The following is a 288358-nucleotide window of genomic DNA, read 5'->3' as shown; positions in this document are numbered from 1 at the left end:
CCCTACCTACTACACTTCAGATACCCTGGTCATTAGTGGTAGAAGGAGCTTTACTCTCCACTCCCCTCATGGCCTTTTCTCATGCTGTCACCTTTGTATCCAAGGCCTTTCCTCATCTCTCTTCTCCTAACATATATCTGTTCTTCATTCTGCAAATCTCAGTTCTCAACTCAACTTTTAATTTTCTTAGGGAAAGTTTTTTTAATGGCAGACTGGAAAAACTTCTACAATATACTTTTTTAGTTCACAATATTATCATTTGGCACTTGTCACAGTAAATAATTGTAAGCTTATACAATTACATGATCAACATTGGTCTAATAAGGAAACCCATCAGAGAATGACTATATCTACAGTTGGTCCTTCATATTCCTGGGTTCCACATTCATGTATTCAACCAACCTCAAAAATATATTTTTAAATGGCACCTATACTGAACATGTACAGTCTTTTTCTCTTGTCATTTTCCTCTAAATGACACACTATAACAAATATATACATAGCATTTATATTGTACTAAGTATTATAAGTAATCTAGAGATGATTTAAGGTACATGGAAAAATGTGCATAGGTTTTATGCAAATACTATACCATTTTATAGCAGGGACTTGAGCATTTGTGGATTTTGTTATCTATGGGAGGTTTTGGAACCAATTCCTACCGACACCAAGAGACAACTTCAGTTAACCATTACTTTTCTATTTGATATTTTGGTGGCTTAGAGTTTTTTGCTATTATTCTTGAAAATTTATACAATGAGAATATACAACTCTTACATTGCAGATAAGAAAAAATTTATTTTAAAAATAAATATTTGCTGATCAAAGAGTTCAATGACAATATTTGTTTTTCAAAAACAAAAGAAAACACACTGTCATTATCAAAAACATCCAATTTTGGAATACCAGTTGATGGCAAGGTACCATCTCTAGAGATTTGTGAATTAATTGGTCTGTAATGAGATTTGGGCATTGAAATGTTTTAAGGTTCCCCAGGTGATTCTGATGTGCAGTCAAGTTTGAAAAACCACTGCAGAAGATGCTTATCAATGCCCTTTTCACAAGTTGAGTACTACCACAATTAATGTACCAATGGATATAAATACGGATGACGTGGCTCTCCAAAACAAAGACTATGTCAGCTAACAGCTTTATGCAGCACTTGGCAAAAAAGCATGTAATCACAGGCTCATAGTGATTAATAAATCTAAGTGGAGAATCATTTGAGTGAAATGATTCAAGAAACGTTCTTTCTCCCTACTAATTTGGAATGCGACTTACATATGAAAGAGTCATTGCACAGATGTCAGCCCAAGCAGCAGTGTTGCCCTCCAGTGAAGAAGCTAGCCACCTCCATAACCAGTGAATCAGGACAGCAGACACTATTATCATGCCACAAGGTCAAAAATCCCACCTCTGCACTCAGTATGACTGGGTTTCAATCTTAGCTCTGCCACTTGCTATTTTGCATCTTGATCGAGTCTCTTAACTTTTCTATGCCTCAGTCTGTATTGTTAATACTAGAAAAATGATGAATATATAATAAGATATATAATAGTAACTATTTGAAAAGTTTGGTTTGAAGGTTAATTGAAATAATGCACCTAAAGCATTGAGCCTAGGTACCTGGCCCATAGTAAACACTGAATACATATCAGCTGTTACTACTTTCTCAAGTTAAAGCTGGAAATTCCTACTGAAGGATGGAAACTTACACATTCTGTTGTTTTAAAGCTTATTTTCAAGTAAAAGAAAATCAAAACTAAAATTGTGGAATTAGCCTAGAATGAAATAATACCAAGAAGTGAACTAAAGAATACCACTAAAGCTGTATTCCTTTTTCTAAATCCTGATACCAATGAAGAAAAAAAGACTACAATTGGTGAAATAGAGTTTGACAATAAAATAATCCTAAACATAAAAGCAAAAAAGAAAAATTAGTAGATATAGTAGCAAAAATTAATAAATTAGATAATAGAAAATTAGATAAATAATAAATAAATTCAAGACCTAGCTTTCAAAAAACAAAAATACAATAGAAAAAATCTTAGGTAACCTAATAAAAAAGTGGAGAGGTGGAGAAATCACAAATTTAAGATTTGGATGAAGACTTATTTACTTCATGTTTACATTTACCTTTTCATTTATTTTGAATTTTATATTCTAGGCCTGGTTTGAACTAGTAGTATGTGATCACATTTGGTAAGAATTACATTGACTTTGTTTCCTTTTTTTGACATATTAAAGAAATGTTTAATTACAAAATTAAGTTTACATATAATCTAAAAATTTTCAAATGTATTGCATTATATAGCATAAAAGTACAATGAGTAAAATGATTCACTAGTAATTTCATTACACGTAATTTTAATAAAATTAAAAATGCTTTTCTCTCACTACGATGCACAATATACTCTGAGCACCTACCGCATGCAACACTCAATATGAAAAGTAAACTGATGAGCCTCTCCACTTAGATTTTCATCATAAATCTTACATTTTAATGCCTATACTCTTCCATATAAAAAAATCATAATTAATGCCCATCTAATAAAAAAGAATCTCTCATATATCTGACACAGCAACAATTTATCACAATTTATATGATAAATTGGAATGTAGATACAATTGGAATGAAGATAAAGGATGAAGTAATTTAAGTGTTGAATTTTATCATTATTTACTTTTCAAATAATTATAATTATAATTTTTTTCATGAAAAAATATACGTTGAGTGTAATTATAACTCTCCAAAGAATGTTCTACTCCTTTTAAAGTTATTTATAAATAATCTAATAGGCCAGGTGTTAGATTATTTACAAATAATCTAACAGGCTCACGCCTGTAATCCAAGCACTTTGGAGGCCAAGGCAGGCGGATCACCTGAGGTCGAGAGTTCAAGACCAGCTTGACCAATATGGTGAAACCCCATTTTTAAAAAAAATAAAAATAAACGTAACAACTTATAGAATTTTTTTATACTCAATACTCTGTTTTAGTGTAATGTCTAAAGTGTCAGTGCCTTTGTTATTTCTACAGTTAATTCTCTGATATTTACATAGACTCAATTTTGGATTAAATATTTTTCATACTTATTGCATCTACAAAAACATATTTCAATATAAACTGGTATTTTCTAAGCTGTAGTTTTGAAAAAAAAAGTTTTTACAAGTTCATTACATTTGCAGGATTTTTCTCCAGTATAAATTTCCTGATGTTGAACAAAGTTCGAGCAACTGCTTCAGGGTTTTTCTCTAGTACAAAATGTGTACAATAAGATTTGTGATACAAGTAAAGGTACTACAACCCTCCTATGCTCCTTATATTTGTTATGCTTGTCTTCAGAATAAACATGCTTCTTCACTTTAATGGGTTATATCTTCTAAAAGATCTTTAGTCAGTAATTGTATTTATAATGCTTTTATTAAGTATGACTTCTCTGATGTTGAGTAAGATGTAAACAGATATCAATGACTTTTTCACATTCTTTCTGTTTGTATAATCTTTCTCAAGTAAAAAACCTTCCTGTGCAATAAGAAGTGAGTATTAGTTTTGTCACATTCTTTACACTTAAAAGGTTTCTCTAGTCTAAATTATCTTGCCTACAACAAGTGTAACCACCATTGGACAGCTTTGTCAAATTCTTCACATTTTAAGTGTTTCTCGATCGGATGGTTTCTTTTATGTTTAATAGTCCATTAGTGGTTTAGAACAAGCTGCAGTGACTCTTGGCATTTAGGAATCCCCAGAAGATAATTGAGCTGGACAGAAATTTTTGGCACTTTGGGAACTAGCTGCCAAAACATCCAGTGAATCATAAACGGCAATATTTTTCTATCAGATTATGGTTTAGATTAATAAATTCATCTTTTGGTGTCTGTTACTGAGGAAATTTCAGTGACACACTGTAAGTAGAAGCATGAAATTTCTAGAGAGGCCTGATACACTAAAAGCCGCAGGGAGAAATGTAGTTGAAAGGCAATACCATTCAGGACATAGGCATAAGCAAGGACTTCATGACTAAAACATCAAAAGCACTGGCAACAAAAGCCAAAATAGACAAATGGGATCTAATTAAACTTAAGAGCTTCTGCACAGCAAAAGAAACCATCATTAGAATGAACTGGAAACCAACAGAATGGGAAAAAATTGTTGCAAGTTATCCATTTGACAAAGGGCTAATAACCAGAATCTACAAAGAACTAAAACAAATATACAAGAAAAAAAAAACTAACAACCCCATCAAAAAGTGGGCAAAAGATATGAACAGACACTTTTCAAAAGAATACGTTTATGTGGCCAAAAAACATATGAAAAAATGCTCATCATCACTGGTCATTAAAGAAATGCAAATCAAAACCACATTGAGATACCATCTCATGCCAGTTAGAATAGTGATCATTAAAAAATCTGGAGACAACAGATGCTAAAGAGGATGTGGAGAAATAGGAACACTTTTACACTGTTGGTGGGAGTGTAAACTAGTTCAACCATTGTGGAAAACAGTGTGGCAATTCCTCAAGGATCTAAAAGTAGAAGTGCCATTTGGCTCAGCAATCCCATTACTGGGTATATACCCAAAGGATTATAAATCTATTGTAAAGACACATGCACATGTATGTTCATTGCGGCACTGTTTACAATAGCAAAGACTTGGAACCAACCCAAATGTCCACCAAAGATAGACTGGATAAAAAAAATGTGGCACATATATACCATGGAATACTGTGCAGCCATAATAAAGGATGAGTTCATGTCCTTTGCAGGGACATGGATGAATCTGGAAACCATCATTCTCAGCAAACTGACACAAGAACAGAAAATCAAATACCACATATTCTCACTCATAAGTGGGTGTTGAACAATGAGAACACATGGACACAGGGAGGGGAACATTACACACTGGGGTCTGTTGGGAGGTGGGGGCTAGGAGAGATAGCAGGGCATGGGGAGATTGGGGAGGGATAACAGGAGAAATACCTAATGTAGGTGATGGGGGGCTGGAAGCAACAAATCACCATGACATGTGTGTTCCTATGTAATAATCATGCAAGATTTGCATGTATACCCCAGTACTTAATGTAAAAATAAGAAAGAAAGAAAAAAAGAAAGAAGAAAGAAAGAGAGAGAAAGGAAGGAAGGAAGGAAGGAAGGAAGGAAGGAAGGAAGGCAGGCAGGCAGGCAGGCAGACATCTTTACTGCAGTGGCAAAGCAATGGAAAGGCTGAAGTTCAAATTGCAATGGGCTAAAAATAACAACACTTAAGTTAAACTACCAGAGCTGGTGCCTAGACAGAAACTTTGGAGAACAGAATTTTTTTTTTTTAGTTGAAAGTCACTAGTACTAATGTTCCTTTGAAATCAGGAAAACTTCTCCATTCTCTTAAGGAACAAAGTCCAGAGTTTGTATGATAAACTAGTACCTCAATGGAGTCCAGAACTCGGCAGGAGAAAGTAAGGATGTCTTCCAAGTCCTCCTCTGCAGATTTGTATCACAGTCGTCAGTTTTCAGAACTTATCAGTCAAGTAATAGCCGTGCAATCCAGACTCAACTTCAAGCAAACTGTGTTCAGGGAACCTAAGTCTTTTGTCTAAAATGTTTCCTAAAGCAGAAATCACTGGAATGTGGCAGTTTATTTTTAATTATCTATTTCATTAGAAATTACAATTTACATACTTTATGAGAACCAATTAATGACTTACGTTTCAGAATTTTGTTACTCATTGTTTGCACTTAAAATCCCTATTTATAACCTTTATTCTCTCGGAAATAAGGGTTCATACATCCCTCCATACATTTCCCCATCCTTCACCCAACCTCTCATAAGCACACACATGCACACGCTTTATGTCTAGGAGTCAGTGATTGTGCTCATAAACCATCTCTCTGGAAGAGAAAACAATCCTGATTTGTACTATTTTCCAATTTCCATGGTGTAAATATTCCCACAGTGGCTGATTTCAAGCTAACAACCAACTTTAACCACTGACTTATAAAATTCCTGAATATTTAAAATCAGCTCTTTAAGTCATTTCTATTGTCTATAATACATCTCTGCTGGGACCGTACTGCCTCTGTATTCTCCTCCCTGATCTACAGCAAGCACTTAGTGGTTAGGAAATTTATCAGTTGAAACACACACACACACACACACACACACACACACACACACAGTCTGAAACACAGATATGGACAACAATACCATGCTGGTCAACTAGATTAATTCCACTGGAATGATATTGTTTGGTGATTAGGGATAAAATAGATTCAAATGATAAATCTCTTATTTTACCATGAGAAATCTTATGTTTGAGGACATTTATGGCTGCCTGCTCCAACAAGATGAGGAACAGCAAGGAGGTATTAGCAGAGCAGTGCTGCCACACCTAATTGACAAACCAGCGTTAATCTATGAGAGCTTAGATGCTACAAGCTTGCTGCGACCATCAATATCTAAAGAAAGAAGATAAGAAATAGACTACATGAGCGCTGCAGAAAATTGTTATGTAACTCCGGAAAAGAGATCAAATGCGAGAGAGAAACGACCTAGAGCAAGCTATGATCATAACAGATGTTGTAAGTAGTCCAGACACTAGTGTCTGAGGACACATCAGCAAAACCTAGTCTGTGGATGGTAATTAAATGCATAGCAGTTTTCAAAATCAAGTGCCATGGATGCAGAGGACCCTAGTTCACTTAAGGCACTAGGTGCATTGTTTGTTTTCTCTAAGTTTTCTTATTTTTTGTACTATCTTTTTTTTTCATGCTGGATGCTTTCCCTAAATGTCTGATTAACCTTGTCTGTCCATTCTCTCTTAAGAGGGAGGCATTAAAAAAATGCATTGTATGGGAGTCTAAGTCTCTTTGTAGGTCATTAAGAACTTGCTTTATGTAACTGGGTGCTCCTGTATTGGGTGCCTATATATTTAGGATAGTTAGCTTTTCTTGTTGCATTGATCCCTTCACTATTATGTAATGCCCTTCCTTGTCTCTTTTGATCTTTGTTGGTTTAAAGCCTGTTTTATCAGAGACTAGGATTGCAATCCACTGTCAATATTAGACACATCAATAAGACAGAAAATTAACAAGGATATTCAGGACTTGAACTCAGATCTGGGCCAAGCAGACATAACAGACATGTACAGAACTTTCCACCCCAAATCCACAGAATATACATTCTTCTCATCATTGGTCATTAGACAAAAGTAAATCAAAACCACATTGAGATACCATCTCAAGCCAGTTAGAATGTAGGTCATTAAAAAATCAGGAGACAACAGATGCTGCAGAGGATGTGGAGAAATAGAAACACTTTCACACTGTTGGTGGGAGTGTAAATTAGTTCAACCATTGTGGAAGACAGTGTGGCAATTTCTCAAGGATCTAGAAGTAGAAATACCATTTGGCCCCGCAATCCCATGACTGGATATATATACCCAAAGGCTTATAAATTGATCTGTTATAAAGACACATGCACATGTATATTCATTGTGGCACTGTTCACAATAGCAAAGACTTGGAACCAACCCAAATGCCCAAGAGAAATAGACTGGATAAAGAAACTGTGGCATGGAATACTATGCAGCCATGAAAAAGATTACTTCATGTCCTTTACAGGGACATGGATGAAGCTGGAAACCATCATTCTCAGGAAACTGACACAAGAACAGAAAACCAAACACCACACGTTCTCACTCATAAGTTGGGGTTGAACAATGAGAACACATGGACATAGGTAGGGGACCATCACACACCAGGGCCTGTCGGGAGGTGGGTGGCCTACGGAAGGGATAGCAGCAGGTAAGAGTTTGGGGTGGGATAACATTAGGAGAAATACCTTATGTAGATGATGGGGGGATGAATACAGCAAACCACCATGGCACGTGTATACTTATGTAACAAACCTGAACGTTCTGCCCCAGAATTTAAAGTATAATAAAACAAACAAAAATGCATTGTACATATAAGAATGCTCATAGTAGCACTATTTGTAATAACCAGAAATTGAAAACTATCCAAATGCTCTTCACCAGTTGGATATATGAATAGTATATTCACAAAGTGGCATTCTACAATGACTCTCAAAGTATAGCAAGTCTGTGAGGGCTCCTCAAGAATGTTTTGAAGATCCATGATGGCAAGCTATTCTGTAACCATACAAAAATGTCTTTTATCTTTTTCACTGTATTTCTCTCACAAGTGTACAGTGTATGTTTACAGAGCCTTTATGGTGTGTTACCATAACACATCATATACAGAAGCAGGTTTGAAAATACAGCTGGCTTCTATTAAACCAGATATTAAAGAGATTTGCAAAAAAAAAACCATTAATCTTACTTTTTTGTTTTGGAAACATAGTTATTTTTCAAATAAACATGTTAAGTTATATAATTTAGATTATTATTGATATTTTAAATGTGTAAATAAAAAATATTTTAAAATTTTCCCTGTTTCAAATATAGTAAATATCGATAGTATAATCCTCAGAAACAAAAGTTCCTTGAAGTCCTTAATAATTTTTAAGCATCTAAAGAGGTGCTCACTCCAGAACATTTGAGAACCACCAGCATATTATACAGCCATGAGACCGAACTAACTACAACAACATGCAGTGATGTGATCCAAGCTCACAAACAATCTGAAAAAAGCTACAACACAAAAGAATAAGATACGAGTCTATGTATATAAGAGTGAAAAACTGGAAATAGGGAAATAATGGTATTAGCAGTCAAAATTGCAGACATCCTTGAACCAGAAGGAAGCATAAGGAGTTCTTTGAGGTGCTGGAAATCTTCTGTTCTTAGATTTGGGGGCGGAATGTGTCTGTGAAAAGTTATTGAACTGTTACACTTGCCATTTGTGCACTTTCTGACTTTATGTTAAAATTCAAAAACAAATTTAATGCCAAGGCTTCATGATTCAGGACAATGGCATGTTGCTTAAAACCACGATTTTCCTTGCAGTTTATTCATTTATTCTCTTAGTCAGTCAGTCAGTCTATGTTTACTGAATAATATGTGTCAGATACCATGCTAGGCATTGAAGTTAAAAATAATAAACGAATATAAGCTTATTGCCCTGGAAAAGCTGACAGTCTAGAAACAGAAGGAAAAAAAGAACAAAATATTAAAATAAACACAATTGTTTGATACAAATACATGGTGGCTTCGTTATATTCCCATTTTGGAGCATTCCTCATTTTCTATTTCTTTTATAAAGCCTCCCATAATTAATACTCTCCACAGAGAGTTCTCAGAACCCCTTAATTTTTCATAGGAGTAAATCTCGTCACCTCAACTAAATTGTAAGCTTTGTACAGGCACTGACCATACTTTGCATTTATTTTCTATGCCTTGCAATACCAGATACCCCAAAATCATAAACTCGCATTTGTATATTTTCATAGATGTTATCTCATCTGATCCTCACATCAGCCCTGTGGTGTATACAGAGTCAATATTATTACAACTAGTCTTTACCTTTGTTTTATAACCAGAAACTAAAGTCTAAAAATGGTTAGGGAACTGACCAAGGTCTTGTGAACAAGAACACGACGCATGTCTTTGAACTCCGAATCCCATACTCTCTTCATTGTACAATAACTCTACAACTTTTTATTGATTTATCAACTGCATATAAAAAATTCAATTGTCCTTAACAGAGCACAGATGAAATTGTTATTCCTGCAGACCCTAAAATGTCTAGAATAAGAGCATGTCCTTGTCCTAAGTGCCTATTTCCACAATCTTAGCCAGCATGCAGGACCCAAAAGATGTAAAGCATATCACTGTCTTACATCTCCGTTTCTAACTGTAGAGGCCTAATTTCTGATTCCATCTGGCTACTTAGGGCCATTTATTGTTTCCATTTTATCTCCTTAATGATAATTTAAAGACATAGAACCTTTAAGGCTTAATTTAAGACATTGTTTCCAATTATCTACCATGACAGAAACCCTTTTAAAAACATCCTTGCCAAGAAATGTGAAATAACAATTTATTCCTCATCCTGTCCTCTCTCCACTGTCATGTACGGAAAACACATGCCACCACTAACCAGTTTCACATGGGATTGTTAGGCATTCTGAAAGTCAACGGTAACGTTAACACAATGTGTCTACCTCAAAGGGATGTTTATAATTTTCTGCTAGCTTCTGGATGAGTCTGGCCACTTGTTCCAGTTCAATAGAAGATTTTGCAGGGATTTTCATTCTGAATTTCAACTTATCATGTTGTCATGATTAGAGGAAGTTATGCCCCCAGGTACCTGTCCTGTGCCCTGCCAGCTTCAAGAGCTCCAACTGGAGGATGGTAACTACAAGAGCAGACTGTGTGCTGCAGTATTAAAATAGACTTTCGGTGGAAAAAAGAAAAATCTGTGACCATTAAAGAGCATTTGTAACCTGAATATCCAGATCATTAGTTTGCAAGTACATGCAACTATATACAAGCACAGGATGAGGTATAATGTGTTTGGCACAAAAAGAGATTCTCATTTGGTATTTATTGAAGAGATGAATTATTTTGATGTGTATTCTACATCTTAAGTGTCTTACTTAAGTGTCTTTCTTACCTATTAGAGTGTAAGCTCCTTGAAGGCAGGTACTGTGGCTTATTTTTGTCCTTATATCTGGAGCTTAACACAGTCAGGCATATAGTAGATACTCAATATGCATTTGTGGAATTAATGAATAAATTTGGTTCATGTTAGCATCATTATTTAAATCTTGCCAACCCTGTCTTAATATTTATGAACTAATTTTAGGTCTTTGCAGAAACATGGTATACACATCTATAAAGCCATCCAGGCTGCCCCTCCCTTCTTCTGTTACTCAAGCTCAGGCACTGCTGCTTTATTGACATAATTGTTGTCTCTGCTTCTGCAAAAGTGTAGCTCTTGGCCCCCACTGCCACAGTGATAATAGGGTTGAGTATTTGCTGATATATCCACTTTTATAGCCAGCTCATCCAGGAATCTACACCCGTAATTCTCAATAGCACTTCAGAAGTGTTGCTCTAAGGAAAGCATCTCACCTTCACTGAGCACTGACTACATCTCCTCAAGTCACCACAACCAAAGCTCAGCATTTTATGAAAGATTGGTACTGCCTTCACCACCACTGTTCCTCATAAGATGCAAATCTCTGACCCTTTGTTTGGACACAAGAACTCTTGATAACTGAGAGCAGTTCTCTTCTTCCATATTGCACTCTGTGTGAAATGAATCTGACCACAGAGTTTGAAATCCAAAATGTTATAGAGTTCCAATGAGTATATGATCCATTTCCCCCCTGGGCATTTTCTCCCTGGCTGAACTGGGGTTAAGTAACAGCTTCATGCTCCCTACCCAGAATCAATACAGCTCTCCAGATTCAAAGTCCTGTTGCTAAGACTCTCTCCTCAGGGTAGACTTCTTGCCCCTTAGGATGACTGGTCCTTCAATTTTCATCCTGAAGGCTGCTTTTCTATTATCTTTGTAACTCCCAACACAACTGATCAGGCATGTCTGTTCTCTGAGTCCCTCTTCAAAATCCCTTGCCCATGAGCTTCTTAGAAGCCCCTCATGGAAATCAATGCATTCACATAGATACGTGCCTAAGGAGGAGGAAAAGGGAATGTTATTCCTCCCTTTAGACAAAACTAATCAAATCTCAGCTCCAGCATATCTCGAGCTCTATAAAAATATGTAACGCCTAATTCTGGAATTTTAACTGAAGATTCTACAGATGTAGAATTCTTCTTTTCTCCAGCTAAGACAAAGAGAGAAAACAAATGAGATGGAGACTCCTCTATTCCTCCCAGAGAGAATATTCCACAACATGGCTCTGCTGCATCCGAGAGTTAAGCCTAACTATTGAGAACACAATATACTCTTATAAAAGGATTGAGTGGTCCACTTGTCAGATTCACAGTCTAGGTGAGTCACGCATACTCAAAGAAAGAAGCATTTGCAGCCATGGTTTCAAAAGGGGCACTTGGGGAAGAAAAATAATCTGTCCTGCCTTGACCAATTAGGAATCAGACAAGTTACACTTAAGACTGAGTCTCCCTATGGGAATTCTAAGTATCAATAGACAGTCTGCAAAATTATTGTTTAGCAGGTGGTTTTCTTTTTTTTTTTTTAATTTTTTATTGGATTATAGGTTTTGGGGTACATGAGCAGAGCATGCAAGACAGTTGCGTAGGTACACACATGGCAGTGTGCTTTGCTTTTCTTCTCCCCTTCACGCACATTTGGCATTTCTCCCCAGGCTATCCCTCCCCACCTACCCCTCCCACTGGCCCTCCCCTTTTCCCCCCAATAGACCCCAGTGTTTAGTACTCCCCTTTCTGTGTCCATGTGTTCTCATTTTTCAGCACCCACCTATGAGTGAGAATATGCGGTGTTTCATTTTCTGTTCTTGTGTCAGTTTGCTGAGGATGATGTTTTCCAGATTCATCCATGTCCCTACAAACGACACGAACTCATCATTTCTGATTGCTGCATAATATTCCATGGTGTATATGTGCCACATTTTTCCAATCCAGTCTATTATCAATGGGCATTTGGGTTGATTCCAGGTCTTTGCTATTGTAAACAGTGCTGCAATGAACATTCGTGTACATGTGTCCTTATAGTAGAACGATTTATAGTCTTTTGGATATATACCCAGTAATGGGATTGCTGGGTCAAATGGAATTTCTATTTCTAAGGCCTTGAGGAATCGCCACACTGTCTTCCACAATGGTTGAACTAATTTACACTCCCACCAACAGTGTAAAAGTGTTCCTTTTTCTCCACATCCTCTCCAGCATCTGTTGTCTCCAGATTTTTTAATGATCGCCATTCTAACTGGCGTGAGATGGTATCTCAATGTGGTTTTGATTTGCATCTCTCTGATGACCAGTGACGATGAGCATTTTTTCATATGATTGTTGGCCTCATATATGTCTTCTTTCGTAAAGTATCTGTTCATATCCTTTGCCCACTTTTGAATGGGCTTGTTTGTTTTTTTCCTGTAAATCTGCTTGAGTTGTTTGTAAATTCTGGATATCAGCCCTTTGTCAGATGGGTAGACTGCAAAAATTTTTTCCCATTCTGTTGGTTGCCGATCCACTCTAGTGACTGTTTCTTTTGCCGTGCAGAAGCTGTGGAGTTTCATTAGGTCCCATTTGTCTATTTTGGCTTTTGTTGCCAATGCTCTTGGTGTTTTGTTCATGAAGTCCTTGCCTACTCCTATGTCCTGGATAGTTTTGCCTAGATTTCCTTCTAGGGTTTTTATGGTGCCAGGTCTTATGTTTAAGTCTTTAATCCATCTGGAGTTAATTTTAGTGTAAGGTGTCAGGAAGGGGTCCAGTTTCTGCTTTCTGCACATGGCTAGCCAGTTTTCCCAACACCATTTGTTAAACATGGAATCCTTGCCCCATTGCTTGTTTTTGTCAGGTTTATCAAAGATTGTATAGTTGTATGTATGTTGTGTTGCCTCCGGTGCCTCTGTTTTGTTCCATTGGTCTATATCTCTGTTTTGGTACCAGTACCATGCTGTTTTGATTACTGTAGCCTTGTAGTATAGTTTGAAATCCGGTAGTGTGATGCCCCCCGCTGTGTTCTTTTTGCTTAGAATTGACTTGGCTATGCGGGCTCTCTTTTGGTTCCATATGAAGTTCATGGTGGTTTTTTCCAGTTCTGTGAAGAAAGTCAATGGTAGCTTGATGGGGATAGCGTTGATTCTGTAAATTACTTTGGGCAGTATAGCCATTTTCACGATATTAATTCTTCCTAACCATGAACATGGAATGTTTCTCCATCTGTTTGTGTCCTCTCTGATTTCGTTGAGCAGTGGTTTGTAGTTCTCCTTGAAGAGGTCCCTTACGTTCCTTGTGAGTTGTATTCCAAGGTATTTTATTCTTTTTGTAGCAATTGCGAATGGCAGTTCGCTCTTGATTTGGCTTTCTTTAAGTCTGTTATTGGTGTAGACGAATGCTTGTGATTTTTGCACATTGATTTTATATCCTGAGACTTTGCTGAAATTGTTTATCAGTTTCAGGAGTTTTTGGGCTGAGGCGATGGGGTCTTCTAGGTATACTATCATGTCGTCGGCAAATAGAGACAATTTGGCTTCCACCTTTCCTATTTGAATACCCTTTATTTCTTTTTCTTACCTGATTGCTCTGGCTAGAACTTCCAGTACTATATTGAATAGGAGTGGTGAGAGAGGGCATCCTTGTCTAGTACCAGATTTCAAAGGGAATGCTTCCAGTTTTTGCCCATTCAGTATGATATTGGCTGTTGGTTTGTCATAAATAGCTTTTATTACTTTGAGATACGTTCCATCGATACCGAGTTTATTGAGGGTTTTTAGCATAAAGGGCTGTTGAATTTTGTCAAATGCCTTCTCTGCATCAATTGAGATAATCATGTGGTTTTTGTTTTTGGTTCTGTTTATGTGGTGAATTACGTTGATAGACTTGCGTATGTTGAACCAGCCTTGCATCCCTGGGATGAATCCTACTTGATCATGATGAATAAGTTTTTTCATTTGCTGTTGCAATCGGCTTGCCAATACTTTATTGAAGATTTTTGCATCTATGTTCATCATGGATATTGGCCTGAAGTTTTCTTTTCTCGTTGGGTCTCTGCCGGGTTTTGGTATCAGGATGATGTTGGTCTCATAAAATGATTTGGGAAGGATTCCCTCTTTTTGGATTGTTTGAAATAGTTTTAGAAGGAATGGTACCAGCTCCTCCTTGTGTGTCTGGTAGAATTCGGCTGTGAACCCATCTGGACCTGGGCTTTTTTTGTGAGGTAGGCTCTTAATTGCTGCCTCAACTTCAGACCTTGTTATTGGTCTATTCATAGTTTCAGCTTCCTCCTGGTTTAGGCTTGGGAGGACACAGGAGTCCAGGAATTTATCCATTTCTTCCAGGTTTACTAGTTTATGTGCATAGAGTTGTTTGTAATATTCTCTGATGATGGTTTGAATTTCTGTGGAATCTGTGGTGATTTCCCCTTTATCATTTTTTATTGCATCTATTTGGTTGTTCTCTCTTTTATTTTTAATCAATCTGGCTAGTGGTCTATTTTGTTGATCTTTTCAAAAAACCAGCTCTTGGATTTATTGATTTTTTGAAGGGTTTTTCGTGTCTCAATCTCCTTCAGCTCAGCTCTGATCTTAGTAATTTCTTGTCTTCTGCTGGGTTTTGAGTTTTTTTGATCTTGCTCCTCTAGCTCTTTCAATTTTGACGATAGGGTGTCAATTTTGGATCTCTCCATTCTCCTCATATGGGCACTTATTGCTATATACTTTCCTCTAGAGACTGCTTTAAATGTGTCCCAGAGGTTCTGGCACGTTGTGTCTTCATTCTCATTGGTTTCGAAGAACTTCTTTATTTCTGCCTTCATTTCGTTGTTTACCCAGTCAACATTCAAGAGCCAGTTGTTCAGTTTCCATGAAGCTGTGCGGTTCTGGGTCGGTTTCTGAATTCTGAGTTCTAACTTGATTGCACTATGGTCTGAGAGGCTGTTTGTTATGATTTCAGTTGTTTTGCATTTGTTGAGCAGTGCTTTACTTCCAATTATGTGGTCAATTTTAGAGTAGGTGTGATGTGGTGCTGAGAAGAATGTGCATTCTGTGGATTTGGGGTGGAGAGTTCTGTAAATGTCCACCAGGTTTGCTTGCTCCAGGTCTGAGTTCAAGCCCTGGGTATCCTTGTTGATTTTCTGTCTGGTTGATCTGTCTAGTATTGACAGTGGAGTGTTAAAGTCTCCCACTATTATTGTGTGGGAGTCTAAGTCCTTTTGTAAGTCATTAAGAACTTGCCTTATGTATCTGGGTGCTCCTGTGTTGGGTCCATATATGTTTAGGATCGTTAGCTCTTCTTGTTGTATCGATCCTTTTACCATTATGTAATGGCCTTCTTTGTCTCTTTTGATCTTTGTTGCTTTAAAGTCTATTTTATCAGAGATGAGAATTGCAACTCCTGCTTTTTTTTGCTTTCCATTAGCTTGGTAAATCTTCCTCCATCCCTTTATTTTGAGCCTTTGTGTATCCTTGCATGTGAGATGGGTTTCCTGGATACAGCACACTGATGGGTTTTGGATTTTTATCCAATTTGCCAGTCTGTGTCTTTTGATTGGTGCATTTAGTCCATTTACATTTAGGGTTAATATTGTTATGTGTGAATTTGATACTGCCATTTTGATTCTAAGTGGCTGTTTTGCCTGTTAGTTGTTGTAGATTCTTCATTATGTTGAAGCTCTTTAGCATTCAGTGTGATTTTGGAATGGCTGGTACTGATTGATCCTTTCTATGTGTAGTGCCTCTTTTAGGAGCTCTTGTAAAGCAGGCCTGGTGGTGACAAAATCTCTGAGTACTTGCTTGTTCACAAAGGATTTTATTCTTCCTTCACTTCTGAAGCTCAGTTTGGCTGGATATGAAATTCTGGGTTGAAAGTTCTTTTCTTTAAGAATGTTGAATATTGGCCCCCACTCTCTTCTGGCTTGTAGTGTTTCTGCCGAGAGATCTGCTGTGAGTCTGATGGGCTTCCCTTTGTGGGTGACCTGACCTTTCTCTCTGGCTGCCCTTAGTATTCTCACCTTTATTTCAACCCTGTTGAATCTGACGATTATGTGCCTTGGGGTTGCTCTTCTTGCGGAATATCTTTGTGGTGTTCTCTGTATTTCCTGCAATTGAGTGTTGGCTTGTCTTGCTAGGTGGGGGAAATTTTCCTGGATGATGTCCTTAAGAGTATTTTCCAGCTGGGATTCATTCTCTTCGTCCCCTTCTGGTACACCTATCAAACGTAGGTTAGGTCTTTTCACATAGTCCCACATTTCTTGGAGACTTTGTTCATTCCTTTTTGCGCTTTTTTCTCTGATCTTGGTTTCTCGTTTTATTTCATTGAGTTGGTCTTCGACTTCAGATATTCTTTCTTCTGCTTGGTCAATTTGGCTATTGAAACTTGCGTTTGCTTCGCGAAGTTCTCGTATTGTGTTTTTCAGCTCCTTTAATTCATTCATATTCCTCTCTAAGGTATCCATTCTTGTTATCATTTCCTCGAATCTTTTTTCAAATCTTTTTTCAAGGTTCTTAGTTTCTTTGCATTGATTTAATACATGATCTTTTAGCTCACAAAAGTTTCTCATTATCCATCTTCTGAAGTCTAATTCCGTCATTTCGTCACAGTCATTCTCCGTCCAGCTTTGTTCCCTTGCTGGTGAGGAGTTTTGGTCCTTTCTAGGAGGCGATGTGTTCTGGTTTCGGGTGTTTTCCTCCTTTTTTCGCTGGTTTCTTCCCATCTTTGTGGATTTGTCCGCTGGTCGTCTGCGTAGTTGCTGACTTTTCGTTTGGGTCTCTGAGTGGACACCCAGAATGTTGATGATGAAGTATTTCTGTTGCTTGGTTTTCCTTCTACCAGTCTAGCCCCTTCGCTGTACGACTGTTGAGGTCCGCTCCAGACCCTGCTTGTCTGGGGTGCACCTCTAGTAGCCGTGGCACAGCGAGGGATGCTACCAGTTTCTTTTTCTGCTCTCTTTGTCCCAGGATGATGCCTGCCTAATGTCAGTCTTTTGGATATAGAGGGGTCAGGGAGCTGCTTGAGGAGACAGTTTGTACTTTATAGGGGTTTAATTGCTGAGCTGTGCACTCTGTTGTTCATTCAGGGCTGTTAGGCTGCTATGTTTGATTCTGCTGCAACACAGCTCATTAAACAACCCTTTTTTTTTCTCAAATGCTCTGTGTTGAGGGGTTTGGGCTTTATTTTTGGATGTCCCATCAGGTGTCCTGCCCAGCTCAAAGGCAGACTAGCCACTGTTTGGCTGCCGAGGCTCCGCCCTGCTGTTGTGTGATTCGCGCTGTTCCTGCGGGCTCTGCTGTGGTCTCCGCCACACCCTGCGGCGGAGTCTCTTCGTTGTAGCGTGTTGCCTCAGCAGCGGCAGGCTGCGTCAGCAGTGGGCGTGTATATCAGTTGGGGCGGGTTGCCTCCGTAGTGGTGGACGCCCCTCCCCCACAGAGCGTCTCGGACCGTCTGCCCGGGATAGATTGAAATCGCGGTTTTGTTCGTCCCACTGGGTATCCCAAACGATCTGTCCCTGCAATCCCCTGGGCTGGGCTACTGTGCAAGTCTCGTTCAGTCTCAAGTCCAGCGCTCTCAAGTCTCAGGTTGCCGGCTCAACAAGGCACCCGGACAAGCGCGCCCTGTGGGGATTGCTGGGTAGGGCCGGCCGCCGCCACCCCGGCTGCCGGCTTCGCCAGGCAGACCTACTGCCTGGCGTCCCGTGTCTTTTTATACTTGGGAGTTTCCCCGTTCTGTGGGCAACAAAGATCAGTCTGGAAATGCAGCACTGACTCACCGTTTGCGAATTCAACGCGGGCTCCAATCCTGGGTTGTTCTCACAGCGCCATCTTGAGTCCCTCCAGCAGGTGGTTTTCTAATTACCACATATGTTATTTGGGAAGTGGGATATTGGAGGATATAAATAACATCCTCTCTGTTTCATGCATTACATAATACAGTATATGTGGACGGGAGCTACAAGTACTAAGTAAAGCAATTAGGTGGGAGACTCATGCAATAATGTGCCCATGATGTGACTCACACATATTACACCATCTACCATTCCACTCCATTGACATACCACCAGCCTTGTTTCACCCAGAAAGATTTTGTGTATCAACCAATCATATACGTTAGGGACAAGCTAAGAACTAGGGTGCCACCGAAATTCTGATATGACTTGGGTAGCATTAGAAATGGAGAAATTCTTCTTCAGAAGGACAATCCTTTTGTACGTGAAATTCAGTGACCTATTGGCCTTTAGGATTGGGATAACCCAAGCTCTGGTTAACCACATTTAGTTATCAATAATAATAAAAAAAAAAAAAGTTAACTGCCAGTATCTGCTCTAATTTTAACATCCAAGTTACAGGTGCCACCACATTTATAATCCATGCTACATCAATCAGGAATTTGCTAATAGCTTCCCTATGTACAGAATGTTTCAGAGTTAGTATGTTCCTTTGGAAGATATCTTAAAAATAATCTGAAGGGGATTATATTGAAGTTCATATAATAAAAATAAAATACTATAGGGAGTCTGAAGGAGAGATGACCAAAAAAAAAAAAAAAATCCACAAACAGGTGGAAAAACATTCCATGCTCATGGTTAGGAAGATTTAATATTGGGAAAATGGACATACTTCCCAAAGTAATTTAGAGATTAAACACTATCCCCATCAAGCTACCTATGACCCTCTTCACAGAACTGAAAAAACGACCTTAAACTTCATATGGAACCAAAAGAGAGCCCATATAGCCAAGTGAATTCTAAGCAAAAAGAACAACGCTGGAGGCATCAAACTACCTGACTTCAAACTACAGTAATCAAAACAGTATGATACTGGTACGAGCCACCACGGCTGCCCTAATTTTTGTTTTCAACTATAAAATATATTTTTATAAACTCAAGAGGAAAATAATAGTACATTCGGTTTACCCAGTATTGGCCCTATTTAATTAATTAATTAATTTTTAGATGGAATTTTGCTCTTGTTGCCCAAGCTGGAGTGCAACTGCAAGATCTTAGCTCACCACAACCTCTACCTCCCAGGTTCAAGTCATTCTCCTGCCTTAGCCTCCCGAGTAGTTGGGATTACAGGTGAGCATCACCACGTCCAGCTAATTTTATTTTTGAGAAATACATTATTAGGTGATTCTGTCATTGAGTGAACATCACAGAGTATATTATTGGTGTACCTGAGCGAGTCAAGGAATGCACCACACTCTGAGATTGAATTATGAATCCTTTATAATGCCAGCAACCAAGAGGTGGCCAATGCCCAAAATTCTCTTGGCACCTAAGAAAACGTTAGGTGGTCTTTTATACCCTAGTTTTAAAAGGGAGGGGAAACCTAGCTGAAACAAATTTTTCACAAAAGCAGAGTAAGCAAAATGTTAAAAGATAAATGAGTACATGAGAAATAAAACAGTGCCAGGTGCCAAGGGTAAAGCTGTCATGAAAGACATACAGCTTATAGATAATGGATGCTCGACAGCACCTGCATTCCCAGGCTCTGCTGGTACCACTTAACTTGGCCTCTTATCAACAAATGCATTCCTGGAGATGCCCAGTGTCAGCCTACCCCAGCTACATACTATAGTTACATACTTAATGGTGGGAAAATAACTAAAATGAAGGAGCTAAGATGGAGTCTGTCCAGCTCAAGGAGCTAACATAAGCCTGAACAGCTTTTAGTCTGAGAGAGAGTTAGTTTTATCTGGCAAAAAGCAGGTTATCACACTATTCTTACACAAACCTAGATGATACAATCTACTACACAACTAGACGGTAAGGTATAGCCTATGGCCCCTAGGCTACAAACCTAGGCTACGGCATGTTACTGTACTAAATACTGCAGGCAATTGTAACACAATGGTAAGTATTTGTATATCTAAATATATCCGAACACAGAAAAGACACAGTAAAAATACCATATTATAGAACCAGTGTCATATACGTGGCTTATTGTTGAGCAATATGTTACATGGTACATGATTGTATTTGTATTCCCACGTTCATAACATCACTATTCAATAGACAAAGAGGTATGAGCAGTCCAAATGTCTATCAATAGATAAATGAATACGCAAAATGTGGTATATACATGCAGTGGAGTAGTTTTCAGCCTTAAAAAAGACACAAATTGGCCGGGCGCGGTGGCTCAAGCCTGTAATCCCAGCACTTTGGGAGGCCGAGGCGGGTGGATCACGAGGTCAGGAGATCAAGACCATCTTGGTCAACATGGTGGAACCCCGTCTCTACTAAAAATACAAAAAATTAGCTGGGCATGGTGGCACGTGCCTGTAATCCCAGCTACTCAGGAGGCTGAGGCAGGAGAATTGCCTGAACCCAGGAGGCGGAGGTTGCGGTGAGCCGAGATCGCGCCATTGCACTCCAGCCTGGGTAAAAAGAGCGAAACTCCATCTCAAAAAAAAAAAAAAAGACACAAATTTTGTCACATGGTACAACATGAATGAACCTTGAAGGTATCCATGTTGCTAAGCAACTATCATTTACTAAGTGAAATAAGCCAGACCAAAAATGCAAATATTGTATAATTCTACTATTAGGAGGTATCTAAAATAGTCAAATTCATAGAAACAGAAAATAGAATGGTGGTTACCAGGGTTTGAGGGGAGAAGAAAAAGAGAAGTTGTTTAATCAATATAGAGTTTCAGATTTGCAAGATAAAGTTCTGGAGATCTGTATCGCAACAGTGTGAGTATACTTCACACTACTGAATTATACACTTTAAAATAGATGCCAAATAATTTTATTAAATAAATAATATGTACACCTTAAAAGAAGAAAAAAGATAAGTAGAATGCTCTCTAAACAAGCATTGATCACCAAAGATCCACACTGAATTGCTATGTGCCTGAAGGTTAGAAAGGGCTGGACTGCCCCCATATGATTTGTTGTGCTTGAGTGCTTAAGAGCCCTTAGTTTTGCCTCAGGCCAGCCCTTAGCCTCGTTTTAGGGCTTTTGGGAAACGCCAGCAGAATTCTGAGAGGGGGCATTTATACATTCACAGTTTATCCATCCATTCAGCAAACATTTCCTGAGGCTCATGCTAGCCTTTGTGTGAAGCCCTGGGGATAAATAAAGAAGGTAAGGTCCAGACTTTAAGGAGCCCTCAGATCAAAGGCTCATTGAAAGGTGCCAGAGCCACATTCCCAGCTGAGATATGATTGCTCACCTGAACAACTGATGGACAAAATAAAAGCAACACCACAAAGCTAAAGTGACAGAAACCTAGAAATCTGGTAGTTCAGTCCTTCTCTGCTGTCTTCTCCACTCCAATCCCAAGTCAAAATAAGCAAAAGTTGCTATATCTACATGCAAATCTGAGATACCGCAGGTTTGGTTTCAGACCACTGCAATAAAACAAATGACACAAAAGCAAGTCATACAAATGTTTTGGTTTCCCAGTCAATATAAAAGTTACTTTTACACTATACTGTAGTCTAGTAAGTGTGCAGTAGTATTATGACTGAAAAAAACAATGTACATATCTTAACTAAAATACTTTATTGCTAAAAAATGGTAATACTGTAGTCTAGTAAGTGTGCAGTAGTATTATGACTGAAAAAAACAATGTACATATCTTAATTAAAATACTTTATTGCTAAAAAATGGTAACAATCATCTAAGCCTTCAGTGAGTTGAAAGGCTTTTTGCTGATGGAGGGTCTTACCTTGAGAATGATGATTGCTGACTGATCAGGTTGATGGTTGCTGAGGCTGAAGGGGCTGTGGCAATTTCTTAAAATAAGAAAATAATAAAGTTTGCCATATCAATTAACTCTTCCTATCACACAAAAAAAATTATGTAGCATGTATTGCTGTTAGATAGCATTTTACCCACAGTAGAACTTCTTTCAGAATTGAAATCAATCCTCTCCAACCCTGACGCAGCTTTACAACTAAGTTTATATAATATTTCACATTACTTGTTGTTATTTAAACAATGTTCACAGTATCTTCACCAAGACTAGTTTCCATCTCAAGAAACCACTTTCTTTGTTCATCCATAAGAACCAACTTCTCATTTGTGAAAGTTCTATTGAGATTAAAATAGTCATATCATCAGCCTTCCGCTTCTATTTCTAGTTCTCTTGTTATTTCTATTACTTCTGCAGTTATTTTTTCCACTTTCACTGAAGTCTTGAACCCCACAAAATCATCCATGAGGTGTGAAATCAACTTCTTCCAATCTCCTGTTACTGTTAACATTTTTACTTCGTTCCATGAATTATGAATATTCTTAATGGCATCTAGAATGGGGAATTCTTTTCAGAAGATTTTCAATTAATTTTGCCTGGATCCATCAGAGAATCTATGTATCTATGACAGGTATAGCTTTACAAAATATGTTTCTTAAATAATAAGACTTGAATGTTGAAATTACTTATTGATCCAGGTGCTGTAGAATGGAAGTTGTGTTAACAAGCATGAAAACAACATTAATTTCCTTGTACATCTCCATCAGAGCTTTTGGGTCACTATGTGCATTGTCAATGGGCAGTCATATTTTTAAAGGTATCTGCAAGTCTCTATGGTTGCCTTAAAATATTCAGTAAACCATGATGTAAATAGCTGTCTGTCATACAGACTTTATGATTTCATTTATACAGCACAGGCCAAGTAGATTTAGCATAATTCTAAGGACCCTAGGGTTCTTGGAATGATAGATTTAGCATAATTCTAAGGGCCCTAGTGTTCTTGGAATGATATATGGGCGTTGGCTTCAACTTATTATCACCAGCTGCATTAGCCCCTAGCAAGAGAATCAACTTGTCCTTAGACACTTTGAAACCAGACATTGATTTCTCCTCATTGGCCATGAAAGTCCTACATGGCACCTTCCTCCAATATAAAGCTGGTTTTTTTGTCTCTATTGAAAATCTGTTGTTGAATCTAGACACCTTCATATATAGACCTTCTGAGTGACTTGTTGCACTTTCTACACCAGAAAATTCTGCTTCATCTTATGATTTTATGATATGGAGAAAACTTCTTTCTTTAAACCTCACAAACCAAACTCTACTAGCTTAAAACTTTTCTTCTTCAGCTCCCTTACCTCTCTCAGCTTACATAGAATTAAAGAGAGTTAGGGTCTTTCTCTGGATTAGGCTTTTGCTTAAGTAAATATTATCTCCAGTTTGCTCTTCTCTTCAGAACATGAAACCTCTCTCCATATTGGCAATAAAGCTGTTTCGCTTTCTAATCATTTGTGTTCTTACTGGAGTAGCACTTTTGATACCCTTAAAGAAACTTCCCTTGCATTCCCAATTGGCTATTTGGCATAAGAGGCCTAGAATTTGGTCTGTCTTATCTTCTGACCTGACTTCCTCAGTAAGCTTAATTATTTATAGTTTTTGACATAAAGTAAGAGATGTGCAAGTCTTCCTTTCACTTGAACACATAGAAGCCATTGTAGGGTTATTAATTGGCCCAATTTTAATATTTAGTATTTCAGGGAATAAGGAAGCCCAAAAAGAGGGGAGAGATGGTGGAACAGCCTGCTGATACAACAGTCAGAACACACAACATTTATTGATGTGCCGTCTTCTATGGGCACTATTTGTGTTGCCCAAAAAGAATTACAATAGTAACATCAAAAATAACTAATCATAGATCACTGTAACAGATATAAGAGTGTTTAAAAAGTCTGAAATATTGCTAAAATGACCACAAGGTGACACAGAAACACAAAGTAGGCATATGCTGTTGGAAAAACAGTGCTGATAAACTAGCTTGTCCCAGGATTGCCACAGACTTTAATTTGCACAAAGCCTAGTATCTGCAAAGTACAATAAAGCAAAGCACAAGAAAATGAGGTATGCCTGTATATACTCCTCAATAAACGTAAAAGTTCATGAGCAATAATTCCCCATGGAGATAGAGGACCACAGGAGATGGCTTCAGAGTTCTGAACAGCTGCTTCACTAAACAGCTGCCTGTAAAACTACTACAACTGAGACAAATAGACCTGCTAAAAGTTCTTTCCATGGAAGTGGGTGCGTTGCCTCCATCCTACTGTTCACTTTGCAGTTTGTCTCTATATAGATAACCACATCCACCCTCACAAGCCATTTTCCATCAGTACATCAATACTCATAAAAGTGATGGAAACCTGTAACTGGTAGATTCACAGGATCAGTTAGCTCTGTGAAGCAAAATTACTAGAAACCACCATTTAAAAAGTAGTGTAGAATCAACTTTGCTGCTGTCTAACCAGAATGTGCAAATCACTAAAAATTTCTAGATCACACTTGCCTCTTCTATAAAATGAGAATTTTTATACATTGACCTCTGCCATTCTTAGATTCCATGTAAAGTCCAAAAAAAATTATCCAGGGAATTACCTGGTTAAACCAGTGATTCAAAGGTTATGTCTGTTCTCAAAATGTGGCCCATGCACCAGCAACATCAGCATCACTTAGGAGTTTACCAACAATACATTTACCCTAGACTCATGAATCAGAGTTGCTGGAGATGGGAGCCAAGGAATCCATGTTTCAACAAGCTCTCTAGGTGATTCTCATGCACATTGAAGTCTGAAAAGCATCGCTCTAAAGCATGATGGTAGCACAATTATAAAACACCTGCTTGGGTTGTAAATCCCATGAGTTGCCGCATTGCAAATATACAATGTATTTTCTTTCTAAAGGACCCCAGATAGAATTGGAAACTTCCACCTTTTTATTTGTGATGCTATTTCATGTGCAGACGTATGTCACAGAATTTGCCTTATTTTGAAGAATATGCTAATGTCTGTCTCTAGAAGACTTAGTTCTTTGAAGGAAAGGACTAAATCTTTTTCAACTCTGTGGGTGATTTGTTGGAAATGGATACATGGATGGATGAATGGATAGATGGCAGATGAATATCTGTTTGGATGACAAAGTGTTTAAAAATCCAGAAATCTTTGTTTGAGTAAAAGGAAGGGTTAATATCAGGCAGCAAGAAACTGTAAATTTGGGTTTCAGCAATATAAATATTGCTGTATTGGGGCCTAAATAAATTTTCTATTTATTCTTGCTATTCCTGTACTTGGGCCTAAACAAATTTTTTCCAGCTAAAAATTACACTGGTGAGAGTACCCTGAGATCTGCTCCTGAATCACCCAGACCCCTTGAAACAGGATGGAGGCATCACGCTGACTTCCAGTTCTCTCATGTGAAAGAGGCAGATAACACTACCTGCCCTGTTCCTGTCTCACAGGGACACTGAGTATATTAACTAATAATGACTATGAATTTCTTTTGAGGTTCTAGGAGAAGATTGCTATATAGATACAGAAAATATTAATTAAAAGATCAAACATTTGGCAGTATTTTAAATAAACTTAATCAGCTTTGCCAAGGTGAGGTAGGAAGAAAATGAGCTGGCTGTCTTCTTCTTAAATAGAAATCAAAAATCATCCACATTTTGTGTCTGCTTGTTCTGTGAAAGACTTTGTGTGTGCATCTCATAGAAACCTTTCCTTTAAATTGTGAAAGGAAATGCAACACTGAAAACCTGGGAGGGATAGAAGATGAGAAATTCAAACATACAACTAAATTATCAGAATGAGATGCTTTTTTCTGGCATGATATGGTAGGGAAGAAAAATAAAGTCAAATGTTCCCTTCTATATTTTTATGACCATTTTCAAAGACATAAAAATCAACCTATGCTTATCTGTGATTCATCTTCTTCACCTTTAAAACTGGCAAACTAAGCTCATCTTCCAAAGATGTTGGGAAGATAATATGACATGGCATAAAGAATTGCTCTGGTGGCAAAGGAGGGTTTTTTTTGTTTTTTTTGTTTTTTTTTTTTTTGCCAAATGACATCTTTGGTTTTTATGTTGCACTTGTTGGTATTTTGCTGTCATGGAAAACTCCTCAGCATGAATGGTTAAACCTTCTACATATAGAACATATATATTACAATTTACTGACAGTTCTTAAAAACATATTCTTAATTAATCTACCCACTAATGCTTTCACGTGGACATAATCATTCCTATTTTATAGGTAAGAAGAGTGAATGTCAGAGAGATTTAGTGAAGAGCTCAAGGTCATGGTTAATAAGCAGCAGAACTAAAATTTCCCCCAGGATTTCTGACTGAGTTTCCAAGTCAACTGCTCACTCTACTAGTGTAAGGGAGGAAAGGAGAGAGAAATACAGTCTAAGGATGAAAGTGTGTTTTCTGTTTGTTCGTTTTGCTTTGTTTTTGAAACAGAATCTTGCTCTGTCACCAGGCTGGAGTACAGTGGCGTGATCACAGCTCTCTGCCCTTCAACTCCCTGTTCGAAGGAATTCTGCTTCAGCCTCTTGAGTAACTGGGAATACAGGTGCCTGCCACCACACCGACTAATTTTTGCATTTTTAGTAGAGACAGGGTTTCACCATGTTGGCCAGGGTGGTCTCAATCTCATGACCTCGTGATCCACCCACCTCAGCCTCCCAAAGTGCTGGGATTACAGGCATGAGCCACCGCACCCAGCTGAAAGTATGTTTTAACAAATGAAAAACTCAACCGGTGTAATTTACTATATTAATAGACTAAAAATCAAACAAACATATGACCATCCCAATATACGTAAAAAAGCACATGACAAAAACCCAACATCCATTGCTGATAACAATGTTTAGCATACTGGCAATGGAGCAGACTTCCACAGCCTGATAAGGAACATTCACAGAAAAATCCAACATCATACCTAACTGTGAAGACAAAAGGCCTTTCTTCTAATATCAGGAACAAGGCAAGGATGTCTATTTTCATATTCAATGTTGTACTGGCTATCCTAACATGAGTGCAACTAGGCAATAAAAATAAATAGGCACAATTTAAATACGTGAAGCTTATTGTGTGCCAATTATACCTCTAAAAGCTGTTAAAAATAAATACAGACCATTCACAGTATGCAGCTACGCCATTGACAGTTGTCAGACAACTTTAAGGCAAAGTAATAGACAGCATATATAACCACTCTGGGTCACTTTCGATTTCTTGTGAACATGGTCTGGTTCCCTAAATAATTTGGTGGACAGAAGTAGGTGATTTCCAGAGCTGACAAGATTTGCTAATGGATACTGTTGAAACAGATTTATACATTATTTAAGTTAGAGACTCTGTCTGACTACATGACAAGATGAGAAAAATCAGTCTACTTGTTCTGAATCCCGTAGGTAAACCTCCATCATGTGAGAAGTAGCCACTGGATAATAGAAAGACCATAGGGATCCGAATCAGATCTGGACTTGAATCTCAGCTCTGCTACCTACGATCTCAGGCAAGATAATGGAACTCAATTCTTTTATTTCCATAGAGTGAGGATAATAATGACACTTGCCTGGTAGGCTTTTGATGATTAAATAAGATAGCAGACACTCAACAGTCAATATGTCATTTTCCTTCCTCCCCCATACACTCCAGTAAGATCTATCTTCTTCCTATTCTCCAGGCCAGCCAGGCTTATTTCTTTCTCATCTGCTTGTGACCATGGGTTATTCATCCAGGGTACATGCACCTGACTTTAATGGAATACAATACACAGATAACCAGATTTATGCATCAGCTCAATTAGGGAATAGTTATTCATGTTAGCAAATTGGTGCTCACATTACCAGTAAATTGGTCACCAGTTTCCCCCAAGATCTGCAAAATCCTCAAAGTATTTAAAGTGCCACTTGACTTGCAAACTTTCATTTACATATGAAAGTAAGTCTAATCAAGATCTAATTTTCCAGGAATTTCTCTATTTTTTCAGCCAGAATGAAAGCAAATTTGTCCTCTCATCTGTTGGGGCAAACTAATAATTTGATATTCAAAATGTCACTGAAAATAAACTCCACTGTGAGACTCATTTATGCCCTGAATGCTAAAAATCTGGTCTAACAGAAGCAAATAGTTTTCTTTCACATTGAATTAAAATCAGAGAGAGACAGAGATACAGAAAGACAGTGGCACAAAAAGACAAAAACCTTATAGGTTGGAGAAAAAAGTCTGACTTGGTTAAAAATTTCATTTTCATCTTGACTATTAACAAATATATTTAATTTTGTAGGATTTCAATATGAGGGGAAACATGATATAATTTTTTTCTCTAAAGCATTTCTTAAATTTAGTTTTCATGGAAATGAAACCTCTGGTTTGATTTTGACTCTGTAAAGCAATATTTGAATACATATTTTTGAGTCTTAAAAGTTTACTAAAATATAGTGATAAGATAGTGGCACAGTTTTTTTTTTTTTTTTGCATTCTGCATCTCATTTGTTTTATATTTGGTTTTAAAATGCTGTAATGGAAAAAAAAGTACATAAAAGCAATGAAGCTAAAAATCTATTCATGTCTTATATAAGCACTGATAACCCATTAAATTTGAGCAGCAAAGTCTAAAGTAGTACTCTTAGATACAGGCTGAGAACCCCCTGCATCAAAATTTTCTTTTCTTTCTTTTTTTTTTTTTTTTGAGACGGAGTTTCGCTCTTGTTACCCACGCTGGAGTGTAATGGCGCGATCTCGGCTCACCGCAACCTCCGCCTCCTGGGTTCAAGCAATTCTCCCACCTCAGCCTCCTGAGTAGCTGGGATTACAGGCACGTGCGACCATGCCCAGCTAATTTTTTGTATTTTTAGTAGAGACGGGGTTTCACCATGTTGACCAGGATGGTCTCGATCTCTTGACTTCGTGATCCACCCGCCTCGGCCTCCCAAAGTGCTGGGATTACAGGCTTGAGCCACCGCGCCTGGCCAAAATTTTCTGTTTCTATGCCAATTTTTGGACTTACTCCAGAGCTCCTGATAGTAGCTCTTAAGAACTGAGATTTTTAATTTTTTTTTTTTTTTGGTAGATACCTTATGTGACTTTTCACAATGAAAATTTGAAAACACCTGGGCTTTAAATTGGAATGGAGGCCAGTAAGTAGGTAGGAAAGAGAAAGAAAAGAATTGAAAGAAAAGTTCCTATCACTGGGCAAAATAAAAATTAGCATGAAGTCACGTGAAGGATCCTTTACCACAACCCTGAGAACTACTATACTAAGCCCATTTTAAAGAGCTTCTCAAGTGGGCTTTAAAAAACGCTCCAGAGCCTGCTGAAAAATACAGTTCTTAAACACTATGCTGTTGCATTACTGTCTCTGCGCAGCAGGTGTATGTTGTTTAGTGTCCTTCTATAGAGCAGTCCATGACACTGGGGAGAATGAGCAGCATCATTCGGTAAGCCTTGGGCATCTTGGTATCCAGAGCTCCCTAAATGAAATGGGCAGGGCTGGGAAAAAAGACAGCAATACTAGACATTGACAGGAAGCCATGCAAGGATTAGTTTGGATGGAGAATTGCTAGAAAAGACCATACCCAATATGAAAGGTAGGTTCCCATGCCCTATGGTGCCTGCTTTTTCTTATTCATGAGTGAGCCTTTGTTCATAACTATGAATGTCACTGCAATTGACCCTGTATGAAGAAAGGACAGACTGACATGAAGATAAGAAGATTCTCACCACCGGGTATCCCACTGTTTATTGCCAGCTAACAAATGTTTACTTAATTTTCCAGGATTAATTAATTAATTTATTTAAAGACAGAGTCTTGCTCTGTCACCCAGGCTGGAGTGCACTGGCACTATCTTGGCTCACTGCAACCTCTGCCTCCTGGGTTCCAGAGATTTTCCTGCCTCAGCCTCCCAGGTAGTTAGAATTACAGGCATGTGCCAGCATGCTGGGTTAAGTTTTGTATATTTTGTAGAGACAGGTTTTACCATGTTGTTCAGGCCAGTCTCAAACTCCTGACCTCAAGTGATCCACCCATCTCGGCCTCCTGAAGTGCTGGGATTACAGGCATGAGCCACCATGCCTGGCTTCAAATCTCCAGAATATAAAAGGGCTTTCCTGCTGTTCCTGTTGTACCTTCCACCCTGCCCACTCAGCCCTAGGATGCTGCAGGATGAGGCCTCTCTCCTGAGAACAGCTTCCTGCTCAGTTGATGAATAGTCAGGCAAAGCTGAAGCAGCAGCACCTCCACAGACAGTGGTTTCCAGACTGATAAACACGTATTGCCTTGTAACTCATTTCTCTTCTTCCTATTTGAAAGAGTGAAGATGTAATGCAGGCATTTTTTTAAGGCTATTTGCATGCTTGGTGCTTGCTGTGTGTAGGCAGGACTAATAACCATGAGCTTGTTTGGAGAGGGCTCTCCTTGTGCAGGTTAGGGCAGAAGAAACAACTCAAGTAATCCCTGAATATGTGAGGAGATTAGGATGTGGATGAGCTCCATAGATTAAGATCTCCTCTCCTGGGAACTAGGAAACTTATTGAAAGTAGAAATACCAAAATCCAGAGATGCTCTTCTCTTTTGCAGAGGTCTTTTGTCTTTCCTGATTTAACTTCTGCCACCAAGTGAGAGGCTGGGGCAGAGGACAGAAGTTGAACATTCACTGCTATCTTCAGGCTACTATGGCTCCCTAAAGCTGACAGTAAAAAGGAAATTGTCCAAAAGAGATATGGCAGCAACCTAAGAGAAACAGCTCCTAAACCTGTCTGAAGGCCTTAAACCCCACTTCCAATACCCCTTCTAAACAAGTAAAAACCATCCCAAGCTTCCATCTCCTCTGCCTCCTTTATTCTTCCTTCTCCTTTTCATCCTTCTTTTCCTTTTTCTATTCCTTCCTCAGAGTCCAAGTGGCAGATGATCATTTTCAGGCCCTAGCACAATAGACAGACACTTAGTCCCTTTCCACACTCTCTCCACCCTGACCCCTCAACTGCATTGGCTTTTTTCATAATCTTCTGAACATCTGAAGGAAAAATATCAATCAGGACTGTGCCTACACATAATTTTTTAATAACATTCTTCTTGTACAATATTCAGAAAATGTCTACATCTAGGACTCAAGGGAGGTTAACATATTTTAATGGAAACCGGATTAATTGCTGTATTAGTCAAGATTCTCCAGATAAACAGAACCAATAGAATGTATATACAGAAAGAAAATAATTTATTATAAACAATTGGCTCTTATAATTATGGAGACTTGCAAGTCCCAAGATCTGCAAGGTAAGTCAGACCCTGGAACCCAGAAGAGCTAATGTTGTAGATCTAGTCTGAATCCAAAGGCCTAAGAACTAAGAGATCTGTTTGCTTAATTTCAGCCCCAGGAAGAGCTGATATTTCAGTTCAAGTAGAAAAAAGCCAATGTCCCAATTCAAAAGAACTTTGTCATGAGGAATTCTCTCTTACTCAGTAGAGGGTCCGCTCTTTTGTTCTATTGGGTCCTTCAACTGACTACATGAGGCCCATCCACATTAGCGATGAGTAATCAGCTTTACTTGATGGACTAATTTAAATCTTAATCTCATCCAAAAGCACACCCAGAATAATAATTACTTAAATAATAATATTTGACCAAATGTCTGGGTACCCCATGACCCAGTCAAGTTGATACATAAAATTAACCTACCCAATTTCCCAACAGTTGTATTTTCATAAATCTGACTCATAAAATATTGTAACTGGACCATTGTCCACTTAAAAATAAGATCCAAGTAGATCTTATTTTTTATCAGCATGACATCCTTTTTCAGGAGCTAATTTTACTGGAGATTTAAGAAAAATAGTTGCCTGACACACCACTAATCTAGAGGTCATATCCAGAGTGACATCATTTTATGAGAGATGACTGCTGGTAAAATGGTATAAGTTTCCCAGCCATCACATAAATGGGAATGATGGGCCTATTTACTTTATGAAGATATTTTCAATGAGGGTTTTTTAATTAGAATATCTTTCATACCTCCAGAGAGTCCAGCAGACTCCAAAGGTAAGGAATGGTATGATGAGCAAATTCAGTCTATTTAATTCTTCTTTTCCATGACTTCTAATTGGTTACGTTAAACTAAGAATAAACTACACCCCAGCTCAGGGTTATGATTAGTTCCACAGATTGCTTTGCAGATGAAAGTCCTCAGAACTCTTCTATTAGTAGTCCTCTATGAAGGATATTGATCTTCATGAGAATACTGCTTGCATCCTGATTCATGCAAAACTTATGGCTTTTATTTTTGTCTGTACCTTTGAATACTAAGGTAATCAACCCTCACCATACAAAAAAGGACTAATATACCTAATTTCTTAAACCATTACCTCCTCCAGGTAAACCCTATTGAGAGCTTCTAGCCTTTATGCAAACCTCAAAAAAAATTAGGTATACTTCTAATGACTGAAAAGTGTACGTGGATTTAAACCTTAAGGTGAGCATAGGGATTTGCTCAAGTGTTTTCCTGACTTTCTCTTGGCTCTGGAAAGGTTTGGATCACTACAATTTTGCCTGAGTGTACATGGAAGACACTAATACACTGAGGACAAAAAGGAATCTCAGCCAGTGATGGCAAAAGGGTCATCATCACACAAGCATGAAGGTTTCAGGACAACCCTCCCTACCTACCAAACACTATACCATTTATTTATTCCAATCAATCCAGAAAAGGAGGAAGGCAGTGAAATTGCTTAAAGGCAACTCCAAGAGCTAAACTTAAACTCAAGGGACATGTGAAGGCCTAGAATTTATTACAATTGCATAATAAAGTGGCACAATTGATTTACTTAAACATTACCTCACTGGCAATAACAAATATTCTGATATTAAAAACATTAACCTGAACAATGGCAATAAGTTCCCTTCAGAGAGACATGTGGTCTCTTTATACCATCAGTAAAACCATGCCATCCGCTGTCTAATGTAATAACATACACCCAGACACCCCCATCATACACTTAAACTACTTTTGGAGGATATGAGAAGATTGTTTTCAAACAATAAGTCGATAAGATTTCACTCTGAGAATCATCAACATCCAGGAACAGCAGCTCAATCCTTTTAATTCAAGTCCCAGATATTTATAGAGCAAGAAAAAGACTCATCACTTAGGTAGAGAGAGCCACTTTCAGTTACTTCTTTTTTTTTTTCCTTCTTAAATCTCTTTTAAATGGAAAGCAGCCATCCTTTGGCTATAGATAAGTAGATAGATGAGAGATAGATAGATAGATAGATAGATGACAGATAATTATTTATTTTTTAATTTAATTAGAAACATAAAAGATTTAAAAGTCAACATGCTTTAAATGCCATTTTGTTATTGTGTATCAGGTAAGAAAAAGCAGAATACAGATCTCTGCAGAATAATGCAGAGAGTGGCTTCAAGCCATGTGTGAGGTGGAAGTATGTTGTGAGAGAGAAGAGGTCATGAGAAGAGGAACCACCATAAACTAACTGGCCAGCTAGAGCCTGTCTATGCATGTGTGGAAGGGGAAGGCAGGAACAGAGCAGAAGTAATAGGAGAAAGACAAGAGAAGGAGCTAGAAAACTGAAAAAGAAAGATAAACACACTAGGGAAAACAAGACAGTAGATGCAACATAGAGAAAAAAGTAAGTCCAAAAATGGTAAAGTGAGGATTATTACCCAAGCACCTCTGACAATAAGAACTTACTGAAAAAGTTGAATTAATGAGATTAAATATTTCTTCAAATCAATCAAAATATGCAACTGACTCTGGTTTCTTGGCAGAAATCAATGTGGTTTTAAAAGATTATATCCTTCTTTGGATTATATCCTCTTCTAGCAATGTTGAGCTATTTTTTTTTTAATTATCATCAATAAAACACAAACTAAAAGTCACATTGACAACGAAACAAGTAAAAAACCTTAGGTTGAAAACCATTCAATATGTCTGTTATAATGATTTATACTATGCTTAAACAATGTTTAGAGAAACAAAATCTAAATAAGACTGAGATTTTACAAGTAAGTGCTTTCAACAGAACATGTTACGGAAAAGAGAAACATATGTTCTCAGCTCGAAGAGTTTTTATGTGAATTAAATGTAAACCCAGGAAAAAGATGAGATGTTCTAAGATTTAATAAAGGCATCTCGGATCCTCCAGCAATAAGTAGACCATCTCAAAAATTACTTCCAAAACTCTGTTCTTTAATGGATATGGAATATTTATTTACTTCCGCTTAATTGTTTTAATAAAAAGTTTTTTGTTTGTTTTTTTGGAACTGCTCATGTTCTACTCATAATGTGACTCTGCTATACTATGACATCTGGTGGTCACATACCTAAATTGAATGTTCTGTATTTTGGAGAAATGAATGTTATTCCACAAACTTAAATAATATAATAGTAAAAGAAGTAATAGAAAATACCATTATCAAAGTCCTAAAAATAAATGTTTGCATAATTGATCTCACTAAAAGAAGGCTTTTTTAATGTCCCATTTTGCTAGGCCCAGTTCAGAAGCAATCTGAAATCTGATACAATGTTATGAAGAACTTCATGTCAGTTGATCAAACACTCAAAAGGTGGTGCTGGCTGAGGCCCTGAGAGTCAGAAAGGAAATTGTATACTTGGAATATGTTTCTCATATATGACTCATTCTATGTGGCCAGTATCATTCTGATACCAAAACTTGCCAGATACATAATTAAAAACTTTAGGCCTATATCCTTGATAAACATAGATGCAAAAATCCTCAACAAAATACTAGTAAACCAAATCCAGCGGCAATACGTCAGAAAGCTAGGTCACCATGATCAAGTAGGTTTTATCCGGATGCAAAGTTGGTTCAACATACACAAATCAATAACTGTGATTCATTGCATAAATAGGACTAGCAAAAAAACCACATGATCCTCTCAATACATGCAGAAAAGACTTTTGATGAGACTCAATGTCTTTCATATTTAAAACCATCAACAAACTAGGCATTGGAGGACCATACCTCAAAATAATAAGAGACAATCTATGACAAACTCACAGCCAACATACTGAATGGGCAAAACCTGGAAGCGTTCTTCTTGGGAACTGGAACAAGACAAGGAAGGATGCCTGTTCTCACTGTTGTTATTCAGTATAGTACTAGAAGTCCCAGCCTCAGCAGTCAGGCAAGAGGAAGAAACAAAAGGCATCTAAATAGGAAGAGAGGAAGTCAAACTATCTTTGAATGCAGATGATATTATTCTATACCTGGAAAACCTCTTCATCTCTGCTTATAAGCTCTTAGATCCAATAAACAACTTCAGAAAAGTTTCAGGATACAAAATCAATGTAGAAAAGTCAATAGCGTTTCTTTACACAAACAAACTCTGAGCGCCAAACCAAGAGCATAATCCCATTCCCTATAGCCAGAAAAATAATAAAATACCAAAGAATACGGGTAACAAGAGACACAAAAAAATTTTTACGATGAGAATTATAAACAGTCCTCTGATTGTGAAATCAGAGATGACACAAACAAATGGAAAGACATTCCATGCTTATGGATAGGAAGAATCAGGGTTGTTAAAATGCCCATATGGCTCAAAGCTATTTATAGATTCGGTGCTATTCCTATCAAACATCAATGACATTTTTCACAGAATTAGAAAAAACTATTTAAGAATTTATATGGAACCAAAAAAAGAGCCAAAATAACAAATGCAATCCTAAGGAAAAAGAGCAAAGCTGGAGACATCACATTATCCCACTTCAAACTGTACTATAAGGCTACAATAACCAAAACAGCATGGCACTGGTACAAGAACAGACACATAGACTAATGGAACAGAAAATAGAGAGCCTAGAAATAATGCTGCACACCTACAACCATCTGATCTTTGACAAAGCCAGCAAAAACAAGCAATGGGGGAAGAACTCCCTATTCAATAAATAATACTGGGATAACTGGCTAGCCATATACAGAAGACTGAAACAGGACTCCTTCTTTATATCACATACAAATAAAGAGTTAAATGTAAAATCCAAAACTATAAAAACCCAGAAAGACAACATAGGCAATACCATTCTGTAAATAGAAACTGGTAAAGATTTTATGACAAAAAAACAACTTCAACAAAATTAAAAATTGACAAATGGTACTTTAAAGATATTCTGCAGAACAAAAGAAACTATCAATAGAGGAAGGAGATTACCTACAGAATGACTGAAAATATTTGCAAACTGTGTGTCCAACAAGGTTTAAAATCCAGAATCTATAAGGTACTCAAATTAACAAGCAAAAAGCAAACAATTCCATTAAAAAGTTGGTAAAGGACATGGATACTTTTGCAAAGAAGACAGACACGTGGCCAATAGGCATATGAAAAAATACTCAACATAGCTAATCATTAGAGAAATGCAAATCAAAATCTCAATGAAATGCCATCTCACACCATTCAGGAGGTCTATCATTAGAGTCAAAAAATAACAGATACTGGTAAGATTGTGGATAAAAGGGAACACTTACACACTGCTGGTGAGAACGTAAATTAGTTCAACCATTGCGGAAAGCAGTTTGGCAATTTCTCAAAGAACTTAAAACAGAACTAAATTTGACCCAGCAATTGCATCACTAGGTTTATGCCAAAAGGAATATTAATTATTCTACTATAAAGACAGATGCATGCATATGTTCATTTACTACTCACAATAGCAAAGACATGGAATTAGTCTAAATGCCCATCAATGGCAGACTGAATAAAGAAAATGTGGTACATATACACGATGATATATTATGCAACCATTAAAAAGAATGAGCTCATGTTCTTTGCAGCAATGGATGGAACTTGAGGGCATTTTCCTAAGCAAACCAATGCAGTAATATAAAATCAAGTACTGTATGCTCTAACTTATAAGTGGGAGCTAAACATTGACAGAATCTACTTGTGGTTGAAAAGTAGGAGGAGGATGAGAATCAAAAAACTACCTATCAAGTACTATACTTATCACCTGGGTGATATAGATTATTTCATCTATACAACAAATCCCCATGACACACTATTTAGCTATTTAACAAACCTGTACATGTGCTTTTTTAAACCTAAAGCAAAAGTTTAAAAAGTTAAAAAAATAAACAGGCAAATAAATAAATGCTGAATATATGAATGATGAAGAGGCTCAGGGTGGTTAAATAAGTTTCCCAAAGTTACGTATCAATATTTAGTAAATGTCAAGGGTCAGGATTTCTATCCATTCTGTCTTCTCTAAAACCTATATGTTCCCACTGATACCACAGTGACTGGTAGGCAAGCTTTAATAGTTTAACTGACTCTTCATGTGGAACCCTTTATTATTTAGTTAACTTACTTTGGCATGGAAATCTCTTTCTTGAGCTGCAGGAAGCCCAGCTGCAGGATATATTTTCCACACAGTGCTAGAGTCCTTGGAATACTTTGAGATACAAATGTCCTCCTAAACTCCTAAAGAAGAAAAAGAAAAGCTTCAGTAGAAAAATACCTGTATCTTTTCCCCATTCTCCCAGGAGTCTGATAAAATTTTTATCCATTTATATTCCTTTGCTGCAAAGCAAATTACCATATTTAGCTTCCTGATGAGATTTTTCTCTAATTATGATTTTGTGCCTTATAACCTATCACTAACATCTACCGATATTTTCTATACTGAGAGATTTAATTCACATCCTCACCCTTGCTTCTGTATTAATCCACGCTTGAGGAATGAATTCTAGAGTTAATTTTCTTCAGATGCATTGCAGCCCTTGGTCTAACTTTAACCCAGCATATGCCAGACCTCTGAATTGTGTTCAGTTTAATTCCTAAATGTTACAATCTATGTTCAGCCTTCAGTCTTCCACCCAGTTCTCTTCTTTTTCTATCCATGTAATGTACCATACACCCATCATGTTTTACCCAGTATTTATGGGTATTGAGGACATGTAATTTAACAAACAAACTTGTATGAATCTCTTCCTTACATAAGTTTTTCAGGGTAATCACGGGCCTAGATTAAAATAATTTTTACCAGCCATGGACTACCTACCTCTAGACATGCGAATATAAACTCATGATCAAGCTATTACTACAGCCAGTCCTGACTGACGGGGTGAGGAGACAAAAGGAATAGCAGCTGGAGCACATTACAGGTTGTTTGTAACAATATATAGGGTCATCAGGACAAGGTTCTAAAGGGAAATAAAACATGTAAAGGGAGAAGATAGTCATTAGAAAAAAACCATCTTGACTGTGTTTATACCGAGTCCTTCAAAAGCCTGATGACTATTGACCACAGTAGGGATTAAACATAAGCTGCACAGCAACAAGCAACTCTCTGAGCAACTCTCCCTATAGGATAGATTTCTTATTTCTCTACAGAAAAGTGTTCCTTGCTGCCATTTTTCTATTTTATTAGGTACAACTTATCTCACAACTCTCAAATTAATTTTGAACCATTTATCATGTTTATGTTTCAGAAATATTTTTCATTGACAAGCAAATAGAGGGTGATAAAAACGGCTGGATTCATTTCAGTCCAAGAGCAAATGGATTCTCATTTATTTTCAGTACTAAATCAAAACATGACTGAGTTTGGTTTCTACTTTTAAATAAATTATACTGATTTTAACTACACTGCATTTATAAAAGTGCCTGTGAAGAGATGGCCAATCCTTAACAAAAACCCAAGCCATGGAAGTTCACTGATTTCTTACCATCTCTCCTAGGTCCTGGGGCAGAAAGTGCCTCTTCTGTGTCACCAGAAGATACAATTCCCTAAACTCCATGACCACCCATGGGATCATCGGTTTAGTCTGTTGCTGTGGAAATCATATCCTAAGACATGTCAGGGGCCAAATCATGGGACCAGGATGAGACAAGAGAGGCACTCAACTCAGGCTCAAAATTTAAGGGGGGGTAAAAAAATAGGTTGTCAAGATAAGTCATATTTTATGTCATATTTTTGAAAAAGCAATGATCCAAAATCCATGATGAAGAAAATATCAAAGTTTTTAATACAAACAGAATCTGACCCTAAATGTTCATGACATTTTACTCATCTCACCCTAATATCAGAAGGTCTCCATTGGCTCAGATGTAGTCCTTCCTGATATTTGGTTGACAATTGCAAAATAAAAGCACAGAGAAAAAAGGCAATAACCATCGAGACATAACCTTGGGAAGGATACTGACTATAGTATCCTTCCCAAAGGATACTAGGGCCTTAGATACATCGTGTTTTCCCCAGAAAATCAGTGCCTTCCTCCTCCCATGATCCCATCTCCAGAAACATGTTGATGTTTATCTGGCCTCTGCATGTTAAAGCATAGCCTAGAGGATTTCCACACCACCATGCCTTCAGACAGGACATCCTTGCTCCAGCTCCACTGGCATTGATGTGTCCCTATAGCTTCTGAGCCTTCATGATGCCCAGAGGTCCCCTCTGAACCCAGACTTTTCTCAGGTCCCACTTTGTCTTGTGCCCAAGCCCTTCTAGTTCTAACACAGCATGGTTTTAAAAATTTGATGTCAGTAGGCAACAGTGACATATTTTTCTATTTTTTAACATTTAGAAAAACCTAACACCATGGTTCTTTTTTTCTGTTTTCATTAAGGTAACCCAAGAACATGACTTCCCATTAACACTTGTCTCATTCTTCTCTAAGGTGTGGCTAGAACCACCCAAGCTGAATAGGATTCTTTGTGAGACCTTTATTAGTGCAAATAGCACAGTAGGTAAAAATGGAACTCCATACCCAGGTCTTGTTTTAAATATAATTGCCATATGTACTTATAAGTCATACATTATGCTTATAGGCAATCCTGCTAGCAACATTGCTGGATTCAGGAAGGTGTCCGACTTGAGGCTTTAACTAGAGAAAATAATTTCTTCCTCCAATTCTGTCCCAACAGAGTACTATGTTTTGAAAATAAAAACAATCCATGTGGATTACACAGCAGTTGTTGCTACAAAAGCAAATGTTTTACAAACTTCCAGACCATATTTGAAGGTGGTCTTCCTTATCTCCTGATGGTTGCTCTAAGTAATATAACTGGACAATCACTCATGCCGTTTGATTTAGGAAAAAACTAATCCTTGAAATCCAAAAAGATTTCTGAAGTTTCCTTTTTTAGAGATTAGACACTATAATTTTTCATAAATTTATGTTGCAATGGGCCTCAATTTGTGGTTTTCCTCTAGCAGCTTTTTATATGAGTTTCTTTTCTGAGGCCAATCATTGAACATTACATCATATTTATAAGGATTCTGAACATTTGCTTCATACCAAAAATGGTTATGTTATAGGTTTTTTTTAACTTTTTGTGGGACAGATACACTGTCTCTCCACTTCTCCTATTTCAACCCTTTTCTTGCTTTTGAAAAATTGTACCAAATAGAGATAGGAAGTACATCTAATTTAGCTTATTCCTTCTTTTTTTCCTTATCATTTAGCATTTTTGTTCTTTACTGCAGTACCTTAGAGGGAGGCTGGCTCTGCATACACTGTGGAACCTCAGAGGGAGGCTGGCTCTGCATATACTGCAGTACCTTAGAGGGAGGCTGGCTCTGCATACACTGTGGAACCTCAGAGGGAGGCTGGCTCTGCATACACTGTGGAACCTCAGAGGGAGGCTGGCTCTGCATACACTGTGGAACCTCAAAGGAAAGCTGGCTCTCTATATATTGCAGAACCTTAGACTGGGGTGGGAGGGTCTGGATAAACTATGGAACCTCAGAGAGAGGGTGACTCTGAATATACTGTAGAATCTCAGAGGGAAAGGGGTTCTGTACATACTGTGGGACCTCAGGTTCTGTGTATACTGTGGAAATTCAGAAGGAGGTGGCTCTGTATATACTACAAGGACCATTTACTAGTACAGGAGGAGGGGAAAGCATGCCTTGAAGCTGACTAATAGATGCCTTCTTTGCCTTTCCACCAAGCAACGCTTGAGAAGCTGGTTGTTGACAGTAATAATGTTCATCACATTATGCTACAACCTTTAACTGTACTGAAGGAAATTGGTTGTCTGAGGTCACAAGTACAAACGAGACAAAATAATCTTTTATTTTGTATGGGGTTTTAATATTTTTTTTGCCCCAGGCATAACAGCCACTCAGAAACCTGCCTCATTATCCATGCTTTCTTCTGCCTTCTGCATCCTGTTTTACTCATCTCTCCATCTTCCTCCATCCTAATTTCTTAACTCAGTTAAAATAGACAGTAAGAGAAAAGGCTAGCACTCTCAGGAGCTAAGTGAGAAGTGGTGGTGGGAATAAGAATGGCTGAGGTAGAAATAGTCCTGTGATTTTTCTCCTCTGATTCAGGTGCTGGTGTTTTAGACAGACAGGTTCTCTTGTTTTCTACAACAGTTTCAGCAAGAAGTCTGAATACAGAACCTGAAAAACCTGCTTCTGAAAACAGACCTGAGATTATAATTATCTGGAACTCCAGGCTCAGTGAATATGCTCGTTGCTGCTACACAGCCACTCACTCAAGGGTTAGCTTAGGTAAACACCTGCCTGCATTTGGCTGCCGTTAGCCTGGCCCAGACTGATAGACTCAGTTAGCATGAGACTATCCTCACAGGCGGGTGTCTGCTCTCACTGTGACCCAACTCAGAGATCAAATACTCTCCTGGAGTCAGCTTTTTATTCTGTCTCTCACTCAGCTTTAGGATCCTTAGAAATATCAAAGAGTATTCCCACAGCGCATGATAAAGAAGGCCAGGCTGACCCTCTAATTGAGCTGGCAGGACCACAGGAGTGTGGAAGTTATGATTCCTTTGAAATGTGTGCTAGCCTGTGTGGTGCAGCAGGGGTCCCAGCAGCACTCCATCACAGGCTTCGCTTTTGCCAGTTTCATTCTAGAATTTCTGCTCCAAAAGAAAGACATGAATAAACTCATTCATTTCATCAAAGATAACATACAGAAGGGCATATAACTAACATATTTCTAATGTGGGAAAATATGCATTTATAGGCATTTTCTGGGTTTCTCTACCCTTTAAAAAAAGCAGCTTAATCTACTCATTACATGATTGTGCTCTCCATTAGCTACAGCCTGGTGCTAATCAGGTTGAAGACTTCATTGCCACAAGGGCCCGTGCTAATCAGGTTGAAGACTTCATTGCCACAAGGGCCCATTGGTTTTATCTCCTTCCAAGGCTTCACTACTCACAAATTCCAAAAAACTTGGAAATGCCTGTGTAAGGAACATGGTTGTGCTTTGGTCAAGGAGTAGACCAAGATAAACATCCAGAGTGACTCAGTGAGTTTCGAGTACAGGCATTTAACTCCACTTGTTGTCATAGCCATGTCATAACTCCACTTGTTATCATAGACATTACATAGAGAAGCTCACTGCCGTAGCCATAACATAAGGAAAGCTCATCACTTGGCTCTATGCCACTATTGTCTGTAAAAGGTGTAATTGCCCTGTTGACACTGTGCAGGAGTGCTGGCTCTCAAAGTAAGAGAGAGAGCCAAAGCTGTCCATCTGCAAAGACAGACACAGGACACAGCTTGGCTCACTTGTGCCCAGAGAGTGAAAGAGTTAAGCTGCTGGCCCTGAAGGCAGGGAGAGCTGGCGGCACAGCTGCATGTGAGACCCACTTGCTCCAGCAGCCGAGACAGAGTGGACAGTGTGAGAAAGCTGTTGATGAGAGCTACTGCTAAATAAAATAATCTTGCATCTCCCTGTGGCCCCTGCAAGTGTTCTTTGTGCTCATCCACCCACTCCCTCAAACCTCAGCATGGGCTGGAACCTGGTCCTGGGCACGACACTTGGCAGTCATGAACCCGACAGTCTGCCATTGTCACATGAAGTACAAGAAGATGGATTTGAACCGGCCTTTCATGGTATCCATATTACCTTAACATACAAGGGACAACATTGTTTTCTTGTTGTTATTGCTGCTGTTATATCACAACATCACCTGATACTCTGGGATGGCCAAGAGAGGCAGCAGCCACAAGTAGAATGCATGGACCCAGAAGTCCTCAGTCCATTTCTCTCCTTCCAGTTCCTAGGTGTGTGACTGGGTAAGTCACTCTCCTTCAGCTTCTTCATCTGTTAAATAAGGATGATAAAATTAATCCTTGTACCACTTTCTACACAAGATTGTTTTGAAATTCACAACAGATCATGCACACAAAAGTGCTTTAAAAACTATAAGGTCTTTTAAAAATTAGTTATTGTCATTCACCATTTTGAATTATAATCTCCCATTGTTCATGGGTAGAAATCATCAGGGCACAGCTGGAGATAGTACATGATTCTTCAAATTTAAAATGAGGACCATAGAGTCATTGACTTGGAGTAGAGAGAAGATGGTCTTTCATGTTACATAGAACCATACTAGGACTGGATTCCAAGAGCCCACTCCCTCCCAAAGCAGGTGAACCAGGTCTGGAAAAAGAAATGGGCCCTCATCAATGAAGTCTGAAGTAGGAAAAGAACTGATGTATGGGGAATCCATTATTACCAGTAGAGGATTGGACCTAATTTAATAAGCACCTACTGAATTTGTGGCACAGAGGTATAAAGGAACTACTGGTCCAGGACAGACAGAAGTTGGGTGGAACATCTCTGAGTGGGAAGATCTTTCTTCCATCAGCAAATATTTGTCACAGCAGTTCCAATGATTTCTTCGAGTAACCCAGGCTGTCATCACTAAGTCTCATTTTTCCCATTACTAGAGATAATTATTGCCCTGAAATACAGTATTTCTTTGAAAAAAACATCTAATTACTGAAACTTTGGGGTTCTGAGTAACCTTAGCTAGTTCCCCAAACTGGCGATAGATGATACATTGCCCAAGTCCCACCAGCACCTCATAGCTTCCACCGCAGGCTGCAAGATAGAGAGCAAGCTCAGAGCAATGTGTTTAGACAACATGGGTCGTTTCCACAAGTGGACCTTGGGAAGCAGAGGTAAGTAAGGACCCCTGCGGACTTCTGACTTTGGCTTAGAATAGTTTTATTTTGTGGGCCTTTGGTCCATGGTGCTAATTAAGGGTGTCCGTAAGGGATACTCAATTTGCTGTGCTTCATTAAGTATCTACTTACAACCTTACAAATAATAATTTTCAACTCTTTTACTAAGATATTTGAAAAACAAAGCCATTAATCTGCTTCTCTCTGGGTAATTTCAAAGCACTTATCTCCATAGTACCCAAGAATTCAGACAAAGACAAATCTAATAACAAAGGAGAAGAAAATATACTTGGTGTCGTCTACAAAAAACAAAACAGAAACAAACAAACAGCAGGAAAATCTGAATACACACACACATTATTTGAGTACCTTTCTGTCTGCCGGATATAACACTGAGATATGAAGAGCCAAGCTTTTTAGAATGCTAAGGCTTTCTTCCCCTAGTTTTGGTTGTTTAAAAGAGATTCCTCTACTCCACTGAAAACGTTTGCTAACTGAATTACTTCAGTCTGTTGTTGATCAGACTGAAGTTTACACAGGTTGGAGAATTTATCTTCCCTACAGCTTCCCAATGGAACATTTGTAATTAGTCAGGTGCAAACATTTTGTTGCTAGGACAGAGCCCCTATTTGTGTGTGTGTGTCTCTTTCTCCCTAGACCCAATTCCAACCACGTTACGAAGAGAGACAATATACTATTATTAAATGTATTTGAGAAAATATAATCTCATGAATATTTCAGTTTGACTATGAAATCAAAATTGTGTTATCTGTGCTCTTCAGTGCTCACAACATAAGACATCTCACATATTTGACATTATCACAAAATAAGGTGTTTCAAATAAATGAATTTTCTAGGTAACCAAAACTTATCTATTAGAGTCTTACAATGTGTTTTATTTGAACGATTTTACTTGAAAATGTTTCTAAAATGCTTTGAATTATTTGCTATGGCTCAAGCAGGGGTTACTTGTTATAAATGTCCCACTTTATTTTTTGCTTGATGCTCCAGGTTCAGCACTGTGAACATCCTGTCGCCCTTCAGTGTTGTAATATAGATGTTCTGCTTCCCAGTATGAGTGGAGAGGGCCACCTGCCCACATGCAAAGTGACCCCAGTCACTGAGACGTTAATTCGTAGTTCTTGAGTCTGCCTTTTCTCATTTCTTTGCATTCTTTATCATAATATGATCATCTATTGTGGCCTCTTACTGAATCTTATATGTTTGCCCTTCCTAATATATTGTTTCTAATATACTATGGCTGGGACGCCATACTCCTACACTTGTTAAAATTTTGTATGGAGTGAGAATATACTGTTAAGATCAGAGAGACTATATACATAAAGCACATCAACTTAATATATGGGTATTGAGATATCTAGTTGGTTCCTATCAGCTTTTTAAAATATAGAAAAAGTGACCAGTAGAAAGGGGAAGTGTTCTAGTATTTAGACATGTGAGATGGCTTTGAGTTATATTTGTTCATGGTATATATATAGATAGATTTTTTTTTTTTTTTTTTTTGAGACAGAGTTTGGCTCTTGTTACCCAGGCTGGAGCAATGGCGTGATCTCGGCTCACTGCAACCTCCACCTCATAAGTTCAGGCAATTCTCCTGCCTCAGCCTCCTGAGTAGCTGGGATTACAGGCATGTGCGACCATGCCCAGCTAATTTTTGTATTTTTAGTAGAGACGGGATTTCACCATGTTGACCAGGATGGTCTCGATCTCTTGACCTCGTGATCCACCCGCCTTGGCTTCCCAAAGTGCTGAGATTATAGGCGTGAGCCACCGTGCCCGGCTCATGGCATATTTTTAAAGAAAAACAGTTCACCAGCTGCATTGTAATTATGAGTGTCATCCAGATCTTGGAAGGGATTTTCACATCAGAAAAGTTATCTGAACATTATTAACTTGTCAATATACAGGATCTTGGTTGTGATCATTTGGCCATTGATACATTAGTTTGGCTACTGTTAGCTCCTACAACCACAGGCCCTGGTTAGAGATGTCTTGTTAATGCCATGGGCCTTGCAGTTGCCACAATGTTCAAAGGAGAGTGTGGTTGTGACTATGTCAAGCTCTCCGGTCTTCATGATCTAGATGGGATGGCCACATGCTCTGCAGAGGCAGAAGAAGGAGAGGGACTGAAGACCTGGGAGTCTGACGTAGGACTGTCACTGCCAGTGTCATCTCAGAAAAGTGGAAACTGCCCTGAAAGAGGTCAGAAGTAGCTAATTTCAAAGCCATTAGAATGGTATTTCTGAACTCTTTGTTAAATAGATGTTTCTAAAAACAGATCTTGCCATTTCTCCCAAAAATCTGATACCACAGGAAGCTAAAAATTGGGGTACCTTAGTATAGTCAAAGGATTCTCACAGACAACCTGAAACAAAAGAAAGAAACATTCCTGGCTTAGCTCCTCCACCTCCCTTTCCTAAATAGTTAAGGAGCTCAGTACCCCCCAAAAGAAATACAGTTAAGTTTGTTTTATCTCTGATACTTGGAAAGGGCTGTAGTAAAAATTTGCAGTTAAGTCAATTTTCTTCACATTTTTAAGTGAAACCTTTAAAAGATACCAGCAAAAGAAATTGTTCTTAGTCTGTTATGAATTAAGTTTCAAACGTTGGAAAGAATGGCTGAACCACGCCCCTGCTCTCTTATAGAAATTATCTGGCCGATTCCACTCAATCTATTCTGTCATTTGACCCCGAGCTTTCATTCTGTCATATTTCTATAAATCAGAAACAAGTTGAAGTTCAGAAGAGGACTGTGGTAGATCTGAGCCAACCGGGTTATATTTAAAACATGGCCTAGGAGACACAAAATATTCCTTTGATTATATATAGTTCTTTTTTAACTTCTAGGGTACATGTGCAGAACGTGCAGGCTTGTTACATAGGTATATGCGTGTCATGGTGGTTTGCTGCACCCATCAACCCGTCATCTACATTAGGTATTTCTCCTAATGCTATCCCTCCCCTAGCTCCCCACCCCCAACAGGCCCCAGTGTGACATTCCCCTCCCTGTGTACATGTGTTCTCATTGTTCAACTCCCACTTATGAGTGGCATCATGTGCTGTTTATTTTCTGATTATATATATGGTTCTTAACTCTGACCTAAAAAAAGACTCACTCTTTAAAATAAGTCACTGCTACAGCAAAGAAGGCATCTCCTGTGGGGAGAGTTGATTTAGTCAATCAACAAACAAACATTGAGCACCTAATGCCTACAAAGACAGTGCCAGAATTTGGGACTACAATGGGAAACAAAAAAATCCAAATTGGGCAATTACAGATCTTGAAAGCCAGTGAGGTGGACAAGCATTAATAAAAACTTATGCAAATTAATTATTTAAATATCATTATAGAAACTGCCATAATGGAAAAGTTCAAGGAATTCTCTAACTGGCTCTCACAACCAAACCTGGGAGTCAGCAAAGGCTTTCTTGAGGATGAAACATTTAAACTGAGCCTTGAGGCTGAAGAAGCATTAACTAGATGAAGACGGGAAGATGAGTATGTCGGTCAGAGAGAAGGGCAAATACAGAGCCCTAGAGTTCTGTTAGTTCAGAGAAATCATATGAATATGAGTAGGCATGTTCGAATCTGCATGATCCTTAAGTACTCTTGCTTGTGAGTCTGCAGGCTTCTCCTCCACCCCAATGCCATCAAGCCCTGGGAGTCTTCTTATATCACCACAGCTACTCAGATCCCTCCTGCCCCTAAAACATTTATTATATTCTTTACTTAGTACTAGGCACTTTCTGTCTTTATTTTTAAAAAGTGTATCTTACTTATATTAGTCAGCTCAGGCTGCCGTAAGAAAATATCATAGACCAGATGACTTAAACAGCAGAAACTTCTTTCTCATAGTTTTAAAGTCTGGGAAGTCCAAGAGCAAGATGTTGGCAAGGAAGGTTTCGTTCTGAGGCCTCTTCTATTAGCTTATATGCAGCCACGGTCTTCCTATATGCTCGCATGACCTTTTTCTTTGTGCAGGTTGATTCCTGGAGGAGGTGGGCAGAACAAGCTGGTGTCTCTTCCCATAAGGCCACTAATCCCATCCTAAGGGCCCCATCTCATGACCTCATCCAACCTTAATTAGCTGACAACATTCTTGTCTCCAAACACCATTACACTGGGAATTAGAAGTTTAACTTATGAATTTTAGGGGAATACAAATATTCAGTCTATAACATTTTTCTTTGCATATATATATCTTGCCTCCACAACTATACTGTCAGCAAGAGAGGTTAGTGGAATCATTTTACATGTCCCTAAATCCTCAAGGCCTCTTATACATTTCAAATGCCCATATTAAACTGCATATGTGACAGTTAACTAGTTGCCAATGAATTATCTATGACCCTATGAAATTAATGAAACATATAGATCCATTTAAACACACTGAGTCTTATTTAAGTGACCCATGTGAAGGTTATTCTACATGTCAAATTATTCAATACTTGACTAGCGATATTAGATATTAACATTTTTCCTTTAGTTTTCTGACTGTGTGTGCTGGCTGTGTGTGTATGTGTGTGTGTGTGTGTGTGTGTGTGTTTTGGGGGTACATTTTTTTCTACCTGATTTTTAGCAGATTTTTACTAGCATATTCGATTCCTTGCTGAAATACTTATTTCCATACCTAGTTACATTTAGGATGATCAAGAAGAAGAACTACTATATGAAGGCATGCTGAAGACATATAGTTAGATAAAAATAAAACACAGAGAACAGTAATAATTCCAAGTTTGTAGTGTATGTGTATGTGTCAGTAGATCAGAGTGATTAAGAATAGGAGCCAAATACAAATCCAGTTGCTTATATTTAAATATAAACTTCACTATTCACTAAATATGTGACTTTGGACAAATTACCTAACCTTTCTTATCTGTATGATTGGCATAATAATGATACCTACCCTCATAAGAGTGTTCTGAAAATTTATTGAGTTAATGTTTGTAAAAATACATAGAATAGTGTCTGACACATTGAAAATTCACATATTTTTCATAAATGAAATAAAATAAATTGAATTAAAATGAATATAATAAAATGAAGTTAAAACATGCCATATTAAAGGTATCATATAAAATAGATGTGCAAATGTGTTAATAGAGGTGACCTATGATGATAAAGTTATTTGATTATTACTTTCTTTTGGGAGATAGGGGTCTGTATTTCCAAATTTTCTGTAATAAACACATCATACTTTTAAAACAAAAATAAAAAAATAAACATTAGATAAATATGTGGAAATATATGTACGTGTATATATATATATATATATATACATAAAAACATATAGTAAATTGTTTACTATGTAAAAGTCAGTGTTCTCTTCTGAAAAACTTCAGTAATAATTATCTTACAAGGAGAGTGTTAGGATTAAATAGGTAATCCATACAAAGAGCTCAATCTATGCAGAAGCATAGTTACCCACCTTTCTCTACCTTGACTAATATGGATTACAGCGAGGGGCTCTCTTGACATCTGACTTCAGGTTAGGTTTGGCCGCAGCAGAGCCCTAGCATGAGGTCACAAGAAGAGAATGAGATTGTGGCTTCTCCTAGACACCTTCATTTGAGATCACTCTGCAGGGTGGCCACATCCTTCTAACTAAGGTCAAACTCTATCAAAGTAGCCTCTGCTCGGAACTGACTCCTGCAGGTTTTGATAATAGCTCCTTTTCTCCCCCTTCACTCTAGGGTGATAATGGCCCCACTCTTATTAACTAGAGGTATCAGCCAATTGCTTCTGTTCCCCAAACTTCACCCACATTTATGAGTATCCTTTTATTAGAGCTTCTCATGAACTATTCTAATGGAACTTGTTATCTGTTTCCTGCTGGGACTGCATGATACAGGACTGACATCATCTGACACTGGGTGACTGCTCAGTAATTACAAGGTGGGTATTACCATATGGGTGAGAAAACAAGTGCAAAGGCTGAATCCCAGGACTAAATTCTCATGATCTGCTAGTAGTGCAAGTTATTTGTCCTTCAAAGAACCTGATGCCTTATTTCAGGGAATAGAGTATGTGTATACTACCCATAGAGTGCTTACTATGAGCTAGGCAATGGTCTATTCTGGTTTTGTCCTTCCCTCATGTTGAGTACCCTCTTGGGAACCAGAGGTCTTAGAGAGTCTATTGTTCTGGAAAAAGTTTGCCCTTACAAAGCAGCTTGGAGGCTGGCGACAGTAGCTCTGATTGACTGAAATCTGAGTGCAGGCTATCAACACACCTCTTCAGTTCTGGTCACCAAATTGTGTGAGGATTTCTCTCTACCAGCAACCAATTTTCCAGCAGACATCAACTAGTGTCCTATAATTAAATTTGATTTTGACATTATATACCTGGAGTTTGGATCAGATCCCACAGGGTAAGGATTCAGTACAATAAGACTGACCTCCCCACATTAGACACCAATCACAAGTAATAGGTTATCATCTATACTTCTTACTAGCTATAAGTCAGGGTTCCCACTATCCCCTTCTTGGGTTTATTTAATATGCTGGGTTGGTTCATAGAACTTAGGGCTACATTTAACATTTGTCAGTTTATATATAAAGAATATCACAAAGGATACTGACCAACAGCCAAATGAAGAGATGGGTAGGACAAGGTATTGGTGCAGAGGGTTGCAGGAAAAGAACTACCCTGCTCTCACTTGGTACACCTCCAAGTGTCTCCAGCAACCCTGAAATTCTTCAAGTCCTGGAGACTATTTTGTGGAGGCTTCACTATGTAGGCATGATTGATTACATTGTTGGCCACTGGTGACCGATTCAACATTCAACCCCTTCCCTCTCCCCAGAGGCTGAAGAATAGGACTAGAAGATTTAACACTCTAATCACATAATTTGTTTCCCTGGCAACCAGCCTTCATCCCAAGGGTATTCAGATGTCCACCAAGAGTCACTAAATAAAACAAAACATACTTTCATCAACTGAAAAATTTCAAGAGATTTACAAACTGTGTCAGAGGCTCATATTACTCAGGAAATTATAAAAGTGTTAGGAGCTCTGTGTCAAAAACTGGGTGTGGGGGCGGGTGGTGGTGGGAGGGTCGAAGACCAAATACAACAAAAGATTATCCTAGTGCCCCTATTTATAAGAGTGTCAAGAGTTGGGGGAGAAACCCAAATAAATATAATTTCTTATGATGTCACATTATCAGACCAGCTTATGAAGTATATGGTTTAGAGATGAGCAAACTGAGATTCTGCAATGTTAATTAACCAGGTTAATTAGAACTAAGTAGTGTCTGGCCCCAAAATTTGTCCTAACATATATATAAGCAGCTCCTAGAGCACAGGTCACACAGTCATCAAGGGCTTCAACCTTTAGAGCACTTGCAGAAACTTCTAATGATAATAGGGGCAACTGAAGCCCATTAGCAGCAACTGGGAGGCGTACCCCTGATCAGGAAAGAGAAGGCCATTGGAAGAACATTTTGATGTGAGTTTTTGTGGCATAAAAATATCTGATAACTATAAGGCATTTTTTCTTTCATCATGCAGAGTGACTGAAGCTACCATTTTCTGATGCAGAAGGGTGATAGTTCTCCATTGTTCCCTAAGCCTGGTTGTTTCCACTTTTTAGCCTAGAGAGTCGGTTTCATGCCTTTAGATTATTAGCGTTCCAGGGCAGGGCTGGAGGTCTTTGTTTGATCTAATCCTATCTATGGTTGATCTGCTTGTGCATTCATGGTGTTCTGAATAAATAAGCCATGCTCATTATTAATACGACATATGAACAATGTGCAGGGTAGTCTTCTTGCCCATATGTCTTAGCCAAGACTCCCTTCAGATATGCACTAGAATTTTATGAACTGGGCCATTCCCAAATAAAGAGGTAGGTGCTATAACCATGGGAGAGGCAATTGGTTTAGTGATTCGGAACACAAATTCAAAGCCTAATTGCCTGAGTTAATATCCAATGCTGTCACTTTACCACCTTGTGCCTCATCTGCAACATGAGGATAATTGCATTATCTCTTCACAGACTGATTCTAACAATTGAAAGAGTGAATTAACAAAGTTCTTAAAAGGGTGCATGACACATATGTACACTACTAAGAATATTATTGTATTTGACCAGGAACCAAGAGTATTTCTGAAATCTTGATTTCAGAGACAGGGAGTGTCACAAAGCAGAGACACAGGGAGTAGGTTAACTGACTGTCTTGTAGACTTTGAAGTAAAAAGAACCTAAAAGGAGTAAAATATCATGGCTTCTCAGATGATTCAATCATTAAATATTTTGGAGTACCAAATATATGTCAGGCACTATTTATTAGGCATTAGAGATACAGCAGTGGAGTAAATCAGGCAACAGAGGGATGATATATTCTAGTGGAGGAAGAGTGTCAACAACCGTATTAATAATATATTGGCTACATTCAGTCAAGGTACTGCTGCAGTCACTGCGGTTGAGACATACAGACCTATCTTATAGGAAATCTCAGTCTCTTCAGTTACACAAAAAGGTGACATTTACTTAAGGCCAGATGAGTGCTGTTGAAAACGGAGATGAAAAGGCTGAGAAGGAGCCTTCTGTAAGGCCAGGTGTTCACAGGGGCAGGACCTAGTGGGGTCAACCTGCTTCAGGGTATAGGCCTTAATTTTGCAGAGTAAGAATCTCAGCTTGGTTTGGTGGCCAGCACTGATCAGAATGTGGGAACCTGACTCCCATTCACCTTACTACATTCACCCCATTTTTTTTTACCTTACTCTCTTGTGAATTGTAACCATATTCACAAGAGAGTAAGGTAAAAACATCAGGATATCAAAATGTTTACAAGGGTATATTCTTTTCTAATGAGAAAACCCCATTGATCCATATGGGAAAGCATCTTGCTATGATCTCAACGTGTCTGAGAGGATGAGGGAGGAAGAGAGGAGCTTGAATTCATAATCAGATGAGAATTTAATAAGGTAAGACAAAAGAAAAATGAGTTAGTCACAGGCCAAAGGAGTTAACTAGTCTCAGATGAGATTTCTGACCATTCCCTTCAAGAGCCTGCTGCTTCCTTATATTTTCCACATTCAAATGCTCCCTTCCTGGCCTGAGCTGGATGTACTTTTTGCTAATTTTAACTCCTTCCTATGTTTGCTCCATGCATACCTCTCCTTTTTTTAAGAAAAGATTCTTCTGTAACAGACTAAGCAGTTTTTGCCTGATTTCTATATTATTTCCCTTTTCCCCTCCAGACTTCCTGTGATCTTGTCTGACAAGGTAATACCTGCTGATAGTTAATACTACATTTTGGGTAATCTTTATGCGTTCAACATTCAGAAGCGGCTCTGAAAATACCATATAGCCTCCTGTGGACTTCTTCTACTAGGGAGTTGGAAGAAATACTGACCTGGGGCAGCCCTAGAAAACCTGACTAAGGGCCTCAATTGAATGGGATCTAGAGGAAGGCAGGCTTATGCACTTGACGTGAGTAAAGAGGGTCTTTTATGCAAGAAGAAGGCACTGAGCAAAGGATGAGGGAGGAAGAGCATGGAGAACTGGATGAAGCAAATTTCTAGCATAGAGAGGATCTAGCAGAGAACATGATTCAAGATGAGAAAGAAATGGATAGGACCACAATATGGAGCGCCTTGAAGTCCAAGCCACAGAGTCAGGAATCTATTATAGAAGCAGAAGGGATATACTGAATATTGTTGAACAGGAAGGTGACATATGCAAAGCAAAGTTTTTGAAAAATTAATTTGGTAATAAGGTGAACAGGACAGTGAAGGGTTGTATTTGGAGGAAGACATAACAACAAAGTACTCTTTGGGCTTGGATAAAGGAGTCATTACTTAAGCCTTATATATTCATCACCTTAAGGGAGGTGGCAATAATAACATTGAAGGAAACCACCCCCAATTATTCATTTACCTAGAAATTTAAAGTTAATGAACATTGACCAGTGACAAAATGAGCCAGAACCTTCTTTCATCTTATTCTCAACAGTCTTTCTATAAAGCCTGTTTCCTGGCTCCTTCAAATGTTCCTGAACATGTATCAATTATTTTCCTTCCATCTAAATCTACATGGAATAGGCAGAACATGGTATCTGGAAGAAAAAGGGTTGAGTGAAGAATCTATCAGCAGCCTGAAGAGTGTTGGACACTATATTAGTCAGGGTTCTCTAGAATGACAGAACTCTCTAAAGGAGAGTTTATTAAGTATTAACTCACATGATCACAAGGTCCCACAATAGCCATATGCAGGCTGAGGATCAAGGAAAGCCAGTCCAAGTTCCAAAACTAAAGAACTTGGAGTCCGATATTTGAGGACAGGAAGCATCCAGCAAGGGAGAAAGATGTAGGCTGGGAGGCTAGACCAGTCTCTCTTTTACATTGTTCTGCCTGCTTAGATTCTAGCCATGCTGGCAGCTGATTAGATTGTGCCCACTCAGATTGAGGGTTGGTCTGCCTTTCCCAGCACACTGACTCAAATATTAATCTCCTTTGGCAACAACCTCACAGACACACCCAGGATCAATACTTTGTATCCTTCAGTCCAATCAAGTTGACACTCAGTATTAACCATCACAAGTCCAACCATTGTCAAATTTAACCATACACATCTCCTGAGATCATACATAATCTTTATTCCTGAAGGGTCTGTGTCATTTGTAGTCCTTCCTGGATTGGGCTATTTTAGTTTCCCATTGACCTTAATCACAGGGATTGCCTGTATTCCATGCATACTCTTACCTCTGCTATGGAGTAGAAGATTGTTTTTATCTTGATAATCCAGGTCAATCACACCAGCCAGCGATGAAACTCCCTTCTTAGCCTGTTGACTTACATGTAGGAGGAGCCAAAAGTGTCCAAGAGGGATTCTTAACTTCCGGTTTAATTGAATTTTTCTCATGTCTCCAGGTAGCATCATTCCTCCCTCTAGGCCAGTAGAATGTAATGTTACAGGAACAGGAAGCAAAAATTTTGCTAGTGGATCACTAGGGGTGACAGTGAGTGGTGCCACTTCCACTTCCACCCCTGGATTCCTAGACCTGTGAATCCTGGCTATGGAAGAAACAGTACCATATATTGGATGCTGATACAGAGCACACATGGCCTTCTGGAAAACTTTGCCCCAGCCCTGCAAAGTATTGTCACCTAGTTGGTATTGTGATTATGACTTCAAAAGGCCATTCCACCATTCTATCAGTCCAACTGCTTCAAGATGATGGGGGATGTGGTAAGACCAGTGAATTCCATGAGTATGAGCCCACTGCCGCACTTCTTTAGCCACAAAGTGAGTGCCTTACTCAGAGCCACTGCTGTGTGGAATAACATGATGGTGGATAAGGCATTCTGTGAGTCCACAAACCCATATCCAGAATAAGTGTCTATTCTAGTGAGGACAAACCTCTGCCCTTATATTGGAAAAGTTCCAATATAATCAACCTGCCACCAGGAAACTGGATGATCAACCTGAGGAATGGTACCATATCAAGGGCTCAGTGTTGGTCTCTGCTGCTGGCAAATTGGGCACTCAGCAGTGGCTATAACCAGGTCTGTCTTGATGAATGGAAGTCTATATTGCTGAGCCCATGTATAACCTCCATCTCTGCCACATGGCCACTTTGTTCATGGTCCCATTGGGCAATGACGGGGTGGCTGTGGAAAGAGGCTGAATGATGTCCACAGAATGGGTCATCCTATCCACCTAATTATTAAAACCTTCTTCTGCTGAGGTCTCCTGTTGGTGAGAATTCACATGGAATACAAATATCTTAACAGTTTTTGACCACTCACAGAGGTGCATCGACATACCTCTTTCCCAAATTTCTTTGTCACGAATTTTCTGATCACGCTTCTTCCAAGTCCCTGACCATCTAGCCAAGCCATTGGCTATAGCCCATGAATTAGTGTATAATCCCACATCTGGTCATTTCTCTTTCCATGCAAAGCACACAACCAGGTGCACTGCTCAAAGTTCTGCCTACTGAGAAATTTTCCTTCACTGCTATGCTTCAGGAATGTTCTAGAAAGGGGCTATAGTGCTGCAGCTGTCCACTTTCGGATGGTGCCAGCATATCACACAGAATCATCTGTGAATCAGGCCCTTGTCTTCTCTTCCTCTGTCAGCTGATCATAGAGAACTCCCCCTGAGGCCATCGGCACAGGCTGGGAGAGAGAATGCAGGGTGGCAGGAGTGGAGACCATGGGCATTTGAGCCACTTCCTCATGTAACTTACTTATGCCTTCAGGACCTGTTTGAGCCTGATCACATATATGCCACTTCCATTTGATGATGGAATGCTGCTGTGCATGACCAACTTTATAGCTAGATGGATCAGAAAGCACCCAGTTCATTGAAGGCAGTTCAGGTCACATGGTGACTTGATGACCCAAAGTCAAATGGTCAGTTTCCACCAAAGCCCAGTAACAGGCCAAAAGCTGTTTCTCAAAAGGAGAGTATTTATCTGCAGAAGTTGGCAGGGCCTTGCTCCAAAATCCTAGAGGCCTCCACTGTGGTTCACCTGTGAGGGCCTGCCAAAAGTTCTGAAGAGAATCCCTATCTGCCACTGACACCTCAAGCACCATTGGATCTGCTGGGTTAAGTGGCCCAAGTGGCAGAGCAGCTTGCACAGCAGCCTGGACCTGTTGCAGAGCCTTCTTCTGTCTTCAGCCCCACTCAAAACTGGCAGTTTTTCAGGTCACTCAATAAATGGGCCAGAGTAACATACCCAGATAAAGAGTGTGTTGCCTCCAAACTCCAAATAGGCCTACTAGGCATCGTGCCTCTTTCTTGGTTGTAGGAGGGGCCAAATATAGCAACTTATCCTTCACCTTAGAAGGAATTTCTCGACAGATGCCATACCACTGGACCCCTAGAAATTTTGCTGAGGTAGAAGATCCCTGAATTTTAGTCAAATTTATTTCCCATCCTCTGGCACACAAATGTCTCACCAATAAGTCCAATGTGTTTGTTACTTCTTGCTCACTGGATCCAGTCAGCATAACATCATCAGTGTAATGGACCAGTGTGATATCTTGCAGAAATGAAAAATCATCAAGATCTCTCCAAATAAGATTATGACACAAAGCTGGAAAGTCGATATACTCCTGAGGTAGGACAGTAAAAGTATATTGCTGGCCTTGCCAGCTGAAGGCAAATTCCTTCTGGTGAGACTTATGGATGGGAATAGAGAAAAAGCGTTTGCCAAGTCAATGGCTACACACCAGGTACAAAGAGATGTGTTAATTTGCTCAAGTAATGAAACCACACCTGGTATGGTAGCTGCAATTGGAGTCACCACTTGGTTAAGCTTACAATAATCCACTGTCATTCTCCACAATCTATCTATCTTGCGCACGGGCCAAATGGGAGAGTTAAAGGGGCATGTGATGGGAATCACCACCCCTGCATCTTTCAAGTTCTTAATGGTTGCACTAATCTCTGCAATCCCTCCAGGGATATATCATTTGTGGTTTACTATTTTTCTAGATAGAGGCAGCTTTAATGGCTTCCATTTGACCTTTCCCACCATAATATCCCTCACCCTACCAGTCGGGAAGCCAATATGGAAATTCTGCCAGCTGCTAAATATGTCTATGCCAATATTGCATTCTGGCATTGGGGAAATGACCACAGGATGTGTCTGGGGACCCACCAGATCCACTGTAAGTTGTACCTGAGATAAAATCCATTAATGACCTCACCTCCATAAGATCCTATTTTACCTAGAGGACTACAATGACGTTTTGGGTACCCTGGAATCAATGTCAGCTCGGAGCCACTGTTCAGTAGCTCCCCAAAATCCCTGATTATTTCCCTTTCACCAGTGCACAGTTACCCTGGTGAAGGCTAGAGGTATCCTTGGGAAAGGATGGGCAAAAGATTCCCTGTATAAATTGTCAGTAATATAGTGGGGTCCTTCCTCAAGGGGACCCAGCCTCCCCTTCATTCAAGGGATTCTGAGTCTGTAAATTGACTCAAGTCTGGAAATTGATTGAGGGGCCATGATACTCTGTATTTATCATTCAAATTATTTTTTTGCCCACTTGACCTAGAAGTTTTCTCCTTCTATAAATTAAGTAGGAATGCAGTAGGTTTCTTATCAATTTCACTTCTAGGAATAACTTGATTAATTAGGCAATGCCAGAGCTCTACACAAGTGAGCCTATTCTGATTGCCGCTTTGCCTCTGCTTTCCATTTTGGTAGCTATGCCCACCTTGCCTTTGACAGCTGAGTGCTACAACTTGGCCCCTGCCACCTTGAGATCCAATTATTCTCATTGTATTTAAATTTTGTAGTTGAGTTACTGTGGCTCCCATTGTTAAATCTGACATATAGAGAAGAGCAATTACAGGGCACTTCAAAACAGGTGCTGCCCTCACAAATCTATTTTGTAAGGTATTGGTCAAGGGTATATCTTCTGGACCCTCCTAGCTGAGATGAGTAGGTCTAAAGTGACTAATCCACTCCAACATTCCAATCTCCCTAAGCCTTTGGATTTCCTTCTTTACATTAAACACAGGGAGATCAGGTACTTCCAGCTTGCTCACAGTAGGCCATCTTTTAACCCCTATTTCAGCTAACCAAGCAAATAAACTATTAGAACCTTTTATCTCCCCTAGCTGCAACATTAAACACAGAGTCCCTACTTAGCAGGCCCAAATCAATTAATTCAGCCTGGTCCAACTCTATGTTCTTTCCACCATTATCCCACACCCTTAATATCCATCCCTCTACCTGTTCTCCAAATTGTTGTTTATATAAATTAGAAAACTCAAACAGTTCCTTTCTAGTGCAGTAAACTTCCTCCTGGGTCATACTCTCAGCCTCACCACTAGGGGCCCACTGGGATTTTAGTCCAATTATAGGTCTAGAACCAAACATGAATGTTGGGGATGGCTCCTGAGGAGAATCAACATTATTTTACCTGGAAACTGCCTCAGGGGAGGCCTTTACTGTTGCCTCAGGCAGCACAGGGTTTATCTCCTCAGACAAAGGTGGAAAGGCTGGGTCAGCTTGGGTCAAAGGGGATGTTACCGCTACTGGGGATGGGGAAGCTGTTTCTTCTGGCAAAAAAGTTCATCAGAATTTACAAACTCAGTGTCTCCAGCTTCATCATGGTCCTTTCACACATCTGAATTCCAAGTTTCAGGGTCCCATTCTTTTCTAATCAATGCCTTCATTTTAACAGTAGACACCTGGTGAGGCTGTACAGGCATCTTTCATTGCAGGTCAGCCATTTGCATGATAAGAGCTTGTATCTGTTTTTCCACAATTTCAGTTCTTCCTCTACAAGAGATAACTTTCTCACTCAGGGCAATCTTAGCAGATTTGAGGTTCAGTATCTGCTTCTGAAGCTGGGAGACAGAATCCCTGAGTTCATCATGTTCTTTCTTCACTTTGTCCACTGAATTTAGGAGCAACCAATCAGCTTCATTATGTTCCTTGGTTCTCCACATATAGTCAAAGGTATTATGTACAGAGTCACTAAACTCCTTGCCTCTCAGAAGTGGTGAATCAGGAGTGTCAAGTGCATTTATTCTGCATAACTCTCTAAACAGTTCACTCCAAGGTCTATCAGTGTTCTCCATAATATTAGAAGTAGAGTCCTTAGCATTTTGGAGTCTAATCATATTAAGCAGCCAATTCTAGAAACCCATAAACCAACAAAAGAACTCCATTCTCAATATTCTCTTCCCCTAGAGCCATTCTTTGTGCCAAAATCTATATTAGTCAAGGTTCTTTAGAGAGACAGAACTAGTGGAATATATATATATGTATATATATTATGTATTTTATATATAATATATAATAAACCTCCCTTTATATATAATATATATTGTATATAATATCTATTATATATTTTATATATAACTTATATATAATATATATTATATATGTTATATATAAAGGGAAGTTTATTAGGTATTAACTCACATGACAACAAAGTCCCACAATAGGCCATCTGCAGGCTGAGGAGCAAGGAGAGCAAGTCCGAATTCCAAAACTGAAGAACTAGGAGTCCAGTGTTTGAGGGCAGGAAGCATCCAGCAAGGGAGAAAGATGTAGTCTGGGAGGTTAGGCCAATCTCTCTTTTTACATTTTTCTGCCTGCTTATATTCGAACCACCCAGGCAACTGATTAGACTGTGCCCACTTAGATTAAGGGTGAGTCTGCTTTTCCCATCCCACTGACTTAAATGTTAATCTCCTTTGGCAACACCCTCACAGACATACCCAGGAACAATACTTTGTATCCTTCAATCCAATCAAGTTGACACTGGATCTCACCATCACAGACACTTTTTTGCTGAACTAACATACCAAAGCTTATCAGCATCAGGGCATAAGCCATAGTCAGTAACATTAATACAGTCATCAAGCTTAGGATCCCATTATGACTTTCCACATCAGTAAAATAAGAGACTTGAACTAAAGGGCCTTAAGGTCAATTTCCAGTATCTATAGAGTTTCTATATTATAGAAATTCAGGCGATGCCTGCAGACTGGGTTGATAAACATACATTGATTTGTCTATCTATTGAACAAATATGTGTTGAGTGTCTACTACATACCAGGCATTTGTTGAGCTTTGGGAATATACAAGAAAGACATTGTTCCTACCTTCATAGCGTTTATAGTCTATTGGGTGAGGCAGATTATGTAAAAAGAGGCAAATCTACAAAGGAAACAGACAACATGTGGTCATAGAGAGGCGGAGAGAGGGGTATTTAATTTATATAAGTAGTCATTAAATATCTGTTGGAGAAGGTAACATCATGCCTAAAGGATGAGAAGGAGGCAGCAAAACAAAGTGCAAGAGGAAAAAAAGCTTTTTGGGCAGCAGAAACAGCACTATTACAGACTAAAATGAGAATGTATGACACAGAATACAAAGGAGCAGAAAGAGATAATAATGTCACGTTTACTAGACACTCTCTACATGTCCTAAACATTCACATTTGTGATCTCTTTTAGGCCTCACAATTTTCATATATCTAGGTGATACTGTTATTCTCATTTTATAGAATGGAAAAAAGAAACAGAAGTAAAAGTTAAGTTCTTCTTTCATTGTCATAAAGACAGTAAATAGCGAAGCTGGAATTGATTCTCTGGAAGTCTGACTGTCATGCCCACACTCCTAATTATTATGCTTAGAGTATTTAAGAAATTGAAAAATAGCCATGTGGCTGGAGTACAGGGACCCAGAATAATGGCAAGAGATAAAGTTGGAGAGGAGGTAGGGGCCAGATTAAAAAAAAAATACTGAAGGACTATGATAAGCAATTTTATTTAATCTGATGTGTAATGGGAAGCACAGGAAAGTTTTAAGTAGGAGAGCGACAAGATACAATTTCCATTTTAAAAGACCACTGTGAATACTGGGTATAGACGGAAAAGAGCCTGGCCTTGGACGTTTAGTATGATCATCATCTGGGAGCTTGTTAGAAATGTAAACTCACAGGCCCCAAACCAGGTATACTGAATCAGAATCTTCATTTTATTAAGGACCATGTGTAAATATATGTCCACTAAAACTTGAAAAGCACTGGAGATACATTTGAGTCACTCGGAGGATACTTTCTATAAGCTCCGTTTCAAATCAATTGAATCAAAATTTGTGGAGATTGGTACCCAGACATCTGTAGATTATTCAGTGTGAATCTGGGTTGAGAACTATTGGATTAGAGGAAACAAAAGGAAGAAGGACATGACTTGCTCCTCCTTGCCTTCCACCATGATTGTAAGGCCTCCCCAGCCTTGTGGAGCTGAAGTCCAATTAAACCTCTTTCTTTTTTAAACTGCCCCGTCTCAGCATGAAAATGGACTAATACAGTATCGTTTTGCTGCATTCTCCAGAGGGGAAACATGCTGTGTTTTTGCATGGCAGAAGAGATGGAAGAGTGAAAGGGCCAGGCAGGTCTTTTGAAGCCACTTTTATAAGAAAGATTAATCTCATTCACAAGAGCAAAGCCTTCACAGCCTAATCATCTCCCCAAAGCCCTACTTCTTAATACCAGCATCTTGGGGTCAAAGGTTCCAACATTAATTTGGGAGGGACACATATGTTCAAACCATAGCAGGAAGGTTCCAATCACCAAGTAAAAATAGGTCCAGCGGAGAGTGGTGCTACAATCAGGCATCTGACTATAATCTCGGGCAAAGCAGAACAGGTCTCTGAGAACCAAGTCAGAGTGCAGAAGATTTGAGCCAAGCTGACTTACTAAGATCAGAAAGTAAATAATTAAGAAGGCAAGAGGGAAGCCCATCATGTCAGGGTCAGGTTCTAGAAGAGAAAAGGCCAGAGAAACAAAGATCTATCCACACAAAGATTAACTGAAGATCTTAATCACAGCTATTTTCTCCACCTCTCTTGAATCATGTAATAATTCAAGATACATTGTAATGTCACCCATTCCTCAGTTAGGATCCAGATCAATCACAAAGTCACAATAAGCTTGGGAATTATCCAAAAGATTTATTCACCTACTACCCTCCAGGCAGTGGTCTAAATACTGAAAATAGTGAACAAGAGAGACATCTCTGGTGCCTGCCTTTCTGATCTTACATTGGCGGTGGGGAGAGACAATGGGGGGTGTCCAGGGGAGAGGAATAGAAAATAAGCAAACAAATACAAAAGATGATGTCAAGTTGTAACAGTATTGCATATCAAAGAGACCAGAGTAAGGGGACAGAGTGGGATGGGCCTACCCATTTTCCTGGGGTAGCAACATTTAAGCAGAGATTTTAATAAAGGGAGAAGTAGGATACATCAACAACCAGATCTATTTTTAAAGAACTTACCTACATAGAACAATCCTATACAGCTTGTTTTGGAAATGCCAGTTTGTTCATTGAGCAAGCCGTCTTACAAATTGATAATTATCTGTAATAAATAACTAAGGACCAGACTCTAAGAGATTATAACAAGCCCTCTAGGGTAGTGACTTGAAGCCCTTTTAGGTATGTCTGGGGCAGGGTGAGGCCAGTGATTCTGTGAGTACCAGGAAGGATGAAGGAGCTGTCTGAGCCATCCATCAGCTTAGTCTAGACAGTGCTGAGTTATGGGGTATGGGGGTGCTAAAGGCCCAAGCTCACTCCTACTCTCATAAACCTCTTTTCTTTCCTTCCTCTTTAATGTATTATTACACCATTTCTCCCAGTGGGTTCTCAGAACCACAACGCTGTTACAGCACTGTAATAGTAATTCTCTAAGCAACAGCTTCTTACCAAACCTCTACCTCCAAAATAACCTAACCAGACTGAGGAAAGATGTGACTCAGCTTCTACTGAAGAGTCAATCTTGAACCAGGCACAGTGGCTCATGGCTGTCATTTCAGCACTTTGGGAGACAGAGCGGGGAGGATCACTTGAGTCCAGGAGTTTGAGAGCAGCCTGGGCAACAAAGTGATAAACTTTTTAAAAAATTAGCCAAGGCAAGGTGGCATGTGCCTGTAATCATAGTTACTCGGGAGGCTGAGGCAGGAGGATCATGCAGAGGACGCAGTGAGATATGATCATGTCACTGCCCTCCATCCTGGGTAACAGAGTGAGGTCATCTCAAAAAAATTTTAAAAAGAGGGTAAGATTTTTATGTCTATTTGTACCATTGTGAAGTTTCCTCTGTCTGGAGACCAAGACTTGAAGATATAAAGGTGAGGTTTTTTCCTCCCAAAAAACCACTATGTCTATGCTGAGTGCAACACATTTACTACAAATTTTCTATTTCAGCCAATAGATATTTGTCATAATATGACATACTGTACATTTCCTTATAGCATATCAAGACCAACTGAAAAAATATATTACTTCAATTAGATGTGTCAAACCATCTGCCACAAGAAAATTTGAAGTGCCCTTTCTGCCACCTGATGGAACATAGTTGTTTTATTCAGAAAGTGGCTGGAACATTGGCAAAGGCTCAATTCTTTATGGAGGAGGCATTGCTGTTAAAAGACACAAAAACTAAAACCTCACTCAAAATAAAAGGGAAGGCCTGCTGAAGGCAATGTGAGAGATAACACAACAGATACCCTTCTTAAATGAGTTTAGTTTACAGTAGACTGCAGATCCCAGGTCGACTTAATATGAATGAATCTTGACATGATCCTTGGAACTTGGAAACTCTGCAGCTGCTTTGACACAACACCTGCATATTTTGGGTGTGGCTGACATGCAGCTTCTACAAGCCTTCTCATTAAAGGTTGACATCCAAATCACCACGTTTGTGCAATAACAACCCATTGTAAATTTGGGATGGAAGTGCATAATACTATAAGAGGAACATAACATGCTAGCAATTCCTCTGGATTTCTTTCCTCCCTTCAGGACTACCAACAAGTAGAGAGGTAAACACCAAATGTCTTATTTTAGAAAGTCAGTAGTGAGGAGTGAACAATATTAATGTAATCTCAAGAAAAGAATGGATACCTTGACTTTCTTAAAACAGGAATGCTATTACTAATACTTTAACACCACTATATTTGATGTTTTAAAATACCCCATGTGGAGTGGATCTAACCGAGGCTTGTGATTCATTTACCCTACCCTGCCAACCATCTCTGAACCCTTACCTCAAAGACAGGTTTTCCTAATCTGGACACTGTTGACATCTTGCACCTGATAATTCCTTGCTGTCGGGGGTGGGAGGTGGGGGAGTGGGGGTGTGCTGTTGTCCTGTGCATTGGAGGATGTTAGGTAGCATCCCTGGCCTCTGCTTACTAGATAACCAGCAGCCCCTTCCCAGCCATGAAGATAAAAAAATGTCTCCAAACATTTCCAAGTGTCCCCTGGGGTGGAAAGGCAAAATGGCACCCAAATGAGGACAATTCCTTTAAGAGTTTTGGGGAATAGTGATGCCAAGTTTCCCTATGGCAAGTCACATGACAGTTTTCAACCAATTGTAGTCTGTTGGCACCTTCAAGATGACAGCTGTCTCTAGTACTAAGAAGGAGTACCAATTGTTTCTTCATGCTGGTGAACTTGCCAATGAGACCCAATTCTTGGACATAAGTGAATATGTGAATATGACATTACTAAAATCCCTTTTTCTAGCAGTCATGATAGAGATTAAACTGTCCAAGATGATGTGGTATCTTGTGGTCCTCTCAGCCAACCCATGGCAGAGCAGATCAAGAACTCATAGTCTTCATTTCTCATTGTCTAGCCAAACACAACAAAAGCAAAGCATTATCCACCCAGATGACAGGAGATAGTGGCTCAGATTTCAGTATAACTCGTACACGAGGGGCAGGTCAGGAAGCCGTGAGGTCCATGAAATATGTGGGTTATGAATACTGTGAAACTCAAGGTAGTAAGTGTAAGATTTATTTATTGCTGAGGTTAAATGAGGAAACTGAGGCAAGTCTAAGAAACTGAGAAGTTAATTTATTCAGCCCCCAGGCAAGCTTCAGTGGTCCAAGGGGAGTAGGGGCCAGAGAAGTCGTGCCCGGCTGTTTAGGGCATGGGGATTTATGGGGAGGGAGGTAATTGATTGGCTACTGGGGAAATAAAGAGAAGGCATTTCTATTGGCTGTTGAGGAGCAGGAAGTACATTGAGTTAAAGTAGGAAGTACATGAAACTAGTTGCTACTGGTAGGTGGGTGGGACCTTGGGTACGCTGGCTTGCTGGGGGCGTACAGGGCAGGCTGTTGCTGGGCAGGGTATGGTGGGGCTTCTTTAAAAAATTTTTCTGCAGGGTTTTTTAACAGCGGGCTGGAGGTTGGATGCATAATTTAGAGCTGAGTGTGGGCTTGGGCATGGTATGCAGAGGCAAGTGCAGGGAAGCTATGTGGGGAAGCCAGATAATGAGCTTGGGTGATGACGCAGTTATCAGGCGCGGAGAGTGATGAATGTGTCCATTTGACTCCCAGCAAGGCAACAAGCCTTACAGTAAGAAGTTCACATGATGAAATGACATTATAAACTGATACGTGAAAAAATACTTTATGCCTTTAATTGAGAAGTAAATATATCAGAAATAATATAATTAGGTAGATACAGTAGCACTGACATTTGACAATCTCTTTCTTTTTATTGTGCATGTGCACGCACACACACACACAGAGTTACTCCATGGCTTATTTTAACCTAGGATTTTGCTTCTACTTTACCCTATAAAGAAGACAGTCCCAGGTCCTACATTACCAGTATTTGTTATCTAAAAGTTATCATTTTTAATTATGCATAAAAATTATTTAAGACACTTTAAAATCCCAAGAAATATTTTCTAAAATTCTGTTTCATTTTTTGTGAAGTATAAAACATATTCCTTTAGTGGACAGGGATACCCTTCTTACATGCTTATTGGATGCTCCATAGATCTTGATTCTTTCAACCCCAGAGCATAATAGTGCTAGATAATAATAGCATCAAGATTTTGCATTTTTATGGTGCTGTTCCATATAGCACTTACAACTTTCCCAGACATCATCTCAATTAATCTTCAGAAATTCAACAGTCCTGAACTGACAGTTGAAGAAACTGAAACTGATTTTTTTTCAGAAGCATCTAGGAAGAGGAGGAGACAGAAACATTAAACACTGCTCCTCTGGTTTTCATCAAAAAATAGCTTCGACCACCTGTGTTTGTTGGATATAAAAGAGACATTGGTTGCTGAAACTGCTCAATGCCATAAATTTAGATGTTTAGATCTGAATTGTGGAAGATGAAATGTTTAAGGAAGAAATAGTAACAAACTGTAATGTGGCATTCTACACTGGCTCTTTGAGAAGGTAAAGTGTTTGGTGTGCCATATTCTTTAAGAATAGCAGTACCAGTGGTCAGTGACAGCTGGCAAATAGATACAGTCCCAAAGTATACCACATAATATGTGTTCCCCCGCCTCCTATGCCACAAATTTACTCAAGTGAAATTGGGCTAACAGAAACACCAAGAGTAGCCTGTAATTAAAGAAAAATCGTAAAGAGAAGATACTACATTTGGCTAGAGAAGGAGGAAGTTTCCATTATTGTAGCTTGGTGATGACAGGAGGGCTTATGGGCACATTTTATCATGGAATCTTAGATGCATTTTTGACACCAACTGACAGTGCTACCTTCTTTTCTCCTTCCAAGCAAACTGCCTTTCTAAGCCATTACTTTTTAGCAACAAGCCCAGATCAGCCCTCAGGCTTATCACCCCAGCACCTTCCAAACTACTGGATTTAGGGCAAGTGCTCTTACCTTGGGATGGTATTGACAGTGTGAGTAAAATAAGAAAGAAAAAGTGGCATGAGTAACCTGAGCTCATGGTCTCACACCCTCTCTCAGGAACCAATTTACTCTTAGATATGTTTAAATGTTCAGTGGTTTATGTAAAAAAGTTGAAGCTAATAATAGAAGTCAGTCTCCCTAAGGTGATATGAAGTGCTTACAACAGAACACTTTTGACTTAGCCAGATGATCAGCAGACAGTTATGAAGAACAGTAGCCAGGTGATGGGCACTGAATAACTTAAAACTGAATAGATTTAGGAATTAAAACCATTGAGGGTTTATCAGCCACTCCCACGTATTAACGTGTGGTCCTGCCAAAGAGTCTGGTCAATGCTTGCGGTCCTTCTGCAGTCACTGTGTACCAATTGTCTCTCCACATTGTTCTCATTATCTCTTATTGTAACAATGAGAATCCAAATGTTCCCAGAGCCTCAAGTTACTTCCAGATACTAAAGAAAGAATATTACCTCTTTTAAGTCTTTAGGGGGTCAGTAAGGGCACAGCAATGGTAACATGCTAAATGGCACCTAGAAGCCAGAAAAAGAAAAAAAATCTGCCTCTTTCAGAGCTTAGCACAAAACCATGAGTTCAGTGCAGGTGACAAGAAAGGCCAGTAATAACCATGCCACATAAAATAGTGACATAAAGCATTATCCTTATTTAAACATTGAGTTACAATGAAAAATAATCCTAGTGTTGGTGGGCCTCTCCTTGGCTGCAGCTAATTTTAATTTCGTAGCATTTTTGCAGCAGATAGTCAAGCTGGAACTTTGTGTTTTTTGTATTTAAATTCCATGGCTCTTGCTAAGTAATAAAGGCTTAGGCCTTATAAGACAGTGTCTCTTGAATCTGGTAACTCCTGAAAACACATTTTAAAGATTCCAAGACCTTCAAGAGAAGCCAGCCAAGAAAAGTAAGGTTACTAGAATTTGGAGAGTATTTAGAGACTACAGAAGCATATCATTGGTGTAGGAACCAGCTTCCTTTCAGTGAAAAGTTCCTAAAGAGCTGAAACAACACACCTGCCCTTGCAGTAGGGTTACTTGCCTTTCCTGGCTAGTCCAATTTATTTGTCAGTGCTGTGGGAATCCCAGCATCTACACAAACCCAGATTGTATGATGGAAGCCACTGTGTTCAAATTTTTTTTTATTATTCCCAATTCTTTCAACATAGCAGATGGTATTCCAAACTTGTCTAGAAAATGCCTTTAAAGACTTTCTGTTTATTATAGTGATTTTTTTAAACCCTTATAGTTTGGGTTATAAACTATCACTAAAATGCTTGAGTATTCATCAGTGAATCAACACCACATCAGCCCAGAATAGAGATATATGTTCTTTTTCTCTCCAACTTGATGCTTATATACCAGCTGAAAAAATTCAAATAACAGGATGGGAACTTTCAGATTTTTAATTAAGCTTCTGACTATACTGTTAATATAAAGGATGTATTCTCATTATTTTTTAATAAATAAGAAGACATAAAGGACTTTTGTTCCAGCATGAATAGTGTCCTCTGACTTTGGTAAGTGGATTTATTTACATTATTGCAGCAGTGTAAACTTGTATTTTTTTCTGAGACCATATCACATTTCAGATTAATACACTCACCTATCATATGTACACAGAATAATCTCTGTGGCAACCTTCACTCTTGTTAATTTTTTAGGATTGTCATTTTAAATGTAAATGATCTGGTTGTTTAATTGAATATACAACAGGTCAAAATAGGCAACTCATTAAAATGTGCATAACATTGTGCTCTGATGTTTCTAGAAATGAAAGAATATTCAATAAAAGCCCAAATTTTCATTATCATGTAGCTTTGTGCTACTGTTCCTCACAGCTTTAACCTCTGTACCCATGCCAAAAAAAAACCAGCCAGAATAAAACAAATACTTTAAAAGCTGATCCCATCATCAAGGTAGTTTCCATTCCTTTTATCTTACATTATTGTCGCTGCTAAAATGGAGTTCTAGAGAGATTTACACTGCCAAAGCTACTGCTTTGTAGATTCTAAGAGTTATCAGATTATTTGAAGAATGCTTGACAAATTTGATGGAGGAAAAAAACACTCTGTGGAACATATTATACACTTTAAATCCAATCATCCATGTGACAATTTATTCCAAAAAGTTGTAATAATGTAAGTGTTATATATCTCACATACACATAAATAAAAATTAACAACACATGCATGGGATCCATTGCTCAGCTGTGGTAAAGTGCACATCATAACCACCAACACCCATGCTTGTTACTAACACCATTCAGGCCATTGGGAAATGCTTCTTCTCACATCCTTTCCCTGTCCTAGAAATGAATGGCCACTACGTCCAAACACCGTGAAGGTTTTGGGCTACATTCCTTTTACACTGAAGATGAATGCAGCTATGAAATCAGAGGAGAATTTAGGCAGCAGATGAACTAAGATAAAAAGAAGAAAAAAAGACTTATTTATCAAATCCTTCCACTCAAATAGCATGGATACAGTATTCTAGCATGCTAAAGTGTCATTTCCCAGTAATGCTGGACAACATTTTTCTTATTCTTTCTTTGTTTTCCAACTTGCAATTTTGAGGACATTCATGAATTAGTACAATTTTCACAACAGTTACACTTGGCTGAGAAATATATAAAAATATTAAAGGTTTATGTTTCTCTTAAATGTGTACATCTAGGAATAACATCAAGGAGCATGATACCTTTTACTAATATTGCCAACTAGTTGAAAGATGAATGATATAACTACAAGTAGTTTTATAATAATATTCAATAAAATTAAATTGCATTTTAAAATGTATTTAAATTTTAGCTCGATTTCAATAACTTTATTTAAAATGTAATATACATGATTATAATTTATATTTTTATTTTAAATGTAGTTGATAATTATGAATATTAAGTTACATAAAGCTATGTAAAAATAATTTTACATAAATTTTTAAATTTGTCAATATGAAGGTAAAATTTTAAGGTAGTTGATTCATAACTTGTAAATGCTCAAGCCACACAAATGTTAGGGGTGAGCCTTTTCTTTGCTTTCAGTCAAGAATTCCCGATTTTGCATTCAGCTCTACCATATCTGGATGGCCTCTCACCAGGATCCTCTCTCGATACTGTACTTCTAGAGCTTTCTTGGATTATCAGAGGGTGATACAGATGGACCAGAGGGATAAAGCATCTCCAGTATTCACCCAGGTTTTTATTTTGTGCATTCTCATCTGATACTCTTAGACAAACAAGGAAAGGATCTCAAGGCTTTAAGGAAATAAAGGCTATCAAATGCTCATCAGAATGATTGGAAAACCCTCCCAAATCTATACCTGGATATGCATCCAAATACAAGGAATTTTCTTCTTACCCTTAATCTTATCATTTTATAACCAATTCTAAAAATACAAAAGATTTATTCACCTTAAGTATATAATGCATATACTGTGAGTAATGCAAAAGTTTCTGATCAGTGAGTTATTCCCTCAAAACAAGAAAAGAAACAGAACAAGTACTCCCATGTAATCACTCAGTGAAAGTTTCTGAAACATTACTTCTTAACACTCTTCATTGTAATTTCAGATGTTTGCTTTTATGCTCTAAGTTTGAAAACTTAGCTCTTTGAACTTTATTTAGAAGAAACTGTTCTTTGTATCATGATTTTAGGAATGCCCAGGATCTAGCTAATGAAGGAGGAGACTATTTCATCAATCTGTGCTCTCAAGTCTGCAACAATCCATCTCTCAAGATGTTTAATACATGTGTAAGCTACTATTAATAATTTGTCATGATTAGGGAAAAAATTGTGTAGTTCTTTGACTGTCAGGTTGTTACCCTAATGAAAAGCTGTCAAGACGATTTTATTTTACTCTGAAATGTCTCCATCAATTAACTGTATCTGATTGCTAGAAAATGAACCTTCATTTGCCTTTCAGATATGCTCTTCCCGCAATGGAGTGCAAAGTAAAATATGTTATCAAATATTTTACTGTTTAAAGTTGATTTGTTGGATTTTTTCTATCCTGTATAAATAAAATCTAATATCCTAATCAGGAAGATCTATTAAGTATTTTCCTGGGATTAAAAAATATATCTATTAGAACGTACCAAATGAATTCTTAATCATATAGCAGGTACAAGTCTTACTTAGGATTTTTGATACTCATAAAACTGTATGATCACATAAAGCTGTAAAATAATTGACCCAACGAAGTCACATCCACTGTTATCATCATTGCTAGAAGTGACACCTATACAAAATCTCCTTGAGGATGTTGGAATGGCAGGTTCCTCAGGAAAGAGAGCTGTAAGGTCATACTAATCTTTCCATGCATGAAGCAGGTTCAGTTAACAGAAGAGAGAAGACTATACAAGCATTTTCATAACCCCAAGAGAATAGGTTAAGCAGGTAATAATATCTTTGGAACTCTGATCTTCACCCCAGTTCTGTTCCCCAGTCTCCTTCTACTGGAGCTCTATTCCCTCATACAAACCAGGACAAATCGGGGTGATGGAGCAGAGAATAATGACTGATAAGATTCTAGAAGATTCTAGCCAAAGTTGAGTTTACAATTACTCCAATTGTGTTTAAGAAAAACACACAGACATCATGTTATACTGTTGATCTTTTCTACAATTCAACAAAACCTTGTATTAAATAGATTTTATGCACTTCTTTCTGAACTACTTGATTGTAAGCTTCTCATGACAGGAGTAATATTCAATACATAATTGCCTCCCCCAGATATCTAACACAGTAGTAGATATTCATTAATTCTTGGTTAATTGAGATAATAAATGATCAGCCTTCTGTTTCTGAAGAAATATTTGGCCAGTTATTCAACTAGGAATAACCATAAAAGACTGAAGAAAATATCTTTAAGCCTTTTTATTTGCACTGAAAACCTTGAAAAATTGTAGGGATTTTTCAGGCCAAATTCTACCTGCCGGAGAAAACTCATAAAAATGTACTAGAATCACTTTGGCCCTGAGAGCATTTTTTGAACTTTATAAACTTGAACTTCAGTTTCCATGACCGCACTGGTATTGGAACAGAAAACCAAGCTCAGAGCCTGCCAAACGGGGAGTTTAATGGGAGAGCCTCCCTGTCATAAAGTTCTACTTTCAGTTTAAGTTCAAACCAGAGGTAAATTGCTTCTTCTCCCAACATGAGAGCACTTCAAGACAATTTGCTTTTGTGCTGAGCAGAGAAGAAAAAAATGTCACTAGGAAGTCATAAACAATAGCTGGCCATTACGCAGATTTGTAAACTAAATTTAAATTCGTTAGAGGTCTGTAACAAATGTACCATACAGATAGAAACATTGATGGTGGGAGATGCTGGGGGGAAGAGGGGAGATGTATAAACTTTCTTACATTTTGCCTACTTTGCTGTAAACCTAAAACTGCTCTAAATAATAAAATCTATTATTTAAAAATATAATAAGTATTATTGGGAATCCACAAACACTTGAAACTAATAATTTTGTTTTACATTTCAACTTTTATGTTAGATACAGAGGGTAGCTGCACAGGTTTGTTACATGGATATATTACGTGATGCTGAGGTTTGGAGTATGGATCCTGTCACCCAGGTAGTGAGCATAGCACCCAACAGGTAGTCTTTCTGCCCATGCCCCCCAGCCTTCCAGCCCTTCTAATAGCCTGCAGTGTCTATTGCCCACTTTTTTAATGGGGTTATTTGTTTTTTTGCTTGTTGACTTGTTTAAATTTCTTACGGACTCCAGATTCTTATGGACTATGGATTCTTATTAGATCCTTATTGGATGGATAGTTTGTGAATATTTTCTTCCATTCTGTAGGTAGTCTGTTTACTCTGTTGATCTTTAATCTCATTCGTTTGTTTGTTTTACTGCACAGAAAGTTTCTAGTTTAATCGGATCCCACTTGTCGCTTTTTGTTTTTGTTGCAGTTGCTTCTGGAGACTTAGCCAAAAATTCTTTGTCAAGGCCAATATTGAGAAGGGTATTTTCTAGTTTTCTTCTAGGATTTTTTAAAAATAATTTGAGACCTTACATTTAAATCTTTAATCCACCTTGGGTTAATTTTTACATATATATGGTGAAAGGTAAGGATCCAGTTTCAACCTGACAAACCCACAACCCACATCATATTGAATGGGCTAAAGCTGGAACCATTACCCTTGAGAGTTCGAACATGACAAGGATGCTCACCTTTACCACTCTTCTTCAACATAGTACTTGAAGTCCTGGATAGAGCAAGCAGGAAAGATAAACAAATAAAAGGCATACAAATAGAAAAAAAGAAGTCAAACTCTCTTGACTGATGATGTGATCCTATGCCTAGAAAACCCTAAAGGCTCCTGGAACTGATAAACAACTTCAGTAAAGTTTTAGGATGCAAAAAAATCAATGTATAAAAATCAGTAGTATTTCCATACATCAATAATGTCCAGGCTGAGAGTCAAATCAAGAACACAGTCCTATTTACAATAGCCACAAAGAGAATGAAATACCTAGGAATACAGATAACCAAGGAATGAAACTTCTCTACAAGAACACACTGCTGAAAGAAATCAAAGATCACACAAATAAAACAAAATTCCACTCCTGTGGATTAACAGAATTAATATCATTAAAATGGCCAAACTGCCCAAAGCAACTTGCAGATTTCAACACAATCCCTATCAGACTACCAAAGTCATTCTTCACAGAATTATAAAAACCTATTCTATATTCACATGGAACCAAAAATGAGCCTGAATAACCAAAGTAATCTTAAGGGGAAGAAAAAAGCCAGAGGCATCATAATATGAAAGTTCAAACTATATTTTAAAGAAGTAACTATGATCAAAACAGCATGGTACCAGTACAAAAATATCCACATAGATCAATAGAACAAAACAGAAAACTCAGAAATAAAGCTGCATACCTACTAACATCTGATCTTCAACAAAACTGACAAAAGCAAGCAATAGAAGAAGGACTACCTATTCAATAAGCATTGCTGGAATAATTGGCTAACCCTAAGGAGAATTTCATTTAAAAGTGTTCCAGGCTCTTAAGGCTCCATGCTTTCCAAGCAAATGTAAGTCTACTCCAAAGAAATGCTCCTTTACCGTAGGTGTCAAGAATTCCCACAAATACCTTTGTAAGAATAATGCACATAGTTAAAAAAGAAAAATACCCAAGGAAACAAGGCTTCATGAATAAAATCTGGCAAAAATAAAGTGCTTAAAATTTCAAAAATTAAAATAAGACTCAGTATTGAAGACAGATCAAATAAAAGCTTGAAAGTATTTTCAGAGAATATGAGATATAAAATATAATACAAAAGAACTGAACAACAATAAAATAGCACTTTTAGAAATGATAAATGTCATTAAAATAGAAAACTCAGCAAATGGATTTATCAGCAAATTGATACAGCTTAATAAAGACATTGTAAACTTAAAAACGGGCCAAAGGAATGCTTCAAAAAGCAGCATAGAAACAGGCAATGGAAAGTATGAATAAGCACCTGAGAAAGCATAACATACTTGTAACTGGAGTTCCAGGAAGAGGAGAAAAAGAAGGGACTGGGGCAACATTTAAAGAGATAATGGCTGATATTTTCTACAACTGATGAAAAACATTGATTCCTGCATTCAGAAATCATAAAGAATTCCAAGAAGGATAAATAGAAACCCGTATCTAGTCACATCATAGAAAAATTACCCAACAACAAAGATCATGAGGAGATTTAAGGCGACCAGAGGAAAAAAGTAAATTATCCTCAAAGGAGCAACATTTAGATTAAGAAAGCATTGGAGATGAAAGATTTCTTCAATTTGCTGAATGAAAATAGTGCCAACCAAGATAAGAGAGAAATAAATTCATTTTTCAGATAAAAAAGTTTGCCACCAACAGATCTTCACAAAAGGAAATTTTAAAGGAAGAAGTAAAGTGATCACAAATAGATCTGTGATGTAGGAATAATAAAGTCATATCTTCCAATTAAAGCATGATGAGAATTAAGAATTTACCTTTGAATTAAGCAATATGATAGCTATTCATGACTTTGATTTTTAAACTTTAAGGTCTTTGTGGGTATAAAATCCTGGAGCAAAAGAAAGAATGAAAAGAAATTGGAGACAAGTATGGATCACCCATTCAAAGAGTTTGGATCTAAAGGTTCGAGCGGTGGATATCTTTTGAGGGCAATGTCTGTAAGCGAGCAGGGTAGATTGAGAGAGATTGGAGGGTTTGGCCTAGCTAGGAATTCAGGGTAAATTAATCTGTTCATTGTAACAAAAAAGAATGCAGAATACATAGGTCCAGATACAACGAGGTGAGTAGATGCAGTGGTGGGAGTCTGTAGAAGAGCTCTCTGACTCTTTTTTTTTTTTTTTTTTTTTTGGTAAAATAATAAGTAAGGTCATAGCCAAAGAGTAAATGTGATAAAGAAGGTATAGGAGGTTGGGAAAAATAAAATATAGTCCTATGAAAAGTGGAAGAATGAATAGGCCAGGGAAACAGTAGATTGCCTGTCTACATTAAAGGTATAGTTGAAGCTCCACGGTCAATAATTTAAAATAAGACCATGTTGTTTTTCATTTTTTCAGCCACATCTACCTACACATAAGCAGGCATTAAAGAGGGAGACAATTGTTTTTAACCACACAGGTGGCTAGGCCAAGCAAGCTCAATGAGGCAGAAGAGAGCACGAGATTTAACAATACGCGTAAAAGAATCATTACAGTAATTAAGACTGAGCATGTTAAGCCAGGCCCTCTGAGAAGCAGACACCAAGATGGGATTAAACATGCAAAGATTTCTTTTTAGGGAAAATACCTACATGAGAGAAAATGAAGAGCCTCAGAAAAGCCGGCAGATGTGAAACCTTGTGCAAAGGAGAGGGAAGGTTGGTTTGCTGTGCAGACCTAAGAATCCTAAAGAAGCTCAGTGAAGCCTTTGGCCTCCAGCCACAGTGAGGGATCCCGTTCAAAGAAGAATCCAGTGTCTCCTGTGAACAGTCCTGTGTCTGCAACCCTGCTGCACTCAGCCATTGAGAGTGAGATGCTTGCAGGAAACACAGGCTGGCCACAAACATAGCCATGGATTTCAAAGCTCAGAAACTGGGTCCCCTAATCACTCCCTGTGGATGGAGGTCTGAGAGGCTCAGTCTGCAAGGCTCATTCTCACAGCCACCACAGTAGGCAAGGAAGGAAATGAAAATGAAAATGGTGTGAGATACAGTGTAAAGACTGGACTCATAAATACAAGAATGAAAAAAAGTTACAAATAACACATGTATTATGATTCCATTTACAGAGTCCAAAAATGGCCATATGTATGTATAGCTTAAGTTTGCATATGTAGGTGTTAAAACTAAGTACAAGCAAAGAAACAACTAGGTAACCTGTAGGGAGGAGGGGAACATGTTGAGAAAGGGCTCTCAGAAGGCATCTTCTAATTAACTGGTCAATGTTAGGTTCCTTAGATTACTTGGGTGATTGCTGTATAATTGCTCTTTAAAATCACTATATATATTGGCCAGGCATGGTGGCTCATGCCTATAACCCCAGCACTTCGGAAGGCTGAGACAGGTGGATCACCTGAGGTCAGGAGTTTGAGACCAGCCCAGGCAGCAAAGTAAAACTCCATCTCTACTAAAAATGCAAAACTTAGCCAGGTATGGTGGTGCACCCCTGTAATCCCAGCTACTTGGGAGCCTGAGGTGGGAGAATCACTTGAACTCAGCTGCAGTGAGCAGAGATCACTCCAGCCTGGGTGATAGAGCAAGATTCTATCTCAAATAAAAATAACAGTAAAATTATTATATATGGTTTATACACTCCTTTGTGATTTCAACACTTTAATAATAAAAAAGGATACTGAATGAATGAATAAACAAATGATCAATGGCTGCTGATTGGTAATTGCCTTTTCCACAAGAAAAGGACTTCATATGACGGCTGCTTACTTTTGGGGAAAATTAGTTCAACCAGTCCCCTACCCCTTATTTGAATTTCCAGGACTCTTGTGTATCGTAAAAGAACAAAAATTTTCCTTTTAAAGTATAACAATAGCCATTCCTGGAAACCCATTCAATAGCATTTTAAGCAGTCATTTGTTCCATTTTAGAAGCGTTTTATCTTTAAAGTCTCTTCTAAAGCTTTGGATTTTGTTTGCTTTTTGTTCCTAAGCCAGGCAATCTGCATAACAACTGTATTTCTTTTGAAACTTCCATGTAATTGCAGGAAATGGTCTGCCTGCCCACTATTTGTGGTATGTTATTGGTCCAGCTGAGGATTAGCCAAATGAGGTGATAGTTTTAATTATTTTAGCTGTATTTAATTCCTACTCCTTTCTCAAGCTTATGAACAGGCTTTGGATCTAAACATGCCTATCGTCAAATTCTACCTTTGTCATTTACTAATTGTATAGATTTGAGTAAGTCCGTTCACTTCTCTAAGTATCAGTTTCTTCAACTTTGTAGGGTTGATAAAAAGATATGAAACAAGACAGGTAGGACATCTCTCATCAATATCTGATACATAATAGTGATGCAGGAGTTTTCTTGGTCACTTTGCAAGCCAGGGACCTCTGGCCAGCAAAGCCCCTGCCCACTCGGCCTGCCCAGGGTGTGCCTGGCTTATCAGATGGCCTACCCACATGGCCCACCGAGGTTGTGCCTGGCTTATCACCAGCTCAGCCTGTGGCTAAGCCGGGCATGTCCTGGCCTGCCTGTATTACAGTATTCTGCAGTTTCTGAGTTGTTGTCTCATACCCAAGAACAATAAGGCTATGCCAACCCTTGAATGGTGATGAGGGCAGAGAATTGTATTGAGAAACAAAACAGATCTCAGTGGAGAGGGAACAGGAAGGTGGTCTCTCACCTGAAGTTGGGTTATTTCTCTCCAGTGTGGCTGGGTCTGGGGCTTTAATGAGCTCAGAATAGGGTGTGTATGTTGATTGGTTTCTGAGCATGCAAAAAAGTTAAAACAAAGGCATCACTCAAAGGTGGGCATGACACTGTAAAAATCTAATTAGAGAAGGGTAGGTATATTTAAAATAGGTGAAGGGTAGGGATCAATTAGAGGAAAGCACACCAAACAGGAAGACAGGTTCTCAATCCAGCCCATAGATTTACATGGAACTTGTAGCTAGATTTTAAATTGTCTTCAGCTTGAAGATGGGGTTTCACTGGGATCCACCCCTGTCTTCCTAGGCATTTGGCTGCCTCCTGCCACCGTCAATAGTTATTCACTAATGGAAATAATCCTGCCTATATCTGAGTAATTCAAAGAGATGAAGAATATGAAAATGGGAGTAAGAGGAAAAGTCTAGGAGGGAGAATAGAATACACTTTTTTTCCTACAAATGCTTTTTCCAAAATGTAGATAGCAGCTAGATAAATAACCAGTTTTTGTAGGTGACAGTGATTTATCTGTGACCATAAACATATCAAAGCTAAGATAGGACTGCCGTGGTCCCCAGGGGCTGACCCTTAGGCCAGTCATCTTGCAACCAAGTCTCAGTGCCTCCGAAAACATCTAATTATATTCTAGAGCCCTCCTGAAGAATGGAGGTGTTTATCTCAGTATCTGGCACCTGCTACTGTATCTGGCACTGCAGGCTTTAAAGATACCTCCGCATCCCCCCTGAAGACTTCCTTGGCTCATTTAGCCTAATTTTCTCCAGACTCGAGAGCACATCAGGTTCCTCAAGAACCCCAAGTTCTTCCCAAGTGAGGTTTTTAATGCCATAGTTCTGTTAGCTGCTAGGAGTTCCTCGTTTTTGATGTTACGTTAGTCCGTTATTCCTCACACACCCATGGAGTTACAAAGTGATTCTGGCCCTTTCTTCCCTGCATCAATTTAACCTCAGAGTTAGTCAAAGTTTATAATGGAATGAACAGGGTGTGACATTATCACTCATGGTATAGTAGGTCTCACTGCAAGATTGTGCTCATAATTTTTCCTTGCTCTTCATTTTCTCTGTTTTATTTTTAATATCTGATTTTTATATTTTTCTAGGAGAAACAGGACCATGAATTATGTCACAATTTATATAGTTGCTTATATGTCCTATCATTTTGTGTGTTCTTCAGCAGCTTTATTCCAAACCCTCTCCTGACACCCTGCATCTATGTTCCATCTTCTCATGATGTCATGTTTGCCCTGCTATCTTCAAGGAGTTGGCATATTGTGATATAGTTAGGTATGAACAGGGCAATATTTCTTTTCTGTAATCAGAATATTCTGCTTACCTAGAATAGGAGCTAGTAATGCTCTCTGGGGGTGTAAAACCAATCGTTTCCATTTGAGAGAGAAGCTAGGAGTGTGGAACACTCAGATTTCAGTGAGGTCAAATAGGTAAAAAGAACTTTATCACTGAAGATATTTTAATGTAGTCTAAGCTTTGATTTTTTTAAAGTCAAATATTTTAGTAGTTTAACACAAAAGGAATTCAACTTTTTTTACTCACACATACACAAAAGGTATTCCTAGATAGTAATACTGTCCTCTGCATCAAAATTTGGATGCTATGCCTTGAAGTACTATGACCTAAGAACCAAAAAACAGGTTACCTACTGAAGGTTACTCTTCACACCCTGAAGAAAATGATGAAACAGAAACCGGATATTTGCAATAGAAACTTCTCTCTCAGAAAAGGGAGAGTGGGAGGCAGAGATTTCTGTAATCCACAGCATTGATGTCATGAACCCTGCCTTAGAGGACTAGAGTATAAGTGTTGGCATGGGGTGTATTGTTTCATTTTTTTAGCCTGCCTCCTGTTTATACAGGTTTAGAAGGTTTGAAAGCTTTTTTTTTTTTTTTTTTTTGAGACTTACTCTGTCGCCCACCACCCAGGCTGGAATGCAGTGGCACGATCTCGGATCACTGCAACCTCCACCTCCTGGGTTCAAGCGATTCTCCTGCTTCAGCCTCTCAAGTAGCTGGTACTACAGGTGCACACCACCATGGCCAGCTAATTTTTGTATTTTTAGTAGAGAGAGGGTTTCACCATGTTGGTCAGGCTGGTCTCAAACTCCTGACCTCAGGTGATCCACCTACCTCGGCCTCCCAAAGTGCTGGGATTACAGACGTGAGCCACTGAGCCTGACCTGAAGGTTTTTTTGAGACTTGAATACTCAGTGACATTTTCAGGTCATGCTGTTTGTTTCATTGTCAAATTAATTCCCTCAAAATCTTATTAACTCTCTTATTCATTTATCAGTAATTTTACTTTTCCATGTATCAGTAACCATACGTACCCAAAGTGCTTTCCTAGATACAGTTGTACTTGACTTAATTTTCAAGTTTGATTTATTTTTTTCACATCCTCACCTCATTGTTCCTTGTGAATGAATGAACACACGTTTGTAGAATCTTCTGTACAAGTAAGAAACTTCTTTCAGTACTTACTGGGCAGAATGCAAAGGGGTAAAAGACATGACCTCAGATATTAGGAAGAAATGTGGGTAGGGTGGGAGAATATATATGCATAAAAAAGACAAAGAACAATTCAGGGTATTGTTTCAGTACTAAATGAGTGGTATAAATAATGTTTTATTAAGGTTCGGAAGAGGAAATGATGGCCAAAGTGGTGAGAGGTGTGTGTGTGTGTGTGTGTGTGTGTGTGTGTGTGTGTGTGTGTTGCTATTGAGAATAGAGCTGCAGTAAACATAAAAGTGCAGGTATCTTTAATACAATGACTTCTTTTTCTTTGGGTAGATAGCCAGTAGTGGGATTGCTGGATCACACTGGAATTCTATCTTTGGTTCTTTGAAAAATCTCTGCACTGTTTTCTGTAGACATTGTATTAATGTACATTCCCACTGAAAGTGTATAAGCATTCTGTTTTTTGTAGATCTTTGCCACCATCTGCTGTTTTTTCACTTTTTAATAACAGCCATTCTGATTGCTAGAGGATGACATCTCATTGTCATTTTAATTTGCATTTCTCTGATGATTAGTGATGTTGAGCACTTTTTTCATATGTTTGTTGGCCATTTGTATATCTTCTTTTGAAAAATGTCTGTTCATTACATTTGCCCACTTTTCAATGGGGTTTTGTAGTGCTGGTGCTGGTGGTGGTTGACTTCCATATACATTCTGGTTATTAACCCCTTGTTGGATGCTGATACAGCTTGGCTGTGTCCCCATCCAATCTCATCTTGAATTATAGTTCCCATAATCCCCACATGTCATGAGAGGGACGAAGTGAAGGTAGTTGAACCTTCCACTTCTGGTAAATGGCAGTTTCTTCCATACTATTCTTGTGATACTGAGTAAGTTCTCATGAGATCTAATAGATTATAAGGGGCTTCCCCCTTCACTTGGCTCTCATTTTTCTTCCCAGGTATTCCTCTAGGATTTATAGAGTTTCAAGTTTTAAATTTGAGTCTTTAAGCCATGTTGAGTTAGTTTTTGTATGTTGTGAGATATTGGGGTCCAGTTTCATTCTTCTGCATATGTCAGCATTATTTATTTAATGTGGTGTTCTTTCCCCGTGTATATGTTTGTTGACTTTGTCAAAGATCAGTTGGTTGTAGATATGTGAAATTTTTTCTGGGTTCTCTAATCTGTTTCATTGATCCATATATCTCTTTTTATGCTAGTACTATGCTGTTTTGATTACTACAGCCTTGTATAATTTGAAGTAAGATAATGTGATTCCTCCAGGTTTATTCTTTTGTTTTATTTTGGCTGTTCAAGCTCATTTTTGGTGTCATATGAATGTTAGGATTGTTTTCTCTATGTGCAGAAGCATGTTGGTCATTTGAAAGAAATCATGTTGAATCTGTTTATTATTTTTGGCAGTATGGTCATATTAATGATATTAATTCTTACAATCCATGAGCATGGGATTTATTTCCATTTTTGTGTTGCCCCCTTATTTTCTTCATCAGTGTTTTGTAATTCTCCTTGTAAAGATCATTCCCCTCCTATGTTAAATGTATTCCTAGGTTTTTTTCTGTAGCTATTGTAAATGGAATCAAGTTTTTGATTTGGTTCTTAGCTTGATCATTATTGGTGCATAGAAATGCCATTTATTTTAGTATGTTGATTTGGTATCCTGAAATTTTACTGAAGTTACTCAGAAAATCTAAGAATCTTTTGGAGTAGTATTTAAGGTTTTATAGGTATAAGATGATATCATCAGTGAACAGGGATAATGTGACTTCCTCTTTTCCAATTTAGATGCCTTTCATTTATTTCTCTTGCCTGATTGCTCTAACTAGGACTTCCAGTACTATGTTAAATTGAACTGTTGAAAGTTAGCATTCTTGTCTTGTTTCAGTCCTTAGGGGAATGTTTTCACCTTTTGCTCATTCAGTATTAATATGGCTTTGATATTTGTCCCCTCCAAATCTCATGTTGAAATGTGATTCCTAATATTGGAGGTGAGGCCAATGGGGAGGTATTGTATTATGAGTGCTGATACCTCATAATACACTTAGATGGCACTTACCAAGTGCCATCCCCTTGGTAAGAAGTAAGTTCTCACTTGTTTAAAAGAGCATGGCAACAAACTTCCCCATTTACAAAGTTTTGTTTAACAGGATACAAAGATTTTAGTTGGATTGTTTGTTTCTTTAAGAAGACTGAAACTAAGACTGTAATCTCTTCTGGGTTTGAAACTTTCTGCTGAGAAGTCTGCTGTTAGTCTGATGGTATTTCTTTTATTGGTGATTAAATGTTTCTCTCTTGTTACTTTTTAGGATTTTTTTTCCTTCATGTTGACTTTGGATAGTCTGATGACTATATGCCTTGGTTAAGTTCTTCTTCCAGTATATCTTCTGGAGATTCCCTGAGCTTCTTATATCTAGATGTCTAGATCTCTAGCAGGATCAGAGAAGTTTTCCTGCATTACATTCTCAAATAGATTTCTCATACTTTTCACCTTTTCTTTTTCTCCCTCTGGGATACCTATAACTCATAGGTTTGGATGCTTTGCATAATGCCATATTTCTCAAAAGCTTTGGTCATTAAAAAAAATCTTCATTTTTGTCTGACTGGGTTAATTCAAAAGACCTGCCTTCTCACTCTAAAATTCTTTCTTCTGCTTGGTCTAGCGTACTGTTAAGGCTTTCAAGTGTATTTTATAATTCCTTCCATGATATTTTCTTTTAATTCTAGAAGTTCTGGTTGACTTTTTAAAGCACATATCTCTTCTTCATATCTGGAGTTGTTTTCCTGATTTTTTTTGCATTGGTTTTCAACTTTCTCTTTCAAAGCTGATGCAGAAAGGTCTTTGCAAGGGAATAAAGGGGCAACTCAGGCTTCTATTCTAGGGAAGTGGGTGTGCAAAATGCCTGGAAATATGCCCAGGTGTGGAGCAGAGGGAGCACCACGGCACCAAGTTCTTTGCAAAGGAAAAGAGATGCACTCCGCTCCAGGTGAGGAGGAGTAGGGTCTACCTCCCTCTTGCACCTCAAAGGTGGTGGGGCACTGTCTCCTGAATGAAGAAGGAGCAATCTGAGGCACCCAGAAATGACAGAGACAGACCAGTCTCAAGTTACAAAGCTCTTCCTGGTCAGAGATTACACCACTCAGGAGAACATGCAGCTTCAGTAATTCTCCTCGTACTCAACTTCAGTGATGGGAGAGAACCCAATTCTAGTGCCTGCTTTTGCGGCTACACTTGACTCTCAATTTAGATTTTGGGGATTTTTCCCACACTCCAGAGCAAATGCTCTAATCTCTGGCTGGAGACTAAACTGCTTGTGACAGACACCATTAACAGATCACCAAGCCATGACTGACTGCATGAGTCCAGATTAAAAATGATATCTTCCTCTCAGTCCTGGGTCTGGGATTATGATTGCAGTTTTTCCCGGTGGCTTTTCCTATTATTGTCTCCCAGCCTTTCCCCAAGTTAGCTCCAGCACTTCAGTGACCCAAGGTGCACCCTCATGGCCTGAGTTGCATGGATCCCTAGTGGAAAACTGAATCAGAGATATGTTATCTGCCTCTCATGTACTGGGGCTTCACTCACTTTTAACAGCAAATGCTGTCACATAGCCTGCTTTCCCACTTTCTTTTTCCCAGAAAATGTAAAAACTCATCATTTTTATGGCTGCATAGTATTCCATAGTGTATATGTGCCACATTTTCCCTGTCCAGTCTATCATCAATGGGCATTTGGGTTGGTTCCAAGTCTTTTCTATTGTAAACATTGCAGCAAAATAGACAGACCACTAGCCAGATTAATAAAAAAGAAAAGAGAGAAGAATCAAATAGATGCAATAAAAAACAATAAAGGGGATATTGCCACTGATTCCACAGAAATACAAACTACCATCGGAGATTACTACAAACAACTCTATACACATAAACCAGTAAACTTGAAAAAAATGGACAAATTCCTGGACACTTGTACACTCCCAAGCCTAAACCAGAAAGAAGCTGAAACCCTGAATAGACCAATAACAAGTGCTGAAGTTGAGGCAGCAAGTAATAGCCTACCAACCAAAAAAAGCCCAGGTCCAGATGAGTTCACAGCCAAAATCTACCAGACATACAAAGAGGAGCTGGTACTACTCCTTCTGAAACTATTCCAAACAATACAAAAAGAGGGAATCCTTCCCAAATCATTTTATGAGACCAACGTCATCCTGATACAAAAACCTGGCAGAGACACAACAAAAAAAGAAAATTTTAGGCCAATATCTGTGATGAATGTAGATGCAAAAATCTTCAGTAAAATACTGGCAAACTGACTGCAACAGCACATCAAAAAGTTTATCCATCATGATCAAGTAGACTTCATCCCAGGAATGCAAGGCTGGTTCATTGTACACAAGTCAAAAAAAAATCCACCACATAAACAGAACCAAAGACAAAAACCACATGATCATCTCAATAGATGCAGAGAAGTCCTTTGACAAAATTCAACAGCTCTTTATGCTAAAAACTCTCAATAACATAGGTATCGATGGAGCATTTCTCAAAATAATAAATGCTATTTATGACAAACCCACAGCCAATATCATACTGAATGGGCAAAAACTGGAAGCACTCCCTTTGAAATCTGGCACTAGACAAGGATGCCCTCACTCACCACTCCTATTCAATATAGTATTGGAAGTTCTAGCCAGAGCAATCAGACAAGAAAAATATAGGGTATTCAATTAGGAAAGGAGGAAGTCATATTGTCTCTATTTGCAGATGACATGATTGTATATTTAGAATACCCCATCGTCTCAGCCCAAAATCTCCTGAAACTGATAAGCAACTTCAGCAAAGTCTCAGGATACAAAATCAATGTACAGAAATCACAAGCATTCTTATACACCAATAGAGAGCCAAATCAAGAGCGAACTCCCATTTACAATTGCTACAAAGAGAATAAAATGCCTAGGAATACAACTAACAAAGGATGTGAAGGACCTCTAAAAGGAGAACTACAAACCACTGCTCAAGGAAATAAGAGAGGACACAAACAGATGGAAAAACATTCCATGCTCATGGTTATGAAGAATTAATATTGTAAAAATGGCCATACTGCCCAAAGTAATTTATAGATTCAACACTATCCCCATCAAGGTACCTATGACCCTCTTCACAGAATTGGAAAAAAAACTACTTTAAACTTCATATGGAACCAAAAGAGAGCTCGCATAACCAAGACAATTCTAAGCAAAAAGAATACATGGACACTGGGAGGGGAGCATCACACACTGGGGTCTGTTGTGGGTGCTAGAGGAGGGACAGCAGGGGTGGGGAGTTAGGGAGGGATAACATGGGGAGAAATGCCAGATAGAGGTGACAGGGGGATGGTGTCAGCAAACCACATTGCCATGTATGTACCTATGCAATAATCTTGCATGATCTGCACATGTACCCAAGAACCTAAAGTACAAAAAAAAAAAAAAAAAAAAGAACTGTATATCCTCATGATATTTGAGCTCTGTTTCCTTTACACCATGCTATCATTCTGCTCCCATCTACACTCTTTCCCTTTCAGTGCTGCAAAGAGAATTGTTACTTTCTGGAACAGTGGTAGTAATAAGTTTAATCACGGCTCCTTCTACCGGTCTTACAGATGTCAACAAGTTTGTGCAATATCACAGATTGCATGGCTTTTTGTTTATTTCTCTAGAATCCTTCCTATCTAAAATCTGAACTGTCACTTCTTAACAAAATACAGGTTAAAATGGAATATCACTGGAAAATTCTACTGCTTTCCTGTTGGACATAGCTAAATATGAGTCTGTATTAGGAAAATGGTCAAATTATCTGATAAACTATTCTGCTTGCAATGTTAACCAATTAATTAAGATCAGTCACCCAATTGTGGACTTCCCATTGTTTGTGTTGGGCAGTACAGTTATAAGGTATCTAAAACAAAAACAAAGCTTAGAAAACAGTTATTTTCCAATCTGTGTGAGACTCAATTCTTGTGCATGATCACACGCATTGCCTATTGTGTTAGGAATTCAATGAAGAAATTGATAAAGCAATCTGGGCTAAGAAGAACGGGCTGCTCACAAAAGGTGGGGTCTACCTGGATCTTAAAGTAAAGCAGATTACAGGTAACTGAGGAGGAAGAATGCAGTGAAAATGCATGAGAATTTATATCAAAACAGGAGCAAATATAGAGTATCTATAGGTAGCACACAGGAACTCCACTTTAATTATTACAGGAGCAGTGTGCAAGGAACAGTGAGAAAGAAATCATAGATAGGGTGAGAGACTCGACACAGTAGTCAACACTGAATAACATTCAAGGAGGCGACTGAGTATGCAAATCTAAAAATAACCAAAGAGACTATAAAAACACAAATTTTAAATTTAAAAACACATTAAAAATTAAAAATATATTAAAAACCAAATAGCCATTAGGTTTCCATCCCTTTTAGTAATAGCTTTTCCTATTAAAAACACTGTATTCCATTTTATAATAACCATGCCCTGACACACACATACAAATAAATGTATTTGCTATTACAGATCTCAGCAATGCCTGTCTGAAAGAACCTACATTCCTGTACAAATTTTGATTACTTCCCACATGTTGGAAAACAAGATCCAGGGATTTACTCTGAGAGCCTTTAAGAGACTTTAAAATTCTCTTCAATTCCTGCATAACATCTTGTGCCATATGGTAGACTGGGAAAACCTTTGCCTCACTTCAAGACAATTTACAGCAGATTTGCAGACCTGTTTCTGAAAAAAGTTTTCTTGTTTGATTTTAAAGACATAATTTCTGTTCAAATTGTTACCAATCTGCTGTCTCACTCATTGGTATGAATCAATAGTCATGGCCGTAGCTTCTGCAGTTTATGCTGGATATCCTCCTTCAAGTTTCTCCAAGTCTGACCAGGGTCATGTGTATGTAAATCCATTATGAAAGGAGTCAGCTTCTGCAGGCTACACATGTGCTCAGGTTGGAAGCAGAGACACAGGCAAGGGTTCTAGTTTATCGGCATGGCATCCATTTTGTCTTCCCTTTTTCCAGCTTCACATTCAGTTTTTCTTTCCAGCTGCCTGACCAACTGGCCTACAGAGACAATAGACCACAACCAAACATAGAGGTAACAGCCTTCCACAGACTTCTTTCCCAACTCCTACAAATATGTAAGTTCCAATTCCTATGAAATTCTTTATCTCTCATAGTGGTTCTGCGTCAGTGAATAAAGATCTAGTTGAAACAAAATTGCTTTACCTTCAAACTTTCAACATCCATATATTTTGGGTAGTTCTCTTGTAAACCTTATAACTTGGGTTTTATGTATTCATTCAGAAAATCTTTTAATTTGATTATGTTTTCATACTTAATGTTATTTTGGGGACATTTGGCTTTAAATATACCACATTATTTATTTATTTTCTATTTGTTCCACATGTTCTACTTTACTTTTTACTCTCTTTTTAATATTCTTCTGAATTAATCTAGTATTTCCATTGTTGATTTTACATTCTTTCATTATTTTATTTTTTATACTCATTAATCTTTAATTTACTCAAGTTTAATGTAAGAAATAGATTCACATTTCCTGTTGTTAATGGTGTATTTGGTTTTAAATATGACATTTTAAGATTTAATTTCTATTTGTTACAAGGTTTCATATAACTTTCTCTATTATTTTTTAAATGAATCAATTTTATTATTCCATTTTTTCTCTTTTAGCTTGTTATCCATTATTTCACTCTTCTCTTTGTGTGCTAGAAATTAAAACATGCATACCATCATTTGTGCTATTGTTATATTTCCAATGCACATTTAAAATCCCATAAAGTGTTATTATTTAGATTATTCCATATATTTACTCTATTACTTTTCATATCTATTCACATTTCTGTGTTTTCCTTCTGCCTCACATACTCCTTTTAATATTCGAATACAGGTCTTCTGGTGATAAATACTCTAATATTTTTGTCTCCCTAGTGATAAGTTTAGTTTGTCTTATTTTACAATTTTCTTTCCAACTTTTATATGTTTGGGGGTATATATACAGGTTTGTTACATAAGTAAAATCATGTGTTGTAGGAGAGTGGTGTACAGATTATTTTGTCATTCAGGTAATGAGCATAGTGCCCAATAGGTGGTTTGTCCATCCTCACCCCCTTTCCAACCTCCATCCTCAAGTAGGCCTTGGTGTCTTTTGTTTCTATCTTTGCATCAATGTGCACTCGGTGTTTATCTCTCACTTATACGTGATAACATGCAGCAATTGATTTTCTGTTACTGTGTAAATTGGCTTAGGATAATGGCCTACAGTTCCATCCATGCCATTACAAAAGATATAATTTCATTATTTTTAATGATTGCATACTATTTCATGGTATATATATTTCACATTTTCTTTATCCAGTCTACCATTGATGGGCATGTGTATTAATACCATGTCTTCGCCATTATGAATAGTGTTGTGGTGAGCACACATATGCGTGTGTTTTGTGATAGAATGATTTATATTCTTTTGAGCACATACCCAGTAATGGGACTGCTAGGTCAAATTGTAGCTCTGTTTTAAGTTCTTTGAGAAATCTCCAGACTGCTTTCTACAGTGGCTGAACTAATTTACATTTCTATCAGCAATGTATATGTATTCTATTTTCTCCCCAATCTCTGAGCATTGGTTATTTTTGACTTTTCAGCAGTAGCCATCCTGACTGCATGAGATGGTATCTCACTGTGGTTTTGATTTGTACTTCTCTAATAATCAGTGATGTTGAACATTTTTTCATAAACTTGTTCATGTGTATGTGTTCTTTTGAGAAGAGTCTTTTTATATTCTTTGCCTAGTTTTAAAATGTTGTTTTCTGCTTGGTGATGTAAGTAACTTACAGATTTTGTACATTAGACCTTTGCTGGATGCATAATTTAACTACATTTTCTACTGTTCTATAGGTTGTCTGTTTACTCTGTTGATAGTTTTTTTTTTCTTTGCAGAAGCTCTTTAATTAGGTCCCACTTACCAGTTTTTTATTTTATTGCTATTGTTTTTGGAGTCTTTGTCATGAAATCTTCGCCAGGGCTGATTTCCAGAATGCTATTTTCTAGGTTTTCTTCTACAGTTTTAATAGTTTGGGGTTTTAAATTTAAGTATTTAGTCCATCATGAGTTGATTTTTGTGTATGGTGAAAGGAAGATGTCCAAATTCCATCTTCTGCATATGGCTAGCCAATTTTCCTGGCACCATTTTTTAAATAGACAGTCATTTCCCCATTGCTTGTTATTAGTGGCTTTGTCAAAGATAAGATGATTGTAGATGTGTGGCTTTATTTCTGGGTTCTTTAACCTGTTTCATTGGTCTACATGTCTTTTTCTTTTCTTTTTTTTTGGTACCAGCACCATGCTGTTTTGGTTACTGGTACAAAATAGTGTTGGAATATAGTTTGAAGTCAGGTAGTGTGATGCCTTCAGTTTTGTTCCTTTTGCTTAGGATTGCTTTAGCTATTTGGGGGCTCTTTTTGTTCAATATAAATTTTATAATAGTTTTTTATAATTCTGTAAAACAATGTCATCGTTAGTTTCATAGGAATACCATTGAATCTGTAAATTGCTTTGGACAGAATGGTCATTTATACAATTTTGATTCTTCCTATTCATGAGCATGGACAATTTTCCATTTGTTTATGTCCTCTAATTTCTTTGAGCAGGATTTTTAAATTCTTGTTGTAGATATCCTTTATTCCCTGGTTAGCTGTATTCCTTGGTATTTTATTCCTTATGTGCCTATTGCAAATGGGATTGTATTCTTGATTTCATTCTTGGCTTGAATGTTATTGGTGTTTAGAAACACTACTGATTTTTGCACCTTGATTTTGTATCCTGAAGCTTTGCTGAAGTTGTTTTTAGGATCTAGGCGCCTTTGGGCAGAGACCATGGGGTTTCCTGGATATAGAATAATATTATAAGTGAAGAGAGATTGTTTGACTTTCTCTTTTCCTATTTGAATGCCATTTATTTCTTTCCCTTGCCAAATTGCTTGGGCAATCGAAGCGCTTTCTGAGATCTTTTTTAAGAGGAATTTTCTTTTTCTTTTTGTATCTATTGGGTATTCTGAAGTATAGTCTTCTGGAGAACTATAGTTGACCCTTGACCAACACGGAGACTAGGGATGCCATCCCCCTCACTCAACAAAAAATTTGCATATAACTTTGACTCCTCCAATACTTAACTACTAATAGCTTACTGTTGACTGGAAGCCTTATCAATAACATAATCAGTCTAGTAATACATATTTTATATATTATGTGTATGACATACTGCATTCTTAGAATGAAGTAAGCTAGAGAAAAGAAAATGTTATTCAGAAAATCACAAGGGACATAAAATATACTTACTACTCATTAAGTGAAAGTGGATCATCAAATGGGTTTTCATTCTCATGGTCTTCACATTGAGTATGCTGAACAAGAGGAGGGTCTTTTGGGTCTTACCATCTCAGGAGTGGCAGAGGTGAAGTAGAGAGGAGGAAGGAGAGGCAGGCACATTTGGTGGAACTTAATGGAAATTCATCATAATTTCTTTTTGCTTCTTTCATTTCTCTAAAAATATTTCTATACAGTACCAATGCTGCTTCCACTACTTGCATTAGTTTCATTGCCTGTATCATAGAAGGATCCATGTCATTAAAGAAGTCAAAAGCAGTTTTGAATAATCGGAATCCTTCTGCCAAATTGTCTGTCAGTTTGTTTTCTGGCACTGCTTCTGTCTTCCTTTTCGTAGTTTGGCATGGTTTAGAAGCACTCATTTTTATTAAGTTATATTCTGTTAATTCATCTGCTGTGGTGGCTATTACCACTTGAATTTCTCTAAGATTCACATAATCTTGAAATCCCTCACCCCCTACCTTTTTTTTTTTTTTTTTGCCATGTCTGCAATCTCTTTCATGATTTTCTTGGTTAGCTCTGTTATAAATTTGTGAAGCCATGCACATATTGATAAAGTTTTCTTCAGCAGGAATGTATTATTATGAGCTTGATGGCTTTCATGGGTTTTTATATAACAAGGATGGCATATTCAATGGTGTAATCTTTTTATACTTATGTAACATTCTAATTATTAGGTTTCTCTGTTAATAGCATTGACAATCTTCCATAATGTAGCATGTGTAATGAGCCTTAAAGTTTCCTATGACCCTCTTTCTAGAGGATGAATTAGAGCTATTGTGTTTGGAGGCAAGCGGACCAGTTTGACACCTTCAGTATTAAACTCACAGGGTTCTGGATGAGCAGAGGTATGGTCCAATATCAAAAGAACTTGAAAAGGCAGTTCCTTACTGGCAAGTTCCTTTACTTCCTGACTTCAAGGACAAAACATTGATAAAATCAGTCCAGAAAAGGGGTTCCTACTGTCTAGGTCTTCTTGTTGTCTAATCAGAAGATTGGAAGCAGGTTTTTTTCTTTTCCCTTTGTTGACCTAAAGGAAGAAACTGTTACACAAAATATAATTTCAAATTTGAACTACAATGAGAAGAGCTTCCCATAAGACTCACACCCAAGGAACCTTGGATATGTGCTCCATGTAGCCTTTGTTATAGTAAATTTTTAAAAGCAAACAAGGGGGACAAGGAGTGGGATAATACAAAGTTGTTTGTCAGGAATTCTTCATGGGTTCATAAAAATAACATTTATTAGTGATTGTTATACATTGTTGAACCACAGGGTATGATTTATGGTATCCAGTATGTGAAATTGTTAATTTATAGCTATTTGTGGCATCAGTCAGTCTAGAGTCCACATAGCAAGCAGCTTCAAGTGATGATTACTTAGCTCAAGGGGGAAGTTGGACACAACTGCTGTCTCATTCTTATGCCTCTCTGGGCCTGATAATTTAGAGGAGATTAATATTCCTCAGATAAAATGTTTATTATCTTTTTCACCTTCAAGGTTCATGGATTAGCAGTTTTATAGGTAAGGGCAGTCCTGATCATAAACCTGACCAAACTTGCATAAAACAGTAGAATTAGCCTTTCCCTTCTTCCTTTAAGTTCCGGTGCTCGCTTCTCTTCCTTACTAATAAATTTCTTTTGTGGATTTTCTGGAATAGGCACTTTTGTCTACATTAAGAACTTGGTCAGGCAGATAGCCTTTCTCCTTAATGATCTTCTTAATGGCATTTAAGAACTCATCTGCTGCCTGTTTGTCAGCAGAAGCTCCTCGTGTTATCTTGACATTTTAAAAGCCAACCCTCTTTCTAAAATTATCAAACCATCCTTTGCTCATATTAAATTTTCCAGCTTTAGATCCTTCATCTTCTTTTTGCTTTAAGTTGTCACATATAATGACTTTGCTTTTTCTCAAATCATATTGGAGTTTATAGGTAGGCTTTTCTTATAATGCAACCCTGCACCCATACAAAAGCGGCATTTTCAATACAAGATAAATAGGCACTTCACAAAAAAGAGCAAGGTTTTTATGCCTACTAGCCTAGCTGCAGCAACAGCTTCACGAATTTCCCTCCTTTTTATTTTAACTTTTTTACATTGGTCCTTATACTGGATTCATTTATCTTGAAATGGTGGGCAACCATAGCTTTAGACCCTGATCTATGGTACATATCAAGTGACCCAAACTTTTCTTGCAATGCCTTGACTGTTCTCTGCTTCTTAGAAGCACTTCCAGCATCACTAGTGGCACTTTGTTTGAGTCCCATGGTATTATTTAAGGTTTATGGTTTTGCATGAAACACAACGAAAAAGCCCACAAAAATCATGAGAGATCACTTTTTACTTTGATAAAACAAATTTACTGGAGAGACAAACTACGCACATGAAGATGATTAGTATGGCACGGCATTTTAAATGATACTTAAACACTTACCACAGGAGCTCACTGCGATTGCAAAAGAAACATATTATAAACATATTGTAGTGGCACTACAAACATATTATAGTGGCACAGTATTACTATAGTTAGTTTTATGCAGCTATCACTACCGTATCTTTATATTTATTTACATTTCTCTAGACTACAAATGACACTGTGTATAGTGTCTGTGTGCATACGTTTTGATAAATTTTATCTTTTTATGTTATTTGTGTATCTTTTTATGTTGTTTGTGTGTTATTCTATTTGTGTATATCTTATGGTAGTAAAGGATGAAATAGACTAGCATCTACATAATTTTATATTCATAACATACCTAACTTTATTTTTCTAAGCTACTTGGTGCATCTGCAAGTTATTTCCAATTGCTGTAAATCTCCAAAATATTTTCAATGTATTTATTGAAAAAATATCTGTGCATAAGTGGATCCATACAGTTCAAACCTATGTTGTTCAAAGGTCAGCTGCAACTGGAATTCTAATGTCTTTAGTAGGATCCTTTTTCCTTGCCTGACTCTGATTCCTAACTGTTGTTTCTCCAACTTATAAGACAACTGAATCTCATCTAAGCTTCTCAGACTCTTAACTGTTACTTCGTGTATACTTTTCCAGTGTTAAGCCCTGTAACTTAGCAAAAGCCTCAAAGGGCAATGCCATGGAATGTTAAGCTTAAGAATAGAAGACTAATCTCATTTTGCTTATTACTCCAGAAAATTTCAGCTTCTCTTTGATGTCCTCAAATGTGTGTGTGTGTGTGTGTGTGTGTGTGTGTGTGTGTGGCAGTGGTGGTGGAGATGGTGGAACAGGGGTGGGGGTATTTTATCCAGCCTTCCTGATAGATTTCTATTGCCAGATTTATCTATGTCAATCTATGCCATCATTCCTGTACATAGAGAATTTCCAGCTTGCTTCCTAAAAGAGTGATTTTTCTCATTTGCCACCAAAAATACTTATTATCTGCTTCATGAAAGTAGATGGATCTGGATATGCACAAAATTACTAATGGGGCAAGGCTTATTTTTCTTCACTCCTCATTACAAGGCCAGAAAAAGCTCTCTATCTCAGTATTTCTTCACTTTTAAATCAACAGGTGTCCTGGTAATAAATGAGAATTGATGAAAAATCACTGTGAGATTTTATATTTGTCTGTAATGGCCTAATTAAGCAGCATTTTAAACTGTCATTTAATGCCACTAGTTTATGATTTCATATGCGCACTTGGTCAGGAAGAGGATAGATCACTGAAAACCACAGATAATCCAGCATCTCTTCTGGGTCACTAGTTTCAGGCTGTCTCTCCAAACTGTTTTTTTTTCATAACCAAAAGTTTTACTGAATATATTATAATATATTCATGTTCCAGGGGATATACAAACACATACAAGAATTCCCAAAGACAAATGGGAGGGAAAAGTAACAAAAGCAGGGACTGTAAAAAACCTACAAATGAAACATTATCACTAGTGTAAATAAGACTTTTTCAAGTGGCAACTATGGGCCAGGAACTTAAGATATATCTTTAATCCTTTCAGAAGCCTTGTGAGGAAGGTATTATATCCATATACATATTAGGAAACCTACCCAGTGAGGTAAAGAAACTTGAATAGAGACATCTAGCTAGTGGGTGGCATTCCTAGGTAAACCAAGTAAAGAATTTCCTATCATTAGTAGGAAGATTATAACCATTTCATTTTATTCGCTTTGAAAAAAAAGTCAAGAAGAACATCTATCAAGGTTTTGAGCGGATTAAAAAGGCACCCTTTCAACACTGATTTTTGAACTTTATTTGTAGTTGAAATTTTTATTGAGATTTCAGTTTCACATGAAGTTGTGAGAAGTAACAACAGAGAGGTCCCAGGTACTCTTTATCCATTTTCCTCTGATGGGATCATCTTACAAAATTACATTACAATATCACAACTAGGTTAATGAGAATATACTGATCTTATTCATTTTGCTTGGGCTCATTTGTGCTTTACTTGTGTGTGCCTGCATGTGCATGTGTAAGATTTAGCTTTATTCACTTGTATTACATGTGTAGGTTCACATATTCATCATTACAGTTGAGATATAGAACAGTTTCATCACCAGAAGCATCTCTCCTGTGACTCTGTTATAACCACACAAACCTCTCCTCTCCCTCCCAGGTCCCTAACCCCTGGCAACATTTGATATGTTCTCTGTTCTTAAAATTTTACCATTTAAAAAATGTTACCATTTAAAAAATGTTACCATTTAAAAAATGTTACATAAGTGAAATCATATTGTATATAGCCTTTTAAAACACAGGCTTTTATTTTTTTTTAACTCAGTGTAATTTCTTGGAAATTCATCCTAGTTGTTGCATATGTCGATAGTTTGTTCCTTTTAATTGCTGTGTAGTATTCTGTTTAAGGATTTCCCACAGTTTGGTTAACCAATCGCCAAGGACATTTGGGCTGCTCCCAGTTTTTTACTTTTGTGAATAAAACTGCTGTTGATATTCTTTTTATTTATTTATTTATTTATTTTCTTTTTTATTGCATTTTAGGTTTCGGGGTACATGTGCAGAACGTGCAAAATAGTTGCATAGGTACACACATGGCAGTGTGTTTTGCTGCCTTCCTGCCCCTCACCCACGTTTGGCATTTCTCCACAGGCTATCCCTCCCCAGCCCCCCCCCACTGTCCCTCCCCATTCCCCTCAATAGACCCCGATGTGTAGTACTCCCTTCCCTGTGTCCATGTGTTCTCATTTTTCCTCACCCGCCTATGAGTGAGAATATGTGGTATTTCATTTTCTGTTCTTGTGTCAGTTTGCTGAGAATGATGTTCTCCAGTTTCATACATGTCCCTACAAAGGACACAAACTCATCATTTTTGATGGCTTCATAATATTCCATGGTGTATATGTGCCACATTTTCCCTGTCCAGTCTATCATCGATGGGCATTTGGGTTGGTTCCAGGTGTTTGCTATTGTAAACAGTGCTGCAATGAACATTCGTGTGCATGTGTCCTTATAGTAGAACGATTTATAGTCCTCTGGATATATACCCAGTATATACCCAGTAATGGGACTGCTGGGTCAAATGGAATTTCTATTTCTAAGGCCTTGAGGAATCGCCACACTGTCTTCCACAATGGTTGAACTAATTTACACTCCCACCAACAGTGTAAAAGTGTTCCTATTTCTACACATCCTCTCCAGCATCTGTTGTCTCCAGATTTTTTAATGATTGCCATTCTAAGTGGCGTGAGATGGTATCTCAGTGTGGTTTTGATTTGCATCTCTCTAATGACCAGTGATGATGTGCATTTTTTCCTATGTTTGTTGGCCTCTTGTATGTCTTCTTTTGTAAAGTGTCTGCTCATATCCTTTGCCCATTTTTGAATGGGCTTGTTTTTTCTTGTAAATCTGTTTTAGTTCTTTGTAAATTCTGGATATCAGCCCTTTGTCAGATGGGTAAACTGCAAAGATTTTTTCCCATTCTGTTGGTTGCCGATTCACTTTAGTGACTGTTTCTTTTGCCGTGCAGAAGCTGTGGAGTTTCATTGGGTCCCATTTGTTTATTTTGGCTTTTGTTGCCAATGCTTTTGGTGTTTTGGTCATGAAGTCCTTCCCTACTCCTATGTCCTGAATGGTCTTGCCCAGATTTTCTTCTAGGATTTTTATGGTGCCAGGTCTTATGTTTAAGTCTTTAATCCATCTGGAGTTAATTTTAGTGTAAGGTGTCAGGAAGGGGTCCAGTTTCTGCTTTCTGCACATGGCTAGCCAGTTTTCCCAACACCATTTATTAAACAGGGAATCCTTTCCCCATTGCTTGTTTTTGTCAGGTTTATCAAAGATTGTATGGTTGTAGATATGTTGTGTTGCCTCCAATGCCTCTGTTCTGTTCCATTGGTCTATATCTCTGTTTTGCTACCAGTACCATGCTGTTTTTATTACTGTAGCCTTGTAGTATAGTTTGAAGTCTGGTAGTGTGATGCCTCCTGCTGTGTTCTTTTTGCTTAGAATTGACTTGGCTATGCGGGCTCTCTTTTGGTTCCATATGAAGTTCATGGTGGATTTTTCCAGTTCTGTGAAGAAAGTCAACGGTAACTTGATTGGGATAGCGTTGATTCTGTAAATTACCTTGGGCAGTATAGCCATTTTCAGGATATTGATTCTTCCTAACCATGAACATGGAATGTTTCTCCCTCTGTTTGTGTCCTCTCTTATTTCGTTGAGCAGTGGTATGTAGTTTTCCTTGAAGAGGTCCCTTACGTTTTTTGTAAGTTGTATTCCTAGGTATTTTATTGTTTTTGTAGCAATTGTGAATAGCAGTTCATTCTTGATTTGGCTCTCTTTAAGTCTGTTATTGGTGTATAGGAATGCTAGTGATTTTTGCTTTTATAGGTTTTAAAGTCAACCTAAGTTCATGCCCAACAGTGCATTCATTGAGCCATACAGTAAACTACCTGTTTAGTTTTATAAGAAACTGCCAAACCGTTTCCCAGATTGGCTATATCGTTTTACATTCCCCCAGCAATGTATGAGAGATTTAGTGTGTCCATATCCTTACCAGCATTTGGTGTTGTCTCTGTTTTTATTTTAGTTATCCTGTCAGGTGTGTGGTAGTATCTTAGTATGGCTTTAAGTTGCATTTAAGAAAACAACATAGCTACTAATGTTGTTTTCTTCATGCTTTTTATACTTATTTTCATTCTCCTGGGGTTCGCTTTATTAGTGATTAAAAAATAAAAATGAACTTGATTTTAAAAAAAGTCCATTCTCATATTCTCTCTTCAATTGAGGCTGTAGTTCCTCTTGACTAAATTTCTAATCACTACCCCAGGGAACCATCAGTAAGTTTTCTTATTCAAAACTGTAATTATCATAAATATGCTATTATGAATATTACATGTATACCTTTCCTTTGAAAACCATTTTAATATGACAAATTTCAAACATAAAGTAAAGTGAACAGTATAATGAACTTTCATGTACCAGCTTTATTCCCCAAATTTTGCCAATATTATTTCATCAATTTTTCCTATAATTATCATTATCATCATTATTTGACAGAGTATTTTTAAGCAAATCCTCATGTTATATCATTTCACCCACAAATTAATACTTTTCTTGACAAGGTCAAGTCATGAGATTCTCTAGATTAAGGGACACAAGTTGGTTGTGAAGCAAAGCTTCAAATTACTTTCTATTTTTATTATTAAAATTAGTGTTTGCAAACTATGACCTATTTGGTGGAAGTTCTTAGATTGTTTTAGTAGTTTTTAAAAACATAATGGCTTTTTTTTTTTTTTTTTTTTGAGAGTGAGTCTCACTCTGTCACCAGGCTGGAACGCAGTAGCACGATCTTGGCTCACTGCAACCTTCGCCTGCTAGGTTCAAGCGATTCTCCTGCCTCAGCCTCCTAAGTAGCTGGGACTTTAGGTGCGCACCACCACACCCAGCTAATTTTTGTATTTTTAGTAGAGACTGGGTTTCACCACGTTGGCCAGAATGGTCTTGATTTCTTGACTTTGTGATCCGCCTGCCTTGGCTTCAAAGTGCTGGGATTACAGGCATGAGCCACTGTGCCCGGTCCATAATTGCACTTTTCCTGGACTAGATTTTTAGGTTGTATACATATTGGTAGATATGTATAAAATGAAATGCTTTTAAATGAAATGCTATATTTATAAAATTATATTAAATATAAATGAAACTTTATATGTATAAAATTATATGCTTGATAAAATGAGAAAAAATGCTTATTAATTGGATAGTGATATGAGATAAACAAATGGATGTATTCCATGTACAGAACAGTTTTTTAAATGATTTTATGTTTTTGTTTTTCCCTTCTAACAATATAAAGTACTTTTATGTTTATGCCAGAGTTAACTTTTATAAACATGTTCGGCTTTAGAAAAAGCTCAGATGTCCTTGGAACATTTCTGCTTCTCCATATAATAGACGACAATGAGGTCATTTCACAATTGCTTCTTCTCTGAAAAACACAGCTGGCTCAGTTTGGTTAGCAGCATTCTCATGGCTGCATTTCCTGAGTCACCAGAGTATTTCAATTGACCCCTTCAGAACAGATTGTATCTATGTAATATCCTTCCACTATAAAACATCTATAATCAAATGACTACAATAGCCACTGAGTAGTATGGCTTTCACCCTGGGCCAGGATCATTCTATTTCACATCCTTTTAATAACTCTTATTATTTCACTGAAACTTTAAAGTTCAGATTTTCTCAAATCAAGCATAAGTGATGTTTGATTTTTGTCCTCTAACCACTTCTCACCAGAGTTCTGCATTGTGGCTGAATTCTTTTTATAATTTTTCACAGATGATAAATAACTTAATCTCCATATTGGTTCGAGGGGTTTTTGTTGGTTGGTTTTTATTGTCAAGAGTCACTTTAGCTTCTTTTACACATTCTTACACATTTTATTGAACAACCTGTGCCAAATGTAAGGATGTGCTGAACAGAGGCAAGAAATATTAGTATAAATTTAAAATAACCTCTCATGGCACTCAGACTTTTTCTTCATAAAAAAACACTCAACACAATCATAAGTTAACTCTTAAGTAAGATTATGTGATTAAGAGCCATTCTCTCCCCTAGACTCTAAGCTCCACCAAGATGAAACCATATGCTTTCTTATTGTCATATCCCTAGCCTCTAGTACACTGCTGGCTCATAGCAGGTAATTACGCCTGTTAGCAACTTGCTGACTGACTCCAAATCCACCCTTCATTGCTTTGTCCAAGATAATACAGATGAAGCCTGCAAATAGGACTTCTTTGCCAACTGGCACTATGTTAAGCTCTGTCAATAGAAGGTGCTAGAGAGACACTGGAGGAGGAAGAGCTTTATTCTCCTAGTTCTGTTGTGCTTCTCTTGCCAGGGTCCTGCAGGACACATAGCTTCTCCAGTACCCAGCAATCACAGCACAACTGGCTTTTCCCATTTCTCACTCAGTATGTGGCAGCCAATGGAGCCCGGCAGCCAGCAACATCTCCCAGCATTCCCTCAGGTGTCTATGCAGTGGGAAATGCCCCAGATGAGACACTTCCTTGTGAACAGCTTCCCTGTTTCGTGGCACCAGAAGAAGCATGGCACCACTCCTGTGGACAGCTTTCTGTTGCACCTCAGAGGCAGATTTCGAGAAAGTTCTGTTGGCATAGCATCACATTGACTTATCTGCCAGTGAGCCACAGCCATGCACTTTTGAACAAGGTCTGGATCTGAGCCCTGGAGGCCTGTTCCTTGGATGTTCTACTTCAACCCGAAGTGTAGTTGTTGCTCTTTATAGCTGTTATTCTCATGTTGCTTAGAATTCGAGTTACTTCTTACTAGCCAATCGCAGATTACCCCAAATTCCTGTTGTAGTTAACAATTCTTTATTTTAAACTTTCCCTGTTCAACTCACCATGTACTTACTTTCTGTCTTCTGATTGGACTCTAAATGATAGAGTGATCAATAAATATATCTTAAAAGTGAAAAGAAAGGAGGGGAGAAAGAGATAGTGACAGAGAGAGAGCTTAACTATCCTTGGTGTCCCTGGGCTAGTTGTGCTTGTGTGCTCTTATTATTTGGAGTTAGAAATTTTTCAAAAAGACACACTTAGAAATTTGTCTAAATATGATCCTGTGGCACTGAATTATTCTATACCCTTTCTTTCTTCTTTCCTTTTGGACCTGGACATTCTTTAGTTATATACAATAGTTTCCTAAATTCTTGTTAAATCACTCTTTTAACTTCTTTTTTTTTTTTGAGACGAATTCTTGCTCTTGTTGCAAGGCTGGAGTGCAGTGGTGTGATCTCAGCTCACTGCAACCTCTGCCTCCCAGGTTCAAGTGATTCTCCAGCCTCAGCATCCTGAGTAGCTGGAATTACAGGTGCATTCCACCATGCCCAGCTAATTTTGTACTTTTAGTAGAGATGGGGTTTCACCATGTTGGCCAGGATGGTCTCTATCTCTTGACCTCGTGATCTGCCCACCTTGGCCTCCCAAAGTGCTGGGATTACAGGTGTGAGCCACTGTACCGCCTTAACTTAAATATTCCATGGCATTTTATTGTTTCCCCAGAGTTGTATTCTTTTTAATTATTTGTCTTCCTGGGCTTTCTCCAATTTGATCATATTTATCCTAAATGGCATTGTTCAACAATCACATATGGAGTTTCATACTACTGACTTAATAGAAGTACCTCTTCAGAAGCATTGGGCTTCTATACTTTATGTAGTTGAGTATCTATAATATGTTAAATATCTCTAATGACAATATTAAAATTTTTCTTTCTTTCTTTTTTTTTTTTTTTTTTTTTGAGATAGAGTCTCACTTCATCACCCATGCTGGAATGCGGTGGTGCAATCTCAGTTCACTGGGGCCTTGACCTCCTGGGCTCAAGCAATCTTCCCAGCTCAACCTCCCAAGTAGCTGGGACTACAGGTGTGTGTGTGACCATGCCCAGCTAATTTTTTGTATTTTGGGTAGTGATGGGGGTTTTACCATGTCTTGCCCAAGCTGGTTTCAAACTCATGAGCTCAAGCTATCCACCCTCCTTGGCCTCCCAAAGTACTAGGATTACAGGCATGAGCCACTGCACTTGCCCCAATATCTAAAATTTTTCACAGATAAACTTTCTTTTTTTTTTTTGGAGACGGAGTTTTGCTCTTGTTGCCCAGGTTTGAGTGCAGTGGCATGATCTTGGCTCATTGCAATGTCTGCCTCCCACGTTCAAGCAATTCTCCTGCCTCAGCCTCCCAAGTAGCTAGGATTACAGGCATGAACCATGCCCAGCTAATTTTGTGTTTTTAGTAGAGATGGGGTTTCACCACGTTGGTCAGGCTGGTCTCGAACTCCTGACTTCAGGTGATCCACTAGCCTCAGCCTCCCAAAGTGCTGGGATTACAGGCAAAACTTTTGTATGTGTATGGAAAAGATGGGAGTGAGGGGAAAAGGTTAGGAGGACACAGAGACATATCTGGAAGGCAAATCATGGTGGAAACTTTCCATAATGAATACTTGGATTGCTGGGGGAACCACTTATTTACATAGACACTAATATAATTACCAACTCTTTCTTATTTGTGAAGGAGGTCCTTAAGGATCATTTCCTATGCAATCAGTGCTGTATGTAATTGAAAATAATGTTTCTTTAAAATATTCTTAAATCAGACATTATGCCAATTCAGAAAGGTCTGAAAGGACCCCCTGCAATTCACTGATTTTAGCTAAGATGAACAATTTTCCACATTTTATCGCCTCTGAAATGGAGATGTATCTCCCAATTGGTAGCACACTACAATTGTCTTGGCGCCCTCAGCCTCTGGTTGCCCTACTGTTCCATAGGCGGAGCTGAGGCAGGCACCAGCTCCCCACATCTCCACCTTTCTCCTCACCTTATTGCCACCCTGACCCTGTCCCTTTGACCACTTGACCTCTATTGTCACAGAGAAACTCCTGGATTGCAAAGGCACAGACTTCAAGACTGGTCAATTTTCTTTGGTCATTAACTGCCTGCAATGCTTATGGGCTGCACAAGCCATCGATTAATGACTCTTGTTTGCCTTAAACAGGCAGGAAATAATTGGTGAACTCACCTGGGACTGAGAAGTATAAAAAAATCTTAGTATGTACACAATAAAATTTCTAAGTGATAAGAAAGTAAACAAAATCGTAGTGCATTTTTAAATTGATGCTGTCTTAACATTCAAATAAAATACAGTAACACTTAAATGTTTTAAATGTTTCATATAATGGGTGTGTCTTGCTAGGCCTTAATGCCTCCTCACTCCAACCCCAACTGCAACCCACACCACAGGCTCCAATGCCATGACCAGTTTTCTTCTTTTCCATGGACCCTGTCTTTCTTGTTGGAGAAAACTACTAGATTTCACTGAGCATTCTTCTATATCACCAGTAACATTTATTTTCAGGATGCCAATATTGAGATGGAGCAGGGACCCCACTTTGAGGCCTGATGGGCCCCCAAGCATGGAAATAAAAGAAAACCTGGAGTCCCTTCAAGGAAAATTCCAGGCACCTAGCTATCCTTGAGAAATGGCTAGTGCCTTATGAGCGACCTGTTAAGCAATGAGCCATGATTGTGCCACTGCACTCCAGCCTGGATGACAGAGTGAGACACCATTGCAAAAAAGAATTATAAAAGTTATGATTTCACTGTGGTTATAGGTGAAGCAAGTGACAGCCAAAGAAGTGAGAGCAACAAAATATTTGGTTCCCTATAAAAACTCAAGAGGACATCTTAACTTACGACTCTGAGTTGTTTTTCAGAAACCCAGATCCCCAACAAATGGAAAATGCTCTTTGCTGGCACACATACCACAGATAATGGGGAACTGAGGACTGAACTCTGACCAATGTTCTTCATTCTAAATTTCTTCCTGAGGGGCCTGGAGGAAGTCATGCCCACAGGCCAGAGCTTAAGATTTTTTTTTCCTACTGGTCCCAAGTTTTTAAGCAAAGCTTAAGCAATTGCAAATCAGAAAATCTTTGAATCCATCTACGACCTATGAGCCATTTCAAGATGTCCTGTCCTTTCTAGGCTACACCAATGTGCAGCCTCCATGTATTAACTTAAGGCTTCACAAGTAACCTCTGTCGTCTTGTCTTTAAAACCTCTGACATGTAAGCCATTGAGAAGTCTTAAGCATGAGCTGCCTAATTCTCCTTACTTGCTGCACGGCAATAAATGCCTCATTTTTTCCTGCTGCATATACTCACATCAGTTTTTGGCTTTGCTGTGCCAAGCAGGTGACCCAAGTTCAGTTTGGTAACAATCTTAGCTTTATCTCTGGGGCTCAACTGAATTAGTCTGAAGTACACTTCTGACTTTGAACATAGGTAAAGGTTAATTGCAAGGAAACAATTTTAGAATGCATTCAGCCACAAAGATAAAGCAAAGCCTGTCAGTCCCTCTGGCTGATGTCAGGTGAGCATGCTTACCTACACAGAACATTTCATGTAAGCAAATCCGGTAATTACAAGTCTTCCACAGGGACATTTTGCCTGGTGGGTGGCACCATCCTTTTTACTTGACAACTACCCATTTCCTTATAAACTGGGTTGTGTATAAGAGCTGTGAGGTCAGAGGGAACAAAATTTGAATATTTGTTCCATTAAGATTAGAGAATTTGGACTCTATTTAATAGCTTACCAAAGAGCCACACATCTAGTTCTATTCAGGGGATTTAATTCACATCTCATTAACTACCTTGGCAAAATCCAACATTAGCCCTGAAAAGCTAATTTGATTAAAGAACTGACAGACATTACTTCTTTCCAACTAATCAAGTTAATTTTAATGGAGATAATAATGTCTCCCTGGCAGGTTATTATGAGAATCAAATAAGCTAGCTAGCATATTTTGGGTGCTTTATAAATTATGAAGTGTTAAGCATGTGATCATTGCAGGTTTATTCCTCTGTCATGCCCTCCAGATTCCACCTCTTGTTTATTTCTCTTTCTTTTCTTACCGCTTCCCAAGAGGTCTTACCTAATTACTTAGCTGAGGGAACTCCTCTAAGTCTGGTGTACTATGACCCATGTTTTCAACCAGTAAATTTATTATATAAATATTAACAGAGCAATTACAGAAACAATTTGGAGAGTTGAGTACTCCAACCCCAAGAACGCAAAATGGGAGAAGCTACCCTCTAAACCCCATATCAAGACAGAGGGTCTTCCAAGAGAATACCAAGGTTTTATATGTCAGCTTCTGGAACTGTCTGCTTTCCTCTTAAAAACTTTAAAGGGCAAGAGATAGAATACTCGTTGCTAATGAGTGAGACAAAAACAAAAAAAATGGCTGTGTTGGACATCTGGGATGTGGTAGTTTGTCAGCAGAAATAGGAGTATTTCCAACATACACACTGTGGGCCATGCAACAAGAGCCAGGGGAGAGTTGCCTGAGGCCCTTTCCAAAAGGGCTATCCAGAGTGGCCCCCCCATGAGGGGATCATAATGACCACAGACACATTTGGTTCCCATAGACAAAGGAGTAACCAATTAGTTATCAGGAGTGGTGTAGGCATCATGCTCATGGAAGCTGCTGTGTAATCCACAAAAGGTGTTTGGATGATTTTATACAGATGTGTCGAACTGTATGGAGGCAGGATCTTCAAATATATCACATAGATGCACTCTGATCACATACACTTATTGGTATTTATACTTAAATCCACTTTGATATTCAGTATTGTCTCCAGTGGGAAGGCAGTGTAGACATTACATAAAAGGACAGAACAATGAACAATTCTGTCTCCAATGAGAGACAACATTTTTAAAAGATGTCAGTTTTACATTCAGATATTTTGATTACATCTTAGAGAACCACAGTGGAAAACAGTGTATTTTCCCCCATTTTAAAGATGGAGAATCTAAAAATAAGTTTAAGAAACTCAAGACATTTCTCAAAAGAGGACATTTATGCAGCCAACAAACATGAAAAAAGCTCATCATCACTGGTCATTAGAGAAATGCAAATCAAAACCACATTGAGATACTGTCTAACACCAGTTAGAATGGCGATCATTAAAAAATCAGGATGCTAGAGAGGATGTAGAGAAATAGGAATGCTTTTACACTGTTGGTGGGAGTGTAGATTATAATGTTCAACCATTGTGAAGACAGTGTGGCAATTCCTCAAAGATCTAGAAATAGAAATACCATTTAACCCAACAATCCCATTACTGGGTATATACCCAAACAGTTATAAATCATTCTATTATAAAGACACATGCACATGTATGTTTATTGCAGTACTGCTCACAATGGCAAAGTCTTGGAACCAACCCAAATGCCCATCAATGATAGAGTGAATAAAGAAACTGCAGCACATATACACCATTGAATACTATGCAGCCATGAAAAGGGATGAGTTCAAGTCCTTTGCAAGGACATGGATAAAGCCGGAAACATCATTCTCGGCAAACTAACACAAGAACAAAAAACCAAACACCACATGTTCTCACTCATAAGTGGGTGTTGAACAATGAGAACACACAGACACAAGGAGGGAAACATCACACACCGGGGCCTGTGGGGGATTGGGAGGTTAGGGGAGGGATAGTAGGGGGTGAGGGGCTGAGGAGGGATATAGCATTAGGAGAAATACCTAATGTACATGACAGGGTGATGGATGTAGCAAACTACCATGGCACATGTATACCTATGTAACAAACCTGCACGTTCTGTACATGTACCCCCAGAACTTAAAGTATACTAACACTACTACTACTTCTACTAATAAAAGAAACTCAAGATCACACTCCAAGAAAAGGGAGAGAGTTTGTGCCAAAGAAACCCACCTATTGATTAAATCTTTGCTTATTTCCATTGGAATAACATCCCAAACTTGTGCTGAATATACTGAGATTGGAAGAGAATGAATCTCTACCCATAACCTCCCTACTCACTGGCAACACGCAGAAATGCTCTTGTGTTCTCTGGGCCCAGGTACAAGCAGTTTTCTCATATTCTGTATAACTTCCGTAGGCGACCAGGTCCCTCTCAGAACTCAAGAATATGGTCTGCATGCCTGTAATCCCAGTTCTACAGGAGACTGAGGCAGGAGGAATGCTTGAGGCCAGGCGTTCCAGAAAAGCCTGGGCAGCAGTGGCACTCGGTTTCTACAAAAAATAGTCAGTGGTGGTAGTGCAGACCTGTAGTCCCAGATACTCAGGAAGCTAAAGTGGAAGAATCACTTGAGCCCAGGAGGCTGAGGCTGCAGTGAGCCGTGATTGTGCCACTGCACTCCCGCCTGTGTGACAGAGTGATACACTGTTGCAAAAAAGAATTACAAAAGTGGTATGATTTCACTGTTGTTAGAGGTGACAAAAACTGTGCTCAAGCAAACAGGAAGATTTATGAACTCTGTCCAGGCATGGCTGGAGGGAAGCTGGCCATAGGCACATCCAGAACCACTGATCCAAATACCACTGGAATGCCCCACCAACACACTTCCTATACAACTCCATGTTTTTGTGTATCAGCTTCTTTCCAGCTGGAGCTCAGCTAGGTGTGTACATGTGTATAGTGGAGAGATGGGGTATTGGTGACAGATTCACATTCTTATGGCTCATAGCCCTAGAGGAGTAAGAAAGTAGACTTCCCATCTGCTTTTAAATGTTGGAGAAGTAGACTGGTACATCCTGGGTCATATGCATAACCCTGGGTATAACCACTGTCCGCAGAGGAGAGCTACCAGAAGTAGCAAATCCTGGGGATGCGCCCACACCTCTGTAACCAGAGGAGCAGCAACACAGATGCTGAGAAGACTAGCACTACAGCCACTTCAAAACGGAAATCAACTCAGCACTAGGCAACTAATGCGTACAGTAAAGGAAAATGCTACACAAAAGTGAACAAGTTCGCACATGAAGCCTTGGATATACAGCTTTTATAAACATAACAGGCTCTGACAAGGAGCAAGTTATGAAGCTCAACATTCATTTCATCTTTCTAGAAGAACAATATCTTTTCTCTGGTAAGATTTAAAAAAGCAACAAGTTGAAGAGAAGTGGTGATATGTGCTGACTTTATTGCTGGCTATCCAGCCAATCTGTTGCATTATTCCCACGTTTAGCAATGCCATCCCCAAGTGAAATAAAAGGACAGTCACATGGATCTATATCACTTTGGAATATTTATTGTATTTCTTAATGCATTTATTCACATGTATAGCACTCTTTAATCAAGAATATAGTCATCTACTTAGAATCACATTATCTTAAAGATGCATACTGGGATGACAAGCAAGTTTGAAGATACAATATCAACAATTCTAATCATATCAATGTGTTACTCTCATGGACATTGCACATTCTAAGAAGGGTAATTTATTCTCCCCAGTACTGGAAAGGTATGCATTTAACCATGTGGCCAGCCAGAAAGGCTATTTTATATGGAGTGTGTTACTTATAAAAAGCCTGTCCTTTCTCTAATATTGTATATTACACAATTGTAGCTACATCTGAAGAGAAGCGAGTTTCAATAATCGCTATCACCTAGAAACATGAATAAGTTCCTATATTTAGGACCAGAGGAATGATATATTGCACTGTACTATGCCTACCTCTCTCCAGAGGCCAACTGTCTCACCTGTTCTTCAGGGTACCTCGAATTCTTACCCATCTGTTGTTATCCGGGATGCTTCTGAAGTGATTCCCATGCGCTCCTGTCTGGTATTGAGGATACTTCTAAGGAAGATTCTTTCAACCTAATCTACCCAACATGTTTATTCCCTGACACTAAAAATTCACTGACTAAGTCCGAGACTTGTCCATCATTATTTTCCCTAGTTGGATTAGTCTGAATTAAAGGCACTTTGTTAAAGGAAGAAGCCTTGGCAGAAGAAAAACCATTGCTCTGTAGAAGTGTCATTCAATATTTAAAATCTTCTCTGAACCAAAACGAGAGCCTGAAAGTAAAGTACCTTTTATATTTTAACTCTGCTCTCATTGCTACTAACGATTCATGGTAAATTACCCCACATAGCCCTTCTTGGCTTGTGAGGCAGTACAGTACAAGTAGCCCACTGGGCCTCAAAGATCAGTACAAGTAGCTCACTGGGCCTCAGAAATATTCTCAAGGATGCTTGAGGATACAAAGGAATATTGGACTGTTTTAAAATGAGAAAATTGAGAAGATCAGTTAGGTTTCTAGCCCTCTTCCTATAACAAGCCTTAGTCTTTGCAAAGCACAGATAGATGATTCATTTGAAACGGTTACTTTTCCCTGCACTCCGCCACAAGATGATATTATTCCTGCTTGCCTTCTTGGGCATCTGTTTAGCTACAAAGCAATATGGGAGGAAGGAGGATGCTCTAGGGAGACAAGATGTAATTACAAAATCAGAAGACCCAAAAGAAAAGTCAGAGGAGGTTGAAGAAAAAACAGTCATGAAAGAAGATAATATATATGTGATTGTGTGATTAAAATCACACATTATCTTTCTTTCAGGACTATTAATAGTTAAGAGGAAAAGCACATCAATTTCTAGGGCCTGTCTTGGGGAAAGGGTCATATTTTTAGCATACATACCATATTCAGTGAAGACGCATTCAATATAATTACCAATTATAAAGACAATCTTCTCAGCACTTAACAAATGAGGTAATTATTAATGCTCCTTTTTCTTTTTATTAAAATGTCACAGCATGCCTAGAGAACAGTTTATATGGCTGCATAAAGGCTGAAACTCTAGAAGAAAACTAATCAAAAACCAGTTGTTAAATACACAATTATAATTATTGATGTCCTTTCAATTAAATCCTATGTTTTTAAAATGAAAAACATGCAGCCTGGTACAAATATCCACATTTCAATTTGCGATCTGCTGCATTGGCATGAGTTTCGGTGAAACCTGGTAAAAGAGGGAAAAAAATCAAATTATGAAAAATGGGATGATATAAATCTCTCTCCTTTGAATTTCCAAATTCCAATCATGAAGGCAACAAGCAGCCTTTCCATGGACATTCCCTGGATTTTCCATATGATTTTCCACTCTGAAACACTGAGACAGAACTGTTCTGTTTACATTTTGGGTACTTCATAGTTCTCAACCTTCTTGTATTAGCTCCTAAGTTAAGGATGAAGGAGGCTGGCAACAAGGAGCTGGTGGAAGAGGAGCAGAGGGAAACAAAGTATCCCAATAACCAAGCCCCTGTCAGATGGATCACTGATCCAAACTGATGCCTCTGAGACCTCACTTAAGACACAGCACAAACCCCAAATCTCCAAAACCTCCAAATAGATTCAACCAATTCACAATTTTGTTGAAAGATGCTGTATGTAATTTTTGGATTACCTAGATACATATTACTGAAGAGATGTATGGTCTATGATAAATCTTACCAGAAATTTCATAATCAGAAGAGAAATAATACAAAGGCAACAAGAGGATTCCAAGTTATTAAAATATGAAAGTAATAGCATTAAAACAATTATATGTTGATAATAATTATATTCAGTGTACAAAACAGCAAATGCTTTTCTGCACATCTGCAAGCAGAGAAAAGTAAAAATGAGTCTATATTTAAGGTAGAGCTGGTTGCAGTGGTCAACTTTAACTGTGACAGATTTTTCAAAGTGTGGTACCAGGTTCAGATTCCTTAATTCAATATGGCAAATATTGATTAGGTTCTAGTTAGTAAGAGTCCCCATGGAAAGCACAGCAGGAAATACCAAAATTTGGGTCTTTTTTTTTTTTTCTTTAATTCTCAAGGATGTGGCAAGTGAAATGAGCACAATTCGCATTTTACCTTCCATTATAAACAATATTTTCTTAAATTGATAAATGAACAAATGAATGAATAAACAGATAATTATGTAGGCTTCAAAGAACTAGAAGGAAAGTTCCTAGTAGAGGTTAAATCAGTATTAAAAACTGAAAGAACAGGCAATTACTTGGCTTCGATGAGGTTAAATATTTTTAGCTCATTTGTAAATAATTTCTGCTTTAGATCTTCACAATTATCTCTTTATAGTATCAAGAGTGAATGTCCTGTCTTCCATTTTTCTACTAAAATATTAAATCAGAATGACAAATATGTCTAATAAAAGAATAAATAAGAATAAACAAGAATAAATAAGTTCAGCATGGCTTGGTACATAGCTTAGGATAAATGAGAGTTCATTATGACTTATTTCTAAGAGCAGACATATAGATAAAATAAACAGAATAAGCAGACAAAAGTAACATCATATATATGCACAGATCTTCAACTCTACTAAGAATAACATTTAGTATTTAGATAATTATGTCTCACAGTTCATTTTTTTAAAACAACAGAGCATCTGCAGAAATAATTTAGTGAAAGTTTTTTTTACTACATATCATTTCCCATAGTTGCTCCATATAACTTCCTTTAAGAAAAGCTGGACACCTTAATTTTTTAAAGTAAACATCTGATTCTTTTTCTTGTCATGTCAGCCCTATTTTGAGCTCTTAATGTCATTTACATTCTCAATGTGAAAAATGACATCAAAAAATAAGATAAAGTGACTTTGCCTGCTTTGTATTGAAAAACATATACTAAACCACCATTTCTCATTCTGTTTCCCAAGTCTCATCAACATTTTAAATTCATGCAAGACAAAGGAACTTATCCTGCCATGTGATCTACAGGCTAAGCACAGGATAACATGATTTAGGTATAGAAGGTAAGCCAATGATTTGTCTTTCTAGTGCATTAATATCCCAAAAGTATATTGTTTAACTCTGGTAGAATGCCAGTTCATAGTAGATACTGAGAGTATAAATTTATTTAACTTGGCAAGGAATATCTGCAGCTGGCTTCTTTCAGATTCCACTGCAAACATATCAATAAGCAATGCTTTTACTAGTTTTGGGGGGTTTTTTGTTTAGGTGTATTCCTGCCTGAAGAATAAGGCCAAGGCTCTTGGGAATAAGAACTATAAATTAGTTCTATTTTACTCACATTTTACAGTTCAGTATGGAACATACATTGGCTGTATGACTTGTGAGGCCTGGAAGTTTTTTCTACCACATAATGTTTAAATATGGATTACATTTTTAATTTTTTACGTTAAACATATGGTTTTTAAAAAACACTTATTTTACATAGCTTAAGCATTCATCAGAAAATAACCCAAACAACCAATTGAAAGCCAATACTTTCAATAGTAAAAACTGCAATTACTTTTCCATCAATCCAATACTTTGGCCCATCAAGTAACTGCCATACAGAATGCTGTAAGTATAGACAAAAATAAATTTGAGATACTCATTAGCTTGTCACAGTTTTAATATGACATCATTTTGACTCTTTAAATATTTGGGAGATAGACTTCTGTCAAAATCTGAGGACAATGGGAGGAAAATTAGCCAAAGGACTCCTTAAGTTTTGAAAATGTTGGGCCCCAGAACTATATAAGACAGAAGACTATATCGAACTTAAAACTTCCATGCACCAAAGAAAACAGTGAGAAGGCAACCTATGGAATGGAAGACAATATTCACAAGTCATATCTGATAAGAAATTAGCATCCAGAATATATGAATAACTTTGACAATGTCACCAGAGAAATGCAAATCAAAACCACAATGAGATATCACTTCACCTCATGTAAAACAGGGCAATCATTGTGAAAAACAGTATGGCAGTTCCACAAAAAATTAAAAAGAATTATCATATGATCCAGCAATTCCAATCTTGGGGTATATATCTAAAAAATTTCAAAGCAGAATCTCAAAGAGATAGTTGCACATCCATGTTCTTTGCAGCACTATTCACAATAGCCAAAAGGTAGAAGCAACCCAAATGTCTACCAACAGATGAGTGGGTGAAGAAAGTGTGGTATATATGCACAATGAAATATCATAGAGCCTTAAAAAGAAGAAAATCCTGTCATACCTGCTACAATACAGATGAATCGTGAGTATATTACGCTAAGCAAAATAAGCCAGTCACAAAAGGGCAAAATACTGTATGATTCCCTCATATGAGGTATCTAGAAAAATAGTGGTTGCCAAAGTCTGTGGAATTAGTCTTTAATGAGTAGAGTTTCAGAGCTGCAAGTTAAAAAAGTCCTAGAGATCTGTTGTACCACAATGTGAATACACTTAATATTAGTCAATTGTACACTTAAACATGGTTAAGATAGTAAAGATTTTTAAGGCTTTTATCACATTTATTTAAAGATAGGAAAGTATTACCAAACAGCATCACAATCAAGCATTTGTAGAGCATGAACATATGTACATGGCTCTACCAATAGTGCTAGGGACAGGGAAGCATTTATTCCCCATTTCTCATATTCCATTCCATACCGAAGGACATCTATCTATTTGTGTAACTACCTTGGCCTCCGGTGTGTACCTTAGTGATGTAATTAAATGATGGTTTGGGCAGAGGAACTGTAACATGTGAAACTCAGCCTGATTCCTCTTCTTCATTGAGGTTTTCACCTAGAAAGCAATGCTCTATTTTGCTCTCAGCCATGTGGATGGAAGCACAGCAATGAAGGCTCCCCTCTTGTAGGAGGCCTGGGTTTCTCTGGTGCTGCCTATACTTAGGAGCCAAAGCCTCTGTATTTGTGGGTCTCATACCTGGGAAGCCTGTTGTGGCTGTACACCTAGGCCACATCCCTCACTCCAGCCTATATAATAGCAATGCTTTTACCTCTACCTGTCAAACTCCTTTCTCTCAAGGGATTCAGCACTCAATTCCCTAAGAAACAGCAAAGTCCTTATCTTCATAGCAACCACTTTTTGAGGGAGAGTAATCATATGATTGGCCTCTCTAGTTGTGAACAGCTCCTGACTAGAATCTTATTTTGGGTGTGTGCCGAAAGTTCCAGAAATATAGCAATATTTGCATTTCTACAACAAAATTTCCACAGCCTCTACTGAAGTTCCAGACATATATCACCTTAAAGATACTTCCCTCTAATTGAAAACACCAACTCTCAATTAATACAAAATCAGGAACACAACTGTGACAGTCATTACAGATTTTTTTAAAGAAGCTGTTTCATGTGATAGCTAGAGATCATATTTTTTCCATTTTCCAAGATGTGTAGCTGAACATTAACATATTTCTTTCTCATTATAAATATATTTCATTTTAATTAGATTGGTTCTTAAAAGGGTACGAGAATTATATCCCTTTCTGATACAGTTTGGCTGTGTCCCCACACAAATCTCATCTTGATTTGTAGCTCCCATAATCCTCATTTGTCGTGGGAGGGCCCTGGTGGGAGATAATTGAATCATGGGGGCAGGTTTTTCCCCTGCTGTTCTCATGATAGTGAATAAGTCTCTGATCTGATGGTTTTATAAAGGGCAGTTCCCTTGCACACACTCTCTTGACTGCTGTCATGTTAAGATGTGCCTTTGCTCCTCCTTTGCCTTCCACTGTGATTGTGAGGCCTCCCCAGCCATATGGACCTGTGAGTCCATTAAACCTCTTTTTCTCTATAAATTGCCCAGTCTTGGGTTGTCTTTATTAGCAGCATGAGAATCGTCTAATACACTTTCCTTCATTTCTTCAGAGATATTTTAGTTTTACTTTTGGTTAACTTCAAATAGACTGAGCCATGTTTTCAGTGCCATTAGCTAGGTGATTGATTTATGAATAAACACTTATATTAAACAGCAATAATTTATATTTCCATATTTTTCTGTTTTAAAAAGGGATTCAGAGGTTTCTTAAATAGACAATCTCCTGATGTATTTATCTACTTTGTAAGTCTGAGGGTTTTATGTACTTATCTTCAAATACAGGGCACATCTATTTTGTGATGATTAACCTGGTGATGTCAGAGACCCAACAGTTTAAGATCTTCAACAGATGAAATACGGCATATAATTTAGAGAAAGTCATAGATGGGTCTAAAAATAAGGAAGTATCATTTCTCCATATATGGCTGACATTTTTCAGCTAATCAAGTTCAACCACAGTTGACATATAACCAAAGAATAGAGTGTTACAAGGGTTTTCATGTAAAGTAGCTTAGAGCTGAAGCTTGACCTTGTTTCTATCAGCTCCTGATGGTTCGTCCCCCTCCTAGGTTCTGAGTCCTGAGCCAAATCTTGGCCCATGAGTCAGAGCACAACTCTTTTCCCACCTGCTTTCATCTAGAGACCTCCTTCCTTCTACTCCTGTTCACTGCAAAGGTAAACTCCAAAAATGATCACAAATTAATGGTTCATGTCCTGTGAACACTGATTAATAAAGCCTATAAAATAGGACAAGTGGCTCAATTTGTTCACATAAATACTTACTGTAAAATCACACCCAGTACTCTTCTGTATGTCATCCACTGTCAGGCCTTCCCAGAGCTCAATCAGAGTCAGCCCTTTCTTCTTGTCCACATCAAACACAGCCTGTCAGAGTGGGAATAAAAAGGACAATGACAAATTTCATCACAATAATTATTAGATGGCACAAAACAGAAATAACCTCTCAAGTTCTATAAAGGAAAGACAAGACCCATGAAAAAAGAAAAATCAGCAGTGAGTGAAAAAATGTCAACTGTAACTATGATATTTTGGTGAGAATAAATGCCAACTCTCTAATCAGCAATCAGTTGTGGAACAGTGTTGATGCCAGAAAATGAGTGTTGACCATGGCATTTGTTACTATTGCAACCAGCTTTTAAAAACTACCTTCCTTTTGTTAAGTCTAACACTTTTGGCCAAATGTCAATTAGTGATTAATAATGATTTGAACAAAGAAAAGGAATGAAAAAAGAGGGAGAAAGGAAATATTTGGAACGTGAAAGCACATGAATGATGGGAAAAAGTTTATAAATGCTATTGGGTAAAGAATTACAGTAAACAGAATAAGGTGCTCTGCAGTGTCTAAGAGTAATTAGAAGAAGATAGCTATCCTGGCCCTGAAAGACATGCAGGTAAGTGTTAAAATATTCTGTTTAAGTCCTATGAAAACATATAGTCTCAAAAAGAGTGGATGGGAATCTCCCCCCTTTGCTATGCAAATCTATGAAGATGCTTGTATTTATGACAAGCATCAGAAAGCCAATCTCACCTGAAACATTCCATCATTCTGGTCCATAACACCAGGTGTTGGTAGTGCCAACTGGCATAGCTTGACCTCAGCAGACAGACCCAACCTGTTGTATCTGATTTAGAACACATGCTTTCACACTTAGAAATATAATAACTTGAGTGGAAGTGACCTAGAGGTCACTTAACATAATCTTCCACCCAAAAATTCTTCAAAACATTCTTCTCAGGTAATCAATGGGGCTCTGCTTAGATACTTGCAGTGGCAGGAAGCTCACTTATTTCAAGGCAGATTGCCTATTGAGGGGAAGCTCAAACCATAAGAGCTAAAACTGCTTCTCCTATGGCTTTAACTCCATACTACAGTTATTCTCCAGCATATTAACCACTGTTCCCTCTTTCAGTTCTCATGGTTAGTTTCATCTTTCTCAGACTTAAATGTTATGCATCCCAGAGCTTCCCTCTCCTCTAGAGTTAACCTAAATTCAACTATTATTTGGAGGCTTAGAATCTTTCTTTTTCTTTTCTTTTCTTTTTTTTTTAAGACAGAATCTTGCTGTGTTGCCCAGGCTGGAGTACAATAGCCCAGTCTCTGCTCACTGCAACCTCCGCCTCCCAGGTTCAAGTGATTCTCCTGCCTCAGCTTTCCAAGTTAGTTGGGATTACATGCCCAGTTAATTTTTGCATTTTTAGTAGAGACAGGGTTTCACTATGTTGGTCAGGCTGGTCTCAAACTCCTGACCTCAGTTGATCCACCTGCCTCGGCCTCTCAAAGTGCAGTAATTACAGGTGTGAGCCACCACGACTGGCCGATTTTTCAACTAGCTTAGAAGTCAAATCTTGAGTTGTCATTTTTGAACACTCTCCTAACTAGGAGAGTAATATCAAGAAACAGCAATATGTAGAGAAAAGAACCCTGGTTTTTGAGCTGAATGAGAATTCCACTCTGCTGCACAACAGTTATGCAGCCTTTGGTAAACCTGTCTTTGCATCTGTAGACATATATGATAAAAATATACTTCCCAAGATTGTGATACAGGACAAATGTAAGAAAACATATTCTGAGCACCATCCCTGAGACAGTGGGGCCAGCATACAATCATGCTTTCATTTTTTACTCCTTAGTTGCGAAACATCTCACTTGTATGTGAACCCAGATCAAAGCCCTGAAATGATTATTGACTCCAGTTGATTAATATTTTTCCCCAGAAACAAAATATCACTGGGATCAGTGATAATTGCATTCTTGGTTTGTCTGGTGAATTCAGATAACCTGGTTGATGTTACTGGAAAAGAAAGTTGAAATATAAGATGAAATAGTTCAGTAAACTTTCCTTTTGCTTGAACATTTTATGTTCCAAAAACGTTTTTTTTTTTGGCAGAAATGTGTGTTTCAAGAGGGAAAAAAAAAGGATAATTTAGGGATGTTTGGATATTCATTTGCTTGCTTCATTCCAAAATGACAATTAATTTTTATTTAAATGAACACTTTCTTTGCAGAAAATGTGTCTGGAGCATTATTGATACGATTTGCTTTTTCTTGCATTCTGAACAACTGTCAATTTATAAAAATAGAACAAATAAGAAAAAAAGAGCATCTGGATTATGTTATTAAGAACAGGCATGGAAATGATTTAGAAGATAACTGTGGTATCATAAATTTAAGGCTTCAGTAATCACAGAGAATAAATCTATGACAAATTGACTTACTGCTTTAAAAAAAACCTTGTTAACATTTATCATATCTTAATTAGATAGATTAGAAAGCAAAGTATCTAGAATTTAAAAAAGGAAACTTACTTTTGAAATATTTAGGAAAGTTTCCATTTAGTGATATAAGGTGCAAACAAAAACTTGACAAAAATGGATACTAAAACCTAAAAGCCACAATAAATTGTTTGACTATCAAGATTATTGAAAGTACTTTGTCTAAGAGAGAAATGTTAATTACTTTATCACCACGACAAAATGTTGCATTATAGATAACAGTTCATCACAGCCCAGATGCTGGTGTGGAAGGGCATCTTTCATTACCTCATTCTAACTGCTCAAAACTAGGAAATCAGGGTCATAGCATCCTCCAAATTCTCTTTCAAAGGGCAACTGGATGGAATTTTCTCTGGATCTGATAATGGCATTCTAGTCCCTTGTTAATGAGGACTGGACACATTATTTGCCCTTAATGGCACTGCATTCTCATTCATTCAGCAAGCATTTATTGAGTACCTACTATGCACAGAGCATAGCAATAAACAGGCAACATTCCTTTCCTTGAGGTACCCAAAGTTCCAGACATAGATGCCTTTCTCTTTAGTCATTCTTGCTATACAATGTCATCTATCAAGGTTCCAATTATCCCCATATATTAATGAATCTCACAACCGACTTCTCTTGTGAGCTCTAGATCCAAATCTCCAATTGTTTATTGCAATGTCTGACTGGGTATTCCCAGGAATATCACATTGAGGCTGTCCAAATGGAACCTATTCATGTCTTGCATTAACCTCCCCCTTCTGCAGGAGGCTGCAGTCCTGGACTTCCTAAAGGATACACAGGTCAACTATCCTCTCTAGTCAGAAAGCTTAGGAATCATCTCTGTCTTACCAACAATGTGCGATTAATCAAATTAGGTTAAGTCCATCTCCTAAATCTCTTTCAAATTTCTCCATCTGTCCCATGGCTTAGAATCTTGAGAATTCTTGCCTAAATCTATGGATCCTGGCAACTGGCTTCTGCCTTATCTCTTTCTCCCGACTCCACGTAAAAGCTTACAGTGTTTTATTCTAATGCAAATCTAATTTATTGTGTCCCCGACCTAAAAAAAAATTCACTGAAGGGTTCCTTGCTGCCTTCCTTATAAGACCCACCGTTCTTAATGAGACATCTACATCCCTCCATGACTTGACCCCTCACTGTCGTTTCCACCTCAGCCTTCAGAATCCAGCCATGCCCTTGCTCCAACCTGTTCCACTTGCAGGTTCTAGGACAAGCCACATTTTCTTCACATCTGTGTGACTCTGCATGTTTTCTTCCTTTTTTCCAGAAGTTCTTTGTTGTTTTCCTTTTAACTTATGAAATACCTAGCTTGGGCGCAGTGGCTCACACCTGTAATCCCAGCACTTTGGGAGGCTGAGGCAGGTAGATAACCTGAGGTCAGGAGTTTGAGACCAGTCTGGCCAACATGGTGAAACCCTATTTCTACTAAAAATACAAAAAAAAATAGCCAGGCTTGGTGGTGCATGCCTGTAGTCCCAGCTACTCAGGAGGCTGAGGCAGGAGAATCACTTGAACTTCGGAGATGGAGGTTCCAGTGAGCTGAGATCATGCAACTGCACTCCAGCCTGGGTGACAGAGTCAAAGAAAAGAAAACCCAAGAAATTCCTACTGATCTTTCGAGGCTCACCATTCAATCCAGTTTTCTCAGCAAGAAAAGCACAGTATTCACCGAGTTTGAGTTGGCACTATGCCAAATATTAGATAAACAGTGTCAAGTGAGACAGGCAGAGGTTAGAGTTTATTTCAATATAGTGGCTTGTGCTAAGTTAGGATAAGTATAATAATTCAGAAAAGCATCCAGAAGATTTGGGGAGGGATAGAGAAAACTTGCAAGAGAAATATATAGCTGAGATATAAAGGATGACCAGAAATTAGCCAGAAGGATGGGGTGGAAAGAATGTTCCAGAGAAAGAAAGAGGATGTGCAAAGTCTCAAAAGAAGATGATCCAGAGAAGAATGGAACGTAGTTCACAGCATTTTAGTATGGCTCAATGGGGAAAAGTTAAAGCAGAAAGAAATACTCTAGAGGAGAAAAGGTACATACTATGAAATGCATTGCAAGATATGTTAAAAGCTTGTATTTAATAACACCAAAAAGCTTTCCCTGACACCTCTGCCCACACTACTGGGCAGCTTTTCTCCATGTCCCTAGATTAGCATCTGGTGTATGTCTCCATACGGCCTTTATCTAGTCAATTACTCTGACTGCTGGCAAGGCTGGATGTTTGGTGTCTCACCCTTCTTCCATGTTGTCCTATAGGACACAGGCTTTGCTTTCCTCCTTTCTGTAACCCACTGTTGGGAACAATCTGGTTCAAAAGTTTTTTAAATAAGAGTAAAGTTAAATAACAATGTAAGTTATAGCATAAGAATACATTAGATTATGAATGCCAAAATGAACAGTGGGCTAAATAAACTGTTGTGTGCTAAGACGGTACAAAACCTCTTCATCATGAAGAGGGAAACTGCATAAGGTTTATAGGACAGGTAGTATTTGGGGAGGCCGAGGATCAGGTGGGAGGTATGGCAGGTAGAAGCACTGAACTGCTAAGAACAAGGACAGGGCACATGTGAAGGTATGGAGGGGGCTGAAGGAAGGAGAGGACACATGGGAAGAATGTTTCTGGAATGATCTTTAGAAGGACTACCACTTTATTTAAAAGCAAACAAACAATAGGGTCAAAGATCTCTTTGCTTTTATCTTCAAAGTAAAAGATTATTTTCAACAAGCCCGGTTCATAATTTTCGGGGGATTCAAGAAATGGTAAAGATTCAGAATAGATGGTGAGATAAAATATTCTGTCCTTTTATCTACTTATTCTTCTCTATATTTTGCCTTCATGGCATTCCACATAAGCAGTCCTGGGGAAGGCATCATTTAGGACAGAATGTCCCTGAAAAGTGGCTTCTGGGAATAATAAGCCTCCTAGCCCACTTCAAAGCCTGCTTTAGGGCGCTTATGCTCACACCTCAATTAGGTTAGTGAGTCAGATTAATGCCAAGACACTAATGCTATTGTTCTTGGTAAATGGAACAGCACTAAAAGAACCTGATATATATAATTCTGTTTTGTGACTTCTTCAAGGTACTGAATCAAGAAAACACATCCTCCCAGCTGACTTACAAGCTTTAAGTCGTTCTGACAGACTAGGTTCAAATCTTAGTCAGAAGAGTGACTATAGGCAGCTGCTGGTGATGCCCCTCTGGTCTGAGCAGCTTTCAGTTGTACTACTGACCATCATGTTCCATCTAGTAAGAAGAATCTAGAGAGGCATCATGTGTTTTGAAACCCCACTCTATAAAAGAAAGCAGAAATCATGCAAGAAACTGAATACATTTCTTGGCTTACTGTAGGGCCCATACAATGATTTGCACTGAAACAATTAAAAACCCAACTTACACTGAATTTCTTAAAATGAAATCCAAAAATTTGCACTTGTGATTTAGAAAACATAGAAATATTCTTAACTTTGCATACATCATCATCTAGCCTGACACTTTAATAGTCAAAATATAACGATCAATAAAGCTGGCCGGGCACGGTGGCTCACGCCTATAATCCCAGCACTTTGGGAGGCCGAGGAGGGTGGATCACGAGGTCAAGAGATAGAGACCATTCTGGTCAACATGGTGAAACCCCGTCTCTACTAAAAATACAAAAATTAGCTGGGCATGGTGGTGCGTGCCTGTAGTCCCAGCTACTCAGGAGGCTGAGGCAGGAGAATTGCCTGAACCCAGGAGGTGGAGGTTGCGGTGAGCTGAGATCACGCCATTGCACTCTAGCCTGGGTAACAAGAGTGAAACTCCGTCTCAAAAAAAAAAAAAAAAAAAAAAAAGATCAATAAAGCTATTCTTTGATTATAGCATACTATCAAAGTTATCAAAGACAATGATTCAATTTTGTATGTATGTTTCCAGAGAGTTGCACATAAAGAATTCTACATTTAGAAACATTAAATTGATGAGTTTTCCTATTCTTTCTGCCCATAGGCTAAATTAATCCTATGAGTACTGGTATAATACACTCTCAGAAGGTAACAAAAATTTCTAAATATGCTTACTTAAAAGGTGGTAGTAGATAGTAGAGAAAGTAAGAGAAAAAACGCTTTTTACCTTTTCAGTAATAATCCGGTTGACACACTGCTTTCCAGTCAATGGTAATGTACATTTCTCCATGATTTTATGCGCATTTCCCTGTTTTAAAAAGAAAACATCAAAAAGGTAGTTAGGAAGCAATTTTTATTTAGAATTGGTATAAGTATAAGATAAACAGGAACTATCAGAGAAATTGTCTCCTAAGTACATCCTGTTTCAGAATTTTTGCACGGTTATGTTTTTTACTCTTTTTTTTGGAGGCAGCTTCTGTCTTTGAAATAATTTAGAGAATGCCGATAAATGGCCAAAGGCAGAAATTATTTAGTTAGGAAACACCCTGCCAGAAATTTGACTTTTCAAGCCTCAGCCTTTTGTCATTGGATGTGAAATTTCACTAATATCCTGTCTATTTTTCCCTTCCAAGGAATGGTCTCCTTAAAAAACATGAGCAGCCAGGCGCGGTGGCTCACGCCTGTAATCCCAGCACTTTGGAAGGCCGAGGTGGGCAGATCACAAAGTCAACAGATCGAGACCATCCTGGCCGACATAGTGTAACCCCATCTCTACTAAAAAATACAAAAGATTAGCTGGGCGTCATGGCGCACACCTATAATCCCAGCTACTGGGGAGGCTGAGGCAGGAGAACTGCTTGAACCTGGGAGGCGGAGATTGCAGTGAGCCAAGATTGCGCCACTGCACTCCAGCCTGGTGCCTGGCAACAGAGCAAGACTCCGTCTCCAAAAAAAAAAAAAAAAAACATGCAAAGATATCTGCCCAGGACGCAAAGCACATACAGAACACAAATCTGTAAGTCCTCTTTCTAAAAAACACTTTATCCATTAAAAAAAAATAATACATATATGGAAAACAGCAGTGCCTTTCCTCCTCTTAGACTTGCTCTTAACTGGAGTCCATTTTAGTGTTTTTTTTTTTCATATTCTTCTTATATACACTTTTAAAATACTATGTTTACCAGGCTATTTCTTGATTAATCAATTTTAGATAGTATTTAGACTGATTTCCTATTGTGGCAGAGGAGGACTTAAGAAAAATTAAAAGTAGAAAAAATGTCTTCCATTGACTCCCTCCTCCAGCCCTTCCTCCCACTTACGATGTAGGACTGGCCTCTGAGGCACCTTTGAGGAAGACAGTTGAAACATTGGCTCTGAGGATCTAATCTTCAGTTCATTTTCTTCTGTTTATGACTAAGCTACTTCTTAAGAGTCAAGCACCAGGAGCCTAAATAACTGTCTCCGCTGGGGCTGATAGCTACTGTAACAAATTCTAGATCCTCTCCAAAAATGACAAAATGCTTCTATTGCTTTCTTTTGTATTTAATGCACCACATGTGACACCACCATCATCTTTAGCCATCTCAATGTTTTACCTGCTTAAAAGCGCACCTACTGTCTAGTTTATACCTCTTCCAAAATTGGTGTCAGACCAACTATATAGGCAGAGGCAATGAATTTCTGATAGGTGGGCTTCATTAAGATTTTATAACCTGACAACTCAGCAATGCACTAGTAATGAAAAGACTTTAGTGTACTTAAGCCAGTGCAAGGCAAAAAAGACATTCAGTGGTTTTTGAATAAATGCATGTAAGAATGAATGGGAAGAGAAAAGGAAGTCTATTGGGGATCTTGGATAGATTAAAAAAAAACTATTATCTTAGTTTAGTCAAAACTGGTGCTAAATACATATGAATGATGTAGACAGACATAACACCTTTTAAAACAATTCATAAGTTTCTGGATCTTACTGTATAAGAAAATTTACAGTTGCAGAAATAAAGCCCCATTTTCACTTCACTTCTAATTATTTTTCTTTTAAGATTTCAAATTCTGCACATGACACAGAAGCTAAATTAAACAGCTGAAATTAATGATGAATATTCAAACTTCTACAGTTGTCAGGTCTCCTTACATTTAATGTAACTCAAGGCATGTCACAATGAATGCTGGGCCTGACTTCAAAGTGAACTATCTGCTGGCCTCTGAAGAACATTTTCTGCAAGGAGCTGTTACTTGGTTCTCATTATTTGAGCAAAATCTACATCTGACCTGAAAGCAGTTACTTGGATTTTAATGAACAACCAACTTCATTTTAGGAGGAATCAAGGCTTTCAACTGACAGAATTGGCTGTAACCTACCAACAGAGACCCTTTTCTAAACCATTCCCTGCATACACTCTGGAGCATAGTGGTTAAATGTGGGACCAGAGCCAAAGGACCTGTGTGTAAAACCTGGCCATCCCCCACACTGTCTCTGTAAGGGCCACATGCCCACACCTCCCCATCCACCCTACCTCACAAGATTTGTGTAAGGCCTAAATGAAATGCAAGGGTCCAGCATTTAGTGCTCAATGGATGTTAGCTGGTGCTGTTTTTATACAATCCATAATTAGCATTTCTCTAACCCACCAGGAAATTAAGTTCCTATATGAAGTCTGACACAGGATTATGTAGAAAATGGCCTAAATACAATTCCTGAGACATACAAAACTAGTGAAAACACAACACAAATATGGGGACAAACCATATGGCTCGCCAAAGAAACTGGTATGAAATGTATTCCTGCAGTTAGAACAATGGAGCTAGATGATTCCATTCACATTTATAGTACCAAGACATGACACAGATCCAGGAAAAAGAAAATGAGATGCAGAAAGATTTTAAAATGTCACAATTTCAATATTCAATAAAAGGTTAGCTATGAAACCAAAATATGACTAGCTCCCACGTTAGCACTCTATTCTAACCATGCCGGGCTGAGCCCTACAGTGTGCTATGGCAGCTGCATATATTAGTGACTCACAAAGGAGGAACAAGTGCTGAGTTTTTAGCATTTAAAAATAAATCCTAATAAAGGAATGCATTATATTGTACCAGTGAAAAGCACTCTATTAGGAGTCCAAAGACCAGGTTTGTAGTCTTAAATCTGCCATTGGAACAGTTTTTTTGGTTCCTTAAATTCTTTGCGCCATAGTTCTCTCTTATCTTTTACCTTATCCTCCATACTTGAACATTGTAGAAATCAAATGAAATGCTCTGAAACTGCAATAAACTAGGATGGGTTGAATCTATGTGCAAATATCCAGGGTTACTCATATCTCCTTCATGTTTATATTGTGTTTCTTTCCTTCCCCATGAAGAGTTGTCAGAAAAGGCAGAGGAATAGATACAAAACATAGCATTTAAAATGCTCTTATCCCAGAACTTTGGGAGGCTGAGGTAGGAGGATCACTTGAGGCCAGCAGTTCTAGACAACCCCAGGCAACATAGCAAGACCCATTTCTACAAAAGTTTTAAAAGTTAGCCAGGTATGGCAATGCGTGCCTGTACCTCCAGCTACTCAGGAGGCCAAGGTAGGAGGATTGCTTGGGCCCAGGAATTCAAGGTTGTAATAAGCTATTATAGGCCCTGAGCAATACATAGGATAATTCACCATTTTCAAGTGACTAAACACTCTAGTACTTTCTATTGCTTGCTTCATAGTGATCTCTTTGATTCTTCAGACATCTGAATAAAATCCTGGGCCTAAGTTCTGCAGAATTAAACAACTCTAGTTAAATAGCAATAAATCCCTTTGCTATCAGAACAATGTTTCATGTTATCACTATGAACTTAATCCCAACTTTATCACAACAGAATGATTTCTTTCATTTCATGTTAACACATTTTCACCTGAAATCTTTAAGATTGTGCTTTATATAAAACCTCTTTTACGCTCATCTTTTCTATTAAGTGCTTGTTAAATGTGGCGGCAACACACACACACACACACACACACACACACACACACACGCATGCACATATTTTTTCTCTCAGGGACTTTCTTTGGCAAAGCCCTAATGGTCATTTACAGAGAAGGTAAGTTCTGGGATTTGCTGTTCCTAAAAAGATCAAGACTTTCAGCCTTTGTTCATGCTGCCTGTTACCTGGAACACATACTACCACATACCTCAACACCCCAGATTCAAACAGCAACACGCTTCCTATTCAGGACTTGGCTCAGACACCATCTTCCCTAGGAAAACCTTCATCCAGCATCCTCATCTGGTGCAGTCCCGTGTCCCATGGGGTCCCCAGTCTGTGGCCCTCTTGGGTATTCCTCTGATTCCTCCTTCCTTCACATGCTGTAATTGTTGACCTCTTGCCACCACCCCCACTAGATGCTGAGCTCATTAAGCTAAGACTATTTTTCTTCGTATGTACAGTCATGAGTAGAACATTAGGCAAACCACAGTGACCAATAAAGGCTGAATTTCTAATTCTAGGAACTCCAGAAGGGAGCTATAAAATGCCATGTTACTAATGTCTGTGGACCACTAGAGGCTGCTTCATAGTTCTAAGATATGTATTTGTACATCCCTAGCATCTCCAAACTCACTAGAAGCAGCACAGGTAGCAGAAGCACATGATGGGGTTTACAAGACTTTGGGAAGACAGATGAAGGTGTGGTAAAAGGAAGCAGCAAAGACACTTCAGGACTGTAGCATAAAACATACAAATGTGAAAGTAAAGAGAGAAACAGTGAATTAATTATTTTACCTCTTCCACCTGCTCCTGTTTAAAGCTTAAAGGCACTTGCTATAATTTGTTGAAAAGAAGGACTACAAAGTCTGAATGTGACAAGAGAATATTAAATACTTCGTCTGGTGGAACAAGGAAGCCAATGGCAGGTCTCTCTTTGGGCTTGCCAAAATACCGTGGATGAAGCTTGATAATCAACACCTTTGCTCCTTCCTTCCCCCACCTAATCCCAATGCTTAAATCAAGCATTCCACATATATGCACTCCACAGATTTAATACTAGAAAATGGTGTATTACAAAATACATGACTGTCACGTCACTATAGCTGATGTGGCTGGAATTTTTTAACACAAAAGATACATGTTTGAGGGTATGGATATTCCATTCTCCATGGTGTGATTATTTCCGACTGCATGCCTGTCTCAAAATTTCTCCTGTACCCCATAAATATATTCACCTATTATGTGCCCACAAAAACTTAAAAAATTAATTTTTTAAACAGAAAAGAATGAGATTTGCTAAATAAAGAAAATCCAGGTACACAGAATAAAAGGACAGAATAAGATTACTCACATTGTGTTTGTCCTCACGGGATACGATTGACCTCTATACAGCACCTGTGCTATAGGGTTTTCAACAGTTCATACAGAACTTCAGTGGAGAGACTCAGCTAACTTAGAAGCAGAGAACATTTGCTATTACAAATGATACATGGAGGTAATATATGGAGGCAATAAAAGTTTCTGCTTACAGGGAGGGATATTCTCGAGGGAAAGACTAGCCAAATGAAACACTTGATACAGCAAGTCACTTCCTTGAAAACAGTCTTCAGGATTTTGAGATCTTAGAATAGAAGGCCCATTTTCATATACACTGTATCACAAAAATCATTATCACAGACAAACTTATTTTTTCTAAGAGCCTATGATCTCTGACCTCCAGATGGTAGAATACAGAAGTCAGCAGTAATTACTTTATCTTCTCTTTTCATTCATGAAGTGTTATGGTACCTTAGAAAGCCTCTGTTAGCTTTCATTTTCCTTTCTATTTTAGAAAATGTGGATACTTGTGCACATAAATGCAAAGTTATAGAGTTTAAAGTGATAAGCTTAATTAAATTCTGTGAGGCATTTTAAAGAGCTTTATTAGTTGCTGGACTGTGTTCTGCTTTTTTCTCCCATATCATAACTTTTTTGCAGGCATTTCTATCACAAAGGAGAAATAAAAAGGCAAAACCATGTAAGGATTGATATTGTTTAAAGGTGACATTTTTTCCCCAAACAGAACCTGGCTACTATATATCCTAATTAAAGCTAGGAAAGAAATATAAGCTTTTGTAAATGGCAAAAAAGTTAAGCCAGCTGAAACTTATTAATTATGAATTCTCCTAACAAAAGAATACTTTTATTTTGAGATACTTTTCAATGTTGCTGATAATTATCTGAAGAATATCTTCCAAAAAAGAGTTTTCCTTAAAAAGCCTTCATATTTGTTGGCTTTTGGTAATACATTTCATCCAAAATAAACAGGATTAATAAATTCTATTTACCTTTTATAATTCTTCTCCACAAAAAGTGAAGTCAAGTATAAGATAGCTTTCAATTCTCTATGAGACCTGAGCTATCAGACACAAATTAAAGGCTAAAATGAAAGGATACTTGACTGTAATTTGAATCAAGGAAAAGAAAGAACAGCAGGCAAAGGTAAATATAAAAGGTTACCTAAATGGGAACATAGGTACACAGAAAGGTACATACATAAATATGACACTTCCAGATTATAAACACAGTTGTATAAAACAATTATAAATATGTTCTGATGGACAGATGACTACAAAAATAGCTACAGTTTATATGACAAAGGCAGCACAAGCCAGGAGAGAGTGAGGGAAGCCATATAGGAGTATACTTTTTAATGCTAATAAGATTAAGATAATCCAAAATAAAAAAAACCATTCTTCAGAAGGTTTATTCTCAATTTCATAACAACTTTTTTTATCCCTTCAGAATCTAGACCTCCTACTGTAATAAAAAAAATCTAAACCTGTTTTAGAAATAGAGCTCTCATTTTGTCTCCAAAACAAGAAACCAATCTTTGTTTGTTGCCAGTAAATGCCAACAGTAACTGAATTCCTTTGCTTTTGTGTTCTGAAAGTTATACTTAGGAACACGTTTCCAGTACATGATATTGAGAACAAAACAGATTCTTCATGTTGTTAGTGGTAATGGTGCTTGCCAGCAGAAAAGCTTAATAACAGAAAAAGGAAGCCCAGAGGCAGAATGCATGGACTCTAGTCTTGGTTTTTCTTTTTATTTTATCGGACTACTTAACCTCTATGAAATTCCATCTCTAGAAAGAAAATATCAAGACCAATCTCATGAGAGTGTTATAATGATAAAATGGAGACAGAAGCATGTAAAAATTTGGAAAGGTTAGAAGTCCTTTCTATATGTTCAAGGTGGATTATTTGAAAAATTAATTCAACAAGTATGTATTGAGCCATGATGTACATAAGGCTCTATTCTACTTGATGCTTATAACAGAGCACCTGTCTTCATGGAGTTTGCATTCTGCTAAAGAAGGGGGGATGAAGGATCATCCAAAGAGGGAAGACTTCTGTCATATATAATAAGGTAGTTAGAGAAAGCTTCTCTGGTATTTTGAGTCTGAGTGAAGTGAGGGAGTGAACCATGTGGATATCTGGGTAAAAGCATTCTAGGCATAAAGAATAATAAATGCAAAGGTCTCAAGGCAAGATGATACTTAAGATATTCCAGAAACTTTCAGGAAGTGAGCGGGGGTGAAGTTAAGTGGGCAAGAGAGGTAACAGATTCAGAGAGGTAGCTGGGTGGCAAAGCAGGGGGAGTCAACAAACCATGGAAGTTTTGGAGACAATAGTAAGGACTCTGGACTTGAATCTAAGTGAGATGAGAAGCCACTGAGAGTTTCTGAGCTAATGAAGTAACAGGATCCCATTTACAGTTTGGAAAACAAAAATCACTCTGGCCACTGTATGTGTTTAAGGGTGAGTATATTTTTTCCCATGCAAACTTTTTTCCTTTTTTCTCTGATAAGAGAGACCTAATTATAAATCTCTTTATTTTTTTTTATTGCATTTTAGGTTTTGGGGTACATGTGAAGAACATGCAAGATTGTTACATAGGTATACACATGGCAGTGTGATTTGCTGCCTTCCTCCCCATCACCTATATCTGGCATTTCTCCCCATGCTATCTCTCCCCAACCGCAGCTGTCCCTCCCCTATTTCCCCCTGACAGACCCCAGTGTGTAGTGCTCCCCTCCCTGTGTCCATGTGTTCTCATTGTTCAATACCTGCCTATGAGTGAGAACATGAGGTGTTTGATTTTCTGTTCTTGTGTCAGTTTGCTGAGAATGATGGTTTCCAGGTTCATCCATGTCCCTACAAAGGACACAAACTCATCTTAACATGCACCATCCTCCAACACACCAATGTCCATTCTCTTATTTCCTGCAATACTTAGTCCTATCAAGCTGCCCCATCCCTCAGTTCTCCTGCAAACACTCTGTACATCTCTTGGGAAGCCTCTTTGTTGCTCCCCAACAACAGAACTGGGAATCAGGTGCTGGACTCTGCAGGCTCTGCTTTGCTCACCTTTCATCTTATGTACTGATTTTCATGACTCTATCCCCATGAGACTGACCTGCCTGAAGGACCACATCTCTTTTATTTCCTCAGAGCCTATGACAATATGTTGCACACAGTAGATCCTCAGTAAATATTTTATGTCTGCATAAACAAGTAAATTAACACACTCATAAGGTAATTTTACCAAAATTCAAAACAAACGTCAAAGAATATTCCTTTGGTCATTCATAATGTCTAGAAGACAGAAGACACTAAACCAACACATTCAGAAAACATAAGCTTATTCATCTGTGATTTTGCAGAGGTAGGAATAAGCCAAATACAGAAGGAATGGGGACTGAATATAGAAACACCTAAGAACAGGAAACGCTATGATGCCTTTCTATAGACCTTGGCAGACCTTAAATTCTGGGGGCAAGGATAAGGTAGGCTGCTGGGGAGCCAATCGCAAAGGCAGATGGGCTAAGGAGAACCAAGCAGTGTTGACTATGTTTAAGGATTTTAAATAGCAATAAACAGAGTTGAAACATATAGTGGGGAGCAGACTGCAAGAGTCGCATGGATGCCGTATTTATAGTGCTTGGTGTACGTAAGTGTAGGGGCAGAGAAGGACCATGAATGCCCTGCCAAATGAGAGCTGGGAGATCATCACTTCTCTAATTGGGCCAAATAAGCAGAAGAACATATTTAGGGGCAATGATGATTAAGTTGGCAAAATTTGTTGCAGCTGAGGTGGCTGCAGAACAACCAGGTGGAGTTGTCTAATAAGAAGTTAGAAATACAGTTCTAGGGCTCATCAGAAGACTCTGGTGTGGAAAAATGATTAAGGAGCCACTGAGTGAAAAAATAGCAGTTGGTACCAAAGATTTAGATGGCACCTGAGAAGGCTGCAGAGCAGAGGACATTATAAAGAGTTCTGGAGGGAACCCATAAAGGAAGGAATGAGGAATCTATGGATGCAAGTTGGTGGAGGTAGCTCTGCAACCTGCAGCACATGGTTTACAGGTTTGTGCCCAAGGCTGCTGCTGCAGTCAAGGCCTTTTTCAGACAGAGGGGGCACAGGAAATCTAATGTGATTGGCCTTAACGTTAAAGACATACCTCAGAAATCACACACATCATACATACTCAAATTCCACTGACCAAACTTGGTAGCATGGATGTATTTATGCACAGAAAGGCTAGGAAATGTAGCCAGTCACTGGGTTTATCTGTTGCCCAGATAAAACAGGGAGTAGTTTAATGCAAAAAGGAATGGAGACAGGTACTAGAAGATATAATCAGATTTTTGGAATATTTTCCTTTAAATACGTTGCTGATATAAATCTCACCTAAGCAGAGGGAGCATTTTCCAGGGAAAATGAAAAAAAAGAAAAAACTGAAGCTTCCTGAAAGGGCAGATGTGGTTGGGATGCTGATGCAGAGGTAGCTTTGTGAGGACGTGGCATGGTGCAGTATGAACACAGGCTGCATCACACTGAATCCAACTCCAGCTCTGTCACTTTCCTGGATAAGCTTCTTAATACCCATATCTCAACCGTACTTCAGGGGGGTCAATGAGATGAGCATGTGCAGTGCCAAGCACAGCACCTCCGCCTGGTAAGGACTCAGATTGTTACTCCTTTCCTTTCTTCCCATTTTTAGAGGGCAGAAAATAAGACATACCTAGAAATGAAAAAGAAGCTTAAGAAGAAAGTGGCTGGACACCAAAAAAACTTTGCCTACTTCAAAACTTTGCCTGGAACCCTTATGTCTAGGCTTACATGAAAATCAAGTTACAATGCCAGTCTGACCCATGAGCCTGACATATGTTGCAGAGGTAGACTGAGGGCGGGTGTTACTCCCGACCAGCACCAGTGGGTAGCCAGGTCTCAGGTTTTAGAAGCTGCTGGATTTGAACTAAAGGCAGCAACTGGTTGTAAAGGTTTCTTTTGTCTTATTAAAACAATAACGAAAACACATATTTCTACAAGGTCAGGCAATGCTATATTTATAAACAACCTGTAACTGTAACCCTACAGATAAGGAAAAATGTAGCCCCACCCAAAAACAAGTTAATAGCTCATCCACTTACGGAAAAAAAAAAAATAGCAGCACAAGAATACAAGACTGTATTTCTCAGGTTTTTAATCCTTCTTTGCGAACTTTACTTCCATGTCTTATAAAACTCAAGAGATTAGTTCCCCAGGGTGTACACTTAATCATAAGGCAGCAGAAGTTACCTGGCATGTCTAGAAGAACAGATCATTAACTGGAAAGGTTACCAGGAGTGAAAAACCTCTCTTCCTTCTTTTCCAGCTCTTCTCAACTTTTAACGAGTAAAAGATGTAAAAAAGAAATAACAGGTTCCAGCCAGGTGCAGTGGCTCACGCCTGTAATCCCAGCCGTTTGGGAGGCCTAGGCTGGTGGATTACGAGGTCAGGAGATCGAAACCATCTGGTCAACATGGTGAAAATCTGTCTCTACTAAACATACAAAAATTAGCTGGGTGTGGTGGTGCCCACCTATAATCCCAGCTACTCAGGAGGCTGAGGCAGGAGAATCGCTTGAACTAGGGAGTCGGACGTTGCAGTGGGCCGAGATTACAACACTAGATTCCATCCAGCCTGGTGACAGAGCCAGACTCCATCTCAGAGAAAAATAAATAAATAAATAAAAGAATTACCTGTGTTCCCTTGAGCTGGGCAGGTAACAATGAGTCCGGGTGCTCAAAACAGTAGCAGGTACATATTTGAGGGCCACAAGTAAAATGTGATGGTAGTGAGAAAAGAAACTATTCATGAGTTTTCAAAGGTTAATTATTAAGTGTGAATAAATCATTACTATTATTTTAATCAGAAGTACATTTTCTATTGCATTGTTCAAATGAAGGTATCTATGGAAAAATACCTGATTCCAATGCTGTTCTAAAACTCAATGCTAATTTCCCCACTCAAAGAAGAAAAGAGTTAAAAAATATGATTTTGCTTCTGTGGAAAGCTTTAATAAGATATTTCTAGTCTGAAGTTGGTGGCACCATTTATGTTCCTCTATCAGAAATTCCAGCTGAGGAGAAAGAAAGGACTTAGGGCAGGGGGAAGAATTTGCAAAATACAGACTTAATGTTTTGAAAACGAATACACAAAAATAATCTAAAATAAGTTGGACATTGGTGCCTTTGTGTGTCAACATTAAGGTAACAACAAAAGGAAAGTCTGAAAGAGTTTTTTACAAACAGACATTATGTTCCAGAAAAGACTTGGATTTGATCCGCATGGTTGGCATCTTCTTGCCTGTGAAATGAAGTATTTTGGACGCTTTGCAATCCATTCTCTGAAGTCACCTGTGCTGGTTCCATTTCTATTGTTCCATATTTATGCACCACTGCTCATCTCCCATTATTTACTAAACAATTTATGATGTAGCTGTTTTCACAACAGATCATTTTGTGGCATACATTTCTCTGTAACTGAACTTCCCCAAGGGAAGCAGGTGAGATGTGAATCTTCTGGTTTCATGCTTTTACATAGTGCTGCATCACTAAATAAAAAGAGGGCAAATGACTGCCATTTCCACTCAGATTAGCAGGTTTCGAAGTGAGAAGAGGTAGATTTTACTTTAAAATTGAGACTGATAAAGAATAAAGGAAAATGAAGAGAAGGTAAAGAAAGCACTCAATATCAACTTTTCAAGTCAGCAGAAGGCAATGGATTCAGGTTCGGAAAGCAATTAAGCTCAGTTCGTTCAAAGACACTGAGTCAGGAACAAGGAAGAAAGTTACATTGATAGTTCCTTGGTGAGACAACTGAGACTTTGGAATCAGAGACGACAGGTCTAATGAGAGCTTTACTAGTTCTAACAGAACTTCAGGGAAGTTACTTAACCTGTCTAAAGCTCTATTTCTGGACATACTAAGAACACCTATAGCAAGTTCATGGGCTCATTCATATACACAGAGCTTGGTATACTGCTGGCACACTAAATGCTCAAAAATGGTAGCTATTATTATTGCAGTATGAAGGAAGAAGACAAATACAGAATGTAAGCTCCATGACATCAGTAATTTTTGTCCAGTTTTGGTCACTGCCACATCCTAGCATGTAATAGGCTCTCAAATATTTAACAATTCATCAAAATAAAAGTATAATACTTTTCAGAGTAAGGACAGTTGCTGTCACCTAGTCTATTTTGTAACATCTTCAGGATATGGCACCGCACAGCTTTAAAGTCCATATGGTCCATTTGAAAATAACTGTTGTTAAGATGAATGTTCTGTTGCGGCTTTTCATTTCATGCACAGATAGCAACCACTATAATCATCTTAAAACCAGAACTGATACATCCGTACTCACATCTTTTTACTTCCTTTGGAGACATAAAGCTTTTACTTTTAAAACGTATGCAGGACAAATATTTGAACAACACCCTGATGTTTGGTTTCACTCAAAGTTGAACAACCATTTAGCTAAATAATAAATAACTGTTTTTGTCATCTTTCTCTCTCAAATGTAAATGCTATCACCTTGAATGAGCCAGAGAAAATAAAATCCAGTTAGGTGACCTGGTAGTATACTGGGTGGGTTTTGGTTTATTGTAGATCTCCAAAAGCAGTATTTGGGGAGAACAGTACATGTTACCTTTGCAGAGTGCTCCATGGTGACCACCACTTTGGTTTTGGCACTGGACACTAAATCCATAGCACCTCCCATTCCTTTCACCATCTTCCCCTGCAAAACAAAAAGAAATAGCTCTGTGTCTTTCACTTCATTTGTATGTGGCAGAACAAAATTAACTTGCGAAAATAAGATACTAGAATCATTTAAAAACTCATTGTCCTTCATTGCTTAGTGTATGATGCTCTATAACCTAATATTCTGTCATTCGATTATTCTGTGGTTGAAGGATAAAGTTCAGGATAAACATTATGTCACTTTTATTACATGTGGCTAACATGATTTTCTTGACATATTAGCAATAAGACAATCAGTGAATTAAAAGAATTAAAAACCTTTCCAGAATTCTGAGACATTACTATTATTACAGTATCAGATTGAAATCCAAACACCCCTGCCAGCCACTTCTTTCTTTTTAAACACAATCAACACTACTGCCTCTTTTATTACAGGCACTTTCTAAAGTACTCTTGGGTTTCCTGCAGATTAAAATTCCATTATGTAGTAGTAGGCTGAGGTATTAATGGTGTTTTTTTAGTAATGGCTAATATGAAAGGTGGCTCTGTCTTTCTAACACTTGGCATTTATCTTGCTCTTAGAAAAATAAAATGAAAAACATTCTTGCTAAGCAAAAGCAACACAGAAGCAGAGTTTAGGATCATTTCACCATTACTATTCTATTTTTGGTCATCTGGCCATCCCTTCATTCATTACACTGGCAATAGCTGGGGGGCAAGGGATGAGAGTAGCAGAAGAGAGAAGTGCAGACTACAAGATAAGCCTGCTTTCAGACAGTTTGAAGCAGAACATCCATGTGGAAATGCATAATTTTAAACTTCTATAAGCAAGCCTTCATTCTTAGCTGCAACCCTAATAAACTGGTGGTCAATGTATTAAGTTGGTCATAATATTTCTGTAGAGAACACTGATACGGTACAAAATACACATAAGTCAGAGATGGAAGCAATCGATGTCTACCAAACTCTAATGAGAAAGTTTGAGATTTGTAGAACAACAAAAGACACTAAAGCAACCCTATGATAAAATGTGTCAATCTGCTATGGTAAGAACATCCAGGCAGTCTCAGCTATACATAGTGTCCTTGGCAGACTGAGGGGGCGAGTTCTGGAAGAATGAAAAGGGAGCAGCCAAAGAAAACCAGAGACCAAGATAGACAGTTAAAAACTCCTTGAATTTAAAAATGTCCCTGAATTAGAATATACCATAGGCAAATTCTGTCCCCCATGACACAATGGTTACATAGGTAAAAACTTACGACAGCCTCTAACAAGAAGGAAGCCTGTCCAATTTAGATGAATCTGACTTATACAATTTAAATTACTGTCAATTAGTTTAGAAATATGTATAGAGCACCTGCAGGGTACAAACCACGGTGCTGGAAAGAATATAACACACTATAAAACATGGTAGACCAAGAATGTCTGTTTTTGTTAAAAACATTCTTGATTCAATATATGTGAATAGCCTTTGCTCAAGGAGATTCAACTGGCTTACTGCCTCATTTCCAAAGCACATGCTACAACCTTTAAAGCACTATTTTGATTCTTAAATTTAATGCTTGTTTCCAAGAGTGAAAATGCACAAGATTAGGTGCAGACCAACTGAGATCAATCCTGTTAACTATGAGTTAATGGCAAAACACCAAATCTCTCTGAACTTTGGTTCATTATCTAAACACCAGGAATAAGAATATCTGTCCTACCATACAGAGCTGTGATGAGCACTGTATGAGATAATGTATCAAAATGTGTAGTAAACAGTTTATAAATGTATTCACTTATCTTCAATCAATTCAACTTACTGAATGTCTAGCCTAAGTGTGGCTCTATACTAGGGTGTTAGAGTCGGATCAAAGCAAGGTTCTTCTGGAAAAGCTTGTTACCTAGGGAAGGAAAAGTATCTATGAATACTAAATACTCAGACTATACTTCCTTCCTCTAAAAGGAACATTTTCACTTCTCTCCTATCACAAGGTAGAGCTAAGTGTCTTTTTCCTATGCTCTTGTACTATTCAGTATGAATGCTATCACAGTGAATTCCAGCTGTTCCCTTTCCCTCTCTTCATTATAAATATTTGGATGAGTGAATGGATGAATGAATTAAACCAACAAAGGTATAACACTGAGGATGCAACTGCTGACTGTGCCTGGGGAAACAGTCAGGGAAGGAAGTAGCTCAGGGAGATTCACAAAGGAGGGGCTTCACAAAGTAGTCTATCAGGTAGGAAGAGCAATACTGTGAAAGAGAAGAGCAGTATCTTCTAATAGCATTTCTAGCAGGTTAACAGGAAAACCTTCAAATATCTAGTTTTCCTGGTTTTAGTGTGTTCATTGTACTGGAAACAGAAAACAAAATGTTTCCCTCTATTTCAAGTCCCAAAGGATTTCTGAAACAATCAATTACTAACAAGAAGAAAAATCATTCTATTTATACCCAGCAGGAAAACAAAACAGGGTTATTCAAGGCATACTCCCTGATGTAAGTGGGAAATGCATCATCATCCTTCAACCTAGCTTAGCTAGGCATTCTTTTGGGTCCCCACTACTTGCATCTCCCAGATTTCTATTCCAGTTAGAAGTGGCCATGTGCCTGAGTTGCAGACAGTGGAAGAAATGGAGGTGATATCTGTGACTTTGAGGCTCCAGCTTACAAAAATCTCTCATGCAATTCGTCATGTTCTTTTACCTTCTGCAATCTGGACACTGACATCCAAAGTGACTTTGGAAGATGGCTGAGTTTCCTTCAGCCTTGGTCCTTAAATGGCCATCTGTTGCATAGCTCACTTCTTTGAAATCACATTGCACCCTTCAGTATGAGTAAAAAATAAGTGCAAAGGGTGCTAAGCCACTAAAACTGAAGGGCTTATTTGTTACAGAAGCTAGTATGACTAATATATTAAAGTGGTGTCCAAATTATACAGAAGGGTGAGAATTCAGTGTCAAATTAGAACTGTTACCGCTGCACAACAGAAGGGGATCTGAGTAGGGCTCTTAAGGGGATATTTTCCTACTGCTCCCTGAGGGAGCTGACTATGCTTGATTCTGTGCTAGGCACAGTAATTCACCTTTCTATCCAGATGTCCAACACACTATTTGACATTTGCAGAGGTACAACATGCTTGCTGAATGAATAAAATGAGTGAGTGAATGAATGAATGGAAAGAATTTTGAGAAGAGAGCACTACAAGTTAAGGGAATAGCTAAACAGGGGAATATAGATTCCACCCCCATCCCTCATCTTCCTCCCCAAAATTTAACATCCTATTCAACATACAACACAAGAAGCTATTAAAACGGGGAGATTAAGGAGCTAAAAATATACCCTTAAATAAGTCACAGAGGGAAAGTGATACTTGGGGAAAATAGACCTATAATGAAGAAGAGCTTCTGGGCATGATTGAAGCATTGGGCCAACTTAACACAAAGTATGGTTTTCTTTAAAATCTCATCAGCAAACATACATTTCTTAAATGATGCAACTCTAGTTCTGAAATGCGTTCTGGCTAGCAATAATAGAGAGATGATTGCTGGATGCTCATTTCATAGCCAGTTCATCTTTTAGCTGTTAAGGATTGACCCTGATATCAAGTATAGAAAGATTCTGCAATAAAATGTGCTAGCAATGCCGCATGCTCTGTTACAACAGTTATACAACCTTTCTAAAGATACTGATTCAAGTATCCTCAATTCACAAGTATTTCCTCAGTCTATTATAAGCCAGGCATCAAGATAGGAATTAGAAACAAAAGATGAATATGATGATACACTTTTTTCTAGAAAATAGAGTTCAGTTGAAATCAATAATATACCTACTTTGATCCTATTTCCTACTACTAGAATTTTAAAGAAAGTAAGAGAAAAATTATTATAAATGCAGTAACATTAAAAACTTCAATGCATGAAAGTGTAAATATTACATTGTACTACCAAGAAAACAAGAATTCTAGTTTTCTAGATTCTTGGTCACAAATGACCTTTGGTGATATTTTAAGGATTTTACAAAAAGGAAAAATGAATGCATTTGAATGGTTCTGTGAAATGCTGTTTAAAATAAAATACGGAACACAATGAAAATCATTCTTGCCACCACTTTTACCATTAATACATAAACAGTAATGGTTCATTTCCAGATGTTACCTCTAAATATTCTGGTCTTAAGTGAGAAACAATTTATAATAATGGAAACAATTTTAAAAGCATTTTTAAAGTAATGCTATATGCCACAGTAGAATGTGTGAATCTATTGGAAGTCAAAGGGAAAGACAATTGTAGAATGATTTAAGAATAAAACTAGAGCTTGTTGCTCAATATTAAATATAGGAACATTAAGTACCGACCTCAATCCAAATGTAAGCCTCTTTATATCTGTCTTCCCCATTATTAAAAATGCTCTAGAAAAGAAATAGTCCTCTAAGCATGTTCCTAGCTAAAGAGTAGGAGAGAAGAAAACTGAGAAAGATAACATTTATTTAAATATGTAGTAACAGGTTGTAAACTCCTTTCTCTAGGAAAGATAAGAGACTTATAACTTACCTTACTATAGCAAAGTTATAGCACAGTTATATGAGAGTATTTCTCTTTTCTGTATTACACTTCGTTTAAAAAAACAAAAACAAAAAGACATTCTTTTCAAAGATTAATTGCATTTTCTAGGACAGGTGAATTGATTATGTAAACCAACTAATATGAAACCAGAAATATAATTATATTCTCTATTGTTAGGTTAGGAAAATTGCTTACAATAAAATTCAGTTATTAATAATTGCATGGGCTTTTCAAAAAATCATGTCAAAAGAACAGTATTCCAAAAAGCTCAAAGTTTTATTTTAATAAGCTCTCTTGTTCCTGTTCTCTCAGAGACCCTGTGCCATCAGTTAGGGCCTTTGCTCCAATTTCTCCATCCTCTCTCCATGGATAGAGGAGAGGAATGAGCTCCCCTTTGCTAAATCCTTGGAGATAAAATCTTGTTTCTGTTTGGCTGTGCCCTTGAAGTGAGAACTCTACTCGGTCATGTCTCTAACAGATAATCACCTGATTCAGTAGACAGCTTGTAGGTTTACTTTACTACACTCCAATATCTATCTACTGTGTATCACGGTGTCTTCCATTCACTGCTTGAAACTCTCCAATTAGGGTCTTCTATGGTCCTGGTTCCTCCTACTGCTATTGAGGCTTTCAGTTTCCTATCCACCCATCCTTTTTCCCAGACCTTATAATGTTGGCCAGATTAAACAGCTCTGTCAGCTTCTGCCTACTTGTTCTCCAAGAGCGACTCCCATCTAGTTTCATGATATGGACTGCCCCTGTGAGTCCTAAAAACAATGAGTCCTAAAACCACCTTTCCAGCTGAGGTCTTTCCTCCAAGTTTCAGACTTCAATATCCAAAAGTGTCCCTGTCACCCTGTGGCACATCCTGTTAGCTGATTCCCCAAATTGTTCCTTTATTCCTGAGCTCATAGTTAAGCTACATTTTCCAGCCTTCCTTGAAGTTACAGTTGGTCACATGCAATAAGTTCTGGACAATGGAAAGTGAAAATGATGTATACTACTTCCAGGGCGGGACTATAAAACCTTGCAAATACAATCTTCCACATTCTTCTACCTTCTGTAAACTGCAAGTTGAGAATGGTGGAGCCATAGGTTGGAAGGAATCTTAATCTCTGAATCACCACACAGGGTGGAAGGAATCTTAATCTCTGAATCACCACACAGAGGAGAGCTGCCTGCCAATTAGGGATACTCATTTGGTTCTGTGTGAATGAGAAATAAAAACTTCTATTATATTAATACATGCCTTAGTTCATTGTCATCCAAACTAAATTAAGTATCTTTATAAGGCAAATCTTACCAACCTGCAGATTTCCCAGCTCAGTTAATGGCCAATCATCCACCTCAAGATCCAATTCAGAAACATTCTTGTCTCTTGCCTCTCCCTCATAATTCACATCCAGTCAGTCACTCAACTACTAAGAATTCCACTTCTCCCAACATTTCTTGAACTTGACTTTTTCTCATCCTAGCTAAGATCCCCACAATTTCTCCTTAAAGAATTATAGTAGTCTCCCTACTGGTCAATCTGTGTCAAGCTTTATTCCTCTGTCCAAATTGGAGCCATAAAAACCATCTCTCTAAAATGACTATCTGATTATGTTGTTCCTCTGCATAAAACCTTTCAGTGCTTCAGCATAAAGTCCAAGCACCTCAGCCTGGCATTCAAGGCCTGATAACCCGGCCCCTCCCCTCTTCATTTGCTCACACCCCAGTTGCCATTTCCATGCCAGGAATAGTGAGTTGCTTGTACATAGCATATGGCTCCCACATGCCTTGAGGTTTCTCCTTCATACTATCAAGTGAGCTCCAGCTTATTCTTTGTGTATCAAATCATGATGACATCTCTCGGGCAGTGTTCACAGACCTCTGTCCCACCCTATCCACATGATTATGATTACTTTAGGAACCTCTCACAGCATCCTTGCATATTCCCATTTTAGAACTTACCATAAATGGCTGGGCGCGGTGGCTCACGCCTATAATCCCAGCACTTTGGGAGGCCGAGGCGGGTGGATCATGAGGTCAAGAGATCGAGACCATCCTGGTCAACAAGGTGAAACCCCGTCTCCACTAAAAATACAAAAATTAGCTGGGCATGGTGGTGCGTGCCCATAGTCCCAGCTACTCGGGAGGCTGAGGCAGGAGAATTGTTTGAACCCAGAAGGCGGAGGTTGTGGTGAGCCGAGATCGTGCCTGCCATTGCACTCTAGTCTGGGTAACAACAGCAAAACTCCGTTTCAAAAAAAAAAAAGAACTTACCACATTATCTGCTTCAAAAAAGGGGCTGATGTTGTACTGGCAGGTAGTGGCAAGGCCATACAAGTAGTTATGATCTCTTCCTTTTGAGAAATACCATCTCCCTTCTCTCTAACCACCCTTCCTCCCAAATTTAGCAATTAAAAACACAATAGGGAGCCTCCAAGACCCCATGCAGCTATGACTACCAGTGCTCTGATTTATCACATCTGTTCTCATTAATCAAGCACCTATGCCCCGTCTCAATTAAAAAACAATCACCTATAACAGATGTAAGATATCATCTTGCTCATTATTATTACTATTATTATTTTTGAGACGGAGTCTTGCTCTGTTTTCCAGGCTGGAGTACAGTGGTGCAATCTTGACTCACTGCAACCTCCACCTCCTGGGTTCAAACAATTCTCTTGCCTCAGCCTCCTGAGTAGCGGGGATTATAGGCAGGTTCCCACCACGCTCTGCTAATTTTTTTATTTTTAGTAGAAACGGGGTTTCACCACGTTGGCCAGGCTGGTCTCAAACTCCTGACCTCCAGTGGTTGGCCTGTCTTGGCCTCCCCAAGTGCTGGGATTATAGGAGTGAGCCACCACGCCAGGCCCTTGCTCACTATTTATTAGACTATAAGCTCTTTGCCTTCCCTGTCCATCTTCAATCCAGTGCAGTTACTATGTAATAGATTATTTTCAGTATATATTTAAGTAAACTTAATTCCATCTTAAAGTAAAAGCTTGTTTCTAAAAAATATATAATCAAAAGCATATTAAGGTGTACTGATGATACTAATCAAAGCTGGGGACACTATCTGCAAAGAAAAGAATAGCAAGAAGGAAAAAAAGAATTTACTAAAATAAAATGTAAAATTAAAACTTCACTTCAGAAAGTCGCAGAGTTGTAGAGAAGAGAATATGGTGTCCTTCAAAATTGATCCTAAGGACATTTTTTATATCTTCTTCAGTGCTGAGTGTTAAACAAACATTATTTAATAAATACCTGAAGTACACGGAATTTGTTTTCTCAGGAGCAGAGAAAAATCATTTATAAGATACCCAAGGAAAAGTCCTAAGAAACTAGATGATATCTCAACTATTAGTCATTAATTAAGTATGTACTTAATACCTGTTAGGTGTTCTGTGCTATTCGCTGAGCATACAAAACTTCTGCTTTTGAATAGGTCATAGTTCTTGAACGCCCTCTCAATGTTTTTAAGGCCAAATGAAATTTAAAAATGCAAATTCTAAAATCCTAAAGCTACCACTTCTGTTTCCTTTCAAACATTCACAAAGGGTAAAGTCCATTTTTTCCCTTGGAGGAGCAAAAGAATAAATTCCATTATAATAAATATAACTAACAGAACCACTGATGTGTATCAATTCAAAAATACTTTATGAAAATTGTATACATTAGATTTGATGAATGTGCTATTTTCTGATTCCAGGCAAAATATTTGAAAATAAAAATTTACTTTACAGAAACTATCTATAGTAGTTTATAGCAGAAATTGTACCAAAACCACATCAAGTTTCTCTAAAACATTGTCTTTTACAAATGAACCTCAGCAAACAAAAATGATACGGGTGTAAGTGAAATTCATTTTATCACCATGGTCAGAATCTATTACTCTATCGTAAGAGAGTCCAGACCAACCACTTTATGCAGGTTAGAAAATGTCACAAATGTAATAGGTATGATTCTTAAAGAAATCAATTAACTTCAAATAAGAAAAATGAGTTCTGTTCCTAGCTACTAATTACACCAATATCTCTCTCATTTTGTGAAGTGTAACTACCATAGAAGAGGGTCTCCATAGTTCACTTATGAGACCTCATCGCTCCAAGAAAAAAATTCTAATGTATATAAAATTGTCATTAATTATACAACGGTCATTAACTCCACCTCTGTAGGGAAATTAATAAATATTTATTAAGTGAACAGTTAGAACTATGAAACCAACGTATTTTCTCTTTTTAATATACAATGTGTGGCTAAGTTTTTTTGTTGTTGTTATAAATAAAGCACTTTGGATTGGTAAAATTCTTTGTATAAGGTCAAATACACTAACACTCTGATCCATCTGTTAGATTTTGAAAATGGACAGCAAGAGAAAAACATACTCCTAGCTCTGTTCTGAAGCTGTGGTTGCAGTTTTCATAGTGTCTATTTATAATACTTCAGAGATGAAAACAAACATCAGACAATCTGGCTAAGAGAGTTCACATTGTTTTATCAAGCCTCTTAGAAAAAGCATTGATGGAAAGAGCTTGAGCAAGTGTTTCACAATAAATAAAAAGGTATTTGTTTTCATTTAAAACAAGTATAACACTAAGTTATTTAACTGAGTTTATTAAATACAACTAAGCACTGGAGCTTCTGGGCCTGTATACTGCCTAGAAACAGAATAAGTTATATATTTAAAAATCCAAGGATAAGTTATTTTCTTCCTTCCATTGAATCGCTGAGAGAAATGCATTAGAATCATATGAAATTGCCCACATCGGAGCATGTATGACCTACAAATACAGGAATTTCATAGGGTTGGTTCAACCTATGTTCTAATGGTGAGGTTAAAAAGATCTCAATTACTATCATATAACTTTTTTAAGGTTTGTAATATTTTAGGAGGTCCCCAATAGTCACTACAAAATTGGAATCTAAAATACAAATGGAAAAACATCATTTAAGTGTCTGCATATACTAAAATATATTAATCTCCTCAACTCATTCACATGGAATATGAAATTATTACTACTTCTTTTGCCAACAGGAAATAGTTGTTCTCAGAAAGTTTATTTTCTAATTGCTCAGCGAGGGTGTGGGTTGGATGGGGAGAAGCAGGAGGGAGTGAGAACTAGAACCATGGGCAGAGCTCACTTGCTTCATCACCTCCTCCCACTGTCTTCAAAGCTCTAAGAGCACAATTAGACTTATTGTAATTACACTGCCATTATTGACAGCTGGATGAGATTTTTTTTAAACAGACAGTGACTGAAAGAACATTAATAAATCAAAATCATTACCACTGTTTTTCCCACAATAGAAAGGATCAGAAAATAACCACAGAAGATCATTTTAAAGGTAAAAAAAGAAAAGCAGTTAAGAGCAATTGCAAAAAAGCATGCTATGTATACTAAATGTATGAGCCCAAGTATTATAGGGTTGGGTGGAAGAATATAAAAGCATTTTGATTCTACATTAAATTAATAACTAGTTTATCTCAAGATGTCCTCTGAATTCAGCTGATGACCCGTTTACTGACTACTTAAGTACCTACTGGGAATTAGTAGCTAGGACATTCACGGCAAATTGGTAACTCTGCTGTTGGAGTCTTAATTTGTTCCTCCTGTGCAAGTCTTACTCTGTGAAACAGGGACCCAGTGCTTCTCATATGTGCAAGCAGGCCTAAACTCTGGTTTGCTTAGAAAGCATACCCTGCTCTCAGGACTAGGAGAACCATGGGCCTCCTAGGTAACATTATTTCACACAGACTCGGGGCATGGAATGCATCTCAGGTTTGGGCCCCAAGAGAGAAAATCACATCCTCTTTGTAAGAATGACCCATCTCTGGAAGCATCAGAGAATGCTGAAGAGCAATGTCACTCTGGGAGGGTCCTATCATCACAGGGAGCAAAAACACAATTTCTCCTTTCAACACAAAAACCAGTTAAAAGAATGACTTTGGGAAGACTTGTCACAAAGTTAATTTTTTGAAAAATATAACAGGGGAAATTCAGAGAGCATTAATTTCTACCTTATCTTTTCAAGTCAACACTGCTGAGCAATCTCTTAGATGGGGTGGAGGGGGGAGTGAAGTGCCTTTACAGAAAAGTAATAGTAAAATGAAAGCTTTGGTGAAGAACTTGGTGATGCAGAAATCAAACTACTGAGAACAGCTAGGTGTGGTGGCTCCAGCCTGTAATCCCAGCACTTTGGGAGGCCAAGTAAGGCAGATCACTTGAGCCCAGGAGTTCAAGACCAGCCTGGGCAACATGGTAAAAACCTGCCTCTACAAAAACTTTTTTAAAAAAAATTAGCTGGATGTAGTTGCATGCACCTGTAGTCTGAGCTACTTGGGAGGCTGAAGTGGGAGGATCACCTGAGCCCAGAGGGTCAAGGCTGCAGTGAACCTTGATTGCACCAACCAACACACTCCAGCCTTGGGTATAGAATGAGACCCTATCTCCCCTGCTGCCACCCCCAAGACAAAACGAAAAACAGAATAGAATGGAAAATTGTTTTCAAAGTGAAATAGAAAGATCAGAAGAGGTAAAAACATACATAGGAACATACAAACTTTAACTTACTTCTTGATAGGCCAATGTTTCAACTCCCTGAATTTCATAGGAGACCTTTTAAATTTCTGATCTTGATGGTTCCAATAACTTTAACCATTCATAATACCATATATGAATGTTAAATGTGTGGAAAAAATAGTATTTAAAAATCCCTGTGAGTAAAATCCCTGGTTACTTCTATTTCATTTTATATGGACCTAAGTTGAGGTACATGTTAAATCTAGTACAATCTCAGATGAGAAGCAGGAGCTACAGTGAGAAGACTTTATTCCTTTTACATCATTACTACATGGCTGTATGGCAGATATGACCTCTTTCATATTCGTCTGGAACTCAAGTGTGGCAAATACTTGATGGTAAGGTGTAATTGCTAAAATAGCATTATTTTTAATCCTGAGGAGACCATTTTCTAGGTCTAGTATTTGGAAGAAAACACATTCTGCTGATACCACCTTGAGATCATTATTCAGTAAGGAGTTACTTTTTTCCTCTATCCTTAGGAAAATGGTCTAAAATAGAAAGTTGTTTATTTTTATTATTTAAAACTGTATGAGTGTGGTTTAATACATGTGCATATAACATAGCTCTCTCCATCAAGAAGGCCTAGAAGCAATAATAGCCCAGTAGCAACAAGCACACCTAGCACCCAGATCTTGGTTTCCATATATCATTTCTCTAATAAAAATGGCTTTTGAAGAAATAGGTGATTCTAGGAGCACAAGAAATATAAGATGGGCCTCTTGCAGTAGCAAAAAGTAAGAAAGTGCTCAATGAAAAACAAAAAGAATAGAAAGACACCAAAGGGGTATAGCAGCAAACCTGAAAGAGCTCCCAATGGCTATAGCTGAAACAATGTGAGCATAAAAATAAACATGGTATTGTATTACCAAAATATAAAACACACTTAAGAACATATTGATATTAACAAATTATTATATAAATGGGAGAGAAGAGACAAATCTTTTCTCCAGAAGAATTGCAAAAGATATTAATACCTCTTCAACTGTTTATACTCAACACTTCTAACATCAAATATGTGGGGTGTTTCCTTACACTACCCAATTCTGTAACTTTTCAGATATTAGCTGAGTGCCCAACAATTCGGACCATAACTACCCGGAGTTAGCATAGACCCCACAGGTTAAGGGTTCAGTCTTACAAGACTACTCCCCATTTCAGACCCTGATGGTAAGTCCAGGCAGCCAGTACTTCTGATCAACCAGCTATAAAGTCAAGAGATTTCTACAATCCCCTCTCAGTAACAGCTTACAGGATTCAATAAGGCATTTTACTTGCTATTATTGGTTTATATGAAGGATACAACTAAGGAATGGTCCAAAAGAAGAGATATATAGGGCAAGGTTTGGGGGCAGGAGCATAGAGCTTCTGTGTTCTATGCACGTATGACACTCTCCCAGAACTCTGATGTGTTCAGCAACCCAGAAGCACTTAGAACCCTGTTGTTCAGGCATTTTTATGGATGTTTCATTACAAAGGCATAATTAAGTCATTCGCCATTGGTGACTGGACTCAATCTCCAGACCCTCTCTTCTTCCTAGACATTGTGTGAGTGGCTGAACTTTCCAACCCTCTAATCATGTCTTGATCTGTCTGGCAAACAGCTTCATACTGAAGCTATTTAAGGGCCCACTGAGAGTCACATTAGCATAAATTCAGATATGGTTGAAAGGGGCTTATTATGAACAATAAAAATGCTCCTATTGCCCTTTCACTCAGGAAATTCCAAGCATTATAGAAGCTCAGTGTCAGGAACTGGGGTGGAGTGGGGGGGACAAAGACAAAATATATTTCTTATCACGGTTTCCCTCCAAGAGGTAGAGTTTAATCTCCCTCCAGACCCTTGAGGGTTGGCTAAAAGTACTAAATTGCTTCCACAGAGAACAAAGTAGAGAAGAAAAAATAGTAATTTTACATAGTGAACAAACCTGGTAAGTACTACTTTCACCAAGTGCTAAAAATTATCATCACCAGGGATGCAATGTGGATATACAATAACCACTGTTATGAGAAGGGCACTCTACTTCTATGACACTCTTTCTAAAAACATCAGACAAATCAAGATTGGGGGATGTTCTACAGGACATCCAGTTAATACTTCAAGACTAAAAAAAATATGAAAGACTCAGAAACTGGCACAGATCAGAGAAGGCTAGGGAGCTATGACAGATGGATGCTGAAACAGAAAGTGGGCCTGAACAGAAAAACAGATGAAATCCAAACAGAGTATGGGGTTAGCAGTAATGTGCCAATGTGTCTTCGTTTTGACAAATACTTCATGTTGTAAGATTGTAACAATGGGGGAAACTGGGTGAGGGGCATATGGAAACTCTATACTATCTCTGCAGCTTTTCTATGAATCTAGAATAATTTAAATTTTTACAACAAAAAATTTATTTAAAAAACTCAGTATGTAGCCTGTTCCTGTGTTTTTGTTTTGTTTTGTTTTTCATCAAAATGAAAACACAATAGTTCTCAGATTTCCCTCGATAAGGAGCTCTCCTAGTAACTCTAAGCCTGTTGCTAAAAAGCGTTGCAAAATCGGACTCAGAAAACAAGTAAATTTGAGAGAGTCAAATGAATTTGTGCTTTGTTTTCAACAATGAGTTACTTTCTTATAGTAACTAAACTTTATTTCTTTGCAGAACCAACATTTACCAGCACAGGGTATGCTAGCATAACAAAGTCATAAGTTAGTTTCTGAATAAATAAAATAAATCTAAGAACTGCATGTGTGACATTTTTGTTTTTACTCCCAATGAAAAAACTTTACTATCCAATTCATTATGTTGATAAGCCTATATTGATGCTAGACAAATTAGATTTCTGATAGAGCTTTGGAAAAAAAAAAATCATACACAGCCATTAGGACTTTTTAAAACAATATTCTTTGATCATATTATTACAGTTTGAGAAAATTAGAAATACAGACTGGACCTTTATTCTATGACAAATGATGTACCATTTCTATTTTTTAATATCCTTATTTTTCTTGTTATGATTTACTTTGTTCATACTGAACATCTTTTAACAAACTCAATTATATAAAGATAGTCCTCATCCCCTAAAAAGTACTTGCATAATGTATAACAGGCTCTCCTTTACAAAAAAGAAAAATACTGTACAATGAAGAAAAGCTAAACGTATCACCTGAAGTTACAGGTCAGAAAAAAAATCTGGACGAAGTCTCTTTCCCAGCTTCCAGAAAGAGGTAATCAAATCTCCATAGAAGATGCTTCTTATTTTAAAATGTACATTACGTTGAACTTATTGCACTATTTTTCTTTCTTATTGTTCCTAATCTGTTGCATGGTGCTAATTAATTTCGTTAAGAAGCAGACAGCAAGCTTAGAGATGTCCTATGTACAATTTCTAAAAATACAGTCAGATCCTTCAGGACTAAAGTTGCAAAGCTTTCAAATGTGCTTATAAATAAACAATTCAACCTGAAAGCCATGGTTTATAAAAATTAAGTTTCCTGAAAGCTACATTATTACAAGCAGAAGTTACATTCAGGATGGAATTATATTAGCAGATAGTTTCTAAGTGTTAGAGTAATAAGTTTGTTTTCATAAAATTATGGCAGTAAAAAAATAAGAAAAAATTTGCCTTTTAAGACAGCCATTTCCATAATATTTATGGATTAATTTTTGAGGGTCTGGTTATTTAGATCTGTTCTAGGCTATAATTATAATCCAGAAATATGCCAAACAGATAGTGAATGGCTAAAACATGTACATGAGTCAAAGTTTACGAGGAGTCTTTGTCAGGACTTCATGCAGAATATATTTACTCTTTATGCACAAATGTAAAAAGATTGATTACCTAATTTTCTATTCAGAACTATATTTTGAAATTGGTACTTACATAGCTAAATTTAGATAATCTGAAAAAATTCATAGATGGAATATCTTATTCTCTAATAACTCTCTATAAATGAAGTATTAGGACAAATATTCCAATGACATACTTGAGTTATCAAATAGTAATATGGATAGTGTTGAATTTATTGGAAACAAAGTTAAAAACTTTGCCTTTTACTTAAAATAATTCCACTACATTGGCTAAGAGGGGAGAGAGAAAGGTAAATGTAAAATACTGATGATTTTGCCTGGTATTTAGTTTAGACAGAAGAGGTCCTGAAACAGAGAGGATAAAATGGGAGATGGAAAACTCATGTTCACTCAGTCCCAATCCCATACTGCTTTCATAAAGTGAATTTATCAAGATAACTCTAGGGTTTAAAGATATATATCACATATCATATGACCCCCAAATAAAAGCCAACTGCTATATCTGGATATTAACAACAACCATAATCATCTGTTCCAGTGCTGACACCTATCCCAGCTGCTAGGATGATTGAGTGCTGCAAGTTCTTCAACAATGGCCCACCACATGCATCAGACCAGTACGGAATACACACAAGCCAGAAGTGGTCAATGTATTATTTTCTCAAGTAATAAAAGCACTTAAGGTTCTCTTCTTACTCTGAGTATAAATTTAGTTGTATTCCTCAAGCTTTGACATAAGGTCCTTATTTTTATTCGTTTCTAGATAATTTATAATTTATTTTTCTTTTATGATCCAATGCCCTTTGGAAGAAGAACATATGATAGCTTTTACGTGTTTTGCAAATTTTGACATGGAAGTAAAATATACTCAGAAGCAAAATTGGAATGCAATTTTCAGCACAGGCCTGACCTTCAGAAGCAAATCTTCACTAAAATAACTCTCCACATTTCAAAGCCTTTAGATTACCACAGGCTAAATTATTAAGTGTAGATTATTTCTAGGTCTCATACGTGTTAGAAGCTTGAACCAGGTAGATAAATGCTGAAGTTTTACCATCTCTCAAGTATCGATTTTTTTCTAAGTATTCAAAAGTCCCCATTACATTGCAGCATCTTTAGAAATGTGTAAATCCACAGCTTAGAGGTAAAATTTTAAGCCTTGGGTTCTGTTAGGGGTTTACTGAATTCAAGAACTTAATTTCAGAGATCAGATCTGCACTTCATGATAAATTAGACTTGCTACATGTGGCTATATGAATCTGAATTAAACAAAATTACAAATTGAGTTTGTCAGTTATACTAGCCACATTCAAAGTACTCAAAAGCCACATGTGGCTAATGGCTCCCACATTGTACAAGTACATATAAAATGTCTCCATCATCATGGAGAGTTTTCTGGATTTACTATAGTGGACCAACAGAGAGAAAGTAATCTGTACAAAGTCACAATTTGTTAGTAACAAAGCTAAAATTAGAATTCAAGTCTTTAAAATTCTATGCTTCTTGCTTTCTACTAACCACATTGTCTGAACCACCACACAAAGAAAGTAAAAGATCTGAATACAATAACTAACAAACTCAATCTTATATAAAATTATCTTATTTTCATGTAAAGTTTAGAAAAAAAACAAGTTATCTGGCCACCAAGAAAACCCAATAAATTCCAAAAAAGTAATGTAAAAAATAACTCCTTGAAACCTTTGAAATTTGAAGAAAAAACATTTATAAAAAATGATTGGGCCAAAAAAGAAATAAAAACTGGCCGGGCGTGGTGGCTCACGCCTATAATGCCAGCACTTTGGGAGGCCCAGGCGGGTGGATCATGAGGTCAAGAGATCGAGATCATCCTGGTCGACAAGGTGAAACCCCATCTCTACTAAAAATACAAAAATTAGCTGCGTGCCTGTAGTCCCAGATACTCGGGAGGCTGAGGCAGAAGAATTACTTGAACCCAGAAGGTGGAGGTTGCGGTGAGCCGAGATCGTGCCATTGCACTCCAGTCTGGGTAACAACAGTGAAACTCCGTCTCAAAAAAAGAAATAAAAACTGAAATTACAAACTACCTAGAAATTAATGAAAATAAGAACTTTGTCAAAGATTATGACATGCAATTAAAATTGTATTCGGAAAAACGCAGAGCCTTAAATTCTTTTATAATAAGGACTGCAGATAAACATTTGAATTTATAAATCTAGAACCCGTACAAGATTAAAAAGTGAGTAGACATAAAGAAAATTAGCAAGGCTAAACATTTACAGCATTTGGATAAAGAGTAGATATAATAACAGTCTGAGGAAATTAAAGGTATGCAAGAATATGACATGTTTTGGGTTGAATCAATTTAAAATCCCAAAGAAATAGATGCGTTTTGGAAAATGCAAATTAATAAAATTGCCACAAGAAGTCAGAAAATTTGAGACCAAAAGGCATAAGAATATCTTACAAATTGTTAAAAATTGACTATTTGTATTAAAAGACCAACTGATTCAACATCAATTTAAATAATGACATTGATAAATTAAGGATGAAGAACTGTGATTAAACAGATGGAAACACACTGACTAAATTCAACTGTCATTCAGTTTAAAAACTATAAGCAAAAGGACCAAAGGCAAACTTTTAGAACAGTATAAAGGACATTTTTTAGAAGCACAAACATAATATTAAGTTAAAACTCTAAATGAATTCATAGAAATCAAGGTCCTCAATCACTACTATTTACCTTGTTTTAATGATTAAATTAAAAATATTTTCAGATAAGGTAACTGTGTAGAGTATCTAAGAATATTTTTAAAATTATTATAGCTAATAAGAAAATTTAGTAAAATGAATAGATATAAGAAATAAATAGAAACCAGCAATTTTCCTTTGTATTAGCAACAGCCATCTGGAAACTGAAATTGACTATTCAGCTCAAAATATTGATAAGAACTATAAAATAATGTAACAAACGTAAGGAAGGGAAAATGAGACCTGGATAGTAAAATATACCATGTTCCTGGACAAGATAATTTAACTAACGCAAACTCATTTAGTTCTTCCCAAACCAACATATTTCATGTGTAGTATACTGCAGTGACCTTTTAGCATTGTCTCCCACATCTTATTAACTTCATCATAGATATAAAAATATTCTCTGTACAGAAAAAAACTGTATTGAGTTTGCTCACTGATCTACCCTTTATTGTTAATACAACACCTAATGCAAAAAGAAAAACAATGTTAACAAATTTTGTTGAATAAAAGCTATGCCATGGATCACATTTTACAAATAAAGAGCTGAGGTCTAGAAAGGTAAAATGACTGCAGAGACACAACTGCTGCTTTTTTTTTTTTCCTTCAACTTTATTTTAAGTACCGGGATACATGTGCAGGATGTACAGGTTTCTTACATAGGTAAATGTGTGCCATGTTGTTTTGCTGCACAGATCATCCTATCACTAGGTATTTAGCCCAGAGTCTATTAGCTATTCTTCCTGATGCTCTCACTCTCCCCATACCCCAGCAGGTCCTTGGTATGTATTGTTCCCTGATGTGTCAATGTGTTCTCATTGTTCAGCTCCCACTTACAAGTGAGAACATGCAGTGTTTGGTTTCTTGTTCCCACATTAGTTTGCTGAGGATAATGGCTTCCAACTCAAATCAGGTCCCTACAAAGAACATGATCTTGTTTCTTTTTATGGCTGCATAGTATTGCATGGTGTATATGTAACACATTTTCTTTATCCAGTCTATCACTGGTGGGTCTTTAGGTTGATTCCATGTCTTTGCTATTGTGAACAGTGCAGCAAAGAACATAACAAACACATGTTACTTTATTACAGAATGATTTATATTCATGGGTATATACCCAGTAATAGGATTGCTTGGTCCAATGGTATTTCTGCCTCTAGGTCTTTGAGGAATTGCACTGTATTCCACGATGATTGAACTAATTTACACTCCCATCAACAGTGTAAAAATGTTCCTTTTTCTCTGCAACCTTGCCAACATCTGTTGTTTTTTGACTTTTTAGTTACAGTCATTCTGAGTAGCGTGAGATGATATCTCATTAGGGTTTAGATTTGCATTTGCATTTCTCTAATGATCAGTGATGTTGACCTTTTTTTTTTAAATAGGGTCTCACTCTGTTGCCCAGGTTGGAGTACAGTGGTGCAACCTCAGCTAACTGCAACCTCCACCTCCCAGGTTCAAGCAATTCTCCTGCCTTAGCCTCCCAAGCAGCTGGGATAGGCACATGCCACCATGACCTGCTAATTTTTGAATTTTTGTAAAGATGGGGTTTCAGCGTGTTGGCCAGGCTGGTCTCCAACTCCTGACCTGAACTAATCCGCCTGCCTCAGCCTCCCAAATTGCTGGGATTATAGGTGTGAGTCACTGTGCCTGGAGCTTTTTTTCATGTTTGTTGGCCACATTTATGTCTTCTTTTGAGAAGTGTCTGTTCATGTCCTTTGCCCACTTTTTAATGGGGTTGTTTTTTTCTTGTAAATAAAAATAAAGTTCCTCACAGACTCTGGATATTAGTCATTTGTCAGATGGATAGATTGCAAATATTTTCTCCCATTCTGTAGGTTCACGCTGATGACAGTTTCTTTTGGACACAGCTGCTTCTAAGTGTATTTGAAAAAAATTACAGAAGGTTCTTTGTATTGGAATGTTGTTTTTCAAAGGCAAACTTTCCCCCGTGTGGAAAGAGCATCCCTACGAAACTATAGACAGAAGAGATAGGTTCTAATATTGGCTTAGCTATTAACTAGCGTTTTGTAGCCTGAGCTGAGTCACTTCGTTTCTCTGGATTCAGGTTTTCCACTAATAACATTAGGGTGCTGTACAGCTGAATGATATTAAAGAATTAGATCCTTAATTCCTTATTGTTAGATGGGATAACAGAATTGCAGTTTATGAAAGGAATCATTATATAATGAAATTTGAAAATAATCTTTCAGATAATGCCGAAATGTTTATGGATGGAATATGTGCAGCATTTGCTTCACAATAATATGAGGAGAAGGGAAATTAAATACAGATGAAACAAGACTGACCATAAGTGGATAACTGTCTAAGCTGGATGTATGCATTTACTTTCTATTTTTATAGAGAGTATATTTAAACATTTTCTCAAAAGTGTTGATCAAGATGATCTCTAAACCAAAAGAAGAGAGAAGTAAAGATTTCACCAACTGGGAATACAAAATTCAGTCATTTAATAAAATTTAGTCTTCAGGATTCATTAGCCTTTAGCTACAGGGTCACTAGCAGTTGTCATTAGCCCTTTGGTTTCATTCCCTGCTAAGTCATATCAGCAACACTATAATTTATCATATTACTAATAATGGGTTTCTAGGAGGCCTCATCTATCATTTTTAATGTTTCTTCTCCTCCTTTTAAGTGAGCTGTTTAATGAGAAGAGGCTGCTGTAGTCATACAAATGCATCATTAGAAAAAAGGATATTTATAGCAAATATCAAACTCATTGCTCATGAGAGAGACAGAGAACAACTGATTGAAAGACAACCAAAATCCCACTCTATGCAAAGAAGTCTGCCTTTCAACACCAAAGTAGATGGAAAATATTTTACCAAATTCTTACAAGAGTGTCTGGTAGGCAGTGTAGCAGCATGGTTTGGAATTAGATATCTAGCTCACCCTTCTTTTAGTCTCTATGTTGAACATATCCAAGCTCTAGTGAAGAGTCAAAATCTTAAGTAGCTGTTCAAAACACATCATATGAAACACAGCAAGAAGAGAAATATTTCCTTTCCTCCAGATAAAAAAGACTCAAATAGCAATCAAAAGGCAAAATCTCTCTAAGAGTGTTGAAGATGGAGAACGTCTTTCACATTCTCATGTCCCTTTGCTTCTGTAAAAGTTAACACGTTTGAGGGCCTAGGCTGGGTGGGACAGCTTGCTAATGAATTTGCTTTGGTTCTTTCTGATCTTAATCTTTTTAAAATTTCTCTTCAGTATTCCTCTCTTTGCAATGATTCTCATATTTCTACAGTTGCGCCTCAATGTTTCCTGTTCAACAAGTATTGCAAGCCAATTTTACAAATGTACTTTGTAGAGGGCCTAAAATTTTCCAAAAAATTATTTGATTCATAGAGTACAAAAAACAAAAGGGTAAATAAAATGGATAAAGTACCTCATATATGACATTTAGGCTAATTATAAGTGACTGGGCAGTGGAGACTTTAGAATTTGGGTGAGAGCTTAAAGGAAACAGAATGCAAAAGAACCGACATGCAAATAGTCCACTTAGTGCCTTTCAAAATCCCACCATGAACAAGAGTCATATATACCCAGCATATATCCTTGAAACTGCAACAGACTTCACCTGATAATCATTTCTGCATAAGGCTTACAGAATGCTAGACAGATTTTTATGTATTTTGCAGTTTGTTCTGCTTCCATTCTGAAAGGCAGTTAAATACCCCCAAAAGTACCTGTGGCAGAATGTGAAGCACATAAGAGCAAAGAAGACTGTGATTCCACTTCTCTTTTCATCACTTGCAACAGATGTGAACTTAAATATTAACTCCCTTGGCCTGAGTCTCTTCATCTATAATAACAGGAATATTTATATTTAACTCAGTGTTCTGTGAGGATAAAATGGCAATAAATATTCAGAACCTGGCCAGTGGCATGTGCTTAATAATGTTAATTCCCTCCTTGCGAAAACAGATTTAGAATTTAGCTGTGGCTTTTAAACCTTTATCTTAGCTTTTAATCATGAACAGGATCTCTCAAGTAAGACAAACTTTCTTTACAAAATGAACATATCAAATACGCCAATCTCTAAATATACCTTTAGTCTGAAAAATATCGGGTGTAAATAAGGAAACTAAACATTAGCTTTCAACAACATGTTTTGCAGATAGTCATAGATAAAAGTATTTTTGGATAATCAAATATAGCACCCAAGAAAAGTATAATAAATAACTTACATTTCTAATAACATCCCCAATTCATGAATCACCAATAAAAAGTCAGCTTTCTAAAAAAAAGGTGTGCCCATTTGTTAAATCACTGTATAAGAGGAAATAGTATTTTGCTCTTAGAAATTCTGAAGGCGGGCCGGGCGCGGTGGCTCACGCCTGTAATCCCAGCACTTTGGAAGGCCGAGGCGGGTGGATCACGAGGTCAAGAGATCGAGACCATACTGGTCAGCATGGTGAAACCCCGTCTCTACTAAAAATACAAAAACTTAGCTAGGCACTGTGGCGCGTGCCTGTAGTCCCAGCTACTCAGGAGGCTGAGGCAGGAGAATTGCCTGAACCCAGGAGGCGGAGGTTGCGGTGAGCCGAGATCGCGCCATTGCACTCCAGCCTGGGTAAACAAGAGCGAAACTCCGTCTCAAAAAAAAAAAAAAAAAAAAAAAAGAAATTCTGAAGGCATTGAATGCATTTTTAATCAGCAGAGGAAGTAAAAGTCCAACCCAATGGGTCGTATTTTTATTCCCAGGTAGGGCAAACAGGGTTTGGCTGGGTTCTTCCACAGTCCTCTGTGGAAAGTGGAAAACAGAACAGGTTGGGGGGAACTACCTAGAGGTACTGGAACCATAAATGGAAAACACCCTTATATGCACGAAGGCTTAACTGAATATGAGCTTATATGGGCAAATATGTTGGAAAAATATCAAAGAGTTTTTTCCTCATTTTTAAAGATTACTTAAAAAGAGAGATGACTATTTAGAGTAGAAATAATAGTAAAGCAGTATAAGATGTATATCACATGCAGAATTAAATATGCTAAATAGGGAGGATTAATGGCAACAAGAAAAAGGCAGGCTGATGAGCAAAAGTGGTGGTAACCAGATGTTAGATGAGATCTTACTGTCTCACTTTTGGCTGACAGAAGAGGTGGGGGATACCAGCATGTAGTGTAGAAGCTCAGAAGTAGAAGTGACAAAGGAAATAGTCAAAAGCACATTCCAAGGCTCTTGGGACCCTCTGCAGGACCAAGAAATACATATGGGAATAGCACAGAGTTTCACATGAAGGATTTATTTAAGGAAAAGTGTCCTACCTACCACCACATTTCTCAGCAACCAAGGAAGTGGTAATGCTGTGTCTGCCCATCACTCCATTGACAACCCAGGGCCTGAAAGACTCCCTGCAGATAGGGAGTGCTGCCTGACTCCTACCTGAGAAAGCTAAAAGGGCTGTTTGGGGGAAGTAACTACATCACTGGAGGCAGTATGAGAAATGTGAGTGCTTCCCAGATGGGGACCATGTGAGAGAGAACCAGCCTAAACAGGCTTTCATGCTTTGTCAACAGGACAGCCTAGGATGAAGGACTCTACCCGTAACAGTCTATGTGTTAAGTGGACCACAGGAAAGTCAGAAGCTGCTGGGGAAGCATCTAGCTATCACCCATAGGAGCAGCTGCTGCAGGAGGAACCAAGAAGGGGGCCTCTAAAGACAACCGCTCACCCCACTCCCCACACAGAGAGAGGAAGGAATCAGCTTTAAATACTTTTATGGACCAGAGATCATGGAGCCAGTAAACAGTATTACCAGCCCCTAGATATGTAAAGTCTTTCCTGCCCTATTTCCTTGCCTTCCTTTTCTCTTGAATTTTGATCCTAGTGGGTGCCAAACAGTGAGCTGGAAGAGAAGGGAAGTAGAGAAAAAGCAAAAGAATATCATATAACCTTTAAATGTAGGCAGACTATAACCAGGAGATCAAAAATGAGGAGACACATTGCTTTTGAATGATTATTAAAGCATTGTTAACTGTTTTTGAATGGACCTTCTAATTTCTGAATGAAGACTGAATTTATGAATTAAAGTGACCTAAGAGCAGTTTATTTTCTGAGAGTTAGCTGAAATATCATGCAGCCTGAGTATTCATTAAGGGCAGAGGAAAAGCTTCCCTAACAGAATAAGGTTAAAGAGTACCACAGGAGATAAAAAAGAGTTGTGTTTTATTTTTATCCCATATTTAAAGCTTGTTCAAAATATTGCAAACAGAAGAAATGCATGCACACTCACACATGTGCTTGTTACGGTGGATCTCCTAAGATATATTCACTGACATAGAATAGTCAACATCAATGTTGTTTTTTAAAATAACAAAAGATAGCAGCACTGGAATTTGATAATTGCTAAAAGCCAAAAGGAAGGTCTCCAAAACAAGAGTGAAAAGGATTAAGTGCCCTCCAGAAGAGTCAGGCATGGCTGCCCCTTAGTCCCAGAGAGCAGCTTTTTAAAGAAATGCCAAATAACAGAAGAAAATAATATAACTTTTAAAAAGCTGATACCAATGTTGGTAATAGAGTAGAAACATTGAGAGTAAATTGGGATAATTTTTCTGGCCAGTAACCCAGTGATATATATCAAAACCCCTAAAATACTGACAAAGCTATTCTACTTCTACAGGTTTGTACTAAGAAAACCATCAGTAGATACACAATGACATAAATTCAAAAATGTTATCAGTGATATTAAACAGTTAAGAAAAATAAAACTAACATGAAAAAGTAGCTTTCAGACATTTAGAACACACACAGTAAGGGATTATGATTTCTGAAAGAAGGAAAGGCAACGAGATAGACCTACAATTTCCCCCAGTTTACTGCCTGGAGTGAATTTGCAGGCTGCAGTACAGGAAGTGGAACCCAGCAGTCTTGTTGGCTTCAGAGAGGCTGATGCAAATACAATTTAAGTTAAGATCTGAAAATACCAGAAAGGAGGTCACTATACAGGGAGAGAGAACTCAAATTTGCAGAGGAGGAACATCTCAAGTCTTTAGCAGAGTACTGATGTGTGCATAAATGAGAAAAAATTAGTCAAAGCCTGTAAAAGAACCGCTACGCAAGCATTAGGCAAAAAATTACCTAGAACTAACACACGTCTAGGAACAATTCACAATCCCACCAAACAGTGAGGAAAGATTTCATAATACATGGAGCATCAGGTAGTCCTCTGGAGAAAACTGCCTCAGTAGTAGGCTAAATTAGACTGCAACTAAAGGCTACTCTCAACTAATCTTAACACAGCTTAAAAGCAAATTTTGAAAAAGATCAACCTGAGAGACATCCATATGCCATACACTACAAGAAACATCAAAGGATGTCCTTCAAGCAGAAGGAAAACATCATCAAATGGCAATCTAGATCTGTGCACGGAAAAGGTGCAACAAACAGAAAATACATTGGAAAGGACAAAAGAGATTTTTTTTCTCATTTTTAAAGATTACTTAAAAAGATAGTTGACTATTTAGAGCAAAAATAATAGCAAAGTATTATAAGATTTATATTACACACAGGTTTAAATATTATTAAAAATAACACACACAATAAGGGCAGAAAATAGAATTTTACTATTGTATAATTCTTACATTATATATAAAGTGATATATTACTTGAAGTAGATTATGATAAAATATGTATATTGAAAACTCTAGAGAAACCACTAAAAAGTAATCCAACAGTGAAAATAAAATACTCAAAAAATCAAAGGGCAAAAAGAGCAGATGAGGTAAACAGAAAAAAAAAAATAATTCTGATAGATTTAAACCCAACCATATTGGTGATTACATTAAATGTAAATGGTCTAAACCTCCAATTAAGAGTTAAAGATTATAAGATAATACTGTGATAATGATCTAACTATATGATTACAAAAACCTACTTAAAAATAAAGGTTTTCACAGGTTACAGGCAGAAGAATAGAGAAAGATACTATTAAGAGTGACCATATCAGTATCAGAGAGTAGACTTCAATATAAGGAATATTATTGAAAAGACAAAATGACAGAGAGAGATCAATTCATTAGGAGAATGTAAGCTTAAATGTATATGAATGCAAGTAGTAACAGCTCTAAAACAGATAAAGCAAAAAAGTGATATAACTGAAAGAAAAAAGACACATCCACAATTATAATTGAAGATCTCAAGACTATCTCTCAGTAACTGATAAGACACAGAACACTTGAACAACACTAACTGCCTATTTGACCCAGATGATACTTACAGAACATTCTACCCAACAAGAGCAGAATATAATATTCAAGTGCAAATGAAACAGTCACTAAAATTAGACTATATTCTGGGCCATAAACAAGTCACAAATTTAAAAGGACTGACACTATAAAGAGTATGCTCTCTGACCTCAAAAGAAATAAACTGAAAAACTTTTTAAAGTTATGTGGAAAATCACCAAATATTCGGAAACTGACACACTTCTAAATAAACATGGGTCATGGAAAAAATGACAAGGAAGATTAGAAAGTATTTTAAAGAGACCGAAACAATATAAAAATTTGTAGATGTCACTAATACAGTGATTAGAGAGAAATGTATAGCATTACTTGCTTATTTTAGAGAAAAAAGGTTTCAAATCAATGATCTAAGGCAGGAGTTCACAAATTTTTTCTGTAAAGGGTCAAATAGTAAATGGTTTAGGCTTTGCAAGCCATACAGTTTCTATTCTAACTACTTAACTCTACTGTGGCAGTACAAAAGCAGCCATAAAAATATATATATATGAGTGGATATGGCTATGCTCCAAGAGAAATTTACAAAAATAGGCAGCAGCAAGATTTGGTACATGGACCACAGTTTGCTGACCCCTGTTAGAATGTCAGCTCCATAAACGCAGAGAATTTTGTCTGTTTTGTTAACTGTTGCATTCCCCAAAACATTGACCTTTATATTTAACAGTGCCTGGCTCTTAATATTTGCCAAATCAATACTTGTTGAATGAACGAGCTAATTTAATCCCCAGAACAAGCATGAGTTAAAAGTTATCATTTTACCAATGAATATACTAAAACAGTGATACATTAAATGATCAATAAGAACCAGTATTTAAGCTCAAGTCTGTCTAATTCCAAAGTTTTATGAGCTTTCCACTATATTACACTAATAAGAGAAAGGCTTTACTACTTGTAAAAGTTTCACACCATCTCATATATATTTTCCACCTGTTTTTTCTTTTCCTGCACCTCAGGACCAAATAAACAATATACTAATGTTAAAACAATATCTAGAGATTTATGCTTATTTCTTCATCTATGTCATATTTAAATATCTATATTTTGGATTTAATATTTGGATTACAATTGATACAACTAAACTAATGGATTGAATCTTGGACACAAATTCCCTTGTAGTTTTATAACCAGGAATACTAGAGAGTTAACTGATTTAAAACAGGCAGCATGTCTAGAGAACCTAATCAATTTTATGTGCTCAGACATGTAGCACACATGAGTATGACATTAATTACTATGTATTCTTTTCAAATGCACAAAGAGATGAAAAATGTGAGGGAGAAAAGGAAAAACAAAAGACACTGGAAGTGTCTTTATTGCCATAAGAATGCTTCATTCAATCCTTCTTGGCTCTCGTTTCACTCACGTACTACAGCCCTGTCCAGTGGGCTGCTATTTTGTGCTTTCAATAACCAGCTCTCATAGCTGACCATATACATCTGCTTCCCTTCATAAGTCAATAATCAATGCCAGCTGTTCTCCAAAAATAGGCATTAGGAAGGCACTAAAGCAGCTCTGAATATAGATTCAGCAGACTGCACATCTTTCCATCATTTATTAGCTTGCCTGTGGTTTTACCATCATTACAATCAGCAGGGAGCTTGAAGGAGCCAATTCCTGTTTTGTCAAGTTTTCTCCCTTTGGATGCTCAGGGTAGAATTGTTTAAAAAAACTGTGCACGTGAGACTAACACTGCATACTAAGAAGCTACTAAAGGGTAAGACAAATAGCATCCACACCGTTTGCTTGCCCTGAAGGCTTAATGTTTATTGTAATCTGATGCTGTAATGATTGATTATGATGTCATGATACTGAGAATTCATGGCTTATACAGCCATTGAAAGATTATTAAACTCAGGAAAAAGATAAAAGTAAATGAAAAATGATAAAATAAAGCTGAACTTTTCAGCTTCTTGACTGCCAGATCTTGCAATAAAAATGTATTTAAATTATATAAGTCAACAAACCTTTGGAACAAATAAAAATAGCTTGCTTACTGAAATTATGTAAGGAAGGTAAGCTATATCTTTATCCATAACCAATAACAGAAAAAAAATGTATCCTCAAAGGGCTTAATTTTTGGTGCTTGAAGAAGGACTTAGGATAAACAGGTTATACTGGCTCCTGTAAAATCATCTTGCTTATACCAGTGTATTTTAAGGTAAATATTCTCTCTTTAATTTAAGTAATAGAGCATTACTTAATAGCAGCCACTATTTAGAGACTGCTTGCATTGTTCACTTTTCATTTTCTTCTCACTTAATCCTAGCAAAAACATGTGCTCCAGATCACATAATTTGAAAAGGTAGAGCTGAAATTCAAACCAAACTAAAACTCATGGTCTTGAATCTGAAGCTTCCCTGAGTCTCAAATAATGAAAATATATACAAAGAAGCCAGGAAATGATTATCAGTCATGAAAGCAACAACAGAAATGCTAATCAGAAGTAACACTACCAACTTCCACTACCAAAACAGTGTAACCAAACCCAAGAACACTTTTTATGCTTAATTTTTCTGAACTAGATTTCCATGATGTTGCTACAGAACTCCAGAGCTGTTCACCACACAAGGTCCATTCCTTTGGAAACTCATAGGTTCCAAGTTATATTGAGAAAAGTATAGAGTAATAAACATTTGTATTTTAGCCATTCACAGGAATCATAACAGGATATGTAAAAATATAATATGCATTGGAAAAACTTTCCTACAAATAACTACATAATGTACATTGTTACTATGAGAGTTTCCAGCCTTACTGCATGCTAAATCATAATCTAAACAAATCTTACACTGATATAAAGATGCACATGTTCCCCAAAAGGAAGAAGATATTTAACACATTTCTGCTTCATACCCAGGGCCACTGTGCAAACTGATTTCAAAAATCATTAGTCCAGAGAAACAGACATATTTAAAACCCTATTGCTTTTGTTCATAGGACCCAATGCTTTTCTCTTCTTTGCCAGGTATCCACAACTTCTTATAAAAATAATAACCAATTTATCAGGTGCTATGTGTCAAGCTCTGTGCTATATACTTTGCATGCATTATGACGTGTAGTCCTTCATATAGTCCTACAAAGTAGGTACTATTATATGATTCCCATTTTACAGATGAGGAAAAATAGGAAATCAGCTCAAGTTACCCTGCCAGCAAGTATCAGAAATAAGACTTTAACCCAGGACTGTCTCACTACAGGGCCTTGCTCTTACCCAGTAACCTAAGAGAACCAAATGAGACCCCTAAAATTATCTGGTCTCAAACCCTCACTTTATGGATGAGGGCATTTTAACCCCAAAGAGCATAAAACAAACGTCCAAGGTCAGACCTCGATTACTGGTAGAGTCAGTGCTAAAACACAGGGCTTGCTTTCCTATACTTGCTCTACTACCATATATGGCCCTTTCCTAAAATTTGAAAACAGAAATACATTCCAATTCCTGCACAAGTACTTCCATATACTTTCAATCTGATTTACTGAATGATGCTCAGGAGACTCTCCCTGATTTTTTTTTTCTTTTTTGAAGCAACTAAAAGCTGTGGAGCCTTATAATTATGGCTGATTCAGAAAGGTCAATATTTTTACAACTAAACTGACAACATAATCCACAATATGCTAAGAGTTCTTACCATAATGGCTCAATGATGTTTTTCTCTTACATTTTAAAATGGGCTGAGTTGTAATCAATCTTTAATATGCTGGTTCTCAAACCTGGTCACATATTAGAACCACCTGAGTTGCTCTGAATGACCCAGTGTCCAGGCTACATCCCTGACTAATTGAATTACAGACTATCTGGGCTGGAACCCAGGCATCAAAATTTTTTTAAACTCTGAGGAGATTCTAATATACCACCAAGTTTGGAAACTAGGGCTTGAATAACTATTAAAACTTAAAATAATATTTCAGGTGGCATTAGATCAAATGAGCTAGACTAACATGATCTCTAATATTATTATACTTCATTAATCCGCCTTCTTCAAAAAATTATTAAAAAGCAAATTCAAGAAAACTGTCGTATCATAGAACACCAGCCTCAGTTATTTGACAAGATTCTTCTTAGCTGATTCTATAGAGAAACACATGAAAATCCTTAAATACACACAAAAAGAGCAACTGGGCTACCAGCCAAAATGAGCTTATAATCATAAACATATTCATTGTTGTTTCCATGCACATAATTGGGAAGCAACAACCTGGTCTATAATGAACTACTCTCATGAATTAAGTCAGTGATAACAGTCCTCTTTTCAAAGCTAATTCTAAGAGGTTTCTTCCTTGATTTAGGTCATTATTAAATGACAACTGTGCATTTCACGATGATGTTAAATTCTCACAGGTTTTGCATTCCACAGTGAGGACAATGATTACTCATGGGGTCACATGACCAGTCAAGATTATTTCAATCACCGATTAATAGAACTAACAACATTAACAAACCTGTTCATTGTTCTTTCTAGTTTAAAACTTTAGTTATGGTAAATATTTGTATTTCTTACTTTCCATGTGTAATTAGCACTTTTTCTGTTTTTTAAGTCTCCTCCAACTTGGTTTCTTCTAAGGAAGATGTTTTGGCTCTGACCTTGACCACTTTTAGTCCCAACCACATGGTAAACTGGCAAAGCTGAATAGGTCTCAGTGCCTGCTTAATTAAAATTTGATTCTAATAAGAAATATACATTAAAATATTTAATTTTTAAAAGACTTGTGATCTCATGGCCTTTTGATAAGATTTTTGCCTTAGTATTTACAAAATAATTATTCTGATCCAAGCATAATTCAGAATAAAAAATGTCTACTTACAGGTATCATCCAGTTGGCTAGGTCACCATATTTGGAAACCTGCATTGCCCCTAGCATTGTCAGATCGACATGTCCCCTGAAAAAGAAAGAGGAAGAATAAAGCAAGCCTAACAAGCTTTTGTCCCCTTTGCTTGAACTTGCCAGCAATTAGAATAATTTCATAACACCAAAATATATTTGCTTCCCCCACCATGCAACTGATTTCCAAATAGATCAGATCCAAGCTGATACAGAGAAATAATCATTAAGAATTTTTTTAAGTTATAGTATACACTGTCTCAATAACAAATTATGATCAGGTGTACACAGGGAGATTGTTTCCTTCAGTGAGGTAGAATGTGACTATTTGAAGACAAACACTAGCTAGAAAGTGAATACAGTTTGAAGAAAATGTTAGAATCCTCAGAACAAACCTTAGAAATGTTTATTTCAGTCTGGTGGGCACAAAGACATAGATTCCATTTTGGGGGTTCTTTTCTTAATGGTGGGCTGGATATTCAACGCTCAACATTTGATGTGAATAACTTCACATCTTGCAGCTGAACAAACTCCCTATAGCTTTCTGGCTGGGAAATGTGGCTGTGTTTCAGAGCCTTGCTAACATACTCAGAGGATGACTCAGCTCATTCCACACTGTGTGAAACATGAGGGGCTCTGTTATTACGTACCCTCTAATCATTGCAAATGATTCATCGCTGGAGAAAAAAGAGGCTCCTGGAAGAATAGTAACTGTTTCCTTGCCTAGACACACACACAACACACACAAAAAAGAAAAGGCTATTAGATTTTTCTAAGAGTATCATGGTGAACAGAGGTCTGTAACTTCTCCATTTCCAAAAGAACTTAAGCTCCCTTTACTAAAACGCAGTGACATAGCAGGTGCGGGGAACATAGTAGGAACCTTCTGCGGAGGGGAGTATTTTGTCATTGACATTTGCCTTTGCATGATGATAAAAAAAAAAGGAGACCAACTTTTAATTTTCTTATTGTTTGGAAATTCTCTACAGCAGCAGTCCCCTTTTTGGCACCTCAGACCGGTTCTGTGGAAGACAATTTTTCCATGAACTGGGGGAGGGTGGTGGTTTCAGAATGAAACTGTTGTTCCACACAAGTCACCAGGCATTAGATTACAATAAGGAACAGGCAACCTAGATCTCTCACATGCACACTTTACAATGGGTTCCGTTGGGCTCCTATGAGAATCTAATGCTGCCCCTGATCTGAGAGGAGGCAGAGCTCAGGTGGTAATGCTTCTTTGCTGGATCATCACTCACCTCCTGCTGTGCATCCTGGTTCTTAACAGGCCATGAACCTGTATTGGTCCATGGCCCAGGGGTTGGGTACCTCTGTTTTACAGGAAATGCACCCTTCTATTTTCTATACCTCTCCAGTCTCTCACCATCCCCATTCCCTTCACAATCCTCTGCTAAATACCACTTAGGAATGAGGAGGAAGGGAAGTCTGGGATAACACCTGTCAGAATCCAATGCTACTCTAAGTCACTGGGACAGAGAGATGGTGGAATCAATAGGAACGTAAGAAGGAATGCAATTTTGAAGGGAATGACACAGAAGTTTCATTTAATCAACAAATAACTTATAGTTACAAGAAGAATAAGTTCTGAGGATCTAACGTATAGCATGGTAACTATAGTTAATATTATATTGTATAATTGAAATTTGCTAGAAAAGTAGATCTAAGAATTCTCACTACCAACAAGAGTAACTACGTGAGGTGACGGATGTGACAATTAACGATTATGGTAATCATTTCACAATGTATATGTATATCAAATCATCACGTTATACATGCTAAATCTAAAAAATTTGTATTGGTCACGTATATCTCAATGAAGCTAGGGAGAAATAAAAATAAAATTAGAAAACAAATACAGAAAAAAAGGACCCACCTAATACCTTAACATCATTTGGCCTGAACTCTCGAATTTTCATCTCTCTCCCTTTTTCTTTCTTCTTCTGACTCATCAGTATTTTCTTGCCCAATAAGCTTCTACTAAAACCATAGGATTTTCAAAAAATCAGGGAATAACATGGTAATACTAGCTAACGTATTTAATGTTCCAAGAGGTCACCTTGGAAGGACATCTCCCAAGACTTACATCCCAGTAAAATTCAGAGCTGGAAAAGATTTTCAAGGTCATCTACTCCCCGCAGAACTAATAAAATCACCTGACTCATATCTAAGCTGCTCTCATCTTGTGATCTATTTCCTGTCTATCCAGGAGCGTCAGGGGGCTGGGAACAGCTTCTGGTCTCAACCAGGAAGGTGCTCACATACCACTTTACCAAAGATAAGTCACCTGTCTGAGAATACCCCATGCATGGCCCCAGTATACTAGGGCAGACAAAAAGAAAGAAAAGAAAAACTGTTAATACAAGATTGGAACAGGGAATAGCTCCCAGAAACAAAAGAACCACAAGTAGTCTGAATATTCCTAGCTGTGCAACACAGTTATAGCCTCAGATTCTCAAGTCTTTCTCAGAAGCAAACTTTTCCATCAATATCCCCCTCTATTCAAACTTGAGTATGGAGAAAGAGTAAGTTTATTTATAAATATATAAGTAAATATATACATAGATTTATATCAAAATGAAATATTATCTCTCAAGGGAGTTTGATTCTAAATGACAGAAACATTTTTGTATCTTTTAAAGTTCCATAAAACTGAAAAGTTTTGGAAATTACTTCCTGATATGGTTAGCAGGGGCTTTTAAACAGCATGTAATACTTAGTGGATTAAATTAGATAATGACTACAAAGTCCTTACTCTAACTTGCCTGGCACAGAGAAAGAGCTTTGTAAATGTCAGCTTTTATTATTCCCATTTTTATTATTCCTCTCTCCAAAGCTACTTATAAAAGAAACAATGTCATTGCCCTCTAGGGACAAATGCCTCAGGACCAGGCAATTGGCTTATATCGTGGGGTTATACGGCCAGCCTGTGTGAACTCTAGGTTTTAAGACAGGCATAACACAACCAAACTTTATTCTAGACACAATGTCTATGACCTGCAAATTCAGATCCTCAACAATCCTGTAAGGTGGAAAGTCAAGGAGGAAGAATTTGCAGGACAAAAAGAAAAAAAATAACATTAAAAAATTCCAGTTCTTTGTTTTTTAGGGACTAAACACTGACTTCCAAAAGACAATCTGCACTGGCCAATACCACATAGAAGGCATATTTGCCATGCTATAGGAAACTGAAATCAATGGAAAGTGCTTTGGCTCTTCCTATATTATTTGTGAAGCATAGTTTTATTAAAGAGCCTAGAAAACAATTCTCCTGAAAAAACATTATCAAGGCCTCCACTAATACATATAGCATCTTATAAATTACAGTCTTTTGAAGCAAGGTTAATTTTCAGCATTTTTAAACATTCAATATCTAAAATATAATCCATGCTTTTTAAATACAGTGTCCAGGTTTGGTCAAAAAGTCATAACTAAAGACAATCACCATAAAGAGGGCTTTCTTATTTGGCTATTCCCAACTAATTTCTGTCTCTTCCATTTTTTCTTTATGTATATCTGTCTTTCCATTTTTTCTTTATGTATATCTGAATTTTTTTCATGATATTTGGGCAATAGAGTTATCAATTTCCTAGTCACTGAGTTCTTTGGTTTATAATTTAACAGGTCATCCAAACAATAGTAAATGACAACTATGTGCCTTAAACAGTGTTATAAATCATATTTGGGTAATCTAAACTAGTGGTTTGCAAACTTTAACATTCATCAGAATCACATGGAAGATTTATGAACTGCAGATTGCCACACCCAATTGCCAGAGTTTCTAATTCAGTAGGTATGTGGTAAGGTCTGAGAATTTCCTTTCTAAATCATTTCCAGTGATGTTGATGCCGTGGGTCTGGAGACCACACTGGGAGAATCACTGCCCTAAGCAAAAGGAACTTACTATACAGAAAGAGAGACAAACAAATAATTATAAGGCAAAATGTGATATGCTTCTTAGAGACACTAGATAAGTTGTGAATTTTGGGGAAGGGCGTTTCAAAGCTACAGTAGGATTTGGAAAGGAAAAATTAGCTGGTACTTGAAGGATAGGCATAAGTGTTGATACAAAGTTATCAGTAAGGAAATGGGGATAAAAATGGAATGGAGCAGAACAAAATCTCATGAAAATCTCAGATACAAAGTTATCAGTAAGGAAATGGGCATAAAAATGGAATGGAGCAGAACAAAATCTCATGAAAGACACATGAAGAGCAAAGACATGCAAGAAAGAGTATGAGCCATGATCAGAAAACACCCGGCAGTCCAGATTGGGTGGACAAAAGTATCCTTGAAGGGTACAACAAGACAGAAAGCCATAATGGTTGGTTACAACCACTAAGAGATCTGGAATGCTGTGTTATCTGTACTTTAGACTGCCGGCCTGTTATTCTTCAGATGTGATACATATACCTCTAGAGCAGAGTTTCTCCTGCTTAGCGCTCTCGACCATTGGGGCTAGCTAACTCTGGGATACGGGGAGACTATTCTGGTTGTTGCAGAATGTTTAGCAGCATCCCTGGCCTCTAGGTACTAGATGTCATTCCCCCAGTTGTGACAACCAAAAATGTCCTCAGACATTGCCAAATGTCTCTAGGGGCAAAATCAGACCCCACCCCATTGAAAACCACTACTGTAGAGAGGACATGGCAGAGGCCAAGGAGTATTAATCATGGTGATTCTTTCTAAAGCAACTTTAATCAAAAGTTAAGTCATTTAAAATATTGTTTATTAAAATAAGAAAACATTAAGAAATAAAGAGTGAAAAATGCACAATATAGAAGCAAAAATATGAGACTTAGAAATTTCACAACTGCACTGGGCTACTCTAGGTTAGAGCCCAGATCTTCATGGGACCTCTGAAAGGTTCCAAGCACTGGTGTCTGCACCTCTGTGCAATTCAGGTGATCAGGAGGTATAACTCAGTGCATAGAGAAAAAGGCCAGGGGTCACAAGCAGGAGATTGGGGATGAACCTCAGTCCCTAGCAATGTTAATGTTAAATCCGTCACTTCACTTTTCTGGACCACAGTTTTCCAGTTTGTAAAACAAGGTTTCATTTGAGTCTCCAATGGTATAATACATGTTAAAAAGTATGCTCTAAGCCATTGAATACTATACAAGTGGTAGTTCATTTTTATATAAACTTATGAGACTTTTTAAAAGAGATCCTTGGAAATAGTTCTACTAATATGTAATAATAGAAATATAACTCTTTGTATTCAAAGAGATTCCCATAAAATGCTTTCAAACTAACACAAATAATGGGTTGATCTTCCAGGTAATTTTGAAAATTGAGGAAACTGCCAATTTATATTCTAGGTACTCCAGCTTAAAGTGTTTCCTCCCTAATTTAGATAGTTTGAAAATTAAAAGTATCAAAAATCCCAAAAAGGACTTTGAAAAAGTTATAATATTATTAAACTGACTTGCACCTTGGCTTCTCATAAGCAATGAATTCTGGTTTAAAAAAGTAGTTTAAGATGAAACATGGTACTTCAGAAGTTGAAATGTAAAATTGGTGGCTTCATTTGGACTGAGCTACTTCTAAGCTCTAAGGGATCAGACACACCTGTCGTCCAACCATATTGAATTAGTTAACAAGTTTTCCAAGGAAAGTGGGTTTTATGAACTGAAGTCTGAAATTTGGAACATGCAGTTATTCATTTCACTAACATCACAAATTAATTAAACCAAGCAGCAAATATTTTCACAGATCAATGAGCTACTGCTAAAGGGTACAGTACAATTAAATTACAACCTTGGTTAAATGTCATTGCTTTATCACAGTAGGCCTTTCAGAGTTGAGTTGTGTTAACTAATTCAACTATTCAACCAGAAGCCATTTCAATTCCAAAAATTCTAAGTATCAGGCATCAATTTTACTTGGCAGCTGGCCTTTATGTTTCAGCTCCTATTACTTGTCTTCTGAAATTTACACATACTATTTTTGAATGCAACATGAGAATAATACTTTTGCGGGGGTAGAATGAATAAAAGAAGGGTAGGGAAAATCATACTAGAACCTAAAAATTTGCTTCTTATGGGCAGTCCCACTCCAGGGATGATCTACCGCCCCAAAGGGGTAGCAGTGTTGCCTTAAGCATAGATAGTAAAAATTGCCAAATGACCTGACCTGTTCTTCCTCCTCTAGGCTGTTGATATATAAGACTATGTCCCAGTCAAAAAAGGCTAGTAATAAAAGGTAAACAATATACATGTAGGAACAAAGTAGACAAGGCTCTAGTCCCCAGTTCAATGGAACTACATTTATTACATCACTAGATCATACTTGTACTTACTTGCAGAGTGCCGCCTTAAGCACCTCTCCTGCTCTAATGAGATCTAGAAAACAGTAATCACTACCTACAACAAAACTCCAATGCACCAGATAGTTTCTTTTTGCTGCTATGGATTCACTCTCACCGTTCTCTATCCTGAGAAGGCTGACCTACTTTGACTTGAGATTGTCTAATGGGAGGCACAGGCAGGCAATCCAGCAGAGGAGACCCTCTACCCAACCAGGTTGCTGTGAGTTGACTGAGTTCCTCTACCAAAGGCTGTGTTTTCTGTTAAGTGGCCTTCTCCTATCACTGCCCCATAGGGCCCAGAGGTGGTAACTCCCTGTGGGATTTCACCATCCTGTCTGGGTCTATTTTAATCATGTCCATGCCCTTGTAAATTACCCAATATAAGAGTGCTATCTATTTAGAAGCAAGAAACTGACTGATTGACCCAGCAAAGTTCTTCCACCTGTATTTCCTCCTTTATCTTAGTCATTCCTGAATGAGAGGAGACCTCAAAAAAGTTTATTTCCTCTCCTCAACAATGAATACAGTGGAGTGCTCTCCAGGAAAAGACAAAGAATTGAGCCCAAACTCTTTTTATTTAGCACAAAATTAACAGCAAAGGGAAAAGCTAGAAATAAGTGAGCTTACCTGCATTGATTAGATCTGCATCAGCTTCATGTTGTCGTGGATATGGACCCTGTCAAATACAACACACATTCAATTAGTAAATGAAGATTCTCACTGAATCACATACTAAAACTGTACTATAAATAACTTCCCTAAGAACTCTAGAAATTTATCATCCGAAGACTTGAGTTAAACTTCTGAAAAATAATTCTGTGGTGTCCATGGTTCTGTTTCTCATGTTAGTCTTTTCTATACTGAAGTTGTGATTGGGTAAATGAAAAATATTTTCTAAAAATTACCAGTTTGAAAGAAATGCTATGCTATTAGAAACGTAAGTCTATAAAACAAAAAGTAATTATTTAGTCCCTACTGTGAAAATTCATTAGAAATATAGGCCAGTAAAACTATTGTATGCCTGTAATCCCAGCACTTTGAGAGGCTGAGGCAAAAGGATCACTTGAGGCCAGTTCAAAACCAGGCTGGCCAACATAGTGAGACCCCATTCTCTTAAAAATATAAAAACAAAAACTATAAAAAGAAAAATTTAGTACCTACTATGCAGCCAGTGTTATTCAAGAACTTTTCTGTGAGGATCAATAAATACAAACGACATCACGTTATTTGGCTAGGAGAGACAAGCTTTTAGCTTTCTGATTTGTAAAATGTGAAGGCCTGAATTCAGGTTTCTAATCATACTCCTCACTACATCTAAGTTTTGATATACTTATGTCCTTACGTTCCTTTTGTATAGCTATTCTCGGTGAAGTTTTTAAATTTTTGCATATGTTTTTATAAAGTAACAACTTAAACAGGGCAAGTAGTTTAAGAATATCACATATATTATATGAAAAGGGAGGAACATGTAAAAAAATAAAAAGGCATAAGATATAAGATAGATCAAAAACTGAAGAAATATTGGCTGTGAAATTTTTACATACTTTCTAGAGAGGGACCAAAATTTATCTTTTAAACTGAAGTGGCAACTAATGCTCAGAACTATGTAAATTTTCTTTAAACACTGGCCATAGAAAATCTACAAACTTATTTCCCTTTTCTTCAAAATGGGAAATTTGATCACTCTAGATAATCCCTAAGGCACCTTAAAAATGCAAGTCTTTGATTTCTACATGAATCTGCTTTTATCCAAATATATATCATTTTTGTGTCTTTGAAAATGTCATGATTACTGCCTCAATCAGTATCAACTACATGCCCATGATCATTATTTATATTTTGAATTGTGAATATATTTTCCATATGCATAATTTCTATCACATTAACAGTCATGATCCACTGAGAAATAAAAGATTATGACTAGGCAACCATTAATAATCCTTACCATTGTTAATTAAATGAAAATGTCATACAAGAAGGAAAAATATATAATTTTATTATAATAACAAAAAAATATGGCCTCACTAAGAAAATTGAGCTCATCTGGAAGCTTAATCTTAAGGAAGAAAAAAATGTAACTTTTTGGACAATAAGGCCTCAAAAGGAGAATGAGATGAGAGCTTCTACAGCTTCTTGAGGCAATCAACTCAAATAATGTCCCTGTCTTAAAGTAAAAACCTTACTCTTCAATTTCTCACTCTGAGGTTTACTTAATTTTATTTAACATAGAATTGACAACCCTCATTATCTGTCCAACCACAGAAGGATGAGTAACAGTTTATACAGATAATCATGAGGTCTCTCTAAATCAGGTTCCTCATGGGAGATGCAGTCAGAAAGCCCAGAGTCAGGAATCTACCATCTACTATATAAAATACAATACTACATGTTCACATTTTAAGGGAAAAGTTAATATTTTATTATAATCAAAGAAAAATAGGGTTGGACACTTTATGCAACAACTCAGATTTCACTATGTGTGATGAATGCACTAAAATCTCAGATTTCAGCATTATACAGTTTATCCATGTAACCAAAAATCACTTGTACCCCAAAAGCTATTGAAATAAAAATTTTATTAAAAAATTTCACCATATGAAATATCTCATTCTTCATCAAAACTGGATTTTAAAAAAAACAAATTTTCATCTTACCAAACCCAGAACTCCATTTTCACTTTGAAGATGAACAGTCATACTTGGGCTGATAAAGTTGCTGGCCAGAAGAGGGATTCCTATGCCCAAATTAGCTGGAAAAAGAAGATGTTAAGGCCCAGCATACAAAAGGTAGAGAGGTTATACCATAAATCGTCTGTATATATAGATCTTAACAGAAGCTTTATTTAAAGGTAGCTTACATGAGTTATAAATGAATATATTCTCCAATCCCCCTCTGGGTATTATTTTTAATTTTTCAAAAAGACAGTCTCTTTAAGTAGTCACAGCTTTTTCAATAACATTAATATGCTTTCCCACCAATATCAAAGTAGTAACCTCTGAAGCTAGCCATTACATTTAAAAAAAAAAAAAAAAAAGCACATTTTCCTTATTGTGCTCTGCAAATTTGGATTGATGCATTATGACTGATTATTAAACATGGCTTGCCTTTTCTTTAAAGAATGATTTTCACTATTCAAAACTCCTGCCACAAGTAAAGATCATTGTTTATCAACTTTATTGATAAATGGGGTTAGTGTTTTTTAAATTTTTTTTAAATTTTAAAAAGTTTTCTGACAATACCAAAATTTCTGCCTAAAAGAGCTGATCTTTTGGGTGTCTGTTGTAACATTCATTGCCAACTGAATTTTCTATGTGACATAAAAAGAAAAGTGAGGAGGAAATTAAATTTCAGCAAATACAATTGAGCCCATATATAAAGCTGTTGTCAAGGCACTAAAGAGTTAACTGAGGTTGCTGAGTCTTCTTCCTTAGATGATCAAAACAGGATTGATGATGATTACTAATCAATGATGTGGGTTCAATACAGCCTATCAACACAGGCAGGCTGATCAGATCAAAGATACTCACACTGCCTGGAACTACTACCCACTACTGTCCACTACCACTGCACACCAAATACCTCACCAGAACTAGTAGAAAGAACAATGGCACTCTGATGAGATTTTAACAGTGAAGTCTCCATGAATCAAGGCCAGAGGAGGTTTATATATGGGTGCCATATTATAAACTACAAAGGCCAGCAGGACAACTCAATGATCCAGGTCCCTTCTTGTGGATACAGTAAATCTATGAAGCTATGATTACAGCTACTTGGTTCACCTCTAGTGTTCTATTACAGTCTACTATAATGTTATTTCTAATTTATTTCTCAATAATGGACAGACACATTGAGATATTAATTCCATTATGAGTAGGTATTTTTAGGACAGAGTAACCCAAATTACAAGCCTGGTAGCTCAACTCTTTCATCATAACCTATGCGCTAAATTCTTTAACACTTTAAAGTCAAACACCAGAGAGGAAAAAATTCTATGCATTTTGGGTTGAAAAGAGTAGGAGATATAGAAAGTCCATTTACATAAACTGACTTGCAGATATTTTTCACAGGCAATACAATAACTGAATAAAGAATGCCTAAAATCAATGTTATGGTCAGTGTTTATATATCAATGGTAAATGAGGGTAAGAAGCGTTGAGAAAAAAAGTCCAATGACCAACTTTCACCTACTAACTCAACTGGGTTGACTCTGTACCTTGCTGATACAAGATGTGGAAGAGAGGCAACATGCTATTCTTTTCCCCTATGTGAGTTCACATCATAACACAAGGTGTCAACTGAAAAATAAACAAAAATGAGGTAAAGGTAAAAAGAAAGTGGAAAAAGAAAAGTTCTCCCAGTCAAGATCAGTCTGGAAGACTGATATTCATGGACTAGAGAAGCTCACAAAATGTAGACATTTCTCATGTCTCTCATTTTTCCTGTCCTAGGTCTTTAAATACAGTTTTACTATATCCGCCATTCAACAAACATTCATTCTATCATATGATATCTGTATTTGTATGCGTTATTTGTATTATATAGTTCAATGTCTGCTGTAGGGAAAATTAGCAAAACAGTTAACACACTTATTATTTAAATGCATTCAGAATCCAAATATTAATTGTACTAAATTATGTCTACTCTACCTTATCTTTTGACAAAGTATCTAAAGCAGAACTTGAATCATTTGTTGAATACCCTTAAAAAATACTAGATATAAAAAGCTATTCACAGGAGCTTTATCTAGAGAAGAGGAGGGTTGTTAAGAAGTCGGATCTTTCAATGAGTATGCAAATGTCAGGATGCAGAGAAAATATTAGCACTGGTTATCATTAGGAATTCTGAGATTTGAAAACTCTCACCTTGGGTAATCTCTTTTCCCAATAACCTCCCATTAAATGCAAGTTGTACTGAAATCTATTGTATATTAGAATACAAGCAAATATGACACTTGAGAGGGGACTCAAGATGGCGCTGTGAGAACAACCCAGGATTGAAGCTCTCGCTGTACGTGTGGAGAAGGTGAGTCGGGGAAGCATTTCCAGACGGATCTTAGTTGCCCACAGAACGGGGAAATTCCCAGGTATAAAAGAGACGCGGGATGCCAGGCAGAGGTCTTGGCTGGTGCAGCCGGCAGCCGGTGCGGCTCCAGCCCGCACCAGAGCGCAGAGGCGCTCCACAGCACTCCATACAAAAGCGTACTGTTACGGGTGCCCTGTTGAACGGGCAAACTGAGACCCGAGAGGGCTGAACTTGAGACTGAATGGGTCTTGAACTGTGACCCAGCCCAGGAAATCCCAGGGACTCAGCGTTTGGGGGAGCGCAGTGCGACAAACAAAACGGCGATTCCAAACGCTCCTGGTGAAAAGGTTTTCTTTTAAAGCGCAGCTCCGTGGCGGAGGGGCATCAGCCCCTACTGAGGTACATGCCCATTGCTGACGCAGCCTGCCATAGCCGAGGCAACCTGGTACAACAGAGAGACTCTGCCACAGGGCGTAGCCCGTGGCAACAGGGCGGAGACCAAAGCAGAAGGGCAGAGCCTGCAGCAAAAGGGCGAACCTAACACCAGCAGGGCGGAGCCTCAGCAGGCAAAAAGTGACTAGACTGCCTCCTAGCTGGGCAGGACAGCGAGGTGGACACTCACAAGGAAAGCCCAAACCCGCCCCCAGACAGAGCATCTGAGAAAAAAAGGGGTTTTCTTACGAGTTAGGTTACAGCAGAACTAAACATAGCAGCCTAGCAGCCCTGAATGAACAACAGAGCTCACAGCTCAGCACTTGAGCTCCGACAAAGTACAGACTGTCTCCTCAAGCAACTCCCTGACCCCTCTATATCCATAAGACTGACATTTGGCAGACATCATCCTGGGACAAAGATAGCAGAAAAAGAAACTGGTAGCATCCCTCGCTGTTCCGCAGCCACTATAGGTACACCCCAGACAAGCAGGGCCTGGAGTGGACCTCAGCAGTCGTACAGCGAAGGGGCTAGACTGGTAGAAGGAAAAACCAAGTAACAGAAATACTCCATCATCAACAATCTGGGTGTCCACTCAGAGATCCAATCGAAAAGTCAGCAACTACACAGACGACAGGTGGATAAATCCACAAAGATGGAAAGAAACCAGCGCAAAAAGGAGGAAAACACCCGAAACCAGAACACCTCGCTGCCTAGAAAGGCCCAAAACTCCTCACCAGCAAGGGACCAAAGCTGGATGGAGAATGACTGTGATGAAATGACGGAATTAGACTTCAGAAGGTAGATAATGAGAAACTTTTGTGAGCTAAAGAACATGTTTTAAACCAACGCAAAGAAACTAAGAACCTTGAAAAAAGATTTGAGGAAATGATAACAAGAATGGATACCTAAGAGAGGAATATGAATGAATTAAAGGAGCTGAAAAACACAATACGAGAAGTTTGCAAAACATGCACAAGTTTCAATAGCCGAATTGACCAAGCAGAAGAAAGAATATCAGAAGTCGAGGATCAACTCAATGAAATAAAACGAGAAACCAAGATCAGAGAAAAAAGCGCAAAAAGGAATGAACAAAGTCTCCAAGAAATGTGGGACTATGTGAAGAGACCTAACCTACGTTTGATAGGTGTACCAGAATGTGATGAAAAGAATGAATCCAAGCTGGAAAATACTCTTCAGGACATTATCCAGGAAAATTTCCCCCACCTAGCAAGACAGGCCAACACTCAAATGCAGGAAATACAGAGAACACCACAAAGATATTCCGCAAGAAGAGCAACCCCAAGGCACATAATCGTCAGATTCAACAAGGTTGAAATAAAGAAGAAAATACTAAGGGCAACCAGAGAGAAAGGTCGGGTCACCCATAAAGGGAAGCCCATCAGACTCACAGCAGATCTCTCAGCGGAAACTCTACAAGCCGGAAGAGAGTGGGGGCAAATATTCAACATCCTTAAGGAAAAGAACTTTCAACCCAGAATTTCATATCCAGCCAAAATGAGCTTCAGAAGTGAAGGAAAAATAAAATCCTTTGCGAACAAGCAAGTACTCAGAGATTTTGTCACCACCAGCCCTGCTTTACAAGAGCTCCTGAAATAGGCACTACACATAGAAAGGAACAAACAGTACCAGCCATTCCAAAATCACACTAAATGCTAAAGAGCATTAACATAATGAAGAATCTACAACAACTAATGGGCAAAACAGCCAGCTAGCATCAAAATGACAGTATCAAATTCACACATAACAATATTAACCCTAAATGTAAATGGACTAAATGCACCAATCAAAAGACACAGACTGGCAAATTGGAAAAAAGCCAAAACCCAGCAGTGTGCTGTATCCAGGAAACCCATCTCAGATGCAAGGATACACAAAGGCTCAAAATAAAGGGTTGGAGGAAGATTTACCAAGCAAATGGAGAGCAAAAGAAAGCAGGAGTTGCAATCCTCATCTCTGATAAAAATAGACTTTAAAGCAACAAAGATCAAAAGAGACAAAGAAGGCCATTACATAATGGTAAAAGGATCGATACAAGAAGCAGAGCTAACGATCCTAAACATATATGGACCCAATACAGGAGCACCCAGATACGTAATCAAGTTCTTAAGGACTTACAAAGAGACTTAGACTCCCACACAATAATAGTGGGAGACTTTAACACTTCATTGTCAATATTAGACAGATCAACCAGACAGAAAATCAACAAGGATATCCAGGGCTTGAACTCAGACCTGGAGCAAGCAAACCTGATAGACATTTACAGAACTCTTCACCCCAAATCCACAGAATATACATTCTTCTCAGCACCACATCATACCTACTCTAAAATTGACCACATAATTGGAAGTAAAGCACTACTCAGCAAATGCAAAACAACTGAAATCATAACAAACAGCCTCTCAGACCATAGTGCAATCAAGTTAGAACTCAGAATTCAGAAACCAACCCAGAACTGCACAGCTTCATGGAAACTGAACAACTGGCTCCTGAATGTTGACTGGATAAACAACGAAATGAAGGCAGAAATAAAGAAGTTCTTCGAAACCAAAGAGAACGAAGACACAACATGCCAGAATCTCTGGGACACATTTAAAGCAGTCTCTAGAGGAAAGTATATAGCAATAAGTGCCCATATGAGGAGAATGGAGAGATCCAAAATTGACACCCTATCGTCAAAATTGAAAGAGCTAGAGGAGCAAGATCAAAAAAAACTCAAAACCCAGCAGAAGACAAGAAATAACTAAGATCAGAGCTGAACTGAAGGAGATTGAGACACAATAAACCCATCAAAAAATCAATAAATCCAAGAGCTGTTTTTTTGGAAAGATCAACAAAATAGACAGACCACTAGCCAGATTGATTAAAAATAAAAGAGAGAACAACCAAATAGATGCAATAAAAAATGATAAAGGGGAAATCACCACAGATTCCACAGAAATTCAAACCATCATCAGAGAATATTACAAACAATTCTATGCACATAAACTAGTAAACCTGGAAGAAATGGATAAATTCCTGGACTCCTGTGTCCTCCCAAGCCTAAACCAGGAGGAAGCTGAAACTATGAATAGACCAATAACAAGGTCAGAAGTCAAGGCAGCAATTAAGAGCCTAGCACACAAAAAAAGCCCAGGTCCAGATGGGTTCACAGCCAAATTCTACCAGACACACAAAGAGGAGCTGGTACCATTTCTTCTGAAACTATTCCAAATAATCCAGAAAGAAGGAATCCTACCCAAATCATTCTACGAGACCAATATCATCCTGATACCAAAACCCAGCAGAGAACCAACAAGAAAAGAAAACTTCAGGCCAATATCCATGATGAACATAGATGCAAAAATCTTCAATAAAATATTGGCAAGCCGATTGCAACAGCATATCAAAAAACTTATTCATCATGATCAAGTAGGATTCATCCCGGGGATGCAAGGCTGGTTCAACATACGCAAGTCTATCAACGTAATTCACCACATAAACAGAACCAAAAACAAAAACCACATGAATATCTCAATTGACGCAGAGAAGGCATTTGACAAAATTCAACAGCCCTTTATGCTAAAAACCCTCAATAAACTCGGTATCGATGGAACGTATCTCAAAGTAATAAAAGCTATTTATGAGAAACCAACAGCCAATATCATACTGAATGGGCAAAAACTGGAAGCATTCAATTTGAAATCCAGCACTAGACAAGGATGCCCTCTGTCAGCACTCCTATTCAATATAGTACTGGAAGTTCTAGCCAGAGCAATCAGGCAAGAAAAAGAAATAAAGCGTATTCAAATAGGAAAGGTGGAAGCCAAATTGTCTCTATTTGCAGACGACATGATAGTATACCTAGAAGACCCCATCGCCTCAGTCCAAAAACTTCTGAAACTGATAAGCAACTTCAGCAAAGTCTCAGGATATAAAATCAATGTGCAAAAATCACAAGCATTCCTCTGCACCAATAACAGACTTAAAGAAAGCCAAATCAAGAACGAACTGCCATTCGCAATTGCTACAAAAAGAATAAAATACCTTGGAATACAACTCACAAGGAACGCAAGGGACCTCTTCAGGGAAAACTACAAACCACTACTCAATGAAATCAGAGAGGACACAAACAGATGGAGAAACATTCCATGTTCATGGTTAGGAAGAATTAATATTGTGAAAATGGCTATACTGCCCAAAGTAATTTACAGAATCAATGCTATACCCATCAAGCTACCATTGACTTTCTTCACAGAACTGGAAAAAACCACCATGAACTTCATATGGAACCAAAAGAGAGCCCGCATAGCCAAGTCAATTCTAAGCAAAAAGAACACAGCGGGGGGCATCACACTACCGGATTTCAAACTATACTACAAGGCTACAGTAATCAAAACAGCATGGTACTGGTACCAAAACAGAGATATAGATCAATGGAACAGAACAGAGGCAACAGAGGCAACACAACCTACATACAACCATACAATCTTTGATAAACCTGACAAAAACAAGCAATGGGGAAAGAATTCCCTGTTCAACAAATGGTGCTGGGAAAACTGGCTAGCCGTGTGTAGAAAGCAGAAACTGGACCCCTTCCTGACACCTTACACCAAAATTAACTCCAGATGGATTAAAGACTTAAACATAAGACCTGGCACCATAAAAACCCTAGAAGGAAATCTAGGCAAAACCATCCAGGACATAGGAGTAGGCAAGGACTTCATGAACAAAACAGCAAAAGCATTGGCAACAAAAGCCAAAATAGAAAAATGGGACCTAATGAAACTCCACAGCTTCTGCACAGCAAAAGAAACAGTCTCTAGTGTGAATCGGCAACCAACAAAATGGGAAAAAATTTTTGCAGTCTACCCATCTGACAAAGGGCTGATATCCAGAATTTATAAAGAACTCAAACAGATTTACAGGAAAAAACAAACAAGCCCATTCAAAAGTGGGCAAAGGATATGAACAGACACTTTACGAAAGAAGACATATATGAGGCCAACAATCATATGAAAAAATGCTCATCGTCACTGGTCATCAGAGAGATGCAAATCAAAACCACATTGAGATACCATCTCACGCCAGTTAGAATGGCGATCATTAAAAAATCTGGAGACAACAGATGCTGGAGAGGATGTGGAGAAAAAGGAACACTTTTATACTGTTGGTGGGAGTATAAATTAGTTCAACCATTGTGGAAGACAGTGTGGCGATTCCTCAAGGCCTTAGAAATAGAAATCCCATTTGACCCAGTAATCCCATTACTGGGTATATATCCAAAGGACTGTAAATCGTTCTACTATAAGGACATATGCACACGAATGTTCATTGCAGCACTGTTTACAATAGCAAAGACCTGGAATCAACCCAAATGCCCATCGATGATAGACTGGATTGGGAAAATGCGGCACATATACACCATGGGATATTATGCAGCAATCAGAAATGATGAGTTCGTCTCGTTTGTAGGGACATGGATGAATCTGGAGAACATCATTCTCAGCAAACTGACACATGAACAGAAAGTGAAACACCGCATATTCTCACTCATAGGCAGGTGATGAAAAATGGGAACACATGGACACAGAGAGGGGAGTACTAAACACTGGGGTCTATAGGGGGGAAAAGGGGAGGGCCAGTGGGAGGCAGAGGTGGGGAGGGATTGCCTGGGGAGAAATGCCAAATGTGGATGAAGGGGAGAAAGCAAACAAAGCACACTGCCATGTGTGTACCTATGCAACTGTATTGCATGCTCTGCACATGTACCCCAAAACCTAAAATGCAATAAAAAAAAAAAAAAGAATATAAGCAAATATTTGATTGCCATTTTATTTCAAGAAGGCAAAGAGATCTCTGTCATGTATCTTGATATCTTTGGGTTATATGCCACATTTTGTAAAAAAAAAAAAAAAAAATGATTAATTATCTTAAAAGTTACAATAGACTAGCGACAACTCACTATGCAAGAGGTCTAATAGCCTGATCAGTATAGGAAAAGCAAAGGCTATGTCTTTGCCCAGGCTCTGAAAGGATACCATACATGCCATCCTCAAACTCAAGAGCAGCCCTCTTGATGATTCGTTCCCTTACATCATCTCCAGGTTTAGCAGATTTGGCTTCTCCATCTCCCTCTTTCCGAATTGATAAACGCTTTAAATCAAACAGAAATACATTATTTGTGATTGAAAGTATGCTTTGTATTTTATCACTGCTAAAATAAATTTTACAGGAAAAAAAGATGACCTCTCTCCCATTATTATGAGACAAACCTAAAATATACCAGAGATTAAAAAAATAATATGAGCAATATTTGATGGTATAAATAATTCTTTAGGAAGTAAATGAAAGTGGTCAGATTTGTTTAAAGAGGAAGATACGCTGTTCAGTCTGTTTGAAGCAAAGAATCTCTCTGCTACTATCACACTGTCCACTACTTCTGTTACTCTTCCAACTAAATTCTCGTCTGGTGCTCAGGGATTGGCCAAAAGAACAAAAGAGGAACAGTCTCTGGGAATGTGTTTTTCAAGGCTGTCAGAATGTGTTTACCAGGTATTGCTGCTGCCAATTGCCTGTTTCTACCTGCAAAGTCTAGACTAGTTTTGCTACAAGTGCATCACAGGAATCATAGAAATACCCAGAAAGCAGCCAAGAAACTATTTCCTTTATTGAATCTCTTTGACACAGACTCTGGCTCATGTTTACAAAAATCCCATCCTTTCTTCCTAGGCCCCTGACACTGGTTTTGTATTATAAAATCTCTTTCTGTTTGATATATACAAGGTAATGGGTATCTCTGGCTCCCTGTAGTTCTATTGCTGATCCCTAGACACTTCTGAATCATGACAGTAATTCTGGCTAGGTGGCCATACTCTGCTCTCACTGGCTGATCATTTAGACATGTGTCCCCTCCAAATCTCAGGTTGGAATGTACTTTCCAGGGTTGGAGGTGGGGCCTAGTGGGAACTACTGGATCATGAGGGCAGATCTCTTATGAACTGGCTTAGTGACATCCCCTTGGAAAGTTCTTACTCTGTTAGTTTTCACAAGAGCTTATTGTCTAAAGGAGCTTGGCACCTTCTCTCTATCTCTCACAATGTGACATGCCTGCTTCCCCTTGCCTTCTGCTCTGCGTAAAAGCTTCCAGAGGTCCTGACCAGAAGCAGATGCTGGGGCCATGCTTCATGTATAGTCCATAAAACTGTGAGCCAAATAAACTTCTTTATAACCTACACAGTCTCAGGTATTCCTTTATAGCAACGCAAATGGGAATAACACATTGGCTTTACAATACTTTCAGTGCTCCTGGCACCTACACTCCTTGCCACAGTCTCATACGCACCAGCTACCCACAGCCCAAAGCTAATTGGAATGACATTCTGCACTCCAGAAAAGTGCAAAGCACCTTCAAGATAGACAATTCTGAAAAACCAAACATTAAGATAAGACTCCAGCAGGGGTAAAGCCACCAAAGACATCATTATTCTAATCTCCCCTCTAAGACAGACAGAAAAACTATACATCATAAATTAGGACAGTAGAAGCTGGTACACACAGCCTAGAGAATCTCATGATATGTGATAAATACCTTGTGATGACAAGGCACTGTTAGGGTGCACAGAGGCATAGACCATTATGTCTCCACAATGACAGAGACATAAGAAGCTCTTGCTAAGATCCAAAACCAGACTTTCGGCTCAGCTCCAGTTCCCCATCATCTGGAATGGCCCCAGGGACACATTGTCTCTGTAACTGGATCCATAAATACTGATAGAGCAGCTAAGACAATTACCTCAATTCTTTTTTCGTATTTTTCTCCCTTTATAAGGCGATGTACATAAATCTGTGGAATATGGATATCTTCTGGAGCAAATGCTCCAATATCCACGATTTCTTCAACCTAGACAAAGAGAAATTTCTTTCAAAGTTAGCGAAAGATTAACATGAACATTTTTAATTTTTTTAAAAGTATATGCATCTTCACATACAACTTAGGCTGGACACAGCATGTAAAAATATATGACAGAATATGTACATGTATCTATGTATGTATATGTACATGGGTAATGTCTATCACACCTCCTGGACCCACAAAAGAGAAGAAATTCAAATGCATGTGTCTGAACATAAATTACAGACCATAAAGCTCCAGAAGTTAGTCTTTGCTTAAAGGAGTCTCGGTTACAAATCTGTCAAATGGTTTGTCAGTACAGCTGCTTGAACTTTCACAAATTGCAGCTCAACTATGCAAAACTTGACATCACAGTCCTTAAACACAGATTTTTTAAATTAATGGGAAATTTATCATATCGAAGACAAAAATCTGTAATAACATCTGCTTGGTCAATTGAAGAGCTTTTTAAATATAGATACAAATGCTATTTGTAACAGTTGAAAATCATTCTTGTTAGCTCCCTAGGATCGTGATACAACTTCAATTGCTGAAATAATTTATTTAAAGACCGATAATTAATTCCAATATGGAAACTTCAAAACTGAAATATTAATTAATAACTAGAAATACACAATTTAATTAGAATCAAAGTCATTCACTGTGAATAAGTTCGTATCATAGCAATATGAAATGACCCCACATTAGTCTGCTTTTTTAGAATTTATTTAAAAGACAATTTTCCCATCAACATAAAATAGTTCAGAATAACCAGGATCAAGAAAAACTAAACTTAACATTGTTGTGATCAAAAAATAACTTTCTGGTGACACGCACGTACACGCGTGCGCGCGCACACACACACACACACACACCTTTAAGTTGTTGAGTACTAGCTTAACAGATACAGTATCCAAAGCAAATAATTGTTTGCTTCCATGAACTGACTTATACAAGAAGAGCTGTATTAATTTTGTTTCCTAAACTATTCGGTGAAATCTGGAAATCTGTGAGGTTAAGTAGCCCTTCTTATGCTGTTCTACTACTATATGTCTTCACTAGGCTCCTCCTACAGTGAGTGCAAGAATACTAGGGCTTACAGAAGACATTTTACTTATTGTGCAGTGCTCACAAGGAGCTGAAAAAGACAAGGACATGGTGGCTAAAAACTATCTTCTTTGGTAAACCGAAAAATTTTGACAAAAATCAAACAAAAACTCCAAGGAAAGGTCAGAAAACATGTTGGCATTCAAGTTAAACTCCTGAGTAGAGAGGCACCTGGGAAAAAGTAAGGAGACAGGGGAAGGAGGGCCAAATACCCCTTGCCACTGCACTCTATGCCCTCCCCTTGAAACTTCTCTATGCTCCAGTATTTTCTATTCAAGGTGGAGGCAGGGAATGCAGAGCAGCTAAGCACTACTGCTACCTCTTCAACTGGCTGGGACTTTCAGCCATTAGGGCTCATTCACACCTTTATATATTCAGTTTTAGCCTTCGAAGAAGTTCTTGACTTTAAAGATGTCTTTATACATTAATCTAGTATCCTGAGGATAGACATGAAGATTTGTTATTCATGAAAATACTAACCACAGAATTTATTATAAAAATAAATTAAAAGCAACTTTAATGGTCAACAATAGGGAAATTATCAAATAAACATGGTGTATCCGTGTGATTAATCAATATTATGTACTCATAATATTTAATGATATCTCATAATTGTATGTTTCATAAAATGCAAGATTTTGTATAAGTAAATAAAAATTTATAGAAATGCACTTTGGCATAGACAATTACTTATATACCTACAGAAAATAAAAGGAAACACACAGAAATGCTAGTAATTGTTATCTGTGGGTAACAGTATAAGTTATTTTTGTTTTCCTTTTATAATCAAAAGGGGAAACCCACAATATTATTTTTTTCAAAAGATGCAATAAACCCTAAGTTTCTAAAACTAGGAAATCATAACTGGGGCATGTGATAAATCCCACAATTAGACACGTACCAAAGAGGGCATGCTAAAAAGAAAATAGAGGTGCTAAGAAAAACTGAAGTTTCTAAACTCTAAAAGCAGTTACAACATTATAAACTAAACTAAGGCAACCCTTCTTAACTGCATATTTGAAAATAATAATACGAGTTATTTTTCATGCCTAATATTGTTCCAAAAGGTCAGGCCCTCAAAAATCTTGCTACAATTGTGACAGCTGCTTCCTAATTGGTCCTCCTGCCTCACCTTCTAGCAGGGACAAGGAACATAATAAAAAAGGCAGAAAAAATATCAGTATTGCTCACTTCAACTGAAAATGCTGATGGAAGGAAACCAGTCACTATTTTCTTTTGATTCCATCAAAAAATGTTTCAACAGAAAACACCAAATCAAGACAAAGCTTCATTACCAAGGGCAATTACATCATAACTCTCAGAACTAACAGAATGAATATGTCTTGGCAAAACAACTCTGACAAGCAGGAATCCAGCTAAACATAAATAGTTCCATGTTTTGTCACCTTAATATGAATGGCTTTCATACTGTAGAAAATGCATGTGCAGCATTTGTCAAAATAACAACACTCAACAGTATTGAAAATGTCTATACAAAAATCAAAGCTTTCTCAGAGTTGGTTAGCAGAGTTAATAGCTAACAAAGAAAATATTTGAAGTACAAACTAAAGGAAGAAAACATGTTTTCAGACAATCTGTGAAAAGGGTTTAAAAAAAATCAAAAGAGGTAGAACTATCTTAACGCTAGCTATTGAAGGGCCTGCCTTCAGTGCCAGTTTGTATGATCTTGAGAACAATAAGAAAGAAGCAACGGGAGGATTAAAAAGTCTGGTGAGATCAGGTGATAACATAAGTGTTAATGGAAAACCTCATGAGAAAATGATGACTAAAATGAGCTGGTTAGGAAAAACAGAAAAATAAAGGACCCCCAGATTCCTTACTAAAGGTGGCAGTTTTCCTCTTGAAGTTAGAAGTGGGCAAGACAGAATAAAGGGCAAAGAAAAAGCCTCAGGGCGAAGCAATGGGCAGATGTAAGTGTCCTCAGCCAAGACTGAGATGGAAGCACCGTAGCTAAGAACAAACTGGACTTCTCCATGACACGATGAACAGTGTGCATGTCCCACCACTTGCTACAACCAGAAATCCAGACATTTGAAGCTTGTCTAATTGGTGCGTGTCTTCAGTCATTAACAGAAAAATAGAGGCTAGGAAATGTTCATTGTTATGGATTTGAACTTTGTTTTAAAAGGTTGCTTTCTCTGTCCTGCACCCTTCCTACTTTATAACTCTGAAAACTTATTTTAAAGCTTGGAGAAGGATAAGAATTCATCCCTGATGACAATGTGTTTGTGATTGCTTGGCAAACATTATTTATAACTCGGGTAAGGGAAAAGAGGAGCTGAAAGGCAATAACGTCCTCATTTTTATTTTATTTTAATGACAACCTCAATATGTTATAGATACAAAAATGGGCCCAACTCTAAATGGTGTTAGTGAAAAATGTTACACACCTGCAAAACTCTGTGATACAAAGTAAGGACTGTTGAGGGGGAGAGAGGGGAAGACTCACATTCCAGGCTTTCTTCCCGACTCATTTTAAGTTTCAAAAAAGTTTAAGAGAAACATGCTGCTTTTGCAAAAAAAAGAAAAAAAAATCAAACAACAAGCAATAATGTCTAGAATTATGAGAAACACTAACTTCAAAAGAGAGAGAAAAATAAAGCAGTTACAAGTGAGATGCAGATGTGCTCTGGATGCTAATTTAACCCAGAGAATGAGTAAAATGAATAAGAACTCATGTTCAATAGATCAGTAGGACATCTATAGTTAATAATCTATTGTACCTCTCAAAGTAGCTAAAAGAGAATAATTTGAATGTTCCCAGCATAAAGAGTCGATAAATATTTAAGGTAATGGATACCCCAATTAACCTGATTTGATCTTTGTTATATGAATATATCAAATTATCACAGGTACTCTGAAAATATACACATCTATTATGTATCAATAAAATAATGTTTTAAACAAGAGGCAATGTAGAGAAAGGGGCAGTCATCATGTAAGGCATCTTTCTCAAAGATCCAAATGAAGAGAAAAGATCCAAATGTAGAGAAGAAATCCAAAGGTGCAAGAAAGTGAATATATTCTTAGGCTTCATGCTGAGGAATTATAGGACCAGTACAAAAACACAGAAGAAAACAGTGTGAAAACTAAAAGGGCCAGGGACAGACACATATGGTCTTAGATGGCTATAAAGAAATACACAGGCCGGGCGCGGTGGCTCAAGCCTGTAATCCCAGCACTTTGGGAGGCCGAGGCGGGTGGATCACGAGGTCAACAGATCGAGACCATCCTGGTCAACATGGTGAAACCCTGTCTCTACTAAAAATTACAAAAAATTAGCTGGGCACGGTGGCGCATGCCTGTAATCCCAGCTACTCAGGAGGCTGAGGCAGGAGAATTGCCTGAACCCAGGGGGCGGAGGTTGCGGTGAGCCGAGATCGCACCATTGCACTCCAGCCTGGGTAACGAGAGCGAAACTCCGTCTCAAAAAAAAAAAAAAAAAAAAAAAAAAAGAAATACACAAAGACTGAAATAATGAGTGGCTACCAATGAATTTGCAACCTTAAAAATGGTGGTACATACAATTGCATAGTTGTTATTGAAACCGGGTAGATTGGGTCTCACGCTAACACACATTCCACAATGTCCAGTGAAAATAAACTTAATAAAAAAGCATGCTCTGTCAAGAAAATATGCATATACGTGGGATGCTGCAGACCTAGGCATGATATGTGTTAAGGAATATTTAAAGTGAGTTTAAAAGGAGAAAGAATATCATACTGATGGTCATATAATGCCCAAAGATGTAAGACATTTGTAATAGAAGTGGTAACATAACAATTGGCTCAAATAAGACATGCCAATTATTTGAACATCTTCTACTCATCATAGTCTGCTGATAACTCTGTATTGCCTTCTGACCATTTCTATCTGTCAGAATAAAACAGTGACAGAAACCAAGATTCTGGACTTCTAACCAATAAGAATAAATTGCTTGGTGAAGTAGAAATGACATCTTGACAAATCTTGAGAAAAAAATGACGATGCAAATTGGAATTGGAAATAGACCAGGAAGTGAATCCTAAACATGCACAGAAATTTATCCTGGTCTTTGAAGAAAAGATTTCAGTAAGTTCAGTGAAAAGAGAAGCAGGATCAAGTGGTCAGAAACTCAAAATGACAAATGGGCTTATGAAAGATATGAGGATCATAAAACTTCCATTCTGACAATATGAAGATGGGTCATCTTGATGAGGAATAAAGAAACGACATGCCTAATTTGTGTTTCTTCATATTTAATAAGAGCTATCACAAAAGATACATGTATGACCTAGGACAAATAGAAGTCATAAAACCTTAAGATGTCTATGAAAAGATACAAAGTCAGAATGAGATAAGGACTCCTCAAAATGCTCAAGATAATGAAAGGCTGGCTCCTAGGGTGATTTTGTTGTTGCTGCTGCTGCTGCTGGAGAATTTGAAAATGATAATCACTACAACTTGAGCAGAAGACAGGAAAAAATAGAGCAGTTCAATTTCATTTTGTTTCTGACTTCACCAGGGAGAAAGAAAGTAGAGCTAGTATGATTAAGGAGAAATTCAATTCCAAATAGAGTAGACCCACAACATCTATATCCCGGGGCCCTTAATGAACCTGAAGATGTGATCACAGAATTACAATCAAGAGAAAAATGGTAGAGGTGTCAGCTAAGAGGCAAATATACTCCTTTTCAAAAGGAGGGCTCAATCTACAACAGTATTCTAGAATAGATGATTAAATGCATGGTCTAGATGGCCATAAATAGAGAAAACAATTGGACAGCAGTCTAAATCTCCCCTCAAATCAAGTCATGCAAAATGAACTTCATTAATTTGTGATCAGGCTAGAACACAGGTAGGTCAAGAGAAAAGCACAGTGTGTGGTTTTACAGAGCCTCTGACCCAGTCCTCCACATAGGAGTCTTAAACACATAGCAGGAAAATGTGAGGTGGGCTCATTCACTTTAAATCAACAACTACAAATTAAGCACCTACTAGATTTGGCAAGGAAGAAAACAGAAAAGGTGTCTGCTCTGGTATACAGATAGGTGGACAAATACTTGAAGAACCAAAGGTATATGGCGGCTTGACAAAGCCTTAGGGTGATGCCTTCAGTGCTGTGGTTTTTTCGTTTGTTTGTTTGTTTTTTGAGATGGAGTCTCTCTTGCTCTGTCACCCAAGCAGGAGTGCAGGGGTGTGACCTTGGCTCACTGCAACCTCCACCTCCCGGTTCAAGCAATTCTCTGCCTCAGCCTCCCGAGAAGCTGGGATTATAGGCACTTGCTACCTAATTAACCTGCTTGGCTAATTCTTTTTATCTGTAGTAGAGATGGGATTTACACCATCTTGGCCCAGCTGGTCTCAAACTCCTGATCTCATGATCCACCTACCTCAGCCTCCCAAAGTGCTTGGGTTACAGGCATGAGCCACCACACCCACCCTGTGGTTTTTAACTTTTGAGGGTACATGTACTACTTTAAGAATCTCATGAGTCAATTCACATACACAAAGATTTCTTTACCTATAAAATCCTTTGTAAGATTCCACAGAATTGGTCCACAGACATCCATCCACCCCCATCCCCAGCTCCAGCCCAGATCTCTGCTCTAATGGTTTGATGTGTTTGTCCTATCCTGTTCTATCAACACCTTTACAAGGCTTTAAATGAAGGCAAGGAAGTCAGCATTATAGTTAAGGGGCAAGGGTTTAGGTGTATCCCTTTGTCTAATAGAGAAAATAATCTGAGGCTCATGCCTCGTAGTAGTTACCAAAAGAGATAACAAAAACCATATTCAAGGAGTCGAACCACTCTTCTAAATGCTCCAAGAATGGTATGCCCCTAGAACAAACCAATTATCTTTATAACACAGTCATAAAGAGTTTGTTTTTCTTTCTTGGAATCAAATGAGTTCTTTCCTACCATTAAAGCATAGTGCCTGACGTAAAACTGTCTGGTAGTAGCAACAATAGTTGTATCTCATCTGATCATTAGTTTTCTATGTACTACTAACTAAGGAAATACTTTGATTTTTATTTGACATCTCAGGCCTCACTCATGTTTGTCATTACAGTATCAATTTGTAGTCCAACCCTAGAGCCACTGTACAGTTGTGCCATAACTTTTCATTCTTATTGCTCTGTTCCTAGTTGATGCTATCATGTATATTTATGTCTCATAAGCTATTTTAAATCATCTTTGGGGGAAAAAAACAGATAAAAACTAAATAGCACATTTATCCAATTGGAAACTGATCCAAGGCCAGAAAGAATAGCTAATTCAATGAAGACAGAAAATGATCTCTACTGATTAGGGAAATAAAATGAACCGGTTAACTCAGTGAACTGCAGGCATCAAAGTTAATATTGTCAAATGCCCAGCCTAATAGTTTTCCGAAAAGCAAATAGAAGGGTTTAGCTAACCACCAGCACAAAGATTATTACATGATAGATACCTCCAAACACCAAAAGTCTTCCTTTCTGTTTGTCATCTAGCCTCAGAGCTGGTGATAGCACCTTCAACCTAATGTCTCTCATTACAAAACAAAAACAGTCCTTCTTCCCTACAATGTCTCATTTTAAAACACAGGATGTGAAAAATGGATAAAGCAGTTTGAACTCTAGAGTAAAAGCTTTATCTGAGATAACTCAACTTGTTAAAACTGACTAGCAGCAAAATTAATAGCGTATGTATTAAATCCTTATATTATACAACTTCTGACCCATATTGATCTGAAAAAAGCAGAAATGTTACTTCAAGAACCATCCCAATAGTTTCTGTAATGTGGAAGAATTGTTTTTTAAAAAATGGAAGACAGTTTAAGGCAAGTATTTTCATTTCCACTAACTCTAAAAACAAGCCAAAATAGCAAAATACCAGCATGGACTAGACTAACACTTATTTTTATTTTTATTTTATTTTACTTCTTGAGACGAGATCTCATTGTGTTGTCCAGGCTTGTCTCAAATTCCTGGGCTCAAGTGAGTCTCCTGCTTCAGCCTCCTGAGTAACGGGGATTACAGGAATGCACTACTATGCCCAGCTGAGAACATTTTTTATTTGCCTAGAAATGCCAATCTTCTCTTAATATGTGACTTAATAATGAGGAAAGAGACCCAAGCATCTAAGATCACCAACCCCCTTGACTTCCACACTGCATTTCAACAGAAGAAAAGGCTGGCCAACCCGTGCATCCTTAATCACCTTCCTATAGATAGCAGGCATAGTATAGGGGAATCTTTCCAGAAGGCATTGTTTTTAATTAAACAAGATCAAACCCCCACCCCAAGCTTACTCCATCGACCAAGACCCTTTCACATGTAATTTCTAAAACTGTTAACCCAAGACCCTTTCACATGTAATATCTAGAGTTGTAAGCCTACATAAAGGCAGAGCTTCTCTTTGTTAGATGAGCCTGGCTGTGAGACAACTATGTCGCCTTGCTCCTGGCCGAATAAATCACCTCTTCCTTCCTAGTTCAGTGTCCTGAGAGGTCTGTTTCTTGTGGCCGCTCCTGCTTCAATAACATTCAGGCAATATTCTAAATAGTCACATTTCATTTGTCATATCTTTTTTTAAAAAAAGAAATTTTATTAGGACTGTAGGAAATCCAGAGAAATAATTAAAATGAATACATCCACCCAAAGGAATTAAAATACTTCTAACATGTTCATTCAAAGCACCAGTTTTATCTATAATAGTTTTTAAAAATTACACCATTATCATATACCCCAAGGAAAACAGGGAGACATAATACAATTAATAGAATTAAACGAGGAACATTTTTTAGTGAAGAGAGTTATAGAGAAACAGGGAGAGAAAAGGTTTGTGTTGGGTTTTTACAGCTACAGAAAGGCTGCCTATTGATAATTAATGCCAACTAAACTTTAAAATGTTACTCTAAGACTATTTCCTTCAATCTGAAGCTGTTAATCATCCCTGAAGCACTTTATAATGCAGGAACACAATACTTAACACATAAACTGCAAAATAGGATTGGGTTAAACCCTAGCATTTCCAGAACACAGTTAATGGCTGCTAAATGTAACAGATTTGATTTGAATTCAGCATGAGGATGACTCAATAGTCCCTAAATTTAAAATTGTTTAGCATGTGCATTAGGAGAGCTTTACTTTATTCATTTGATCTTTCAAATGCTCTCCACGTTTTTATTTCAATAGAGCAGTAAGCAGAGTAGAATCCTACATATTTCACTAAGAAAATTAAGATGCCATGTTTGTTTTCCCTGATTTATATGAGGTAGATATAAAATGCAAAAATATACTTTAAAGCAAAATATTTCTTCCTCTCTGTGGTTCAGTTTTCCAAACTAGACCTTTAATTCTTAAAGAAAGTCAAACATATTTATCACATTTCAACTATGACTTTAGCATTATGATCAAATGGCTCTTCTCTTAGTACAAGTAAGGAGAGGCTCAATCAGTTTTACTGCTGGCACTACTTGGTTCCAGGATTTTCTAACTCACTGAATCTCGGCATCTAGTCATCACTGGGAAAGCAGGGCCAGCCTTAACTGTGGTGTTAAACTACATAATTCAAACTTAAAGCTGTTGGAATTTTAAATCATTCTGAGCTTTGAGGAGTGTGGCTACGCAGCCTGAGTCACTTGGCATGCAGCTGCAACTTCTGCCTTTTTTTCCTTTAAATAATTAGAAAGACCAAACAGCACTAGAAATGAGACCTCCTTCAGATCATTACCCCTCCTCATGGGGTAATAAACTAATCTTCCTTGAGTCAAATCACAACATATGATCTGATCTCATATGGAAAATATTGTAGTCCTGCTAGAATTTCTCTGCCTCTGTGAGTGAAACCTCAACTTTTCAATGTTGGAATGTTAACCAGAGTTATTTAGAGTGTCTCTTGTGTGAAACCCTTAGACTATACTCAAACTCTATACTTATTCATATCTTCTGAATCTCATTATTTAAGGTTGACAGTAGCCATCATTTAGACAGTGACTGAAACCTACCATGAGTAAAGGTGATTGTGATCACAGTCCCAAATCCAAAATGTCTTCCTGGCATATAAACTCATCCCAAAACTCAACACCATATTTGTAAAGTTAAGTATGATGATTAAAAAAAGAGTAGGAATGGTTGATAAAGAACAGCAATTTATTGATGTCAATATTTAGTTAGGGATATTTTAGTCCATATGATTCTAATGCCATGTATTTCACTGAGCTTTCCTATAGTTAAAAAAAAAAGAAGACAGTATGACATAAAGAAAGTACTGGATTTGAAGTGAGAAGACACAGATTTCTAATTTCAGTCCTAACATCTAATACTGGGTTCTTACATGAATCACCTAAGGTCATTTCATCTTTTAAATGAAAAAGTTAAACTTTAAATGAAGCCTAATGTTCTTCCCAGCACTTGCATGATTGTTAAGTCTATAGCAGTTCCTATTCTATTACAAGACCATAAAGTATGCACATTATTGTGTAGTATCTTTGTAATTATTCTGGATATTGAATACTCTAGATTAATGCCATCTTACTAAGCATATCTGTTAAATGCAAAACGTAATTTTAATTCCATGCCACTCAGCGTACCTTCAATATTCCTCTGTACATGTGTACTTGCTGTGACCATTCTTTCTTGACCAAACAGGGTGTTGAATTTACAATACCAGTTGATTTGCTAATTTATTACTTTATAACCCTTTGTATGACTAGGTAACTACCATATGGCTTATTCTCCTTTTGCAGAGTAATACAAGCTTACTGAATGGAACACACTATTCCAACCAGCATTAAAAGGCACACCTTGAGATAAAATGATCCCAGAGAAGTCAGAGGAAGCTAGTCACAGTAATAAGGAAGGGAATCACAGAACAGTTGGTGGCACGTTATCAAGTCTCTCAATATAGGACTGACAATGGCCTCAAATATAACGCCATCAGGAAGAACAACTGAACATAAGACATTTTTGTTTTTTAGATCATGGCAGGATAATGATGTTAATCAAGTAAAATCTGTAGAACATTTCTAAGTCTGCAAAGTGTTGTGTATGTTTTGAACCTGCTTACTCAATGACTCAAATATCATTTAATGAGCAGCTATTATGTCCCAGGCATTGTGTTACATGCTGGGACTACAGAGATGAGTAAGACAAGGTCCTACAAGATGCTCACAGTTTCATGGAGAAGACAGGTAAACAGAGAATCACAATAAAACATGAAAATAAGTGCTATAATAGAGGGAACATTCCACTGACGAGGTAGAAAATCAGCCACAAAAAGAACAGGGAAAACATTCTAGGCAGGAGGAATGTCAAGGGTAAAGGGTAGGGAAGGATGTGATCTCATGAGAGGATGAGGGGATGTGTTACCTGTCAAAGGACCTAGGGTACACAGAAAAAAAAGCACTGCATCAGAAGTTCAAAATTTTTATTCCACGGAATGCGGAACCTTATTTTGGAAAAGCTATCAGAAATGGTAACAGCTAACCTGAACATAAAAGGAAATATGATATCCTTTGTACTTCAAAAAATTCACAAGAGAGTTCACCTTAGCTAATGCTGCTGGGGCAGTTTTCTTCTGATTATTGTGACTTCTCACCAGAAAGAGATTTAACACATTGGCAATTACCTTCTCTCGCTTTTATTAATTTTTGGTTATGCACCTGGATTTTCAAGGGGCCTCATAAAAGGCCACATATTTGCATATGTTCTAATTTTAGGAGGCTGCCATATGCTACATGCTTAAACTATAGTAATACATGCAAAAATGCATTTGTAAGACAAAAAGTAACAAAGGGGTCAATGAATCATGTTTATAACATTTTGTCACATTTCTTACTTAAATTATTTATATAAGCCATGACTTTAAGATGCCTTTTTTAGCTTTATTCTTGAAACAAAAAGATTTGAAGAGTAACTTGTTTAAGAAAAAAAGAAAGCAGCTAATTTTTCAAATAAAACCATCTTACATAAGCCCTAATTGTCACTTCAGTATTTGTAGACTAGAACTATATTTAAAGTTGGAAAAAATACCATTTTTTGACAAGATCTCTGGAAGGAGTAAGGAAAGCCACTATTATTTTTAATCAGAGAGAGTTTAAAACCATAAGTTAAATTCTTAACACAAACATGAGATAAATTGATAAGTAAGTCAAAAGTTGTTAAAACAAACAAAAAAAAAAAAACAAAAAGGCAAAATTAGGAAAAGGAATCCATATAATTCTTTGTAATAAGATAATTATTTTTTAGGAGAACATCCCTCAGTTTACCTCAGTGACAACGTACCTTATTTAATAGGCTTTCAAGAGGGAGTATCATAAAGATTCCAAAACATTACTATGTTAGAAATGCCCTCTGGCTCTTCCTTTTTTTGCTGGGAAGTGGTGTTGGTGGGGGACAGAGTTTCATTGTTTTTGCCCAGGCTGGAGAGGAGTGGCGGGATCTCAGTTCACTGCAACCTCCATCTCTTGGGTTCAAGCGAATCTGCTACCTCAGCCTCCTGAAGAGCTGGGATTACAGGCACGTGCCACCACACCTGGCTAATTTTGTATTTTTAGTAGAGACAGGGTTTTGCCACATTGGCCAGGCTGGTCTCGAACCCCTGACCTCTGGTGATCCACCTGCCTCGATCTCCCAAAGTGCTGGAATTAGAGGTGTGAGACATCTTTTTCTTTTTTTTGAACATAATCTACATCATTTGCAACAAGATTATTTTGTGGGAAATCATGACTATAAGTTTTAGAGAGCTATCTCAAAACAGTGAATCAACAGCACTTGACTCACATCTTATTTTAGGAAGGGGCTCTATGGGTATAGCTGCTGGCCGTGGTTACCTTCTCTCTGGGAACCTTATCCATATTTACTTCCATAACTGGTTACTGCTCTGGGTTCACAATGTTCTTTCTTTTCCAGTCTACTGTAGGCAATCAAGTTCTTGTCCTGGGTCAAGCAGCCAGGAGCATTCTCCAGGAAGTGGAGTTTTAATCTAGAGGATCTGGCTCCAGAGTACACATATCAACCATACCCTGCACCTTATCTTCTTCCCTCTCCCACAACTCCTCAACTAAGTGGGAGGTTTAAGAATGCTTGGGAATAAAATACTAGCAATATTCCCATTAAAATAAGACACAAAATCACAAAAGAAATAGAGCCAATAAATACATGAAAAACAGGCAATGTCTCCTGTCAAAGACATGAGAGTTAAAAACTATAGGGTAGCATTTTTCACCTATCAAGTTATTAAGTGTTTAAAGTGTAATATCCATGTTATTGAGAGTAGTTACAAATGATACTTCTAAATATAACTGAGAGGTTATAATTGGAATTATCTTTCTAGAGAATAATTTAGCAATTGTTTCCAAAACCTTCAAATGTTGAGGGAAATATAAACAAAATCTACTTCTAGAAACGTGGTCAAATAATCAGACCTGCACAAAAACAATATTCACTAAAGCGTTAATAGTGAAAGATGGAAAACATGAACATCCAACAATAGAGTTGTTGATATAAGTTTTACTATAACTATTAAAATATCTTTCTTTAGGGAGTAGTAAGCTGCAAAAACATGCTTAATGTTTTATGTAATGAAAATATATTAAAATGGTCCCTATTTTATAAAAAGAAACATTATGTATAAACAGGAATTAAAGAAAATCAACCCAAGACACTCCCATCTTCTTTCTCAAGTCTCTTTGTTCCATGCAGAAAGTGTCTCCACATCCCATTATGGCCCATCCTCACCCAAATGTCCCTAGACCTGTCAATCAAGATGGCAAGTATAAAATGCCTTAAGTCTTCTCCTTCCTTCACAATTGACCTTATAGTAATATCTGTATAAACACAGCCAAGAAGTAGAGAGTGGTTGTGTGGGGTTAGTCCCACAAACTCGCAGCAAACCACCACCATCAGGATCCCACAGCAAATACTATCTTTATCATTAAATTGAACAATCACTGCTCTATATACAACTTATTTCCAAGTTAGTCCTATCTCAATTAGATTGTAAGATGATCTAAATCAATCACTGTGTTTTACGTAGCAAATCCTTAACATTTGTATACCTAACCGCCAAGTTGTTGACTACGTCCCCAAGCAACTCTGAAGGTCGCAATTTGTAGTTTTAGTAAGCTAGAAACTTCACTCAATACACAGCTGAAACGGACTTCAAAGCCAATTACCTATTCCCTACATTTAACCAAAGTATTGTTTTTATCTACACAGGGACACATATGCAGTCACTTTTTGAAAGAATACATTGCATCTTTATGAAAGTCAGTATATAGTGCCAGTAAAGTGGTTCTTAGATGCTTAGGAATAATACAGTAAACTAAATATCAAATTCAGCCATGGCTCAGAATCAGAGCATGAATAAGTCTATCATATATTCTACATGGAAACAAAAATAGGCAATTTATTAATCTTTCAGGAAGCATTCCAACTAACATAGTGGATTAATTCCAAGGAGTGTGACTGCTGGATTATTTGGTAAGAGTTTTTTAGTTTTATAAGAAAACACCAAGCTGCAGAAGAAGCTGTACTATTTTGTACTCTCACCAGCAATGACTGAGAGTGCCTGTGGTTTTACATCCTCATCAGCATTTGGTGTTGCTACTGTTCTGATTTTTAGCCATTCTAATAGATGAGTAATGGTATCTTTTTTAGGTTTACAATTCCCTGATGACAAGGATCTTCTCATATGCTTATTTTCCATTTGTATATCTTCTCTGGTAAGGCACCTGCTCAGATTTTACCTATTTTGTCATAGGGTTATTTTCTGATCATTGAGTTTTAATTGTTTTTGTGTGTGTTTGCCCCAGTCTTATAAGACGTTGTCCTTGTTCTTTGTTCTTTTCGCCCTCCACTCTTTTCTGCACTCTGTAGTTACAATTAACCTTTTTATACAATTCTTTTTCTCCTATCTTTTATTGCTACACTTGAGTTTGCAATATACATTTACAATTAATCCAAGTCCTCTTTCAAATATCTTCTACCAAACCATAGTTTGTTATTTTATTCTCTGTGTAGTGCCTTCCACAGAGAAGATTTTAATTTTAATGAAGTCCAACCTATCAAGTGTTTTCCTTTAACAGATCATGTTTTTACATGAAAAAAGCATGGCCACATTTTCCTTGTTATTTCCTATGAGTTTTCTATTTTACACTTTACATTTAGGTAGGTCTTTGCTTCTTTTTGAGTTAGCTTTGGCAGTTATGTTTATATAATTTAAATAAGAAATTGAGAATTGAAAAGGCAAAAAGCATGCAGGAGACACAGATCTAGTAACTGGAGGAGGAACAAAGAAAAGTAGATGGAACTGGTGCTGGGGCCAGGCGCTTCTCAGAGCTGGGATCCAGACCCTTACTGGGAGTGACAGGAGGCAGACAGTACTTATACTTCTGAAGCTCAGGAGGCTAGTTCTGTGGTGGTGGTGGTGGGGGCGAGTGAGGGGAGGGGAACCAGAAATAAGAAATGCCACAGCATAAACATTAAGAACTGTGGTATTTTTCTGAAGAACTGATCTTTTTATCATTATGGACTACCCCTCTTTATCCCTAATAGTTTTCCTTGCTCTGAAATCTGGTTTGTCTGAGATTAATTGCTCCAGTATTTTTTCTTAAAACTGTTTTGCTCTTTTGCCCAGGCTGGAGTGCAAGGGCGTGATCTCAGCTCACTGCAACCTCTGCCTCCAGGGTTCAAGTGATTCTCCTAACTCAGCCTCTAAGTAGCTAGGATTATAGGCATATGCCACCATGCCTGGCTAATTTTTGTATTTTTGGTAGAGATGGGGTTTTACCATGTTCATCAGGCTAGTCTTGAACTTCACAGCTCAAGAGATCCACCTGCCTCAGCCTCCCAAAGTACTGGGATTACAGGTGTGAGCCACCATGCCCTGCCTTATCGCTCCAGCTTTCTTTTGATTAATGTTAGAATTATTTTTTCCATCATCTCTTTACTTTTGTGTCTGTACATTAAAGTGGATTTCTTGTAGACAACATACAGCTGAGTCTTGTTTTTAATCCACTTTGAATCTTAGTTGGTATGTTTAGACCAGTAATGTTCAAATCGATATCTACCATATTTGCTACTATTCCCTTCATTCTCTTCATTGTCCTTGTTCTTTGTTCCTTTTGCCCTCCACTCTTTTATGCATTCTGTAGCTTTCATAACTTTTTTAAACAATTCTACCTTTTTCTCCTATCTTTTATTGTTATATTGAGTTTGCAATATACATTTACAATTAATCCAAGTCCTCTTTCAAATAATACTATACCACTTCATGGGTAGCACAAATACCTTAAAACATAGTATCCCCAGCACTTGTCTCGTATAAATTGCTATTATTAATTTCACTTAAAGGCAGGCATTGTTAAAAAGAGAATGCTCTGGATATATTTCAAAATGTCTACTTTTCCCCCCATCCCTTACCAGAAGCACAAGGAAATTTTCCTTTGGTCTTCACCAAAACTCTGGTAGGGATTCTAGAGGTAAAACTCAGAAATATGAAGCCCTTCCTAAGACCAGTCCACTCTGGAGTCTAACTCTGAAACTTGTCCACATGAACCTCCAACAATTCATCAGTTACGGTTTGAGTTTTTCTACCCCAGGACTGGTTCCCATGGAGATTTCTGCTACTAGGCTTCTGCTCCACTAAGTTGCAATTCTCCATATTAGCCTGTCTCTCTTCAATTTGGGGGGCAGTGGCTTGCCCTGTGACTTTAATCCTCTGGTGGACCTAAGAGTTGTTGATTTTTCAGTTTATTAAGCCTTTTTATTATTGTGAGAATGAGTATGGAAACTTCCAAGCTCCTTGCATGTTAGACCTGAAATTGGAAGTGGCTATTTTTTAAAATAATCATTACTAGTAGTGATTATATAGAATCCTAAAATTTCCATCTTGAATTCAAACTATTATATAATACTATCTATTTCATTGGGGGGAAAAACCATTCTATCTTCCTAAATGTGAAGGTTCTCATTTTACAGCTTTTAGGATATTATCCTATTTCATATGTTCTAAAAGGTTAACATTACTGAATGATTTTTAATTTTGCATTTATGAAAGTATTAACATTATCCTGGGGCTACACTACATTAACCGAAAAATTCAGTTAGCTAAAGGTCTAAGAGCCTGCAAGTAAGGAGACTGTAATTATTGCAAAGCATAATGTAAAATGCATCTCAAAATATACCAACCATCAGTTGTCTTGCTTCAGAACATAAGCTTTGGAGGCACAAAGAAATGTTTAGATCTTAACTCTTCCCCTTACCAGCTTTGTTAAAGTCTTTCCTTATCCTCATTTGTCTTTTATAAAATACAGACAATAAAACCTACCTATTGGGTTATTATAAAGGATAACTTAAAGTGCTTTGCATGTAAGTGCATGGTACAAACAGAAGTTGTCGCTAATTGTTGTTTTCATTATTATTATTATTGTTTTCATGACGTTGTTTTCATTTTATTATTGTTGTTGTTTTCATTATGATAATTACAATTATTATTATACTTTCCTTCAATTGCTACTACCACTATTGAAAATATTTCAATTATAGCATCTACCATATTCTATGTAGGGCACACCTTAGCTGTATAGAGCCTACTTGGACCATTTCACTGCCCCTATTTGCTGGGAATGAATTTCATTAAGAAAGTTTTCCATTCCATTTTCCTATCTCCTTCTAATATCTAGTCCTCAATCTACATATAAAACATTACCTTGTACATTAAAAACATAAACCAAAGAGGAAAAATATGTGAAAATATTTTGAGTGTGAACATATTCAGATGCCAAGAGCACTGAACAAGGAACTATAAATAAAACAGCAGCTAAAATACTTTTTATAGCAGAAGTTGAGTTATTAAACTGCCTTTCAGATTCTACCTAATACTACTTTTATTTCTAAAAGTTTAATTCCAATTCTAAGAAGAATTTTCTCAGAGAAATTTAAATTACACCAAAACTTTCAAACTCATTCTTAATCTCACAGCTTTTTATAGTCAACCTGCATTGTCTGAGTTTGGTAATGATGAATTTCTCTTCTGAGTTTTGTCTGTGCCAGCAAAGCTTTTCCAAAATTTAAAGTGAAATTCAAAACTGAACAGAACTTTTTCATAATACGTGGCAAAACTTGCATCCTTTACTGCAATTATTAGGGAAACTAAAATAGATTCTTTAAATGAATGACCCAGATCCTTTTCACAGAAGGCACAGAAAAGATAGCAGGTTTCTTCACATTCCAGTTTAACTTTCCTCAGATGGGATTTGTATTTAGAATTCTCTTTGAAGAACCCAAATGTATTACTCAGTGGCAGAAACACTGTATATTATCATTAAACATCAAAAGCTGTATCAGAGAGAAGGTGACCTATAGTTCTGGCATGAGTGGTTGAAAAATCTGAATGTGGACTTTGTTACTCAGTGGCAGAAACACTGCGTATTATCATTAAACTTGAAAAAGCAGTATCAGAAAAAGTAACCTCTAGTCTTAGACATGAGTGGACTTGATTTTTTCATGAAATAAACCACAGAGCAGAAGACAATTACATTCCAGGAGTTAAGTAATTCTTAGTTCCTAGTCATTCATTATTTCTCCCAAATTAACTGTTTTAAACTATTCCATCCAAAAACAAAAAGATGTTTTCATAATTCTATAAAATTCAGTAAGGCAAAGCAATCATAAGGAAGAAAGGAAAACACTTTTTCCTACCATGTAATTTATGTTTTGGACCTTAAGTTCCTCTGTGTTCAGGAAGTGGTATGCCCACTGGTGAACAGAAAGCATCCCTATCTGAGGCCCTCTTTATTTATGCCCCCAAACGAACAACAGATGTGACTTTCATTCAACATAAGTCAAATGGCTCTTGCCTCCTCTCTCATTATGGGATCTCGTTGTGCACACCCAATTTCTGCCACAAGTGGAAGCAGCATGAGGCCCTCACCAGATGCAGCTGCCTCGTCTTGGACTTTCTACCCACTAGAATTATGAGCCAAGTATACTTTTCTTTATTAAAGAATAAAAAGACAAAGTGGCTATTCAGCATGAGCAAGTTTTAAGCAGTAAATAACTTTTATCTTCTTCCCAAACCAAAGTATGTGAATTTTTTGAGCCAAAGTATAAAAAGAGATAAAATGGATCCTTAATGCTCCATACTTCAAATACAAAGGCAGAGAGAGGTTATCAATTTGAGAGTGTGCAATTCAAGCTAATGAAGTGACAGATTTGTAAGAATCTTCCTTTCTTGAAGGTGTCCATAATATTACCCTCAAGAATCATCATAGTTTTTGCTTGATGTAAGGTATCAGCATGTTTAAGTTGATTTTCTGGACTTCAAATATTGGCTAGTTTTCTGAAGGATTAAAGCTAACAATATTTTTAAAACCAAATTTAGTTTTTTGATCATGCACTAAGATTTTAGGAAGCATGGCATTATGGAATTTTTATTTTCTTAGATCAAGAACTTTGGAAGACAGGGAAAGGATACAGAGGATCTGCCTTGCCAGCTGCCATTTACAGTGTAGTTCAATAGTCATCATCAGTGGATCAATGAGAACAACCGTCATCTGAGGTTTATTAATCAAAGCAGCAGGAGGGATTAAGGTGAGAATATAGCACTTTAAAGCTTTAAAAAACACACTAAAATGCTCTATCCAACTGATGCTCAAAAGAAACCCATGAAATGAGCAAACAGGAGATGCTATAAAGAAGCCAAAATTCTAAATTTGTCTAAGGTCACAAAAGTAGTGAGAGGCAAATCTTAATCTCAGATTCTGTTCACAAAAAGAATAAATACAAGAGAAAATATAAGATTCCTCATGATTAGTCCCAGAGTTTCTTGCCCTAAATGATCTTTTGCATTCCATAACCCTAACTCAAATATTCGTGAATGATTCCCAATTGTATAATTACCTTCCCAACCTCCCATCACTGAGCACTACACATAACATATGCATCTGCACCTGTGTCACCACTATTTGAATGCCTAAGAAGCCAATCAATCTTAAGTGAGCTCTTGACTCACTCCCCCAACAGGTTCATCCCAGGTTTCCCATTTCAGTAAGTGATATATCATTGGACAAGCTAAGTGTAGGAGTAATTTTAATTTCTACCTTTCCTCTATCCAAGCTCTCCACATCTAAGGCATGGGCATGTTGGATGGATTCCTCTTCCAACATATCGTATCTCTTAATTCTATCCTCTCCACTACTCAAGTCCAAGCAACCATCAACCGCTTACCCGGATCACATCAGTCTCCTCACTGGTCTGCCCCTTCATGCCTCTAAAGTCTGTTCTACATATAACATGAAAACTAAAATTATGACCTTTCCAAATGCACTTAAAATCCAAGCTCCTACAAATGCCTATATACCTACCTACATTCATATTTTTATAATTCCTATTTATACATATCCAAAAATAAAGCCTCTATATTCTCAGAGCAACCAGAAAGTCACAGATGGAGGATGGAAATTCAGGACTTAAGCCAAGTCTTCCAAGCATCCTTTTCATGAAGCCGTTTAATTGCCTAGTGATCTAGTCCAAGAAACTTAGCCCTGTAAATTTGCTCATTTACAGTATTGTAATAAAACTGCTGCTCCTCCAACTTTACCTGGTGATTGGAGAATCTGATGAGATACTATATGTCAAAGTGATTTGAAAAGCCCAAAGCATTATGCAAAGTAACATCAAACACATGGTATTGTGGAAATGGTACTCAAGTGTGAAGTTCTGAGCACTGTTTATAAGAAAGGGAAGTTAAATGAATCTAGCTAAAATAATTGACTTGCCACTCATCAGTAACCTTGGCTGTTTCAATCCTTTTCTACTGCTTAAGAGGACCGTTGCAAGACAAAAAAGCACATTGCTACCCCAGTTAAACTTCCTGATTTGAGGCTTTACCTTACCAACAAATAAGAAATAGATAAGTCTTACAAAAGCATTTCTGACCAAAAAGAAACTAGAGAGCTACAAGACAGTTTAGAAAGCTGGGGGTAGGGGGTGGGGGGAGTAATCAGCCTCACCATCCTCGAAGACTCTCCATCCCCAAAGTCTCCATTCATCTTCTTCCTCCTCCCAAGATGCTGATACAGAGGAAAAATCAGAAATACAGGGCCCTCCTAAGCCCCAGGAACAAGAACCTCCGCCTTCCAGGTTCAAGCAATTCTCCTGACTCAGCCTCCCAAGTAGCTGGGATTACAGGTGTTTGCCACCACGCCAATTTTTTTTTTTTTTTTTTTTTTTTTTTGAGATGGAGTCTCGCTCAGTTGCCAGGCTGGAGTGCAGTGGTGTGATCTCGGCTCACTGCAACCTCCGCCTCCCAGGTTCAAGCAAGTCTCCTGACTCAGTCTCCCAACAAACTGGGATTTTCCCAACGCCTGACTAATTTTTTTTTTTTTTTTTTGAGATGGAGTCTCACTCAGTCACCAGGCTGGAGTGCAGTGGTGTGATCTCAGCTCACTGCAACCTCCACCTCCCAGGTTCAAGCAGTTCTCCTGCCTCAGCCTTCCAAGTAGTTGGGATTACAGACGTGCGCCACCATGCCCAGCTAATTTTTGTAATTTTAGTAGAGACAGGGTTTCACCATGCTAGTAGGATGGTCTTGATCCCCTGACCTCATGATCCATCTGCCTCAGCCTCCCAAAGTGCTGGAATTACAGGTGTGCACCACTACACCTGGCCCTTTTTTCTGCATTCTTAGTAGAGATGGGGTTTCACTATGTTGGTCAGGCTGGTCTCAAACTCCTGACCTCAGATGATCCACCAGCCTCAGCCTCCCCAAAGTGCTGGGATTATAGGCATGAGCCACTGCACACGGCCTGGCTGTGCATTTGTATACATGAAAAAATGGCTCTCAAGTATAAGTCAAACAAGCATGAAAAAGGCAAGTGCTTCTAATAAAATGAGTCCATCAATATCTAATTATATCATATTAATGTCAGATCTGTTGACAGAGGCATTGTGCTTTTAAAAGACAGTAGCATCTAGAGCTGGATATACAAATTGCTCGCACAAGATCTTCCCTTCATGGATGCCCCAAAACCAGTCCCACGAAAGTGCAGTAATTTTTCAACATCTATACAAATTCACATTATTCTAATTAATTTTTTATTCATTGTCTTCAAACCAATTATTTCAGTTCTACTTATTGGTCCTTAAGGAATATTGAGTGATTTAATATATTCAGACTATAGAAATAGAAGTTATACTATAAATGAAGGGTCTGCAAACTTTTTTTCTGTGAAGGATTAAATAACATTTTAGGCTTTGCAGGGTACACACTGTTACACGGTGTTTTAAAAAACGATCTTTACAAAATACAAACATATGCCTAGCTCTTAGACTGTACAAAAACAGGCCATGGGCTGTATTTTGTCAATCCTTATAAGTAATAACTGTGAACCAATATTGCAGAGCAAAAAAATGTTCTATACAACATGAATCTGCCTCTTATTTAGTACAAACCACATTAGTTCAACAGACTTTCCTGATGTTCTGAATTAGGAAGTTCTATATTAGAGAAGGATGAAGAATATGCCATATTTTTCATAAGGCAAAAAAAAAATTCCAAATATTTCTCTCTTTTCTTTAAGTGGTCAAGGATAAAGGATGCTCAATAAAGACTATGAAGCATCACTTAAAATGTACATATTTATAACAACATTTAAAAGCCTGGATTTATATAGTACAGGTTAATAAAATACAAATTCAAGGCCTGAAAAATTATAAAGACAAAGAGCCAAAAATAGCTAGGATAAAATTCACCAATCCATCAAAAAAGGGGGATATATTATTAAAGTGACTTTCTTTTAGGATCTCTATACAAACTATAAAAAAAAAGCTCCAAAATTTTGTGAGGATAATGGCATACAAATGACTTGCTGTAATTGGTATTTTTACCCCACAATGCAATGAAGTCCATTGTATGTGAGATAATGGAACTCTCTCACATAGCTGCAGTATTGTTACCAAGCAACAAGATATAAAATGTCAAGATTAGCACTTTGTTTAATATATTTTTATCACCAATAAACTATTTCTATTCTGCTATTCTTCTGGGTGTAAATGGTCATTAAACTAAGAATTATATTTGTTAATATACAAGTGTATGGAAAGTAATACAGTCAGTTAACACTAGGCATTCACCAAGTCCATATTTTTATATTTACTGCTTCCTTGGTAGAAACAGCAAATATTAACATAATAGTAATTCTGTTAGGTTATTTTGCCAAACTACTCAACTACAATATGTCTTCATTGAGTACATCTTCATTAGCATCTAAATATTTTCAAACCAATATAGCATTTCACAAAAATTCAGGGAAATGAATGAATTATCTTTAAATACTTCAATACTCTGAAACAAGTAGAATCAGTGAGTTCATTTAGTATACTTCTGTTAGGATACTATCTTTTCAAAGCATTTTATACCTGGTAAATATGTGGCATAGAATTTAGAGATGTCTTTAAGAATGGCTTAGTCATCCATTTTAAAAAGTCCAAAAGCACAAGTAAAATATTTTAACTGAAAAAAATAAGAAAAATAAATGTAAATTGAAGATTTTGTGTCATTTACTAGGTCTAAAAATCAGCCTGTGTGAATGATATCCAGCACTCACCACATCTATCCCAAAAGTTAATACTTAGGAAGGTGAGAGTATTGTGCCGAAGGACTGAGGGTTCTTCAGGGTGGGTTGGTGGAAGGAAGGTATTTCTTTTTCCATATTGTATCAAACAAACGCCTTTTTTTTTCTCTTAAAAGAACTTGTGTTATGTGCTCAACTCAACTAGCCCATGTGAGTAGATTCAGGAAGATTAGGATAAACATTTTTTGCTAACCTCATTCTACGTAGCTAACTAACTGAGGTAGAGAGCCCTACCAGGTAAATACTAAAGTGCAGCAAAGAGCACGTAGTATAGTAAACTTCACACAGTAAATGTCAAATTTGACATTTCAGCCAAGTTCTCATAAATATGCCTCCATATGTCACAGATGTTTGTGTATGAATGAATTTCACACAAAAATGAGCCTGTGTATGGATGTGTGTGTTACTTGAAATGGGATCCAGTGAAGTTTTTCAACACGGTGAGAAGTCCTTGTCTTATGTGGACCAAAGCTTCATTTTTCTTTCTTTCTCATTTTATTTTTATTGCCTCTTGAAAAATCATGAATTCCATTGCTTTTAAAACTCTATCATTAGGGATCAGCAATCTAAAGAATAAGATAAATTTAAGAGGGAAGGAATTATGCTTACTCCTTAGGCTTTTTCATTTCCTCTAAAGCAGGAAGCAAGATAGCCCTAATCTTTAAAACATGAATACATTAATTGGCCTGCTTAATGAAAATTAAATGTTCACAGGACCCACTTTAGCGATTATGTCACCTGGTTAAAATCTACTGTGTTCCCACCTTCCATTGTTAAGTAAAACAACCAGCTTGTTCATGTCTAAGATAATTTATGAGGAATTATTAACACAAAGCTCTCCAAAGAGGGCCACAGTCATAAACATGAGGTTGCTCCAATGTCAAAAGTCACATAGCCTTTGAGAAAGATACTGCCATGAGGTGGGTGGATCACGGGGTCAAGAGATCGAGACCATCCTGGTCAACACGGTGAAACCCCGTCTCTACTAAATACAAAAAATTAGCTGGGCATGGTGGCAGGTGCCTTTAATCCCAGCTACTCAGGAGGCTGAGGCAGGAGAATTGCCTGAACCCAGGAGGCAGAGGTTGTGGTGAGCTGAGATCACGCCATTGCACTCCAGCCTGGGTAACAAGAGCGAAACTCTGTCTCAAAAATCAGACTGCATTTGGGACAGCCCTGAAGGTAAGAAAACAGACTTGGCTGGCTTCACCACCTGCTTATTGTAGAACCTCAGGGCCTTGAGTTAACATAGGTGGTAGTCAGGTAGTAGTTACGGCAGGCCTTGGGCAAAACCCAGCACTGTCCTGGCTTTAGGCCTGACCCAGCACAGTCCAAGTGGTGGTAGCCACAGGGGTATGTTTGTATCACTACACCCTCAGTTCCAGGCAGTTAGCACAGAGAGAGAGAGAGAGAGAGAAAGAGAAAGAAAAAGAGAGAGAGAGAGAAGGAGAGAAAGAGAGAGAGAGATTCCACTTGTTTGGAAAAAAGAAAGGGAAAAGAACAGCCGTTTCTACCTGGTAATCCAGAAAAGTCTTCTGGATATTATCCAAGACCATCAATACAACACCTCTTACAAGTTTACAAAAACCACAGCAATTATGGTTGGATCCCAAGTCCCTTTAAATTCCTAGAAAGCATTCCCAAGGAAAGTCACTAACAGGACCAGACTGCAAAGATTACAATAAATACCTAACTCTTTAATGCCCAGACATCAACAAACATCTACAAGCTTCAAGACAATCCAGGGAAGCATGACCTCACCAAACAAAATAAGGGACAGGGTACCAATCCTGGGGAATCAAAGATAGGTGACCTTTCAGACAGAATTCAAAATAGCTGTTTTGAGGAAACTCAAAGAAAGCCAATATAACACAAAAGGAATTCAGAATTCTGTCAGATAAATTTAACAGATGGAAACAATTAAAAAGAAGCAAGCAGAAAGTCTACATTTGAAAAACGCAACTGACATACTGCTGAATGCATCTAGAGTCTCTTCATAGCAGAACTGATCAAGCAGAAGAAAATCACTGAGCTTGAAGACAGGCTTTTTGAAAATACAGTCAAAGGAGACAAAGAAAAATAAAGAACAGTGAAGCACATCTACAATATCTAGTAGCTTGAAAGGGCCAATACTAAGTTACTGGCCTTAAGGAAGAGGTAGAGAAAGAGATGGGGGTAGCAAGTTTATTCAAAGGCATAAAAAAATTTCCCAAATCTAGAGAAAGATTAACATCAAGTACAAGAAGGTTAGAGAACTCCCAGCAAATTTAACACAAGGAAGACTACCTCAAGGCATTTAATTAAACTCCCAAAAATCAGTGATAAAGAATTCTAAAAGCAGCAAGAGAAAAGAAACAACATACAATAGACAACGGCGCTCCAAGATGTCTGGCAGCAGACTTTTCAGTAGAAACATTAAAGGCCAGGAGACAGTAGAATGACATATTTAAAGGGCTGAAAGAAAAAAAAACAACTTTGACCCTAGAATAATATATCTGGCAAAAATATCCTTCAAACATGGAGGAAAAATAAAGAACTCCCCAGACAACCAAAATCAGAGGGCTTTCATCAACACCAGACCTATCCTACAAGAAGTGACACAGGGAGTTCTTCAATCTGAAAAAAAAGAAAGGATGTTAATGAGAAAGAAAAAAATTGTCTGAAGATACAAAACTCACTGGTAATAAGCACACAGAAGAACACAGGATATTATTATTATTATTTTGAGACAGAGTCTTGCTCTGTCACCAGGCTGAAGTGCAGTGGCGCAATCTTGGCTCACTTCAACTTCTGCCTCCTGGGTTCAAGCAATTCTCCTGCCTTAGCCTCCCAAGTAGCTCAGACTACAGGCGCGTGCCACCATGCCCTGCTAATTTTTGTATTTTTAGTAGAGACAGGGTTTCACCATATTGGCCAGGATGATCTCGATCTCTTGAACTTGTGATCCGCCCACCTCAGCTTCCCAAAGTGCTGGGATTACAGGCATACAGGATATTTTATTAATATAACATTGTAACTACTGTGTGTAAACACTTAAGCTGAAAGACTAAATAATGAGCCAATAGAATAACTGTAATAACTTTAAGACATAGCACAATAAGAAATGAAGAGAAACAAAAAGTTATAAAGCACAAGGATGAAGTAGAAGTGTAGAGTTTTGGCCAGGCGCAGTGGCTCATACCTATAATTCCAGCACTTTGGGAGGCCAAGGTGGGTGGATCACCTGAGGTCGGAAGTTTGAGACTAGCCTGGCCAACATAATGAAACCCCGTCTCTACTAAAAATTCAAAACTTAGCTGGTGTGGTGGCACATACCTGTAATCCCAGCTACTCAGGAGGCTGAGGCAGGAGAATTGTTTGAACCCAGGAGGCGGAGTTTACAGTGGAGCCGAGATTGTACCACTGCAATCCAGCCTGGGCAACAAGAGCAAAACTCTGTCTCAAAAAAAAAAAAAAAAAAAAAGTTTAGAGTTTTTATTAGTTTGCTTTTTGCTTTATTTTATGAAATTAGGGTTGTTTTCATCAGTTTAAAATAATGGGGTTATAAGAAAGTGTTTTCAAGCCTCAGGGTAATATCAAATAAAAAAATATATACAACAGATACATAAAAAATGAAAAGCAAGAAATTAAAGCACCCCAGAGAAAAATCACCATCACTAAAAGAAAGACAGGAAGGAAGAAAAGAAGGAAGACCACAAAACAATCAGAAAACAACAAAAAAATCAAAACAGCAAGAATAAGTTCCTACTTATCAATAACATTGACTGTAAATGGACTAAACTCTCCAATAAGACACAGTAGCTGAACAGATGAAAAAAATAAGACCCATTGGTCTGCTGCCTACAAGAGACATGCTTCACCTATAAAGATACACACAGACCAAAAATAAAGGGATGGAAAAATGATATCCCATGCCAACGGACACCCACAAAAAAGAACAGGAGTAGCCATACTTACATCAGGCAAAATAGATTTCAAGACAAAAACCGTAAGAAGAGACAAAGAAGCTCAATATATAATGATAAAGGGGTCAATTCAGCAAGAGGATACAATGATTATAAATATATATGCACCCAACACTGGGGCAGCCAGATATATAAAGCAAATATTACTAGAGCTAAAGAGAGATAGACTAAAATACAACAGCTGGAGACTTCCACACCCCATTTTCAGTATTGAACAGATTTCCAAGAAAGAAAAGTCAGAGACATTGGACTAAATCTGTACTATAGAACAAATGAACCTAATAGAGATCTATGAAACATTTCATCGAACAGGTACTAAGAAAAAAATTTATAGCTATAAGTGCTATAAAATACTAAGAGGAAAATTTACGTCTATAAGTGCCTACATCAAAAAAGAAAAACAAATAACCTAATGACGCAACTTAAAGAACTAGAAAAGAGCAAACCAAACCCAAAACTAGTAAAAGAAATACAGATCAGAGCAGAAATGAATTTGAAATGAAGAAAATACCAAAGAACAATTAAAAAAAAAGTTGATATTTCAAGAAGATAAAATTGACAAACCTTTAGCCGGACTAACAAAGGCAGGGTGGCTGCAGTGAAGAACCAAATAAAATCAGAGAAAATGGGACATTACAACTGGCAAGAAATTCAAAGGATCATTAGTGGTACTAGGAGCAACTATGTGCCAATAAATTGGAAAACCTAGAAGAAATAAATAAATTTCTAGACACACATAACCTATCAAGATTGAACCAGGAAAAAATTCAAAATCTGAACAGCCATATACCATAATATATACACCTACTATGTACCCCCAAAAATTTAAAAATTTTAAAAAGATGGCATGTGCCAGGCATTGGCACAGAACAAGAAGATGCAGTTCCCTGAAGCCTGGTTCTTATAAATGCAAGTCTTAGGATATTACTTTTGAAAATAATTCTCTGTACGTCCATTAAGCTCTAATTCTTATATTAGATAGGTTCACCGATGTTCAATTTATATTGTGCTTCATAAATCACACATGCTACAGTAAATATTTGTGTGCACCAAATATTATGTCATCTAAACAATTATTTCACAGGCAAACATACCATAATATAAATACAATAAAAGTAATTCTATTTATATCTGATAAATATACTTATTTTGACTGAAGGCTGAAGTTAACTAAAATAGTTGAAAAAGCCTTGGGTAAACCTTTGCTATCTCGTAAACCAGCCCTGACACAAGCCTGGCAGCATAAAGAAGTCCAAAGCAGTAAGGTTATTTCAGTCACAGGCAGCCTCAGCAGCTTCAGCAGCTGAGTCAGACGACCTTTTCTGACAGCACGTGCATGCCAGGCTGCTTGCAGGAGACAAAGCATCAACAGTCTCCTGAGTGAAATGCTCTCATCCCTCCCCCTAGGTTTTCTATTATAGGCTCCTTCAAAAAAAAAAGTAGAAATAGGCCACTTGCAGAGAAACTTAGATGGTAGCTTATGTACACAGAAGACTAGCAGAGGGGCACATAGGGAGTTGACAGCTTAACACAATAACAGGATTCCTCCTGAGAAACGGCCAAATTAGTGTCCTTTGGAAGACTCAAGAGTCCTTGCTTCTCCTTGTCATACACATGGAAGGCAACACCCAAGAGTCATTCCCTAGCAGGTTTTGCACTTAAACTTGTAAAGTTTATCAGGGAAGACTTTACCCACTCACTCAAAGAGAGGGAGGTCCAGAAATAACACTGTCTGGACTGAAAGGAGAAACATCTCTCTGGCATGTATAGCAATATGTGCAGCCATGTGGACTATTTTCCCCCAAGTAGCTACCCAGGTCCATAAGAGGGGCAGGAAGACACAGCCAGCATCAACTGTCTCACAACTTTGTGGGGAATCATGCAAATGGCTGCACATTTTAAGAAATATATGTAATGTTCACATTGGTTTTGTTAAAAACATATGTAAGTGATCACCTCTATGGTTTTCTACAACTCATAAGTTTGTCTAGAAAAGTGGTCTCCAACCTTTTTGGCACCAGGAACTGATTTTGTGGAAGACACTTTTTCCACAGATGGGGGTTGGGTGGGGGAATGGTTTCAGGATGAAACTGTTCCACTGTTCCACCTCAGATCATCAGGCATTAGATTCTCAAGAGGAGCGAGCCACCTAGATCCCTCACATGCACAGTTCATAACAGGGTTCCTGCTCCTATGAGAATCTGATGCCAGGGCTGATTTGACAGGAGACAGAACTCAGGCAGTAATGCTCACTCACCCACCACTCATCTCCTACTGTATAACCCAGTTTCTAACAGACCATGGATCACTACTGGTCCATGGCCCAAGGGTTGGGGGCCCTTGGTCTAGAACACATCTAAAAAAACTTTGCCAAAAAGGACTAGTTTCCCTTTTGAAGAATTGAGAAATAAATAACATCAAGGACAAATTTGATTTTCTTTTAAATTCATGATGAACATATTCATTTACTTTTTGATGTAAAACATTTGCTGTAAATTGTGTAATTAAAAAATTATAAACAAAAAAGCAAGAGGTTATGTTCCTTTTCCACCCTGCTTCTAAATCCAAAACAAATTTAGTATGCCTAAGGGAATCATCATTAATACTTTAAATACTTATAGTTCTGTTCTCCTTAAAACAAAAATCAAAATTCAAATCACCAGGGAGAAGAAAGGTTGAAAAGACGCAGCATTGTGGAGTGGGAAGATGCTGGCATAGAGCTTTAGGAGACAAGCTCTAATCCAGATTCTACAACTCAAAAGTAACAAGATGATCTAAGAGTTCTCTATTAAAAAGAAAAAGATACCTTTGACTATGTTATATAGGGTGTAGTCACACTGTCATAGCTCCCACTGCTTAAGATACTATAGTTCGGGGCCGGGCGCGGTGGCTCACGCCCGTAATCCCAGCATTTTGGGAGGCTGAGGAGGGTGGATCATGAGGTCAAGAGATCAAGACCATCCTGGTCAACATGGTGAAACCCCATCTCTACTAAATACAAAAAATTAGCTGGGCATGGTGGCGCGTGCCTGTAATCCCAGCTACTCAGGAGGCTGAGGCAGGAGAATTGCCCGAACCCAGGAGGTGGAGGTTACGGTGAGCCGAGATCGCGCTATTGCACTCCAGCCTGGGTAACAAGAACGAAACTCCACCTCAAAAAAAAAAAGATACTATAGTTCTAGAACAGACATTCAATCACCACATTTAGAGAAATATGTAAAAAGCATAAAGGTCAAAGAGGCTAGACAATAGAACGAAAAGAGTCCAAGAGAAAGACTGAATGAGTGCATGGGCCACTGAACACAGAATGATGCCTTTCTCAAAGACATCTCTAAGGTAGACGGTACTAGAAGAAAAAAAAAAAAGACTACAATGGATATAATTGTCAAGGAAGGTTTGGGATAGAAAAGAAGTTGGACAGAAAATCTCCTTATTTGCTTGTCTCTGATAGTTAGCATTGGAATGGACTGCCTCTGGAGATTCAATATCTTCTAAGAATTTAAAACACTCATTGATAGATAATAGGGATGCATTTCATAATATAAGAGAAAAGAGTAGACACCCTAGAATCAATTTCTCTGTGGGTCTATCCCAGTTCCACTTAAGCTGTGTGACGTCAGGTATACACCTTAACCTCTCTATGCCTTAAAGTCATCACCTCTAAAATAAAGATAATTATTATTCCTACTTCATAGTACTTCCGTGATAATTTAAAATAATGCACATAAGGAACACAGCAGTGACTGACACATCATAAATGCTTGATTAATACTAGCTATCATTATTAGCATTTTGCATGCAGAAGAATATGCAGTTAACAATCTCTGAAGATTCCTCTTAAATGCTGTACTTCAGAGACCAGCTCATAATCATCAATTGCACTATAACCCCCATAAAAGAAAGCAAGATAGAGCTTGAAAAGTCATAGAACCCTGGAGGCAGGTGCAGGTAACGGAGTGCATAGGGCATAGCACAGAACAGGGGGCCGGAGGTCCAAGGAACTCACTGGACTTGGAATACAAGTCACAAAGCCCAAATGGAGTTTCGTACCAGAAAATGCCCAATATAGGCACTAACCCCAATTCCAAATTATTTTCCATGTTTGTGAGCACAATTCTTACAAGTCAGTCTATAGTCATGTTTCTACTATGTATACTATATGTTTCTACTATGAACAGGTGTCGGGGCTAGGCTTACAAGAATCCTGTAGTCCAAAGAGCTGTTTTGCTTATGTTCCTAAACTAGGATGACAGATTTCTTCTTGAGCCTTCTAATCCTGCTTTCTTCAATAAAACTTCCTGTGATTATAATGTTTATTTGTACTGATTAGTATAGTAATCACTAGCCACATGTAGCTTTGCTTGATATGGGACTAGTATAAATGTAAATTCAATTTCTCAGTCTTTTTTTTGAGAGAGGGTCTCACTCTGTTGCCCAGGCTGGATCACAGTGACACAGTCACAGCTCACTGAAGCCTTGACCTCCTGGACTCAGGTGATCCTCACATCTCAGCCCCCAGGTAGTTGGGACTTCAGGCACATGCCACCACGTCTGGCTAATTTTTTGTATTTTTTTTTGTAGAGACAGTGTTTCACCATGCTGTGCAGGCTGATCTCGAACACCTGGCTCAAGCAATCCACCTGCCTCAGTCTTCCAAAGTGCTGGGATAACAGGCCTGAGCCACCATGTAATAATTTTAATTTAATGTGGCTAGTGGCTACCATACTACACAGTGTAGAGAATTTTAGAAGTGGTTGCCCACAGCACTGCATTGAAAGAGACCCTGATGTATGTCTGAGCCTACCAGAAAACATTCTGTGATCCATCAGAGATGTCTGTTCTGGGACACAGAAGGGCAGCCTTTATTACATTTGCAGATTCAGTTAAAGGATTTTTCTCTCCTTAGGACAAAAGAGAGCCTCTCTTTCCTAATACCTACAATGATTCTTCAACACAAGGTTACTTTCTGCTCTTATAAGAAATGAAATGAACTGAAAGGAGCCAGATTGTAATAGGAAAAAGTTTTAAAGAGAAGGTCACCCCAGATAATGCATAATGCCCCTCTGTACCGTGGGAAGAAATACTGGTTTCTGACAGTTTTGCAGAAATACATGAAGTCAATGGGGTATAAAACTATTATTTTAAGCTACATTGTAGTCCGTTTCTCAGTAATGCTATAGTTGTGTGCCATGGACAGGTAACTAAGATGGATAAATAAATTAAAGACAGATTACGCAGAAAGTATAAGCCACATTATCCATTTTAAATGCAGAAAATGTACTGAATGTAGTTAAGCCATTCCAATAAAACCACCATGCCTCGGTTGAAAGTAACATATACCTCAGCACTTTAAAATAGCATACTTCATTTTCCAAGAAAGATACACAACTCTAACATGTGATTCTTTCAAAATACACGGTACTGCCTTCATGAAACAGCATCGTGGCCTTGTACAAATGAATCAAAAGACACCACATACAACACCTGCCATTATGAGAAAAATCAGGAACCTATGCATTTCAATTCCAGATCCCAACAGGGATAAAGCCCTCCCAAGGAAAAACTACCTCAAACTCCCACAAAAATTCAGTTCTAGGTGATCCCCAAAGCCTCAAATTAAGAATCATTTGAAGACTTCTTTGAGGTTCAATATGTTACAACCAAAATGGCATGGTTTTGCTATAAGCACCTGTTTCTGTCCCAGATCACCAAGCCTGGGAAGGCTGCAGAAGTCCCAAAGGACAGTCAGTGCCTGAATTTGCTCTGAATGGAACCACATCAAAGTAGTCATTTGTGTAACCCTCTTCCCTTAAAGAAGTCACAGAATCTATCGCAGTAAGATCATGAACTTCTTCTGACACATTTACTATTTTCCTGGGATTCTATATACATAAATTCATCTTGGAATTTCACTCAAGGAGATCTATTTCATTTAAGGATCCAAGGACTTTTATAAGCTGGTCCCATTGCTTGATTCACAAAGAGAGCATCCTTGCTAACAAGAAAGCTGAAGTTACAGCAAAATTTTAACTATTATATATTTAGATAGAATGGTTCCATTTCCAAAACAAAAAAACTGTCATTATTGTCCAGAAAACAAATGAACTATGGTACTTTTTCTTGAACTAATACTTAACATCAAGTTAGATAATTAACACGAAGAATTCAAAAATAACCTCTTACCTCTACCACTGTGGTTTCTGCAGCTTTGCACATTGGCAAATTGAAATTCCTCGCACTTTTCCTACATTGGGGTGAGGGAGATAAGAAAGTGGGGGGAAAAGACCAAAAATAAGTATCTCTGTCAGCTTTAAGATTTTACAGATTAGGATTTCTATGAACTAAAAATCTAAGAATCTTTCCAAAATGAGTTTATCATATTTTCCATTAATAAAGTTTCATAAATAGCTCATAAATTTTTAAAAATCATAACTATTTTATTCAATGTATATAGTTTTGAACAGGCTTGAGAGAAAGAGGAACTATTTTTCATGTTCAACATATAGCTACATGCTTGAAAAGGATACTAATAAATATATCTTATTTGAAGTTAGTTTCCCTTAATCTTTTAACAAGTATGCTTTGTCCCTATCAGTTAAATATTTCATTCAATAACTTGCTCTCATTAAAACATTAAGAAAGGAAAAGTAGCAAATGCTTCACATGAGAAGGTATAGTAATTACATTCTCTATTGAAGAGAAGAAGGCTATTGCTGAAACTAAATGAAACATTCATTGGTAATTTGTGAGTCACCTATAAAGATCATTCTGGAGAATCATTTTCTGATGAAGTTTTTGAAAGTACAACACCCACATCAGACCCTGAGGTGTAAAAATTTCTAAGAGGTGCCAATTTTGCTGACGGTTTTGCACTCTGATGTTCCTCAATAACAGTAAAAGTTAAAATATGTTTTTTGTCTCTGGGAATATAGGTTGCCAGCAGAATTTCTTTGGTAGAAGGAAGCAAGTCACAGGTATATTTTACTAGCTCTTTGGGGCCACCAGTATTTCTTTTGTTCAGATTGAAGGATGCATACAGGAATAGGAGCGTCCTCGAGAAGGGAGTACGCGTGAACTTTCACAAGTTGCTGGGTTAGATCCCACTAGACATCCAGGCATCAAAAGCTCCAAGGGCAGAATGGTCAGAGGCAAAAAAAGTCCCAAGTCCGCCACTTGAATAACCTAGTCAGACCTCTCTTCCAGCTGTCCCACTAAATGTGAAGTCAGTCCCAAGGTCACTTGACCATTGGTGATGCAAGCTTTCATTTCAAACCAGAACTCCTAAACCACCAGAATAAAATCAGTGCCTAGAATAGCCCTTGTGCAGCCTTTAGATACCAGAGCCAGGCACTGCAGCACAGAATAAATGTGGCAATATTTTCCATAATTCATTTCTGCTTACTAATATACAATTTTGTTAATCTTTTTAAAAAAGCAACTAAGCATTTGTAAATAATACACAAATGTGTCAAATAAAGATGATGGAAAATGTCTTGTTATTGCCAAAATTCATTGTATGTTAAAAAAACTGCATAAATCAAAGAAATCAAAGAGCATTAATATCACATAACTTCTTCAGAAATAAAAAGCAATATGAGAGTATCACTTAGAACTTAATTGTGATTGCACCAAAGCTGCATTTGCTAAAGATTAAAAAATTGTTAATTGAAAGCAGCCAATGATAATAGGAGGAAAAACAATGATTTCTGTAATCTAATAGGTAAACTCTTCAAGATTAAACATTTTGGAAAACTCTTAAGTGTATACTCAAGGGTTTCATAATCCTCAAAAAACTATGTAAATCTGTAAGTCCAATATTAGTATGCTTAGAATAACCAAAAGATTTTAAAATCTATCAAGTCTGTGGCTAACCAGAGACTGAGGATTTAAAGTTCAGTATTATAAAGGTTAATCAATTTTTCAGATAGGACATTTGTAAGCATTTCCTAGGAGATACCAAAAGAACTGAAAAAGGACTAACACTAATGATTATTGGCAGTATCTCTTCAGAATATCAAATTAACTTTGACAACATTTTAAAACAATACATGTAAATTACAATATCAACTAAATAAAATTGTGTGACTCATGTTTTCCAAGCATGTAAATGGTCTTTGCAACTAAAATATACAAGGAGAAAAACAATTGCATGTGCATATATAAAAGGGCATATAGATTCAAATATTTAACAAGCAGTGCAGCATGGATATCAACCAGTCCAAACTAGACTCCTACAAGTAAGTGGACATACCAGCAGCCCTGCACACACCGATGTATGTGCAATGCACATGGGCATGTATGATCTTGGGCCATTTCCAAAATAAATTTTTAAATCGCAAATTCACTCTGACATCCATTTTTATAATCATAATTTAGAAAAGATAGAGTTGCTGACATGTATGAGTGTTTTTAAAACTATCACAATACCTGAAAATCACGTTTCCTGCTCGGTCTGCCTTCCAAGCTTTCACCAAAGCAAAATCCCCTGTAATTGCTTCCTCCAAAATAAAGTGCTGACCATTGAACTCCCTCACCTGCAGGAGGGGGAGAAGGCATCGTCAGGTATTTGCACAGGTCTTGATTGCGATAGAGACACTCTGATAGAGGTAGATAATGAGGATACAAGTCTAGTGAGGGAAAATTTCTCAGAGGGAAAAATATCTCAGAGACTTCAAGGATAAGCAGTGTTAAGCAAGCAGGACTTAGTCAAAGTAGTCAAAGGGGAGGTAAGAAAACAGACAAGCAGATTCAGCAACAAGAGAAAACTTGTGCATTTGAGGAAATGAAAGTTCTGTAAGCCTGAGGGATAGACTATTTTCATTTTACTATTTTGTGTGTACAGTTTAAATAATCAATATGAAAAATAGTCCCTCTTTCCTTCTCCCCTGGAAAAAAATAGTTTGCATAAAATGGCCTATGTATTGTTTTTGTACATAAAACAGTTATAAAAATATATCATTCAGCTATCCTCATTAACCTATAATCAACTGTTGAGATTTCAAATGGGATTCACAGAATCAGTAAGTTCGGAGAAAACCAACACACTATATCTTACCCCCCATGAGCATAGTATATGTCTCCATTTACTGAGGTTTTCTTTGACTTCCTTCAATAGTTTCATCATTTTCTCCATACAAGCTTTGCATATTTTTCTTAGGTTTATTTATAGGTACTTAGTGGTTTCTGTTGCTACTGTGAATGTTACATTTGCTCCTATCTACTCTTCTGATATTACTGGTCTAAGGGAATGATATTGATTTTTATTTATGTTTATTGCCTTTTAATTATACTACAAATTTTGGGGGAAGAACATAAAGCAAAACTGTCTTGCTATCGCGTTCTTTGATTCTTGAGGGTTTATCTCCGGAAATTAAAACAAACATCCATTGCCACACTCCATCACTGCGCAAGATGGAGCCATGTGAACGCAGAACTCCATTCTCATCCCTACTGCACCCCCTAGTGGAAAAACAGATACGTGCGTTTTACAGAAAGCTGCTATAGAAAGTTTCAGTACATTTACTTCAACTATGGTTTGAAACAAATCCTTTCTTAAATAAAAGCTACTTTAAAGATATTAACCGAGTTTCTTGCTAGAAAAAAGATTAATGAACTTAGGGAATAATTGATTAATGAGGATCTTATTATTATGAAGTCAGATAAATTATATGAAAGATATTTCTGAGCCACATACCAATATAGTTACTTTTTAATGGCTTCTGTATTTTAAAAATCATTGTAAATACCAACGATGATAGTTGAGTATTTTACATAAAGATCTAGAAAACTGGAGTAAATATATGCAAATGCAAGGCAGAATCAATAAATAGGCTTCTTTTATATTCCAGTTACATGATTTCCTGATGTGTCTACACACCAGCTATTACTGTTAGTTTTACTAAAACTTAAAAATGTGGAAGGAGTTGATTTTGTCAAACTAGCTATTACACTCACTTGAAAGAATTGTGAATTTCATAGTCACCACTTGCTCACTTTTTGGTTCTTCCTTGAATCTGGTGAGATTTTTCATCCCCTCCATTCCAGAAAGGAATAATCCTTAAGGTTGCCAGCGACCTCTGTTTTTGCAAATCCAATGTCAATTTCCAGGCCCTGTATTACCTGTGTCTTCACACTCAGTTGATCATTCCCTCTTCTTTTTAAAATTTCCCTTATCTTTCAAATCACCAGATGTACCTGGGTTTCTCTTTCACTTTCTAGTCACTCTTTCCCATTTCTCTTTGTTGCTCCTTCACTTCCCAATCTCTAAATGTCAAAGAAGTGGTCTGTATCTGCACTCAGCCCCTAGACACTCACCTAGTATATAGATTTAAATGTTATATGCTGATGCCTCCAAAGTCTCCATCCTGACTCTAAACTCTCCCCTGTCTTGAAGTCCTGAAGTCTACTAAGCACCTCCTCTTAGAGTCTAACGGACAGCTCAAACGTACCATGTCCCACACAGAGCTCTTTGATTAGCCTTGTGTTTCACCCATTTTGCTTCACTCATCTTATACACTATGCTTGATTCCTCTTACACCCCTCACCCATCCACCAGCAAATCCTGTTAGCTCTACCATCAACACTACCCCAATTCTAACCACTTTTCTCAAACTCCACTGTTACCACCTTGGTCTAGCCACCTTCCATTCCCATCTAAATTAACACAACAGCCTCCTAAACCCTCTCTCCCTGCTTGTAAATAAAAATAAAAACCACCAGCCAACAGATCTTTACAAAAGATAACTCAAATTACATCACTCTCACCCCTGTTCTAAACTCCATGGCCTTCCCACTATGTTCAGTAAAATCCAAACTGTACATGAATTTGGCTGCTGCCTCTCTTCATTCTCCATCCCTATCACTCTCTGCCTTATGTGCTGTTCCAGCCTTACCACCTCCTGTTTCCGAAACATGCCAAGCCTGTAGCTATCTCGGCACCTTGTACTTACTCTTCCTTCTAAATAGAGCACGAACCCTCTCATCTCCACTTGCCTCTTTCTCCTACCTTAGTCAGGTCTCTACCAAGTATCACCTCCCTAAAGAAGCTCTCCCTGGCCACCAGTCTGGAATCTACCAGTTTCCTGGCCAATGATAATTCTCTTTGCCCTTAACCTACTTGATTTGTCTTCGTAGTACTTCTACTATAGACATTATGTATTTATTCATTCACTGTCAATCCTCCACTAGTAGGAGGACTTGATCTAGATCATTTTATCACAGTGCTTAGACCAGGGACTGGCAAAGAGTAAGACTTCAATAAATATCATTAATTTAGAAATTAACTCACTTCTTCTTACTATAAGTAAAAAAATTAAAAAGTGCTAAGAATTAACAAAGTATCTATCATATTCCTAGGGAATTCAGACAAATTACAAAACAACTAATTTGAGGCACCTGACTCCAGGCAGAAATGAACCCAATAAATATGCTAGTCTCATATTTTCCTGAAGTGAATTAATTCTACAACTTCTAGCGAGCTATCAAAGTATTTATTGCAAGTTTTTTGAGAACCTTTATGACATACTACTACAATTCATTTTAATAATTTGGCTCCTGTCTTTCACTTTGTCAAGAAGCCTTTTTAACTTAGTTAGGCAGTAAAGGAAAAAGATAACATAAGAAACACATTAATAAAAGCTTTGAATCCACATAGAGCACTCTTAACAGAAAGACAAAGCTCTAGATGGAAGATGTGGCAGGAGACCAACACTGAACAGCAAAGGACGTGTTCAATGACCTCCCATCTTCCCTCAAAATGGGAGGGGCAGAGCCACCAACCCCATATGCCGAAAAGTGACCAGAGATCCCTTGATTTACTATGTTCACTTCCCCAGAGATAAGTACAGCATTTCTGCAACCTGTGTTAACTCTCTTGGGCCATCTGGAAAAGAGAATGGAAAGATATTAAAAAATACCATAATGAAATACTGGCCAGTGTAATTTTTGAAATTATCTCAAATCTGAGCGTCTCAAATACCTTTATCTGAAGTTCTACTCTATAATATGTTAAGTGATGTCGCCTATGATAAATGTACCCCATCCTACTCAGCACTTTAAACAGAAGTAGGTTATTTCATCAAAAGCTCAAATGTGTCCAAGATACAAAACAAAAAGTGATCCTATGAACTCTCCATTCTATCATAACAGTTACTTTTCAACGTTTCAGACAAACATATTATTTCCTTGTTTTTTTCTTCCTACAGTCACTTTAGGAAGGGCAAGGGCACAAAGAGTCTGCTAGCATGCATATCACAACTACTCTATTTTCCATGTAAGCACAATCAGCAATTCTAAGTGTTTCTCAATTTGTTAAAACCTACCATAAAATCAGTTCAAGTAACTAACCTTGTCTAGTACATCATATGTGGATTACACTTTTTCTTCCTTATTTATTCAAGTTTCTCTATGTGATCTAAATGCTAGTGGATCCCTAGATTTATCTAGAAATTTCGCCTATTTATGAAAAGGAATGAGTGCTATTTCTCATACAGAGGTGCTTTTACACTTATTTGCACAATGAGTTCGCCCAGAATCCCACATGGAAAGAAGGATCCCAGTGTTATCTGGATAGGAGCGTTTCTTACCTCTCTTGGCTTACTGGCAATGGCAACACTGCCATCTTTGTTGTATTTGATGGGCGATCCTCCTTCTTGTATCAAGGTCCCATACCCTGTGGGGGTATAAAATGCAGGAACTCCAGCCCCACCTGCACGGATCCTCTCTGCAAGTGTGCCCTACAAGTGAGCAACCAACACCCTATAAGTTCGCTAAGCCCACTTCTATATGTGGACACAAACATTTAGACATGGTTTCTACTCTCTTATAAGTCTACAAAGTAGCTAGCATTGTACATTAGCATGAGTATTTCATTAATATTGTATGCTAGAAGATAAATTTTAAGAAGTTACTGCCCCTCTAGATCCATTCTAAATCCACATTCAAAATGTAACTGCTTATTTGTATACTCATGCTTTCAGCTTCCAGATCTCCCAATGATCTCTTGACGTATTTTAAATGTGTCTATTTTTGATATTCTAAGTCAATTTTAAAATCTGAATTATGAAACCTTAGTTATACACATTCAGTAACATAATTAAATTTTGTTTTATTTCATGTTCTACATAGTTAGGGCCTAAATTTTATTCAAGTTAATAATGTAAAATGTTTAAATTTTAGAGCTTACTTTAAACCATTTTCATAAATATTTTTATCTACAAATTATCTAAGAAAAAAAACAAAGTTAAGTGAAAAATACAGCATACCAGTAAGTTGGTTTTTAAAAATCAAGAGTACATCAAATTGTTCCAGGGCAGAAATAGTTGCAAGCAAAATTTCTTTGTATGTTCTTTTGTTCATTGTCTTTCTCATGGGTGACTCTTCTTCCTAGGTACCAGTGATTTCAAGACTAGTTTCCCTAGCTTTCTCACCCTCAACTGATTTTCTACCCAGGTTTCCCCTAAGGAATCAACTCTGGCCCTGAACCTTGACACCCTTCCTAACACTGAAGCCTACTGTTATAGACTTGTTACATCACAGTCTCACTAGAAAACGGACTGGCTAGTCAGTAGTTAAAAATTGGGGCTGGACACCGTAGCTCATGCCTGTAAATCCCAGTGCTTTGGGAGGTGAAGGATCACTTGAGGCCAGGATTTGAGACCAGTCTGGGGAACAGAATGAGACTTGTCTCTTGAAGAAAAAAAAGAATTGGCTCATGGTATTACTAATGGTGTGTTCAAATTGTCCCAACCTGAAAAACTGTTTTCTACTTTAACCAGACCCTAAGTTTCCAACTCAAAGAAGAAACTAACAGTTGGGACTTGAGACACTGAGTCATTCAAGTAGGTGGAATATTCTGGGTAAAGTGAGACTTGGGATATAACCAAAAATCTTCCAGATAACTGATTATCTAGCCAATGGAAAGAGATGACTCTACCTTGTATTGTGAAGTTAGTAACATTCACAAAAAATTAAATCATCAAAATTACCATAACACCACCCCCTGCCTTAAAATATTTTTTATATCTGCCCTCCCTGAATACACTCCTTCTGTCATATCAGTTAAGGGCCTGAAAGTAGACTATTTCTGCAGATAGGCCTTCTGTAGGTACCACCAGCTCTTTACCCTCACCCACCAAAGAAGTCCTGATCCCCAACATCAACTCTGCTCCTTCTGGCCATCAGACTGCAAAATAAGCTGCCAGAGCCAGTGTTTACTAATGGGCCACTAAGTTGAAGAAGGAGACACTGATCTCCCTTAGCCTAAAAAGAAAACTGTAAAAAAAAAAAAAAAAAAAATCAACGATGTACATACCTTCGGACAAATAAGAAGTAATGTAAAAGATACCAAGGATAATCAAAAGGTTAATTTTCAATAGCTCCAAAACCCAAAGAATACCTACAATGTGAAAAACACTGCTATGAACTGAACTGTGTTCTCCCCAAAATTCATGTTGAACTCCTAGTCACCAATGTGACTATATTGAAATAGGGCCGATAAGGAGGTCATCAAGGTTGAAGGAAGTCGAGAAGGTGGGGCCCTGATCGAGTAAGACTAGTCCTTCTACAAGAAGAAACACCCAAAGAATGAGTATGCATGTTCTCTGCCATGAAGAACAGTGAGAAGTCGGCCATCTGCAAGCCAAGGAGAGAGACATCACCAGGACCTGAATTGGCGGCCAGCACTTTGATCTTGGACTTCCAAGCCTTCAGGACTGTGAGAAACTTTTGTTTAAGCCACCAATTTGCAATATATTGTTATAGCAGCCTGAGCAGACTAAGACATCTTTGGTTTTTTGTTTTTGTTTTTTTCAAAAAACAGAAAACTGAATAAATACCAACCCCAGTACAATGCTATGGTATATACAGGTAACAGTGCTATAGAGTGACAAGGTGTGGCTGCAAAACATGAGACTCAGAATAGTTCCCTATGCGTGCTTTCCAGACAAATATACCAGTAATTTCAAAATTAATTACTAATTTTGAAAATGTATTATATTATGTTATTACTTGGCAAATTCAGTGGCAATATTTTCTGTTGACTAAAATAAAGTGGAGTGGCTTGGTTCAAGAGCTGAGAGCAGAGCATGTCAAAAATGAAAGAAGAGAAAACTGTAGATCTTTGTTTTACTTACAGGCTTCAAAAAGTTTTCCTTTATGAATAACTCCAATTAGTTACGAGATGATAAAGAAAATGAGTGAAAAATCACTAGATTAATTTAGTAACCGCTTGCTTTGTAGAAACATCTGCTCGCTGGAAACCTAGGTTCTGATCCCAGCACTTACTCATATGTAGTAGATGCACCTTCCATGGGTTTCACTCTGATGTGTCTAAGCAAGACCAGATCACTCAGGAATTCTAATTCTAAAATTCATAGAAATTGGCAGGGCACAGTGACTCATACCTGTGACGTCAAGGCAGGCAGATCATTTGAAGTCAGGAGTTCAAGACCAGCCTGGCCAACATGGTGAAAGCCTGTCTCTACTAAAACTACAGAAAACAAAAGTAGCTGAGAATGGTGGCATATACCTGTAATCTCAGCTTCTTGGGAGGCTGAGGCAGGAGAATTGCTTGGACCCGGGAGGTGGAGGTTGCAGTGAGCAAAGATCACACCACTGCACTCCAGCCTGGGTGACAGAGTAAGAAATCCTTTTGCATGCTTCTGGCATGATACACATTACAGTGCCAAACTTAAAATCTTATCTTGCAGCCTGGATATCATTATTAGAAATAGCTCTTTTTTTGGTAGACAGTGGAAGAAAATATTAATTCTCTAGCAATCAACAGGTGTAACTTAGAAACAAAATTCCTTGGTTTGGCAAGGTAGTATTCCCTCTGCTTTACCCCTCTTGCATAAAGAAATTTCTAGGGAGAAAAAAGGAATTTTTAAGGTAAGTTAGGATTATAAAAGAAAAGCAAATCTCACCTGTGGTGTCAGCTCCACTTCTAATTCACCAGATAAGTACTGTCGTTCAAATTCTGCATTTTCTCCCACATATGAAGAAACCATGCGTTTTATCTGCTTGGACCGAAGCAAAAGGCCCAAACCAAAGTTGTCAACCCTGAAAAGAAAATGAAGGGAGTTTACCAAAGAACATCTGATAGAACACTACTGTAACATTTTAAAGAGATAAAACTGTTCATTAAAAAATAATTCTGTCTGATAGGCATTTAATCCACATTCTCAGTGTCCCATAACATCAAAAATCTTGCAAGGTGGCTATCCATTTATTTTATAGTTGAAGAAACTAAAACTCAAGAAGTTTAAGTGATTTGGGGTGGGGACTTGGGGAGTGCACAGAGCAAGATCTTGGGCAGTAAGGGACAGACAGTCAATATTCACATCTATGTCAACCCTACAGTTTTACCCCACACCTTCCATTATTTTCACTGCTGCAGAGTGATTCTGAGTTAGAAGATAAGCAAAGAGATGAATTGGTTCTTGTCCTATGCTTTGAAGGAATATATAAATGCAGTGGCAATATACTGACCCAAAGGGAAGATTTGGATGGAGAAGCTCTTTCCCTTCTAAAAAGGAGAGAGGGGCATTCTGATATTTAAGAGAGATTAACATACTCATTGAAATGTGAACCCAAATTATAAATAGCTATGAACATTTTCCCTATATCATAAATATGCTGTTCAAGAAGATTTACACATTTCAACAGTCTTACAAAAACAACCAAAACAAAACATAATTAATCCCAAGCCAGTGAAGAGTATACGTGGCAACAATAATACTGTGTCTGTTATATATAGTATACTATAGTTTAATATCTTTATTATTTTAAAGCTGGAGCTCAATTTATTCTTAGAAATGGTATACACAGTCTTGACTTTATTTTTTCATTGGGTGAAGATCTCCAGCTTTATGCCTTTCTTTATTTCTATTATTTTTCAAAGCAAAATATGCCTAGAATTTCAAGCCAAGTCAATGTAACAAGACAGATAACTGAATGAATTATTTTTCCATTCAGTTACCTTAAAAACTGAAGATCATCTTCCATTCAAGAGTCAGAAATATTTTAACCAACTAGAGAAATAAAACATTTATAAGAATACTTGACCTTAAGCTTTTTTAAATGGCGAAATATTTTTCAATGGCACAATATTTTAATGATGAAATATTTTTTAATGGTGAAATTTTTTAATGGTGAAATATCTTTTAATGATGAAATATTTTTGGTGAAATTTTTTTAATGGCAAAATATTTTTAATAGCAAAACACATGGCAAAAAGCATGATGAGCCATCACCACAAACATGAAGGGATGACTAAAAAAAAAAGAAAATACCAAGCCTCAACGAAAATGAAACAATCAGAACTCTCACATGTGCCAAGGGGAATGTAAACTGAAACATCCACTTTGGAACACCTGTTAGTATCTACTAATGCTGAATATATCTGTATGCTATGGGTCAGCAATTACATTCTGGGTCTATAACCAACAGGAAATGCATACTTACGTTCACTGCGAGACATGAACAAGAAAATTCACAGCAGCACTGTTCATTAGGCCAAAGTTGGAGCCTCCCAAATGTCATCAGCAGAATAGATAATTTTAGCACACTAGATAATGAAGTGGGGTGTAGCAGTGAGAATGACTGATCTATAACCATTAGCAAAACAATTGTTCTGAATCTCACAGAACAATTGTTGAGCTAAAGCCAGACACAAGAGTACATACTGAAATATTCCTTTAATATTAGGTTCAAAATCAGATAAATCTATAAGGATCAAAGGTGAGGCTAATGATTAATATTGGTAGTGGGAGAAGAGCATAGTGACCTCAAGGAGCAGGAAGAGCTTCCTGGGGTACTGGTCATGTTCCATTTATCTATCTGGGCATTGATTAGATAGGTGTGCAGCTTGTAAAACTCCATCAAACTGCATTTATGAGATGCTCACTTTTCTATATTACTCCATACTAGGCTTCAATAAAGCCTTTTGAGATGGAAATGTAGTGACAAGGACCAGAGTGCTTCCTAGAAACAGGAGTCTTTATTTACAATCTCTTCCTCCTAATTCTTTTAGTGCTCTGATGGTTCCTTCCCTACAAAGCTTGTGTCATCTACACAGTACATTCATCTAAGACTCTCTTATTGAATGCTTATTCTACCCCTGTGTCAGGCTCTGAGGCTACAACTATAAATAAGACCTGATCCTCAGCAGCTTTGAAACTGAGAAAATAAACACATAACCTATAATTACAACAGAAGGAGGAACATGCTAAGGGAATTATGCATTAAGTATTAACACTGAAGATGGAGAACCCAATTGTTGAGAAAGAGAACAGAAAAAGTCTTAAAGGAGGTAGCACTTGAACAGACATAAGAAAAAAGAAAACAGTTTGAGAGCAGAGTCTGAGGTAGAGGTGTGGAGAGAAACGGGCAGATGGACAGCTTTGCAAAGATGCACTGAGGAAACTACATGTTGAGTGCGCCTCGAATATGAACTGAGAGCAACAGCATGCAGGAGGGGCAGGAGGCAGGGCTGGTTGTGATCAGCCCTAGGATTTCACCCTGAAGAATAGGAAGGCCTTGTAAAAAGTTTAACAATATGATTAGTTGGAAAGATTGAAAGATGAAAGGCAGGGAGATCTAGAGTCTGAACTAAAGTAGTGGGAATGGGAAGGGAGAAGAGAGAAACCAAGAGAGTCTTAGGTGGAAATAATTCACAAGACTTGTTGCCCATCCTGATGTAGCTGCAGACCCAGTCCAGAATTCTGGCTTTGGTGATGGAATATAGAAAAAGTTGGTCAGGGAAAATTAAGGGGCACTAGTGACACCCACTGATTTGATCTGGAGGGGTGTTAAGTATGTGACAAATCACTGACACTTCTCCCTATACCACCTTTCCTCCCAACTTCATTCCACTCTCTACTCTCACTCCTCACACCCACAAGCGACAGTTCCAGCTCAGCTGATTTCTTCCCAATTCTCAGAATTTTATTTCCAAACCTCTTTCCTCCCCCAGGCACTCCTGACACAATGAACACCTCAGAGTGTCTAGGTAACAGGTAACTGTGAACCTCCTACTCAACTTGTTTTGCAACCCCAGCCTCCAAGTGCTGAATCTGATAAGATTTCCCACCCACCATGGGTATAAAAGAAATAGCTGCATGACTTATTCTCACTTGATTCAAAAGAAAACTAATGCCTAAGTAACCTAAGTATTTAAGAGTATACTTTTGAGCTAGAATTCCCTGCAAGTTACAAATATGTGTCCACTAGAGGTCACAAGATGCCTAAGGATTCTGTTGTTCTAGAGCTGTCTCCCCATTACTCTCAAGGCACACAATGCCTTCTGAGTTTTTAATTTACTCCTAATACCTGGCTAGGTCCCCACAATTCTATTCCCACAAATTCAACTCCACTGCAGAGCCATGTAGATGTCTGGAAGAAGAGTTTGAGAAGAAGGAAGGCCAGTGCAAAGGCACCAGGTGGGATATGTGAGTATGTTGGAGGGATGGTGAGGCCAGGAAAGGAAGAGAAGTGAGCAAAAAACGAGAATGTGGGGAGTGAGGTTGGGGATGTCAAAGAGCATCTGATCACATGGTACCTTGCAGGTACTCTGGAGACCTTTGATTTTACTCTGAAAAATCCCTTTGATTGGGTTCAGCCACTCTGACTAGGTTCCCCCAATGGGAGGCACCATCAGGAGGATAGGGGTGAGGGGAAAATATTGGTATTTATATTCCTCTGGCTCCCTCCCTGAGAAGTTACAGCCCACTGGATAACTCCCTCCATAAAGCTTTCTTCCAGGTCCTAACAGCTCTCTCCCCTCACTCCTTCAGACCTGAAGCTGGTTATTGTCTCCATTACAAACTCCAGGGTTCTTTATTACTCATGTTTTCCTCAGCCCTGACCATTCCATTGAAAAGGCTCCCTTTGGTAAACTCCTCAACTACTCAGGAAATTCAATTACGTTTGATATCCTCTGCAGCCCAGACTAATAAAGTCATAATGAAATAATCCATGAAGGTGGATATGGTTCATTTTGCTTTCTGAGGTTTTAAATATCTGAAACTCCTGCAGGCCCATACTAAAGCCAGAATATAGTTGGTCACTTAGTGATGTGGGAGTTTTTCTAACCACTGTCTTCTAGATCTCTTCAGCTTTTCAATCCATTACGTATTTTAAATTGGTTCTATTTGGAGATTACTTCTTTTATTCATTTATTTTAGCTCTGGGAATCACTGTTTACCATGGGTTTTGCTTTGTTTTTGGATTAGTATCCTAGCATAGCAATCAAGCAGTACAGAGAACGCTACCCCCAGGCCACCATCAGACCAGCTCTTCAGGTCTTGCAAATGCTGTCAGATAGATTACAATGAGTGTGTTTCTTGCCACATACTCTACAGTTCAAATTTGGCAAGTGTATATCTTACCTATTATCAGACACTGATGATAAAAAATAAGTAAGACAAGTCTCTTAACTATAAAGGTTTACAAGATAAAGAAAAAAGATGCGATTTTTTGCAAATCAGGAACATTTCTAATAGAAACATTATATTAAAGCATCTTACAGCTCTTTAATACTAAAGACAATGCTGATAAGACTTTCAAACACATTAGATTGCTTTCCTTTAGTAGCCAACATTTTTTAGCATACTAAAGAGAGATTTGATCTTTTTCCTGCATCACAACAAACCTGGGTTTCAAACATTTTGGTGATTAGAAAAAGTCTAAGGCCAAGAAATCATTAATGAGACACATTATTGTAAAGCAAAAAGATACTGTATAGGAGGCAATGCTCTGCAAATATTTTCATGTTCTGAATCTGAAATTTAATTTGCTGATTTGCTGAAATCTCATTAATTGGTAATTCTCGTCAGAATAAGGTAAATAAAAATAAATTTGCAATCACTTATCAAGTTGTATTTCTTTGTTTGCTTTTCATTTTATATATACTTAAAGCTGGATTAGATAATTATATTTAATATATTAAGAGTATCAAAGGAAAATGCCAGCTTTAAATATAAGGCTAATTTATGACATATAGTTACTCCCCCGCCACAGTCTGCAGTTTCACCTTCTGCAGTTTCAATTACCCAGTAAACTGCAGTCCACAAATATTAAATAGAAAATTCCAGAAATATAAAATTCATGAGTTTTAAGTTATGCACCATTCTGAGTAACGTGATGAACTCCCACCATCCTACTCCATCCTGCCCAGGATGTGAATCTTCCCTTTGTCTAGCATGTCTATACTACTACTGTATATAGTACTGTATATACTACTCTCCTGTTAATCACGCAGTAGCTGTGATGGTGATCACATAGACTGTCGCAGTATTTGCTGTGCTTGTGTTGAAGTAGCCCTTATGTATTTAATAAGGCCCCAAAGCACAAGAGTGGTGGCGTTGGCAGCTTGGATATGCCAAAAAAGAAGCTGTAAAATGCTTCCTTTAAGTGAAAGGGTAAAGGTTAAACTTCAAGAAAAATTGTATGCTGTGATTGCTAAGATCTAAGAATAAGTCATTTATCCATGAAATTTCAAAGAAAGAGAAAAATATGTGCTAGTTTTGCTGTCATACCTCAAACTGCAAAAGTTATAGCCACAGAGCATAAGAAGAGCTTAGTTAAGATGGAAAACACATTAAATTTGTGGGTGGAAGAGAAACAGAAATGTGTTTGAATTGACAGCAATTGAGTGGAGTATTAGCCATGATTTCAGAACATACCCCCTTCAAATAAGGGAGGACTACTATAATAACATGTGACAAATGAAATATTTCATGAGCTGAGCACAGAAATTCAAGTATACATCCCAGGAATTGGTTAGCCCTTCCCAGACAAAATAACTAAATCCTGTGGAATGCTCATAATCAGCTCGTGGCCTACATCTGACTGTTAACTCCTTCAGAGCTGCAGCTTCCTCAACAAGGAACAAGGGCACAGCAGAAGGGTCACTGCCTTTATCTCGAGGTTCAAAGTCATTGGTGCATGTTATAGTGAACCCCAAGTTTCTCTTCAAAGAATCAACATGTCATTATGTTCAGCTCTCTTACTCTTTAAATCTCTATTTTAAAGTTTAATTTCCTTTAAAATAGAGATTTAAAGAGTAAGAGAGCTGAACATACTGACATACTGATTAATTCCAGTAAACAACCTTCTCCACTACTTTATCAGTAGTACACATCTGCTCCCCCTTCCCCAGGCTCCATCCTCATTCATCCCAGTAACCTGATCACCCCTGGCTACCTGCTCTGACATGCCTGTAACTGACCCTCCCTCCAAAACATCCACTCTGCCACTCCAGCCTGGACCTCCTTCTCTTTTTAAAATAGCCAATCAGGATTAGTCTAGTTTCTGTGGTCTAACCCTAGCCAATAGGGGACGACACAGCAGTAGGGATGACCCCGTCAGGCATAAGTACTTTCCCCCTTGTCCAAGTGTGCAGCGGCCATCATTGCTCATTGCTCATTGCTCCATCCATCTGCTCTGCACCTTTCTATAAACTGCCTTGCCGACAGGACATTATCTTTGAGTGCTATTTCTTTTGCGGCATCGAAATTTTACTTTTAACAGGCAGAACCAGACATTTTAAAGTGACAGACTGACCATTGGGCTCTCTAAACACTATTATACCTGACTAGTAGAGTTCTCTCTCTCTCTCTCTCTCTCTCTCTTTCCATATATATATATATCCAAGTAATTATAGATGTAGGTAAATATTTATGATCAGATTTCTTAGCCTTCAATGTAACAGCACCTATTCCATATCAAAAAATTTATATTAATCTGCAGTATCCCTTATAAGCATAAAGCTATCTGGGAAACTGAAAATGCTGATAATCAAAAGTATTTGTAATAAAGTCAAATTAAAGGGCATAAGATATGTTTAAGTATTATCGAGTTGTCGTAAACAAGCTACTTCTCTCTTTTCAGATGATCTGAAAAGTCAGTTAATCAAGAGACAGATGATTTCTACAATCCCATTCCCCTCCAAAACACAGTAACTGAGATTTAGACTTACAGGCTCAGCATAGTACGGAATAAAAAAGTACTATAAATAAAGGAGATTGGTAATGTAATATATGTATCAAAGATAAGTAAAATTCAGTATACAAAAAAAGGCTAAAAGTCTCTAAGAGGACTTGAAAAGAGGCAAGATCAATAAAGACTAGAAAAGTTTCTGTAATTGGATAAGGATACTTTTAGGATATATAACTTAAATCTAATCCTGAGAAATATGGATAGACAGGGAAAAGGAGGGACAGTCTTCCAGGTAGAAACAGAAAAGGAAAAGTAGGCACAAATGTAGCATCAGCTTTATTTCCTAAATAATCTATGCTATTTATTCTAAATTGCTTTTGTAATAGTCTAAAATGCCAATTTGGTGATTCAAAATGTAAAATCCTTGAAGTCTTTATTTGTTGAGAGCTGATGACTTACAATTTTGTAAAAATAAAAACAGGAACACCTTGGTACATAAAGCAAGTTCTTTTTTTATTTTTCTTTCTTTTTTTTTTTTTTTTTTTTTTTTTGAGACAGAGTCTTGCTCCGTCCCCAGACACCAGGCTGGAGTAAAGTGGCATGATCTCGGCTCATGCAACCTCTGCCTCCCAGGGTCAAGCAATTCTCCTGCCTCAGCCTCCCAAGTAGCTGGGACTACAGGCACACGCCACCACATCCAACTAATTTTTGTATTTTTAGTAGAGACGGTGTTTCACCATGTTGGCCAGTATGGTCTCAATCTCTTGACCTCATGATCCGCCCGCCTTGGCCTCCCAAAGTGCTGGGATTACAGGCGTAAGCCACCACGCCTGGCCAGCAAGTTCTTAAGGACCTACAAAGAGACTTAGACTCCTACACAATAATAGTGGGAGACTTTAACACTCCACTGTCAATATTAGACAAATCGACCAGACAGAAAATTAACGAGGATATCCAGAACTTGAACTCAGATCTGGACCAAGTGGACCTAACAAACATCTATAGAAATCTCCACCCAAATTCATAGAATATACATTCTTCTCAGCACCGCAAGGCACCTACTCTCAAACTGACCATATAATTGGAAGTAAATCACTCCTCAGCAAATGCAAAAGAACGGAAATCATAACAAAATGTCTCTCAGACCACAGTGCAATCAAATTAGAACTCAGAACTGCACAACTTCATGGAACTGAACAACTGGTTCCTGAATGTCGACTGGAAAAACAACGAAATGAAGGCAGAAATAAAGATGTTCTTCAAAACCAACGAGAACGAAGACACAACATACCAGAATTTCTGGGACACATTTAAAGCAATATCTAGAGGGATATTTATAGAAAATAAATGCCCATTAGAGAAGTGAGGAAAGATCTAAAATCGACACCCTATCATCGAAATTGAAAGAGCTAGAGGAGCAAGATCAAAAAAAACTCAAAAGTTAGCAGAAAACAAGAAATAACTAAGATCAGAGCAGAACTGAAAGAGATAGAGACAGAAAAAATCCTTCAAAAAATCAAGAAATCCAGGAGCTGGCTTTTTGAAAAGATCAACATAATAGACAGACTGCTAGCCAGATTAATAAAAAAAGAAAAGGGAGAAGAATCAAAGAGATGCAATAAAAAAACGATAAAGGGAATATCACCACTGACTCCACAGAAATACAAATTACAATCAGAGATTACTATAAAAACTCTATGCACATAAACCAGTAAACCCGGAAGAAATGGATAAATTCCTGGACACTTGCACCCTCCCAAGCCTAAACCAGGCAGAAGTTGAAACCTTGAACAGAACAATAACAAAGGCTGAAGTTGAGGCAGCAATTAATAGCCTACCAACCAAAAAAAGCTCAGGTCCGGATGAGTTTACAGCCGAATTCTACCAGAAGTAAAAAGAGGAGCTGGTACCATTCCTTCTGAAACTATTCCAAATAATTCAAAATGAGGGAATCCTTCCCAAATCATTTTATCAGACCAACATCATCCTGATACCAAAACCCGGCAGAGACTCAACAAGAAAAGAAAACTTCAGGCCAATATCCATGATGGACATAGATGCAAAAATCTTCAGTAAAATACTGGCAAACTGATTGCAACAGCACATCAAAAAGCTTATCCATCATGATCAAGTAGGTTTCATTCTGGGGATGCAAGGCTGGTTCAACATGCAAGTCTACAAACATAATCCACCACATAAACAGAACCAAAGCCAAAAACCACATGATCATCTCAATAGATGCAGAGAAGGCCTTTGGCAAAATTCAACAGCCCTTTATGTTAAAACTCTCAATAAACTAGGTATTGAAGAAACATATCTCAAAACAATAAAAGTTATTTATGACAAATCTACAGCCAATATCATAATGAATGGGCAAAAACTGGAAGCATTCCCTTTGAAATCCGGCACTAGACAAGGATGCCCTCTATCACCACTCCTATTCAATATAGTATTAGAAGTTCTAGCCAGAGCAATTAGGCAAGAAAAAAAAATAAAGAGTATTCAATTAGGAAAAGAGGAAGTCAAATTATCTCTATTTGCAGTTAACATGATTGTATATTTAAAAGACCCTATCATCTCAGCCCAAAATCTCCTGAAACTAATAAGCAACTTCAGCAAAGTCTCAGGATACAAAATCAATGTTCAGAAATCACAAGCATTTCTATACACCAATAACAGACTAACAGAGAGCCAAATCATGAGCAAACTCCCATTCACAATTGCTACAAAGAGAATAAAATATCTAGGAATACAACTAACAGAGGATGTAAAGGACCTCTTCAAGGAGAACTACAAACCACTGCTCAAGGAAATAAGAGAGGACAGAGACAGATGTAAAAATATCCCATGCTCATGGTTAGGAAGAATCAATATCATAAAAATGGCCATACTGCCCAAAGTAATTTATAGAGTCAACACTATCCTCATCAAGCTACTAATGACCTTCTTCACAGAACTGGAAAAAAACACCTTAAACTTCATATGGAACCAAAAGACAATAGCACAGACAATACTAAGCAAAAAGAACAAACCCAGAGGCATCATGCTACCTGATTTGAAACTATACTACAAAGCTAGAGTAATCAAAACAGCATGGTACTGGTACAAAATCAGATATATAGACCAATGGAACGGAACAGAGGCCTTGGAGGCAATGCCACACATCTGCAACCAACTGATCTTTGACAAACCTGACAAAAACAAGCAATGGTGAAAGGATTCCTTGTTTAATAAATGGTGTTGGGAAAACTGGCTAGCAGTGTGCAGAAAGCAGAAACTGGACCCCTTCCTGAAACCTTACACTAAAATTAACTCCAGATGGATTAAAGACTTAAATATAAGACCTAACACCATAAAAACACTAGAAGAAAACCTAGGCAAAACCATTCAGGGCATAGGCATAGGCAAGGACCTCATGACTAAAACACCAAAAGCTTGGCAACAGAAGCCAAAATAGACAAATGGGACCTAACTAAACTCCAGAGCTTCTATACAGCAAAAGAAACAATCATCAGAGTGAACCAGCAACCAACAGAATGGTAAAAGATTGCTGCAATCTACCCATCTGACAAAGGGCTAATATCCAGAATCTACAAAGAACTAAAACAGATTTACAAAAAAAAAAAAAAAAACAAAGAAACCCATTCAAAAGTGGGTGAAGGATATAAATAGACACTTTTCAAAGAAGACATATATGAGGCCAACAAACATATGAAGAAATGCTCACCATCACTGATTATTAGAGAAATGCAAATCAAAACCACATTGAGATACCACCTCATGCCAGTTAGAATGGTGATCATTAAAAAATCTGGAGACAACAGATGCTGGAGAGGATGTGGAGAAATAGGAACACTTTTACACTGTTGGTGGGAGTGTAAATTAGTTCAACCATTGTGGAAGACAGTGTGGCACTTCCTCAAGGACCTAGAAATAGAAATTCCATTTGACCCTGCATTCCAATTACTGGGTATATATCCAAAGGATTACAAATCAGTTTATTATAAAGACACATGCACACATATATTTATAGTGGCACTGTTTACAATAGCAAAGACCTGGAACTAACCTAAATGCCCATCGACAACAGACTGGACAAGGAAATTGTGGCACCTATACACCATGGAATACTATGCAGCCATAGAAATGAATGGTTTCGTTTCCTTTGTAGGGACGGACATGGATGAATCTGGAAACCATCATTCTCAGCAAACTGACACAAGAACAGAAAATCAAACACTGCATGTTCTCACTCATAGGTGGCTATTGAACAATGAGAACACATGGACACAGGGAGGGGAGCATCACACACTGGGGTCTGCTGTGGGGGTGGCAAGGGAAGGACAGCAGAGGGGTGGGGAGGTCATGGAGGGATAACATGGGGAGAAATGCCAGATGTAGGTGACGGGGGGGATGGAGGCAGCAAACTACATTGCCATTGCCATGTGTGTACCTATGCAACAATCCTGTATGATCTTGCACATGTACCTCAGAACCTAAAGTACAATTAAAAAATATATATATATATATATACACACACACACGCATACACATACCCAACCTGCAGTATGTTATGCTCTAGATGGTATGTGAACATATGTATTTTAAAAATCTAAAAAAAAATGGCTTTTCCTAATATAGCTAAATGTGCTTTAATGTACATGCCATTTTTAAAATGATGGCTATTTCTGACCACCATAATATGCAATCCTACTATCTTAAGTGCTGGCTGCATATCCATCTTCCAAGACCAGCCATATTTTTATGATTAATGGTATCCCTTTATATATGATCTAGAGTGATGGCAGATTCTAGAGTGAAGTCCTTTACTAAAATGAAGGACTTCAATCAGATTTCAAATTGATGTCCATCTTGCTTTATAAATAATCATCTGTTATAATAAATAACATAAAGGAACACCTTTAAATTTCAAAATGCAAGATTTAATTTGAAGATATATATTCCAAATTCAATATACTTTAAGTTTAGAAAATTAAAAGCACATCAGATTAAGATATAAAGTCTTAATTTATATCTTTATTCTACATAAGATAAAGCAAGTCTGCTTTACTCATGAAGGTTGATACCAAAAATATTTGGATAAATATAACCACTGCTCTTGATCTTGTTCAACACTATATTTTGATGCTTGGAAATATTGTTCGTGTGAATAAGGGAAAACCTCATTTCATTGATAAACTCTGCTTAAATATTGAAAACTAGAATTTCTCTCCAGCCAATTGTTTTGAAAATGCACACTTACCCTGCATTGTTGCTGACTGCAGTTAGTCCTTTTACTCCAGTTTTAAGTAAAGCATCTATAAGGTTCTCTGGAATTCCACATAGCCCAAAACCTACATTAAGCCCAAAAAACAAACAATTTGTGAAGGGGCTAACAATCCTTTTTCAGAAGTGTGTGCTATTCTTTTTAAGAGGGAAAAAAAACCAAAGCATATTATTAGATCTACTAAGCAAAATGCACAGATATATCTCAGCAGCTCAATAAATCATCGTATGTCTGTATCCAAATGTTTTGCACCATATCACACATCACTGCCCACTCTTTGAACCATAAGTATAAGGCCAAATGCAACCAGTTTATATGGCTACACATTGCTTAGCACTTAACTATATATCTGTTGTTGTCCTGCTTTGTAAATCAGTTTTTCTGTAATTCTTTCAAGCATGTTTATATATGTCTGAGTAGATTTTGCAGAGTTGGAAGCCTAAGCCCTAAACTGTCATTTCTTTTTTTTTGAGACAGAGACTTGCTCCATCCCCAGGCACCAGGCTGGAGTGCAGTGGCACTATCTTGGCTCACTGCAACCTCTGCCTCCCAGGTTCAAGCAATTTTCCTGCCTCAGCCTCCAGAGTAGCTGAGACTACAGGTGTGCGCCACCACACACAGCTAATTTTTGTATTTTTAGTAGAGACGGAGTTTCACTTTGTTGGCCAGGATGGTCTCGATCTCTTGATCTCGTGATCCGCCCACTTTGGCCTCCCAAAGTGCTGGGCTTACAGGCGTGAGCCACCACACCCAGCCCCAAACTGTCATTTCTTTACATTTTCCATGATGATTCAAATTGTATTGACTGTATAAACATTCAATGACTTACTTGAATGAGTGGAGGTAAATCCTAAAAATAATCCCTGATATTATTTACAAGAATCAAGCAGCAAGGTAATGAGTGTGAGTCAGTGGATCTAAAAGCCATTCCAGTCTGGGCTCAGGTGGCTGATGCCTGTAATCCCAGCACTTTGGGAGGCCGAGGTGGGAGGATCACTTGAGGTCAGGAGTTTGAGACCATACTGGCCAACATGGTGAAATCCCATCTCTACCAAAACCACAAAAATTAGCCAGGAATGGTAGCGGGTGCCTGTAATCCTAGCTACTCAGAAGGCTAAGGCAAGAGAATCGCTTGAACCCAGGAGGCAGAGATGGCAGTAAATGGAGATTGCATCACCGCACTCCAGCCTGGGCAACAAAGTGAGACTCCCTCTCTAAACAATAAATAAATAAATAATAAATGATAATTCAAACAAGAAGCAGCAATAGAACTGGCGGTGGAGGAGGTCAATACAGATGCCTGTGTCTATGGGCTCTCTTTCTCAAAATAAGGAGCAATAACAGAAGTGGTTAGATATAAGCTTATGAGATCAATGTAAACATTTTAAGTTAAAAGGTTTCCAAGGATCTAGGAATTTTTTCAAAGCTAATAATAGAACAAGACTACTTTGAAGCTTCATTTTTTCAAAACAGAAACACACACACACACACACACACACACACACGCACTGACAGAAAGTAAAAAATGCTAAACCTTGCTAAACTTTTAGGAAGGAGACACTGATAAAATAGATGATACTGTAATATGTAAAATAAATAATGCATAATAAAATAATTATCATTTCTAATCTATACATTTTTGTCATTGTGATTTGCCTGCTTCATTTAAAAACATAAGGACATTACTGTAAAACAGTATTATTACTCACCACCAACCAGAACGGTTGCACCATCAGGGATGTCTTTTACAGCTTCCACTGGATCCGTATAAAACTTAGTATGGTAATGAGCACTGGTGGAAAAGGAGCAAACACATCCCTGAAATATTAAAAAAAAAAATTTGATTATCATTTGGAGATACAGCTTTACTTTGTGTGTGTAGCAATTTATTTGACAGACAAATGATAATTTCATTATCGCCTTTATATATACATGTTTTTAATTGCCAGGTAATAATTGTATATAAATATATGTATTTATACAAGTAATAAATGTATAGATTTATGGCATTCATGGTGTTTTAATATGTACAGTACACCCCCTTTATCCACAGTTTCCCTTTCGAGGTCTATCTCACCTCAGGTAAGTACAGTACAATAAGATTTGAGAGAGGGAACACACTCATAACTTTTATTACAGTATATTATAATAATTGTTCTATTAATTATTGTGATTAATGTCTCATAGTCTAATTTGTACATTAAAATGAATCATAGAGATATGTAGAAAATAACAGCATAGATAGGGTTTGGTACTATCCACAGTTCAGGCATCCACTGGGGTTTTGGAACATATTCCCCTCAAAGAAGGGAGGATGTTATATACATTGTCGAATAACTAAATCAAACTATTTATAAACGCACATACTTTTTTCATGATAAAAACACTTAAAAATCTCTAAGCAATTTTCCAGTCTACAATATATTACTAACTGTAGTCATGATGGTGTTCAACAGATCTCTTGAATTTATTCCTCCTAGGTAAAATTATGTATCCTTTGACCAGTATCTCACCACCCCTCACCCCCAGCCTCTGTAACCACCATTTCACTCTTTATGTCTATGACACTACCCCCTCTTTAAAAGCCTGGCACTTTCAGTGACTGGTACTTAAAAGTAAGATGGATATTTTATCCACAAATTATTACTGAAGTCCCCTTGTAACAGATGTTCTCTATTACATAAGGAAAAGCTCTAACTCTGTCATTTGTGGCCACACAAAAGAATGAAAGTAGAAAGAAAAGAAGTCAGTATACTGGAATTCAAATTCACAGCAATGGTGTCATCAAGCATCAGTTTCTGGTAACCCAATCTTCCATTCATCAACAAGTATTTACTGTAAACATGCCATGTGCCGAGTCCTGTCCTATTTATTCCGACATAGCTGAGTATTAAGACATGAGCACTGCTAAGAAACCAAAGTGAATATAAATAAAACACATACCTACAGAATTGGGCACCAGGTTCTATCTTAAATGTCAGAGAATGCCTCCTAAAAGGACAAGAACAGCTTACAAAACAACTCATCTTGCTATGGGGCTGAAGGTTTATGGAGGCTACAGAAAAGGAACAAGCCATTATCTACAAGGTAGTTAAGGCTAGCCTTACCACAGTGAATTGTTTGGTCCGAAATGAGTCACCGTGAATATTCATGAACAGTCAGTTGTAAACTTTTCCCTTTCTACTACTTCATCCACAATATGCACAAAAGAAAATGAGAAAGCAGATTCTGTAGCAATCATTCATATTCAATATCAGCTCTCCTTTATTCTCATTACACAGTCATCCTAAAAAGAAAGAATAACATCTGAATCCTGGTATACCGCCACCTTAACATGTCAGTTGTGAGCTCACACCTACTGCCTAACGGTCTCCGAGACAGACACAACCTGAGGTGGTCAAGGTGACAGCATACATGTCTATCAATCTTTTCTTCCTCTAAAAATAAGCCAGCACACTGCCCAAATCCTGAGAAATAAGTCTAGGCAGAGACAGAAAGGGCTTGAGCCACAAACAGTGTTCTCTCTTTCCTATCCTCAAGTATGAATCTGCTTTGGTTTTAAACATAAATTTTTAATACATTGGAAATTACAGATGTGATAGCCTGAATAAACAGGCCAACAGAAGGTTTATAAGGCTCATAAGATAAAGTTAAGGATATCTCCTAGAGACACTTAAAAAATGCAGCTATCTAATTCAACCAATTTATTCCACAGGTCAAGCTTTTGAAGCTTAGAAGGATCTTGTAATTTACCAAAACCTGTGTTAAAGCAAGACCAGATCCATGGTTTTGGCCTTCTACCTCAGGGTCTTTCTACGACAATGTTCTTCTCTCCATGTTTTTTCAAAGCTCTCATACTCTACTTCTCTTTTACTGATATACAACAAATCTCTGTGAGTGTTCTATTTCTTCCTGTATAACTCTGATGTCATTATCTCCACTCAAAAGTGAAGACTGAGGCTCTTATAGCTGGAAGGGGAAGAAAATTAAAGAGTTCATCCACACCTCAACAGTCTGTGTGTTAAGATCACCCTTAACTATTTTAATAAGCTGAGAAACACAAATCCCACATAGAGAGGAAGTTAGAAGAAAAGTTATTTTCCCTATACACCTATAGTCTTTTCAGATTCCAGTATCCATTCCCTCAAGCATTTATCCTTTGGGTTACAAGACAAATACATTTGAAGTTATTTTAAAATGTACAGTTAAGTTGTTATTGACTATAGTAATCTTGTTGTGCTATCAAACAGTAGGACTTTTTCATTCTTTCTATTTTTTGGTACCCATTAACCATTACCACCTCTCCTCTGCCCCTAAAGAAAAATAAAAGCATATAACCATAGGCTTGTCAAGAACTCTATTCTTTTGTTTCATCTGATAGTTTTCATTACAGTAGAAATTACCAAGGAGCTTGCCACACTCCCTGCAAAAAAATATACCTCAAAAGTATTTTAGAAAAGGTATGTTTACCCAGATAATCAAAAGTTAAAAGCATAAAGTGGCCATGTTTTCCAGGTAATGTGAGAAGGGCTCAGGACAATGAAGAACTTGCAGGTACTCAAGTTTGGTTTTTTCATTATTCATATATTCAGTTAACAATACTTGTTGACAATTTACATCTTTTACTGAGAAGTCAACTTGTACTACAACAGATTCTGTCCTAAGAAACCCTAACAACTAGTTTGGGAAATAGTGTGGCATAATACATCATGCCCTTGGGATCAAAAATACCCTTGCTTCAAATTCCAATTCTGCCACAGTTGTATGAAGCAAGGAAAATTACTTAATCACTGCATCTCTTTTTCATGGGAGGAGAGGGTATTTTAAGTTTACAGTAAGATGATAATTGTTTTCTAGAGATATAGTAAGGATCAAATGTTATACCCAGAAGCCCTGTGCCTGGACTATAGAAGATGCCCAGGGGAATGTTAGATTTTCCTTTGGAAAGTGCAAACTTTTCTTCATTCTCCACCAGGGCAGTAAGATTAACCGGTCATCTACTGGAGTTTGCTTTTAATTTTTAACCACCTTACTCTACCCTACACACACATGCCACTGATTTTACAAAGAATGTTTTTTTTGTTGTTGTTGTTGTTTTTTTGAGACAGAGTTTCGCTCTTGTTACCCAGGCTGGCGTGCAATGGCGCGATCTCGGCTCACCGCAACCTCCGCCTCCTGGGTTCAGGCAATTCTCCTGCCTCCGCCTCCTCAGTAGCTGGGATTACAGGCACGTGCCACCGTGCCCAGCTAAATTTTGTATTTTTAGTAGAGACGGGGTTTCACCATGTTGACCAGGATGGTCTTGATCTCTTGACCTCGTGATCCACCCGCCTCTGCCTCCCAAAGTGCTGGATTTACAGGCTTTAGCCACCGCGCCCAGCCCAAAGAATGTTTTTAAACACAATTCGTACTGTAGCAAATTAATCCAGGTGATCTTTGTCGAAGGTTTTAAAAAAACACAATCTTGCCGGGCGCGGTGGCTCAAGCCTGTAATCCCAGCACTTTGGGAGGCCGAGGCGGGTGGATCACGAGGTCAAGAGATCAAGACCATCCTGGTCAACATGGTGAAACCCCGTCTCTACTAAAAATACAGAAAATTAGCTGGGCATGGTGGCACGTGCCTGTAATCCCAGCTACTCGGGAGGCTGAGGCAGGAGAATTGCCTGAACCCAGGAGGCGGAGATTGCGGTGAGCCAAGATGGCACCATCACACTCCAGCCTGGGTAACAAGAGCGAAACTCCGTCTCAAAAAAAAAAAACAAAACAAAACACAATCTTAGCTTTAAGATTACTTTAACATGAGGTGATATTTGTCACCTTACAGTTAAATAAATGACAAAGAAAAGATGATATTTAACAAGTCAGTATCAGAGTTTGAGAAACAAAAGTGTGGAGAGGTTATACGGAGAGAAGTGAAGAGATACACGTTAGAAGAAAAGGCAGTAATATGAGGATGGATACACTCACTTACAGACTTGCAGATCAGCAGATCAAGCCATCACCGCCAAGAGGCAGTGATATGTATGGAAACACTTTAGCTGTACAGCAATGGAACAGTGTCTACCAAAGGTGGAATGTTCACCTTGAACTAAACACTGCCAATTATGCACATGTGACAAGAATAAATTTCAAGAAGCCCACAGGGAGTTACAAAACTAGGCCATTCTCTACAGCAGTGGTATGCATTGTTATCGAGGGAACATACATGTTATTCTCCAATGTTGGAGGGATACTCAGTGCTCCGCAGGACACAGATGAAGGAGTAATTCATTATACCTGGTGGACTAGAAAATCCCAATTTGTCAGGTGTTAAATACTTGTCAGGACAGGGATTCCAAATAAGGGAGCCACATGAGTAAGAGTACAGCAATATGAAAAGGCTCTGTGTGGTCACAGATGTGTGAGATCAGGTCTCAGAGAGGTTCATGAAGATCAGGCCACAGAGGCAGACTGAGGCAGTTTGAAAAGGCCTTACAGACTACACTGCAGAGTTTTGTTTTGTTTTTTTAATTTTTTTATTTCCATAGGTTTTGGGGGAACCAGTGTTATTTGGTTACATGATTAAGTTATTTAATGGTGATTTGTGACCTGATTGTTCAATGAGGAAGGAAAAACAAAGCTTTTGAAACAGATGTCACAACTCAAAGGAAGCCTGAATTAAGAAAGTAGTAGGGAAACTCATTATCTCTTTCTTTCACCCATTTGTACCAACTGTACAAAATACTGGGGCTAAAAAGCGAAAATAAATATTAAAAATAAAATACAGGCATAGTCCCTGCTATGATGAAACTTACAAACTAGCAAAGGTAGTAGTCATTAAATAATGACAAAAATGTAAACACAATCATAGTATTTAGCTGGGGAGCTATAAGGAAGAAACAGTTGCTGAGAAAGAATGCCAGGGACAGCACTGAGGAACATTTCTGAAAAAGGTACACATATGACACTTGGTGATCAATTGGAATTGCAGCAAGGAGAAGAGAAGGTGGTTCCAGGATTTCCAGCTTATACACTGGATGGATACTGAAGCTGTGAACCACCGTGCAAAGAGAACAAAACAAGGAAGAAGAAAGCCACCTTACGGCTGATTTGCTTTGCAACAGAAAGAGCTTTAAGCACCGAGTGACATCAAAGTGAAGTTGACCGGCTGCACCAGAAGGATTGCAGCTCAGGAGAGTCTGGGTTAGAAAGAGATTTGGGGAAAGACAGTTTCAAGGATGATAAGTGGGTCAAGTGTTAGTGGTACTCTTATAATTATTTCCAGCTAATAACTTTCTATAGTGAAAAGAGTATTAAATGCTCCCCCAATGCCCCATAGTAATAATGAAGCAAGAAGATACCTTCTAATAGTCTATTCTCACCTAAGTCCACGCCAAATAACTCCTAAAGGGGCAGTCAGTCCATAGACCAGCAGCATCAATATCACTTGGAACTTGTTAATGCAAATTATAGGGCCCCACCCAGGACTTACTAAATTAGAAACTCTGGGGGTGGATACAGCAATCTATTTCGTAAAACCTCCAGGTAGTGTTGATGCACTGTCTGGTCTGAGAGACACTGGGCTTGCTCATTACAAAAATTTTAAACATTTAAGAAAATATCTCATTTTAGCTGTTAGCTATGTTTAGTGGAAAAACTCAAGGTTTCTACTTGTTTGCCTGCAGGGTTCTCTCATTCATTTGTTAAATATGTGTAGAATATCTCATCTATGCAGAGTAGTGTGTTTGTTGAGGGAGACTGAGTGTAAGGCATACAATGTAGTTCTGCCATCAGGGAACTGTCATCTGGTTGAGGAGACAATACACAGATCTGAAAAGTTATGGAGGCCGGGAGCGGTGGCTCAAGCCTGTAATCCCAGCACTTTGGGAGGCCGAGGCTGGTGGATCACGAGGTCAACAGATCGAGACCATCCTGGTTAACATGGTGAAACCCCGTCTCTACTAAAAATACAAAAAATTAGCTGGGCATGGTGGCGCGTGCCTGTAATCCCAGCTACTCGGGAGGCTGAGGCAGGAGAATTGCCTGAACCCAGGAGGTGGAGGTTGCGGTGATCCGAGATCGCACCATTGCACTCCAGCCCGGGTAACAACAGCGAAACTCCGTCTCGAAAAAAAAAAAAAAAAAGAAAAGTTAAGGAGATAAGTGGTACAGTTCAACAGAAGCAGCAGGTGAGGATTTAAAGTGCTAAACAAAGGGGCACTAAGAGCCATAAGCTAGGGGAACAGTGGGAAGCAGGAGTTAGACTTCTTGTGATAACCAAGCCTGACAGGAGTAAGTTTGAACTCTGTATGAACTGTTAATGAGATACAGCAGAACACCTCATTTGCACTCATCCCCCTAAGAAGAGGTTTGCTGAGCTTTGGAGATGGTTTAATGATATACTTAAGGTGGGAAAGACTCTAAGTGAGTAAATTACAGCTGGGCAAATATGTAACTGTCAAAAGAAGGAACGTTACTGACCTCGGCCCAAGGATATCGCGGTGCTGTGGTTCGCATTAACTTTAGCACAGCTGCAATCTCACTGAAGGTCAAGTTCCCTTTTAATAGTGCTTTATATAGCCAAGTCTATCTGTAGTTACCAAAATGCTTCTTAAGAGGCATTTAAGAGTAAAATGGTCCAGTTCTGAATCATTCCCTAGCACCTGCCGAAGGAACTCAGTGACTCCTCTGTTCTCAGCGATCAGGGATTGGATACAGGAAAAAGAGCAATGGGGCCAGGCAGGCAAGTTTCAGGTGTAAGCACCGTGTGCATGGCACGCTGTCAAGCTCAGACCTATTATTCAATACCCAGGAAGAGACTTCGGCGATTGAGGCGGCCGGAGTAAAGCCACCTCCTGGACCTGGCGCTCTGGGCTCCTAAGGCTCCAGACAAGGGTGGGCTTACAAGAGAGGACAGTGCATAGGGAAAAACCACAAGTCAGTCCACTGTGGTGGTGAACTGGCAATGGGGTGCAAAAAGGATTTCAAAGGGCTCTCAAAAGCGAAAGCCCCTAACCTGGCCTCGAGAGAAAGGTTTGTCCGCCCCTGAAGACCACGCGTGAGCCACGGGCACATCTCGAATGGATTCCCAGCTAGGCCGGCAGGACGCCCCGGAGAGCGCTCCAGTCTGCTGGGCGGTAGAGCCAAACCCGGGAAGAGAGGAGAGGATGGGGAGCAGCATTCCAGACCCGCGGCACCCGGCATCCAGCCTTTTGGCGGTGAACTTGAGCAGAGCCGTTGCTAACCCCGCCTCAGGTTCTGGCCCACTAGAGGCTCCTCTGCCCAGCGATCCCCACATGGGGGGGCGCAAACCCACCCGCTGTTGCCTCACTCCTTCCCCTTCATACACTGGCGCCCTCTTCCTCCCGTTCAGGCCCTCAGAGTCCCTTTCCAAGCGCGGGTGCCACAAGGTCTAGAGGCTGCGGGGGCGACGCAAGCGCGCGTCTTGGGGACGCCGGCGAGCACCGAAGGGCTCCTGAGCGCTGCGAGGAATCCTCCCGCCCCTTCTCAGCCTCTCCGCGCGCTTCTTTACGGCGTCTAGCTCCATCCGGGAAGCGACTGCAGAGCCAAGCAAAGGCAATCATACGCGGAGAGGGCGAGGCAAGGAACGCGTCGCCGCGTGTCCGTGAGCAGGGTACCGCGCCACGGATGCCAGATTCCAGGATGGAGAGGGCGGGTAGGGGCAGAGGAGTTGGTCTGCGTTCTTCCTGCCTGTGGCCTTCCTCTTCACCCGAACTTTACCTTGTACCAGGCTCCCCCGGATCCACGGGCAGAGGCGCAGAGCCGAAGCCCGGAGGAGAGGAGTTTGAGAGCCGCCATCTTTGGGCCGGGAGGCAGGAGGAGCCTGGAGGGCTTGTGTGAGTGTCGGGGCTGCTGTCCTGGCCGCCGCCGAGTCGCTGGGAAGGAACGCTGGGCGGGCTGGAGGCTCGACAGCGCGGCAATGACGTCTTCCCGCCCTTGCGAGCCGCACGCCGCGGGCGCGCTGCTGGCTGCTGCTTTTAAAATAAGTGAGGCTGGGCGGCGCCCTGGCGGGGAGAAGAGGCTTTGCTCACCCTGACAGATCGCGGGGAAGTTACTCTCCGCGCCCCAGGTGTCTTGGCGTGTGCGAGACAGCTGTGTTGACGTGCACTTGCCGCCGCAGCCCTTAAGTCACCCCTTTAGCTTCAGTGGGGCGCGGGTGGCCGCCTCCCCCTAGGTTGTGGATTAATCTTGGCATAGGGATCAGGGCCCTCCGGCCGCGTGAGGATGTCCCATGAAGTTTTTGCTTTTCCAAGTCAGTGCCTGGCATGTGTGTGGGCTACATAGGGACACCCCTCGAGACCCCCTTCTTTTCTCCCGCTGGGAATGCGTTCACATTTCTAACATTTCTCAGCCCCATCTCCCCACACCTGGCCTTGGCTTAGGTGGAGTAAGTTTGCTGTGAGCGCTTCCCTCGAGCTGTTGGCCATAAGGTGTGAGCAGCAAGGCTTGCAGAGGAAGATTAAGAATGGACCTTTGTGACCTAAGTTTAGCACAGCTTTTCTTCCCCCATCTTCCAAGTTTGCGATTTTCAGGCTCTTTCACTGGAGTCCCAGCAACCCCGGAGATTACTAAGGAGATGAAACCATAAAGGCAGGATATTGCTTTAAACTTGGGAAAGTTAGATAACTTCCCTAAGCCTCAGTGTCCTCATCTGCAAATTAGGATTGCTTATAATACAACGTCATAACGTTTCTGTGAGTTAATTCATGCAAAATTTCTGGCCGTATTATGAGGAGTGAATAAATGTTAGGCATTATTACAAGTTTATTCGAGTTTGTAGCAGTTCATTGACATGACCCTTACATATTCTCCAAGCCTTGTCTTTTGACCAGCTCCTTGAAGACATGAGCCAAATCCGATTTCTCCAGATCTATCTGTGCACTTTGCAGAGTGGAAAGACCACGTGGAAGCTCAATAACATTTTATTTTATTAAGGCTAACATTTTATTTTATTAAGGCCTAAGTTCTGAGAATGTGACATTAGTTTTGAACCAAAGCAAAACAATAAAAAATTAAATGAGATCTTAGCTTCTTTAGCAAATATGCTAAGGTAATGAATAGTGAAGATCCAGTTCAAAGTTTGTCCATAAAAGCATTTGCCTTTTCATGGTATTCTTTTAACTCTGAACTTTTTTCCCCCTGTAAATATTATGGTTCAGTCAAAATCAGTTAAGGAATAAGATACCAAGTTAGACTATTCAATTACATTGGAGAAATTAATTTAGTGATGCTTGATATTTCAACACATTTTAAGAAGTCGGATTGAGAGGAAATTCAAGTACTAGAACTAAAGTCCCATAACTAGTGATAATTTAGAATATAGCAGCTTTTGGACCTTTAACTTATACAATGTGGAAAAAAAAACTAGCATTCCAATTGAGTCTGCTTTTCCACTTTTGCCCATTGCAATTGGGTCTGCTTTTCCACTTTTGCCCTTCCACAGGGCACATGAAATGGAAAAACTCCATTGGCAACTTTGTCGGTCATCATATGACTGATCTTGGCTGGTCTCACTTTGTTGCTCTTGGCTGAGGAAGACACATTTTAAATGTGTATGCTCTGTGACTAAGTCTCCTGAGAAAAATTAGCTTGATTACTATATGGTCAAAACATACTGTACTATATTTTTGATGCCTGTGACTTCATTTTATACTTTTTAAATAATGTGTGAGACTCCTAGACTAGAATAAACTGAATTACAAATTACAAAAAAAGTTCTAATATGTTGATTTCCCCTTTAGTTACACAAAGGCATTTCAATTTTAATTGGTGTGTAAAATGTTATTTCTTTTAAATATGAACTTTTCTGAACTAGGAAAGATATTGCCCACTTGCTTTGAGGGCATTTTCTGGCAAATTCTGGAAACTTTGGTTTGTGGAATCTTGCAGAGTTTAACTTCCACATTTTTAAAAACCGGGAGAATTGGATTCAAAGCCTTTTAAACAAGTGGTCTGATTCCAGGCAGGCAATGAGGAAAGTTTTTTTTTTTTTAAATATATTATGATACATATGTGTATGTATGGGTGTGGGTGTGTGTGTACATATACAGAGTCATGTGCCACATAACATTTTGGTCAACAATGGACAGCATATATGATGGTGGTGCCATAAGATTATAATAATGTATTTTACTGTAGCTCTTTTATGTTTAGAAATGTTTAGGCAGGTGCAATGGCTCACACCTGTAATCCCAGCACTTTGGGTGGCCAAGGCAAGGGGATCGCTTGAGCCCAGGAGTTTGAGATCAGCCTGGGCAACATGGAAAAAAACCCATCTCTACCAAAATTAAAAAAAAAAAAAGCAGGGAATGGTGGAGGGACCTGTAGTCCCAGCTACTGGGGTAGGGGTGGGGTGGGCAGTGGGGTCTGAGGCAGGAGGATTGCTTGAGCCTGGGAGGCAGAGGTTGCAGTGAGCTAGCATTGCTCTTCTACTCACCAAAGCAAGACCCCGTCTCAAAAAAAAAGTTTAAATGCACAAGTATTTACCATTGTGCTACAATTGCCTACAATATTTAGTACCGTAACATGCTGTACAAGTTTGTAGCCTAGGAGCACAAGCATACCATATAGCCTAGGTGTGTAGTAGGTTAGACCCTCCAGGTTTGTGTCAGTATATTCTATGATATTTGCACAATGACAAAATAGCCTAAGGTCTCATTTCTCAGGACCTGTCTTTGTTATTAAGCAAGGCATGACTGTGTGGCATCATTTTATCAGATAAATGCAGGTACTGTGTCTGAGTGTGTTAGATTGTAAATTGTTCTCTGTTTTAAGGAGTTTCATTTTAAATCTCCTAAAATGTGATGCAACAGCATCACTCATTAGTGCAAGATAGAACATCTTGTCCTTACAGTTGATGGTGTACTCCTCCAGGATGATAATCAGGGGCATCTGAAGACTTGTTTTTTAAATGTTGACTGACTGGTTTCACTAGAAATAGCAGTTTTTAACTAGGTCAGATGAGTCAGTTATAAAAGTGCATGCTTGCTTCATTTTATGACAATAGTCCTTTAATATGTGGAGAATATAGTCCTTCAAACAATTTTGTGCTAGTAGGTTTGAAAAACATAAATCCAAAGTATTGTTTTATAATGTAAGTCATCACCCCTTAAATTTGCATCTTTCATAAGCTTATTTTCATAGATCATTTGAAGGAGTCTCTTTTATTAGTATTAACTAGTTTATATTTAATATTTGTTCAATGAATAGAGAAAAACTAAAATGAACTTTTTAAAAGTGTAGTTTTCTCAGGAAAAAAATAAAATAAATGCATGAGATAATTGGAGAAGGCTTAAGGCCTGGAATGAAATTGATAATTATTATAAGATGCTAAGGAAATATAAAAATATAAAACCCACCAGAGTGATATCTTGTATACATTCAAGACTGATCACCTTATTTCTGCTTAAAACATGTCATTGGTTTTCCACACTACCTTTGAGATCCAAAGTTCATACTTCATAACATGACATATTAGAGGATCGTCTCTCCTGGTCTACCTTTCCCCCACACGTCTACTTTATATTTCAAATTATATGTGCCTCTGAACACAATCTCAACCAAGAATCAAGTGTTGACAGCAAATTAATAAACAGCAGGAACTCTGTGGCTAGGCTGCTAGGGTTCAAGTCTCTGCTCTGCAGCCTCACCTATGTGGCCTTCTATGATGCAGCAGTTAAGCAGGGCTTACAGCATGTCAACATGTAATTTCTAGATCAGTATCTATTTGTATTATTCAGGTGTTAAAGATTATACTTTATTAATTATTTCCCAGATGTTATCTTAGTTCATTCTTGCTGCTACAATAAAATATCTTAGGCTGGGTATGTTATAAAAAGAAATGTATTTCTCACACTTCTGGAGGCTGGAAAGTCCAAGATAAAGGCACCAGCCGAATGAATGTGTTAAATTAAATTAAATTAAATTTGGCCTAAAGCTGCTTCCATACTTTGAATTTCTATGTTGCAAACTGCACCTTAGTGTGTAAATGAACCTTACTTAAGAGTATATTCTTGTAACAAATAGCTGAGTATCAGTCAATTACAGCAGCCAGGCTTCATTTAATCACAGACTGCCAACTAATAAGACCATGTCCACATAAGGCAAATGCCTCACTGCATTGTGCCCAAATAAGGCAAATGACGAGCTGTAATAAATCAAGCTGTTTCTGTACCTGAATTCCTTTTATTGCCTGTAAATACTGCCTGCTTACATTGCCGAATGGGGCTTTCTGAACCTCTACTGGTTCAGAGGGCTGCCGGATTCAGAATTATTCTTTGCTCAATTAAACTCTGCTAAATATAATTTGTCTAAAGTTTTTATTTTAACAAGAGTCTGGTGAGAGTCTGTTCCTCATAGATTGTACCTGTTTTGTGTCCTCACATGATGGAAGGGGCCAAAGGCACAAACAGTTCCCTTCTACCTCTTTTATAAGACCACTAATCCCGTTCATGAATTCTCATGACTTAATCACCTCTGAAAAGCCCCATCTCTTAACACTATTACGTTGGCAATTAAGTGTCAACATATGATTTTGAGGAGGACACATTCAAACCGTAGCAGATGCTTTCTATATTTTCATAAACTGAAAAACATCAGGCAAGATTCAAACCCTGAACCATATGTTATTAAAAGCGGCTATTTCTTTATACCTCCCTCTTTCTGAAATATCTTTGAATCTTACCCCAACTCTCCAGTTTCACTCATTCTGAACTACTTCAAGGCCTCAATTTCAGTTACTCTCATCTGAATTATTTCAGTTTTTTTCTAAATAAATTTCCATTCTCCCTCAATTTAAACATGCTTAAAATTATTATTTCAAATACAGGATCTGGTGTTCTCACATCCTTTCCTAAAATATTTCAAGAAATCCTCAAAGGCTACAAGTGAAGTCCAACATCCAATTATAGCCAAGATTTTGTTTAATCGAGCCTCAGCAAATCATGTAGACTTAAGGGCTCTGCAGAGGTACTTTAGGGACTCCGCAAACATTATATTTTGAAATTAAATTTTAGATTACATTTTTACTATTCTGTCAACACTAACAAAGAAGCAGTGTGCACACTCCATTGTCATCTAGCTTTGATTTTAATGTATTAAAAATTACCAGATTGTGGCTGGGCATGGTGGCTCACACCTGTAATCCCAGCACTTGGGAAGCCAAGGTGGGCAGATCACCTAAAGTCAGGAGTTCCAGACCAGCCTAGCCAACATGGTGAAACCCCCCGCTACTAAAAATAAAAAATTAGCCTGGCATGTGGCGCATGTAGTCCAAGCTACTCTGGAGGCTGAGGCAGGAGAATCACTTGAACGTGAGAGGTGGAGGTTGCAGTGAGCCAAGATTGCACCACTGCACTGCAGCATGGGTGACAGGGAGAGATTCCACCTCAAAAAAAAAAAAAAAAAAAAAAATTACCAGATTGTGCAGTTGGGAAACAAACCTTAGAATAAAGTTTCCTCATCATTGAAATTCCTGTGTTTGAATATATAAAATATGTTATCAATAAAGAAGGTTGTAGCTTCGTATCTTTTTATTATTTAGACCTCTGCATTTTGACTCACTTAAATTTATATAAATATATAACACTTTGAGGCCCTGGTCAGACACATGTACTGCCTAGAATTTTTTCTTATCACAGCATAGTAGTTCTTCAAAAAAAGCATATAAAACACTTTATAATAATATTATACTGTAAATAGTTTTAGAGATTATCTTCCATTTTGGCTACATCTTGTCTGACATTTACATATGTGAACAAGAGGTAACTGACGTTATTAGTTATTGACCATTGAAGCAAACATTTCCTGCTACTTTTCTTTCAAGTTGTGATCTACTTTAACTGAATCATATACTGAAATTCTAGGACAAGCTGCAGTGCGAATCCTAACTTTCTTAATATTGTGCAGGCAAACAGAAATAAAAGAAGCAAAGTATCAGACGTAACTCCATGGTTGCAATTTTTTAGCTTCTCAGAAGGGCTTTATTATTCTCATTGTTTCCATTTATAACAGAAAATATTTCACAATTAAAATGATAAAACACATTTAAACTGTAAAGTACCACTTTATTTTATATATTGGGGTTCTAAATACAATTTTATTTGACAGAGTGACCCTTTTTAAATATGTTTGAAAATTACAACTTTAGCTAAATTGGACTACTTTCTGTTCCCTGCATATACCAAGCACCTTCTGAAACGGAGCCTGTTGTTAATGCCTTTTTTTTTTCTGTTCCAGCTGAGCAAACTCCTAGTCGTCTTTCAAGACTCAGATCAAATGTAACTCCTCTGTGTACCTTGACTGTTCACATTCTGAATTCCACCTCTTATTTTATTTTATTCTGTACTCTCAGGGCTCTTGGTCACCTGGATTATGAGCTTGTTAAGAATATATTTGTTCACTTTTGTATCTGTCCGACCTACCCTCTACGGGAAGACAGAGCTCGTTCAGAAAAAAACCGGGCCGCAGGTTAGAAGAAAGTCTTAAGTTCAGGCTTTATTGAGAGAAAAGAGCCTCCGGGTGGACCAGCCGGGAAGAACAGGAAAATGGCCGCGCCGCTCAGGGGAGCAGAGTTCTTTTATAGGGGGCTGAAGGGCTGAGGGAGTGGGGAAGCTGAGAGCCGAGGCGGCGGGCAACGGTTGGTCAGTTTAAACCGCTGGGCGGGAAGCTGGGCGGCGGGAAACTGGGAGGAGCTGATGAGGCAGGTGGTGATTGGTCAGCCGGTTGTCGGAAGGGAGGTGGCTGCAGCTGGGCGGGAAGGCCAGAACGGTATGCAGAGTGAAAGATAAGGGAGCCTCTTTGTGTGTTGGGGGGGGAAGAGCTTTCATGACAGGGACAGAGTTTTCCAAACAGTATCCATAGTGTCCTAGGATTTATTTTAGGCAAAGAGCAGTTCAACAAATACCAGTTGTGCTGACTTGGGTTGTCCTTTTTTGCTGCCTTAATACAGGCCATGAACTTTAATCTGTGTCTCTCAGCTCATCTGTTTAGATTGAATACTTTCTTTCTAATCATGATGTCATAGGAGTAATTATTTACCTTTGTATTCTCTTTTACAGCTTACTTTGTGCTCTTATCCCTTGGCCTTTCTTCTCTAACACAGTTCCTGTAACCAGCCTCCTGCTTTGCAGTGCCTCCAGCTATCTTCTCCCCACAGATAACCTGCCATTGTAGTACATGAAGAAAATTGTCTTCCCTCTTTCAAATGGTCCCTGTTTCTCTCATTGTTATTTCCTTCCCTTCTTGTGAATATTCCATTTGATTAAATCTTTTTCACAATAGAGTAACCCAAACCAAGTATGATATTTTGGCTACATGTTCCCACTGTTTATGCTCCCAGACAACCAGTAACACCTGCAATAATACATTTCAAAAAAAAATACTGCCAAGAGATTGTGACACCCTGGCTCAGTAGAATATGTCAGGGTCACTTATAAATATCCAACCACAGAAAAATGATTTGTTACATTATACGGCATCATCTTGAAAGACAATTATGCCACTATTAAAAAGTAAAAGTTGCAAATTATATGTGGAAGTGTTTAGGATAAGTATAAAAGTCAGAATTCAAATTGTGTTATATAAGGATTACAACCATGTATTATATATTTTTGCAAAAGAAATAAAAAGGCCATCTAAAGGTGAGGAAAAAATATAAGGGCAAGAATTTAGATACTTTCATTGTTTAAACTATTGTACAATTTTTATTCAATTTTTAAAAGCACTAGACATATAGTTTTGGTGTGAGAATTCTAAATATACATGTCAAATGTATATTTGGTTACCTCAAAGAGGTATTTGCACACCAACATTCATTGCATTATTCACAATAGTCAAGATGTGGAAACAACCTAAATGTTGATAAATGGATGAATATATAAAGAAAATGTGGTATATAAATACAATGCAATACTATTTAGCCTAAAAGCAGAAGAAAATCTTGCCATGTGTGACAACATGGATGAACATTGAGAATATTATGCTAAGTGAAATAAGCTAGTCACAAAGGAACAAATATTGTATAATTCCACTAATGTGAGGTATCCAGGAGTTCTAGTCAAACTTCTAGAAACAGAGCAGAATGGTGGTTGCTAGGGGCTATAAGGAGGCAGAACTGGGGAGTTCCTATAAAGGTATAGATTTCAGTTACACAAGGTGTAAAAGTTCTAGAGACCTATACAGCACTATGCCTGTAGTTACTAGTACTGTATTGTATAGTTACAATATGTTAAGAGGGTAGATCCCATGTTCAGTGTTCTTACCACAATTATATATATAATTTGGTTACCAACTTTTGCCTTCTCTAGTCTGAAACTGCGAACCCAAGAAAATGTTTTAGGATACTAGATACTGTGTTTCACGTCATGCACTAATATTTCCTTTGGCTGCCAAGTCAGAAAATGGAATAACTGGATAATCTTTCAATATGCACATCTCTATAGGTGAATGAGGATGGCAGCCTTCAGTGAAATAAAGCCATTAAGTTGAAAAACAAAAGAATCAACAAGATAAAAATCTTTCCTCACTTATAAATCATTAATGAACATTAGACAGTTACTAGTAGCTGTGAGCTGTGACTTAAAACACTGCTACTCTCTAACCAGATCTGTATCTGTGGATTTTCTACCTATCTCACATTTACTCTGCAGTCATTTGTTAATGTCTAACAAAAACCTCCTAAATGTTAAAATTATAAAACTGACTATTTCACTGGCTAGTCCTAAAACATAATCAGTACAAAAATATTGAACTGCTATTCCCTCCAAAGCAGCCAGGAACGTACTAGGAGAAAAGGAAGTCCTATGGTCTGAATGTTTATGTTTCCAAAATTCACATGTTAAAATCCTCACCCCCAAAGCAATGGTGTTAGGAAATGGGGCCTTTGAAAGGTGATTAGATCATGGAGTGGAGGTCTCATGAATAAGATTAATGCCTTTATCTGTGTCCTCATCACCAAATCTGCTGGTGCCTTGATCTTGGGCTCTCCAGCCTCCAGAACTGTGAGAAATAAATTGATGCTGTTCATAACAGCAAACTACTAAGTTTATGGTATTGTATTACAGTAACCAAAACAGACTAAGATAATAAGGGTCATAGAATTTATAGTGAGCTTTTTATGACTAGATATGGAAAAAAGGCAAAGCAAATTTTAACAGCACTCAGACTTCATTCCCCATTTTAATAATAAACTTGGATGAAAAATTGGTTTTATGTCAATATCTTATGACAATTATGAATCTTCACTATTTTTATTCTCTGCCTGTTTTATAGCAGTGATGTAAAAATTTTTGTTTGTGTTGTCAGTGTAAATATATGTAGAAGTTGTATCCTACACTTACATATATATGTGTAAAGTCTGTATATGTTTTTGTAAGTTAAATAGATTTACTGTAGTACATTTTAAACACAATTTTAAAAGATTAGATAAAAACAAATATAAACCGACCTTTTTATATTGTTTCCAGTGTGCCCATGGGTTTTCCTGAGGAATTCCTCCAGGGCACGCAGTCCGCTCTGAAGGTCAGTCTAGTGCTATAACTATGTGGTGAATACTTTAGAGAAAGCCAATAAAGCTCTATCTACAGAATTCTGAGGATGGAGCTGATGTTGGAAAACCAATATTCTCTTATGCAATGCTACATGCTCTGAGTATTATTTACATCATCTTTCCTAACCTTCCACTCAGTAGTCTCATTTCCAGGGATTTAACCTAAGAAAATACTAGAACAAGTACACAAATATTTATGGACAAGGTTATGCATCACAGCAATTTTTTTTATAATTATATATAATTTACTGTATTATTAAGGACATTATAGCAACATGTAAGTTATTTACTATGTCCATATATATGCATATGTAGTTTTATTTAACCATCCCAACATCCTCTGATGTTTGCAGTTGAAGAAACAAGTTTAAAGAGATTAAGAAATTTGCTCGAGGTTAATACCGAGGTTAATACCAATGTTAATAAGTTAATACTTGCTGCTGTTAATATAGGGCAGGGCTGGGATTCAAACCTAGGGCAGTGTGGTTCCAGAGCATTTAACCACTATGTTATAAACCCACAAGGTTCTTAGGTAGAGGAAAGACTGTGTTTAAAAGAGTGATTGTGGGAAAAGTTCTACAACAGTGATCTACTGGATTGACTGACTTTGGAAGGAACTAAGGAAGACATACTGTAAATACTGCCCAGTGATTCCTTACATTTATCTATCAAGCCAGGTTTTCAGAATTCTCCAGAAAATAACTGTAATCCAGTTCTTTCGTAGATGACATGCAACATCAGCAAGGCACAGGTGGCCAGAAGGTATTTTTAAAATTTTTGTTTCCATAGGATTTTGGGGAACAAGTGGTACATGAGTAAGCTCTTTAGCAGTGACTTGTGAGAATTTGGTGCACCCATCACCCAAGCAGTATACACTGAACCCAATATGTGGCCTTTTATCCCTCATCCCCCTTCTACCCCTTTCCCTGAGTCCACAAAGTCCATTGTACCATTCTTTCTTTTTATACTTTAAGTTCTGGAGTACATGTGCAGATCGTGCAGGTTTGTTTCATAGGTATACACGTGCAATAGTGGTGGTTTGCTGCATCCATCACATTGTATCGTTCTTATGCCTTTGCATCCTCATAGCTTATGAGTGAGAACATACGATATTTGCTTTTCCATTCCTGAGTTACTTCACTTAGAATAATAGTCTCCAGCTCCATCCAGGTTGCTGCAAATGTGATTAATTCATTCTTTTTTATGACTGAGTAGTATTCCATCATATATATACCACAATTTCTTTATCCACTTGTTGATTGATGGGCATTTGGGCTGGTTTCATATTTTTTGCAGTTGTGAATTATGCTGCTATAAACATGCATGTGCAGGTATCTTTTTGTTTGATGACTTCTTTTCCTCTGGGTAGATACTCAGTAGTAGAATTAGTGGATCAAATAGTAGTTCTACTTTTATTTCTTTCAGAAATGTGGCCATAATGTCTCAATACAAAGGCTTAAAAAGGTCTCTAGCTAATTGACATTGTTTTGAGGGAAAAGATCATTAATTACCCTGCCAGATAGAGGGATGGTCTCCAAGACAACTGACCTTGACTCTTCAAAACTGTCAGGAGTACCAAAGATAGAACAAAGGCCTCGGAACTACTTTAGATTGAAAGAGATCAAGAGACTAAATGAAATATATGACCCCTATTGGCTTCTGAATTTTTAAAAATAAAAGCTATATGGAACCTTATCAATGCAATTGAGGATATTTTAAGACTGGCTATATATTACATAATATTATAGTATCAATGTTAAAATTCTGAATGTAATAGTGGCATTATGGTATTTATAAAAATTTCCCAGTTTTCAGGAGATGATGATGAAATATTTATGAATACAGTGGCAAGATGCCTGTGTCTTTTTTTTTTATTGCATTTTAAGTTTTGGGGTACATGTGCAGAACATGCAAGACAGTTGAATAGGTACACACATGGCAGTGTGTTTTGCTTCCTTTCTCCCCTTCACCCACATTTGGCATTTCTACCCAGGCTATCCCTCCCCAGCTCCCCCACCTCGCTGGCCCTCCTCTGTTCCCCCCAATAGACCCCAGTGTTTAGTACTCCCCTCCCTGTGTCCATGTGTTCTCATTTTTCATCACCTGCCTATGAGTGAGACTATGCGGTGTTTCATTTTCTGTTCTTGTGTCAGTTTGCTAAGAATGATGTTCTCAAGATTCATCCATGTCCCTATAAACGACACAAACTCATCATTTCTGATTGCTGCATAATATTCCATGGTGTATATGTGGCACATTTTCCCAATCCAGTGTATCATCAATGGGCATTTGGGTTGATTCCAGGTCCTTGCTATTGTAAACAGTGCTGCAATGAACATTCGTGTGCATATATCCTTATAGTAGAATGATTTACAGACTTTTGGATATATACCCAGTAATGGGATTGCTGGGTCAAATGGAATTTCTATTTCTAAGGCCTTGAGGAATCGCCACACTGTCTTCCACAATGGTTGAACTAATTTACACTCCCACCAACAGTGTAAAAGTGTTCCTTTTTCTCCACATCCTCTCCAGCATCTGTTGTCTCCAGATATTTTAATGCTCACCATTCTAACTGGCATGAGATGGTATCTCAATGTGGTTTTGATTTGCATCTCTCTGATGACCAGTGACGATGAGCATTTTTTCATATGATTGTTGGCCTAATATATGCCTTCTTTTGTAAAGTGTCTGTTCATATCCTTTGCCCATTTTTGAATGGGCTTGTTTGTTTTTTTCCTGTAAATCTGTTTGAGTTCTTTGTAAATTCTGGATATCAGCCCTTTGTCAGATGGGTAAACTGCAAAAATTTTTTCCCATTCTGTTGGTTGCCAATTCACTCTAGTGACTGTTTCTTTTGCCGTGCAGAAGCTGTGGAGTTTCATTAGGTCCCATTTTTCTATTTTGGCTTTTGTTGCCAATGCTTTTGGTATTTTGTTCATGAAGTCCTTGCCTACTCCTATGTCCTGGATGGTTTTGCCTAGATTTCCTTCTGGGGTTTTTATGGTGCCAGGTCTTATGTTTAAGTCTTTAATCCATCTGGAGTTAATTTTAGTGTAAGGTGTCAGGAAGGGGTCCAGTTTCTGCTTTCTGCACATGGCTAGCCAGTTTTCCCAACACCATTTATTAAACAGGGAATCCTTTTCCCATGGCTTGTTTTTGTCAGGTTTATCAAAGGTTGTATGGCTGTAGATAGGCTGTGTTGCCTCCGATGCCTCTGTTCTGTTCCATTGGTCTATATCTCTGTTTTGGTACCAGTACCATGCTGTTTTGATTACTGTAGCCTTGTAGTATAGTTTGAAATCCGGTAGTGTGATGCCCCCCGCTGTGTTCTTTTTGCTTAGAATTGACGTGGCTATGCAGGCTTTCTTTTGGTTCCATATGAAGTTCATGGTAGTTTTTTCCAATTCTGTGAAGAAAGTCAATGATAGCTTGATGGGGATAGCGTTGATTCTGTAAATTACTTTGGGCAGTATAGTCATTTTCATGATACTAATTCTTCCTAACCATGAACATGGAATATTTCTTCATTTGTTTGTGTCCTCTTTTATTTCCTTGAGCAGTGGTTTGTAGTTTTCCTTGAAGAGGTCCCTTACGTTCCTTGTGAGTTGTATTCCTAGGTATTTTATTCTTTTTGTAGCAATTGCGAATGGCAGTTCGCTCTTGATTTGGCTTTCTTTAAGTCTGTTATTGGTGTAGAGGGATGCTTGTGCTTTTTGCACATTGATTTTATATCCTGAGACTTTGCTGAAATTGCTTATCAATTTCAGGAGTTTTTGGGCACAGGCGATGGGGTCTTCTAGGTATACTATCATGTCGTCTGCAAATAGAGAAAATTTGGCTTCCACCTTTCCTATTTGAATACCCTTTATTTCTTTTTCTTGCCTGATTGCTCTGGCTAGAACTTCCAGTACTATATTGAATAGGAGTGGTGAAAGAGGGCATCCTTGTCTAGTGCCAGATTTCAAAGAAAATGCTTCCAATTTTTGCCTGTTCAGTATGATATTGGCTGTTGGTTTGTTGTAAATAGCTTTTATTACTTTGAGATATGTTCCATCGATACTGAGTTTACTGAGGGTTTTTAGCATAAAGGGCTGTTGAATTTTGTCGAATGCCTTCTCTGCATCAATTGAGATAATCGTGGTTTTCGTTTTTGGTTCTGTTTCTGTGATGAATTACGTTTATAGACTTGCGTATGTTGAACCAGCCTTGCATCCCTGGGATGAATCCTACTTGATCATGATGGATAAGCTTTTTGATGTGCTGTTGCAATCGGCTTGCCAATATTTTATTGAAGATTTTTTGCATCTATGTTCATCATGGATATTGGCCTGAAGTTTTCTTTCCTTTTTGGGTCTCTGCCAGGTTTTGGTATCAGGATAATATTGGTCTCATAAAATGATTTGGGAAGGATTCACTCTTTTTGGATTATTTGGAATAGTTTCAGAAGGAATGGTACCAGCTCCTCTTTGTATGTCTAGTAGAATTCAGCTGTGAAGCCATCTGGACCTGGGCTTTTTTTGTGTGGTAGGCTCTTAATTGCTGCCTCGACTTCCGACCTTGTTATTGGTCTATTCATAGTTTCAGCTTCCTCCTGGTTTAGGCTTGGGAGGACACAGGAGTCCAGGAATTTATCCATTTCTTCCAGGTTTACTAGTTTATGTGCATAGAGTTGTTTGTAATATTCTCTGATGATGGTTTGAATTTCTGTGGAATCTGTGGTGTTTTCCCCTTTATCATTTTTTATTGCATCTATTTGGTTGTTCTCACTTTACTTTTTAATCATTCTGGCTAGTGGTCTATTTTGTTGATCTTTTCAAAAAACCAGCTCTTGGATTTATTGATTTTTTGAAGGGTTTTTTTGTGTCTCTATCTCCTTCAGTTTGGCTCTGATCTTAGTTATTTCTTGTCTTCTGCTGGGTTTTGAGTTTTTTTGATCTTGCTCCTCTAGCTCTTGCAATTTTGATGATAGGGTGTCAATTTTGGATCTCTCCATTCTCCTCATATGGGCACTTATTGCTATATATTTTCCTCTAGAGACTGCTTTAAATGTGTCCCAGAGATTCTGGCATGTTGTGTCTTTGTTCTCATTGGTTTCGAAGAACTTCTTTATTTCTGCCTTCATTTCATTGTTTATCAAATCAACATTCAAGAGCCAGTTGTTCAGTTTCCATGAAGCTATGCGGTTCTGGGTTGGTTTCTGAATTCTAACTTGATTGCACTATGGTCTGAGAGAGTGTTTGTTATGATTTCAGTTGTTTTGCATTTGCTGAGGAGTGCTTTACTTCCAATTATGTGGTAAATTTTAGAGTAGGTGTGATGTGGTGCTGAGAAGAATGTATATTCTGTGGATTTGGGGTGGAGAGTTCTGTAGATGTCTATCAGGTTTGCTTGCTCCAGGTCTGAGTTCAAGCCCTGGATATCCTTGTTGATTTTCTGTCTGATTGATCTGTCTAATACTGACAGTGGAGTGTTAAAGTCTCCCACTCTTATTGTGTGGGAGTCTAAGTCTCTTTGTAAGTCATTAAGAACTTGCCTTATGTATCTGGGTGCTACTCTATTGGGTCCATATATGTTTAGGATCATTAGCTCTTCTTGTTGTATTTGATCCTTTTACCATTATGTAATGGCCTTCTTTGTCTCTTTTGATCTTTGTTGCTTTAAAGTCTATTTTATCAGAGATGAGAATTGCAACTCCTGCTTTCTTTTGCTCTCCATTTGCTTGGTAAATCTTCCTCCATCCCTTTATTTTGAGCCTTTGTGTATCCTTGCATGTGAGATGGGTTTCCTGGATACAGCACACTGATGGGTTTTGGATTTTTATCCAATTTGCCAGTCTGTGTCTTTTGATTGGTGCATTTAGTCCATTTACATTTAGGGTTAATATTGTTATGTGTGAATTTGATACTGCCATTTTGATGCTAGCTCCCTGTTTTGCCCGTTAGTTGTTGTAGATTCTTCATTATGTTGATGCTCTTTAGCATTTAGTGTGATTTTGGAATGGCTGGTACTGGTTGATCCTTTCTATGTGTAGTGCCTCTTTCAGGAGCTCTTGTAAAGCAGGCCTGGTGGTGACAAACTCTCTGAGTACTTGCTTATTCGCAAAGGATTTTATTTTCCCTTCACTTATGAAGCTCAGTTTAGCTGGATATGTAATTCTGGGTTGAAAGTTCTTTTCTTTAAAGATGTTGAATATTGGTCCTCACTCTCTTCTGGCTTGTAGTGTTTCCGCCGAGAGATCTGCTGTGAGTCTGATGGGCTTCCCTTTGTGGGTGACCTGACCTTTCTCTCTGGCTGCCCTTAGTATTTTCTCCTTTATTTCAACCTTGTTGAATCTGACGATTATGTGCCTTGGGGTTGCTCTTCTTGCGGAATATCTTTGTGGTGTTCTCTGTATTTCCTGCATTTGAGTGTTGGCCTGTCTTGCTAGGTGGGGGAAATTTTTCTGGATAATGTCCTGAAGAGTATTTTCCAGCTTGGATTCATTCTCTTCGTCACATTCTGGTACACCTATCAAACGTAGGTTAGGACTTTTCACATAGTCCCACATTTCTTGGACACTTTGTTCATTCCTTTTTGCGCTTTTTTCTCTGATCTTGGTTTCTCGTTTTATTTCATTGAGTTCATCTTCGACTTCTGATATTCGTTCTTCTGCTTGGTCAATTCAGCTGTTGAAACTTGTGCATGCTTTGTGAAGTTCTCGTATTGTGTTTTTCAGCTCCTTTAATTCATTCATATTCCTCTCTAAGGTATCCATTCTTGTTATCATTTCCTCGAATCTTTTTTTATATCTTTTTTCAAGGTTCTTAGTTTCTTTGCATTGATTTAAAACATGTTCTTTTAGCTCACAGAAGTTTCTCATTATCCACCTTCTGAAGTCTAATTCCGTCATTTCCTCACAGTCATTCTCCATCCAGGTTTGTTCCCTTGCTGGTGAGGAGTTTTGGTCCTTTCTAGGAGGTGAGGTGTTTGGTTTCGGGTGTTTTCCTCCTTTTTGTGCTGGTTTCTTCCCATCTTTGTGGATTTATCCACCTGTTGTCTGTGTAGTTGCTGACTTTTCGACTGGGTCTCTGAGTGGACACCCAGATTGTTGATGGTGAAGTATTTCTGTTACTTGATTTTCCTTCTACCAGTCTAGCCCCTCCACTGTATGACTGCTGAGGTCCACTCCAGGCCCTGCTTGTCTGGGGTGCACCTATAGCAGCTGCGGAAAAGCGAGGGATGCTACCAGTTTCTTTTTCTGCTATCTTTGTCCCAGAATGATGCCTGCCAAATGTCAGTCTTTTGGGTATAGAGGGGTCATGGAGCTGCTTGAGGAGACAGTCTGTACTTTATAGGAGCTTAAGTGCTGAGCTGTGAGCTCTGTTGTTCATTCAGGCTGTTAGGCTGCTATGTTTAATTCTGCTGCAGCAGAACTCATACAAAAAACCCTTTTTTTCTTTGATGCTCTGTCTCTGGGGGTTGGGGCTTTCTTTGTGAGTGTCTGTTGTGCTGTCCTGCCCAGCTAGGAGGCAGTCTAGTCACTATTTGCCTGCCAAGGCTCCGCCCTGCTGGTGTGAGGTCTGCTTTTTTGCTGCAGGCTCTGCCCTGCTGCTGCGGTCTTTGTCCTGCTGCCACGGGCTACGCCCTGCGGCAGAGTCTCTCTGTTGTGGCGGGTTGCCTCAGCAACGGCAGCTGTGTCAGCAACGGGCGTGTACCTCAGTGGGGTGGATTGCCTCGGTAATGGCGGACGCCCCCCCCCACGGAGCTGCACTGTCCTGGGTTCAGCTGTGCCCGCAGGGAACCTCTTCACCCGTTTCGTTTGTTTCACTGCACTACCCCAAACACTTTTTCCCTGGAATCTCCTGGCCTGGCTCACTGTCCAAGTCCTGTTCAGTCTCAAGTTCAGCCCTCTCAAGTCTCAGATTGCCAGTTCAACAGGGCACCCGGACCAGTTCGCTTTGTGTGGATCGCTGTGGAGCTCCGCTGCGCTACAGCGCCCGCTGCCGGCTGTACCAGCCAAAACCTCTGCCTGGCGTCCCGCGTCTCTTTTATACCTGGGAATTTCCCCGTTCTGTGGGCAACAAAGATCCATCTGGAAATGCAGCCCTGACTCACCCTCCGTGCATTCACCGAGAGCTTCAATCCTGGGTTATTCTCACCGTGCCATCTTGAGTTCCTCTCCACAGCAATTTTTAAAACAGCAACAAAATTAATAGCAATATGGTTAAATTTGTCAATCATGTATTGTTCTATAAAAGTGTGCTATATGATTAGTCTATAGACTAATTGGGCTACAGACTAACCATTAAATGCTTTCCTTCATGTGGCACTATACTAACTGTTAGGAATTTAATTGTGAATAAGACGGCAGGCATGGTCCCAGATCTCCTGGAGTTTACATCTTATCAGGAGATGAAGACTGAACAGGATACATGCATTCTTATGCAGGGTATTGTCAATGAAAAACACAAAGTGTTAAGAGTTTGTGTGACAGTCTGACCTAAGTTGAGGAGGGGTGGTTAAGGAAGACATGTTGTAGGAATTGTCTTTAAATTAGAACCTTAAGAATCAGCAGAAATGACCTAGATGAAGGGAAAGTGTGAAACATCACAGTTAAGACAATGTATACAAAGCACTGACATTGAAAAAAAAGTATAATGGGTATAAGAAACAAAATCCAGAATGAATAATGGTGGACAGGGTACAAATTTTGTAGGACTTTTAAAAGTATACTAATCTGTTGACAAAAGGAGTCAAACTCTAAAATATTTTAAAAGCAGTATTCTGATCCAAATATGTGTGACCAATAGCCAATGACACAATGCTCAGTAGATCCAGAGAACATGTGCCCAAGGAGGTCAGACTACAACTTTATACACTTTTGTGAGACATAAGACATCAATTATTGCATGTAAGATGTACATTCCTTTGGTCCAAAAAGACCCAAAGTAGGGGCTTCCAGCTCATCAGTAGATTCAAAGATCTGATTGGCACTTGGTTGAAAGAGTTAAGTTATTGTCTAAAAACATAAAATCAATAGAAAGAAATGCCTGGGTCTTCAAGATAAGGGGTCTTTGAGACCAAGGTTTTATCATGCAGATAAAGCCTGCAGTTAGCAGGCTTCCAAGAGAATAGATTCTAAATGTTTCTTATCAGACTTAAAAAGTCTGTTCTATCAGTAATTCCAAAAGGTGGAGTGTCTCCACCTGGCTCTCCCTTCACATCATGGCCTAAACTAGTTTTTTTCAGGTTAACTTTGGAATGCCCTTGGCTGAGAGGAAGGATCTGTTCAGCTGATTGCATGGCTTAGAATTTCATTTTTGGTTTACGTTCTCTGCCTTCTAACTTATATTTGCCAGAGGCAACACCAATGGCCACCAAATTTTTATTTTGTCCCATAGCATTGTCAGGGTGGCATGGCTGCCTGCCCCAGGTCTATTCTGCCCCTCAGTTGAACCCCAGTGGCCAAGAGACTTAGTGCCACAATACTTACAGCCAGTTTAAATGTTCTAGGCTAGATGGGAATGGACACGGCAGGCATTTATTAACTCTGAAATGTTTTCAAGTAATAAAACATCCAACAAACAAAAAGCCTAAGGTAAGGATACAAAATTGACTTATCTTTAACTTCTATGCATTGAACTATTGTTAATCTTGGCTTTAGTTACAATTAGCATTTGTAGCAATTAGCATAAAAACATAGCATAACAAAGCACAAGCATTGTTAAAACCTTTTAAGCTAAGGAATTTAGGGATTTTTGCTGTGCCACAATGCTTTTTGCAATCTTTTAGTAATTTGTCCTAAGATGGCTGATAAATTTTTTAATATATCTGTATGAATCTCATAACTGGGAGTATTGTACCCAGGATATTTTGACATGAAGTATCTTTATATCCTCTCAGTAATAATTTTCTTTTAATTCTATAGGAAGCAATAAATTGTTTACAGTTGGAATGGATAAAGAGTTGCCACATAATAACCCAGAAGGCAAAGTTCTTTATTTTACCAGCTGTTTAGGCATTTGTGTACCCATCCTTAATTTGGAGAGTCTGAACAAATTCTATCACTCAAAACTGGCCCTTAAAATCTCACATGCCCACCTCTTTTGCAGTAGTTTCTGGGCCTGGAAAGAGAGTGCTTATATAGTTTTAGCAGCCCAGGGCATTTGTAGTGTAAAACAGATTGGGTCCAATGGGATTCCAAATGAGGGAAATTCATAGGCTTTGTCAAATCATCTCTGGTCTTCAGAATACCACAGTTCTGGTTTTCCTGAAGGAAGTAAAGCTATGGGAGATAAATAACATTAATAATTTGACAATTAAAAGAGAATGTATGTGTCAGAACAGAAAAAGTGACCTATTCCATTAGGCTGCCAATGAAAAACATGAAGAAAAGTTATAACCTGGCTCATCCTTAGAGGATTATTATAGTTAGGGAATAACTCATGATTTAGTCTGCCCTCAAAAGAAAAGTCAGCACTGGAATCTAGCAAGAGGGGTTATAGTTTTCCTTTAAAATAATTCCTTTTTCTAGTTCTCCTTTTCTACTAAACTTATAGTAAGACCAATTTGTGTGTAAAACAAGTTCTAGGCTTATTACACGTGACTTGATTTTTCACATAAAGTGCAGCAAGAAGTGATTGGTCCTATAGGTTCCTTTCAAGTTGGCTTTTCTGGAACTTTACCTAAAAATATTTATTCTAGCCAAAACCTTGGTAAAACAACTAATGTCTCTAATTGTTCTATTTTAAAAGAAAATACATTTACTAAATGTATGCAATAACTATTGTCATAAAATCATAAACAGTTTTTAAATTTTGGAGAACTCATAGAGAGAAAGGTACATTGTTCACAAAAACATACTTTACCCAATTGCTTTAAACTCTAACTAACTCACTAAATACCACATGTTCTCACTTATAAGTGGGAGCTAAATGATGGTAATGTTAGTGACAGGGAGCCATATGGGTCTGCAGCAACCTCTATTTCTGCCTTCTCAGAAGAAAGAATTCTACTGAGGAGGCATAAGGCAGAAAGAGAGACCAAGGCAAGTTTAAGAGCAGAAATGAAAGTTTACTAAAGCTTTAGGTCAGGAACAAAAGGAGGGAAGGTATACTTGGAACAGGGTCAAGCCAGAAACTTGAAGGACAAGTACTCAGTTTGACCTTTTAATTTAGGGTTTTATATGCTGGCATGCTTCCAAGGTCTTGCATCCATTCTCCCCTAGTTCTTCTCTTGGAATGGGCTGTCTGCATACTCAGTGGCCTGCCAAAACTTGGGAGGTGAGCATGCACAGTGTGTTTACTGGAATTGTTTGCATGTTCACTTGAAGTATTCTTCTCTTACCTCAAGTGAAATGTCCCTAGAAATTCATTTAGAATGTCATTTACCAGTTAAGCTCCACCATTTTACGTCTTAATGTACATGCTTAAGCTGCTGATGACCAGTTTCAGGTGTATTTATCCACTGGGAGACTGCCTTGCCCTGGCCATGGCTGTGACCAATTATCATTTGAGAGAGACAGTCTAATAACCACCTGACCATCACCTGATAGTTGCCAGACATTCCCGATGGTAGTGGGGGCCTCGCCTACCCTGATCGAGTCAGACTAGCTACCTACTATAACAAGAACACATGGATACATAGAGGGAAACAACACACACTGGGGCCTATCAGAGGGTGGAGGGTGGGAGGAAGGAGATGATTAGGAGAAATAACTAATTGGCACTAGGCTTAATACCTGGGTGATGAAATAATCTGTATAACAAACCCCCAAGACACAAGTTTGCCTAGGTAACAAACCTGCACATGTACCCCTGAACTTAAAATGAAAGTTAAAAAGAAATTTACTCACGTCTGTAATTCCAGCACTTTGGGAGGCTGAAATGGACAGATCACTTGAGCTCAGGAGTTCAAGACCAGCCTGGAAAACATGGCAAAACCTTTCTTTACAAAAAATACAAAAATTAACTAGGTGTGGTGGTGTGGGTCTGTAATCCCAGCTACTCAGGAGGCTGTGATGAGAGAATTGCTTGAGCCTGGGAGGCAGAGGTTGCAGTGAGCCAGGATTGCGTCTTTGCACTCCAGCCTGGGTGACAGAGCCAGACCCTGTCTCAAAAAAATAATAAATACATAAAAATAAATAACTCAAAAGAAAAAGATTTTCTTGACTCTTTTAACAGAGCTGCAGCGTTCCAAACAAAAGATCTTGTTTGTTCACCTTGGCACTGCCATTTATAAGCCAAGCAGTTCTTGTTAGAGGTGAGCTGTTTATCAGGCTCTGTAGGATCTAGCAGTTCCTCACACAGTTAGAGTCAGTTGTCGGGGAAGAAGAGGCTCTCTGCTTATGAGTGTCTCCTCCTTGAATCCCCAGGTATCAAGATCCTATATAAATCATTTTTTCTTTTATCATGGAACTCTTTTGAGCACCATTATTTTCATTAGCATAGGGGTAGCTTTAGTTAATATTCCATTGCAAGGCAGTAAATGCTCCTGAAGTGGAAATTCTCTAGTGTAAAGTCCCAGTAGTTGTCACTGGAAGTGCTCATAACTTGTTTTTGTTTTTGTTTTGCCATAAGCCCCAGTAATTGCCCCACAAAGAGCTATTAAGTAGAGAATTTTTTCCAACTAGTGCTCCAGTTTCTACCCTATGTTCTGTGGGCTCATATAATCTTACTAGTTCCCATTTAGCATGTCAATTAACATTTTTTTTAAAGCACAGCTTTACTTACATGCCTTTTGTTTTATAGTACTAGATAGGGGAAACATCCCCTAGTCAGATACAATACCCATTTTCATAAGATATTTAGGCAAAGGAGTCATAACCAGTTTATATAAGGGCTGTTTAAACATCTCAAGTTTCATAATCCTCTCAACCTTAACATTTTTAAGTTCTGGTCCCAGGAACTTTTCTTCTCTACCCCCAGATCATTTTACCTTTTCTGGTGGAAAAAACATTCAGGCTCCCAGCAGAGAGTTGAACTAAGGAACTTGGCCCTTTTTTCAATCTCTATCTTAAATTTGCCTCCACATTGTGTCAACTTCCTCATTATAAACTTCGCCTTTTGATTTTTTTAAAATTTCTCCATTTCAGGGAAAATGCAGAAAACTAGTTTGGAGGGTCATAAATGTTGGGGGACCAGCAGGGGTTTCCTTTGTTAACACCACCAATTTTTATTATTTTAATTTCATTTCTTAATAATCTAAAGATTTCCACCACCCTTCTGAGACGAGTCTTGACTCCGTTAGGCCTGTCTCCTTTTTCGTTTTGTTTCGTTAATTACCCTAATGTTTTATTAGCATCTGTAAGACTCATAACTAACAGCAAGTTTGATAAGGCTTCTCAAACAGTTGTTTGATTCTGTAGGAGTAATGTAACCCAGGGTGCCCATGTAGAAGGGGCCCTCTCAACCCCAGCATTTATCATGGCCCGGGAAATAGGCATATTAAGTGGGAGAATACCCCATTCATCACAAAGCCAGTCCCGCATGGCTTGCATGTGAAGCATGTAAGGTGCTTCATCTGGAGTGTTCCCCTTGGCAATTTATAGGGAGAGTTGGGAATCTCCCTTCTCAGAATAAACAGAAATTGTGGTGGTGTTTATTCAGTTCACTAGGCTGTCACTCTCTCAGGAATAACCTCCTATGCACCTGGATTTTATATACTCATTAGTGATTGTTTAATAGTGAGCTGTGGATCCTGCATCAACCCAAACATGCTCTTTTGTTCTGTAGCATTTAAAATTAAAGATATTGTGCATAAGTAGTTTTTTTTTTTTTTTTTTTTTTCTTGAGACGGAGTCTCACACTGTCGCCCAGCCTGTAGTACACTGGCGAGATCTCCGCTCACTGCAGTCTCTGTCTCCTGAGTTCAAGCAATTCTCCTGCCTCAGCCTCCCAAGTAGCTGGGACTCCAGGTGTGTGCCACCACGCCCAGCTAATTTTTTTGTATTTTTGGTAGAGACAGGTTTCATCATGTTGGCCAGGATGGTCTTGATCTCCTGACCTCATGATCCACCCACCTCAGCCTCTCAAAGTGCTGGGAATAAGAGGCAGGAGCCACCGCACCTGGCCAAGTAGTTATTTTTACAGTGCATTATAGTAAAGGTTTCACAGGAAACTGATGATACCAATTTACAAAATGAAACAATTCCTTTGCATTATACCCTCTGGTTTTAATAGTTATTTGATTTTTGCCCTTTTCACACATTGACTATCTTTTTGGTAACCACAGGTCTCAGAGGTAACTTTTGTTGCTCTGACTTAATTTTTCATTTTGTGGGTAGCTTTGAGGCTAGTGGCCTGAACTGAGATAGACCCACATCTGAGCTTCGTCTAGCCTTAGGGCCCAACCCAGCACTCTTTTACTTTCGTTTTAGCTATTACAGATAACAATAACCAAGAGATTTAATGTTTTGCTTTTTTTTAATTAGTTTCCAGTTCCTTATGCTTTCAGTTAACTAACTTCCTAGGAAAATGAGTATGATTCATCTCTAAATTCCATTGGTAACTTTTATTATTCAGTAACTGAATGCAGCTCAGCTGCAGCTCCTTAAGATATGTGACCATGTGGCTACTCAACAGTCAGGGTTTCTTATTCCCTGCCTTTTAATTTTTCTCTTTATTTATATAGTATTATTCATATCATTTTTTCCTTTATTTTAAAGTGACAAATCACCCATAAACTAGAAAATAATGCATTTCTTTTCAGAAAAATCACATCCTTGTATTTATAGAAACTTCATCAGTAACATTTTTACTCTTCTATTATTTTAATTCTTAATATAACCCAAATTTCTAATGGAAAAAATTTGAGGTAACTTAATTTAATATAACATGACTCTAAGATTTCAAACTACTGGAGAGAATTTTGAGATTATATTTATCAAATTAATCTTACCAAATATTACTATAGTCGTACAAACTAGAAGACATAAGAGGTAGATTGCTTTTATTAGTCTGCTAAATGTTTACTTTTCTTTAAGTCAGTTGAGTAGGGCTCTCATAGAATTTGATAATACAGTATCACTTCCACATGACACATATAGACATGTAGACATAACAGACATACCAAGGCAGTTCCTATGAGATTTTCCATTTGCCTGTTTTTAAAAATTCTTGCCCTTTAGACTACTAATTTTTCTAAAAAGTTACAGGAGCCAACAAATATTGAGGGAGAGAACTACTACCCTGGGGCTTCTCAAAAGGGAGCTGAGGCAGCAGTATACAGCAGAAGTTAAAGTGAAGTATCAATATGAAGAATTTCAAAAAGAAACAGATTATATAGTTTAAAACTTAAAAACTTCTTGTATTAAGAGTAAGTCAATTTTAATCAAATATTGTTCTAATCAATTCTTTTGTTTTGTATTAATGTATTTTTAATATAAACGTTTAGTTTCTAGAAGGACTTAAAATTTCCCTTAATTATAGCCAACTTAATTATATAATTAATAAATATATATATTAAAAAATATATTTTTAAAATATATTTTTTAACCTAAAAAAATTTTAAACAAACCATTTACAACAGCCTTGGACTTTCTGATTTATCCTAAAAACTCGTCTTTCTTAAAAAATCAGTCATTTTTTAGGACAAAAATTTATCACACAAGATTCTTTCTCATAGCCTTTTCTACCCAAAATACCTCTTTATATTTATAACTCTTTACATCTATGTCCTAGTTCCTTCTACATTGTTTTATACATAACTTTTAAATATATAAAATTTAAATTTATATATAACTTTTGAATTAGACAAAAAATCTTTACCTTTTCATAGGAACACTGTTTTAGAAACATGTTTTTCTATAATTTTTAATTAAAAATTATCCAAAGGTTTAATGACTATTATTGAAAATAACTTTAAATTCTAAATTATATGACAAGTTTGTTTACAAGCATTTATTCCATTACGTTTACCCAATCATTTATTTTTAATAGTTTACCTAGATTCATGAAAACTGTGATACTCAGCATTTAATGTTATTTCCCTACTAACCATTTTTATAGCCTATGAATTTCAGGTGTTAACCTAGGTAAGAAACTTAAGGTTAAATATATGGGTATTTTACCAATAACTAAGGATTTAGTTATTCTCAATAAAACAAAATATTAAAAGTCTCATGTATCAAAAAGTACACAAGCAAAGATCATTCTGTTCTGAGATTGGTTTATACTTTTATAACGTGTTTGTCAAATTTTGACATCTTATAATATCTGGCAGGGTATGTATGAAACTGCTTAATCAAGAAATGCAAACAAAAATGCTGACAATTCTTATGACATCTCTAATGTTACTTTACCAATAATTTTAAAGCCAGGTTATTTATTAAAGATTTTAGGTGACATGGACTTAAAAAGCATTTGGGCTTACTCAGTGAATTTATGACTATTCCTTAACTTTAAGCCAATTTGGTACCTTGTGGCAACAACACATCAAATACAGTGTATAAACATAAATGCATACATAGACACTCTTAGAAAGATCTTATAGCTTTTACTTCAGAACTCTAGCCATGAGATACTAATACAAACTCACCAGTTTACCAAAAAATAAAAAAAAATGTGGTTGGATCCAAACTGGTTGTTTTCTCAATAGAAAAGTAACAGCAGAAAAGAAAATAGAGAATTCAGAAACTCTATAGTTAGTTGAAGGTCAACCACTGGACTCCAGATTTTATCTTGATGTAATTTGCCCATGAGTTTAAAATGTGCACAACAGACCATAATATGTACAGGGCTGGAAAAACTGGCTGGCATGCCCTGGAACCTTTCCATTTTACAAACACTTGCAAGTAGAGGTGCCATAAAACCAATGGGATGCCTGAAAGGGGGTCATTCTCATTACCTTTCTTCATTCTTAGATTGTTTCCTACCTTTTTTTTCCTTAAAAGGTGTATCTGAACTGTGGCTTAGGGTTTAGTAATGGTGGATCAATGTGTGCTGATTGTGGGCAGGATTCGAGTGTTTCACCACTGAGTCATTTTTGCCCTCTTAAACATTTCAGTTTCTCTCTATGGAGGTCTAGCGTCTTTGCGATGGCCCAAAACACAGAGTGGTCAGGTCTTATATGTGTTTCCTAGATAGACTTTTGAACTATGTTTTTGGGGGAATTCTCTGTAGGGCCACCATATGTCATGGGGGTCAACCCCCCCAGATACTCCCATTCAGCCACTGGTCACCCAGGGGTGCCTTTCAGCTGAGAGGGGCAAATGCCCCTCTTCTTCAGAGCTGTGGAGCTCAGTCTCTGATTTATCTATGAAAGTGACACTTCAGTTTTTCATGCAAATATACAGACAGGCCAATTGAGTTCAATTTGGGGAGAAAAAGCAATGGAGAAAACACTTTAGAATGTACCTTCAAACTAGAAACCAAGCAGGGCTCTCAAAAGGGCATGATTCTGTTTGTCTGTAGAAAAAGTCAATTAAGAAATCCCTTTAGAATATACCTCTAAACTAGAATTAGGATCCTACACAGCAACTTCCTAGAGGAAAAAGACATCCAGCTCAGAATAAACCAAGGACCATCAACTAGAGAGAGGTCCAGGGCTTGAGAGGACGTACCTGTTCCACTGGAGAAGATTGAAGTCAGGCAGACTTTCAGTGGGTCCCTCCTGGTACTGTAGCTCTGAGTTTGGGCAACTCTTCTGGTGTTATGAATCTTCTCTGAAGCGCCACATGTATGGATGTCTAATTATTATTGATGACAACAGTGAAATTTTGTAAAATATTTGAGGATACTTATCCTGAGCCAATTCTGAGTGACCAGTGTCCCATTTCACAACTCTTGGGAGATCCTGAGAACATGTGCCCAAGGAGGTTAGGATACAATTTGGTATTATATGTTTTAGGGAGACATAAGAGATTGATCAACACATTATAAAAGGTACATTGGTTTGGTCCAAAAAGGCAGGACAACTGGGAATGGGGGCTTCCAGGTCATAGGTAGATTCAAAGATTATCCAATGGGCAATTGGTTGAAAGAGTTAGATTATTGTCTAAAGACTTAGAATCAACTGAAAGGAATGTCTAGGTCAAAATAAGGGGTTGTGGAGACCAAGGTTTTATCATGCAGATAAAGCCTTCAGGTACCAAGCTTCAGAAAGAACAGACTGTAATTTCTTTTTATCAGACTTAAGGAGCCTGTCCTATTAGTAATTTGCTTTATGTTAAACTGAATTTAACCCTGTGTATTTGTATTTGTGTGTATGTATGTTACATATTTTATTTATGCACACACACACCCTTCCCCCACAACATTGACAGTGGCTATTGCTGGATGGTAGGACTTTGAATGAAATTTGCTTCCTTCATTGTACATTTCTGAATGATTTTATTCTGTGTACAAATCATTTTACAGGGGCAAAATATATATTTTCTATAAATTTTTACCTGTATTTAAATACTTTTAAAATGGCAGGAATATGTCTTTCTGTACCTTTCTAGTGCCTTCTGACCTCTTATATAGTACTTAGGGTTACCTAAGCAGGCCAACTTTTCAGGTAATAAAGTAGAATTAATTTGACCAAAAAGGGCTTCTGAAGCTGTTTGTGATAAGACAGTATAATAATTTATGTCATGCTTAGCTTTACATCCTCTAAACTAAGGGTTGGGAAGAAGAACATTCTCTCTTGCCAGATTATTCATAAGTAAACCGATGTACCCAGCAAATCATTGAGGTATAAAGAAACAAGATGCCATCCCTCTATTACCCTGCTGGATATTATCATCTAATCTAATGATCAGCAAGATTTTTCTGCCAAGGACCAGATTGTAAATATTTGTACTATTAAGTGCCATACAGTCTCAGTCTCAACTATTCTACTCTGCCTTTGTAGGACAAAAAGCCTAGAAGACCTGAGGTTACTCCTTGTGCCCAGGGTAGAGGTGTCACTCAGAAAGGAGCATACCATTGTTCCCACCCAAGGCTCAGAAATTTCGCCACAAGGAAGAAGCAGGCCATAAATTATATGTTACAAAGTATACAATTTTGTGTTCTTAGAACATTTAATTTACAAAAACAATTTAGCTGGCTGAATTTTGTCAGCAGGCCATAGTTTACTACACTTGAATGATAATCCATCAAAATAACCTTTTTGGAATGTGGAATATTAAGATTCAGGCTCTGCATAAAAACCAACAAGCAGAGGAGAGACTTGTGCACAACAAGTCTCATGAAACCACCCCCTAGGGAAATGGGTTAAAATTACTTTTTGAAAAACTCCACTGTATGTTTCTGGAAATGGCCTTACAGACATATAGCAAATAAGAAATGTTTATTCCAGAAAATCTGTAAAAATTTGGTAGAAACACAGTCCATCATACCTGAATCAAGACCACTCCACTCCAACAACTCAGTGAGTGAAACTCCACTCCAAACTGGCACAGCTTGAAACATGGAGCGTCCTCTTCCCCTCAGCTACCAGTTAGAGGGCTGTCTTCTTGGAAGGGGCAAGACATCAGCCTTTCTCATCCCATTCCCAGGTACCTGCCGCTGAGGCTAAATTCCAGGCAGGCACTGCAGAGAGATGAGTTTCAGTTTATCTGCCCAGTCAGGACCAAGGGACAGAAACTCTACCTTGGACACAGTATTGCTGAAAATACTGGTGACACTATCACCCTAGCCCTGGCTCATAAGGCAGCAATTCCACACTGCAAGAAGCAAGCCTAGAAGACCTGAGGTTACTCCTTGTGCCCAGGGTAGAGGTGTCACTCAGAAAGGAGCCTACCATTGTTCCCACCCAAGGCTCAGAAATTTTGCCACAAGGAAGAAGCAAGCCTTAAAACAGAGAACAGAGTTTTCCCAAAAAAGTTGACTTTATTTGCAACAGAATATGGAGATGATTGAGCCTAAGGGCAGATGCTATAAAAATCAATGGAGGTTGTGGCAATGAGTAATTGGTAGAAAATTGGTGTATTTGTTGATTAACTAAACTTGGGTCTCTGCCCTCCTGGCAGAGTAAAGCCAAACACTGCCATTGGCATTTGCAGCAAGAGAAAGTGAGGCATTTATTTCAGGGCTCTAAGCAAGAAGAATCAGGCAGGATGCTTAAGATCAGAACTCCTCAATGGCTTAAATGTAGGGGTTTAAAAGGCAAAGAAGCAGGAGTTACAGGCAAAGCCATAGGTCAATATCATAGAGGCTATTAATTGATTTGGTTTAAAGAGGTGGGGCATCTTGCAGCAAGGGGTCACACATCACTGGGAGATTTAAAGATTCTCTGATTTGATAGTGGTTAAGGAAGCAAGGTTTGTCTAAAAACTTGGGGTCAGGGGAAAGGAATGTTATGCTTGGCCTGTGGTCATGACTTTGTCCAGGCTCCTCAAGAAGAAATTTAGAACAAAGAACATTGTTCAGAGTTCAGTCTTCAGTTCTCCCTTACCTGAAGTCCATGTGCCAACAGATGGCATTTTCCATTTTGTGGAGGTCTGGGTTTCTGGAAAACAGTTCAGCAGCATATGTTAAGATGTTATCTTTAGTTTCTATACGGAAGCAAAATTGTGTGGCTCTAATCTCCTTCACTATTGTTTTAAGCTACCTTCTTGTTTATCAAGTTGCTCATTTACTACTCAAGGCTAGCTAGGTCCTTGCAATTTTCCTCTAAGTAACTCAAGATTTTCCTTTATTACCATGCTTGTGGGGGCTTGGAAGGCCCCTAAGAAGGGTCTTTGCTCCATTTCAGGTTCATTGATGATATAAACTATAAATCAAAAATAAAATTTTAAATCTCCCAACTAACTTAATGGACCTCCCTTTCAGCTAAGGCTTTCCAAAGAAACATGAAAAACCATTAATAATTTAGGCAAGATGGGAAGAGAAAGGAGTCAGACATGCTTCATTATACCCTCTCCTTTTTGGAGTTTAGACACAATTAAACAGCATTAGCATTAAAAATAGAAACCCTAAGACTGACAGAGCAGACTCTTTGTAGCAATATGTTACCAACTCAAACCTGATTCTGGTATAATGTCATATAATAAATAACAGGCCCTAAAGGAAGTAAAAACATTTTACTCTGAAATATCTTGTTTTTTTTAATTTTTGTTTTTGTTTTTGTTTTGTTTTGTTATTTGTTTGTTTTTACCCTATCACCGAGGCTGGAGTGCAGTGGCATGATCTTGGCTCACTGTAACCTCTGCCTCCCAGGTTCAAGCAGTTCTCATGCCTCAGCCTCCCAAGTAGCTGGAATTACAGGCACATACCACTACGTCTGGTTAATTTTTGTATTTTTAGTAGAGAAAGAGTTTCACCATGTTGGCCAGGCTGGTCTCAAACTCCTGACCTCAAGTGATCTGCCCGCCTTAGCCTCCCAAAGTTCTGGGATTACAGGCATGAGCCACCATACCCAGCCCCCAAATACATTTCTTTAACATAATTTGGAATGGTCCTGTAAGTCTGCCTCTTATGGGGAAAACATAGATTCTATAGAAAATCCCCTTCCCTTTTCAGGTCTTTTCCTGATCTGCAAGAGATCTAACTAGGAGTCTGAAAACTTTTAAGGCCCAATTAGAGACATTTACCTTTTATCGTCTCTGAAGCTGTTTACCTGGAAACTTTATCTACATAGCAAGAACCTTGGCTTCTACAACCTCCCTTATCCTAACCGCAAGTATTTCTTTCTGCTGACTTCAACTCTATAGGCGAATCTTAACTCTTTCAACCAATTGTCAATCAAGAACCTTCAAATCCACCTATTACCTGGAAGCTACCCCCATCCCTTGGAGATGTCCTGCCTTTCTGGGCTGAACCAATATATTCTTTACATATATTAATTTATGTCTTTGCCTGTAACTTCTGCCTCCCTAAAATGTGTAAAATCAGCCTAACTCAGTCACCTTGGGCACATGTTCTCAAGACTTCCTGAAGCAGTTTTATGACAGAATAAACCTCTTCAAATATTTTACAGAGTTTGACCTTCTCTGTCAACAAAGAAAAAGGCAACTGGGAAGTGATTAGTAGTTTCATTAAAGATATAAGCTAAACTGTAGGTCTGCTAGTCTGTCGGAAAGAACCAGAGGAAGAGGCAGCTGTGGGGAGACCAGCAGGGGTCAGAATAAATCTCAATAACTGACAACAGGAACTTTTCCATCAAAGGAGCCCCAGGTAGATTGATTTGGTCTGTGGAGCTATTTATGCCCCCAAAGCATTGCTGAAAACAATAGAACACTAACTAGAAGTTACTAGACCTTGGTGGTTAGGTCTGGTCAGGGAAAGACATAATCAAAATGTACCCGGACCACAACAATTGTCATCTAAAAGTGACTCTGAGAGCACAACAAAGGCTGGGCCCTGATGAGCATCAGAGACTTCACACAGGGGTTTGTGGGTTGTGGGGATGGATATGAATTCTGTTAAGACAATGCAGCTGGTCACTAAGCAAATAACAATAACAAGTGTGGGCAGGGAGTAAGACCTGTACTCAGAGTTGCTACAGGTTATTGTCTACAATGTTGAGTTTTCAACAAAATTACGAGACATGCTAAAGATACAGAAAAGTGTGACCTTTATAGCAGGAAAAATGAAATAATCAGACAACAGAAACTGTCTGTGAGAGTAACCAGTTGTGAGATTTTAACAGCTAAAGGAAACCATTATTTAAAAAGTAAAATGAGATGATCATGTCACATCAAATAGAGGTTACAAATAAAAGAAATAGAAACAAGCCAAGTGCAGTGGTCTATGCCTATAATCCCAGCACTTTGGGAGTCCAAGGCAAGAGGATTGCTTGAGCCCAGTAATTCAAGACAAGCCTGGGCAACAAAGTAAGACCCTGTCTCTACAAAAATTTTAAAAATTAGCCAGAAATGGTGGCATGTACCTGTAGTTCCAGCTACTTAGGAGGCTGGGGCAGGAGGATCACTTGAGCCAGGGAGGTTGAGGCTGCAGTGAGCTATGATCTCACTACTGCATTCTAGCCTGGGTGACAGAGCAAGACCTTGACTCCAGAAAAAGAAAAAAACAAAAACAAAAAACCAAAACAGAAATAGCAATAATAAAAGAGAACCAGGTGAAAATAATGGAATACTCAATAAAGTATAATTTACATGCAAAAATCATCTAGGGGCTCAACAGTAGATATCAACTGGTAGAAGAAAGAATTTACAAATGAGCATAGATCAGTAGAGATTCTACAATCTAAGAAACAGAAAAGTAAATCAAGAAAAATGAACAGAGTCTCAGAGAAATGTGAAAACCATAGGACAATGACATATGTATAATGGAGGTACTAGAAAGAGAAGTAAAAGAGAAAAAAAGAATTCAAAGAAACAAGGGCTGAAGCTGGGCACAGTGGCTCATGCCTGTAATCCCAGCACTTTGGGAGGCTCAGATGGGCAGATTGAGGCCAGTAGTTCAAGACCAGCCTGACCAACCCCGTGAAACCTGTCTCTACTAAAAATACTAAAACTAGCTGGTCATGGTGATATGTGTTTGTAATACTTGTGTTTGTAATACTTGTACTGCTTGGGAGGCCATGGCACAAGAATCGCTTGAACCCAGGAGGCTGAGGTTGCAGTGAGCCAAGATTGCACCAATTGTACTCTAGCCTAGAGGATAGATTGAGACTGTCTCAAAAAAGAAAGAGAAGGAAAGGGAAGGGAACGGAAGGGGAGGGAAGGGAACGGAAGGGGAGGGAAGGGGAGGGAAGGAAAGGGGAGGGGAGGGGAGGCGAGGGGAGGGGAGGGGAGGGGAGGGGGAAAGGGAAGGGGAGGGGAGGGAAGGAGAAAAAGGAAAAAGGAAAAGCAAAGAAAGAAAAGAAGAGCAAGAGCAGCACTGAAAACTGAACAAATTTATTTATTGAAAAGCAATCTGTACACCCAGGAAGCTTAATAATTCTAAGGAGGAATAATGCAAAGAGATCCACAAAAAGACACATCATGATGAAAATAGTGAAAGTCAAAGACGATAAAGAGACAATCTTCAAAGTATCAAGAGAAAAATGACTTGTCACTTAGTGACTTAGGAAACCTTAGTGATATTAAGAGCTTACTTTTCAGCAGCAATAGTGGAAAACATAAGATAGTGTTATAACATATTCAAAGTACTGAAAAAAGAAAAAGATCAACCATGACACCTACACCCAGCAAAGCTTTCTTTCAAAAATGAAGGCAAAATAAAGACAGACCTTCCCTAAGAAACAAAACTGAAAATATTTGCTGTTATCAGGCTTGCTATATAAGAAATAATAGGGAGTTCTTCAGGCTGAAATTAAATGACCCAGACATTAATTGTGAGAAAATATTTGTAAATCATACCTCTCATAAGGTACTTGTATCTAGGATATGTAAAGAATGATTATAACTCAATTTTAAAAATATTAATAACCTAATTTAAAAGATCTGAACAGCCACTTTTCCAAAGAAGATCTGTAAATGACCAATAAGCACATATAAAGATATTCAACATAATTATTCATCAGGGAAATTCACATCAAAAACAATGATGTACCACTTCATATGCACAAGAATAGCTTATGAAAATGGCCACTAGAATCAAAAAGTGACACAATAACAAGTGCTGGTAAGGATGTGGAGAATAGAACACTTACATACTACTGGTGGGGATGCAAAATGATGTAGCTACTTTGAAAACCACTCTGGCAGTACCTCAAAAACATAGAGTTGCCATATGGCATGCAATTCAACTGGTAGGTATATATCTGACAAAAGTGAAAACATATGTCTTCACAAAAATGTGTATGGGAATGTTTTTAGCAGCATTATTCACAATAACCAAAGGTGAAAGCAACTCAACCGTCCATCAGCTGATGACTAGATGAACAAAACATGGTATAAATCCAAACAATGGAATCTATTCAACCACAAATAACAAATGCTGTACCAATTGGTGCTACAAAATAGGCGAACTTTGAAAACATTATACTAAGTGATAAAAGCCTTCCACAAATGGCCATCTATTATATGATTCCATTTGTATGAAATGCAGCACAAACATAGACCATTTTCTTTATTGCAGAAAGTTGTATTGGACAGGGCTGTTCTGCCTGACAGTAAGGGAAAAGGTGGTTATCTTTTAGGCTTAAATAGTTTCTAAAATTAAATCTTGTAAGAGCTGCCATCAAAATAGTAGAAGTTCAATTATTAGGCAAGAATCTAGGATGTAGATTTTTTGGTATAGATTAGAGACAAATCTGCATAATTCAAAACTCACCTGAGGAGCTGGGTATGTTAGTTTTCTATTGCTTCATTGACATACTACAACACCTTTAGTAGCTTAAAACAATACAAATTTATTATTTTATTAGTTCTTTGAATTAGAAGTCCAGCTTAGGGCTCACTGGACTATAGTTTAAATATTGGGCTTGTTCTCTGAGAAAACACCAAGTGACAGATGTTCCTAGTGGTGCCAGAGTGCCCTCTAGCACCCAGGTGTCCTGGAAAGAGAAGCCTTGGCTTCCAGGGAGATTTCTGCAGCAGCATTTGGTCCAAGTCTCAGTGCTTGTGAAGGGGCTAAAGACAAGGAATGGCTTCCCATCGCCTAGCTGTGCCACCTGGCTCAAGTCCACAAAAGAGTTCTTTCTGTTTTTTTCTACCCATCCAGTAGTCTGAGATCATCTACTTTTTCCTGGAAATATTCCTCAAAGACAAGGTTTTAAAGATTATGCCCATGCAAAAGCAGATCCATGTTGTCCAGCTGACCAGGATCAACGCATTTTTCACTGTCTTGGAATATAAGCAACATGTCATCAGGGTGTAAAGTGATCCAAAGAAGTAGCCACTGCCATCAATAAGGCCGTCATCCTGGCCAAGCTCTCTGTAAGTCCCCATGCAGTGAGGCTATTAGAGGAACAAGATTGGCAAATCCCACATTGTCCCTTGAAAGATAATAGGCAGATGCAGCTCTATGCTGGTACTCCTCACTCCTGCCACCAAAGAAGCTGCTAATAATGGCCAGTATCCTTGACTTTAGCCAGGGATTGCACTTTAACCAGGGACTGCACTACCAGCCTGGGCAACTCCATCAAAGCCACCTTTTATGCCATCTGCAAGACCTATAGCTATCTCATTCTAATCTCTGGAAATGTACTGTCTGCTTATCAAGAATTCATTGACCCACACCAGTGTCCATGCAGAGGATCCAGACTCTGTCTGTGACCACCACGCTAGTGTCTTCTTACAAGAAAAATGAGGTGACTTAATTAAGCCATTAAAAGTTGCTGGTAGTACTTTACTCCTTCTGGAGTATATAGGCTGAATAATAGTCCCGAAGATATCCAGACTCTAATCCTTGAGACCTTCAAATGTTACTTTCTATGGCAAAAGGAAATTTGCAAATGTTATTAAGTTAAGGATCTTGAGACGGGGATATTATCCATAATAATCAGAGACAGGAGATAGTGTAGACTGTATTTCTGCAGTGTTTGGATGTTGGGAGTTACACAGAGAGTAGAAAGGAGCCGAAGAGAAAATCAAGGACAAGAGATTGGAGAGATTTGAATATTTTTAAGGTGCACTAACTCATTTAATATAAATGTTAATGAATTAACTCATTAATATTTAATAATTTGATAAACATTTAAGTGTTCACTATAGGCAAGTCAGTACATAAGGTATTCACTCTGTCCTCAAGGAGTTTACTATCTGAGGACAAGCCACTAGAGGAAGCTGACTAGGGACAAGTAAGAGAACTGTCGGGTAGCATGAATGATCCAGCTCAATTTATAGTGGCAGCAACCTGTATGCAAATGAAGCTGTTGTGCTCCAAAGGGCAAAAAGACACTGATTGAAGATTTGTTGGGTTTTATAGGTTCAAAGAAAAGAAAACTGAGAGTGCTGATAAGATAAGGAACTGAGAGTTTTGGTTTAAGTGATCAATCATGTGACTCAGTCTACAAAAAGAGGGAACAGAGGCCAGCGGGGAGCTAAAATAAATTAGGAGAAAATGTTACCAAAAGGTTTTCTAGAGAAAGATCTCTTATGGTGTGAAATCATGAGATAAGATGCAGTCAGAGATTGGGTTTTAGAGTTTAATGTTTCTGAGATTCACAGTATAGCTTGCTGGTCTACAAGGACATTTGACTATCTTAGGATAAAGGCAGGATTTAGGGTGAAGATAAATAATGTAAACCAAGACTCGGTGGCTTTACTGGATATGAGCAAGGGATGCAGAAGCTTGTGGAGAAGAGAGATATATTCAGAGAGCTTGACCTCATAGCAGAAGAAGCATGGATTAATAGATGTTCAGGGGAGGAAATTTCCATCTCATTTTGAAAATATGGAAACATCTTTTAATGTTGGTGCAAAAGTTCTGGGCAGTAGAGAGAAAAGGTGGGAGCAGGGTGGTTGTTGGAAAGAATCTTGAGAGAGGGTGTTCAAGATAGTAAGAAGATGATGGCGTGAAAGCAGATTGGAGGTTGTAAAGCTTCCCTTCTCTGAGGACTGCAGGGCTAAGAAATATGCTTAGAAGTGAGCGACTTCAAAGGATTTAACCTGGGCATAAGTTGTGGGGTTTTTTGCCATTGTTGTTTTGAGACAAGGTCTCACTCTGTGTGTAGGCTAAGGTACAGTGGTACCATCTTAGCTCACTACAGCCTCAAACTTCTGGGCTCAAGCAATCCTATCACCTTAGCCTCCCAAGTAGCTGGGACTAAAGATAT

At 38.0% G+C, this 288358-nt stretch overlaps 1 protein-coding gene across 9 annotated transcripts; it reads right to left on the bottom strand.

Annotated features, from left to right (window-relative positions):
- Positions 1-108322: 108322 nt before the first annotated feature.
- Positions 108323-251098, bottom strand: OXCT1 (3-oxoacid CoA-transferase 1). 9 transcript variants are annotated; one of them, XR_013532663.1, is made up of 18 exons: positions 250214-251098; positions 242928-243036; positions 241195-241285; positions 228917-229052; positions 225578-225727; positions 221421-221527; positions 219177-219237; positions 185198-185305; positions 183444-183558; positions 174603-174697; positions 172576-172624; positions 166274-166346; positions 165606-165681; positions 156245-156360; positions 134838-134927; positions 122077-122157; positions 115444-115545; positions 108323-110058 (listed from the first exon to the last, which is right to left on the bottom strand). XR_013532663.1 is itself a non-coding variant. In XM_035291619.3 (17 exons), exons 1-17 carry the CDS (start codon positions 250493-250495, stop codon positions 110017-110019), a joined length of 1767 nt encoding a protein of 588 aa, XP_035147510.1. In that variant the 5' UTR covers positions 250496-251098; the 3' UTR covers positions 108323-110016. The 9 variants fall into 9 exon arrangements, 3 of the variants coding, with proteins under 3 accessions (XP_035147510.1, XP_035147511.1, XP_078222050.1); XR_013532666.1 differs by having other exon boundaries at positions 250939-251098; XM_035291619.3 differs by lacking the exon at positions 156245-156360.
- Between the last annotated feature and the right edge of the window lie 37260 nt (positions 251099-288358).

The sequence above is a fragment of the Callithrix jacchus genome, chromosome 2 (genome assembly GCF_049354715.1).
Source record: "Callithrix jacchus isolate 240 chromosome 2, calJac240_pri, whole genome shotgun sequence".
NCBI lineage: Eukaryota > Metazoa > Chordata > Mammalia > Primates > Cebidae > Callithrix > Callithrix jacchus.
This window is presented reverse-complemented; position numbering and strand designations above follow the sequence as displayed.

What these genes read in the sequence shown, in the direction of transcription:
- OXCT1 (XM_035291619.3), bottom strand. Translation starts at nt 250,495, where the DNA reads ATGTGGGGATCGCTGGGCAGAGGAGCCTCTAGTGGGCCAGAACCTGAG. An exon ending in GCAGTCAGCAACAATGCAGG is followed by an intron (nt 229,053 to 241,194) that starts GTAAGTGTGCAT and finishes TTTTCTTTTCAG; the next exon opens with GGTTGACAACTTTGGTTTGG. An exon ending in ACCGGATTATTACTGAAAAG is followed by an intron (nt 115,546 to 122,076) that starts GTAAAAAGCGTT and finishes CCACTCTGACAG; the next exon opens with GCTGTGTTTGATGTGGACAA.